Genomic DNA, 288,358 nt, shown 5'->3' on the forward strand with positions numbered 1-288,358 from the left:
ATGTAATTGTTTCCATGCATTGAGTGTATGTTCATCTTTTGTTTTTTTACCATGCTCGTTCAAGTTTTCTGGATTGTGTTTTGAGTGTTTTTAATTCGTCATTGAACCATGGTATCGAGTTTTGTCTTCTTGATATTCTTGTCTTTAAGGGTGCTATTTCGTTTAGTACGCTTCTGCATCTATCATCCCAATGAGTGAGATAGTGTATGGAATCCGTTCGTGCTGTCCATCCGTTGTCATATATCAGTTGCCAGAATACTTTTGAGTCTATTTGCCCTCTCGTAGTGTAGGTTGTGTGTTCTAGAGTGTTCTAGAGTACGGTTTAATCCCTTCTTCCGCCAGTGTAGGGTTAAGTTCAGTTTGTAGTGATCGGTCCAAGGTGTTTCTGTCCATTTGGTTTTTGTTATTAGTAGGTTATGATCTGTGGGCAGTTTATGTGATAAGAGGTCCAGTGTGTGTCCTATGATGCGGGTAGCTTGCATGTGAGGCCATTTAAGATCCCATGACTGTAGTAAGTCTTTACATTCACATACATTGGTGGAATCGGGGTCTTCTAAGTGAAGGTTTATGTCACCTAGTATTAGTAAATTGGAGTTGTTTACGCAAGTATTTGATATGAAGTCCATGAAGATAGGTTGGCTTTCTTTCCAGTTACTGGTGGTCTGTAAAACAGGACGCAGTTCAGATGATCGATCAGGGATTTGTTATGGATTCTGATTAAGACAATTTCGAGTTGGGGTGTTATGGACTCAGCAGTGGTTTCGGTGGCAAATTGGTCTCAGTAGATTAGTGCTATGCCTCCACCTCTCTTCTCCATTCTGGTCCAGTGAGTTATTTTATATCCTGGAGGGCATAGTTCAAGGATTATGGGGTCCTTTTGATCGTGAATCCTTGTTTCATTGATGAAGATAAGATCAAGGTTTTATGATCTGATCCAATCTGATACTGTTTTTGTTTGTTAACTGCGGACCTAGCATTAATGTAACCTACTTGGATATTTTGGTATGTGGCTGTTAAGTTTGATGATGTGTGGATTTTTGTTAGTTGTCGTTCCTTGGGTGCTGTGTGTTTATTGTGATCTTTCTTTCCATTTAGTTGGTATTGACCATATTTAGATAGTCTTCCTTTAATTTGGTGGTTGTCAGTTTGGTGAGGTGTGGAGTGTCTGATCAGTCTTCGGCGATTTTGTAGGATGGGTATGATATTATTTTCTGTAAGTGGGATGGATAGTGTTAGGTGGGTCAGTGAAAGGGAGTAGATTGCTAGGAGTATTTTGACTGTGTTCATCTTGGTGTCAGTTTGGAGATAGGTAGATTACTCACAGTCAGATGCTCTGGAGTGATGTCCTGGGCGCAGAGACTCTGTAGCATTGGACACCGTATTGCTGGTAGGAGGCAGAGAGGATCCGTTGGGAAGGGCAGAGTGGCACAGTATTTCTGGTAGGAGGCAGAGAGGTTCCGTTGGGAAGGGCAGAGAGGCTCAGTAGTGATTCGGGTGGAAGTTCAGCGATGGTACGTTTGGAGGGAACGGCCCTTCTGTGCCTTCTAGAGACTATCTGTTAATGCTGTGGCAGAAACTTCAAGTTTTAAAACTATGGGGAAAAAGGTATGGAGACTAGCTAATAAAGTTTGTTTGCATTTTTTTTTTATTTTAAAATTAAATTCCTAACTGTGTTTATCAATATCCTACAATTCCTCTTTTAAACCCTAATCTTTAAGTTACCAAGATAAGAATAAAATAATGTCACTTACCCACGGAGATGTCCTCTTCTCTCAGAACTTCTCAGAAAGAAAGTTAAGTGGGACCTTTCCTGTCTATATACAGTGGGGGAAATAAGTATTTGATCCCTTGCTGATTTTGTAAGTTTGCCCACTGACAAAGACATGAGCAGCCCATAATTGAAGGGTAGGTTATTGGTAACAGTGAGAGATAGCACATCACAAATTAAATCCGGAAAATCACATTGTGGAAAGTATATGAATTTATTTGCATTCTGCAGAGGGAAATAAGTATTTAATCCCTCTGGCAAACAAGACCTAATACTTGGTGGCAAAACCCTTGTTGGCAAGCACAGCGGTCAGACGTCTTCTGTAGTTGATGATGAGGTTTGCACACATGTCAGGAGGAATTTTGGTCCACTCCTCTTTGCAGATCATCTCTAAATCATTAAGAGTTCTGGGCTGTCGCTTGGCAACTCGCAGCTTCAGCTCCCTCCATAAGTTTTCAATGGGATTAAGGTCTGGTGACTGGCTAGGCCACTCCATGACCCTAATGTGCTTCTTCCTGAGCCACTCCTTTGTTGCCTTGGCTGTATGTTTTGGGTCATTGTCGTGCTGGAAGACCCAGCCACGACCCATTTTTAAGGCCCTGGCGGAGGGAAGGAGGTTGTCACTCAGAATTGTACGGTACATGGCCCCATCCATTCTCCCATTGATGCGGTGAAGTAGTCCTGTGCCCTTAGCAGAGAAACACCCCCAAAACATAACATTTCCACCTCCATGCTTGACAGTGGGGACGGTGTTCTTTGGGTCATAGGCAGCATTTCTCTTCCTCCAAACACGGCGAGTTGAGTTCATGCCAAAGAGCTCAATTTTTGTCTCATCTGACCACAGCACCTTCTCCCAATCACTCTCGGCATCATCCAGGTGTTCACTGGCAAACTTCAGACGGGCCGTCACATGTGCCTTCCGGAGCAGGGGGACCTTGCGGGCACTGCAGGATTGCAATCCGTTATGTCGTAATGTGTTACCAATGGTTTTCGTGGTGACAGTGGTCCCAGCTGCCTTGAGATCATTGACAAGTTCCCCCCTTGTAGTTGTAGGCTGATTTCTAACCTTCCTCATGATCAAGGATACCCCACGAGGTGAGATTTTGCATGGAGCCCCAGATCTTTGTCGATTGACAGTCATTTTGTACTTCTTCCATTTTCTTACTATGGCACCAACAGTTGTCTCCTTCTCGCCCAGCATCTTACTGATGGTTTTGTAGCCCATTCCAGCCTTGTGCAGGTGTATGATCTTGTCCCTGACATCCTTAGACAGCTCCTTGCTCTTGGCCATTTTGTAGAGGTTAGAGTCTGACTGATTCACTGAGTCTGTGGACAGGTGTCTTTCATACAGGTGACCATTGCCGACAGCTGTCTGTCATGCAGGTAACGAGTTGATTTGGAGCATCTACCTGGTCTGTAGGGGCCAGATCTCTTACTGGTTGGTGGGGGATCAAATACTTATTTCCCTCTGCAGAATGCAAATAAATTCATATACTTTCCACAATGTGATTTTCCGGATTTAATTTGTGATGTGCTATCTCTCACTGTTACCAATAACCTACCCTTCAATTATGGGCTGCTCATGTCTTTGTCAGTGGGCAAACTTACAAAATCAGCAAGGGATCAAATACTTATTTCCCCCACTGTAGTTTTGATTCTAAGGAGACTATTTCAAACAAACCCTTCATCACTTGCATTTTTATCTTTATGTTCATTATCTTCATCATGCTGTCCAATTACAAAGAAGGCCTTCACAAAGTTGGACTAATTATCTGTTATTCTAACAATTTTTCATCTGATGACAAACTCTGCTTGAATGTCTTTGAGAACTGATGCAAGAATGTCAAATGTGTGGGAACCCTTCAGGCTTAAGGCTAGACAAGCAGGCTTCCTCTCTAAAGACTCTATCAATGCAGTGGACAGTCACCCCAATGTAAAATTTTATATGGGAGGACCAGCAGTTTGTTCACCAAGAATTGCAGCCAGCTTCAGTTTCATCTCCAGTTCAAAGTGATCCAACTCATCACTGTTTGGCTGGAGACCAGTAACCAATTCAACAAACACAGGCAACTCCACTGTTCTCATCCTATATAATAAAACTCACCCTCAACGTTCTGAGGACACTGACATCACTGTCAGGTCCTCCGGACACTTCCTTCCGGTTCGAAGCCTTCGTGGTGGTGAAGCCACCGAAAACACTGTGTTGAGGCCCCGCCCTCGCATCTAACGTGATGACGTCGAGGGCGGAGCAATGACAGCAGATTGAAAGTGGCTTGCAAGGTCAGCAACAATGGCGGACGAACGCCGACGGAGTGAGTACGGAGGGGGGGGGAGGTCCGGAAGGAAACCGTGCTAGCGCCCGTTTCATTGCCGCAAGAAACGGGCATGTTTTACTAGTAGGCTATATTCACTGAACAGCAAAATTTAAGATGAGATGATCCACTGTTTGCATGACAAGGTTTGCAACAGCAAAATCCTATTCCCAATGTAACTGAGTAAAAGTAGTAACAATTGGCAAAATTATTACTTCAGTAAAAGTAACAAGTGTTATCCTGTACTTCTTTATAAGTAAAAGTAACAAAAGTAGAGTAACTAGTTACATTTACTTAGTGACTATACAACACTGCCAGGCTCACTATATATTTGACTATAAGATACATTTCTCCTGTGAACCTGGTAGCTAGTGAGTCTCATTTATGAGAATATCATGCCTGCTTCTCCTCGGAGAAAGCGAGGTTACTCACCTGTAGCAGGTGTTCTCCAAGGACAACAGCCATATTCTCACCACGCGCCCACCTTCCCTTGGAGTTGTCTTCATAGCTTTAGCTCTGTACTGCCGGTCCCATACTCTTGTATCAGGCAGGAAGGCACCTATGCATGCGTTATGGAGGCACTTCCGTAAAGACTTACCCCCCTGTTTACTAAGCTGCACTACAGGCTGCCGTGTGCTAATGCTAACTAAATGGGGGGGGGGGGGGGGACGGTGGCAGTAAACTTTGGCAATGTCTGTATCGGATGACATCACCCATTTGTGAGAATATCATGCCTACTTGTCCTCGGAGAAATGAGACATAGATTGATATTCAAAAAGTACTTATCAGTAAAGCAGCAGCCACTTGCCCCAAGATTCTGTATATTGCATCGTGATTTCCGTGTGGCAATTGAAGTGTATTCCATAACAATGTGCAGAAGCTAATTGGTTAACAAGCTAATCAACGCTGATAATTGGATGTTAACAACCAATTATCAGCACTAATTGGCATTAATTAGAATTTACACGTACTACTTAAGCATATTTCGCAACGTGGTATGCATACATTCTAAGTTGCATAGTTGAAAAGGGGGTGTGGAATGGGTGGTCGTATCTAAAATATATTCCCTTTTTGCCCTTTTGGAGGAGTAGCCTAGTTGTTAGTGCAGTGGACTTTGATCCTGGGGAACTGAGTTAGATTCCCACTGCAGCTCCTTGTGACTCTGGGCAAGTCACTTAACCCTCCATTGCCCCTGGTACAAATAAGTACCTGAATATATGTAAACCGCTTTGAATGTAGTTGCAAAACAAACTCAGAAAGGCGGTATATCAAGTCCCATTTCCCTTCCCTTTTTCTCTTTTGCTGTTTTGCCCTTGCCGTTTTTGCCTTTTCGCTTTTGTTTTCCTTTTCCCCTTTTCCGTTTGCTGTTTTGCCCTTTTCCCTCCTCTATCCCTTTCCCCTTCCTCTTCCCTTTCCCCTTTCCCACACCAGCTAGCTCTGGTGCATGGACAACCCAGCCGGTTGTACTGTACGGCAACACCACCTGGCTTTACGGCACAGCTACGCTGCCTGGCTCCACTGCTCAGCTACATTGCATAGCTGTAGTGCACGGATGCTCCAGCTAGCTCTGGTGCATAGCTATACTAGCCGGCTCTGGTGCATGACTACACCAGCTTGCTCTAGGGCATAGTTGATTCAGCTACTTCTAGTTCTACTGCGTAGTTGCACTAGCTAGTTTGAGTACATAATTGCACCAGCTAGTTCTAGTACACAGTGGCTTCAGCTCAGTGGCGTAGCTAGGGTAGTTGAAACCCGGGGTCGGGCATTTTTTAACACCTCCTCCAAAATCCAGTACTAGGCATACCAAGAATACAAACACTCAGGATCTCTACAGCAATTCTACCATACCATAAGCAGTCATTTCTATGAGTCACACAAGGAAAAGAAAAGCATCTTAAACACTACAGTGAGCACTAGAACATTTATTAACACAGCTACAATACTACTTTATCCTAAAGCAAAAAAATAAAAATATATATTTTATTTACAGTTTGTTGTCTCTGGTTTCTGTTTTCCTCATCTTCTTTTCACTGTCTTCCTTCCATCCAGCATCTGTCTTCACTCTCTCCCTGCCATCCAGTGTCTGCCTTCTCTCTCTCTCCCTGCCATCCAGTGTCTGCCCTCTCTCCTGTCCCCTCCATCCAATGTCTGCCCTCTCTCCCTTCCCCTTCCATCCACTGTCTGCCCTCTCCCTTCCATCCAGCATCCAGGGTCTGCCCTCCCCCCCTCTCTCGCTGCCCCCTCTTTTCAGCCCCCAGTTCTATCCCCATAATCCCACCTGCCCCCCAGTTCCAGCCCACTTCTCCCATCTGCCTCCCTTTTCAGCCCCCCCAGTTCCAGCCGCACTATCCCACCAGTCCCCAGTTTCAGCTGCAGCCCTTTTCTCCCACTAGTGCAGAGCTTCAGCCCCAGCTACTTTCTCCCTGTCCCCTTTTCAGCCCCTAGTCCCCATAGTTTCAGCCCTTGCCCCTTTTCAACCCCCAGTTCCAGTACTAGCCCCCTTATCCCACCTACCCTCTTTTTCAGCCCCCAGTTTGTCCCCTTCAGCCACCTGCCTTGCATTAGCCCCTCTTTTCAGCCCCAGCCCATTCTCTCATTTGCCCCCCCTTTTCAGCCCCAGACCCACCTGCCCCCTTCTCAGACCCTAGTTCCAGCTCCAGCCCCTTTCTTCCATCTGAGCCCCCCCCCCCAGGCATGACCCCATTCTCCCTCCTGCTCCCTTCTCAGACCCTAGTTCCAGCTCCAGCCCCTTTCTTCCATCTGACCCCTCCCCAGGCATGGCCCCATTCTCCCTCCTGCCCCCTTCTCAGACCCTAGTTCCAGCTCTAGCCCCTTTCTTCCATCTGACCCCCCCCCCCAGGCATGGCCCCATTCTCCCTCCTGTCCCCTTCTCAGACCCTAGTTCTAGCTCCAGCCCCTTTCTTCCATCTGAGCCCCCCCCCCCCAGGCATGGCCCCATTCTCCCTCCTGTCCCCTTCTCAGACCCTAGTTCTAGCTCCAGCCCCTTTCTTCCATCTGAGCCCCCCCCCCAGGCATGGCCCCATTCTCCTTCCTGCCCCCTTCTCAGACCCTAGTTCCAGCTCCAGCCCCTTTCTTCCATCTGACCCCCCCCCCCCAGGCATGGCCCCATTCTCCCTCCTGCCCCCTTCTCAGACCCTAGTTCCAGCTCCAGCCCCTTTCTGAGCCCCCCCCCCAGTCCCCACCTGCCTACCGTAAGCTCCCTCCTCTCTGCCACAGTCCCCAGCATTGTAAAAACCTCAAAATCGGCAGTGCTGTGCGTGCCTCGCGTCTGCCTGCCTGTGATTGCGAAAGAAGCAGAGAGATTGCCTAGTCGACGTCGTCGGGCCTTCCTTCACTGTGTCCTGCCCTCTGATGTAACTTCCTATTTCCGCGAGGGCGGGGCACAGTAAGGGAAGGCTCGACGTCGACGAGGCACTCTCTGCTTCTTTCGCAATCACAGGCAGGCAGACGCGAGGCACGCACTGCACTGCCGATTTTGAGGTTTTTACAATGCTGGGGCAAGTGGCAGAGAGGAGGGAGCTTACTGTAGGCGGGACTGGTGGCAGCGGTCTTTGGGTAGGGAGCAGTGGGAGGGATGGAGCACCCCACCTCCTGCTGACACCCGGGGCGGACCGCCCTCACCGCCCCGCCCTTGCTACGCCACTGCTTCAGCTAGCTCTGGTGCACAGCTGTACCAGCTAGCCTTGGGCACAGCTTGCTCTGGTGGCTGGTGCCATGTACACCTTCTACCTCTAGGGCACAACTTCATCATATGATTCTGGTCTTTTACTACTCCAGCTAATCTTGATCCATGGTTACATCAGCCACTTCTAGTACATAGCTATACCGGCTATCTAGTGTGCGCAGCTATTTCAGCCTCCTCTGGTGTGCAATTTCTCCAGCTAGCTCTGGTGCACTGCTTCTTTGGCTAGCTCTGGTGCACAGATTCAGCTAGGTCTAATGCACTTCTCCGGCTAGCTCTGGTATTGGGCTACATCAGTCAACTAGTTTATACACCTATAATGTTATATTGCTTGGCTTCATCAGCCATCTATCTTGATCTGCTGCTCTGGATAGCTATGTTTAAATCTTATTTTTTTATTGATGACTATCGGAACATATACATTTCTATTTTCTCATATTGACTTTCATCATCAGTTTTAATGTTATTCCCCATTCTACCCTCTCCCCCCCTTCTCTCCCCCCTCTCCCCCCCCTTTGTCTCAACTATCTTTTACATACAAAGTTAACGGTATTAGCTTAACATTTGGGCTACGTATTCAACAGTTGGCTTCGTGCAGCAGGAGATAAAGTCTTCAGGAGTGGGGTCCATCTTGTCAGAAATTGGTCAAATTCTTGGCTTGGCCGATTTTTGCAGTTTAGTCTCTCCATTCTTAGTAGGGAAATCATCTGAGCGTGCCATGATTGGATCAGAGGTCCTTTCACTTCTAACCAGTCAATGAGAATGGCCTTTTTTGCCACCAGTACTGCCCGCTTCATAAAGTCAGTGTAACCCTTGGGCCTTGATGTACCCAATTCTGGCTTTCCAAACAACATCAAGGGGGTGCATTGCTTCCCATGTTTCCCGAGTGTGTTCCACGATGGCCAACCAGAACTTTTGAACTTTCGGACAACTCCAAAACATATGGCCCAGCGTTGCTCCTTCTCTTCCACATTTTGGGCACGCTGCGTCTGAGGATAAGCCCATGAGGAAAGCTCTACGGGGAGGAATATGGAGCCGTGGTGCAAACTTATATTGAAGTTCCCAATGTGCTGTCCAGGGAGTCGTGTTCCGGATCATCAACACATGAGACTTAAATACATTTGTTGGTATTTGAGTTGACAGGTCTCCACTCCAAGCCTTGGCTTGTTTAGCATAATTCATTTCCAACTTAGTGTCTTTGATGTGCCTATGATGAAATGATAGAGGCACCTTCTGTTGCGAGTTTAAAGACAAAGCTGAGGCCAATTCCTCTTGGGCGTCTTCTGCCAGTGCCTCCCATGGTAGGCTCGACACATAGTGCTTTAACTGCCAGTAGTGGAAGTGATGCTCTGGATAGCTATATCACACAGCTGATCCAACTTGTCATGTTACTCAGTGGTACCAGCCAGAAGCAGGGTTGCCAGGTGGAAAAATTTTTTCCCACCCAAAACAGCACAAAAACCGCCCAAAACCCGCCCAAACTCAAACCCCGCCCCTAACACCCCCACCCCCGCATCATCACCCCCGCCCCCGCCGTCACCGGCCCCGCCTCCCACGTCATCGGCCCCGCCTCCTATGTCATCCGCCCCGCCTCCCACGTCACTAACCCCGCCCAAAAACGTCACTAACCCCACCCCCCGCGGCCGAAAAAGCCGCCCAAAAAACCGCCCTGAAGCCCAAAAAGCAGCCCAAAAAACCGCAACCCCCCGCAGGCAAAAATTTCCCGTGGCGGGTCGCGGAAAACCGCCCAATTGGGCGGGAAAACCGCCCACCTGGCAACACTGGCCAAAAGTAAGGCACTTTTTCCCCAGCTGCCAATATTGCATAAGAGTGCCTACCAGCTATCAGATGTATCTGCAGCACCTAATTCTTTTTCTCATCTGCTCTGCCTAGATGGGTTGTGCTGTTGCTCAGTGGTTTTGCTTGGTTGCACCACCCAGCTATTTCACTAAGCTGTGCCACCTGCCATTGTGGTATACCTGTGGATTAAATACTAGTTAAAAGATAGAAAACAGAGAGTAGGGTTAAATGGTCAGTATTCTCAATGGAGAAGGGTAGATAGTGAAGTTCCCTAGGGGTCTGTGCTGGGACTGCTGCTTTTTAACATATTTATAAATGATCTAGAGATGGGAGTAACTAGTGAGGTAATTAAGCTTGCTGATGACACAAAGTTATTCACAGTTGTTAAATCACAAGATTATTGTGAAAAATTACAAGAGGACCTTGTGAAACTGGGCATCTGTAGTCCTGCTCTGCCTATTTGAAAGTAAAGGCTGAGAAGTCTAGTGTCCAAAGCACCACTTGTCAGAGGTGTAAGTTGAATATCTAATTCAAAGTTCTGCTTGCCCAAGTGCAAACTGAATCCAAACCAAAGTTTTGCTTACTAAAAGCACAAGCCACTTCCCAAAAGTACAACCCTCTTGGTTCACCTCTGCCAGAGAGTCCTGTCTCACCACCCCTTCCCTCTACCAGAGAGTCCTGTTTCACTGCCCCCTTTACTCTCAGGGTGAGGGCAATATCAAAGGTTCTTCGGGTTACTGGCTGGGGGAAATCCCCCACAAGGGTCACTAAAGTTTCTCCAGCTCCCAGCCTCTTTATTTGAAGTCCAGTCTTTTGTCAGCCCTCAAAGTTTCTCATATAATTCATCAATGCAAATCTCATGCAAATAAGGCCAGTCTCTTCCAACTCTCAGCTGTTCACCTTCAAACCTCTTCCCCCTCCCAGGAGTCATTCTACTATCCCCCAGAGAGTTATCCCTGCCCTTGCCACCTCTCATGTAGTCTCCTCTACCTGACTACAACTACCCCAATCAAGGCTCTGGGACTCACCCTAAACATAACAGCGGGGACTAGACCTAAGTGGTTTTACGGTAGAAGCGTGAAGAGACTGTCTTTTTTCAAATTTTTTATAAAAGACTTCTTTCGCAGTGACAGGACATATACCCATCATATCATCTAAAAGGTAGATGATGTTTAACATGAGCAAGGGGAAAGTGATGCATGTGGGAAAGAGGAACCTGAATTATAGCTGTGTGATACAAGGTTTCACATTAGGAGTCACCGACATTGAAACACTCTAAGCAAATAGAATGTTAGGTATTATTAGGAAAGGAATGGAAAACAAAAATGAGAATGTTATAATGCTTTTGTATTGCTCTGTGGTGTGACTGCACCTTGAATGCTGTGTACAGTCCTGGTCACTGCATCTCAAAAAAACATATAGAGGAATTAGAAAAGGTACAGAAAAGAGTGACAAAAATGATAAAGGGGGTGGGATGACTTCTCTATGAGGAAAGGCTAAAGCGGCTAGGCCTTTTCAGCTTGGAGAAAAGATGGCTGAGGGGAGATATGATAGAGGTCTATAAAATAACGAGTGGAGTGGAACGTGTAGAAGTGAATTGCTTGTATACTCTTTCCAAAAATACTAGGACTAGGGGGCACACAATGAAGCTACAAAGTAGTAGATTTAAAACAAATCGGAGAAAATGTTTCTTCACTCAATGTGTAATTAAACTCTGGAATTCATTGCCAGAGAATGTGGTAAAAAACAGTTCGCTTAGCGGGGTTTAAAAAAAGTTTGGATAGCTTCCTAAAAGAAAAGTCCATAAGGCATTATTAAGATGGATTTGGGGAAAATCCACTGCTTATTTCTAGGATAAGCAGCATAAAATGTATTGTACTGTTTTGGGATCTTGCCAGGTACTTGTAACCTGGATTGGCCACTGTTGGAAATAGGAAGCTGGGCTTGATGGACTTTTGGTCTGTCCCAGTATGGCAACACTTATGTTCTTATGGCTACGATTCTTTCACTGTGGTTTCCTCAATCAAGTGGTTGCACCAGTCAGCTAGTTTTTTTTTCTCACCTCTAAGGTCTCCACTATCAAGGAGATCATTAGTATCTTGATCATGGATGACTTGCTTGTTCTTGTGCACTCTATTCTGGACTCCTTTCTGTTCTTGTCTGGTGTCTATTGCACAGCTCTTGTGGGCATGCGCCAGGAACATTTGCAATCCCTTTACCGACCAATGCTCAGCACTAATAGTGTGCATATAATTTGCATGCTGTTAGTGTTGAGCATTGATCGGTAATTCTGACTCGATGTTCCAGATGGTGTTTTCCGGCACTGTGCATCTCCCCCTCAGTGGAATTACTATATGTCAGTGTCTACATCTACCTGGTTGGTAGATGTACTGGCTGAGTTGGTGCTGTGCCTCAGCTATTCATTATTGACTGACACCATGGACATGAGCACCATTGCCTGGCTATTTTAGTACTGAGCATTCCATGGCTGCACAATCCCCTTTAGGGCGAAGCACATGAAATTACTTTCTTTCTCTGTCTCCATCTACTGATCAATGGACACAAAACCCACTTGTCTGGACTGGTCTGGTAGGACTAAAGGAAAAAAGTTATCAGGTAAGACTTAATTTTTCCATCATATTTCCCCTCTTCTGACTTTCTCCCACAGTATACATAGTGAGATCTTTAAGTCTGTCCTCCATATACTTTGAAGGGAATTCTATAAATGGCACTCAAAATTTGGCGCCATAAAAAATCTGCACTTAACACATTTCTATAAAGGGTACATGCCCTTTATAGAATCACACTTAGCTCTGATTCCTGTGCCTAACATTAGGCGCCAGTATTTGCACCTGCCGAAAAACCTGATGTAAATGGTGTATGCAGTTTAGGCTCGCTGAGTGCATATTCTATAAGTCACACAACTTTTCAGAACGTCCCTGACCCACCCATGGCCATACCCCTTTTTGAGTTGCACTCTGGTAGAGTTAGGCGCCATGTCTTATAGAATAGCATGCAAACAGGTGCATGTGCATATTTTAATGAATGACACTTAACATCAATAATTGGTTGTTAGCACCCAATTATTGATATTTAAGGGCTCGTTAATTAAGTTGTGTGCACATCTTGGGTACCATATATAGAATCCAGGGGTTTATGACAGAGAACACTGACCATTTTAGTAGTGGGTAAGGTGTGTATGAAGGATAGGGTATGTGACCTATGATGGGTGGATAGTATATGGCATATATTGAATAAGAACATAAGCATTGCCATACTGGGAGAGACCAAAGGTCCATCAGGTCCAGTATCCTGTTTCTAACAGTGGACAATCCAGGTCACAAGTATCTGGCAAGATCTCAGAACAGTAAATCAGATTATATGCTACTTATCCTAGAAATAAGAAGTGGATTTTCCTAAGTCCACCTTAATAATGGCATATGGACTTTTCTTTTAGGAAATTATCCAAATCTTTTTAAACCCTACTAAGCTAACTGCTTTTACCACATTCTCTGGCAATGAATTCCAGAGTTTAATTAACAATGAGATGGTGTCACAATGGTGACTGTTTCCTTGTCTGTGCTCACCTCGCCCTCTGGTGGCCAGTACCGGTGGCTGCTATGGACTGTCACACGTTCCAGACTTCAGCCCAGTTCGGTCCGGATCTTCCGGGCTGCCAGACTTGCTTTTCTTGTTTGTGCCTGAACAGCACCCGTAGCTGCCTTGTGATTCCTGCAGCTGTGAACTTCAGCTGCTGATGGGCTTTATTAACCACCTGGAAACTTCTGTGTTTGCCTTTGAATTGTCTAAGGTCCCTGGTATGTTGGTGTGCTCTGTGCACTTCTGCCTAGTCCCGTTTCTAGTCTGAGTTCCTTGTCTGGTTTGAGTTAGTTTGTGTGTAGTTTAGCTTTGGTTTTATTGTTTAGTTCCTAGTCTTGTTTCTGGTCTGTATTCCTTGCCTAGTTCTGGGTTGTCTGTGTTTCCTTCTTAGTGGCTGCTTGGCAGCTTTCAGTCCTGACTCTTTCCTGTCTGTGTTTCTTTCTTAGTGGCTGCTTGGCAGCTTTCAGTCCTTGTTCTGGAGCATGTCTGCTTTCTACCTAGTGTTGTATTGTTTGTCTGAGAGTCCTAGTCTAGTATTCTGCCTAGCCTCCCTTGTGTATTCTAGACCCTGTGTGTATCCTGTTGGTTTCCAGTTCCTGCCCTGTAAGTCCTGCCGGCCATCTGCACCCAGGGGCTCAACTCCTGTGGAACGGCGGTCAAGCGCAGGTGAAGTCTAGCTGTTCCTGCTCTGCCTGTTCCAGCTTGTTTACCTCAGCTGCAACTCCAGTCCGGGGTTCCAGTCCTGTTCTGCCTTGTCTCTGGTGTGGGGTGGTTTTGACTGCCACTGCCATTCCTTGGCAGTGGTCCAAGGGCTTACAAACCCATTGTTTCCGGGAGAAGCCTGACGGATGGGACATGTAAGTCTGTGGTGAGTGAGAGATGGTTTGTGGTATGTGAGTTGTGGTATGGGGATGTAGGGTGTATTGTGTCAATAATCAGAGTGTGTGTTGACTGAGAAGGGTCTGTTGGTTGTGTTCTGGGTGATAGAGGGTGCAGGGCCAGTGCCAGAGGGGTACAATCAGGCCACTACCCTAAGGATGTATGGTGACTGACGAGATGTGTGTGTGTGTGTGTGGTGGGTGAAGGGAGATATATGGATTAGATGGTGGGTGAGGGGGTTGTGGTGGTGGTGGTAGAGGAGGGAGGTGTTAGGTGTGTTGTACACCGTACTCACATGAACAGAAGATGTTACCTAATTGACCAGAATTTTAAAACATCTGTCACAGAATTTGCAAACTCTTGCTGCAGAATCTTGAGGAATCTGTCACAGGAAATTACAGGCTGTGACCTAGGCTCATTCTAAACGGGTATTAGCCAAAACCAGATGATGCTCTTCCAGTACTTCCATGATCTCACTGTGATAATATGATGGCAAGTGAGTTTCCTAACTTGTTTGTAAAAGCGTAACATCCATTTAGCAGCTTTTGCAAATAAATTATTTATAAATTGTTGAGAACATACACAACGTGATGTACAAAGAAGTTGGGTTATTTTTGGCAGTACAGCAGCTTGCCAAGTAAATGAAAACTGAGAAACACAGTGCTGGTTCACACCACCAAAGCGTAACACTCAGGGAAGACAGTTATCAAAGAGATTGAGCCAGGTAATTAAGGAATTACCCAGCTAGATTTTGTAGGGTTGAAAATGATATCTCTTAGAATAAGGGTCATCTTGGGAAGGGGAAAATGGATTTGGGGGATATATTTGATTTTCAAATATACTCAGATCTTTCTCACATATGTACTTGCTTCCTGGAAACAGCAGAAGCAGGGTCCACTGTCTTGTAGCTGATGTTAAAAGTAAAATATCCTGATACAGAAGCACCCAACGGTACTTCACCTACTTGGACAAGTGAAAAATTGCTTCCTAAATAAAAGTATGAGAGGAAGAGGGGCTATGTATCATTTATTCCTTCTTCCTTACCTCTTACTGCACTTAGGGTGACCAGGTTTGAGCTACATTTTCCCTCTCAGGATGCCCGACTTCCCACTCTCCTTCCATCCGACAAAATGACAGCAGTACAGGCAGCCTGAACCCATTCCTCAACTTCCAGCTGTTGTTTGCTTGCTTCTGCTGGCCTCAGCCCCTGTCCCTTCCCGGTCTTTCCTGTCTGCTCTTTGGTTCCAGGCCACAAAGTTTATAAACTCCACCTCCATCTTGTAGCATGCAACTTATTGCCATGTTTTTTGCAGTCCATGCAGTTCCTACAGATGGTAGGTATAAATGTTAGCTCTGAATGTGAAAGCCATTTTAATTAGTCTGTTTGTGTGCATGGCTTCTTTTCTATTCATTTTGCAGTTCTTTTTTATGCTTTTTATTTTGGTGGTACATCAAGTCGTGAATAAATAAATTAGGAAGCTGCACGTGAAGAGGGACTTTGAAGAAGAGAAGGGAAAGATGGTAGAAAGTGGCATTACGAACAGGAGGAGGGAACCACTAGTTCTATTGAGACACCCCCACCCATCCCCTCTTCATACACAGTCATCTACCCACAAGCTGCCAGAAGGTATTACACATGCAGGTTATGGAGTAATAAAACGTGAGTGCCCATCTGGACAAATGATCTATGGCTGGAATATTCTATTTGATCCAAACAGTGAGACTAGAATTCATAGCTAAGAGTTTTAGCATCTTCATTGGTGGCTAGGTCAATGTTCATATGCCCATTTATTATTTCTCAGTATTTTCCTCATTGTATTTTAAAAAAATACCTATACTCTTAGTCTTCTTCAACTATTGCACTAGGCAGGTATCTGCTCTGCTTGAGTGTGGCCCAGGCCCCACAGGAGCTGGGTTTCACCATAATTTATAATGCAGCATATCTGTAAATATATTTATATTTACAAGTTATTTATGTACATCAAATCCATTTTCCCTACATTTTAGGGGTGACTATCCTATCCTCGTTTTGGGGTACTCAGCCACTCTTCAGTACTATTATCGCAGGGATTATGCTTCCTGTACATTCCTAATACTAACATTCAGATTCAGGACTATGAATGCCTGAAAACGGATTACACTGAATAAATAAGAACTATTCTGCTCTATTCCAGCCATTACTCTTAAGGGTGGTGAGTTTAGTTTGTCTCTCTGTCTCCTTTGCAATCTAGCAATTGTCTTTACAGTTTTTAAGAGCAAAAACCGACATAAACCCGCTATACTCCTTGCTCTCCACCGACTTCATCTCTTCGTTTTTTCTTTTCTATTGGCTGGGTCAGCTAAAGCTCATAAAACCGCCTCTTGCCATTGGTGTTAAAAGCATCCTACTTTGCCTTTTCCTATTGGCTCGTCGATTTCTCCCTCTCATTGGTTCACTCGGACGGAATGCCTAATGTCATTGGTTGAGTAACTCCGCCCAGGAAGTTTTAAAAGCAAAACCAAAAAAATAAAAAAAAAACCAACCCAACCCCACCTTTTCGGCGGATAGAGTAATTTAACCGTACTGAGTGTAAATATGGAGGTTCTATAGGTTAATTAAATGTTCTTTTAAAGAATTTTTTTAATGACTTAGAACACTTTAAAACTAGAGAGGAGCAGACTCCAGAGACAGAGGAAGAGTGGCTGTTACTTTTGCGCCATGACGGTGAGTGAATGGCCACCATCCCCAGTGCGGGGAAGTGGCGGTGAAGGGGGCGCTCTCGTCTCTTCTTACTCAAGTGTGTTCGCTGCGGCTGCTGCAGGGTTGAATTGTTAAACTTCGCTTACGGCATTTGGGGAACTTCTATGGGTGGTTGTGAGCTGGCCGGTTCCGGGTTTGCTTATGCATGGGTCTGCACAGCACTGCGTATTTTTGCTTTGCATTAGCTATATCTGGAGAACCTGATTGCAACCAGCCCTTCACCGGCATTGCCCCCCCCCACCCCCCTTGCAGTTGAAAGGTGGCAGAAATGATTTGTAGTAGTACCATAGGAGCCAGCTCTGTGGGTGCTTGAGCACCCCCAATATTGCGCAAACTGCTTGACAGTGTCCAGGGAAGGGCAATTTCTACTGGGTTTAGCACCCCCAATCATTTTGAAAAATTGGCTCCTATGAGTAGTACTAGTGTGCCCAGTTGGGTTTAACGTGTGCCAGATGGAAGGGGGTTATTATTATTACATTTGTACCCCGCGCTTTCCCACACATAGCAGGTTCAATGCGGCTTACATAGTAAATAGAATTACAGAGTCTTCTTGCAAGGAGAATTTACATCTGTAGTAAACATAGTAATAGAAGGCCTTAAGAATATGTGAATTAAACATGGAAAGATGTAACAAAGATAGGATTAGCCGAAGAAAAAGTGATTGGGAGGGGTATGGTGTAGGGAAGATGGGGAAGAAAGATTAGGGGATAAGCATGAAGCAGATTGGAGACATGGTAAGGATATTATCTTTGTATGAGCAGGAGACATGTGGGTGAACTATAAGGTTAAGTCGGGTCGTTAGGTAAGCTTGCTTGAAGAAATGGGTTTTCAGCATTTTTCGGAAGGGAAGATAGGCGTTAATTTGTTCGGATGGATCTTGGTAAAGCATTCCATAGCTGGCTGCCCAAGAAGGAGAAGCTGTCATTTATCGACCCCCCTGATAAGTCCCTTTCTTCCTTTCTCAATGACTTTGATGCTTGGCTTTCCTTCTTTCTTGAACCTTCATCTCCTTCCCTCATTCTTGGCGATTTTAACATTTATGCTAATGATAAGTACCTGTATACAATATGTAAGCCGCATTGAGCCTGCCATGAGTGGGAAAGCGCGGGGTACAAATGTAATAAAAATAAATCCCTCTGACTCTTATGCTTCTCAGTTTCTTGCTTTGACATCCTCTTTCAATCTTCAACTGTGCTCCACTGCCCCCACTCACCAGAATGGCCACTGTCTTGATCTTATCTTCTCAAACTGCTCACTCTCCAGTTTCTGTGCCTCAACTCTTCCCCTTTCTGACCATCATTTGATAACTTTCACACTTAAACACCCTTGTCTAATCTTAACCAATACATTTAGGAATCTTCAGGCTATTGACCCTTCTACTCTGTCCTCCAGTGTTTCAAATCTCCTCTCTACCACTATGTTATCCAAGTCTGTCAATGAGGCTGTCTCTTCCTATAATACTATTCTGTCCTCTGCTCTGGATACTCTCGCTCCTCCCATTCCCCGGTCTGTAAAACGTACCAAACCCCAGCCTTGGCTGACCTCTAGAATCCGCTACCTATGTTCCTGTGCCCGCTCTGCCAAACGCCTTTGGCTGAATTCCCATGCTCATGCTGACTTCATACATTTCAAATTTTTGCTGACCTCCTTCCAGTCTGCTCTTTTACTTGCCAAACAGGACTATTACATCCAGTTGACAAATTCTCTTGGCTCAAACCCTCAACGTCTCTTTGTCACACTGAACTCTCTCCTCAAAGTGCCTTCACCTCTATCCCCCCTTCACTTCCCCCCAGACTCTGGCTTAGTTCTTTCATGATAAGGTTCACAAGATTAAACTTGAATTCTCAACCAGGTCACCTCAAACTCTCCTTCCCTTAGTCCATTCTCTCAACCCTCCAACCCCTGCCTCCTTTTCTTCCTTTTCCGAAATCACTGAAGAGGAAACTACACATCTTATTTCCTCCTCAAAACCAACTACCTGTTTCTCTGATCCTGTTCCCACCCATCTACTTAACACTATCTCTCCTACTGTCATCCCTTTTATCTGTCATATCCTCAATCTTTCACTGTCCACTGCGACTGTTCCTGATGCCTTCAAACATGCTGTAGTCACACTACTCCTTAAAAAACCTTCATTGGACCCTACCTGTCCTTCCAACTATCGCCCCATCTCCCTCCTCCCTTTCCTATCCAAGATACTTGAACGTGCTGTTCACCGTTGTTGCCTTGACTTTCTTTCATCTCAAGCTATTCTTGATCCATTTCAATCTGGCTTTCACCCCCTTCATTCAACTGAAACAGTGCTTGCTAAAGTCTCCAATGATCTGTTCCTGGCCAGATCCAAAGGTCTCTATTCTATCCTCATCCTTCTCGATCTATCTGCTGCTTTTGACACAGTTGATCACAGCCTACTCCTTGATACGCTGTCCTCACTTGGATTTCATGGCTCTGTTCTTTCCTGGTTTTCTTCTTATCTCTCCCAGCGTACCTTTAGTGTATACTCTAGTGGATCCTCCTCTGCTTCTAACCCACTGTCAGTTGGTGTACCTCAGGGATCTGTCCTGGGACCTCTTCTTTTCTCCATCGATACTTCTTCCCTTGGTACTCTGATCTCATCCCATGGTTTTCAGTGTCATCTTTATGCTGATGACTCCCAGATCTACCTCTCCACACCAGAAATCTCAGCCGAAATCCAGGCCAAGGTATCAGCCTGCCTGCCTGTCTGACATTGCTGCCTGGATGTCTCAGCGCCATCTGAAACTAAACATGACCAAGACTGAGCTTCTCATCTTTCCCCCTAAACCAACCTCTCCTCCTCCCCCATTCTCTATTTCTGTGGATAACACTCTCATCCTTCCTGTCTCATCAGCTCATAACCTTGGGGTCATCTTCGACTCCTCCCTCTCCTTCTCTGCACATATTCAGCAGACTGCTAAAATCTGTCGTTTCTTTCTCTATAATATCAGTAAAATTCGCCCTTTCCTTTCTGAGCACACTACCAGATCCCTCATCCACACGCTTTATCACCTCTCGCTTAGACTATTGCAACTTGCTTCTCACAGGTCTCCCACTTAGCCACCTCTCTTCTCTTCAATCTGTTCAAATTTCTGCTGCACGACTAATATTCCGCCAGTGTCATGTTTATATTAGCTCTCTCCTCAAGTCACTTCAGTGGCTTCCTATCCGTTTCCGCATACAGTTCAAACTCCTCTTATTGACCTATAAGTGCATTCACTGTGCAGCTCCTCAGTACCTCTCCACTCTCATCTCTCCCTACATTCCTCCCCGGGAACTCCATTCACTGGGTAAATCTCTCTAATCTGCACCCTTCTCCTCCACTGCTAACTCCAGACTCCGTTTCTTTTATCTTGCTGCACCATATGCCTGGAATAGACTTCCTGAGCCGGTATGTCAAGCTCCATCTCTGGCTGTCTTCAAATCTATGCTAAAAGCTCACCTTTTTGATACAGCTTTTAACTCCTAACCCTTATTCACTTGTTCAGAACCCTTATTTTATCATCCTCACTTTAATATTCCCTTATCTCTTGTTTGTCCTGTTTGTCTGTCCTAATTAGATTGTAAGCTCTGTTGAGAAGGGACTGTCTCTTCATGTTCAAGTGTACAGCGTTGCGTACGTCTAGTAGCGCTTTAGAAATTAGTACTAGTAGTAGGATGCATAGTAGGTTTTGTATTTAATTCCTTTGCAGTTGGGAAAGTGTAAATTGAGGTAAGTATGTGATGACATAAATCTGTTTCTGATAGGGAGGTCTATCAGGTTATACGTGTAGCTAGGGGATTCTCTGTGTATAATCCTGTGATTCAGTCTATGGACTTTGACGTTGATTCTTTCTCTGATGGGGAGCCAATGCAGCTCCATTTTGGCTTGGGGAGTATCTTAAGTAATAGCGAAAAGGGGTTGTGGGGGGCTGGGGTGGAGTGGGGTGTGTTGACATTTGGTTAGTCTCATGTCTTCCTTTCTTTATCATACATACACTGCATGGTTTATTGTGTTTCTAAGATGGGTATTAGTGCAGAGGTGGCAAAACACTCGTGACCTCTCCCCGGGTGATGAGGTGTACGGTGAAAGTGATGGTATCATTCCTTAATAACCTTGAGTAGTGTTTGTGGTGCAGGTTTATTTCATTGTATTGTGCAAGTTACATCGAGGAGAGGTTGAAAGCTTTCCAGCATCTGGAAAAAGACATATTACACTTGCGGATTGCTTTTGACTTATATAGGATCACAGAGGATTTTGTTGTGCTCTGCCTGGGGCAGGAGGCATTCAGCTTTCACAGATTTGATCTTTAGTAGTATTTCGGAATTACTGCCTCATAGAACCTGACAGCACGATATTAAATAGAAGGCGGGTGATGATGAGCAGGATGCGTCCCTTCCCTTGCGCCGGAGGCTGAGAGGGGCGGCGCTATAATCAATCGCCTAGCGTCCAGGGAAAAAGACGGAATGTCCGAGCACCTTCCAAGCCTTAACTTGTGTGTGTGTGTATACTAGAGTAGCTAAGCGCACTCACTCAGCTGAGCTTGAATTTAGGTAGCTTGAGCTTGCCGCGCCTCTCCTTAACGTCACTAGAACGGAGATGGTGGGGATTGGCTGGAGTAGTTACAGCTCCACCCAAGGACTTAGAGTGAGAACCTCTTTGGCTTCACTTGTGGTTTCTGTACGCTCCGGCCAATGGGAGGCAGCTTGATGGAGTTGGGGGTGGGGTCTGGCAAGGGTGCGAGCGACCTAGGGGGTGGGGGAGGCCGTGAGCTGCCCGCCCGGGTCGGAGTGCTGCGCGTGCGGCGAGGCTCATGGAGTTCGGTGGGAGAGCAGCGGTGTTGGCGGGAGAGGTGCGACCCGGGGCTGGACTGATCGTGTTTGGGAGAAGCGGACGGAGCTGCTTAGTGCTACTTGTTCCTATACTCCCCCTGCCCTATAGCTCTTCCTGAGTGCCTTCCTTCCTGCTGCCGGGGGGGGGGGGGGGGGGATCCTTATCTGCGCCTGTTTTCTTTCCCGTCTGGAGGAATGTCAGAGGCCAGTTCTGCTGTGGATAGTGTGAACTTCTTCTCCCTGTTCTGTTTTGGGTGTAATTGAGTTAACAAACTTTTTAGCTGATGTTTTTACATGCACAGGCGCACCTACCGCTCACTTTGATCAAAGCTACCTAATCTTGATCTTCAGCACTCCCTGGTAATATTATCTACTCCGCCCCCATTTCTGCCGGTGTACACCACCGCCTGCTAGTCTGGTAATCTATTACCGACGAGTTTCATCGATGTTTGTTTATATATATATTTTTTTTCTTTTTCTATAGCCAGATCTTTTGAACTTCAAGAAAGGATGGATGTCCTTGCTGGATGAGCAGCGAGAGGTAGGACCGGTTTATTTCTGTCATTTTGTTTGTTCATTGCATAGGCATGAACTGGGGAACGTTTATTAATGCCCTTCTAGTTAATATGATTCCTCATTTCCAGCGTTTGTTTTTCTTAGGGCATTGGTTTTAAATTGCAAATTAGTTCTTTTCTAGTACCTCATGAGAACCCAACCAACATTAAGCAAAGCATCACATAAGCTGCAAGAACTTCATGTCCATTGATCTCCTTAAGAGAAATACAACAGCTTGTGGACTTTGTGAGGATCCTACTTTGATCCATCCTTAAGATCTAAGGAATGTTTGCTTTTTAGCCTGGGAAAAAAGCATCTGTGTTGCAACTGCATCTTGAGTATTATTTGCAGTTTTGGTCTCCTCCCCCCCCTCCCCCCCATAAAGATAGTGAATATAGAAAAGCTTCAGGGGAGGACAACAAAAATGATAAAAAGGCTAAACAGGTTAGCGCTCTTCAACTGAGTGTGTGAAACAGGTCCATAGAAAATGGATAGGTACCCTTTTAAATAGAATTAGGAGGTAAAACTGACAACAGACTGAAATAAAACTAAAACAAAAAGTCACAAGTTGACAGTGTAGCTAGGTTTAGACAATGCTTGTATAAGTTTCTTGAGGATAGGTCTGTTTGCATTTATTAGCCGTTCTGTGGGCAGGTATAGGGATCATTATCCTCTTTAGGGATGAGCAACAAGGACATGGTATGCCCCCCCCCCCCCCCCTTTTCCTGCCCAGCATCACGATGCTGGTTTCAGTTTGATCTGATTTCATACACATTTCCACATTGCAGGTCTGATCTACAGTGGCACTTGTCACCATTTCAGAGGAAGGGACTTGAGCTAATTGGGTATTTTATGAGTGAATTTGTAAATAAAGATTATATTAACATGAAAAGTGAAACAGTATTTTTTTTGGAGTAAAATGGAATGAGTGGATAGGACAGTGTAAATTGCAGGCAGTGGAAGATTCTGCCTAAACTCAAAACTGCAGGCCAATGCTCAGAACTCTGGTGCTATAGTGAACAGCGTAGAAAAAGAGATTCTCAATGCTACTTGCATGCAAATATGTGCGCTGTGAGACAAAGTAAGGTGGGAACGTGCCTGGAGCACATGCACAAGAGTTTCGCAGTAAGTGTAGCTCTTCTGCATGTGCCCAGGGAAATTCAGAAGTGAAGCATAGATTGGTGCCAATCCTCTGCATTTTTAAATAGACTTTTTTTCACTAAAGGATAATATTTAAGTGCAGAAAACAGGCATTTCACTGAAAGATAATATTTAAGCGCAGCAAACAGTGCCAGTGTGTGCTTTCATTTTCAGCTTTGCTTGAACATGCACACATTTCTTACCCTTGGAGGCTTGAGGGGTTCCTTCTTCCAAATTCAATCAAAATTAGCAGATTTTAAGGAGAAAATCATGGGAAATTTCTCTTCAGACACCGCAACACCAGCTTGGAACTGGCATTAGTTTTCAGGGATAAGGGCAGCTTTTTGTGTGCTGTTCTGAGCATTGGGGAGGGAGTAGGAAATTACCTCATTAGTGTCTGTTTTACTACTTTTAAATACTATTTGTGCTAATTTGTGGCACACATTTCCTGTGCTACAATCTTCTGAATATTCTACACAGATGTAATGCTGGCGCTGGTCAGCTCTAGCGCCAGCGTTGGGTTCTGAGCATTGGCTTACAATAGTCTTATTGTGCTTGGAGAAGTGTGAAATTGTTAGATAAAGGCGTTAACAGTACTAAAAGAATTATTCAGAGCTATTGTAATTCATGAATTTTCAACACAACATTGGTTCCTTAAAATCTAGAAGGCATATGTACCGCTGTGTCACCTTTAAGTGATTGGCTTGGACAAATAAGGTGTGCAGCCAGTAGTTGCATTGCGCAGCTGATTTTGTTTATTATCTCTGTAGGCAACATAAATTTATTTACCGCCTCTTTGAAGGAATTCACTCAAGGCGGTGTACAGTAAGAATAGCTCAAGCATGAGCAATAGACAATTACAGCAGTAAAAATATTCAAAAACAATACAAAGAATGGCATCATATACTATTTACAATGTCAACACAATACGTAATAGAACATTATAGGTGATAGCGAAGGGTAAAGCAAAGATGTAACATATATAGAATGGTAAAAAAGTAGGAAGAGTTAGAAAGTAAGGTGATTGATTTAAAGGAAGTTGCACATGAGGTTAGAGAAATGGTTAAATGTTATCTCAGCTTGAGTAGGAGTGGATAAACATGTCCTGCTGCAGTATATGTAGCCTGAGTACTCCTTGTGTGTGTGAGTGAGACTAGCGAGTTAGTTACTTCTTCCAGTAAAGGCCTGGTTGAAGAGCCAAGCTTTCACCTGCTTCCAGAAGTAGAGATAGTCTTGTGTCAGGCAGTGCATTCCAGAATTGGAAAAACAATTGTAAACACAGGTTCTGAAATTTGATTTAGATGTAGTTATGCACAGTGACAGATGTAAGTGATGTATAATTTGGCCATTAATATCTATTTTCTGATTTTTATATATTTTTTAATTAACTGGATGCAGTTTGCAGGGAATAATGACACTTTTTTGTATGATAAAAGTATGGACTTTTGTGGGTGTTTTTTTTCCCCTCCCGTGCAGTGGAAAAAGCGCTGGTTCGTGCTGACAGACTCAAGCTTGCGGTATTATAGAGACTCCAATGCTGAGGAGGTAAGAGGTTCTGATGGACTATTTCTAGTGACCATCCAGTTCTGAATTCTACATAGACCAGTCCCTACCACTTTCCATATGATGAAATGACCTTGAGGTCTGTCTTAATCCAAGTAAATTAGTGCAGTGTATTCAGTGTGGTGATCAGTTGGTGGAGAGGCTACTCTGGTGGGGCTTTGTCACCATGACACTTGTAAAAAGTGCAGGAACAGATAAAGGTACACCTTCAGTGGGCATTTTATAAACTGCCTGTCTTTTTGCATAAAGGTGGTTTACAAACAAGGTGAGAACTATTAATGTGTGAACACATAAATAGAGGGATAGTGACGACACGTATAGAAATACTGTAAAAAGCAAGAATGGAGACAAAGAAAGGAGCATGATGGACTACCTGTGTATATGCTCGCTACTTTTTTTCTCTGTACCATTTTAAAAATAAATTACAAAGAGGAGTTCAGTATCTCTACCTCTGCTGGTAGGAGGACTCAACCCATTGGTCTGCATTAGTCTAGCAGAACTCAAGGGAATGAAATTAACAGGTATGAATAACTTTCACTTTGTACAGCTTACACAGTAATACACTTGAAATGTAGCTCTCAAATTGATTTGTAGACCAGTCAAATTGATTTGGTGGATAGTGAGTAAACTTGATACATAAAGAAATAAAACAAATGCTATTGGACACAAATTTAAAGAAACTGGGTAGGAGAATTAGTATTCTTTGCATACAGTAGATAGGAATGGTAATATACGAGAACTTCTTTGAGAGACAAAGGATTTGTGGGGAGTTTTTTTATTATGATAGTTTTATATTAAAAAAATGTAATATTCCTCAGCAATCCTCCAGACCGTTCAAGACGCTTGGGTTATGCACTCCTACCAGCAGAGGGAGACTGAGAACACTAAAACTTCTTATACAAGTAGCCTGTGCAGACCTTCTACTAACCAGTATTTTCTCAGTCTCAGCAGAGGGTAGAAGTGTGCAGCCTATGCAGTGTACTCAGTCTGGTAGGCCCGTTTGGGGTTTCTAGGTTGGGTTGTAAATGTTAGAGAACCCACACTTGGATCTCTATTACAGGGTGTAAGTCCTAAGGGGCTTCTTATTTCCTGTGGGGTGTCATACCCGGGTGGCCGGGTCACTCCCCCTGTGCTCTTCCTCTGGAGGACTGCTTGACCTCGGCTACAGACCTCGTTCTGTACCCTTGAGGCATTTAGGCATCAGCAACGAGGTTTAAAATAAATGTTTTTAAAAGGCGGTTATTTTGGCCGTTCTTGTGGCAGTCCAGAGATAAAACGTCTTCAAGGGCGTTCTTGCCTTAGGCGGTTTTTCCTATTAGTCTGTCAGAGCACAAAGCAACTGTTTGTTTTTATTGTGTTCGCGGCCATTATGTCTAAGCCAGTGAGGTGTCGGTTTTGCGCGAAGCGCGGCATTGAAGTGAAAGGTGGCCAATGTAAATTTTGTGGGGAGCCTACGTTGTCAGCGCTTTTGCCCCCCGTGCTTTCCCCTGAGTCGGCGGAGGTGTTGGGCGGCGATTTGACCACACATTCCGGGCCAGCAACGGCAGGGCCGGTTTTGGTGGGAAACGTGGCCATTTTGGCTGCGCGTCTTGGGTCGGCCTCGACGGAGCCGTTTTTGGCGGGAAGTGCGGCCCTTTTGGCCGCGCATTCCGTACCGGTGTCGGGGGACCCGTGTGTGGCAGGAAGCGCGCCTAGTTTAGCCACGGATCACGCGATGGACCTGCTGCCGCGGGAGCGAGTGGGGTCTGTCGCGGAGACTGCGGGAAGTGTTGTTGGGGCTTCAGCAACGAGGGGGGGGGGGGGTCTGTTTTCCCTCATGAGTTTGTTTGGTCTCTGTATAATTCCTGGAGAGCTGGCCCCTCTCAGGCTGTTTGTTCCCCGGACGCTGCTAGCTCAGTGGGAGTTAAGCGCCCGCGGGTGGATATTTCGGAGCCTATGAAGATACTTTCTCTGCCTGGGTCGGAGGTTTGGCGTGACCCAGGAGAGGAGGATCTCTTAGATGAGTCTGAGGATGAGGATGGGCTAAGGCCTGGGGAAGATTCTTCAGTGGTTCGCATTTTTCATAAGGAGGAGTTGTTAGAGCTCATTGATCAGGTGATCTCTACTTTGAAGTTTGCTCCGGCTGCCACTCCCTCTGCAGAGGGACCCCAGGTAGATCCTTTGGTTAAGGGGATTCAGAGAGCCTCCCGTTCCTTTCCCATGAATTCGGACATTAGAGACATGGTTTTTCAGGAATGGTCTGTGCTGGAGGCTGCTTGTAAGGTGTCTAGGGCTATGGCGCGGCTGTATCCCTTGCCTCCGGAAGATTTGGCCCTGCTGAAACCATCTACTGTGGTGGTTACGGCAGTTACTAAGGCTACGGCCATTCCGGTGGATGGCGGTACAGCCTTACGGGAACCTCAGGATAGGAAGCTAGAGTCCTTTCTGAAGCGCAGCTTTGATTTGTCGGCTTTGGCCTTGCAAGCCTCTGTGTGTGGGGGCTTGGTAGCCAGAGCTTGTTTCCGTTGGGCGGAGAAGCTCTTGGATGAGCCTGCGTTAGATAGGACTGGTTTGGTTCAGGAGCTGGCCAAATTGGAGATGGGGGGTCTTCATTTTTGGCGGACACCCTTTATGATTTGCTAAGGGCTTCGGCTAAGAATATGGCTCTGGCGATGACGGCTCACAGGGCTCTTTGACTTAGGGGCTGGGTGGCAGATGCGGCCTCTAAAGCAAAGTTGTGTTCTCCACCTTTCAAAGGTTCTATGTTGTTTGGAGAGGACTTGAATAAACTGATGAGTGGTCTTGGGGATACTAAGGTCTCACGGTTGCCGGAGTTACGGCCTAAGTCGGCTAGTCGAGGGGGTTCGGCTAGAGATCGGTTTAAGGACGCGAGGCGGTACAGGCGGGCAGATTTGTATCTCCTTCTAAAAGCCATTTTTTCCAGCAGACACAGCAGACACAGTTTCGAGGAGGTCGGGACTCCTCCGGAGATGCCAGAAATGGTAATAAGTCCTCCTTATGAAGGTGTGCGGGTCCAGTCTCTGGTGAAGGTCGGGGCGCGACTTCGTCTGTTTTATCAGGGGTAGACCCAAATTACTTCAGATCAGTTGGTGCTGGAGGTCTTCGCGACGGTTATGCGCTCGAGTTTGAGCACCCACTGCTGTATCTGTTTCTTCCCTCTCCTTGTCACTCTCGAGTCAAGTTAAAGGCTAGGCTATTCAAGAGACTCTGGGTCGCTTAATCCAGTTGGGAGCTGTGGTACCCCGTTCCTTGGCACGAGCAGGGAATGGGTTGTTATTCCATTTACTTTGTGGTGCCGAAGAAGGAGGACCAGGTTCGACCCATTTTAGATCTCCAGAGAGTCAATGGGGCGCTCAAGGTGCCATCCTTCCGCATGGAGACTCTGCGCTCGGTCATAGTGGCTGTTCTTCAGGGAGAATTTCTCATGTCACTGGATCTCACGGAAGCGTATCTGCACGTGCCAGTGGTGGCAGTGTTAGGTGTCGATCAATGGTGACTCCGAGAATTTTTAGAGTGTCCGAAATTGGAAGATTTAGTGTAGATGTGTTAATGGTGGTGAATTTGTTCGTGTTATATTGAGAGGTGCGTTTGGCCAAGGGTATCATCATTAAGTTGAATAAGGTCGGTGAGAGGGGGGATCCCTGTGGGACTCCACATTCAGGTATCTATGTGGCTGATGTAGTCAAATTAGATGTCACCTGGTATGATCATGTGATTAGGAACCCCTTGAACCAATTGAGAACATTGCCTCTGATTCCGAAATACTCGAGGATATGTAGTAATATTCCATGATCAACCATGTCGAAGGAGCTAGACATGTCAAATTGTAAAAGTAGTATGTTCTTGCCAGTTGCAATCATTTGTTTGAACTTAGTCATGAGAGTAACTAGTACCGTTTCAGTACTGTGGTTGGTTCGAAATCCTGATTGGGAGTCGTGTAGTATTGAAAATTTGTCTAAATAGTTAGTGAGTTGCTTGGTCACCATCCCTTCCGTTTGGTTATTAAGGGAATAGATGCTACTGGTCTGTAATTAGTTAGTTCATTAGCACTTTTCTTTGCGTCTTTGGGTATGGGGGTGAGTAGAATGTTTCCTTTCTCCCTAGGGAAGAGTCCATTTTGTAGCATATAGTTCAGGTGGTTTAAGTCTGCTATAAATCGTTGAGGGGCCGATGTCATAAGGTTGTTTGGTCATATGTCTAATTTGCAGTGAGATTTGGCGAACCTTTTGAGCGTTTGTGAGATGAGATCCTCTGATAAAATCTCGAAGTTGGTCCATGTTCTGTCTGCTGGGTATACACCAGGGTTTGGATCTAGGCAATCTAGGAGTACGGTGTAGTTGATGGTACTGACAGGTATTTTAAGTCGTAGTTGTACTATTTTCTCATTGAAGTATTTCGCAAGTTTGTCTGCTCCTGGTGTATCTTTGTTGTTGGTTGTGACTGGTGTGATATCTAATAGTTTGTTCACGAGCTGGAAGAGTTTGTGTGTCTTTGTAGTTTGGTCCAATTTCAGCTTTGTAATATAATCTTTGTTTGTCTTATGGTATATTTATATTTTCTTTGAAGTTGTATCCATGCGTTAAGTGTGGGGGTCATCTTTCTTTTTATTCCATGCTCGTTCTAACCTTCTAACTTGTGTTTTAATTTTTTTCAGTTCTTCATTGAACCATGGTGTTGATTTCTTTCTGTGTGAGGTTCTGGTTTGAATTGGGGCAATATTGTCTAATGTTGTTCTACATCTGTCATCCCAATCCAGGAGGAATTGGATTGCATCTGTCTTTATAGTCCATCCGTTGTGGTATCTGTTGCCAGGTCTATTTTTCCTCTCGTGGAGTAGGTTTTTCATTCTTGTTTGTTAGGGGAGTCTTTCGTTCGCCATTGGAGGGAGATGTATGCTTTATAGTGGTCTGACCATGGCGCGGGTGTCCATTTTGTATCTGTTAATATAATGTTGGAATCAGGATCGAATTTGTGTGAAATTATGTCTAGTGTGTGTCCTTTATTATGAGTTGATTGCGTATTTGGTCCGTGGATATCCCACAGTTTAGGAACTCTATGCATTCTTGGGTGTTTGTTGAAGTGAGATCTTCAAGGTTTAGGTTAATATCTCCAATTATGATAAGGTTTGAGGTGGAGACATAGGTGTTTGAGATCCATGAAGTGTGTTTGGGTATCTTGCCAGTTGACTGGTGGTCTGTAGAGTAAGACTGTGTTGAGTTGATCCTGCAATTTTGGGTGATTGATTCTAACCGATGCAATTTCTAGTTGTGGCAAAATGGATTCGGCTATGGTTGTGATGGTGAATTCGGATTTGTATATTATGGCTATACCTCCTCCTCTTTTTCCATTTCTTGTCCAATGGGTGATTTTTGTATCCTGGTGGGCATAGTTCTAAGATTATGGGGTCTTTAAGGTCGTGGATCCAGGTTTCAGTGATGAATAGGAGGTCCAGGTTGTCTGTAGTGATCCAGTCTGTTATAATCTCTGTTTTGTTTACTACTGATCTGGCGTTTACGTATCCCAGTTGGATTGAGTGGTAAGGTTTGTTTGGGACCTAGATGTGTTAATTTTTATTATTTGCCTGTATCGGACAGTTCAGTATGATATTTTCTTTAGACTTCAGTTGCTGATATTTCTAGTAGCTCCTGTGATTTGGGTCCTGGAGTTTTACTAAGGGCAGTTTGTGGTACCGTTTGTGTCCATCTGCAGTTGAATTCCCCCTTCTTAAGGGGAGGAGATCTGAGTGTGGATTCAGTGGTTTTGTTTAGGTGGAGGTGTTTTGTTCCTCTGCTTTGTTACTGTTTTACTGGTTAGTAGAAGGTCTGCACAGGCTACTTGTATAAGAAGTTTTAGTGTTCTCAGTCTCCCTCTGCTGGTAGGAGTGCATAACCCAAGCGTCTTGAACGGTCTGGAGGATCTAGAGGAAAGAAAATTAGCAGGTAAATCCTAATTTCACCTTAACCTCCTAATGGAGGCCTCAGTGGACAAGCTTTAGAGTGTTCAGATTGGCTAGTAAAAGTTTGGAAGGTAGAGTCATCAGTACACTGACATCAACCTATGTCTGGTGCAAGCCAGGGTGAAGTGCGCTATCAGTCTTGGTGCTTCGTGACAACATGGTACAGTTCTGACTTGATTAGTTGTCTTATTTTTGAGAAGCTCATATTGAAAGCTGGGTAGGTAGAAAAAACATAGTGTTTAACATGACTGCCTGTATATGGGCTTCTTTTTGCCTTTGAAAGAAAAGCTAGTGGGGCTTCTAACTGAAGGAGAAAAAAAAAAAAAAGAAATATCTGCACCAGCCCTCTTTAAGAGCTGCTGGACTGTTTGAGTGGAACATGATTTACTACAGTATGCTACAGGCTGGGTTTTCCCATAAAGGGATAATTACCTTTAAAATGTCATGAGATTTGCCAGGTTCCACATGACTGACCTTTTTTGGCAGTTTGCAAACAGTCTGCTGATGGATCTGGAGCTTGTGCTGGTTTGGAGGTGGTTTTTGTGCCTGCTTTCCTTTTTTTCATTCACAGGTGAAGTGTGCAGGGGGAGAGGCTTTGGAGGCAGGAGTGCTCATTTTTGGGCATGTTTAAGTGAGGCATACTGACTTTCTTACCCAGTCATGCTGGTTCTTTTTCGTCAACAGTTTCCTCTAAATGGGGGGGGGGGGGGGGGGGGGAACGACGACCTTTTTTTGAAGGTCACTATTAGCTAAATCTTCTTCCATCCCCCATATTTTTGCCCTCCATTTTTCCTGTAACAGTTGGAATGATTATAGGAAGACTTTCCTATTCACTTTGTATGCTTTATTTTGACTTTTCTCTTAGTACAGAGCAAAAAAAATAAAAGTTCTCTGTTTCATTGGTTTAAAAAAAGAAAGTCCTACATGTTTGCACACGATTGGCCCCAAGCAGGTCAGCGCAGTTGGACTGAAAGCAGTCGCCCTGCTTGAAAATTATTGCCCTATCCAAGCATGCAAAGCCTTTTTTGTTGGATTGCTCAGATGGCTTTTGAAGTCGATTTAATTAGCATAAGCAGTGTATAAAAGGAAGTCTCTCATTATTACTGGGAGGCTGAAGGGAAAAGTTTGGGGGAGGAATTTAAAGAAACATTGTCTGGAATTTTAGGCTTGTTATAAGGATCTGTGTGTATGTGCTTAGTTATTTTTTTGTGCATAGCTGTGCCTCTTCTGCATTACAGAATGTGTCCTTCTGTTGACTAAACATTGAGGAAGAGGATAGAGGCCTGTGTGTATTGCAGAAAGATAAGGAAGCTTGGCAGCCCCAGATCTCCAGCCCTCTTGACAATCATAAATAGTGCCCCAAAATTATATTTGGAGAGCCAGCACAGTGCTTAGAGCCAGGATTGTATCGGAGCTGGGTTTGATTCCTAAGCATGGCTTCTCAGTCTGGCTGTAGCAGGAGTACAAAGGTAGCCATCTGGGGAGGCGGGGTGGATGTGTTATCTGCCATCCATCTTATTAGTAGTGTCTGTTGAATTCTGGAGGGAATTGTGATTTCCAGCATCTGGCTGAGAATTGTAATTCTAGTGGCTGGAGGGAGGGGGCCTTCTGTAGTTAGGCCTCAATGCTTATGGTGCTGTGCACCCAGAGGAGTCTGTTCCATTTTGGCTGGAGACCTGAAGGGAAAAGATCTGCCAAACCTAAATACAATTAGACTTTAATCAGCCCCGCTGTGTATTTATGTAATTTTTCAAAGGATTTATAATTCCTGCTAAGTTTTGTTGAGCTATGTGAAAGTGGTTCTTGGAGCATTTTGGGGGTGCAGGTTTAGTTAGCTAGACAGTGCTGTGACAGCACTAACACCTAGAAGCTGGTTTAGTTAGCTGGAGAATCTTATATTGTTGCTGTCCTGCTGTATATAAATCCCAGTAGCCTTTGGGGGAGGGGAAGGAGATTTCAAGGATTTTTTTGTTTCTCTGGGGAATGGTTTTACTTTGCATTTTCTGTGTTTATTACAACGTTTGTGTAATTGTTAGGCTGTACAGTAGTCTTCAGTGGTCTTGCAGTCTGTCTAGTGGGCAGTCAGCAGTAGTGTTTTCTTTGGGCCACAGTCTTGGCAATTGTCTAGTGACAAGGGACACTTAAGGTGTGTCAGAAATCCAGTTGGTTCCAAGTTAGTAGCTGGGCAAATTACTAACCAGGTTCTTTAGGTTCCACCAGCTGCATATTGAAGTAGAATAATGTTGAGAATAACCCAAGCTCTGGCTAACATGTGGCATGCTTTAGGACAATTCTTGACAAATTCTGGTTGCTCTGGAAACGAGAAATGTCTCCTGTGACATTCCCTCTCCCTTCAACCCCTCAATATTTTTTTAGAGCTTCTGAAACCAGAGGCTTTCTTCTGGCTGGTTCTGTGTGGCTTTTGGCGAGTTTTAACTTTGCATGTTGAAACCAGCCTGGGTATTCTGAATTGCTCATCTTTCTTGCTGAGATATGCAGTGCTGACCAGAAGAAAGCTGATTGGTAGTGGCAGCAGCCTCAGCCTTAAGCAGATTTTTTTTTTATGGGTGGGGGGGTCGGCATGAGGCCCACAATGAGGAGGTCCTAGAGCATTCTGCCCAGTAACGTGTACCCATATGGCTTGTTTCAGGCTGACGACCTAGATGGTGAGATTGACCTGCGGTCCTGTTTGGATGTTACGGAATTTGCTGTACAGCGCAATTATGGCTTCCAAATCCATGTGAGTGATTTTTTTTTTTTTTACAGCCTGTAACTTCACAACTTTCTTCCTCTGTCCCATGTGTCCCTGTCCCCCCCCCCCCCCCCCCCCCAGTTCTGATAATTCTGCCTTCTGGCTTACTCTAAATAAGCAGACTAAAGCATCTGTAGTAGTGCTGCTTGATCCTATGTTTTCTTTCCTCCCAGACAAAGGAGGCTGTTTTCACATTGTCGGCAATGACGTCAGGTATTCGGAGGAATTGGATTGAGGCATTGAGGAAAAATGTTCGTCCTACTGGTGGACCAGATGTTACCAAGTATGCCACTCAAAAGTATCCCATGTCACATACATGCACAGTAATTTACTAAATTTCTAGCTAGCATGCTTTTTCCTTATTTGCTGCTGTTGAAGGTGTGAATACTAGCAAGTTCTTCTGTGATTGTTCTTCTGTGAAGAATAATTTCTTTAAAGGCTGCCTATATATCTTAGTCTTAAAGCAGACATAACCATGTTGCCCCCTGACTCAACTCCTGTGTGTGGGCTTGGTATATTTTTATTCCTGGTACTTCACAAAAGCTTTACAGAAGAAGTTGCTGTATTAAATTCATGTAAAAATGTCTTGCCTATATGAGCATGCCCTTTGTAGTTTGTCCAGATCTTGTCCTTGTTGGCAGTACGCCAGTATTTGAGCAGCCTGTGTTTTCTCTAGAGCAGTGGTTCTAAAATCCTGACTGGCTTGGTGTGTCCTGAGGATTGGGTTGAGGATACCCATAATGAATATGCATGAGATGTTTGCACACACTGCCTCTACTATATGCAAATCCTATCTCGTGCATGCTCATTGTGGATATCTTGAAAACCAGACTGAATTGTTGTGTTCTGAGGATTGAGTTTTCTGCTCTAGAGAGATTACATGGCTCTTGGCGGATTTGGTGTAATGTGTGCTGAATTGTACCTTGGGTGAAATGAGATCAGGATACTTTAAATAGACAAGGGGACTGGGAAGAGAACTCTAGTTAGCTGAGTTCCTACAGAGACCACCACCTGTCAAGACGAGTGGAGAGGGCGGAACAGGCAAGCAGTGCAGCATAGGGTTAGACCCCTCTTCAAGAGGAGGAATAGGGAACAATATAACATTTGTATTAGGAAACAAGGGTGACATGAAATGAAGCAGAGAGCCTGATTGAGGGGCGAATGTAAATTGATGGGAAACATAATTTGTGGATAGTTTGAGAAAACTGAAGCAGGAAATGGAGGCTATGGGAGAAAGTGATACATGCTGTGGAAGTAAACATGCAAAAAAGGAACGGGAATTTTTTGTAACATTAATGCAAGTTCTCCGAGGACAAGCAGGCTGCTTGTTCTCACTGATGGGTGACGTCCACGGCAGCCCCTCCAATCGGAATCTTCACTAGCAAAGTCCTTTGCTAGCCCTCGCGCGCACCGCGCATGCGCGGCCGTCTTCCCGCCCGAAACCGGCTCGAGCCGGCCAGTCTTCTTTCGTCCGCACTCGGTACGGTCGTGTTTTCGCCGTGTCGAGCCCCGGAGAGTCGACCTCGCGCGTCCTTTTTCGACGTGTTTTCTTTGGAAAATCCTAAAAACTGTTTCGGAAGTGCTCCGGAAGCCCTCTTGGGTTTCGTGTGCCCCTTCCCGTATTTTTCAGGTTTTGCCCCGGTAAGTTTTCTTTCGTTGTCGGGGTAGGCCTCTCTTCGGCCTCGGTCGAGATTTTTCTCCCTCAAACTTTTGGTGCTCACTTCCGTCATTTCGGATTTTGATTTCGCCGGCGTGATTTTTCCGCCCATGACATCGAAGCCTTCCAGCGGCTTCAAAAAGTGCACCCAGTGCGCCCGGGTAATCTCGCTCACTGATAGGCACTCGTCGTGTCTTCAGTGTCTGGGGGCCGAGCACCATCCTCAGACCTGTAGTCTGTGTTCCCTGTTACAAAGGCGGACTCAGGTAGCGAGATTGGCCCAGTGGAACGTTTTGTTCTCGGGCTCTTCGTCGGCATCGACACCGGGGTCATCGAGTGCATCGACGTCGTCAGCGTCCAGACCTTCATCCTCGGCCGCCAGTGCATCGAGGCATCGGCCCTCTGCATCGGCGCCGAGACATCGGATAGCTGCATCGACGTCGGTGGTACCGGGACCTCGTCTGCTGATGTCGTCGGACGGTGGTGCATCGTCAGGAGTGAAGGTGAGGGCTGTCCATTCCCCTGCTGGTGGCGGTGAGCCTTCGGGTGGGTCTCCCCCTACCCTGAGGGCTCCTGCGGTACAGCCCCCCTGAGATCGACCTCCTTCGACCTCGGCCCCGAGGAAGCGATGGCTGGATTCTACGTCCTCCTCGTCGGTGCCGGGGAGCTCCGGTGACATGCTTCGGAAGAAGTCGAAGAAGCATCGACACCGGTCTCCTCCCCGCGTCGGCACCGAGAGCTCTGGGTCGCCGAGGGAGTCAGCACCCAGCAGGCATCGGCACCGAGAGGACCGCTCACCCTCTGTTCAGGAGGTGTCGATGCGCTCCACTCTGGACAGCCCGGAACAGCCTCCACGCCCGGAACAGGTTCTGACGTCGACGCCTGCATCGACCTCTATGCCTTTCTCTGCAGCCGCTCTGAACGAGAGCCTCCGGGCCGTTCTCCCAGGGATTCTGGGAGAGCTGTTGCGCCCTACCCCTCCGGTACCGGCGGTGCTTGCGCCACCGGTACCGTCGAGCGTGGCGCCGGCTGGCCCATCGCCCGGGGTGAGGTCCCCGACGTCGGTACCGCGTGCGGTGCCGACTGCGGCCACCTCCCAGGAAGGCTCCCCGACTACGTCGGCGGAGGGAGCTTCGCCGATGCGGGCCAGGGAGTCTACCTCTCGACGCCCCCATCGTGGACGTGGCTCCACTGAGTCGAGCCGGGCGAGGTTGCAGACACAGGTTCGTGAACTTGTGTCTGACACCGAAGGTGAGGCCTCGTGGGAGGAAGAGGAGGACCCCAGATATTTCTCTGACGAGGAGTCTGAGGGTCTTCCTTCTGATCCCACTCCCTCCCCTGAAAGACAGCTTTCTCCTCCTGAGAGTCTGTCTTTCGCTTCCTTTGTCCGGGAGATGTCTACGGCCATCCCCTTCCCTGTGGTTGTGGAGGACGAGCCCAGGGCTGAAATGTTTGAGCTCCTGGACTATCCTTCTCCACCTAAGGAAGCGTCCACTGTTCCCTTGCACCATGTCCTGAAAAAGACATTGCTTGCGAACTGGACCAAACCATTAAGTAATCCCCACATTCCCAAGAAGATCGAGTCCCAGTACCGGATTCATGGGGACCCAGAGCTGATGCGCACTCAGTTGCCTCACGACTCTGGAGTTGTGGATCTGGCCCTAAAGAAGGCTAAGAGTTCTAGGGAGCATGCTTCGGCGCCCCCGGGCAAAGACTCTAGAACCTTAGACTCCTTTGGGAGGAAGGCCTACCATTCTTCTATGCTCGTGGCCAAAATCCAGTCTTACCAGCTCTACACGAGCATACACATGCGGAACAATGTGTGGCAGTTGGCGGGCTTGGTTGATGCGCTTCCCCCGGAGCAAGCCAAGCCTTTTCAGGAGGTGGTCAGGCAGCTGAAGGCGTGCAGAAAATTCCTGGCCGGAGGGGTGTATGACACCTTTGATGTTGCGTCCAGGGCCGCTGCTCAAGGTGTGGTGATGCGCAGGCTCTCATGGCTGCGTGCCTCCGACCTGGAGAATAGACTCCAGCAGCGGATTGCGGACTCGCCTTGCCGTGCGGACAATATTTTTGGAGAGAAGGTCGAGCAGGTGGTAGAGCATCTCCACCAGCGGGATACCGCATTCGACAAGTTCTCCTGCCGGCAGCCTTCAGCATCTACCTCTACAGGTAGAAGATTTTTTGGGGGAAGGAGGACTGTTCCCTACTCTTCTGGCAAGCATAGGTACAATCCTCCTTCTCGACAGCCTGCGGCCCAGGCTAAGCCCCAGCGCGCTCGCTCTCGTCAGCAGCGTGCGCCTCAGCGAGGCCCCGCGGCTCCCCAGCAAAAGCAAGGGGCGAGCTTTTGACTGGCTCCAGCAGAGCATAGCCGACATCCAAGTGTCAGTGCCGGGCGACCTGCCGGTCGGGGGGAGGTTGAAAGCTTTTCACCAAAGGTGGCCTCTCATAACCTCCGATCAGTGGGTTCTGCAAATAGTCCGGCAAGGATACACCCTAAATTTGGCCTCAAAACCTCCAAATTGTCCACCGGGAGCTCAGTCTTACAGCTTCCAGCACAAGCAGGTACTTGCAGAGGAACTCTCCGCCCTTCTCAGCGCCAATGCGGTCGAGCCCGTGCCATCCGGGCAAGAAGGGCTGGGATTCTATTCCAGGTACTTCCTTGTGGAAAAGAAAACAGGGGGGATGCGTCCCATCCTAGACCTAAGGGCCCTGAACAAATATCTCGTAAAAGAAAAGTTCAGGATGCTTTCCCTGGGCACCCTCCTTCCCATGATTCAGGAAAACGATTGGCTATGCTCTCTGGACTTGAAGGATGCCTATACACACATCCCGATACTGCCAGCTCACAGACAGTATCTGCGATTTCAGCTGGGCACACGTCACTTCCAGTACTGTGTGCTACCCTTTGGGCTCGCCTCTGCGCCCAGGGTGTTCACAAAGTGCTTGGCTGTAGTAGCAGCAGCACTTCGCAGGCTGGGGGTGCACGTGTTCCCATATCTCGACGATTGGCTGGTGAAGAACACGTCCAAGACAGGAGCCCTGCAGTCCATGCAGATGACTATTCGCCTCCTGGAGCTACTGGGGTTTGTGATAAATTACCCAAAGTCCCATCTTCTTCCAGCACAGAGACTCGAATTCATAGGAGCTCTGCTGGATTCTCGGACGGCTCGCGCCTATCTCCCAGAGGCGAGAGCCAACAACTTGCTGTCCCTCGTCTCGCGGGTGCGAGCGTCCCAGCAGATCACAGCTCGGCAGATGTTGAGATTGCTGGGCCACATGGCCTCCACAGTTCATGTGACTCCCATGGCCCGCCTTCACATGAGATCTGCTCAATGGACCCTAGCTTCTCAGTGGTTTCAGGCTGCTGGGGATCTAGAAGACGTGATCCACCTGTCCACGAGTTTTCTCGAATCCCTGTATTGGTGGACGATTTGGTCCAATTTGACTCTGGGACGTCCTTTCCAAATTCCTCAGCCACAAAAAGTGCTGACCACGGATGCGTCTCTCCTGGGATGGGGAGCTCATGTCGATGGGCTTCACACCCAAGGAAGCTGGTCCCTCCAGGAACGCGATCTACAGATCAATCTTCTGGAGTTGCGAGCGATCTGGAACGCTCTGAAGGCTTTCAGAGATCGGCTGTCCCACCAAATTATCCAAATTCAGTCAGACAACCAGGTTGCCATGTACTATGTCAACAAGCAGGGGGGCACCGGATCTCGCCCCCTGTGTCAGGAAGCCGTCAGCATGTGGCTCTGGGCTCGCCGTCACGGCATGGTGCTCCAAGCCACATATCTGGCAGGCGTAAACAACAGTCTGGCCGACAGACTGAGCAGGATTATGCAACCTCACGAGTGGTCGCTCAACTCCCGAGTGGTGCGCCAGATCTTCCAAGCGTGGGGCACCCCCTTGGTGGATCTCTTCGCATCTCGAGCAAACCACAAAGTCCCTCAGTTCTGTTCCAGGCTTCAGGCCCCCGGCAGACTGGCATCGGATGCCTTCCTCCTGTTTTGGGGGGGAGGGCCTGCTGTATGCTTATCCTCCCATTCCTCTGGTGGGGAAGACTTTGTTGAAACTCAAGCAAGACCGAGGCACCATGATTCTGATTGCTCCGTCAAATCTGGTTCCCTCTTCTTCTGGAGTTGTCCTCCGAAGAACCGTGGAGATTGGAGTGTTTTCCGACCCTCATCACACAGGACGAAGGGGCTCTTCTGCATCCCAGCCTCCGGTCCCTGGCTCTCACGGCCTGGATGTTGAGAGCGTAGACTTTGCCTCTTTGGGTCTGTCAGAGGGTGTCTCCCGTATCTTGCTTGCTTCCAGGAAAGATTCCACTAAGAGGAGTTACTTCTTTCTATGGAGGAGGTTTGCCGTCTGGTGTGACAGCAAGGCCTTAGATCCTCGCTCTTGTCCTACACAGACCCTGCTTGAATACCTTCTGCACTTGTCTGAGTCTGGTCTCAAGACCAACTCTGTAAGGGTTCACCTTAGTGCAATCAGTGCATACCATTACCGTGTGGAAGGTAAGCCGATCTCGGGACAGCCTTTAGTTGTTCGCTTCATGAGAGGTTTGCTTTTGTCAAAGCCCCCTGTCAAGCCTCCTACAGTGTCATGGGATCTCAATGTCGTTCTCACCCAGCTGATGAAACCTCCTTTTGAGCCACTGGATTCCTGCCATCTGAAGTACTTGACCTGGAAGGTCATTTTCTTGGTGGCAGTTACTTCAGCTCGTAGAGTCAGTGAGCTTCAGGCCCTGGTAGCCCAGGCCCCTTACACTAAATTTCATCATAACAGAGTAGTCCTCCGCACTCACCCTAAGTTCTTGCCAAAGGTCGTGTCGGAGTTCCATCTGAACCAGTCAATTGTCTTGCCAACATTTTTTCCCCGTCCTCATTCCTGCCCTGCTGAACGTCAGCTGCACACATTGGACTGCAAGAGAGCATTGGCCTTCTACCTGGAGCGGACACAGCCCAACAGACAGTCCGCCCAATTGTTTGTTTCTTTTGATCCCAATAGGAGGGGAGTGGCTGTAGGGAAACGCACCATATCCAATTGGCTAGCAGATTGCATTTCCTTCACTTACGCCCAGGCGGGGCTGACTCTTGAGGGTCATGTCACGGCTCATAATGTTAGAGCCATGGCTGCGTCGGTAGCCCACTTGAAGTCAGCCTCTATTGAAGAAATTTGCAAAGCTGCGACGTGGTCATCTGTCCACACATTCACATCTCATTACTGCCTGCAGCAGGATACCCGACGCGACAGTCGGTTCGGGCAGTCAGTTCTTCAGAACCTGTTTGGGCTTTAGGATCCAACTCCACCCCCCGAGGGCCCTGTTTGTTCTGTTCCAGGCTACACTCTCAGTTAGTTGGTAAATTTTTTAGGTCAATCTCAGTTATGTCCTCGCCGTTGCGAGGCCCAATTGACCATGGTTGTTGTTTTGAGTGAGCCTGGGGGCTAGGGATACCCCATCAGTGAGAACAAGCAGCCTGCTTGTCCTCGGAGAAAGCGAATGCTACATACCTGTAGAAGGTATTCTCCGAGGACAGCAGGCTGATTGTTCTCACAAACCCGCCCGCCTCCCCTTTGGAGTTGAGTCTTCCCTTGTTTCTCTTTTGCTACATACGAGACTGGCCGGCTCGAGCCGGTTTCGGGCGGGAAGACGGCCACGCATGCGCGGTGCGCGCGGGCGCGCAAGGGCTAGCAAAGGACTTTGCTAGTGAAGATTCCGATTGGAGGGGCTGCCGTGGACGTCACCCATCAGTGAGAACAATCAGCTTGCTGTCCTCGGAGAATACCTTCTACAGGTATGTAGCATTCGCTTTGTCAGCAGGTCGATGCAGAAATTTACAACATTTTAAGGGAAAAGAAAATCATTAAGAGTGAACTTGCAAAAGGTGACTAGAGCTTCACAAATGCTAGGTGGTGGATGGTTTGCAGAAGCAGGATGCTGACGTGAATAATGGTCCAACAGTTAGTATTCCTAAATAGATTCTTCTGCTAGGAGCAGCATTTACAGATTGTCTGTTTTCCGTGAATTCTTTTCCTTCAGACTAAGTCTTTGGAGAGAGCATCCAGAGCTGTCCTTAGGCCTGGATTTCCTGGTGCTGGATATCTTATGCCATGTCTGCCATTCTCTTGCTTTCTGCCCTCATGTTTCCCAGGTGCTGCCCATTGATGTTCGTTTTCTACTCTCTCCTCTCCCCCCCCCCCCCTTCCCCTTCATTGGCCGCCTCATCTTCATCTCATATGTGCATCTTTGTTTTGGTTCTAGGCTGTCTGACAGTAACAAAGAAAACTCATTCCGAAGTTACAGCTCTCAGAAGGTTCTGGTTAGATCAGAGGAGCCACGGCTGCCTCCGGGGTCAGAGGTCATCACCCGGAATGCAAACAAGAAGTTGGACTCACCAAGCCAACGCCAGACACCGTTCAGTTATGTGGAGCTGGCTCCGTTACAACAGGGACCCTTGAGTCAGGAAAACTCCCAGCGTTCCCGAACAGCCTTGCGAGCCCCAGACAGCTCAAGCAAGTTGGAAGAGTTGGAACGGGAGCAAGGGATCCGTTCGGAGGAGAGGCGCAAGTGGTTTGAGGGCCCTGTCACTGGGGGAACCAAACAGGACGAAGCATGGGGTGATCTTCTCAGAAAGGTGGGGGACTGTAGTTTAATGAATTCCTCCCTCTCAGGGGAGCAGAGACAAAAGCTGAATGAAGAAATTGAGAAGAAATGGTTGGAGCTGGAGCGTCTGCCATTGAGAGAGTCTAAGCAGATCCCATTAACTGCCCTCTTGGGCCAGGGCAGAGGGAGCATAAGAAACGCCTCAGGAGAATCGAGAGAACTGTTTGAAAAAGAGGTAAGAGGGCTTTTCCCCTTCCATTTTGTTGTCGTGTGGGTAGCAGAATGGGATAGGCCACAGGTGCCAATTGGCACTGCCAGTTTTTTGTATCGCACAGGGAGATATGGGGGGAGGGGGAGGTTTGAGGCGGCTTCCTTGTTTTACCCTACCAAGCAAAAATGTTCTGCTGTCCCCTCTCCGTCTATATATACATATGAAGAACTGTTTTAACATGACTGGATTGTAGCACTGAGCATTGGTGTAGGTATAAAGGTAGATATAATTATTTTTTTTTTAAAGGGTATTCTCCTTGGCAGTCAAAACCTTTTGGGGTTTCCACTACTTGAGGAATGTAATTCATGATTAGCATGCCTTGGTGTAGCTTAACCTGAGGTTACTGAATTCTTTCTTTTGAGGGGGGGTGTGAATCTCCTAAGAACATAAGGATAGCTATACTACTACTACTGGGTTAAATTGATGGCCAGTCTAACACTTTATCTTGTTTCCAACAGTTGCTAATCCAGGTCACAAGTACCTGGTGGAATCCCAAATAGCAGCACGATTCTGCTTTTTCCTGTAGCCAGTACTTCCACTGAAAAATAAAAAGGAGTGGTCAGACAAGGGACATCATTGCTGTCCATACCTCTTCCTTTTGAGGTACTTGTTCTATACTCATTGTCACGAAATGCCTATCCACCTGCCTGGGGTTACCCCGCAGCCACTTAGAGGGTCTATCCCCAGCACAACTCAGGTCTGCCTGCACCTGCCGCTTGTGCTGTACACTAGCAGTTTCCTTCCACCGACTGGGTCACAACCGCCTCTGGGCGACTCGCCTGCTCTCCAGTTATTCTCAGTGATTTCTAGGTTACTGGAGCCACACTCCTAGTGGTCCCACAGTTCCTAGAAAGCACTTGCAGACCCAACACACAGACCACCAGGATTCTTTCAGTCCATACAGCAGAGTCAACAAACTAAACGGGTTTATTGTCACACTGGAACAATGAACAAAAAATGTGCAATCAGCAAACAATAACAGGTAACTGAAATATGGATCAAGTATAATACTAACTAAACATCTGTATACTGTCTAGTACCTGGGAAGGTCAGGACATATAATTCACTGAGCCTCAGGAAAGAGATCTGTCTCTTTCCTCCCGGGATAAGACTGAAGCAACAATCAGCAACAGCTACTGGGTAATTTCAAACTCCAATCAGAGCCCAGTCAACAAGATTTCAAATATATACTGCTTCTTGCTTCCTGTTTGTGTCAAACTAAAGAAATAACAGTTCTCTGTAAAATCTTTACAGCAAAGAAACACCTTCTGGCCAAATAGGAGGAATACACTTCAGAGCATAATAAATTATGGAAAATATCAAATACATTTTACAGGCTTAAAATACACTGTTTCTTCACCCCCCCCCCCTTAAGAGAGATACCCTGGACTGCGGCCTCTACAGACTGCTGATTGGGTCTTGATAGTTCATTGTCAAGGCGGTTCTCTCTTTTCCTTCCTGGAGAGGCCGTCAGCTTTGCCATGTTCATGTTCCGGTGCTTATAACAGAATTATTATTATTTTTTTTTACCACACTCTGTACATACTAGCAGTTTTAATTCTGCATGCTTCACTTTGTGAATAGTGAGGAGTATCTTCTGACAGAAATTTTTACCACACTCGGCACATGTGAAGGGTTTTACTCCTGTGTGTATTCTCTGGTGCTTTGTTAGCTGTGACTTCTGAGTAATGCTTTTTCTACATTCAGTGCATGTAAACAGTTTCTTCCCTGAAGGGATTCTGTGCTGTTTTGACAATAATTTCCGGAAACTGAAACTTTCACACTTCGTACTTGAAACTGGTCTCTCTCCTGGGTGAAATTTTGCATTTCATGTGGAGCTTTCTTCCTGGTTGAAGCGACTGTCATAACCAGGACATGGAAGTTATTCCATTTTCATTGTTTTTCTGATATTCTGTAATGTTTATTGATACAGCTTTTTCCATATTCTATACACATATATTCCAGTTTCTTTATTATTTTTCGGGTGTTGCATTAGCTCCTTTTTCATACTGAAGTCTTATACTTAGAGCATGCAAAATGTGTCTCTTGTATATGTTTCCTGTTCTAGTTCCTCTTTTGACTGAAAGTTTTTTCAGTCTGTACATTTAAATAGTCTCTCTTCAGTGTCGGATCCTTTTGATAATATCTCTAAGGTCAGGTATGGGTTCACTATCCTGACACTCTTCTGGTAGGATACACACAGCTAGCACCATAGCTATATGATTTGTATAGACCTTTAATATATTTACATGAAAGGTATGCTGCTTTCTGTCTTGAGTCCATAGATGTAACATAATTTGTATCTTTCAGGCATCATGACTTTGTAAGGTCCCACCCAATTAGCTTGAAGTTTATTCTGATGAACTGGGAGTAAAACAAGTACCTGCTGGCCTTCCTAAAATGCTCTATTTCGGGTCTTATGATCATACCAGGTCTTTTGTTTAGTCTGGGCTGCCTGCAAGTTATATCTGACAAACCCACAAGTTCTTCTAATCTCTGCCGCATATTAACTAGATATTCAATTACAGGGGGTGTCTGAGGTATCAACTTTCCCCTCCCAATGTTCTCTTATTAGATCAAGGGACCCTCTCACCTTCCTGCCATAAAGTAACTCAAATGGGGAGAGCCCTATAGACCCCTGAGGTGCTTCTCTGTATGCAAATGGTAGGTAGAGCAAGTATTTCTCGCAATCATAGTCTCCTGTTTCTGTGAAAGTCTTTAACGTGTGCTTTAATGTACCATTAAATCTCTTCATCAACCCATTAGTTTCAGGGTGATATGGTGTGATATGTACAGATTTCACTCCACAGTGTGCCCACAGATTCTGGATCAACTCTGACATAAATTGTGTCCCTTGGACTGAGAGTATTTCTCGTGAGTATCCTACCCGGGAAAATATTTCTAGCAGGGCAGTGACAATTTTCTCGGACTATATGGAGGATAAGGCTACTGCTTCAGGATATCTGGTAGCAAAGTCCACCACTGTCAATATATATCTTTTCCTAGTCCGGCTAGGGACAGCTAGAGGCCCCACTATATCCATAGCTATTCTCTCAAAGGGCTAACGGATATTAGGTAAAGGTTTCAGGGGAGCTCAATGGTGGTCTTGGGCCTTGCCCACTCTTTGGAACCCATCACAGGTTCAACAGTAGCCAGCTACAGCTCAAGATACTCCTGACCAATAGACGTTCTGGGTCAATCTAGTGTGTGTCATCCCCTAATATCCTGCTAGTGGAATATCATGTGCAATCTGTAGAAGTTGTTCTCTGTATGCCCTGGGCACTCTAAGATTGCTTGCCTGGTGTCTAGGGCCTATTAGGATCAGCAGGATCAGTCTCTCTATACAACAAGCCCCTTTTCCTTAGGATACGGTCTTTTTTTTATTTTTTATTTTTATCATTTTGCTTAATTACATTCAGATTTATCACATAAATGTAAGGGAAAACAGAAATTAATATTAAAAAAGAAAACACTTTCTCCCACCAATATATATTACATAATCGTCCACAACTGGGAGATCCAAGATCAGGAAAACAATCTCAAAGAAAATAAGAAAAACTCAAAATGGTTAATCTTACAATTCACTTTTTCTGAGGGAGGAAGGTTAATCTGTAATTGCAGCCGGTACAGGGTAACTAAAAGAAGTTGCTGCAGAGGGTTCTTCATCTCTTCTTTCAACTCCACAAACTCTTGTAATTTCTTAGGTTCAACAAATAAGTAATTATTAAAATTCAAAGAAATAGAACACTTACAAGGGAATCGCACTAGGAAGGTTCCACTTAGGGCAATGATCTTTGGCTTAAAAGCCAAGAGTTCACACCTCCTAGTCTGCGATTCCCCTGATAAGTCAGGAAATATATTTATCTTTGAACCCAAAAAACTATCAACCATATGTCGGAAATACAATTTCAAAACATTATTCCTATCTAAATCAAAGGCGAAAGTCACTAGTAATATAGCTTTTCCAAAATATCAATGAAGTTCACATCTCTTTTCTCTAATAAAGAAGATTATTTAGGGGAAATATAAATCGCTTTAGACACCGGAGGGTGGCTATCAGAAAATGTTTGCAAATTATCAGAGAAATATTTCTTCAACAGTTCAATAAAAGAAAAAATTCCATAGTCAAAGTCTCTATTTTTATGTGTTGGACTTCCACTTTGTTAGATAAGTATTGATATAAATTCTTTAATTCACATGTTTATTCCTGAAAAATTTTAAACATCTGAAGAAGGAAGTTATTCACACTCTGCAGCGCTTCTCATAATGCGTCCATTATGACATTTTTTGGCTTCACCAGGTCCAATTTCTCCACAGAAACCGCTCCAGATATCTTCGGGGGGGGGGGGGGGGGGGGGGAGAGAACTCACTCTCCAATCCCCCAATTGGTTTATTATCCGGAGTCGATGCTGCGCCAGGACCTCCTAGGGTCGCGTGAAAATCCTAACCCACTTTGGGCGTTTCCACTGTCGACCTCCATAGCGAAGCGTTACTGTTTCCGGGTCTTGGAGGGGTCGTGCCAACAGGGGGATTCAAAGTCACTCCCTCTCCACTGAGATTCGGCAATAAAGCCTTGCTGGTCCCCGAAGCAGGAACCGATATCCCCGACGTTATGACCCCGAATCTCTCCAAAGTAGGCTGAGAAGTGGTGGGAACCCCAGCCGTGTTCGAGGAGGATGACACCACAGCTTTACCTTTTCTGTTCCCCATTCTCTGGGGAGCGCGCCTACGTCTTCAGGTATTCTGGCATAAAACGCGAACTCAACTAACGTACGTCCTCCCTCAACGCCATCTCGGATCCTCCAGTTTGGGATACTCTTTGTCTGGTTTCTCCTCAGAGACCTGTCTGATATGGGTAACCCTACTGCACAGCCCTCTGAGTCATTGAAACACTGAAGCCCCTCCACCCCGACAATGTGGTGTCCCTTCGGAGGGGTAGGATACGGTCTTTACTAGCACTGTGCTTCCTGAAAAGCATGTTTGTCCTATATCTGGAAGCGTCTCTTCTAGTGACTCTGACAAATGAGGATCGTCAGTCTGATGAATAGGTATGTTAGTTAAGTCAGGCTGTTCCATACTCATGGCCCGAGTCACCTCTGGAACTGGTACTTCTGGAAGCGCTGGAGTGCCTCTTGTTGCTTGGTCCACTGGTCCCACCTGGACTGACTCAGGATCTGGAACTGGAGAGGTGATCTCTGCTGCTTCTGCTTGTTGGGCCTCCCTGGTCTGACTCGAGTCACCATAGTGGAAATGCTCCGCTATCAAAGGTAATGTTCATTGGACCCATGTTGGTCCCACACAGAATTGGTACCGGTATTTTTCATTATTCCTACTTCTCTGTATCCAGGCTTGGTACCCCAATCCAGGAATACTCGAGCAATGGGTACATTCTCTCTGGATCCATTCACTAGCACTGTCTCTGCAGTGCGCCCTGATAGAATAGCATCTTCCGACACTAGCTCTGGTTGTAACAGTCATGCTAGAGCCAGTGTCCACAAGCCCAGCTACCTGGGTCTGATTCACAGTTACTGAGGTACTGTAGTGTTGTGGAAACCCATCTGCTTCCTTGCTTGATGAATTGTCAGTAACTGTTTGTGCTGCAGCAACTGCATGGGCCTCTTTCGTGGGACTGGTGCCACCCACGAAAGCTGCCAGCTTTGGTGCAGGAACTGGAATGCTCTTTAGTGCAGACTTGGGATAATCTTGGAAATACGCTTGAAATATCCTGTACGCCCACACTGGAAACGAGGACGTTTATGCCTAAAGTCTTTAGGTTTTTGGGGAACACTGGAGGGTTTGCTGCCAGTCTCTGAGGTTGCAGGGATATTTGGCTTAGCGCCCTGTCTGCTCTTAGATACATTTTGATCTGAAAGCGATTGAATAGCAAGCAGATGAAGTCCAAACCAGCGAAGGAGAGGGAGAAAGGGAAATACGGTGAATTAAAGATGGCGGACAGACACGCGCCACCTTCTTCTCCAACCACGGAGATACGAGCCACGGTGGAGCACACTATCGTCATACAGTGCCAGCTAATCCTGGATAAGATTGGAGGGTGGCCAATGTAACGCCGATTTTTAAAAAAGGTTCCAGGGGAGATCCAGGAAATTATAGACCGGTGAGTCTGACGTCGGTGCCGGGGAAAATGGTAGAGGCTATTATCAAAAACAAAATTACTGAGCACATCCAAGGACATGGATTACTGAGACCCAAGTCAGCACGGCTTTTGTGTGTGGAAATCTTGCCTGACCAATTTACTTCAATTCTTTGAAGGAGTAAACAAACAAGTGGACAAAGGGGAGCCGGTTGATATTGTGTATCTGGATTTTCAAAAGGCGGTTGACAAGGTACCTCATGAAAGGCTACAGAGGAAATTGGAGGGTCATGGGATAGGAGGAAATGTCCTATTGTGGTTGAAGGATAGGAAACAGAGAGTGGGGTTAAATGGGCAGTATTCACAATGGAGAAGGGTAGTTAGTGGGGTTCCTCAGGGGTCTGTGCTAGGACCGCTGCTTTTTAATATATTTATAAATGATTTAGAGATGGGAGTAACTAGCGAGGTAGTTAAATTTGCTGATGACGCAAAGTTATTCAAAGTCGTTAACTTTCGACAGGATTGTGAAAAATTACAGAAGGACCTTACGAGACTGGGAGGCTGGGCGGCTAAATGGCAGATGACGTTTAATGTGAACAAGTGCAAGGTGATGCATGTGGGGAAAAAAGAACCCAAGTTATAGCTACGTCATGCAAGGTTCCACATTAGGAGCTACGGACCAAGAAAGTGATCTGGGTGTCGTCGTCGATAATACACTGAAACCTTTTGCTCAGTGTGCTGCTGTGGCTAGGAAAGAGAATAGAATGTTGGGTATTATTAGGAAAGGTATGGAAAACAGGTGTGAGGATGTTATAATGTCGTATCACTCCATGGTGCGACCGCACCTTGAGTATTGTGTTCAATTCTGGTCGCCGCATCTCAAGAAAGATATAGTAGATTTGGAAAAGGTGCAACGAAGGGCGACTAAAATGATAGCGGGGATGGGATGACTCCCCTATGAAGAAAGACTAAGGAGGCTAGGGCTTTTCAGCTTGGAGAAGAGACGGCTGAGGGGAGACATGATAGAGGTATATAAAATAATGAGTGGAGTGGAACAGGTGGATATGAAGCGTCTGTTCACGCTTTCCAAAAATACTAGGACTAGGGGGCATGCGATGAAACTACAGTGTAGGAAATTTGAAACAAATCGGAGAAAAGTTTTCTTCACCCAATGCATAATTAAACTCTGGAATTCGTTGCCGGAGAACGTGGTGAAGGCTGTTAGCTTGGCAGAGTTTAAAAAGGGGTTAGATGGTTTCCTAAAGGACAAGTCCATAAACCACTACTAAATGGACTTGGGAAAAATCCACAATTTCAGGAATAACATGTATAGAATGTACGTTTGGGAAGCTTGCCAGGTGCCCTTGGCCTGGATTGGCCGCTGTCGTGGACAGGATGCTGGGCTCTATGGACACTTGGTCTTTTCCCAGTGTGGCATTACTTTATGTACTTATGTAGGTAGTGAAAGTGTTTGTTTAGATGTTTTAATCCTTATTCAGTTGCTTGTTGTTCCACCTGTTCTATATCATCCACTGTTCTATTTCTGTGATAATAAATCCATTAGTTTATTAGCTCTGATGTTTTGGACTGAGAATCCTGGTGGTTTGTGTTTTGGGTCTGTGAGTGCTATCTAGGAACTGTGGCATCCCTGGGAGTGTGGCCCCAATGTCCTAGAAATCACCAGGGAATAACTTGAGTGGAAGAGTAGCCCAAAGGCGCAAGCGGGACCCAGTCGGTAGGAGGAAGGTGCAGTATAGAGCACATGCCCAGGTGCAGGTGGGCGTTAGCAATGCTGGGGATAGACCTTCAAGGTGGCTGTAGAGTTAACCCCAGGTGGGTGCTAGGCATTCTGTGACAGTTAACTTTGTATAACTCTGGGGAAGGTGGTTGTTGGGGCAGGGGAGTTTCAGTGGGATTGAATTTGTACCTCTTCGTCAATCTTCTATAAAAAGATTTCCAAATAAAATGTGTTTTCATATATAATATAAAAACATCAAGAAAAACAGACTTCAAGTTCCATAAAATTTAAAATAATTAACAAAAGGAAAACTAACCTCACTCCTTATCCCACCAGATCAGCCCACTTGTGGGTTATGTCCACCGACTAGCAGGTGGAGACAGAAAAAAGTAGTTCTTTGATATGTCCTATGGACCTATGAGGTCACTGTGCACTCATAGTAAGACAGTATTTGTCTCCAAGTGGATGGATGATGGGCTAACTGTGCAGCTCCTGAAAACTGGTTGTTACAATTCTTTTTATGGAGGCTTGCTATTCTGAGCCAGTTTTATTCTGAGCTCCAGTTGCTTGGATGATTTTTTTCTGAACCAGTATTTCTGCTGTTTATTTTGAGTTGGGAGTTCCCCTTGGGCTGCTTCTCCAGTTCTTACCTGGGTTTCAGTTGAGTTTGGGAGTGCCTGTTTGGCTCTAGCTCCTGTTTATTTGAAGAGAGAGACAAGTAGAACTGATGTATATCTCAGAAGTCCTAAGAGCCCGAGTCTCCTCCCCACCCCAAACACTGAAGTCTTCTTAGGAAGACATAGTGAGTGTTCTGTTTTATTTCTCTGAGGGCAAGCAGGCATACTATTGTTACATCTGTGTAACCAGTTTGGAGCTTATATCAAGCTGAAAAGAGCCTTGTAGAGTGAAAGGCTTGCTCCATTGTGCATACATGAGTGGCTTCCCACCTGCCTCGAGAGCAGCTCCGGGACTGCCAGTTCTTCTTCTTCTTTTTTTTTTTTTTTTTAACCGCGGTGGGGAGTGGATACCATTTTTCTCTGCCCCTTACTAGTCTGGTTTGGAAAGAGCTTGAGTGCTTTTCAGCTTTGTTTTTTTTTTTTGCTGTTTTTTCTTGTTTCCCATATTCAGGTTCTTCCCTTCCCTTATTGTTTTTTTAGTTTTTTTTTTTCCCGCTTCTATGTTTCCTTTCTTTTTCCGTGTCTCTAGGTCACATTTAGGCTTTGACTTTGGTTGGGTTCTCCCTTTATTTTTTTCTCTGGTACTTTGCCCATTTTTCGGCAACATCGAGTTGTTTGATTTGGCCACAGAAGTTTTTCCTTCCATGTCCACAAAAGTTCCCAGGGGGTTTAAGCACTGTTCCTGGTGCAATAGGACCATCTCTGGTAAAGACACCCATTCTTGGTGTCTTCATGGTTTGGGGCCTGATCATAGCCCTTACAACTATGTCCTGTGTCTTCGCATGAAGAAGAGGACTCAGTTGGCCAGACAGGCTCAACATGAGAACATTTTGGAGCATGGTCAGAATTGTCGGCATTGTGTTAAATCAGGAGCATCAGTTCGTATGATTTGTAGATACTGGGAGCAGTTGTGTATCGAGTAGGTCTCCACTTGTCTTGGCTGTCTCGGCGCTGACTGCTGTGCAGAGCTTCCAGGACCGACCTGTATCTGACCTGACCCCAAGGCGACAGGAGGATTCAGTGATGTCCTTGGCATCACGGAACCTTAATCAGCTTTGGGCAAAGGCCAAGATGCATCAGCATCGATCCCCTTCAACACATAGTACTGGGAGCTCTGGGGCGCTGAGAGATTCGGCACCTGAGAAGTGTTGGCACTGGGAAGACTGCTCACCCTCCATACAAGAGGTGCCAGTGCACTGGTCTCCATGCAGCCAGTACCGGTCTCGACCCCAGCAGTTCTGCAGACTGTCTCGGAGCTGAACCCCAGCCTTTCCCGGTGTAGTCCTTCGATGAGTGCATCCAGGCCTTGTTCCCTGAACTGCTGGCTTGCTTTACTTACTAGTGCATCGGCATCAAGGGTGCTTGCACCTGCCATTCCTCTAGTTGTGGCCCTTGGCCTTCAGTGAGGCCTTCTCGGGTGTTGCATGCAATCTTATCTCACAAACGCTTAAAAGATTCGCCAACTCTCACTGCAAACTAGATACATGCCCAAACAACCTCATGAAGTCGGCCCCTCAACAATTTATAACGGACCTAACAAACCACGTGAACTTCATGCTACAAAATGGACTCTTCCCAAGCGAGAAAGGTAATATTTTACTCACACCTATACCTAAGGATGCAAAGAAAAATGCTAATGAACTATAGACCAATAGCATCCATTCCCTTAATTACCAAAATAACAGAAGGTATCGTGACTAAACTCATAGAATATCTAAACAAGTTCTCAATATTACACGATTCCCAGTCAGGATTTCGCTCTAATCACAGTACCGAAACCGTACTAGTTACGCTCATGACCCAACTCAAACAACTGATAGCAAATGGCAATAACATACTACTGTTACAATTCGACATGTCAAGTGCATTTGACATGGTTGACCATGGAATTTTATTACACATCCTCGAATACTTTGGAATTGGAGGCAGCGTTCTCAACTGGTTCAAGGGGTTTCTAACTACACGCTCATATCAAGTGACATCAAACTCGACTACATCAGCTACATGGACACCTGAATGCGGAGTCCCGCAGGGATCCCCACTCTCACCGACCATATTCAACCTAATGATGACACCCCTGGCCAAACTACTATCGAATATGAACCTAAACCCACATATATATGCTGATGATGTAACGATCTTCATCCCATTCAAACAAGATCTAAGGGAAATCTCCAACGAAATCAAGCAAAGCCTACATATCATGAACTCCTGGGCAGATGCATTTCAGCTGAAACTTAATGCAGAAAAAACCCAATGCCTAGTACTCACCTCGCAATACAATAAGAATAAATTTACCACCATCAACACACCTAAACTAAATTTACCAGTCTCGGACACCCTAAAAATTCTTGGAGTCACCATTGATCGACACCTAACACTTGAGTCATGCGAAAAACATAACTAAGAAGATGTTTCATTCAATATGGAAACTAAAAAGAATCAGACATTTTTTCCAAGGACTGTCTTCCGCAATCTGGTACAATCATTGGTACTCAGTCATCTGGACTACTGTAACTCACTCTACGCTGGCTGCAAAGAGCAAATACTCAAACTCCAGACAGCCCAGAACACGGCAGCCAGACTAATATTCGGCAAACCAAAATACGAAAGCGCAAAACCTCTACAAGAGAAACTACACTGGCTCCCACTTAAAGAACGCATCACGTTCAAACTCTGTACCCTAGTCCATAAAATCATCCATGGTGATGCCCCAGCCTACATGTCAGACCTAATAGAACTACCACCCAGGAACGCAACAAAAATCTTCTTGAACATTCCTTAATCTTCATCCTCCCAAGTGTAAAGGTCTGAAATACAAATTAATGCACACATCTACCTTTTCCTATATGAGCACACAGCTCTGGAACATGTTACCACGCAAACTGAAGACGGTCTATGAATTGACCAATTTCCGTAAACTATTGAAAAACCTATCTCTTCGACAAGATATATCACAAAGATCAGCATGTGTAACTGTATATTCTTTAATGTATCCAGAAATGTCTTATAATGTCTTTTACTTTAAAACTATTATGTATTTCAACACCATGTAACAAATACCCTCTGTAAACCAAATGTATATTCTCTTCTATTTCCAATTTCCATGATGAATTGTAAGCCACATTGAGCCTGCAAAGAGGTGGGATAATGTGGGATACAAATGCAATAAATAAATCTTGGTGATACCTACCGCCGGAGTTCATATGGGAGCATACTCAACACCCCTCTCGGGGACATGGCTCCTCTAATTTGAGGCAGGCTCGGTCTTGGCCTTCTCCCGAGGAGTTTTTGGCTGATAATGATGAATGCTCTTGGGAGTTGGATGACTCTCGATACTTCTTGGATGAGGAGTCTTATGGGATAGAATCTGATCCCTCCCCTCCACAAGAAAGGAGACAGTCTCTTTCAGAGAGCCTTTACTTTCCCTCTTGTTAAGGAAATGGCGGCTGCCGTTCTATTTCCTTTGGAGGTGGAGGAGAAACCCAGGGCCAAAATGCTCGAAGTCCTTGACCAAGTCTCCTTTTAGAGATGCTGTGATCGTGTGGAATTGGTAGTCCTTTCTGTTCCAGTACTCTCCTCCCCCCCCCCCCCCCCCCCCAAAAAAAAAAAAAAAAAAAATTATAGCATACCAGATTCAGAGTACTTCTGGGTTTGAAAAGCCTCAACTGCCTCATCATTCCCTGGTGTTTGAATCCGCCCGCAAAAGGGCCAAGAGTTCTAGAGACTGTTATTCGGTGCCCCCCCGGGAAGGGAAATAGAACCTTGGACGCTGGGTGTAAGATGTTTCAGGAATCTATGCTTGTCTCCTGTATTCAGTCTTACTATCTCTTCACGAGCATGTACTTGTGGGACTCAAGTGTGCAAGCTTCTAGATCTGGTGGACTCTCCCTCCAGAGCAGGCCGAATCGCTTTGCCAGTTGGCCAAGAAGAAGGCGTGTCGTAAGTTCATGGCCAGAGGCACTTACGACAATGTTGATGTGGATCTCTGCCAAAAGTATAGCGATGTGCAGACTCTTATGGCTGCGTGTCTGACTTGAAGCCGGCAGTTCAACAGAGGTTGGTGGATGTCCTGTGTGTGGGGGGGGGGGGGGGGGGGGGAGATAACCTTTTTGGAGAGAAGGTGGAGGTGGTGGAGTCGAGGACTGTTCCAGAATTTAAAAAGGCATGGGGATAAGCATGTGGGATCGCTTAGGAACAGGAAGAATTAGGGGTTACAGAGGATGGGCAGACTGGATGGCTCATATGGCCTTTATCTGTTGTCATGTTTCTATGTTTCTAGGTCGCTGACCAAATCAAGAAACAAACATACTGATACATCCATTCTGTCTCCCGCTGGGCATCTTCTGCATCTGTCTCCTCCTCTAGGAGGTATTTTGGCAAGTCAAGGAGGGGTGCCTACTACTCGCAAAGACATAGTTACGCCACCTCCTCTCACCCACCTCAAGAGGTTCAACCCCAGTGCACTCTTTCATATCAACAGTGTGTGCCTAATGTCCCAGTAGCTCCCAAGTCGAAGCAAGGGGCAAACCTTTGACTGACTCCAGCAGAGCACAGCTGCAGCAGTGGTGACCATACCGGACAACTTGCTGGTCCGAGGGGAGGTTAAAGTCTTTACGCAAAAGGTGGCCCCTTGTAACCTCTGACCGGTGTGTTCTTCAAATAGTCTGTCTTGGTTACACCCTGCACTGGCAAAAAAGACAACCAAATTGCCCATCATTTCAGCTCTCAGCATGAGCAAGTACTTGCAGAGGAATTCTCAGCCATTCTGAAGGCCTATGCAGTTGAGCCTGTTCCACCAGGGGAGGAAGGGCGGGGATTCTATTCCAGGTACTTCCTTGTGCAAAAGACAGGGGATGCATCCATCCTAGTCCTAAGGGCCCTGAACAAATTCTTGGTCAAAAGTTCAGGTTGGTTTCCTTGGGCACCCTTCTTCTCCCCATGATTTAGGAAAACAATTGGCTATGTTCTCTATGGACTTGAGGGTTGCTTACATACACATCCCAATACTTCCAGCTCACAGGAAGTATCTGTGATTTTTGGCTGGGAACACAGCACTTCTAGTACCGCTTGTTGCCTTTTCGCCTCAAGTCGGCTCCTACGGTTTTTTACCAAATGTCCAGCAGTAGTTGCAGCATATCTACGCAGACTGGGTGCCAATGTGTTCCCTTATCTGGATGATTGGCTGGTGAAGAGCATATCGAAGGACAGTGCTTGGGAGTCCATGCGGAGGACTATTCGGGTGCTCGGCTGCTAAGGATCATTTTAAACCACCCCAAATCCTATTTGCACCCGGTCCACCAACTGGAATTCATTAGAGCCCTGTTCAATATCAGAAGGTTTGAGCCTTCCTCCCAGGGCTGAGAACATGCGATCTAGTAGCACTTGCTTCTCAGGTTCAAGCTTCTCATGTCATGGCCTGGCAGATGTTGAGGTTATTGGACCACGTGGCACCCATGACAGTCTTCACATGAGAACTGCCCAATGGACCCTGGCTTCTCAGTGGTACCCAAGCCATGGGGGATCTGGAGGATGTCATCAGTGTCCCCGGAGCTTGCTCACTCCCTATTGTGGTGGACTATTCAATCCAATTTGACTCAAATTCCCATTCAAAATTCCTCGGCCGCAAAAAGTGCTGACAACTGATGCATCTTGCCTGGCATGGGGAGCTCATATAGGTGGGCCAACTCAAGGTACTTAGTCTGCCCAGGAAACGGATCTCCAAATTAATCTCCTGGAGCTTTGGGCTATTTGGAACGCTTTAAAGGCTTTCAGAGATTGGCTGTCTAATTAAATTGTACTCATTCAGACAGTCAGGTTGTGATGTATTACATCAACAAGCAGAGAGGCACTGGGCCGTTCAGATGTGGTGTTGCGCTGTCCAGCATGGTATACTTCTTTGCGCCACTTAGTGGCGGGCAAAGCCAACAGCCTGGCCCACAGACTGAGGAGGGTCCATACAACCAAACGAGTGATCTCTCAACATCGGTGTTGTCTGGGGGGGGGGGGGGTCTTCTGAGCATAGGACACCCCCTCGGATCTATTTGCCACTTAGATCAATCACAAAGTCCCTTGGTTCCGTTCCAGGCTTCAGGCCCATGACAGACTAGCGTCTGATGCCGCCTTCTTGCATTGGGGGACAGGTCCTTTGTATGTGTCCTACCATACTTCTCGTGGGGAAGACTTTGCTGAAACTCAAGCAATACGGCTTCTTAGTTGCCCCGACAGATCTTGGTTCTTTTTTCTGGAGTTATCTTTCAAAGAACCATAGAGATTGGAGTGTTTTCTGATCCTCATCACGCAGAACGAGGGATCTGTTCTGCTTCTCTGGCCCTCATGGCCTGGATGTTGAGAGCCTAGAATTTGCTTCTTTCCCTCTACCAGAGAGTGTCTCCCGGGTCTTGCTAGATTCCACTAAGAGGTGTTAAATGGATGTTTGCTGTCTGGTGTGAGGGCAAGGCCCTAGATCCTATTTCCTGCCCTACGCTGACCCTGCTTGAATACCTTCTACATCTTTCTGAGTCTGATCTTAAGACCAACTCCATTAGGGTTCACCCTCGGTGCGATTAGTGCTTATCAACGTGCAGAGGGTAAACCTGTTTCTGGAGAGCCTCTAGTTCATTTTAGGAGAGGTTTGCTTTTGACAAAGCCCCTTGACAAACCTCCTCCTGTGTCTTGGGACCTCAACTTAACCCAGCCTATGAAAGCTCCTTTTGTGCCACTGGATTCCTGTCATCTGAAGTACTTGACCTGGAAGATCATTTTCTTGGTGGCTTGTTACTTCAGCTCGTAACATCAGTGAGCTTCAGACCGTAGTGGATGCACCTTATACGAGGTTTTATCACAACAGAGTAGTCCTCTGTGTACACCCTAAGTTTCTGAACCAGTTGATTGTCATGTAAACATTCTTTCCCTGACCTCGTGCCCATCCTGGCGAGAGCGCTTTGCATACCTTGAACTGTAAGGAAGCATTGGCTTTTATTTAAAGCGGACTAGGCCCCACAGACGGTCCACCTAACTTTTTTTTTTTTTAATCCCAACAGGATGGGGGTCACTTGAAAAATGCGCAATATCTAGTTGGCTGGCAGATTGCATTTCTTTCACTTGTTCCCAGGCTGGGATGACCCTGGAGGGTCATGTCAAGGCTCACAATGTCAAAACCATGGGTGCGTTGATAGCCCACATGCAGTCAGCCTCCATTGAAAAAATTTGTAAGGCTGCAACGTGGTCTTCAGTCCACACATTCACATCTCACTACTGCTTTGATGGGGAAAAGGACGGTGATAGGAGTGTACTACCGCCCGCCTAGCCAAGAAGAGCAGACGGACGCAGCAATGTCAAGGGAAATTAGGGAAGCGAATAAAAAGGGCAATGTAATATTAATGGGTGACTTCAATTATCCGGATATAGACTGGGTTAATGAAACATCGGTACACGCAAGGGAGGTGAAATTTCTTGATGAAATCAAGGAAGGCTTCATGGAACAGCTGGTTCAGGAGCCGACAAGAGAAGGAAAAATACTAGACTTAATCATTAGTGGAGCTCATGATCTGGTGCGGGGGGTAACGGTGCGAGGGCCACTTGATAACAGTGATCATATGATCAGTTTTGATATTGGCTACGAAGTAAGTGAACTCAGGAAATCAAATACACTAGTGTTTAACTTTAGAAAAGGAGATTACAATAAAATGAGAAGAACGGTGAAAAAAAGACTGAAGGGAGCGGCTGAAAGGGTAAAAAACTTGAATCAGGCGTGGATGCTGTTCAAAAACACCATCCTAGAAGTACAGGACAAATATATTCTGCGTATTAAAAAAAGAGGCAAAAAGACCAAACGTCTGCTGGCGTGGCTAAACAGTAAGGTAAAGGAAACTATTAGAGCCAAAAAGCAATCCTTCAGAAAATGGAGAAGGGAACCGACTGAAGACAATAAGATAAAACATAAGGAATGTCAAGCCAAATGCGAAAAGGAGATAAGGAGGACTAAAAAGGACTTTGAAAAAAAGTTAGCGTTAGAAGCAAAAACACATACAAAAATTTTTTTAGGTATATTAAAAGCAGGAAGCCGGCTAAAGAGTCGGTAGGACTGCTGGACGACTGTGGAGTTAAAGGGGCAATCAGGGAAGACAAAGCCGTAGTGGAGAAATTAAATGAATTCTTTGCTTCGGTCTTCACCGAGGAGAATTTGGGAGGGATACCGGTGCTGGAAAAGGTATTTGCAGCAGACGAGTCAGAAAGACTAAATGATTTCTCTGTAAACTTGGAGGATGTAATGGGGCAGTTCTGCAAACTGAAAAGTAGTAAATCACCAGGACCGGATGGTATTCATCCCAAAGTATTAATAGAGCTGAAAAATGAACTTGTGGAGCTACTGGTAGTAATATGCAATTTATCCCAAAAAACAGGTGTGGTACCGGAAGATTGGAGGGTGGCCAATGTAACGCTGATTTTTAAAAAGGGTTCCAGAGGAGATCCGGGAAATTATAGACCGGTGAGTCTGACGTTGGTGCCGGGAAAAATGGTGGAGGCTATTATTAAGAATAAAATTACAGAGCACATGCAAAAGCATGGGCTACTGAGACAAAGTCAGCACGGATTTAGTGAAGGGAAGTCTTGCCTCACAAATCTACTGCATTTTTTCGAGGGGGTGAACAAACATGTGGACAAAGGGGAGCCGGTGGATATTGTGTATCTAGATTTTCAGAAGGCGTTTGACAAAGTGCCTCATGAAAGAGGTAGTGTATTATTATGGATTAAGAGCTGGTTAAAAGATAGGAAGCAGAGAGTAGGGTTGAATGGTCATTATTCTCGATGGAGAAGGGTAGTTAGTGGGGTTCTTCAGGGGTCTGTGCTTGGACCGCTGCTTTTTAACATATTTATAAATGACCTTGAGATGGGAGTAACTAGTGAGGTAATTAAATTCGCACATGACACAAAGTTATCCAGGGTCGTCTCGTCGCAAGAGGAGTGTGAAAGATTACAAGAAGACCTCATGAGACTGGGGGATTGGGCGTCCAAATGGCAGATGGAAGTTCAACGTTGACAAGTGCAAAGTGATGCATGTGGGAAGGAGGAACCCGAATTACAGCTATGTCATGCAAGGTTCCGCTTTAGGAGTTACGGACCAAGAAAGGGATCTGGGAGTCATCGTGGATAGGACGTTGAAATCTTCAGCTCAATGTGCTGCGGCGGCTAAGAAGGCAAACAGAATGTTGGATATTATTAGAAAAGGGAAAACAAGCATGAGGATGTTATAATGCCGTTACATCGCTCCATGGTGCGACCGTACCCGGAGTATTGTGTTCAGTTCTGGTCGCCTCATCTCAAAAAAGATATAAAGGAATCGGAGAAGGTGCAGAGAAGGGTGACAAAAATGATAAGAGATGGGACAACTACCCTATGAGGAGAGGTTAAGATGGCTAGGACTCTTTAGCCTGGAGAAAAGGCGGCTGAGGGGTGATATGGTAGAGGTCTACAAAATAATGAGTGGGGTAGAGTGGACAGATGTGAAGCATTTGTTTACACTTTCTAACAATAATAGAACCAGGGGACACAAGATGAAATTAGAATGTGGTAGGTTTAAAACAAATCGGAGAAAGTTTTTCTTTACTCAGCGCGTAGTTAGACTCTGGAACTCATTGCCGGAGAAGGTAATGACGGCAACTGGACGACAGATTCCTGAAGGAAAAGTCCATTGATCATTATTAAATTTTGGGTTTTTGCCAGGTTTTTGGGGCCTGGATTGGCTGCTGAGACAGAGTGCTGGGCTTGATGGACCTTTGGTCTTTTCCCAGCATGGCAGTGCTTATAGTAACATAGTAGATGACGGCAGAAAAAAGACTTGCGCGGTCCATCCAGTCTGCCCAGCAAGATAAACTCACATGTGCTACTTTTTGTGTATACCTTATCTTGATTTGTACCTGTCCTTTTCTGGGCACAGACAGTATAAGTCTGCCCCGCCTCCCACCACCGGTTCTGGCACAGACCGTATAAGTCTGCCCAGCACTATCCCTGCCTCCAAACCATCAGTCCCGCCTCCCACCATCGGCTCTGGCACAGACCGTATAAGTCTGCCCAGCACCATCTCCGTCTCCCACCACCGGCTTTGCCACCCAATCTCGTCTAAGCTCCTTAGGATCCATTCCTTCTGAGCAGGATTCCTTTGTTTATCCCACGCATGTTTGAATTCCGTTATCGTTTTCGTTTCCACCACCTCCCGCGGGAGGGCATTCCAAGCATCCACTACTCTCTCCATGAAAAAATACTTCCTGACATTTTTCTTGAGTCTGCCCCCCTTCAATCTCATTTCATGTCCTCTCGTTCTACTGCCTTCGCATCTCCGGAAAAGGTTCGTTTGCAGATTAATACCTTTCAAAGATTTGAACATCTGTATCATATCACCCCTGTTTCTCCTTTCCTCCAGAGTGTACATGTTCAGGTCCGCAAGTCTCTCCTCATACGTCTTGTAACGCAAATCCCATACCATTCTAGTAGCTTTTCTTTGCACCGCTTCAATTCTTTTTACATCCTTAACAAGATACGGCCTCCAGAACTGAACACAATACTCCAGGTGGGGCCTCAGCAACGACTTATACAGGGGCATCAACACCCCCTTTCTTCGGCTGGTCACACCTCTCTATACAGCCTAATAACCTTCTAGCTAGGGCCACCGCCTTGTCACACTGTTTCGTCGCCTTCAAATCCTTAGATACTATCACTCCAAGATCCCTCTCCCCATCCGTTCCTATCAGACTCTCCCTGCCTAACACATACGTCTCCCGTGGATTTCTACTCCCTAAGTGCATCACTTTGCATTTCTTCGCATTGAATTTTAATTGCCAAACCTTAGACCATTCTTCTAGCTTCCGTATGTCCTTTTTCATGTTTTCCACTCCCTCTGGGGTGTCCACTCTGTTACAGATCTTCGTATCATCCGCAAATAGGCAAACTTTACCTTCTAACTCTTCGGCAATGTCACTCACAAACATATTGAACAGAATCGGCCCCAGCACCGATCCTTATGTACTTATGATACCCGACATAATAGTCAGTTTGGACAGGCGGTACTGCAGTACTATTTGATGTCTAGAATCCAACTCCACCCTCCTAGGCCTGTGTTGATCTGTGTTCTGTCCTCACTGTTGCGAGGTCCAGTTGACCTATGGTTATTGTTTTCAGTGAGCCTGGTTGCTAGGGATTCCCCTTATGAATAGTAGGCCTGCTTGTCCTTGGAGAAGACGAACATACTTAACCTGTAGCAAGTATTTTCCAAGGACAGCAGGCCTTATATTCTCACAAATCTTCCCACCTCCCCTAGGAATTGTCCTCTTTTTTTTTTTCATATGCTATAAAATTGGACTGGCAGTTCCACGCTATTGCGGCGGGCGGGAAGGCACTCTTGCATGTGCAATGGAGCAAGTCTCTCCCTCCATAAAGCTTTTTTCAGCATGATATAAGCTCCAAACTGGGCAACGCAGGTCACATTACCCACGTGAGAATATAAGGCCTGCTTTCCTCGGAGAATATCTGTTACAGGTAAGTATTTTCACTTTTCTGACACTTGAGGAGCAGTATAGACCCATGACTTTATTTCATCTTGGAGGCAGAGGTAGCAGTAAATGTATCTCTCCTACTCTTTTTGTAAACAGGTTCCAATTGGGAGGGTCTAAAATACATACGATATCCATCTAATATTTTTACACGGAAATTTCAAGAAGAGAAAAGTTGTTGTAATTATTTCCAGACATATATTTCAAATGCCGTTTTTTAAAGCACTGTGGCTCCACCAAACAATGAGCCATTATTTTCAAATGGAACAGTGGTAAATGTTCCTGGGAATGGCTGGCCTGCCAAAATTACTCCGATGCAACAGCAACCCATCTGGGAACTTCCCAGAACATCATCCAAAGAACTGCAGGCCTCTCTAACCTCAGCTAAGGTCAGTGTTCATGACTCCACAATAAGAGAGACGGGGCAAAAATGGGATTCATTGGAGAATAGCAATGCAGAAACTGCTGCTAACCAAGAGTAACAATTCTCATATCACGTTTGCAAAAAACGCACCTGAGTGATCCCCAAGCCTTATGGAATAACGTGTATGGGCTGATGACTAAAAAGTGGAGATCGTTGGACAACACAGGTTCCATTTTGTCGGATAAAGTGCATACATCATTCTACAGAATGCTCAGTCACCTGTCCATAAACTGAAGCATAATTAGGTTATGCAGCAAGGCAATGATTCAAAATACAAAAGCAAATCTACATCTGAATGGCTTGAGGGGGAAAAATTATTTTTGGATTTGCCGAAGTCTCTCAAAGAAGTAGCAAGTATTAATGAGGCAACCTTGATTAGTAGTGCCATAATAGTGTGTCTGTACTGTCCTATTTAAACATTCAGTTGCTGCTTGACATGTTTCGGCAACAGGTACCTGTATGAGGGGCAAAATCAGTTCTTGTTATAAGGACAATTGTTGCACCTAAACACATAACACATTTAAAATCACCTATATGATTTATTCTATACATTATTTATATGTTAAAATTAAATCCAAATATTTTCAAGAGGATCATATCAAGAAGAGGTTGAACATTTAAATAAAGTGACAAAATTAAGTAAATACATAAATGTAAGCATGAAAAAGGGAAGGTATTATCTTAAGAGGGCACTCAAAAAGTATTGAGGTTGCCTATACTGGATCCCAAATGACCAGTATGCACTGCTAAGAAAAAGATTATGTACGGTACATTTGTCTATTAGTTAAGTTACTGTACTCAAATGCCAGGCCATCCTTCATGAGTGGGGTGATTACTTAGGTTTCTGCCCCACAATAGCCAGGCTCCCTTCAACTGACCACAGAATCTATGCAAGTGCAGCATTGATGAGCAGAACATGGGCTTTTAAATTTAATACTTTGGAATCTTGGGTTAAATTTTAGCAGGCAATGGAAAAAGTGCTGATACTCGGTACCCCCTGAAAAAAACCACCTGTTTATATATAGTATAAATAGAGGCAGTCTCCTACACTAAAAATGTAAATATGGCTATAAAGTAAGCTTTTTATATTCATTGATGTTTTAGTTAAAGGGCCATATAGTACAGCCTTAGAAGGGGAACTACCATAGTAGAATTTCAGCTTGTTAGGTATCAAATAATGCAGATCTTGCCAATTTCTAAAGGAAAAAAAGATGGGCTAATTTTAAAAGGCAAATGGAAAATACTGCTTGAACAGCTTGCCAGGATCAAAAAGTACAGGTCTCACTTACCAAAGAAATAGCAATTCTGTCCGCAGAGTGTGTTGATCATTGAGATTTACACTTGTTAGGATTATATAGTACACATCTCACATTGGAGGCTGCATGACCCCCACACTAAAAGCACGGATTCAAAATAGCATCGCAGGCACCTTATAGGAAGAACTTTAGATGTTAACTGTTAACCTTTAAAATCATGCCCTCTATTAAACATGGAAACGGAGAAACATGAAGGCAGATAAAGATATGGCCTATCCACTTTGGTCATCTATCCCTTCCTCTCCCGTAAGAAATACTTTACGGAAAGTGTGGTGAATTCGTGGAACAGCTACCTAGTGGAAACGCAAACTATCTGAATTCAGGAAAGCTTGGAACAAATATATAGGATCTCTCAGGTTTTCTGAGGCAACACAAGGGGGTTGGGGGGGGGGGGGTAAGAGAACCTTGATCAATATCGCTAAAAGAACCACTTAAAGCATGATTTTAAAGAAGTGCTTCTAAAACAAAGTGAAACCAAAAACAACTGTAGATTAAACAAATATTTTTTTTTTACCTTTGTTAAAACTTGTTCAAAAACACTTCTTTTGGTAAAACAATGGTCACACCTTCCCTGCATAAAATAGAGCAAAATCATGCTAAAAACGGCAGTGTGATCTTGCGTAGGGTCAAATTTGTAAAACTCGCATATTAAAAAAAAAAAAAAAGTGCCGTGATTTTTTTTTTTTTTTTTTTAAATAGAGGGCCCAGGAGATTAACTCTTTGTATATACAAGTGCATATGCCCACTTGATATTTTGGGAGGAGGGGAGGGGCAGTAGTCATCTCCCAGATTAGTAGTGCCTCTTTCAGAAACTGATTTTACTAAGGCTCTTCTCCTATTTTGTGTGTCTAGGCAAAGAAACTTTGGCAAATCACTTCCTTAAGGTGCTTCTGCAAAGCAAGCTATTAGCCATGTGACAATGTCACCTTTATAAGTGAAGCAAAGAGGCAATTGGGTCCCACCAGCTTTTTCTCTCAACCCTCCCCCCACCACCTCGGCAACATTCACCCTGTCTCACTCCTGAGGGAGTCTAATTTCCCAGCACTGAGTTACATGAGCCCACTGGAAGAGGGATGAAGAAGTTCTAAACAGGGCTTAAAGAAGCCCCAAAACTATCAAGAGATTCAACTATTCGAGAGGATATTAACAACAAAATTTGTAACAGTTTGGCACCAAGTACTTGTTCGTGGGTCTACCTGCTGTTCCCTATACCACAAACTTGCTTTTTAATGTTCCTTTTCCTCATGATGAATTCACCAATTAATCCAACTTCCAACACAAATATTCTGTGGCCTCTGATGGCACCTAAGAAGTGCTCCCTCTTGGTCATTCCCTTTCAGCTTCATTCTATACAGGGGTTGAATTTAGATATACCAGCACCACACAGATGTCATCATCCAGGGAGTGAGGCCAAACTCCTGGAAGACCTGAGCACCAGAGACTTCTCCGTTTGCTTCCCAGGATCTTTGATAGAAAGTCTGCTCCTCTTTGTCTTGAAGCTGTAGTTAACCCTTTCTTTGCTGCAAATAATTTTTTATAGTGGCTACTGTGTGTGCAAAGGATTGTACAATGGAGATTAAAATTTAGGTACAATGTGTCCCTGCCTGAAGGAGATCAGTAAGTGACAGAAGTGTCTTGCTAAAGGTCAGTGTGTCAGTAGGAGAAGATGGATTTTGAATCCTGGCTTTCCTTTTGTTCTTAGCCCACTGCTCTAACCACTCATGCCATTTCCTCTTGGTAAACTTGGCAGAGCTCAGCCAGTTCAGTGCATCAATAGAGCTTGCCCAGTGAAGTCTATTTTAATTCATGGCGGTTACTGGGGCATTCTGGCAAGGTGGTCTGCCGCTGTCCTTGACTACCTTTCCTAGCTATTGACTTTTTTTTTTAATGTTTATTTATATTTATTGAGTATAAACATACCATACAAATATAATTGTAAACATACTGTATCACTACTTCCATCTGCAATATCAACATTTTTTTAAATTACTCTTTAACCCCCTTATATCTCCTCTTCTCCCTCCCCCTCCCCATCCCTCTCCCTCCCTCCTAATTAATTGGCAAGGCAGGGTCAGGCTGCGCTGACCACTCGATGTATGGGTCCCAAACTTGATGGTACACTGTCAACGACCTTGTCGCATCGCAGTTAGCTTAGACATCAGCTGAATGTAGTCCAGTTTCCTTAGAATAGTCCTTAGTCCCGGCAAAGTTTGTTGTTTCCATGCCGCTGCCAACACCAATTTACTAGCCACCAATATCTGTGTGGCCAGCTGATACGCATGCTTTTTGGTCCCCTGGGGCCGCATGTGCAGAAGGCAAAAGTCCATTTTCATAGGGAAAGTTGTTTTCGTTATGCTAATGATCAATTTCACCACTCTTGTCCAATATTGCTGAGCATGAGGCAGGCCCGCCATATCTCCTAACATTTCACATTGACGCCAACAGAGAGCCGACCCCCCCTTTAAACATTTTAGCTAATCTCTGTGGTGTGTAATACCAGCCATATAATATTTTATAGCCATTTTCTACAAGAGCATTGGAAATTGACACCTTAAGCAAAGAAACAAACACCCGCTCCCATAGTGAGTATTCATAAGAGGCCCCCAATATTTTTTCCCATTTGTGTGTATAATATAGAATTGGCTGTGTTTGTAATAAAAGCGCCTTATACAGCCTAGAGATCCCCCCCCTCTACCCCCTCCACCAGCCATTGCCCTCTCTAATTGCGTGTCTTCCAAGCTCAGCTCTTCCTTCGCGCGCCTCAAAATATAGTCCCTTATTTGGCTGTATTGAAATGCATTTAAAGCAGGAATCCCATATTCCTCTTACACTTCTTCAAAGGTCAGTATTTCCCCCTCCTCCCACACCTGTCCCAACTCCCACAGGCCCCCCCGCTCCCAGTTCCTATAACAGGGATCCAAGGATCCCGGAGTGAATCCTGGTGCAAGGCGTATTGCTGTATGTAAAAAGTGTGTGCGTCCCCGAAAAAATCTGCTACGAATTTTACTCCCAAGTTGTAAGTGGCCATCTAATAATCGGTGGCACTTCTTTTATGGTAAAATTATGTATCATACCTGATAATTTTGTTTCCATTAATCATAGCTGATCAATCCATAGACTGGTGGGTTGTGTCCATCTACCAGCAGGTGGAGATAGAGAGCAATCCTTTTGCCTCCCTATATGTGGTCATGTGCTGCCGGGAACTCCTCAGTATGTCGATATCAAAGCTCCATCCGCAGGACTCAGCACTTAGAGAATTACACGCACAAAGGGACACTCTGCCCAGCTCACCACCGCCGAAACGGGGGAGGGGAATCAACCCAGCTCATCCCCACACAAGTGGGGGAGGGGAATCCGTCCAGCTCATCCCCGCGGAGCGGGGGAGGGACACCACACCCGCCGATGCGGGAGGATCTGGCTTATCCTGCAACCGCAACCGCGGGAGGAGCTGACTGACCCTAACACCGCCGAAGCGGGAGGGGTACAAAGCTGCCCTACTGCCGCACGAAGCGGGATGGAGCGCCGGCAGAATTTAGGTCTCAATCCAGCCCCGTAAAAGGGGAGAGGAATGCAGCAGCTCACTGTTACACAAAATCGTCTCAACTCCTGAAGAATCCAATTGAAAAAACTTGAACACGAAGTCCTCCTGAACAGGAACTGAAGGCTAAACTTGAACCTGAAATGCAACCAGAATATAAACAGAACAGATATCTGGGAGGGGCTATGGATTGATCAGCTATGATTAATGGAAAGAAAATTCAGGTATGATACATAATTTTACCTTCCATATCATCATGTTGATCAATCCATAGACTGGTGGGATGTACCGAAGCAGTACTCACCCAGGGCGGGACATAGAAATCCCTGACCGCAACACTGAAGCTCCAAACCGGGCCTCCGCCCGAGCAGCCACAGCCAAGCGGTAATGTCTGGAGAAGGTATGAGCCGATGCCCAAGTTGCCGCCTTGCAAATCTCTTCCAAGGAGACGGACCCGGCCTCCGCCATCGAGGCCGCCTGTGCTCTAGTGGAGTGAGCCTTCAGCTGAATAGGCGGCCCCTTCCCCGCGGCCACATAAGCTGCTGCAATGGTTTCCTTGACCCATCGTGCCACTTTAGGCTTGGCAGCCTGCAGACCCTTACGGGGACCTGCGAACAGCACAAACAGCATTGGTCACTTCCAAGTATCTGATGATGACTCGTCTCACATCCAGATATTTAAGAGTAGAGTACTCCTCTGGGTAGTCCTCCCTACGAAAGGACGGTAGACAGAGCTGCTGATTCACATGAAAGCGAGAAACAATCTTGGGCAGGAAGGAAGGCACTGTGCGAATAGACACTCCTGCCTCAGTGAACTGCAGAAAGGGCTCTCGACATGATAGCGCCTGGAGCTCTGAAACTCTTCTGGCTGAAATGATAGCCACCAAAAAGACTGCTTTCAACGTCAGGTCTTACAGAGATGCCCTCGACAAGGGTTCAAAAGGCGGCTTCTGCAAGGCTCTTAGCACCAGATTTAGATTCCACGCAGGTACCACTGAGTGCAGAGGAGGGTGCAGGTGATTAACTCCCTTGAGAAAGTGCACCACATCTGGCTGCGAGGCCAGGGAAGCACCCTTCAGGCGACCCCTGAAGCAAGCCAGAGCCGCTACCTAGACTTTAAGTGAACTGAGCGACAGGTCTTTCTCCAGACCTTCTTGCATGAACGCCAACACTGAAGAAATTGGAGCAGTGAAGGGAGAAAGAGAGCGTGCCTCACACCACGATGCAAAGGTACGCCAAACCCTGGCGTAAGCAGTAGAAGTAGAGCGCTTCCTCGCTCTCAGCATAGTGGCGATGACCTTGTCTGAGAAGCCCTTCTTCCTCAGCCGCTGCCGCTCAATAGCCAGGCCGTAAGACCAAAGGGGGAGGGATCCTCCATCACCACGGGACCCTGATGCAACAGGCCCTGCTCTGCTGGCAGCCGCAGAGGGCCGTACACTGAGAGCCTGATCAAGTCCGCATACCAGGGACGTCTGGGCCAGTCCGGACCCACCAGGATTATCCGGCCCGGATGCTTTGCCACCCGGTCTAGCACCCTGCCCAACATGGGCCAGGGCGGGAACACATAGAGAAACTCCTGTGTCGGCCACTGTTGGAGAAGAGCATCTACTCCCAGAGATCGAGGGTCCCGTCCTCTGCTGAAAAAGCGCGGCACTTGGCAATTGGCCGATGACGCCATCAGATCTAGGCTCGGCTGGCCCCAGTGCTTCGTGATGTCCAAGAACGCCTGAGCAGATAGCTGCCACTCTCCGGGATCCAAGGTATGGCGACTGAGAAAGTCCGCCTTGACATTCATGACTCCTGCAATGTGGGCCGCCGACAGCTGTTCCAGGTTCGCTTCCGCCCACTGGCATAGATTCATGGCCTCCTTGGCACCTCCCTGGCGACTGACATAGGCCACAGCCGTGGCATTGTCCGACAGGCCCCGTACTGGCTTCAACGCCAGTACCGGGAGAAACTCCAAAAGCGCCAACCGAATGGCTCTGAGTTCCAGGAGGTTGATAGACCACTTTGCCTCTGCAGGAGACCAGAGCCCCTGCGCTGTCCTTCCCAAGCAGTGGGCTCCCCAGCCCGTCAAAGAGGCGTCCGTCGTGACGACAACCCACTCCGGGGTCAAAAGAGGCATTCCTGCGGACAGCTTGTCTGGCCTCAGCCACCAGCTCAGCGCCTTGCGCACCGCTGGCTCCAAGGGAAGGTGCACAGCGTAATCCTCCGACCTGCAGCAGAGAGGACTGTAGAGGTCTCATATGGGCCCTGGCCCAGGGCACTACTTCCATCGTGGCCGTCATAGAGCACAACAGCTGCACATAGTCCCAAGCCGGAAGAGGAGAGGCTACTAGGAACTGGTCCACCTGAGCCTGAAGCTTGACAATCCGATTGTCTGGCAGGAACACTGCCCACTTGGGTGTCGAAACGAACTCCCAGATACTCCAGGGACTGAGTTGAGTGCAGCTGGCTTTTCTCCCAGTTGATCCACCCCAGGGAGCTCAAAAGAGCAATCACCTGGTCTGAAGCTCTGCCGCACTGTGCATAAGAGGGGGCTCGGATCAACCAGTCGTCCAGATAAGGATGGACTTGTACTCCTTTCTTGTGTAGGAAGGCCGTGATGACCACCATTACTTTGGAGAAGGTCCGCGGAGCAGTAGCCAACCCGAACGGGAGGGCTCTGAACTGGAAGTGTCGGCCCAGGACTGCAAAACGCAGAAAGCGTTGATGAGGAGGCCAGATGGGAATATGCAAGTAAGCTTCCTTGATGTCCAAGGATGCCAGGAACTCCCCTGCCTTCACTGCTGCTATAACAGAGCGGAGAGTCTCCATGTGGAAGTGCCGAACTTTCAAGGCCCGATTGACCCCTTTGAGGTCGAGGATAGGCCGTACAGAACCTCCTTTCTTTGGTACCACAAAGTAAATGGAGTAACGTCCCTTGCCAAGCTGATCTTCTGGCACCGGAACGACCGCACCCAGGCGGATCAGATTGTCCAAAGACTGCTGCACTGCCACAGCTTTGACCGGAGACTTGCAGGGAGAGTGCACAAACCTGTCTCTTAAGGGTCGGCAGAACTCTAGCTTGTAGCTTCTCTGATGACTTCCAGCACCCAAGCATCTGAAGTTACCCTGGTCCACTCGCCCAGAAACGAGGATAGGCGTCCTCCAATCTGCTCTGAGCCATGGACCAGGGCCCCGTCGTTGGGTACGAGACCCTGGGGGAGGACCGGAGGAGGCACCTCTGGGATGGCGGTCTCTGCAAAAGGAATGCTGCTTGGGGGAGAAGTTCCTTTTGAAGGAAGAGGGGGCAGAGGAGCCTGACTTGCCCAGGCGATACCGACAGGCTTCCTGATACCGTCCTTTGGAGGAACGGGGCCGGGCACGACTGGCCCGAGCCCTGACCTCCGGTAATCTCTTGCCCTTAGACGTGCCGAGATCGGTCACAATTTTGTCCAGCTCGACCCCAAAGAGCAGCTTGCCTTTAAAAGACAACTTAGCCAGGCGAGACTTAGAGGCGTGGTCAGCAGACCAATGCTTCAGCCAAAGCCAGAGCCATACCTTTAGCTGAGGCTCTCAAGACATCATACAGCAAGTCTGCCAAGTAGGCCAAGCCCGATTCCAGGGCTGGCCAATCAGCCCTCAAGGAAGGATCCGAGGGGGAAGCCCGCTGCACAATCGTCAGGCACGCCCTGGCCACATAGGAGCCGCAAACTGAGGCCTGCAAACTTAAAGCAGCCGCCTCGAAGGTCGACTTTAAAGCCGCCTCCAGTCTTCTGTCTTGGGGCGTCCTTTAGGGACTTTTTGTTTCATATCTCACTGATCCGTGAGGGTTTGTACCTCCTTTTTTTTGCTCCTCCCCTGCATGGGCACAATGTCCCTTGTTTGTTTTTCAGATCCTGGTCTTTTCCTGGCCTGTCTGTATCTCCCTTCCCCTTTGACTGCACTCTGGCACCTTGCACTTTCCTTCCCCTGACCAGCAACCCTACAGTCTGTCAATTTTCTCCCGTGGGTCTCAACATCTTTCTCTGCCTCTCTTCCCCCCCTGCACGCAGGCATCTGTATTTCCCTGACTCTCCCTGCTTGCCTTTGTTGTTGCTTGTCTCAAGCTGGGAGCCCTGCCTCTGTAGCGAGTAGCATCCTGCTGACAGGAAATAGGAAGTTCTGTCAGAAGAGGTGGGAGCTACAGAGGGAGGAATCCCAGCTTCCAGCTCAAAAGAAGCAGCGTGCTTCTAGTGCTGCACACCTTGGTGTAAAGGCAAGACAAGCTGGGAGGGGGAGGAAAAGGGAGGAGGCAGGGCAGCTGAAAGAGGACAAAGGGAGAGAGAGATACAAATAGTGGGGCAAGAAGCAGGGAATGTAATGCAATTAAAATTATCAATTAAATACAGTGATTGGACCCCATGTTCAATGAGGGGGCACTAGCCCAACTTAAAGTGAAAACTGCTTTAAAACACTACTCTTAAAAAGAGGTAAAAATGCTGAAATTACTATCAGGCTTATTTTCGAAAGAGAAGAGCGCCCATCTTTCGACACAAATCGGGAGATGGGCGTCCTCCCAGGGTTGCCCAAATCGGCATAATCGAAAGCCGATTTTGGGCATCAACTGCTTTCTGTCGCAGGAACGACCAAAGTTCCCGGGGGTGTGTCGGAAGCATAACGAAGGCGGGACTGGGGCGTGCTTAACACATGGGCGTCCTTGGACGATAATGGAGAAAAAGAAGGGTGTCCCTGACGAGCACTTGACCGACTTTACTTGGTCCATTTTTCCTTGCAACCAAGCTTCAAAAAGGTGCCCGAACTGACCAGATGACCACCAGAGGGAATCGGAGATGACCTCCCTTTACTCCCCCAGTGGTCACTAACCCCCTCCCACCCTAAAAAAAAACTTTGAAAATATTTTTTGCCAGCCTCAAATGTCATACCCAGCTCCCTGACAGCAGTATGCAGGTCCCTGGAGCAGTTTTAGTGGGTGCAGTGCATTTCAGGCAGGCAGACCCAGGCCCATCCCTCCCCTACCTGTTACACTTGTGGTGTTCAATGTGAGCCCTTCAAAACCCACCACAAACCCACTGTACACACATGTAGGTGCCCCCCTTTCACCCCTAAGGGCTATGGTAGTGTTGTACAGTTGTGGGGAGTGGGTTTTGCGGGGGTTTTGGGGGGGGCTTAGCACCCAATGTAAGGGAGCTATGCACCTGGGAGCAATTTGTGAAGTCCACTACAGTGCCCCCTAGGGTGCCCGGTTGGTGTCCTGGCATGTCAGGGGGTCCAGTGCACTAAGAATGCTGGCTCCTCCCACGACCAAAGGGCTTGGATTTGGTCGTTTCTGAGATGGGTGTCCTCAGTTTTCATTATCGCCGAAAACCGGGGACAACCATCTCTAAGGATGACCATCTCTAAGGTCGACCTAAATGTTGAGATTTGGGCATCCCCGACTGTATTATCGAAATGAAAGGTGGACATCCATCTTGTTTTGATAATATGGGTTTCCCCTCCCCTTTGCCAGGACGTCCTGCGAGGACGCCCTCAGGAAAACTTGGGCGCCCCATTCGATTATGCCCCTCCACATGTTCCAGCGGCCATCTTGTGTTCCAACAATGTGCTGGTGACATCATTGGAATTGGGGTCTACTGGAAACACTTAAAATGAAAACAAAATCATAAAATACATATAGTGCCCTCTTAAAGATGTTAATTTTGAAATAAAATCACTGCTTCCTTGTCATCAAGCAGATGAAGCCATTACGTATGGGTTGTGTCCATCAACCAGCAGGGGGAGATAGCACTCAATTTTTCACAGTGCCTCATGGCCAGCTAGCTCCACTGCCTCTTCAGTATTCTCTTATCTCCCCAAGCAGGGTGGCTGGAGCTTCTTCGAGCTCTATCAAAAATCTGCCTGGGGGTGGCTCCTGGCTTGCCAGTTGTTAGCCGGGGTGTTAGAGGCTATAGCAGCTTCACTTTGAAGGCACATAGGTCAGCCCTTTTTTCCTGCCTTACCCATGCCCCCATGGATGTGGACATATTAGCTTGCTTTTCCCTGTCCTTTCCCACTCAGTGGATGCAGGCACATTGGTTCGCCTTTCCCTGCCTTTCCCACTTATCTGAGCCTCCGGAGTGTTTTTATTTACGTCTTTTGCCTCTGCTTTCCTCACAGCGTTAAAAATAAAAAAAATAATTAATTAAAGCTGCGTTTTAGCGCAGCGATCTTGGAAAAGAGGTTTTTTTCTTGAGATTCTTCTGCAGGACCGGAGCTGTGATACTCGGTCCAGTGAGGTAAGAGTGTTTTCTGACTCCTCCGGGGTGGGCCCGCGATCGGGACTATTTTGGCGCGAACCGCCATTTTTGAATTTTACTGCCGTTTTCGGCGACGGCTGCGGAGACTGTAAAGCGCTGTTCTAAATGTGGCAAGCGCAAATCAGCAGCGGGGCTCTGTAATTCGTGCTGTACAGACGGTAGAGCCGGCCTGAGCATGGCGAGCGGCGATCTTTTGCGCTCTGAGCTGGCAGCGGACGCCATTTTGGATTTTCGACACGACGCGGCCTCCGTTGCGACGGAGAGCCCTGAATCCGGGGGGGGGGGGGGGGGGGGGGCGGGGCGGCCCCTCTGAGTGAGGCTAATAATAGAGCTGATAGCCCTGGGCAAGATCCGGGCGGTCAGGGAGCGGTTTTCTCCCCTGATTTTGTTTTAATGCTGCATAGGGGTACATGCTTAAAAGAGCTCTTCCACAGGGTTCTTCGGACCCTCTGCCTGCCCCCCCCCCCCCCCCCCCCCCCCCGGTGGATCCTGGCCTTTTGGAGTTGGCTTTGCCTGTTCCTTATCCTCCTGATAAACGCAGAAGGGCTAATTCCCCTTCTGAGTGTGGCGCACCCCCCTTCCCCCCCCGTGGTCGGGCTATGAGGATTCGGAGGGGTCTGGCAGAACTTCTTGTGCTGAGGAGCCAGAGTCGGGTGCAGAATTGCCACAGGAGCTTGATAATCCATCTGCGGTGAGGATTTTTCACCGCGAGGAGCTGCCAGCGCTTATTTCAGATGCCTTACAAGCCCTCTCGATTTAAAGCTCCTGGGAGTGGCACTGCCTCCTCTGTTAATCCAAGGATGGCTAGTACCAGAAGGCCTGCTCGAGCCTTTCCTTTGCATGACTCCATCCAAGAGCTTATTTCGGCTCAATGGGCTGACCCCGAGGGACCTTTGAAGGTTGCCAGGGCTATGGGGCAATTATACCCTCTGAGTGAGGAACATTTGGCTCGCTTTGCAATGCCTAAAGTGGATGCCCTGGTCACGGCTGTGGCAAAGAGAACTACCCTCCCTGTTGAAGGAGGTGTTGCCCTGAAGGATATTCAAGACCGCAGGCTTGATTCAGCTCTGAAGCGGTCCTTTGATTTGGCAGGTCTCACTGTTCGGGCGTCTGCATGCAGTTGTTATGCTGCTAGAGCCTGCCTGGCTTGGTTACAGCAGGCAGTGGAACAGCCCGGTGATGGAGCGGAGACCTTATCTGAAGTGGCTCCGCGGATGGAGTCGGCCTTGTCCTTTTTGGCTGACGCCCTTTATGATATGGTCAGAGCTTCGGCTAAACAAATGGCTGTAGCAGTGGCGGCTCGCCGCACTCTTTGGCTACGACATTGGGCGGCGGACATGGCCTCTAAGCAAAGGTTGGTGAAGTTGCCCTTTCAAGGCCTTCTCCTGTTTGGTGAGGAGCTGGAAAACATTGTTAAAGGCCTGGGGGATTCCAAACCTCAGCGCTTGCCCGAAGATAGGCCGAAGCCTTCCTCTAAGGGTCAGGCGGTCCGCTCCTCTTACAGACCTCTCTTCTGTGAAGCTAGAAGGTACTGCCCGGGGCGCGCTGCTGGGTTCACTTCGCGTGCCCGCTTTCTACAGAGAAACTCCTTTCGCTCGGACAAACTTTCCGCAGCTGCCGGTTCAAGGCCTGGAGTTCAGGGGCGACCCTCTCAATGATAGTGCGCCGGCCCCCTCCTCGTTTCCTGTCATCGGAGGAAGACTTTCCCTCTTTTTTGAGGAGTGGGCCAAAATCTCCGCAGATCAGTGGGTCTTGGACCTGATCAGAGACGGATACCAAATAGAATTCGATGCCCCGGTGAAAGACGTGTTTGTGGAGTCCCAATGCGGTTCTGCCGCCAAACGGGCGGCGGTAGAGGAGACTTTGCACAGTCTGTGCCGGATAGGGGCTGTGACCCCGGTGCCTCCCGCCGAACAAGGTCTAGGCCGCTACTCCATTTACTTTGTGGTGCCACGGAAAGGCGGGTCTTTTTGCCCGATCCTGGACTTAAAAGAGCTAAACAAGTCCTTAAGAGTGCGGCATTTTCACATGGAAACCCTGCGCTCCGTCATTGCGGCGGTACAGCCGGGAGAGTTTCTCACGTCTCTGGACCTGAAAGAAGCTTACTTGCACATACCAATTTGGCCCCCGCACCAGAAGTTTCTGCGGTTTGCGGTGTTGGGAAAACATTTCCAGTTTCGGGCCTTGCCTTTTGGAGTCGCCACAGCTCCCCGAACCTTCTCCAAGGTAATGGTGGTAGTAGCTGCCTTTCTCAGGCGAGAGGGTATCCGGGTTCACCCGTACCTAGACGACTGGCTCATCAGAGCAGACTCAAAAAGAGAGTCATCTCACTACAGCCAGAGTGGTTTCAGTCCTTCAATCTCTGGGCTGGGTCGTCAATATGGCCAAAAGTTACCTGACCCCCTCGCAATCTCTAGAATATTTGGGGGCCAGGTTCGACATATCCTCGGGCTATGTTTCTTCCCGAGCAAAGGCGGTGCAAGCTTCAGAATCAGGTCTGTCTGCTCCTGAGGATGCCCCGCCCGCAAGCTTGGGACATTGTCCAGCTGTTGGGATCGATGACAGCCACCTTGGAAGTGGTGCCATGGGCGAGAGTGCACCTGAGTCCTCTATAGTATTCTCTACTTCAACGATGGTCTCCAGTATCTCAGGATTATCAGTGCAGACTTTCTTGGCTGCCTGCGGCCCGCCTCAGTATGGAGTGGTGGCTCTCGGGCAGCATGTTGCGGCAGGGAATGCTGTTGGCACTCCCCGATTGGTGCCTAGTGGTGACAGATGCCAGCCTGAAGGGCTGGGGCGCACATTGCCAGGGAAAGCATGCCCAGGGTCTGTGGACGCCCGACGAGTCGGAGTGGTCTATCAACCGCCTGGAGTTGAAAGCGGTGTTTCTGGCTCTTCTGGCCTTTCAAGTGACCCTGGAAGGATTGGCTGTCTGAGTGATGTCTGACAACACGACAGTAGTGGCCTACATAAATCGACAAGGCGGCACTCAATGCAGAGCTCTAGCTGCGCAGGCCGAACAAATTTGCCACTGGGCCGGGCTGCATCTACAGTCCCTGTCAGCAGCTCACAATTCAGGTCAGAGCAACGTGCAAGCCGACTATCTAAGCAGGCATCAGATCGATCCAGCGGAGTGGGAACTAGCAGACGATGTATTTCTGCAGATATGTGCCAAATGGGGCAAGCCAGTGATGGATCTTATGGCGACCAGTTCCAATGCCAAAGTCCCGTGCTTCTTCAGCAGATGGAGGGATCCTTGCTCTGCCGGGTTGGATGCCTTGGCTCAACCCTGGCCCCTGGGCTTGCTGTATGTCTTCCCTCTGTGGCCTTTGATAGGGCGAGTGCTCCTGCGGATTCGGCTGCATCCAGGAGAAGTGGTGCTCATCGCCCCGGATTGGCCCAGGAGGCCTTGGTATGCGGACCTCCGACAGATGCTGTTGGAGGCTCCCTTTCCGTTACCTCTGGTTCCGCACCTGTTGTCACAGGGTCTGGTGGCCATGGAGGACGCCTGCCGCTTTGGTCTTATGGCATGGCGATTGAGAGGGCGCAATTGAGAGATAAAGGCTACTCAAATAAGGTAATTTCCACTCTCCTGCAGGCCTGTAAGCACTCCATTTCCGTGGCTTATGCCAGGATTTGGCGCCAGTTTGAAGTCTGGTGTGTTTCAAGAGCGCTTTCTCCGTTGCGGGCTCCTGTCTCGCCGATTCTGGACTTTTTGCAGGATGGTGTACACAAAGGCTTGGCCTATAATTCCCTGCGGGTGCAAGTGGCAGCATTGGCCCTGCGTGGCAAGGTTGAAGGCGTGTCCTTAGCTGCTCATCCAGATGTGGCACGGTTTCTTAGAGGGGTGCTTCGGCTCCGTCCTCCCGTGCGGGCACCTTGTCCAGCTTGGAACCTGGGGTTAGTATTGAAGGTCCTTCAGGGGGCTCCCTTTGAACTGCTTTGGCGTGCTTCAGAGAAAGATTTGACACTGAAGGCCGTCTTTTTAGTGGCCATTACCTCGACTAGACGGGTGTCGGAGCTCCAGGCGCTGTCCTGTAGAGACCCTTTTCTGCAATTTTCAGAGTCCGGGGTCACAGTTCGGACCGTGCCTTCCTTCATGCCTAAGGTGGTTTCAGCGTTTCACCTAAACCAGCCTGTTTTTCTTCCCTCCTTTGTTGAGGAGGAGTTTCCAGATTCATTTGGGCAGTTGCACCTTTTGGATGTGCTCAGGACTCTGTTGCAGTATCTGCGAATTACAAATTCTTTCAGGACCTCTGATCATCTTTTTGTGCTGTTTGCAGGTCCTCGCAGAGTGTCTTCAGCGTCTAAAGCCACTATTGCCCGTTGGCTCAAAGAAGCTATCTTTTCAGCATATCTGCTGTCTGGCCGGGCTCCGCCTGAAGCCTTTAAGGCACATTCCACAAGAGCGATTTCCTTTTCCTGGGCGGAAACTGGAGCACTATCTCTTCATGAGATTTGCAGTGCTGCAACATGGACTTCTAAGCTCTCTTTCACCCGACATTACAGGCTGGATGTGGCTGCCAGGAGGAATGCGCCTTTTGGAGCACAGGTGCTAGCGCATGGTGTGGCTTGTTCCCACCCTATTTAGGGATTGTTTTGTTACATCCCATACATAATGGTTTCATCTGCTTGATGACAAGGAAGGGAAAATTATGTTCTTACCATGATAATTTTCTTTCCTTTAGTCATAGCAGATGAAGCCATGAGCCCTCCCTGTATGATTGTCTGTATTGCAGTGATTCTGATTTTAGGTGCTGTTCTTGTTTCCTGAAGTTATATTCCTTCCTTGGGAAGTCGGAAAACAGTCTTCAGGATTCTTGTTACAGTTATAGGAGGATGAGTTCATTCCCTCCAGTTCATGTTTTGGGAGGATGAGTTTATTCCCTCCAGGAGGATGCAAGTATTCCCTCCGTTTATACAAAGTGGAGGACGAGTTTATTCTCTCCTTTTTTGGAGTTTATGCCCTTGTTAAGAGGCCATCGTTCGCTGTGAGGAAAGTTCATGTTATTCACATTGCGGTTTGCCATACTGCTTTGCAAGCTTCAAATACTGAAGAGGCAGTGGAGCTAGCTGGCCATGAGGCACTGTGAAAAATTGAGTGCTCTCTATCTCCCCCTGCTGGTTGATGGACACAAACCATACGTAATGGCTTCATCTGCTATGACTAAAGGAAAGAAAATTATCATGGTAAGAACCTAATTTTCCCTTTTTGAGATGAGTATTAATAATAAAATTACAATTAATCAAAATCCGAAAGCCTTGAAACTCTAAAATTTACATATCCATGTCTATTAAAACCATAAAATGCTCACTTATGCACTAAAAATACATATTATATGAATCTGAAATTAAATTACTCATATGAATAGGAACTTATGAATTACAGTATATATATTATGAAATTATTATCTTAGGGCTTTTATGATGGTTCTACCCTACCATCAGTTAAAATCATAAAAACACAGATCAGATTCTTGATTTTGCCCATTTGGCATCAGCGTTGAATCTGAATATAAATGTCTGCTCTTCTTGCATAAGTTTCTCCATGAAACAGTGGGTTTGCTGATGGCCACAAACCTCAGTTGGTCAAAAGTATGTTTTATCATATGCAGTGTTCCACCAGTGGTTTCTCTTTTACCTTACGGGTAACTGTGCTTTGTGATCCTAGATTTCAGTTGTCTTTGTTTTGCCAACAGCAGTCTACAAGGGCAGATACAACGTAGATTACTCCTTCTGATCTACAGTTAAAGAAATCTCAGATTCATACTTTTTGCCAGTCTTTGAATGTATAAAGGTTTTAATCTTAAGATTCACACCATAAGTAGAACAGCTGCCACAAGGGAAATGTCCGATAATCTTATTACGATTTGCATTATAATCCACAGGAAGTGCTGAAGGAGCAGCAGACCTCTCAAATTTTTCTGCCTTTTATATATCAGAAAAATGAGACCCTGCACCATATACCAATGTTTACACAATATTTTTACTATATCATGATGACATATGATCATAAAACAAAGTGCAAACCAGTTTATCATTTTCTTAAACACAATGTTACATTCCAATAAGGTCTTCCTTTCAATCATCCTTGTTCTTATCTCTTCCTTTATATGCCTAACAGGGTATCCTCTCTTTGAATCTATTCATCACATGTGACTAAGTGTAGTGTTTTGTTTTTTTTAAATAGTAGATGGGTTTTCTCAGACCCATCATAATTCAAATGGAAATTAAAATTAAGAGTCTTTCATTCAACCATTTATGAAAGGATACGAGTTGATTTTCATTCACTTTCAAAATAAGAATATCAATAATATAGTAACAACCATAAAGAATGCATAGTTTTCTAAGAACTTGTTTTCAAACTGTGCTATGTAAAGATTGGCAATTGATGGTGCAGTAGTGGCTCCCATCACGATATCTTTTAACCTGTTCGTAAAAATTACCTTCAAAGAAAAAATAGCTTTCTTTTAGGGCAATACTTGTCACTTCTACTACTAAAAATTCTGAAGGAATCCTCATCACATTCTTTTTAGAAGTGTGTGTTTTTTTTTAAATATTTTATTAAGATTTATGGACATAATATAAAAATAGATCTAGCAAAATGATACATAAAAGCAAAAGAATCAATGAATAAAAACAATAAACCAACACCAATAAATTCAGTTAGAATACAATAATGATACAGAGCAGTAGCTAGTAAATTATACTGGGGAGGAAGAAAGGTAGGGATATGAAGTAGATAAATATAAGTCTAATTTGTACTATTTGCGATTTTCTTTTACAGTTTCAGGGAAGAGATTTGGAGATAATGTCTTCATGCTTGTGGATAGTATTCCAAGAAATATATATATAGAAAGGTTTTTGTTATACTTCCAGTAATGTATAATCAGTTTTAGAGCTACTGGTACATAAGTAATGCCACACTGGAAAAAGACCAAGGGTCCATTGAGCCCAGCATCCTGTCCACGACAGCGGCCAGTCCAGGCCAAGGGCACCTGGCAAGCTTCCCAAACGTACAAACATTCTATACATTTTATTCCTTGAATTGTTGATTTTTCCCAAGTCCATTTAGTAGTGGTTTATGGACTTGTCCTTTAGGAAACCGTCTAACCCCTTTTTAAACTCTGCCAAGGTAACCGCTTTCACCAGCAACAAATTCCAGAGATTTATGCGTTGGGTGATGAAATTTTTCTCCGATTTGTTTTAAATTTCCTACACTGTAGTTTCATCGCATGCCCCTAGTCCTAGTATTTTTGGAAAGCGTGAACAGATGCTTCATATCCACCTGTTCCACTCCACTCATTTTATGTACCTCTATAATGTCTCCCCTCAGCCGTCTCTTCTCCAAGCTGAAAGTCCTAGCCTCCTTAGTCTTTCTTCATAGGGAAGTCGTCCCTTCCCCGTTATCATTTTAGTCGCCCTTCGCTGCACCTTTTCCAATTCTACTATATCTTTCTTGAGATGCGGCGACCAGAATTGAACACAATACTCAAGGTGCGGTCGCACCATGGAGCGATATAATGGCATTATAACATCCTCATGCCTGTTTTCCATACCTTTCCTAATAATACCCAACATTCTATTCGCTTTCCTAGCCGCAGCAGCACACTGAGCAGGTTTCAGTGTATTATCGACGACGACACCCAGATCCCTTTCTTGGTCTGTAACTCCTAACGTGGAACCTTGCATGACATAGCTATAATTCGGGTTCTTTTTTTCCACACGCATCACCTTGCACTTGCTCACATTAAACGTCATCTGCCATTTAGCCACCCAGTCTCCCAGTCTCGTAAGGTCCTTCTGTAATTTTTCACAATCCTGTCGAGAGTTAACGACTTTGAATAACTTTGTGTCATCAGCAAATTTAATTACCTCGCTAGTTACTTCCATCTCTAAATCATTTATAAATATATACCGTATTTTTCGGACTATAAGACGCACCGGACCATGAGACGCACCTAGGTTTTAGAGGAGGGAAATAGGGGGAAAAAATTTTTTTTCCCCCCTCTAAAACCTAGGTGCTCCGGTGCGTCTTGTCCGAGTCCCTCCCTCCAAGTTCGGGATCACCCTCAGGGTTACCTCCTCCCCCCTCCCCGGCCCTGTCACCACCTCTCCCCTTACTCACGCGATCTTCCCTGGTGGTCTAGTGACGTCGGGGCAGGAAAGAGCCCCCTCTTTCCTGCCCAGCGCGCTGCTCTCCATCCTCCTGTATGCATTGCTGCCTGATGGTCTCGGCGAGATTCAAAATGGCCGCCGAGAATTGAAGTCTCGGCAGCCATTTTAAATCTCGCCGAGACCGTCAGGCTGCATACAGGAGGATGGAGAGCAGCGCGCTGGGCAGGAACGAGGGGGCTCTTTCCTGCCCCAACGTCACTAGACCACCAGGGAAGATCGCGTGAGTAGGGAGAAGTGGTGACAGGGCCGGGGGGAGGGCGATCCCGAACTCGGAGGGAGGGCGGGCGGCCTGCCAGCTGGCCAGCCAGCCAGCCAAATCTCTACCTTCGGACTATAAGACGCACCCCCTATTTTCCTCCCAAATTTGGGGGGAAAAAAGTGCGTCTTATAGTCCGAAAAATACGGTATTAAAAAGCAGCGGTCCAAGCACAGACCCCCTGAGGAACCCCACTAACTACACTTCTCCATTGTGAATACTGCCCATTTAACCCCACTCTCTGTTTCCTATCCTTCAACCAGTTTTTAATCCACAATAGGACATTTCCTCCTATCTCATGACCCTCCAATTTCCTCTGTAGCCTTTCATGAGGTACCTTGTCAAACGCCTTTTGAAAATCCAGATACACAGTATCAACCGGTTCCCCTTTGTCCACATGTTTGTTTACTCCTTCAAAGAATTGAAGTAAATTGGTCAGGCAAGATTTCCCCACACAAAAGCCATGCTGACTTGGTCTCAGTAATCCATGTCCTTGGATGTGCTCTGTAATTTTGTTTTTGATAATAGCCTCTCTACCATTTTCCCCGGCACCGTCACTCACCGGTCTATAATTTCCCGGATCTCCCCTGGAACCTTTTAAAAAAAATCGGTTTTACATTGGCCACCCTCCAATCTTCGGTACCACGCTCGATTTTAAAGATAAATTGCATATCACTAACTGTAGCTCCGCAAGCTCATTTTTCAGTTCTATCAGTACTCTAGGATGAATACCATCCGGTCCAGGAGATTTGCTACTCATCAGTTTGCTGAACTGGCCCATTACGTCCTCCAGGTTTATCGTGAAGTCAGTAAGTTTCTCCAACTCGTCCACTTGAAATACCATTTCCGACACCGGTATCCCACCCAAATCTTCCTCTGTGAAGACCGAAGCAAAGAATTCATTCAATCTCTCCGCTATGTCTTTATCTTCCTTGATCACCCCTTTTACCCCTCGGTCATCCAGCGGCCCAACAGATTCTTTTGCTGGCTGCCTGCTTTTAATATACCGAAAAAATTTTTTGATATGTTTTTTTGCTTCTAATGCTACAAAGTCAAACAGAAGAGTGTCATCTTCCAAAAGAGAGCAAGAGAGAGACTAATATGTTCATCATTTTATCCCAGTTCTCAAGCCAAAATATATGTACATTACTCTTAAATATTTGTTTGACTATAATACTTTTTCATTATTACAAGACCGACATAGGTTTGGTTTCTATTTGAAGATTCACTTTAATTGGAGTCCAGTGAGCTTGATGTAAAAAGAAAAGAGATTGGGTAATTGAGGCAGGTAAAGGTCTTGGACCATATAACCATGAGAGAGACCAAGGAGTCTCTACTACTACTACTACTACTACTATTTAGCATTTCTATAGCGCTACAAGGCATACGCAGCGCTGCACAAACATAGAAGAAAGACAGTCCCTGCTCAAAGAGCTTACAATCTAATAGACAAAAAATAAATAAAGTAAGCAAATTAAATCAATTAATGTGAACGGGAAGGAAGAGAGGAGGGTAGGTGGAGGCGAGTGGTTACAAGTCAAAAGCAATGTTAAAGAGGTGGGCTTTCAGTCTAGATTTAAAGGTGGCCAAGGATGGGGCAAGACGTAGGGGCTCAGGAAGTTTATTCCAGGCGTAGGGTGCAGCGAGACAGAAGGCGCGAAGTCTGGAGTTGGCAGTAGTGGAGAAGGGAACAGATAAGAAGGATTTATCCATGGAGCGGAGTGCACGGGAAGGGGTGTAGGGAAGGACGAGTGTGGAGAGATACTGGGGAGCAGCGGAGTGAATACATTTATAGGTTAGTAGAAGAAGTTTGAACAGGATGCGAAAACGGATAGGGAGCCAGTGAAGGGTCTTGAGGAGAGGGGTAGTATGAGTAAAGCGACCCTGGCGGAAGATGAGATTTTAAACTGTGAGTTTTAGAGTGATTAAGAAAATTTATAAAATGAGGAAGCAGACTGGGTAAGGAAGAGTGTTGAGATGAGGTCCTTCGAAGAGATATTAAGATGGGGATTCATGAGTGTTTGATAAAGCTGCTTAAAACAGAACCAACTAAAAAATTGAGAATTATCAATTTGGAAGTCTGTATTTGAGAAAAGGATTTAAATTTACTATTGTTAACAAGCTGAGAAAAAAAACATAAATCACTATTTGTGTTCCAAGATTTCTGCAATGCGTTGTATTTGGGTTTGTCAAAATCAAAAATCCAAGCATTGCTGGTGATACAAAATACCTCTGCCTGATTGTTGACGGGTGTGTCTAAGTTTGAGCATGTATTTCCAATCTTACACTCTTTGCATTGTTTGCCAGTGCATACTCGGGTACAGTACAAGGTGTACAATTGGTACATCGCTCACTGTACTCTGATAGTATTCCTCGGTACCTTAAAGATGTAATTCAGGAATATCGACCTGTTCAATCTTTGTGGTCTGAAAATTAGAAGTTTTTGATGAATGATAAATTGCAAGCTGTGGTATATGCTAACACAAGGAACATTGCATTCTCAATAGTGAGTCCACAAATCTAGAATAAGTTAGCAGGCTACTTGAGACTATATAGTAGTAGAGCTGAAGACATATTTGTTTGAACATGCATGGGATTGACCTTGTCTATTGCTTTTTTGAATATTGTATATTCTGATGCCTGTGATTGGCTTTTTGCCTTTTATTATGTATGTTGATTTGTGATCTGCCTAGCTGTAGGTGGACTAAAATAAAAGAAGATTGACAGGGTAGTTTAGTTTTAAGTTAAATACAAGCTTCAACAGTAGCAGAGAACTGAAAAAGAAGCAAAGTTGTTTTTATTTTTATTTTTTGTTTAATAGGTGACATTTCATAAAGTAAATGTATGGGAATAGGTTGTATCATAGCTGTCTCTAAATTTAACCAGGAAGGGAGTGGGGCAGCTGAATCAGAAGCTCTAGAATGAAACCATTTACTCCCTTGACTAAAGATAAAAGAGTAATGATAGTTTTTAAAATTGGGAAATTAACTCCTCCTAAGTCTTTAGGGAGTGTTAAAATCCTAGAGGCAATCTGAGGAGGCATATTGTTCCAAAGAAAATTAAATATTTTGTCCACTTGTAAAAATAATTAAGGAAATGCAGTGGGCATACTTAACTATTAAGCAGCGATAAGGCTACCGTGCGTAGAATCAGCACTACTGGGGGGGGGGGGGGAAGGGGGAGGCAAATATAGAAATTCAGCCATTTTAGAGCCACACTAACAAGTGGCCAGAGCATGCAAGAAACCCATGCACTAATTACAGCGCCAGCCACTTTTTAGTGCAGTTTAGTAAAAGGACCCCTAGGTAAATAGTTCATTTTTGGTGCTAGAGCCATCTTAATGGTTTTGAGCCTGGCCCACCAATTAAGATATAAAGGGGACCATCCACTAAATAGTGTTTTCAGTGATGATAAGAGATTACTGTTTTATCAGTGGTGTCGGGCAGAAATTGGCCAAAATAAATATCTAGATACTTAATAAATGAGGATTGGACCTTGAAAGGAATGTAAATCTTTATGGACAATGAAATCAGTAAGTGTTAAATGTTCTGTTCCATATCATCAAGCTGATCAATCCATAGACTGGTGGGTTGTGTCCATCTACCAGCAGGTGGAGATAGAGAGCAAACTTTTGCCTCCCTATATGTGGTCATGTGCTGCCGGAAACTCCCCAGTATGTTCTCTATCTCAGCAGGTGGTGGTCACACACAGCAGCAGCTCTGGCTAGGCCTCCAAGCCTAATTTTTAGGTTTTGTTGAGTGCCTGGGGTTGAGGGCTCTTCTTGAGCAAGTGCAAACCTGGTGGCGCCAGGTCCCTCCTTTTCTCCCCCCTCCCGCTGGCTCCGTTAAAAAAAAAAAAAAAAAATTTAAACGTCTTTAAAGGCGTTTATTTCGACGTTTATTTAAGCGTCTATTGCAGCTACTCACTGGGACACCAGGTCGTTACAACTTGGAGCGGACAGCAGGTAATTTTACCTTTTTATAGCGGGCGGGGGTTCCCCGATTCTTCTCCTCGTGGCACATGGCGTCGGAGGGCGAGGGCGCAAAGGGTCGCTCCCCGGGTCGCTTGAGCGCTTCTAGAGGGGATGCGGGGGTCTTAAAGCCTGATTCGCCCTTGTTGGGTGGCAGTTTCGTGACCGATGAATGTCCCGGTCCTTCCTCCGGCGTGGCGGTTTTTCCCGCCATAAACGCCCATCCCCCGCTCCTCGCCTCCGCCATTTTGGCCGGCCACGCGGCTCGGACGGCTTCTTCTTGGGCCGCCCTTGAGGTTGGAGACATTAATGCCATGAACGCCCTTAATTTGGGCGACGGCACAGAAGCGGCTAAAGTTAAGAGCCGTTCTTCCCGCGCGGCTCCTTCGCGGAGTTTCGCGCCGGACGCCATTTTGGATGCGCAGCAGGCCTCTCCCCCGCTGTTGCGAGCGCCGGTTGAGAGTGCGCCTAGGGCTGTTGCCCAGGCTGCGGAAGTGCACAGTCTGGGGGGTTTCTCCCCCGAGTTTGTTTTGCTGCTGCATCAGGCCTTCCTCATGCACAACGCTGCCCCCGCTCCCTCGTCTGGTAAAGAGGTTGAGGTTCCCAGAGGTAAACGCCCTCGGGTTGATTCCCAGGCCTTGGAGGAATTTGTCTCCTCCGATGTAGATGAGGGCAGCGTGTCTGAGGTCTCCCAACGGTCCTTTGCGGATTCCTTGGAGGAGACGGATCCCCGCTCGGATGGAGCGGATGACCCCTCTGCAGCGCGGCTTTTTCGCCCAGAGGATTTGCCCAACCTGTTGTTATAGGCCATGGACACTTTGAAGATTTCCTCTCCGGAGGACGTCTCTCCCTCAGCCCCTGTTGGCTCTGCCATTATGCTGGGGACGAAGCGCCCGCCTAGAACCTTCCACGTGCATGATGCCATGCACACCTTAATTTCGGCTCAATGGGATGTCCCAGAAGCGAGCCTTAAAGTGGCTAGGGCTATGTCCCGCCTCTATCCTTTGGCTGTGAGTGAACGTGAGGCCTATCTGTGGCCTACCGTGGATTCTTTAATCACTGCGGTGACTAAGAAAACGGCATTGCCGGTGGAAGGTGGGACGGCCCTAAAGGACGCCCAAGACAGGAGATTGGAGGCGGCCTTAAGGTCGTCCTTTGAGGCGGCTGCTTTAAGTTTGCAGGCCTCAGTTTGCGGCTCCTATGTGGCCAGGGCGTGCCTGACTATGGTGCAGCGGGCTTCCCCCTCGGATCATTCCTTGAGGGATGATTGGCCAGCCCTGGAATCGGGCTTAGCCTATTTGGCAGACTTGCTGTATGATGTCTTGAGAGCCTCAGCTAAAGGCATGGCTCAGACAGTCTCTGCGCGGCGGTGGCTTTGGCTGAAACATTGGTCTGCTGACCACGCCTCTAAATCCCGCCTGGCTAGATTGCCTTTTAAAGGCAAGCTGCTCTTTGGGGTCGAGCTGGACAAAATCGTGACCGATCTCGGCACGTCTAAGGGCAAGAAGTTACCAGAGGTCAGGGCTCGGGCTAGTGCTCGTCCCGGTACCTCCAGAGGACGGTTTCAGGAAGCCCGTCGGTACCGCCCGGGCAGGTCGGGTTCTTCTGCCCCCTCTTCCTTTAAGAGGCATTTCTCCCCCAAGCAGCGTTCCTTTCGCAGAGACCGCCGTCCCGGAGGTGCTCCCTCCGGTCCTCCCCCAGGGTCTCGTACCCAATGACGGGGTCTTGGTCCACGCCCCAGTGCAGATTGGAGGACGGCTGTCCTCGTTTCTGGGCGAGTGGACCACAATAACTTCAGACGCTTGGGTGCTGGAAGTCATCAGAGACGGCTACAAGCTAGAGTTCTGCCGACCCTTAAGAGACGGGTTTGTACTCTCTCCCTGCAAGTCTCCGGTCAAAGCTGTGGCAGTGCGACAGACTTTGGACAATCTGATCCGCCTGGGTGCGGTCGTTCCGGTGCCAGAAAGTCAGCTTGGCATGGGGCGTTACTCCATTTACTTTGTGGTACCAAAGAAAGGAGGTTCTGTCCGGCCTATCCTCGACCTCAAAGGGGTCAATCGGGCATTGAAAGTGCGGCACTTTCGCATGGAGACTCTCCGCTCTGTTATAGCGGCAGTGAAGGCAGGGGAGTACCTGGCATCCTTGGACATCAAGGAAGCGTACCTGCATATTCCCATCTGGCCTCCTCATCAACGCTTTCTGCGTTTTGCAGTCCTGGGACGACACTTCCAGTTCAGAGCCCTCCCGTTCGGGTTGGCTACTGCTCCGCGGACCTTTTCCAAAGTAATGGTGGTCATAGCGGCCTTCCTGCGAAAGGAAGGAGTACAAGTCCATCCTAATCTGGACGACTGGTTGATCCGAGCCCCCTCTTATGCAGAGTGCGGCAAAGCTGTGGACCGGGTAGTTGCTCTTTTGAGCTCCCTGGGATGGATCATCAACTGGGAGAAGAGCCAGCTGCGCCCGACTCAGTCCCTGGAGTATCTGGGAGTTCGATTCGACACCCAAGTGGGCAGAGTGTTCCTGCCAGACAATCGGATTGTCAAGCTTCAGGCTCAGGTGGACCAGTTCCTGGTAGCCTCTCCTCTTCGGGCTTGGGACTATGTGCAGCTGTTGGGCTCTATGACGGCCACGATGGAAGTAGTGCCCTGGGCCAGGGCTCATATGAGATCACTACAACATTCTCTGCTGCAGCGCTGGACTCCGATGTCGGAGGATTATGTGGTGCGTCTTCCCTTGGATCCAGCAGTGCGCAAGGCGCTGAGCTGGTGGATGCAGACAGACAAGTTGTCTGCGGGAATGCCTCTGGTGACCCCAGAGTGGATTGTCGTCACGACGGACGCCTCATTGTCGGGCTGGGGAGCCCACTGCTTGGGAAGGACAGCGCAGGGGCTCTGGTCTCCTGCAGAGGCGAAGTGGTCTATCAACCTCCTGGAACTCAGAGCCATTCGGTTGGCGCTGTTGGAGTTCATCCCGGTACTGGTGCTGAAGCCTGTACGGGTACTGCCGGACAATGCCACGGCTGTGGCCTATGTCAACCGCCAGGGAGGTACCAAGAGCGCCCCTCTAGCCAAGGAGGCTATGAGTCTATGCCAGTGGGCGGAAGCGAACCTGGAACAGCTGTCAGCGGCCCACATTGCCGGAGTCATGAATGTCAAGGCGGACTTTCTCAGTCGCCATACCTTGGAGCCCGGAGAGTGGCAGCTATCTGCTCAGGCATTCTTGGACATCACGAAGCGCTGGGGCCAGCCGAGCCTGGATCTGATGGCGTCATCGGCCAATTGCCAAGTGCCGCGCTTCTTCAGCAGAGGACGGGACCCTCGATCCCTGGGAGTAGATGCTCTTCTCCAACAATGGCCGACACAAGAGCTTCTCTATGTGTTCCCACCCTGGCCCATGGTGGGCAGGGTCCTAGACCGGGTGGCAAGACATCCCGGCAGGATAATCCTGGTGGGTCCGGATTGGCCCAGACGTCCCTGGTATGCGGACTTGATCAGGCTCTCAGTCGACGATCCTCTGCGGCTGCCAGTGGAGCAGGGCCTGTTACATCAGGGTCCCGTAGTGATGGAGGATCCCTCCCCCTTTGGTCTTACGGCCTGGCTATTGAGCGGCAGCGTCTGAGGAAGAAGGGCTTCTCAGACAAGGTCATCGCCACTATGCTGAGAGCGAGGAAACGCTCTACTTTTACTGCTTACGCCAGGGTGTGGCGTATCTTTGCAGCGTGGTGTGAAGCAGGCTCACTTTCTCCCTTCACTGCTCCAATTTCTTCAGTGCTGGCGTTCCTGCAAGAAGGTCTGGACAAAGGCCTGTCGCTCAGTTCCCTTAAGGTCCAGGTAGCGGCTCTGGCTTGCTTCAGGGGCCGCCTGAAGGGTGCTTCCCTGGCTTCCCAGCCAGATGTGGTGCGCTTTCTCAAGGGAGTTAATCACCTGCGCCCTCCTCTGCACTCAGTGGTGCCTGCGTGGAATCTCAACCTGGTGCTAAGAGCATTGCAGAAGCCGCCGTTTGAACCCTTGTCGAGGGCATCTCTGAAAGACCTGACGTTGAAAGCAGTCTTTTTGGTGGCTATCACTTCAGCCAGAAGAGTTTCCGAGCTCCAGGCGCTCTCATGTCGAGAGCCTTTTCTGCAGTTCACTGAGGCAGGAGTGACTATTCGCACAGTGCCTTCCTTCCTGCCCAAGATTGTTTCTCGCTTCCATGTGAATCAGCAGCTCTGTCTCCCTTCCTTTCGTAGGGAGGACTACCCAGAGGAGTACTCTGCTCTTAAATATCTGGATGTGAGACGAGTCATCATCAGATACTTGGAAGTGACCAATGATTTCCGGAAATCGGATCATCTGTTTATCCTGTTTGCAGGTCCTCGTAGGGGTCTGCAGGCTGCTAAGCCTACAGTGGCAAGATGGGTCAAGGAAGCCATTGCAGCGGCTTATGTGGCCGCAGGGAAGGTGCCGCCTATCCAGCTGAAGGCTCACTCCACAAGAGCTCAGGCGGCCTCGATGGCAGAGGCCGGTTCCGTCTCCTTGGAAGAGATATGCAAGGCGGCAACTTGGGCTTCGGCCCATACATTCTCCAAGCATTACCGCTTGACTGTGGCTGCTCGGGCGGAGGCCCGGTTTGGAGCTTCAGTGTTGCGGTCAGGGATTTCTATGTCCCGCCCTGGGTGAGTACTGCTTCGGTACATCCCACCAGTCTATGGATTGATCAGCTTGATGATATGGAAGGTAAAATTATGTATAATCATACCTGATAATTTTCTTTCCATTAATCATAGCTGATCAATCCATAGCCCCTCCCAGATATCGGTATTGTTTTATTCTGGTTGCATTTCAGGTTCAAGTTTACTCTTCAGTTACTTCAGAAAGACTTCGTGTTCAAGTTTTTTCACTTGGATTCTTCAAGAGTTAAGACGAGTTTGTGTTACAGTGAGCTGCTGCATTCCTCTCCCCTCCGTTTTACGGGGCTGGATTGAGACATAAATTCTGCCGGCACTCCCTCCCGCTTCGTGCGGCTGTAGGGCAGTTTTGTACCCCTCCCGCTTCGGCGGTGTTCGTGTCAGTCAGCTCCTCCCGCGGTTGCGGTTGCAGGATAAGCCAGATCCCCCCGCATCGGCGGGTGTGGTGTCCCTCCCCCGCTCCGCGGGGATGAGCTGGACGGATTCCCCTCCCCCACTTGTGTGGGGATGAGCTGGGTTAATTCCCCTCCCCCGTTTCGGCGGTGGTGAGCTGGGCAGAGTGTCCCTTCGTGGGTGTAATTCTCTAAGTGCTGAGTCCTGCGGATGGAGCTTTGATATCGACATACTGAGGAGTTTCCGGCAGCACATGACCACATATAGGGAGGCAAAAGTTTGCTCTCTATCTCCACCTGCTGGTAGATGGACACAACCCACCAGTCTATGGATTGATCAGCTATGATTAATGGAAAGAAAATTATCAGGTATGATTATACATAATTTTACCTTTTATCCCAGTTTTTTTTTTTTTTAAATTACATTTGTACCCCGCGCTTTCCCACTCATGGCAGGCTCAATGCGGCAGGCAATGGAGGGTTAAGTGACTTGCCCAGAGTCACAAGGAGCTGCCTGTGGTGGGAATCAAACTCAGTTCCTCAGTTCCCCAGGACCAAAGTCCACCACCCTAAGTTAATCTTCTAGCTGGATATAATAGAGAAAATCAGTAAGGGATAAAGTATGGTATGGAATCGATGGTAGTTAACTCTCCCATTGCTCTATTTATCTCAAGGTTTGACAGTTTGAAGCCATTAATATTAAGATGTTGACTTAAAGCTATAGCCAGGGGTTCAATAGCTAAATTAAATAACAATGGGGAAAGGGGACATCTTTGCCTGGTTCCCCTGGACACAGAGAAGGCATCAGAAAGAATGTCATTAAATAATTTCACTTTAGGATTTAGATACAGGATTTTTATCACATTAATAAAATATTGTCCAAAACTAAATCAATCCAGAATCCTGAAGAGAACCTTTCCATCCTGTTGAAGGCTGCCTCTGTGTCCAGGGAAAGTGACATGGTAGTTTAGATGACTGTTAAGACAGAAAGGATGTTACAATTGTGGATCTGTGTGACATAAAACCATTCTGGTCAGGGTGGATAAGGGCTGGGAGCACAGTAGATAATCTTGATTCAATTATTTTGGCATAGATTCCACTATCTTAAATTTATAAGGGAAAGGGTCTGTAGTTGGCCACGTTAGTATTATCTCTGCCAGATTGTGGTATATCCATTATCTTAGCATCTACAAATGTACCATTAACAGTCTGATCTTCTTGAATGATGGAATTATAGAAGGCTTGAAGTATAGGTTCCAGTTGTTTGGAGAAAGTTTTGTCGTGTTCAGCAGAAAAGCCATCCGGCCAGGGGCTTTATTAAGGAGGAAGGATTTAATGGCAGACTGGATTTCAGAGATGGTAATAGGAGAATCCAGAACTGTAACCTGAACTTCTGGAACTGAAGGTTCTTTAAGTTTAATAAGAAAACTGTCAATACCCGTTAGTGAGGCAGAGGATTCCGAAGTATGTAAGGTTTTATAACCTTTCTGAAATCTGTAATTTCGTAATCTTTAGTAATTAAGGGCTCTGTTTACTAAAGTGCGCTAGTGTTTTTAGCATGTGCTAAAAGTTAGTGTGAGCCTGCTTTTAGTGGGAAAGTGTGGGATACAAATATAATAAATAAATAGTGCTAGGGACATCCATAGGATCTAGGCAGAAAATAATCGACCAGCCTTGATCTTTTCTGAATAGAATCTGGCTCCTATATAGTTTGTTTTTGAAAAATTATGTCAATTATGTATATAATACGTATATTTGTTCCAAAAAATCCTGAGTATTGAGCTTTTAAGGCATATTTTTTCTAGTTATTTTATTTCTAAATCAAGTTCATTCAGTGAGGGAGGTTGTTTCTCTGCCATTTTAATATAAAAACTAATTATAATTCCTCAAATGGATGCCTTAAGTGCATCCCACCAACTAGAGGCGGATGCACCCTCAATTTTATTATGGGAAGTTGTTACCAGTAAGATCTCTCCATTGTTACCAGCAAGGCTTTTTTTGTGATGGTACAGCATACCGGCACTCTTTAAATTTTATTTTAATCTGTTCCCTGTTGGTGTCGCTGTGGGGCTGATCAGTTTTCTTCCTGCTGCCTGCATCAGTGTGGCCCCTGACAGTAATCACAGTACAAGGCCTGGCATCAGTGCTAACTTCAGCACTGAGGAGCCTTTGAGCCTATCCGCTCATGGAGGCCCTGTTGGTACTGCCCCTCTGACACGTGTCAGGGGGCGGAACCAACAAGGCCTTCCCTAGCACATGGGCGTGAAGGCTCTTCAGCACTAGTTAGTGCTGGTGCGTGTACTGTCTGATTACTGCTGGGGCTGGACTCTCAGATGCTGGCATCAGGAGAAAGAGGAAGTTCAAGGAGCAATACTGGATTTTTTTTTTTGGGGGGGGGGGAGAGAAGGGGCAATGTTGGTTGGACTGAGGGTGGTGAGGAAATAGAGAGGTGGGTGAGTCTGGATGGGGAGGGAAGAGAGAAAGAGGGGAGAAGAGACATGCTGTACATGGATGGAGGGGAGGATAGAGGATAAATGTTGGACAATAGATGGAAAAACAATGAGCACAAATGCTCATAGTCTGAGTAAAGAGATTAAAGATGTGCAAGCCCTGAAGTTTGAGGAAAACTACTTACAATTCTGACTATGCAGAGAAACTCTGCAGACGCACTAGTCAGAAACTAAGAAATGAACTTATACATCAACTCTACAAGAAAAAAAGAATAATACAAACCCAAAGGGATGTAATCATGAGGAACATGGAGGAATTACATCCACACCTTGTGAACCAACTTAAAGAGGACCTACATAACATCCAAGGAGAAAAACAATACATTGCTATCCGCAAAAAGGAAATAAAGCTATATTCTTCTTCAAAATCAAAGAGAGAGAAACTGCTTATCCTTGAATAGCTACAGCTCTGCAGAACCAACATCCCCAGACACCTTGGAGACACTTGGATACACATCTGAGGCATGTGAAAATCAGAGCCCAAACAAACCAGGGAATACTGATCACACCTTTACAGATGCAAACCAAATGGGGATAATAAACCTCTCGAACCATTAATTATCACAGCATGAGGTCTCTGTACTCTCCAAAGGGCTCTCATTCTGCCCATCCAGTAAACTAGATGAAATCCAACTATATTCAGACCTAGAAGAATTCTTTAGAAAAATGCGCCTTAAAACACATTTCTATAATAAAGGGACACCAAACAGACCGGAATAGTCTTAAACAAAAGAACACTTATTTCACCCCACAGGAGGGACAAAACCACAAGCTGGATAATTACATAGAAAGTTTCAGACATAGGGTGAAATCCCAAGTTTCCAACAAACAAAAGAGAATCCTGTACAATCTTACCCCACCAGAAAGAGCGGCCATAAGAACCCTACAAACTAACGAACGCATTATCATCAAACCCGCAGACAAAGGAGGCGCAGTGGTAATTATGGACATACAAAAATACATTGAAGAGGGGCACAGACAGCTCTCAGACAATAAATACTACAGGAAACTAACTGAGGACCCCACACAGGATTACACAAAACAGCTGAAAGACCTTATCAAAACATTTCCTACACAAGCGCAACCTCACCTGAAGAAACTCATACCAAACTAGCCTTCTGTGGGCACATTCTACATGCTACCCAAGATCCACAAACCGGGAAACCCTGGAAGACCAATTATATCAGGTATTGGCACACTCACGGAAGAAATATCTGGATTCATAGAGGGAATTCTGAAACCTTTCGTACACAAAACTAACAGCTTCATACAAGACACCACAGACTTTCTGAATAAATTGAAAAATATCAAGCAACTACCACCTAACACCCTTCTGGTCACGATGGATGTAGAATCACTATACAGCAACATTCCACATGCGGATGGCATAGCTGCATGTGGAAGACTCCTAAAAAATCCACACTGGACCATCAATACTCACCAGAAACTATTACAAAATTAATCAAATTCATTTTAACTCACAACTACTTCCACTTTAACAATGATATCTATCTACAAATAATGGGCAATGCGATGGGCACCAGGACAGCACCCCAATATGCCAACCTTTTTATGGCTGAGCTGGAAGAGACATTTCTGAATACACACCAGACCAAACCTCTAAAATACTACCGGTACATCGATGACATTTTTATGATTTGGACGGAGGGTGAAGAAACTCTGAAACAATTTTATTCTGCCTTCAATACATACCATCCTACAATCAGATTCAAAATTGACTACTCCCCAGAAAAAGTCAACTTTTTGGACACCACGGTCTCAATCAGTGATGGCTGTATACAAACATCTATATACAAGAAACCCACATACAAATGCAGCTAGCTCCACAACTCCAGCTTCCACCCTTCACATACAAAAAGATCCATTATTTACAGCCAAGCCACAAGGTACCACCGTATCTGCTCTGACCCAGGGGACAGAGATAGACACCTTGAAATCCTGACTGCATCCTTCGAACAGAAAGGCTACAACCCCAAAATAATCTCCAAGAATATTGCCTCCTCCCTCAAAACACCCAGGGAGAGTCTGTTACAGTACAAGGAGAAAAAATCCACAGACAGAATCCCCCTTGTAGTGACATACAATCCAGAGCTGGAAAAACTGAGGAAAATCATAAGAGATCTACAACCTATACTCCAGGAGGATGAATTACTGAAAGAGATATTCCCATCCCCACCAGTACTGGCCTTCCGACAGCCACCCAACTTAAAACACAAGCTAATCAGAAGTAAACTTCCATCACAGACTGAAAAGGAACAGAAGGGCACACTTCCCTGTAATTTATCCAGTTGCAAACTATGCCAAAATATTTCACAGGACCCCACAGTCATCCACAAAGGAAAGATATTCAACATAAAGGAATCTTTCACTTGCTCATCTTCCAATGTGGTATATATCATTCAGTGTAAAAAATGTAACGAAGGATGCTATATTGGAGAAACAGGCCAGATGCTTAAGACAAGATTCAATTTACATAGACATCACATGAACAATACTGGTGCCAGTAGGGCTCCCACCCCTGTTGGTCAGCATTTTACAGGACCAGGACACTGTACCAGTGACTTCACAGTGAGAATCCTGAAAGGTAACTTTAAAACCATACAAGAACGTAAGACCTTTGAAGTCAGAATGATTGAATTTTTTAACACCCAACAGAAAGAACAAGGATCTGGGGTTCCTAGCCCATTATAAACCATAAAGCTGTATTTCTCTGTTGATCACCCCACTCTTCACCTATCCACACCCATCCTGTTAGAATATCAATGATATGCTTTGATGTCCCCATGCATACCTCCTACCCACCCCCATCATCCCTCCCTGTCAGACTATCATAGTAATGCTTGAATGTTTTCACTTGTATACACTGTCAGCTAGCACATTTGCTTATTTCCGATCTGACGAAGAAGGGCAACCTTTGAAAGCTAATCAAGAAATGTATTAAGTTACTAGTAAAAAAGGCCCGTTTCTGACACACATGAAACGGGCGCTAGCAAGGTTTTCCTCGGAGTGTGTATGTTTGGGAGAGTGTATGTGAGAGTGACTGTTTGAGAGTCAGAGTGAAAGTGTGATTGTGTGAGAGAGAGAGTGAGTCTGGGTGTGAGTGTGTTTGTGACAGAGTGTGTGTGTGAGAATGAGAGTGTGTGCAAGTGTGTATGTGAGACACAGTGTGAGAGAGAGTGTGTGTGTGTGGGCGAGAGAGAGAGTGTGTGTGAGACACAGATTCTCTGTGAGAGTGAGTGTATGAGACCAAGCGAGTGTGTGAGTGACTGTGTGGCACATAGAGAGTGAATGTGATACAGTGTGAGATAGTGTGTGAGAGTCAGAAAGACATTGTATATGAGAGAGAGAGTGTGAGCCCTGCCCCCTCCATTCATCCTTTTCCAGCAATTCCCCTCTCTCCCTGAGCCCTGCCCTCCCAATCCATGCCCATCCATGTTCCTCTGTCACCTGCCCCCTCCATTCATCCCTATCCAGCAATTCCCATCTCTCCCTGAGGCCTGTCCTGCAATCCATATCCATCCATGCCCATCTGTCCCCTCCATTCATCCCTATCCAGCAATTCCCCTCTCCCTGAGTCCTGCCCTTCCAATCCATGCTCCTCTGTCACCTGGCCCCTCCATTCATCCCTATCCAGCAATTCCCCTCTCTGCCTGAGGCCTGCCCTGCAATCCATATGCATCCATGCCCATCTGTGCCCTCCATTCATTCCTATCCAGCAATTCCCCTCTCCCTGAGTCCTGCCCTTCCAATCCATGCCCATCCATGCTCCTTTGTCACCTGGCCCCTCCATTCATCCCTATCCAGCAATTCCCCTCTCTCCTTGAGGCCTGCCCTGCAATCCATATCCATCCATGCCCATCTGTCCCCTCCATTCATCCCTTTCCAGCAATTCCCCTCTCTCCCTGAGCCCTCCCCTCCCAATCCATGGCCATCCATGCTCCTCTGTCCCCTGCCGCCTCCATTCATCCTTTTCCAGCAAGTCCCCTCTCTCCCTTCCATGACCCCCCCTCGCATCCATGCTCCTCTCTCTCCCATGTCCCAGCCTGGCCCGCCCTCTTCTCCCCCCCCCTTCGCATCCATGCTGTCGTTTCTCCCCTGCCCTCCCGCTCCCATTGTTGTACTTTACTGGCCACCCTCTTCTGTCCCCCCAACATGCGTTTTTTTTTTTTTTTTTCCTTCTTGTTAAATTTACCTCCGTGGCGGTTCCGGTAGCGAAGCTTCAGGGAAGGAGGCGGTGCTCCCGACGTCTAGGTTTCCCTTCGCTGTGTTCCGCCTTCTTTTGACGTCATCCTTGAACACAGCGAAGGGAAGGCTAGACGTCGAGAGCGCCGCCTCCTTCCCTGATGCTTCGCTGCCGAGCGATGCGATTGGTTGAGTGTCATTGCTCCGCCCTCGACGTCATCACGTTTGACGCGTGGGCGGGGCAGACACAAAGCGATCTCACCCCCTTCACTTTTAGAATGTTGGCTAAGAGAGGCTTCATTAGAACGTTGGAGGTGCGTTTTATATAGAGAGATGTCCAATAAAAAAGGTATCTTATTTTCTTTTCCATGTTTTATTTTGTTTGATTTCTATCGATAAGAGGAAAACTTGGAAATTGTTGTTTTAGAGACATGGTTCAATGATTCCCATGAATGGGATGTGACCATACCAGGCTATAATCTTTTTAGGAAGGATAGGGATGGTGGAGGAGTGGGTATGCTGTATGTGAAAAACAATATCAGAGTACCTGAAATGCAGGGAACCTGGGAAAAGGAAGAAGCTATATAGATAATCCTGGAAAGGGAAGATGAAACCTATATCTGCATGGGTGTTATCTACAGATTTCTGGCACAAATGGAGAAGCTGGACAAGGATCTGATTGGCATGAAAGGGGAGACTCTAGTCTTGGGAGATTTCAACTTGCCTGATGTGGTTTGGAATGTCCCGTGGGCAGAATCAGAAAGAAGTAGAGGTCGTGGATGCCTGTCAAAGTGCATTGTTCAGACAGATGGTAACAGAACCTGCAAGGGAAGGGTTGACGCTAGATCTAGTGTTCACAAATGGAGGAAGTGTTTCCAATGTCTGTGTGGGTGGCCACTTAGGTAATGGTGATCATCACATAATGCTGGGCAGTGTCCACACCGGGACTCCATTGATATGTGTGTGTGTATATGTATATATATATATATATATATATATATCGTCCTGTCCTCTGAACACATGCTACAGGTGAGTATCTTTGCATTATTGCATGTGTCATATTGCATGGGTTCTGATCTTTAAACAAAATGACATGTTAGACAAACAGAATCTGAGTAAACACACAAAATTATTACTTCATTTAAGGAACAAAGCTATCTGATACTGATATTACCTATTTGAAAAAGTAACTGTCCCCTAAACTTGGTTGCACTACCTTTAGCAGGAATAATTGCAGCCAAATGCTCCTATAATCTGATGTCAGTCTTTTATATTGCTGATGAATCTTGGCCCATTCTTCGCAAAACTGCTTTAATTCAGACACATTCATAGGTTTCTGTACATGAACTGCTTGTTTTGGGTCCTGCCACAGCACCTCTATTGGGTTCAAGTTATATAGACCAGCCAACTCATCACCTGGTTTCTGCCAAAGCTCCAACTGAAAACTCAAGTTTAGTTGTGTGAATATGAACCAGTAAGGGCTGCTGGGGATTGTCAGATCTTGCAGTCTGCACCCCTCTGCTAAACCCACAGTGTCCAAGCCATAAAATTATTTTAAATAGTGAAAACATATTTTCTCCGAGGACAAGCAGGCTGCTTGTTCTCACTGATGGGTGACGTCCACGGCAGCCCCTCCAATCGGAAACTTCACTAGCAAAGTCCTTTGCTAGCCCTCGCGCGCCCGCGCGCACCGCGCATGCGCGGCCGTCTTCCCGCCCGAAACCGGCTCGAGCCGGCCAGTCTTCTTTTGTCCGCACTCGGTACGGTCGTGTTTTCGCCGTGTCGAGCCCCGGAAAGTCGACCTCGCGCGTCCAATTTGTTTTGAACGTGTTTTTTTCCTTCGGGAAAGCTTTGTCCTAGTCGGGAAGTGCTCCGGAAACCCCTCGCCGGGTTTCGTGTAAATCCTCCCCGTACTTCCAGCTTTTTTGCCCCGGTAAGTTTTCTTTCGTCGTCGGGGTAGGCCTCTTTTCGGCCTCGGTCGAGATTTTTTTCTCCCTCTAAATTTTGGTGCTCCAAATTTCGCCATTTCGGCTTTTGATTTCGCCGGCGTGATTTTTCCGCCCATGACATCGAAGCCTTCCAGCGGCTTCAAGAAGTGCACCCAGTGCGCCCGGGTTATCTCGCTCACTGATCGACACTCGTCGTGTCTTCAGTGTCTGGGGGCCGAGCACCGCCCTCAGAACTGTAGTCTGTGTTCCCTGCTTCAAAGGCGGACTCAGGTAGCGAGACTAGCCCAGTGGAACGTGTTGTTCTCGGGCTCTTCGTCGGCATCGGCACCGGGATCTTCGAGTGCATCGACGTCGTCAGCGTCCAGACCATCTTCCTCGGCCGCCCCTGCATCGAGGCATCGGGCCTCTGCATCGGCGCCGAGACATCGGATAGCTGCATCGACGTCGGTGGTACCAGGACCTCGTCTGCTGATGTCGTCGGACGGTGGTGCATCGGGTGGAGTGCAGGTGAGGGCTGTCCATTCCCCTGCTGGTGGCGGTGAGCCCTCGGGTGGGTCTCCTCCTACCCTGAGGGCTCCTGCGGTACAGCCCCCCCGAGATCGACCTTCTTCAGTCTCGGCCCCGAGGAAGCGACGGATGGATTCGACGTCCTCCTCGTCGGTGCCGGGGAGCTCCGGTGACATGCTTCGGAAGAAATCGAAGAAGCATCGACACCGGTCTCCTCCCCGTGTCGGCACCGAGAGCTCTGGGTCGCCGAGGGATTCGGCACCCAGCAGGCATCGGCACCGAGAGGACCGCTCACCCTCTGTTCAGGAGGTGTCGATGCGCTCCGCTCTGGACAGCCCGGAACAGCCTCCACGCCCGGAACAGGTTCTGACGTCGACGCCTGCATCGACCTCTCAGCCTTTCTCTGCAGCCACTCTAAACGAGAGCCTCCGGGCCGTCCTCCCAGAGATTCTGGGAGAGCTGTTGCGCCCTACCCCTCCGGTACCGGCGGTGCTTGCGCCTCCGGTACCGTCGAGCGTGGCGCCGGCTGGCCCATCGCCCAGGTTGAGGTCCCCGACGTCGGTACCGCGTGCGGTGCCGACCGCGGCCACCTCCCAGGAAGGCTCCCCGACTACGTCGGCGGAGGGAGCTTCGCCGATGCGGGCCAGGGAGTCTACCTCTCGACGCCCCCATCGTGGACGTGGCTCCACAGAGTCGAGCAGGGCGAGGTTGCAGACACAGGTCCGTGAACTTGTGTCTGACACCGAGGGTGAGGCCTCGTGGGAGGAAGAGGAAGATCCCAGATATTTCTCTGACGAGGAGTCTGAGGGTCTTCCGTCTGATCCCACTCCCTCTCCTGAGAGACAGCTTTCTCCTCCCGAGAGTCTGTCTTTTGCCTCCTTTGTCCGGGAGATGTCTACGGCCATCCCCTTCCCGGTGGTTGTGGAGGACGAGCCCAGGGCTGAAATGTTTGAGCTCCTGGACTATCCTTCTCCACCTAAGGAAGCGTCCACTGTTCCCTTGCACCATGTCCTAAAGAAGACATTGCTTGCGAACTGGACAAAACCATTAACTAACCCCCACATCCCCAAGAAGATCGAGTCCCAGTACCGGATCCATGGGGACCCAGAGCTGATGCGCACGCAGTTGCCTCATGATTCTGGAGTTGTGGATCTGGCCCTAAAGAAGGCTAAGAGTTCTAGGGAACATGCTTCGGCGCCCCCGGGCAAAGACGCTAGAACCTTAGACTCCTTTGGGAGGAAGGCCTACCATTCCTCTATGCTCGTGTCCAAGATCCAGTCTTACCAGCTCTACACGAGCATCCACATGCGGAACAATGTGCGGCAGTTGGCGGGCTTGGTTGATGCTCTTCCCCCCGAGCAAGCCAAGCCTTTTCAGGAGGTGGTCAGGCAGCTGAAGGCGTGCAGAAAATTCCTGGCCAGAGGAGTTTATGACACTTTTGATGTTGCGTCCAGGGCCGCTGCTCAAGGTGTGGTGATGCGCAGGCTTTCATGGCTGCGTGCCGCCGACATGGAGAATAGACTCCAGCAGCGGATTGCGGACTCGCCTTGCCGTGCGGACAACATTTTTGGCGAAAAAGTCGAACAGGTGGTAGAGTCTCTCCACCAGCGGGACACCGCATTCGACAAGTTCGCCCGCCGGCAGCCTTCAGCTTCTACCTCTACAGGTAGACGATTTTTCGGGGGAAGGAAGACTGTTCCCTATACTTCTGGCAAGCGTAGGTACAATCCTCCTTCCCGACAGCCTGTGGCCCAGGCTAAGCCCCAGCGCGCTCGCTCTCGACAGCAGCGTGCGCCTCAGCAAGGCCCCGCGGCTCCCCAGCAAAAGCAAGGGGCGAGCTTTTGACTGGCTCCAGCAGAGCATAGCCGACATCCAAGTGTCCGTGCCGGGCGACCTGCCAGTCGGGGGGAGGTTGAAAGCTTTTCACCAAAGGTGGCCTCTCATAACCTCCGATCAGTGGGTTCTGCAAATAGTCCGGCAGGGATACACCCTCAATTTGGCCTCAAAACCTCCAAATTGTCCACCGGGAGCTCAGTCTTACAGCTTCCAGCACAAGAAGGTACTTGCAGAGGAACTCTCCGCCCTTCTCAGCGCCAATGCGGTCGAGCCCGTGCCATCCGGGCAAGAAGGGCTGGGATTCTATTCCAGGTACTTCCTTGTGGAAAAGAAAACAGGGGGGATGCGTCCCATCCTAGACCTAAGGGCCCTGAACAAATATCTCGTAAAAGAAAAGTTCAGGATGCTTTCCCTGGGCACCCTTCTCCCCATGATTCAGCAAAACGATTGGCTATGCTCTCTGGACTTGAAGGATGCCTACACACACATCCCGATACTGCCAGCTCACAGACAGTATCTGCGATTTCAGCTGGGCACACGCCACTTCCAGTACTGTGTGCTACCCTTTGGGCTCGCCTCTGCGCCCAGGGTGTTCACAAAGTGCCTAGCTGTGGTAGCAGCGGCGCTTCGCAGGCTGGGGGTGCACGTGTTCCCATATCTCGACGATTGGCTGGTGAAGAACACATCCGAGTCAGGAGCCCTGCAGTCCATGCAGATGACTATTCGCCTCCTGGAGCTACTGGGGTTTGTGATAAATTACCCAAAGTCCCATCTTCTCCCAGTGCAGAAACTCGAATTCATCGGAGCCCTGCTGGATTCTCGGACGGCTCGCGCCTATCTCCCAGAGGCGAGAGCCAACAACTTGTTGTCCCTCGTCTCGCGGGTGCGAGCGTCCCAGCAGATCACAGCTCGGCAGATGTTGAGATTGCTGGGCCACATGGCCTCCACAGTTCATGTGACTCCCATGGCCCGCCTTCACATGAGATCTGCTCAATGGACCCTAGCCTCCCAGTGGTATCAGGCCGCCGGGGGTCTAGAGGACGTGATCCACCTGTCCACGAGTTTTCTCGAATCCCTGTATTGGTGGACGATTTGCTCCAATTTGACTCTGGGACGTCCCTTCCAAATTCCTCAGCCACAAAAAGTGCTGACCACGGATGCGTCTCTCCTGGGATGGGGAGCTCATGTCGATGGGCTTCACACCCAAGGAAGGTGGTCCCTCCAAGAAAGCGATCTACAGATCAATCTTCTGGAGTTGCGAGCGATCTGGAACGCTCTGAAGGCTTTCAGAGATCGGCTGTCCCACCAAATTATCCAAATTCAGACAGACAATCAGGTTGCCATGTACTATGTCAACAAGCAGGGGGGCACCGGATCCCGCCCCCTGTGTCAGGAAGCCGTCAGCATGTGGCTCTGGGCTCGCCGTCAAGGCATGGTGCTCCAAGCCACATATCTGGCAGGCGTAAACAACAGTCTGGCCGACAGGTTGAGCAGGATTATGCAACCTCACGAGTGGTCGCTCAATTCCCGTGTGGTGCGACAGATCTTCCAGGCGTGGGGCACCCCCCTGGTGGATCTCTTCGCATCTCAAGTGAACCACAAGGTCCCTCAGTTCTGTTCCAGGCTTCAGGCCCACGGCAGACTGGCGTCGGATGCCTTCCTCCTGGATTGGGGGGAAGGTCTGCTGTATGCTTATCCTCCCATACCTCTGGTGGGGAAGACTTTGCTGAAACTCAAGCAGGACCGAGGCACCATGATTCTGATTGCTCCCTTTTGGCCGCGTCAGATCTGGTTCCCTCTTCTTCTGGAGTTATCCTCCGAAGAACCGTGGAGATTGGAGTGTTTTCCGACCCTCATCACGCAGGACGAAGGGGCTCTTCTGCATCCCAACCTCCAGTCCCTGGCTCTCACGGCCTGGATGTTGAGGGCGTAGACTTTGCCTCTTTGGGTCTGCCAGAGGGTGTCTCCCGCATCTTGCTTGCTTCCAGGAAAGACTCCACTAAGAGAAGTTACTTCTTTCATTGGAGGAGGTTTGCCGTCTGGTGTGACAGCAAGGCCCTAGATCCTCGCTCTTGTCCTACACAGACCCTGCTTGAATACCTTCTGCACTTGTCTGAGTCTGGTCTGAAGACCAACTCCGTAAGGGTTCACCTTAGTGCAATCAGTGCATACCATTACCAAGTGGAAGGTAAGCCGATCTCAGGACAGCCTTTAGTTGTTCGCTTCATGAGAGGTTTGCTTTTGTCAAAGCCCCCTGTCAAGCCTCCTACAGTGTCATGGGATCTCAATGTCGTTCTCACCCAGCTGATGAAACCTCCTTTTGAGCCACTGAATTCCTGCCATCCGAAGTACTTGACCTGGAAGGTCATTTTCTTGGTGGCAGTTACTTCGGCTCGTAGAGTCAGTGAGCTTCAGGCCCTGGTAGCCCAGGCCCCTTACACCAAATTTCATCACAACAGAGTAGTCCTCCGCACTCACCCTAAGTTTCTGCCAAAGGTCGTGTCGGAGTTCCATCTGAACCAGTCAATTGTCTTGCCAACATTCTTTCCCCGTCCTCATTCCTGCCCTGCTGAACGTCAGCTGCACACATTGGACTGCAAGAGAGCATTGGCCTTCTATCTGGAGCGGACACAGCCCCACAGACAGTCCGCCCAACTGTTTGTTTCTTTTGATCCCAACAAGAGGGGAGTGGCTGTAGGGAAACGCACCATATCCAATTGGCTAGCAGATTGCATTTCCTTCACTTACGCCCAGGCTGGGCTGGCTCTTGAGGGTCATGTCACGGCTCATAATGTTAGAGCCATGGCTGCGTCGGTAGCCCACTTGAAGTCAGCCACCATGGAGGAAATTTGCAAAGCTGCGACGTGGTCATCTGTCCACACATTCACATCTCATTACTGCCTGCAGCAGGATACCCGACGCGACAGTCGGTTCGGGCAGTCAGTTCTTCAGAACCTGTTTGGGCTTTAGGATCCAACTCCACCCCCCGAGGGCCCTGTTTGTTCTGTTCCAGGCTACACTCTCAGTTAGTTGGTAAATTTTTTTAGGTCAATCTCAGTTATGTCCTCGCCGTTGCGAGGCCCAATTGACCAATGTTGTTGTTTTGAGTGAGCCTGGGGGCTAGGGATACCCCATCAGTGAGAACAAGCAGCCTGCTTGTCCTCGGAGAAAGCGAATGCTACATACCTGTAGAAGGTATTCTCCGAGGACAGCAGGCTGATTGTTCTCACAAACCCGCCCGCCTCCCCTTTGGAGTTGTGTCTTCCCTTGAAGTGTATTGTCTTGCTACATACTGGACTGGCCGGCTCGAGCCGGTTTCGGGCGGGAAGACGGCCGCGCATGCGCGGTGCGCGCGGGCGCGCGAGGGCTAGCAAAGGACTTTGCTAGTGAAGTTTCCGATTGGAGGGGCTGCCGTGGACGTCACCCATCAGTGAGAACAATCAGCCTGCTGTCCTCGGAGAATACCTTCTACAGGTATGTAGCATTCGCTTTATCTCCAAGCAAAATAGCCTCTACACACATGGACCGCAGTGACTTTGTGCCGCACTTGACATGACAGCTGATATAACTCCAGACAGGCTAATTCCTAAGGAGCTTATCTCAAGTTTATATAGTAACATAGTAAATGACGGCAGAAAAAGACCTGCATGGTCCGTCCAGTCTGCCCTACAAGATAAACTCATATGTGCTACTTTTTGTGTATACCTTACCTTGATTTGTACCTGTCCTTTTCAGGGCACAGACCGTGTAAGTCTGCCCAGCACTATCCCCGCCTCCCGCCACCGGCTCTGCCACCCAATCTCGGCTAAGCTCCTTAGGATCCATTCCTTCTGAACAGGATTCCTTTATGTTTATCCCACCCGTGTTTGAATTCTGTTACCGTTTTCATTTCCACCACCTCCCACGGGAGGGCATTCCAAGCATCCACTACTCTCTCCGTGAACAAATACTTCCTGACATTTTTCTTGAGTCTGCCCCCCTTCAATCTCATTTCATGTCCTCTCGTTCTACCGCCTTCGCACCTCCGGAAAAGGTTCGTTTGCGGATTAATACTTTTCAAATATTTGAACGTCTGTATCATATCACCCCTGTTTCTCCTTCCAGAGTATACATGTTCAGGTCATCAAGCCTCTGCTCATACATCTTGTAACGCAAATCCCATACCATTCTCGTAGCTTTTCTTTGCACCGCTTCAATTCAATTTACAAGCAAAAAAGCCCGTTTAGTGAAAAATGAACAGGGCCTTGCAAGGCTGTCGTCTAATCACAATTATGTTTTAAATCTCTCTTCCGTGTCTTATCCATCCATATTGTTATGATTCTGCCGGTTTGGCAGGGGAAGGGGGTGGACTTCATTCCTGATTGGCTGGCAGGGTCTGACTGACATCAGAGGGTGTACTTTAGCCTGCTTCCTTCTGCCTTCCCTGCTTTGGCGTTACATTTCTTTGTGACTAGAAAGCCGGACAGTTCTTAGAACGTGCTGTGTGCTCTGGCTTTGATCTGTGTTTCTGTTCAGGGATTCCTATTCCCTGCCCTCTGTTTGTGTTAGCTGGTTTCAGCTGTGTGTGTGGAGCTGTAATCAGCTCACTGCCTCCAGCTTGGCTCTCCCGCACTGCTTGCAGTTCTCAGTGGGAAGCGGGCTGCGTGTTTGTTCAGCCCGGCTGTGCTCCGGTGGGGTCGGAGCTTTCTCTCTGTTTGTTTGTTTGTTTAGTTAAGGATCTCCTTTCCTGGTGTGCCTGCCTGCTGGCTCAGTAAGTTTAACCCCTTGTGTGCTGTGACTCTGCCTCTGTCTTCTGGGTGTTCTGTCAGAGATTTCCTTTCTCTTCTGTTTTGTCTTTTCCCTGGCATTTGGCTGGGATCTAGGGTTTCCTTTTGTTTGCTGCTCCTGTCTCTGGCTTGTGGGGGTGGGTGTTCCTTCTCCCCTTGGCCCCAGGGGAAGGGGGGTCCTTTGGGCTGTTGTCTTTTCATCCGCCTGCAGGGGGCAAGGGGCTTCCTGTATTAGTTCCCCTGTCCTGTGCTGGTCCCCTGGGGGTGTGTGACCCCGCTCTGGTTCTTTTGTTACTCCCTTTGCCCTGTGGCTGGCACCTTGGGGTCCCGGGGGGAAGGACTCCTGGGTTCTTTCACCCCCTCCTGTGTGTGTCTGGGTTCCAGTTCAGCTGTGAGGCCTGCACAAGTGGCTCTGAGCGCCTGGGTTCCTGTTCGGCTGCGAGGCCCGCCTTTATGCCTATTTCCCTTTCTTCCTGAGGTGCTGCGGGGGAGGGTAGGTTATGGGTTTGAGTAGCTGGGGTGTGCAGTGGCGGGTCGGTCTCCCCTTGGCCTGGGTCAGCGCTCTGCTGGCCTCGGCCAGGGCTCACGACCAACCCAACGGATTACACATATCCAGCAATTCTCCTCTCTCCCCTGTCCTCCCCTCCATGTCCAGCGATTCTCCTGTGTGCCCTTCCCCCATCCATATCCACTGATTTCTTGTCTCCACTCCCCTCCATGTCTCCTCTCTCCTCTCCCCTCCCCTCCATGTCTAGTGACTCGCCCCAGCCCCCACTTTGCCCCTCTTTTAAGCACCCGAGTTCCAGCAACCCCAGCACTCACCTGCCCACCCTCTTCTCCCACAGCAGCTCTCCTTTCCTTCCTGCCGCCCTGCCTTAAAAACTTTATTTTACCTCAAGTCGCAGCAGCGGTAGGCTCGGCTCGCCTCCAGCCTTCCCTTTCCTTCCCTCTGTGTCCCGCTCTCCTCTGACATAATTTCCTCTTTCCCCAAGGGCGGGATACTGAGAGGGAAGGAAAGGGAAGACTGGAGGCAAGCCGATTACATAGTAGCTTATTTGCATACGGTTACGAACCTAGCCAGCCTGCCATCCAGGAATGCAGATTGAGAGATTATTATATAGGATATTCCTGCTAAAGGTTTGTATCTGATGCATTATTGTTTAAGATCATAACTGCATCACTTGCAATCACAGAACAAAAAAAAAAAGAATAGCCCCCTTCTCCCAGACTACCCTTATAATCCCTGGCGGTGTAGTCGGGGCAGGAGCAATACCCCAGTCATGGCAGCCATTTTTAGAGTGGAGTTGGAAAAGGCAGGAGTAACTGGGCACCACTCCTGCCCCAACTAGTCCACGATTGTAAGGAAGGCTGGGGAGAGGCAGTTGGGGGGGGGGGGAACTCCTGTTGAGGGAGAAGAATGGAGACAAAATGGGACAAAACACAAATTTTCACCTTCCACCAAAGATGCATGGTCACTTTTGGCCAAAACCAAAATATGTCCGAAATAAAATAACCTTTTGGCCTAAACCGGACAGAAAAAAGGATTTTGGACCTGTTTCGGTGCCATAACCAAAATTCAGTCAGCCTCTAGATTCAGGGTTTTCACTAGGCCATTCCAAAGCTTTAATTTTTTGTTCTCAGCCATTCAGATATATACTTGAACATTTTTGCTGTATAAACCAATTCTCCGAGGACAAGCAGGCTGTATTATACTCACAACTGGGTCGTCGTCCGCGACAGCTCAGGAGACCGGGAAAAATATTGCAGAGCAAAAATAAACTTCTAGAACGCTGTGTCGTGTAGGCAGAACACACCGCGCATGCGTGAACGGCTTCCCGCCCACGACGCGAACATGCCCTTCCTCAGTTTCTTTGATCCGTATTTGGAGTGACACAATTTTTTCTTTGCACTATTTGGCTCAGGAGACCCTTTCTTCGCGTTCACAGCTTTCTCTTTGCTCTCTTTCAACTTTGTGTTGTAGTTTTTTTTCTTCTTTTCTCAAATAGTGAAAAAAAAAAAAAAAAAGTACTATTTCCTTATTTTTCTTAGATTTTCTTCCCTTACTAAGTTTCCTTCTTTTTTTGTCGCGGCCGCTTTTTAGGCTGCTCGGTCGGGTCTGTTTTTCCCTTTTTGTGCCTTCTCTTTTGGCACGATCAAGTCTTTTAATTTTGCTGCTGCTGTTTTTCCGTCTTTGTCATCGAGGACTCCCAGCGGCTTCAAGCGTTGTACTCACTGCAACCAGACAATCTCAGGAACCCATATCCACGCGTGGTGTCTCCAGTGCCTTGGGCCAGACCATCTGCCTGTAAGCTGTGCCTTCTGATGAAGAAGTGCCGATGCATTGGTCATCTGGCAGCCTGGTACCGGCTCTTGAGCCCCATCAGATTCTGCCACTGACTCCTGCACCGGCCCCCCAGCCTTTTCTGATGGAAGCTCTCGACGAGCGCATCAGAGCCCTTCTTCCAGAGCTTCTGGAGGGATTGCTGCGCCAATCTGCTTCGGTGTTGGGGGTGCTTGCGCCTTCTGTACTGACTGTGGAAGCAGCATCTGGGTCATGCCTGTGGTGAGGTCTCCGTCCTCGGTGCCGCTTAGGGTATCGGCGTCGGCTGCCACCCGGGTCGATTCCCCCTCGACATCGGTGGAGGAAGCTTTGCCGGAGTCCAGGCAGGGGTCAACTTCTCGACATCCCCCACGAGGTCGTCATTCCTTGACGTCGAGACAGGCTCGGGTTCGTGCTGCTCTTAGGGAGCTTTAGTCGGATACCGAGGATGGGCGCTCGTGGGAAGAGGAGGAGGACCCCAGATACTTTTCGGAGGAAGAGTCGTGGGGTTCCCTCTGATCCTACTCCGCCACTTGAAAGAAGACTGTCTCCACCTGAGAGTCTTTCTTTCTCATCTTTTGTTCGGGAAATGTCTAAGGACATTCCATTCCCTATGGAGGTTGTGGATTAGCCCAGGGCTGAGATGCTTGAGGTCTTGGATTATCCTTCTGCTGAGGTTGCAACGACCCCCTTGCATAATATGCTCAGAGAAGTACCCTCTTTCTAATCCAGTGATTCCCAAGAAATCAGAGTCCCAGTACAGAGTCCATGGAGAGCCTGTAATGGTGAAGGCCCAACTTCCTCACGATTCCATGGTGGTGGACTCTGCTCTCAGAAGAGCCAGGAGCACTAGAGACTATGCCTCGGCGCCCCCAGGCAGAGAATCTAGGACCTTTTGGGAGGACAACGTATCAGGCCGCTATGCTTGCCGCCAAGATCCAAACTTACCACCTCTACATGAACATCCACTTACGGAACTCGGTGAGGCAACTGTCCAGTTTGGTTGAAGCACTTCCTCCGGAGCTCACTGAACCTTTTCACCAGGTGGTCAGGCAGCAGAAGGCGTGTCGCAAATTCCTGGCCAGGGGTACTTAAGACACTTTTGATGTGGCATCCCAAGTATCTGCTCAAGGTATAGTAATGCGCAGACTCTCATGGCTGCGTGTCTCTGACCTGGATCATAAGATGCAGCAGCGAATGGCGGATGTTCCTTGCTGGGGGAATAATCTTTTTGGAGAAAAAGTAGAGGACATGGTCGATCAGATCAAAATGCACCATGATGCTATGGATTCTCTCTCCCGCCGGGCATCTTTTGCTACCACTTCCTCTTCTCAGAGGTTTTTTGGAGGGAAGAGGAGTGCTCCCTATTCCTAAAACAGACGTAGGTACACTCCTTGGCAGCCTGTTCAGGCTCAGTCCCAGCACACTCATTCCCATCAACGACGTGCATCTGAGGCCCCTAGGGCTCCCCAGCAAAAGCAAGGGACGGGCTTTTGACTGGCTCCAGGGCAGCATAGCCACAGAAACAGTGTCCGTGCCGGATGGCTTGCCGGTCGGGGGGGAGGTTGATGTTTTTTCACCAAAGGTGGCCTCTTATAACCTCTGACAGGTGGGTTCTTCAAATAGTCCGGTTAGGATACACTCTCAATCTGGTATCCAGGCCTCCAAATTGTCCACCGGGAGCTCAGTCCTTCAGCTCCCAGCACAAGCAGGTACTTGCAGAGGAACTCTCCGCCCTTCTAAAGGCGAATGTGGTCAAACCCGTTCCACCAGGGGAAGAAGGGCTGAGATTCTATTCCAGGAACTTCCTTGTGCAAAAGAAAACAGGGGGGATGTGTCCCATCCTAGACCTAAGGGCCCTGAACAAATTCCTTCTCCGAGAAAAGTTCAGGATGGTTTCCCTGGGCACCCTTCTTCCCATGATTCAGGGAAACGATTGACTATGCTCTCTGGACTTGAAGGATGCCTATACTCAAATCTCGATACTCCCAGCTGACAGGAAGTATCTTCAATTTCGGTTGGAAACTCGGCACTTTCAGTACTGTGTACTGCCCTTTGGTTTTGCGTCTGCGCCCAGGGTCATTACAAAGTGCCTAGCAGTTGTCGCAGCATTGCTAAACAGACTGGGAGTGCATATGTTCCCTTATCTCGACGATTGGCTGGTGAAGAGCACCTCGGAGGCAGGCGCTCTACAGTCCATGCGGATGACTAATTCGACTGCTAGAACTACTGGGGTTTGTAATCAATTATCCCAAGTCGCACCTTGTCCCGGTTCAAAAATTGGAGTTCATTGGAGCTCTGTTGGACACACGGACGTCTCAAGCTTATCTCCCCCAGGCAAGGGCAGACAATCTCCTTGCCCTAGTGTCCTTGGCTCGAGCAGATGTTGAGACTATTAGCAGATCACAGCTCAGCAGATGTTGAGACTTTTAGGGCACATGGCTTCCACAGTTTATGTGACTCCCATGGCACGCCTGCATATGAGATCAGCTCATTGGACCCTAGCTTCCCAGTGGTGCCAGGCCACAGGGGATCTAGAGGATGTAATTCATCTCTCCACTGACTTTTGCAGCTCCCTTCAGTGGTGGCCATTCGATCCAATCTGACCCTGGGACGCCCATTCGAAATTCCTCAGCCGCAGAAAGTGCTGACGACAGATGCATCTCTCCTGGGGTGGGGAGCTCATGTAGATGGACTTCACACTCAAGGAGCTTGGACCTTTCAGGAAAAAGATCTTCAGCTCATCCTCCTGGAATTACGAACGATCTGGAACGCTCTCAAGGCTTTCAGAGATTGGCTGTCCAACCAAATCATTCTAATTCAGACAGATGTATCAGGTTGCTATGTATTACACCAACAAGCAGGGGGGCACCGGTTCTCGCCCTGTGTCAGGAAGCCATCCAGATGTGGCTTTGGGCGCACCATCACGGCATGTTTCTCCAGGCCATGTATCTGGCAGGCGTAAACAACAGTCTGGCCGACAGGTTGAGCAGGATCATGCAACCTCATGAGTGGTCACTGAACACGTTGTCCGCAAGATCTTCCGAGCATGGGGCACCCCCTCGCTGGATCTTTTTGCCACTCAGTCAAATTACAAAGTCCCTCAGTTCTGTTCCAGACTTCAGGCCCACGACAGACTAGCGTCAGATGCCTTTCTCCTTCATTGGGGATCGGGCCTTCTGTATGCATGTCCTCCCATACCTCTAGTAGAGAAGACTTTGCTGAAACTCAAGCAAGACTGCGGAACTATGATTCTGATTGCGCCCTTTTGGCCCCGTCAGATCTGGTTCCCTCTTCTTCTGGAATTGTCCTCCGAAGAACCGTGGAGATTGGAGTGTTTTCCGACCCTCATCACCCATCGCGGACAACGACCCAGTTGTGAGAATTATCAGCCCGCTGTCCTCTGAGAATACCTGCTACAGGTATGTATCTTCATTTTTATGCTTCAGTTTACAGACAGGTAACTGGACATTCTCTAGAATTTTCTGGTACAGCGTAAAATTCATGGTTCCTTCAATAATGGCAAGTTTTTCAGGTCCTGAGGAAGCAGAGCATTAGAGGCTGACTGAGTTTTGGTTACGGTGCTGAAACTGACCCAAAATCCTTTTTCTACCCAATTTCAGTTTTAGCCGAAAGACTATGGCCGTTTGGTTCAACTGAAACTGACCGTGTGTGTTCAGTGGAAGCCAAAAGTTTGTTGTCTCCTCTTCCCCCTCCGTTGGGTAAGCATAAAAAGCTAGTAATCATGATATTAACACTATCTGACAAAGTTCCTGTCTCAGAGGATGTTTAACTATATCTGTATTGACTTGGGAACCTAAAGATGCCAGACTTGTTGAGAAGTCCATATTAAAATGGCTCTCCCAGTTGTCAAGCTGTGCTTGCAGTTCCTGGGACAGGAGTTTGGTAATCTAACGTGGGTTTAGCAGAGGTCTACTGTCACGAAACACCTAGCACCCACCTGGGGTTAACCCGGCAACCACCTGGAGGGTCTGTCCCCAGCACTGCTCAGGGCCGCCTGCACCTGGGCATGTGCACTACACTGCATCCTCCTCCCCACCGACTGGGCCCCTCTTGCCTCTGGCTAGTCTCCCACTCAAGTTATTCCCTGGTGATCTCTAGGGCACTGGGGCCACACTCCCAGAGGTCCCACAGTTCCTAGAAAGCACTCACAGACCTCAAATACAAACCACCAGGATTCTTAGTCCCAAGACATCAGAGCTAATAAACCTATGAGATCAGAGAAATAGAACAGCGGACAATGTAAAACAGGTGGAAAAACAACAAGCAATAACAGGTAACTGAATAAGGATCAATATTAAAACTAACTAATAAACACTTTGTCACTACCTGGGTAGCACCTGGGGAGCTTCAGGAAAATAACTGCTCGCAGTTCTTGAGCAGGACCTCAGGGCAGAGATGTTTACCCTTCACTCTCTATCTGAGACTAGGGAAAATCCAGTATCTCCTGGCTGAATTTTGAACTCCAGGGCCAATCAGAGCCCAGAGCACCAACTTTGAAAGTATCTGGCCAATGACACTGCAGCTTGCCTTCCCACAGGGCTTAAACTGAAAAAAGTCTTTTCTGCAACAGATTTAAAACAGAAAACAAACACCACCTGCTGTCCAAACAAGAGAAATACACTACATGGAAACAATAATACAATTTATAGATAGATACACACACACCACTTTGGTTGTACCCATAGAAAGGTGATATATCAAATCCATGACTCTCCCTTCCCCTTAACGGGGCTGGCTGTAATCATGCCTTGCTCTGTTCAATCAGCTGAATCTAATTATAAATTAAATTCTGTCAATTGGTTGATTAAGGGGGCAGTTACTTTTTTTTAAATGGGTGCTATTGATGTTGGATAACTTTGTTCCTTAAATAAATGAAGTAATTTTAAAAGCTTGTTTACTCAGGTTCCCTTTGTCTACTATTATGTTTTGTTTAAAGGTCAGGAACCATTGAACTATTCAGTGTGACACGTGCAATAAGAGAATTTTTTTTTTGGGGGGGGGGGGGTGGAGACTTTCACATCACTGTATTGTGTACTTATCAGCTTCCAGGATACATGTATGTAGATCTCTCAATTGAAAGCACTTTTTAGCCGGTACTGTTCTGCTTAAGTTTGTCATAGAGGAATGTTGGATTATCAAGAGGCATTTGTGTTGGCTTGTGCTTCAGGCTGAAAGCTGCTGACACAGGAAGTTGTTACTTGGCCCTTGCACTGCTCCTTATTGTGGTGTCAGGATGTGGAATTTGTGGCTGTGCTTGGTCTTTACTGCTAACAGGCCACCAAAGTTTATCCTGGCTCTGGGCCGCAGCTGACAAAAATTCAGTGATTAACTTTTTTCTCTATCAGATTACAGAAATTCTCGGCAGCAGTAAAATTTTATGTAACTTTTTTGCTATAGTTTCTCTGACCCATTTTTCCCATAGCCTTCATAATCCCTGCTAATGCAATATCTTTTCTCCAGGACTGACAAAAGTGCTTTCTTCACTTGAGGCAAATGTCAAGCCTTCAAAATTAATCTTAAACTGGTTAGCACGAAATTGAAAACTTTACTCACTAAATTTTTTCCAGAGCCATAAAGGATAGTGCTAGTGTATGACCTTCATGCATCTTACCATTGAAAATTAATATTGTGTATGCATTATAAGGTCCATATTTTTTTTTTCCTTTGTGACCTCTTTGTGAGCCGGGGTACTTGTGAAAAAAGCTATGAACATGTTTTCCTCCATTGCGCTATTCGTGTTCAGGAGCATCTCTGTGCAGTTCGAATAAAAGTGGGTGCATGGTAGCCAGTTTGAGCTGGATTGAGTGAGACCAGTTTTCTGGCAGGTCAGTTTAACTTCACTAAAATCCTTTAGTTCAGCTCAAGAAAAGATTGACACCTCGAAGAACCACTGTAGCAGATGGTTACACAAAATAGATCAGTAGTTAGCAGAGATCAAATGCCTGGCATTTACTTTAAAATCACTGAGATCTAGTGACTACTTGTGGTGTCAGGTTTTTTTTTTTTTTTTTTTTTGGGGGGGGGGGGGGGGGTTAGATGTAAACTGAAAACATGACTGTTGAAGTGTACTTTCAAAAGGGAATAATTACTAAATAGGTATTGGTGACAGTTGAATATTTTGTGGGCTTACTGGATAGTGTAGGATGTGTATGATTTCCAGTGTTAAGCCAATACTGTATCTGGCTACAGGTGTTTGGTAATCCATCTCAAACTCTATCAGGTAAAGGGACTATAAATGCCCATATGTTATGAAGATGTGTGGAAAGAACTCTTTAAAACTGGGTGAATCGGGAAGAAGAGATTTCAGGTTTCCCTAGCAAATCTGAATTCTAAAAAGACTCCTAATTAAACTGAGTTTTATCCTGGTTTTCTGTCTCCTGAACTCGAATAACCAGTGGCTTTCAAGGGTGATATGGAGGAACTGAAATAAATCTGAGAACTGAGCCAGATTGACAAATTAGAGTAGTAAATTGCCTGGACCGGATTGCATGTATCCAACGGTACTGAAATAACTCAAACATGAAATTGCTGATCTGCTGTTAGTAATCTGTAACCTGTCATTAAAATTTTCCATAGTACCTGAAGATTGGAGGTTAGCCATTGTAATGTCTTTTTTTTTTTTTTTAAGGGTTCCAGGAGTAGTCTGGGAAATTGCAGACCAATAAGCCTGATGTCGGTACTGGGTATAATAGTGGAAACTATTATAAAGAAAATTAGGGAACACGTAGAGAAATGTGGTTTAATGGGACAGAGCCAGCATGGTTTCAGCCGAGGGAAGTCGGATAAAAGTGAGCTGGTTGATCAAGATTTTCAGAAAGCTTTTGACAAAGTTCCTCATGAGACTCCTGAGAAAATTAAAGACTCATGGGATAGGAGGCAATGTTCTGGTGTGGATTAGGAATTGGTTATTGGACAGAAAACAAGAGAGTATGGTTAAATGACCATTTCTCTCAGTGGAGGAGGGTGAATAGTGGAGTCTGTACTGGGACTGGTGCTATTTAACATTTATAAGTGATCAGGAAATCGGAACGATGAGTGAGGTGACTAAATTTGCTATTGACACAAAGCTATTCAAGGTTGTTAAAACACATTTGTGACTATGAAAAATTGTAGGAAGACCTTAGGAAATTGGAAGACTGGGCATCCATCCAAATGGCAGATGAAATTTAATGTGGACAAATGTAAAGTGATGCATATTGGACAGAACAATCCAAATCATAGTTACCTGATGCTAGGTTCTACCTTGTGGGTCAGCACCCAAGAAAAAAACCTAAGTGGTGGTGTAGATAATACGCTGAAATCTTCTGCCCAGTGTGTGGTGGCAGCAGCCAAAAAAGCAAATATTTATTTATTGCATTTGTATCCCACATTTTCCCATCTATTTGCAGGCTCAATGTGGCTTACAGAGTTTTCTTATGACATGTTCATTCCATATAATGCTAGGACTTGTTAGGAAAGGTATCCTATATAATAATTCTCACCTCCAACGTTCTGACTTGCTGCCTGGGACCATGGCTCATTCCGAGTTGGTCAGGAGGGCTCCATAGATCAGGCTGACATTACCGTAGCCATTATGATGTCAACTTCAGAACCTGGGGGGGGGGGGAGAACATGCCTCACAGCTGATTCATGTCCAGAGGAGGGTCGCTGGACATGGGTGGCTGCAGGGGGGGCAGGGGAGAGAGGAGGGTTGCTGGACATGGATGGCTGGAGGGGGGGCAGGGAAGAGAGGAGGGTCGCTGGACATGGGTGGCTGCAGGGGAGAGAGGACGGTTGCTGGACATGGGTGGCTGGAGGGGGGCAGGGGAGAGAGGAGAGTCGCTGGACATGGGTGGCTGCAGGGGGTCAGGGGAGAGAGGAGGATCACTGGACATGGGTGGCTGCAGGGGGAGAGGAGGGTCGCTGGACCCGGGTAGCTGCAGGGGAGCCGAGGAAAACCTTGCTAGCGCCCGTTTCATTTGTGTCAGACACGGGCCTTTTTTACTAGTGGTAAATAAGACTTGAGAGTATTATAATGTAGTGGTTCCCAAACCTGGTTCTGGAGGCACCCCAGTCAGTTGAGTTTTCAGGATATCCACAATGAATATTCATGAAAGAGATCTGCCTACCAAGGAGGCAATGCAAGCAAATCTCATGAATATTCATTGTGGGTATCCTGAAAACTCGACTTACTGGGGTGCATCCACAACCAGGTTTGGGAACCACTGCTATAATGCCTCTGTATTGCTCCATTGTGCAACCTCACCTAGAGTATTGTGGGAAGTTCTGGTCACCGTATTTAAAATAATTAAAAAAAAACCCAGATATAGCGGAATTAGAAAAGGCTTAAAGAAGAGCAACCAGAATGATAAAGGGGGTGGAACTCCTCTCATGAGGAAAGGCTAAAGAGTTTAGGACTCTTCAGCTTGGGGGAGAGGTGCTTGAGGTCTACAAAATCCTGAGTGGTGTAGAATGAGTCGAAGTGAATCGATTTTACTCAAGTACAAAGACTAGGACAGTGTTTCCAGTCCTGTTGTACCCCTTGCCAGTCAGGTTTTCAGGATATCCCCAATGAATAATCATGAAAGATTTCATATAATGGAGGCAAGTTATGCAAATCAAGTTCATGCATATTCTTCATGGATATCCTGTAAACCTGACTGGCAAGGGGTACTCCAAGAACTTGGGAAACACTGAACTAGGGGACACTCGATGTTACGGTAATACTTTTTAAAACAAATAGGAGGAAATATTTTTTCAATCAATGTGAATATAAGCTCTGGACCTTTGCCAGAAGATGTAGTAACAGCAGTTAGTGTATCTAGGTTTAAAAAAAGGTTTGACAAGTTCCTGGTGGAAAAGTCCATATTCTGCTACTGAGACAGGAAAGCCACTGCTTGCCCTGGGATTGGTAGCATGGAATGTTGCTAATATTTGGGTTTCTGCCAGGTATTTGTGATGTGGCTTGGCCACTGTTGGAAACAGGATACTGGGCAAGATGGACCATTGATTGACCAGTTGTCTGGTTATGTATGTTTGTTAGTATTTATTTACTGCCCTTTTGAAGGAATTCACTCAAGGTGGTGTACAACAAGAATAAGTTAAACATAAGCAATAGACAATTACAGCAGTAAAAATATTCAAATACACAGTACGGCATAGTATGCTACATTACGATGTCAACACAATAAAACATTTTAATAGCATAGGGTATAAGCAAAGATGGAACATATAGATAAGTGAGAATAACAGGAATAAGAAAATAAGGTACTAAACCAAAGATCTGAATGGACACACCCAACTTCCCTCATACTCCCTAAATACCCCATCATACCTAACTTACATGAACCTTATTCCACCACAATAACACCTTGTATTTGTTCACACCGGAAATGGCGAACGCCACTACAGTAAAATGTAAGCCACATTGAGCCTGTAAATAGGTGGGAAAATGTGGGATACAAATAAAATAAATAAATAGTCTAAAAGAAAGCTGCAAATAAAGTCAGGTGCTTGAATGTTATCTTAGCTAGGGTAAGAGTGGGTAAACATGTCCTGCTATAGTATGTGTAGTTGGTGTTATTCCTTGTATATGTGACTAGCAAGTTAGTTACTTCTTTCTTTAAAGGCCTGGTTGAAGAGCCAAGCTTTCACCTGCTTCTTGAAGTAAAGATAGTCTTGTGTTAAGCAAAGACTTTCAGGGAATGCATTTCAAAGTGTAGGGTATCACATCATGTGATGTCCTTTGGGGAGAGTGTGCTTAGGGATACCCCTTAGGAGAACCTTAGTGACCATGGAGGTGTGTAGAGGGGGATCGTGTTCAAGTACTCTGAGCCATTTCCTTTAGGGGCCTTGAAAATCAAAGTTTTTAAAATTTGGCCCTGTATTGTACTGGTAGCCAGTGAAGATTTTGCAAAAATGGAGTGACATCACATTTCTTACAACCTTCTGTTAGTCTTGCTGCAGCATTCTAAATCAATTGGTGTTGGTGCAGGCGCTTTGTAGTCAGACTAGTGTACAGTGCATTACAGTAATCCAGTCTTGATATCATGGCATCAGAACTCAGACAAGGCTTGCCTTCTCAGTTTATTTTTATTTATTAGGATTTATTTACCGCCTTTTTGAAGGAATTCACTCAAGGCGGTGTACAGTAAGAATCGATCAAACATGAGCAGGAGGCAATTAGAGCAGTAAAAATATTCGAACAACAATACAAAGTATGGCATGGTATACTACTTGCAATGACAACACAATATGTACTAGAACATTATAGTTGGTAGTGAAGGGTAAGGCAAAGTTTTAACATATAGATGAGTAAGAAAGTAGGAAGAATTAGAAAGTAAGGTGGTTGATTTGAAGAAAGTTGCACGTGGGGGTCAGAGAGATGGTTAAATGTTATCTCAGCTAGGGTAGGAGTGGATAAACATGTCCCGCTGCAGTATGTGCAGCCTGAGTCAATCCTTGTGAGTGTGTGTGAGTGAGACTAACAAGTTAGTTACTTCTTCCGTTAAAGGCTTGGTTGAAGAGCCAAGCTTTCACCTGCTTCCTGAAGTAGAGATAGTCTTGTGTTAAGCGAAGCCTTTCAGGCAATGCATTCCAGAGTGTGGGGGCTACTCTGGAGAAGGCTCGCTTGTGGGTATCACATCGTGTAATGTCTTTTGGCGAGGGTGTAGTTAGTGAAAGTCCTTGGGAGGACCTTAGTGTCCTTGGCGGTGTGTGGAGGATCATCCTATTCTTCAGATACTCGGGGCCATTTCCTTTCAGGGCCTTGAAGATCAGACATAGTTTTAAATTTAGCCCTGTATTGTACTGGTAGCCAATGAAGTTTTTGCAATAATGGTGTGATGTGGTCACGTCGCTTGCAACCTTCTATGAGTCTTGCTGCTGTATTCTGAATCAACTGGAGCTGGTGCAGGCCCTTTGTAGTCAGACCATTGTATAGTGCATTGCAGTAATCCCGTCTTGATGTTATCATGGCATTCACAACTGGGGTAAGATTTACCTTCTCGATGTAAGGAGAGAGGCAGTGTAGCTGTCTCAAATAATAGAAGCAGCTCTTGAAGGTTGCTTGGATTTGGGGAATCAGAGTAAGTGTTGAACCTAGCTGTATTCCAAGGTTCTTGCCTTGAGATATCAGGTATGTGCCCACTTGTGCTAGGAACCCATGGAAGCTCTGTTTTACTTGGGTTCAGGTAGTTTGTTGTCTTTAGCCCATTGTTGAGTTAATGTTAGGTAGTCAGTTTATTCAGGCTGTGGGTAAGTTAGGCTCAATGGGTACTATCATCAGCATAGATGAGGAACTGAGTTTCTATTAATCAAATCAGCTTGGCTAGTGGCTTGAGGTAGATATTGAACAGAATAGGTTAGCCTGCCCAATCAAAACTGAACGGCTGTTTACTATGCTGAACAGGTGCTTTGTTGAATTGGCAGCCTGCTCAATGCATTGAGAGAAATTGTTTTTGACTGCTATTAAGGCTTGGCAGTACGTAGGCATGTGATTCATACAGTTTAAATATCATACACCAAATACTCAGCATTTCTTGCATGGCTTCCAAAGATATTTTATAAAATATTTGCACAAAACACAGAGGAAAAAGCCTCAGCAGACCCCAGGTATTTTGTGTCATTCCAGCCAATCGGGTACAGTGTCTATCATCGGCATTAAAAAAAAAAAAACCTCTTGCGTTATTTATTTTGTATTTGATAAATCAAAAAATGTAGTAAGCTCTCCTGCACATTCTTTCAGAACACCATTCTTAACTTGTAAGTTTGGTGTTCTGAAAGAATGTGCAGGAGAGCTTACTACATTTTTTTTAATCGAATAATCCAGGGCCTGCAGGTAGTCTGTGTCTACCAGCGTATCCGCAGCATGCTCGAACCAACTGAGGCATGCCCTTGCAGCTTAAGAGCGGCACACTGCCACCTCAAAGTCAAGCTTCCAGGAAGACTTAACTTCCTATCCTGTACATCTTTTTAATGCTATGCCACCTTCCACTGAGAGCATGGTCTTCTTGGTGACCAACTCCACCAAAGCATCCACCTTAGGCAATGTCAGCTTGTCCAGGTCTGGGGGCACCAGGGGATAAAGCTGTCCCATCACCCTGGACACTTTCCTCCCAGCATCTGGGGAGGACCACTGCCCTGAAATGAGTTCCTGAATAGCCACGCACATAGGGAAGGCCCTAGGCAGCTGCCTGGTGCTTGCTATTTTAGGTTTGGAAACCGCCACACCATTCTCTGGGGCAGAAATATTAAGAGCCTGAAGTGCCTTGTGAAAAATACGAACCCGCTGTCTGATCATCCTGCTCATCCGGGAGTAACTCCCCCTCCGCCAGGTGAACTGGTAGTGAAAACGCTGCCTCCGAGAGGAGAAGGTGGCACCAGCTCTTCAACCTGTGTGACAAGGTTGGGGGTGGGGAGGGATCTAGCACCACCAGGTGTACCCTAAAGCTGACACCGCTCAGTCACCCCCAAGCTTTGACAGAGGTGGCAGAACCAGAACTGGAGTAGCATAAGACGGTGTTTCCCAAATCCAGTCCTGGAGTGCCCTCTGCCAGTCAGGTTTTCAGAATATCCACAGTGAATATGCATGAACTTGATTTGCATATACTGCTTCCGCTATATGCAAATGTCTTTCATGCATATTCATTGTGTAAATCCTGAAAACCTGACTGGCAAGGGATACTCCAGGATCATACTTGTGAAAAACTGGTGCAAAAGATGAACCCAGGAAGATGAAGGAAACTGTCAACCACCTGCTGGAGATATACTGATCAGGATGAGTACCCCCCCTATAAGGCAGAGTTCAGTTCTCTCTATCTCTACTTGCTGGTAGATGATTACAACCCACATGTCTCTGGATTTATCTGCTGCAGACGCTAAGTAAATTCCCTTTCATACTAATCCAAAATATGGCTGGTTTGTTTATAAAATTTTTAGCCTGCTTCATCTATAATTCTGAGCAGAATACAAAAAGCATACACAGTCATGTACATCAAATATATAACTATAAACCTCATTTGTAAAGACAAGCTAACATAAAAGCAATAAAGTTATTTTTAAAGAGCAACAGTCCTAATCAATAACAGTAAACCTGTGAGAGGATAAAGGAGCATTGTTAGATTTGGGCCTTGGGAGACAGATTTTTTAGGCTGCTGTGGATCTCATTCTATAAGGCAGACCTTTACTCTTATGCCACAAGGTGTTGACTGCTGGAGTGAAAATGAACTTTTGTTTTTTCTTTCCTTCCTGTAAGTTGATGGTTTTTAACTCCTATAGTAGTCTGGACGTTCCCATCTCTGGGATCTGCTATCACAGGACCTAGAGGCAGATGCAGCAACCAAACGTAAAAAAATCTAAATCGTTAAAGTCCCTAACGATTTTAAAATAACGAAAAATGCACCAAAAAAAAAAGTCACACATGCTGAGATCGGTAGTAAAACGTACAATGTATCAAAGAATCACAATACACATCGTTAATCGGCCCCCAAATCATGCGCAGAGCAGCCAAGCGTTATGTTAGCTGCTCTGCGCATGCCACAAACAGTCAAAACACAGTCAAATCGCAAGCACATGGCTCCCAAATAAAAACAAAATTAAAAAAAAGGGTCGGGAGGGGGCAAGGGCGCTCATCAGGAGCGTCCTGTACAGACGGCCTTGCCCCCCCCCCCCCCGCTGCTCCCCACTTTCCGCCGCTCCCCCCACCCCGAAAAGCAAAATTCTAGCAGCCCCTGCCCCCTCCCCACTTTCCGCCGCTCCCCCCACCCCGAAAAAGCAAACTTCTAGAAGCCCCTGCCCCCCTCCCTTCCTCACTACTCTCTCACCTCAGCTCCGCCTCCCGACATCCTCCGTCCGTGCCCCGCCCCCTTTTGGGGTCGTCGCCGCCATTCCCCTCCTCCATCGGGCCCCCCTTCCTCTTACCGGGCCCGTGCAGCGCCTCTCTCCTCTGTCCGAAGGCGCTGCACGGGCAAGAAGAACGCTGAATCAGCTGATGCCTGCCTTCGCGATGGCGCGTCTTTCTCCTGCTGCGCCCGCCCCTGTCTGACGTCAGGGGCGGGGCAAGGCCGTCCGTACAGGACGCTCCTGATGAGCGCCCTTGCCCCCTCCCGATCCTTTTTTTATTTTTATTTTTTTATGTGTTTTCTGAGGTCCTTTGGACCAATCACAGCGCTTTTAGCTCTGCTAATGCGCTGGGATTGGCTCAAAGTTTGTTTATTTTTTCACTTAACACTTTTTCCTGCCACGGAGCTGCAATCGGAAAAGGTTAGTGCATGTCGTTTCAATGGGGTTTTCACACTAATTGCTCATCTCCATTCCGTTTTCGTTAGCTGCTACTGTCGTCGGAAAATAGGCTTAAGTGCATGGAAAGGATAAATGCTGCTGCTGCGAGGGAGGGGTTTTCACCACAGTTTATTTTGCTACTCCATCAGGCGTTTTTGTTGAAAAAGGCCTTGCCCACCCCCTCACACAGCTGCGACAGCTTCGGCCTTTGATTCTCTCAGGGGGTCTGGGGGTAACCAAGAGATTTTGGGTTTTTCCCCAGAGGATTTCTCCTCCGTTAAAAAGCCTAGGCTTTCTTTGGGGTCTGAGGAGGGGTCCTGCATACGGTCGCCTGCAGCTTCCTCCATGGTGGCTCTCTCAGAGCAGACAGGGGTAGTGGACGTGGAGGACGGTGTCCTCACTGACCAACTGGAGAACTCTTCCGCCGTGAGGATTTTCCATAAGGAGGAGTTGTCCTTCTTTATCTCTCAGGTGCTGGAAGCCCTGAATATAGAGGACCCTGAGGTTTCAGGTTCTCAGGCGGTCAACCCCAAGATGGCTAGTACCAGACGACCTTCTAAGGCCTTTCCGTTACATGAAGCTATTGAAGAGTTGATTTTGGCCCAGTGGGTGGATCCGGATGGGGGGCTGAAAGTAGCCAGGGCTATTGCCAGGCTGTATCCTGTTTCAGCAGACCGTTTAGAGCAGTTTGCTCTACCTAGGGTGGATGCCCTGGTGACAGCGGTCACTAAGATGACTACTCTTGCAGTGGAAGGTGGTGTGGCACTTAAGGATATGCAAGACAGGCGGCTAGAGGCCTCTTTAAAACGTGCCTTTGAGGTGGCCGCTTTGACACTTCAAGCTTCTGTTTGTAGTTCTTATGCGGCTAGAGCTTGTCTCAGTTGGCTACATTCTGTCATGGATTAGATTTCGGAGTCTGATATGCCGGGAACTCCTCAGATGTCACTGATGGATATTGGGCTGGCGTACTTGGGCGGATGCCTTGTATGATTTGGTCCGTGCTGCGGCCAAACTCATGGCCTTGACCGTTTCCTCTCTGCATCTTATGTGGCTCCGTCATTGGGCCGCAGATATGGCCTGTAAGCAACAGCTCATTAAATTGCCTTTCCGAGGGAAATTGCTTTTGGGGAAGACCTAGAAAGGAGCCTCGAGGTCACGTTTCAGAGAGACGCACCGGTATCGCCCGGGGCGGTCCAATGCAGCCTTTCAGCGTCCTCGTTTTGGGCAGCGTTCTTCCTTTCGCAACGAGAAGCTTCCGGCTGCACCCCCCCTCTTGTCAGGGGGCTCCTTCTCGGGCCTCCCAATGATGGGGCGCAGGTTCATTCGGGAGGAGAGCAAGATTGGTGGTCAGCTTTCTCTGTTAATTCCAGAGTGGGCCAGAATTACTTCGGACCAGTGGGTCCTTGATGTGGTGCGAGAAGGTTACAAGCTAGAATTCTCTCCCGTCACAGACTTTTTTCTGGAGTCCCGCTGTGTATCGTGGGCCAAGAGGACAGCGGTTCTGCAGTGTTTGCGAGACCTGCTAAGGATAGGTGCTATCGTGCCTGTTCCTCCTCTCGAAAGGCACACAGGTCGGTACTCCATCTTCTTTGTGGTTCCAAAGAAGGGAGGGGCTTTTCAGCCTATTCTCGATCTCGGAAAAGTAAACCAGTTTTTGCAGGTTCGTCACTTCTTCATGGAGACATTAAGGGCAGTTATTGCTGCTGTTCAACCAGGCGAGTTTTTGACGGCTCTCGATTTGAGGGAAGCTTACCTGCACATTCCCATTTGGCAGCCCCATCAGATTTCTCAGATTTGCGGTGCTGGGTCAGCACTTCCAGTTTCGGGCCCTTCCTTTCGGAATGGCCACTGCCCCACGCACTTTTTCCAATGTCATGGTGGTGGTGGCGGCGTTCCTGCGGAAGGAGGGGATTCGAGTGCATCCATATCTCGACGACTGGCTGATTCGGGCGATGACAGCAGAGGAGAGTCGAGTGGTCACCGACCGAGTGATTGCGGTGTTGCAGTCCTTAAGTTGGGTGGTCAATATGGACAAGAGTCATCTGGTTCCTACTCAGAGCCTGGAGTATCTTGGAGTGCAATTCGATACGAAGCAGGGGAAGGTGTTTCTCCCTGAGGGGCAAAGGATCAAATTGCGTTCTCAGGTTCGGACCTTGAGTCGTCGCACTCCTGGAGTGTGGGACTATGTTCAGCTCCTTGGTTCCATGACGGCGACCGTGGAGGTCATTCCATGGGCAAGGGCTCACATACGGCCTCTTCAGAATTTCCTTTTGAGCAGATGGTTGCCGACGTCGCTGGATTTTCAACGACGCCTTCCTTGGTCAAGCCGGTACAGTCTCGCGTGGTGGCTCTGGTCAGCCAGCTTGCAGAAGGGTGTTTCTCTGGCGTCTCCCAGTTGGGTGGTAGTCGTGACGGATGCCAGCCTTGCGGGCTGGGGAGCCCATTGTCTTCATTGAGTAGCCCAGGGATCGTGGACCCCTCTCAAAGCAACTTGGATGATAAATCGTCTGGAGTTGCGAGCAGTCGTGAATGCGCTGCAGAGTTTTTAGGACCGTCTGCAGGGGCAGGCGGTTTGTGTATTCTTGGACAACACCACAACGGTGGCCTACATCAATCGGCAGGGGGGCACTCGCAGTCTTCCCTTGGCAGTGGAAGCGTCTCGTCTTCTAGTATGGGCGGAAGCGCATGTTCAGAGTGTCGGCAGCGCACAATCTGGGTCAAGACAATGTTTAAGTGGATTTTCTCAGCCGGACTCTTTTGGACGCAGCGGAATGGACACTGTCTGACTCGGCTTTTCGGCTGATCTGTCAACGTTGGGGAAGACCAGTAATGGGTCTCATGGCCATGGCTTGCAATGCCAAAGTTCTTCAGCCGCAAAAGGCAGCCAGGATCCGCAGGATTGGACGCTCTTCTCCAGCCATGGCCGGAACAACAGCTACTGTATGCTTTTCCTCCGTGGCCTCTGATAGGGAGAGTTCTTTGCAAATAGGGCGGCATCGGGGGCCAGCCGTTCTAGTGGCCCCAGACTGGCCCCGATGGCTGTGGTATGCGGATCTCGTTTGAGCACTCTGAGCCACCATTGACATTCCGGTTATTCTGGAGTTCCTTCAGGATGGTCTTCAAAAGGGATTGGCATATAATTCCCTTCGAGTGCAGGTGGCCGCGCTAGCTTGTTTTAGGGGCAAACTGGAGGTTCCTCTTTAGCAGCTCATTCTGTTGTGGTCCATTTCCTACGCGGGGCTCTTCGGCTTCGGCCTCCTCTGCGGCAGCTGTGCCCAGCGTGGTATTTGAAGGTGGTACTGAGAGCTCTCCAGGCCCCACCATTTGAGCTGTTGAATAAGGTTTCTGAGAAGGATCTAACACTTAAGACAGTGTTTTTGGTGGCCATTGCTTCAGCTAGGAGGATTTCTGAAATTCAGGCTTTGTCTTCCAGAGATCCTTTTTTGCAGTTTTCTGAAGCAGGGGTGTCTATTCGAACGGTGCCGTTGTTTCTACCTAAAGTGCTTTCGGCTTTCCATGTCAATCAGGCGGTTTATATCTTCTGTCTTTTCGAAGAGAGGATTATCTGGGGGGAGTTTGCCTTGCTACGTTTCCTGGACGTGCGGAGAGCCTTGTTTCAGTATTCGCAGATCTCTAACGAGTTTCGACGCTTGGATCATCTTTGTGCTCTTGTGGGGATCGAAAAGAGGTGAGGCGGCTTCTAAGGCTTCCATTGTTCGCTGGATTAGGGAAGCCATTGGAGCGGCGTATCTGCTACAAGGGCGGGCGTCCCCAGTGGCCCTGAAGGCGCATTCTACTCAGGCGCAGGCGGCTTCTTGGGTGGAGGTGTTGGCCTTATCTCTGGAAGAGATTTGTCGGGCGGCTACTTGGGAGGCCCGTCATACTTTTGCGAAGCATTACAGGATAGACGTGTCTGCTCGAGAGGATGTGAGTTTTGGGGCGGGAATGTTGGCGCGGGGAGCGTCGGCTTCCCACCCTACTTAAGGAATGCTTTGGCACATTCCAGTAGTTCGTGGATTCATCTGCTGCAAGTGACAAGAAGGTAAAATTATGTCTTACCTGATAATTTTCTTTCCTTTAACTCAGCAGATGAATCCAGGATCCCTCCCTAGTTCAGCCGACGTTTTTTTCATTTTCTGCGCAGTGTGGCTATTTTTTCCTTTTGGGTTCTCTTTTGCAGAGTTCAGACAGATATGGGAACATGGAAAGGATTCCGATTTCTGGATCAAGTTGCAGTTATTTTGAAGTTCTTATTTGGTTCTCTGTTTTTCATAGTGAGGATGGTTTCTGGTTGTTATTGGTTTCATATTTTTGGCCTTGGCAAATGCTTACGAATGACATACTAACTGAGGAAGGAGCTTGGCCGTCTGGCATCACTGCCTTTAGTTTATCTCTTATCTCCACCTGCTGTTAGGCGGACTTAACCCACTAGTTCCTGGATTCATCTGCTGCGTTAAAGGAAAGAAAATTATCAGGTAAGACATAATTTTATCATACTTTGTACAAGTGTTAATAGAACAATTGACCATCTCACACAACTCCAAATCTCAAACCTTCTTTTACTGTATGTCCCCCCCCCCCCTCCCCTTGTCTGTTCCTTAAGTGAACTGGCTTGGGTCTAAGGTACTGTGCACAGGGAACAAGAAACAACTGTCTAGGGAGAAAAGACTACAACTGTGAATGCTGACTCACCTAGACACCCAAAGATTTGTTGCTGTTTGGACCCAGGGACAAATGGCTACAGTCTCAGGAGTTGGCTTGTGCAGGCTTCTAGGAAGAAGCTGAAGCTGTGAGGAAAAGCTGTGTGCATGTGTTTAAAAAAAACAAAACACCTGCAGCCATGAGTACTGGTGCACACAACCCAAAATGAAGAGACTGTAGCTCTGTAGGCTTGGTGAGACATGACTCTAACCATGATTGCTGGTTGGGAGTCTAAAGGAGTGTTACTTGAGAAGCCCTGGGGGAGGGGGAAGCAGAGATGGAGGGGTAGAAAACTGGGGGAGAGAATGAGAAAGCTGGGATGGGGCAGAATGTTTGGGGGAGGAGGAGAGATAGCTGAGGAGTGGAGGGAAATGCAGGGGTGGTCCAGGGCTTATGAATAGGGAATTATGCACAAGAAATGATAATATTCTGCATTTTTTATCACTCAAAAATAGTGTAATTTTTAACAAATGATGCTGAATTTTGTGGAATTTTCAAGATTTTTTTTTGCACAGAATTCCCCCAGAAGCAAACTTGAACAAGTATGAATCTCTTGTTTAGCTGCTTGCTTATCTGACTTTTTTTTTAAGCTCTCCCCCCCCCCCCCCCCCACAAACTCTCAAATTTCTCACCTTTCCCATATTGCTGTTTAATTTTGACATCAAAAATATCTGACTTAAAACAAGCTAGGCAATTTACTCTTTTTCCATTCAGCTGCTACAGCTATGTGTGCTGCAATCATAGGGGCTGATGCACAAAGCTGATTCAGCATGTGGTTTCTACCACCAAAAATCCAATTGGTATGCAGTGAGCATGCAACCTATTTATTTATAGCATTTATACCCCGCTCTTTCCCGCTCGTTAGCAGGTTCAGTGCGGCTTACAAGGTATGGTACAAAGTATTACAGAAATAAGAGTATGGTACAAAGTGTTGCAAGTAGTAGTAGCCTCTAAAAGAAGTCAACATCCTCAGGTGCATCTAGGTCTCTGTATTCAATTATGTTGCAAAATATCCCCTTTCCTGTTAGTGCCTGAGTGGTAATTGGCTGAAACACTGACAGCAAAAGGGGACCTTTAAAGAAAAAAAAACCCCAAAACTTTCCAGTGGTCTGCATCAACCCCAATCGCCCTCTCCCCCTCCCCCAACCTGCGCCATAGTAAAACTTCCTACTGTCTAGCAGCACTTTCCCCTTTTCCCATTAAACCCCTCCCACCAACTCGAAAACTAAAACTCCCTGGTATCCAGCAGCACTCCCTCATCCTGAACTCCCCTTCCCCCGACTTAAAAAAAAAAAAAAAGCCCTAGTGTCTAGTGGTGCGGTATCTTAATGAGGCAGGATGATGCCTTCTTACTGGTGCCTCTGTGCCACCTTCTTTAAAAATGGTGATGCTTGATCCTACCTGGTGCATTCTGTGACACATCAAGTGGTGTCACTGTCACATAAGAGAGAAATTAAAATTAAATGTATCCAGAACTCAAGATTTTAATCCTTTCTGATCATCTGAATGGGAAAAGTTATCCTTCAGAATTTCAGACAGAAGATATTCCCATTTTGTGAGAGGTAAGTATTTGGGTATTATATTAGATTCCTTTGTCTTTTGGGTCTCGTATTAGATTTTTAGTAAAGATTTCCTTTACATTGAAAATAGATGCCTGTCTGAAGAAAAATTTAGAACTATATTACATGCATTGGTAATGATGCTTTTTGATTTAAGTATTCCTTCAAATTTGATACATTCTTTGCAGATGGCACAAAATGCCAAAGCCTGCATTGTTACAGGTGCCTTAAAATTCGATCATCTCTCCTGAACTTCAAAAATTACTAGCTACCTGTTAAATTTTGAACACAATTTAAAGTTTTGACTTTGATATTTAAAAGTAACTTGAGATGTAACCCCCCCCCCCCCCCACCCACACACACACACACACACTTTGGCCAGTATACTATGATTGTATTGTCCATCATGCCCATTGAGTTCTGATGTCTAAATATTGAATGTGCCATCATTCAGGTAAATTAGATTAAATGATTTCAGATCAAGAATTATGTAGAAGGTGCATGTCTGTGGAACACCCTCCAGAAGGACTATGCACTGTAAATTATTTGTAATTTAGAAAATTACTCAAGGAACATTTGTTTCAACAAGCTTTTTAGATGAGTTTCATAATGTTTGATTTTATTCTGGTTTTGTATTTTTTTTTGTTACTGTGTTTAATTATGTATGTAAACCTGTAGTATGGTATATAAAATAAATACAGATTTTCCCCATATATAGTTTCTGTGCACCCTACCAAATATAAGAAAAATTCCCTTATTTGGCAGATCAAGGGGAAGGGAATGGGACTTGATAATACCGCCTTTCTGTGGTTTTTGCAACTACATTCAAAGCAGTTTACGTAGTATGTACAGGTACTTATTTGTAACTGGAGCAATGGAGGGTTAAGTGACCTGCTCAGAATCACAAGGAGCTACAGTGGGAATTGAACCCAGTTCCCCAGGATCAAAGTCCACTGCACTAACCACTAGGCGGCTACTCCACTCAACACTGCTTGGTGTATCCAAGGATACACTGGGTGGAGTTAAAGTGCTGCTGTTTTCAAAGATGGTGTCACAGAGGCATTAAGATACAGGGTGTCTGGAGGGGGGAGCCTAGGGGAAGGGTTGGGGGTGCCACTAGACACCAGGGAATTGTGCTAAGAAGGGGGGTCCAGGGAGTTGCTGAGAGCGGGAGAGGCAGCTGTGTCTTCTTAAAGCAAAAAGAAAAACATCCAAACTCTGTAGGATAGGAGCAGGCAGGCAAAGCTTCTCCCATTCTCAGCATCTCTTTCCCCGAAGAATCTGAGGCGTAACGGGTCCACCGGGTGAACTAAACACTGCAGGGGAGGACTTGGAGGGAGGGACCCGGCCCCCAGGTGTGACACCCCCCCCCCCCCAGGCAAACCTCAGTCATTCTCTGGGCCGGTCTGGAGGGACTTCACTAAAGGAAACCAAATTAGCAGGTAAGGTCTAATTTCTCCTTCTGCCCGGGGTATGCTGCCATCTGTATACATCTTGCAGCTGATATCAATCATACTTCTGGCCACAGCTTCTCCATGGGACTCAAGGCAAACAAATGCCCGAATTATGGCTCAGTGCATTTCTGTGGTGAAAAGAAGTTGCAGTGTCTGTAGGATAGAAATTTAGAAAGGGATGTAGCAGTTGGAGAAAAGGACAAGACAGTTTCCCTATTCTTCCAAACCACCAAACTACCCTCTGCAATTGCCACATCACCCCCAAAACTAGCCCCCGTCTACCCCATTACCCCTACATAATGTGGGCAGGTTCAGTAAGACTTTGTACATATTTCATTGTACATATTTCATGTTCACATGTTTAGGGAAGATATGAGATGTACTCAGGATTTGAGAGATTAAGATTGCCAGCTGTCTTGGGGGTTTTTCTGAAGTCAGCAGAATTTTACATTAATGGCCAGATAAGGAGAATTGGTAATAAAGAAGTTCTGGACGGCTTCCTAAAGAAAAAGTCCATATACTATTATTGAATTGACTTGGGGAAAATCCGCTCCTATTTCTGGGCTAAGCAGCATAAAACGCATTGAACTTTTTCTGGATCTTGCTAGGTATTTGTAACCTGGATTGGCCACTGTTGGAAACAGGATGCTGGGCTTGATGGACCTTTGGTTTGTCCCAGTATGGCAATACTTACGTACTTACTTTTCAAGTTCTTTCCTCTCATCTCCTCCCCTGATAAGATGCACAGAAAGTGTGCACACCCATTCAATCTCTTCTCCCCCCTCTCAATCAATACAAATGCAAGCATTTGCATATAAAGGGATTTGAAAGGTTTTCATCATTCATGCTCTGCATGTTTTCCCCACTTAAGTATCAGGCAGCAATGGTAAGTAAGCATCACATGGTTCACTGTCAAGTGTTCCAATTTCACTCGTTGCTTTCATTTGAATATATTGGGTTCACTGTCAAGTGTTCCAGTTTCACTCGTTGCTTTCATTTGAATATATTGCCCTTACTTGGACCACTTGATGATCTTTCAAAATTTGTTACTGCTAACCCACAATTCTTTTCAAAATTAAATAAGAGCTCTTGCCACTCTTGTTTTTTATTTTTTTTTTGCCAAATGTAAGCAAAGATTTTCTTGTGCAGGGTCCTAAACGTTTGCTCAGGAATGGGTATTTTTAGTATTGAGAATACTCAGTCTATTTTTCTTGCTGCTGCCACCCTTCCAAGCCATAATGTCATTATGCCATCTTTAATTCATACATTGTGTGCACTGTGTTAAAAAATTGAACTATTTGTATGACCACCAAGATGTGACACTTTTTTTTTTTTTTTTGGTGGGTAGAAATTGGGAGGGTGGAGGCTGCTCAATTTTTATACTGCTCCCTTAATCCCTAGACTTACTAGACTGCATGTGAGTAAGAAAGGACATGGTGTACAACCAGATCTGCGGCTAATTTGATAGTGCATGTTGAAGGAAGGAGAAATTCCGGTCTAGACTCATCGGCTCTAATACAAGTTATTGAGGAACTGGAGAGTCCGGGGAGTCATTGTAGGTCTAGGGATTCTCTTTAGCCATATGGAAAGGAGGGCAGAGGAAGAAAGGTGAAAACCTAGTGAGAGATGTGGCAACATAAACATGGACAGGGAAGAGACTGTGACCTCCACGGTAAGCTTCATTAGATTGCTGCTGTAAACTCCAGTGCTCAACATTCCAATTTATGTTCTGAAACAGATTTTTATTCCAAGTATAGTAAACTGATTGCAAGCAGATTACCAAAGCATTAAAAACTGTGCACTGTCAAACAAAATACACTGCTGAAAAATGGTGGTTCCTGAACCGTACAGTGTGTTGGGACAGTTGGACAAATGAGGAAATTATCTAAACCTTGATTGGGGTTTGCTGATGAGGTCTGGTGTGCCAGATTGGTAGGTAGAAAGTGAGATGCACCCCCCCCCCCCCCCAAACCTCTTCAAACATTCCTCTTTTACTGTCTTGAGTCCTTTCATCCTTGTCCACCATGTACAATTATTCTCAACTGTGATACGGATTTTGTTGGCTTCTCAAGACCTTTCTTTTATGACTGAAATTTGATTTGAATTTTTGTTTTAGATTCAAGTCCTGAAAGCACAGTTGGAGAGCACCCAGAAAGAACTGGAGTCTTACCGTTCATATAATGGACGATTGCATGAGCAGACAAAATTGCACAAGGAGGTGCATGTACCCAGAGGCTACATCGCTCAGGTAAGCGGAGGGGTGGGGGAGACAGGGTGGAGATGAGCTTTGGATGACTGGAGTGGAAAGTCCCCTCCCAACTTTTTTTTTCTCTCGTGTGAATTCACAGCTTCCATAGCATCCCTCTAGACCAGTACAGATGGGTTATCTACTCTGACCACCAGATGGAGTCCGAGAACAAACTGAGCTTCAAGTGAGCCTATAAGTGGACAAGTGGACTGTGCAGTCCTCAGGAAACCAGTCTGTTCTCAGTCTCAGCAGATGGAGGAGAGGTAAGCCTGTGCAGTCGGTTACTTGTGGACCCTGGGATTTCTTTTCTTGAGTTTTCTTCCTGGGGCTACTGGGTAAGAGAAAATGCTCCCTCTCTTTTTTTTTTTTTTTTTGTTTAAAAAGGGAAAATTAAAACACCAGAGGTAGTTTCAGGTTTTGCTTCCCTCTTGTCTGCCTGCTGGAAAGGGGTTGAGGCCCGCTGGGGTCTCTTGCGCCTCGGAGGTGTTAAACCTGGGTGGCCAAGTCGGGACCTTGCTTGTGGGTACCTTTGGTCTGTGAGCCTCAGCTGTCTGGCTCTGTCTTCAGGCAAAGCAGCAGTTTGGAGTGTTGTGGGGTCTGCCTTGCTTCTACTTTCTGGCCTGGTGTTGGTGAAAAACAAGAAACAAGTGTTTTATCGTGGGGCAGCTGCATGGAAAAAAAAAGAAAAACAGAGTAGCAGACATTTTTTTTCCCTCCCCCAGCAGTTATTTTCCTGCTGCCCCAACACTTCTCCGGGGAGCCGTGGAGTTCCCGCAGAGGTACTCGATGCGCTGGTACAGCCTTGGCCCAGCATCAGCCTGTTTTATGTTCTCCCCTTGACCCTTGATGGACAGATTTGTGCTTCGAATTTAACATCATGCTGGTCAGGTGGTTTTGGTGGCACTGGATTGGCCGTTCAGGCCGTGATATGGAGACCTCATTCGGCTTCTTGTGGCGGAGCCTTTTCGATTTCTACCACTGACAGATCTTCTATCTCGGGGACTGGTGCTCATGTCTGATGCAGCTCAGTTCTCGCATACGGCTTGGCTTTGGAGAGGGTGCGTTTGTTGAAGGGTTTTCTGTCCCAGTGGTTGCCACTGTGCTTCGTTGGAAGAAGCGTTCAACTTCTTTCACCTAATATTCGCATGTGGTGCATGTGTGGGGACTGTTCCTTTGTGCCGCTGCAGTTCCCCAGTTTCTTGATTTCTTACAGGCTGGCCTAGATAACGGTCTCGTTTTGTCATCCTTGAGGTTGCGGCTGGGGCCTACTTTCAGGGCCTGATTCAGGGGCATCCTTTGGAGTCCCTTCCTGATGTGATTTGTTTCTTTTGGGGCGTACGTCTTATTCATCCTCCAGTTCATAGGTCTGTTCTGCCTTAGGATCTTAACCTGGTGTTGTCCACTGTCGTAGAGCATCCTTTGGGTCCTGTACTCAGAAGGGTTTGACGTTGAAGGTGGTGCTTCTTGTGGCCTTGGCTTTGGTTTGGCGTGTTTCCGAGTTGCAGGCTCTTTCCTGTAGGGAGTCTTTCCTCCAGTTTCTTCGGGAGAAAGTGGTTCTTCGCATTCTGCCTCAGGTGGTTTCTCCACTTCATGTCAATCAGCAGGTTTCCCTGTCTTTTTTGGGGGGCAGTTCTGGCTTGGAGGAACAGAAGCGCTTGCACTGTTTGGATGTCCACAGAGCCCCCTGTCGCTATTTGAGGGTGACACTAGTTTCGCCGTTCGGATCATATGTTCGTGTTGTTTGGTTCACAAAAGGGTGAGGTGTGGTCTGCCACTGTTGCCCATTGGGTGAGGGAGGCTGTGGCCTCTGCCTGTATACTTTAGAAACAGCCTGTTCCCTCCTTCTTGAAGGCCCATTCTACTCAGGCTTTGGGGGCTTCATGGGCAGAGCATTCATTGGTTTCTCAGCTGGAAATTTGTAAGGCTGCAACCTGGTCTTCATTTCTTTACGCGCCACTATCACCTTGATGTGTTTGCTCGTCAGGATGTGCGGTTTGGAGCCAGGGTGCTGACAGAGGGGCTCCGTGGGTCCCGCCTATCATGGTCACTGCTCTGGTACTTCCCATCTGTGCCGGTCTAGAGGGATGCTGTTGAAGGAGCAATTAGATCTTGCCTACTAATTGGCTTTCCTTTAGTTCCTCTAAACTGGCACAGAGCCCTTCCAGCGGACGGTAGTTTTGTTGTTTTCAGTGTTTTTGTAGCTGGCACTCTCGTGAAGTGTTTTGGTTCTTTTTCAGAACTGTACAAAAAAAATATACAGACACAGGGGAGTGTCAGGATTCAACCCCGTACCAGCCGCCTTGCAGTTGGTCAGGGCTAGTGAATCCTGTTTCTCCTATTTGGCAGCAGCAGTGCAGACAGCCTCAGTCAGGGGATCGAGGTGGCAAAATTGAATGGAGAACTTGATTTCCTTTTGGAGTGTTTTCTCTGTTCAGTCCTGTGGGTCATCTGCTTTGCTAGGCGTATATTGGTTTCCTGAAGACTGCACAGCCCACTTATAGGCTCACTTGAATCTGTTTGTTCTCTGTCTCCATCTGCTGGTCGGAGTGCATAACCATCTGTGCCGGTGTAAAGGAAAGCCAGTTAGCAGGTAAGATCTAATTGCTCCTTGATGAAAGCAAGAGGAAAACCATTGCAATGGGAGATCTTCCACATAGATTTATCTGGTTTAATATTAACTCTATCACCAGGAAATACACACACCGATAGTTGTATAGAAGTTAGCCAGCCCTCCATCGGGGAGGCTTGCAAATCTAGCTGTAATGATGCAATAAGAATTTTTGGTGTCTGCTAACCTTGTAAATACTGTGGACATTATGAACTTCATGGAATTTGCAAGTGTGGTGCATTTCTGTTGTGATCCCCCCCCCCCCCCCCCCCCAATTCTCCACACGAGTATTCTGATAAGGTGTATGGATAAGTCCAGTTTGTCATGTACTGGCTGGAGTAGCTTCTCCCAAACTCTGGAACTTTTGTGTTCTTGTATGTGCCTCAGCTCTTTTTTAACACAGATAATACAGTGGCCTACACCTTAGGATTTATTTAATTACTCTTGATAGTTTATTGTTCAAATTATATGTTATGTTGTAGCTTTTGTGTTGAATTTGATAGACAGTGTAGCCCAAGTGCTGTTGCTTGTAATTTGTATTTTGTTTTCAGTTGTTTGTTTGTTTGTTTTAACTGGCGGTTTTCTGTTGCTTATTTGGGCTCCCAACTACCAGCGGGTTTTTTACTCACTTTAGTTCCGTCTTGCAGTGACCGTCCTCACTAGGGCTCATTCTGGAAATCTGTAACTAGCCAGATTTAGGACCACTAGGTGTCATCATTGCAAGATGACCAGTTCGGCCTCAGTCTACCCAAGGAGCAGACATCTGAGCTGGGAATTAGAATACAGCCAGCCTTTGAGAAGCATTCTTTGCTCTCAGTATGTAATTTGTAAGCATTATTTTTGCTGTAATATTTGCTAACATCTCCAACATAGAAAGTGCATGCTATTTTCAGATAACTGATATTGATTACAAAATGTTTTTGGTGCTTAGAAAGACCATATGTGTGAGAGAAAATAGAGCAAATCTTGCAATCTTACAGGTCATAACAGAAAAGACCATTTCCAGTACTCCCCCCCCCCCCCCCCACCCCTCTTCTGTTGACTTTCATCTTCCTTTTCTTTTCTTTTTTTTTTTGTGCTCTGGGGAAACTAGCTGTACATATTAGAAAGCTGCACAAGAGTGGGAATCCACAAGGATTCTCTCCAGGTCTGCGGGGATGGGCCCAGGTCTTGCGGGGGTCCCTGTGGAAATGCACGGCGATCTGAGCTTTGCCTCTCCTGCCCCGAGACACAGTGTTGTCTCCTGGCATGTACCAAGCCACCCTAGTGGTCTAGTGGTTTCTTCAGGGCAGGAAAGATCCCCAGTCTTTGCTGCCACTGACCCTCTTGTTGCCACACCACTTTTTTAAAATGACTGCCGAGACTTCCAGTGGCGACCTTGTGAGACTTCCGTTTTCCCCTTCCTCGTGCAGCCCGAATCCTGTGCACTCAAAACAAAGCAAGCAAACCTATGAACTGCTGCATCCACGTTGTCGTTCTTTATTTTTGGTGGCATTTTTATTTAATCTCACTTAGATTTTCAAACACGCCGGCTTGTGCATATGGATGTATACAGAGGAAGTATAATAATGGAATAACTTTTTATAGGTAGAGTAGTAATTTGTTATAAATCATAATCAGTGTTTCATTTGGAGGAGCTGGTTAAAGGGACACCCTAGTACTGTTCGTATAGAGATTTCTTTTCTCCTGGTAAAGGGCCACTAAAACAGACATCATTATGAGAATCAGGTTCTCAGCATTCAGAGTGTCTGTCTATTTACTTATTTATGGCATTTATATTCCACATTAAACATGAATTAGGTTGAAACCTGGAGTATTTTTTCTCTGTGCCTGTATCAAAAGAAAAAAAGATGGCATGTGGGAACTTGCTGCTTCTGTTTTGCGGATTGCAGTGGTATATTATAAAATTGCACTTGCCTTTTTTTTTTTTTTAATGCCCAGTTGGGTATATATGCTAATCTCAGCTTTGTTAAATGTTTCAGATATATCCATCTACTTGCTCCCATGATCTAACTAAATTCTATTATTCTGTCTCACTGTATTTTCAAATGTAAGCTACATTGAATCAGAATTTGCTTGGGATAATGTGTGATATAAATGTAAAATAAAAAAAAATCCCTTATTTCTAATAATCTTTTTGCTATTGTTTTCAATAGCATTTGCTATTGTTTTAGGTGAACCAGTGTGGCATCCATCTCTGCCTACTGGCTTCAGCCCATATAACAGGCTAGATAGACTCAACCTTTGAACAGTGGGGCTTCTGATCTCTGCAGGAAATTAAATTAGACATCAGGAGATGAGGATGTCGTGAGCACTAGGTATGTTCAGAAATCAGATGGTTAGTAAGTGTCACAACCAGACCGGGAATTCATATCACTTGAGCCAATAAGGACTAATGGAAGAAATTTCAACCTTTTTGCCCTCAAGGTATGGGCTGGAGTGTTTGTCTTGGGACATTTCTGATGGTCATACAAACCTAGTCTGGGTGAAGGGCCAAGCTGGAGACCTGTTAACCCCACCTCATTAGTGGTCTTCCTTCATGAGAAGAAAAATAGGTTCTGTTTTGTGGAGTGGAGAAGATCTAGTTAGGTTATTTCTGGATAGGAATGTTAACAGCCTTCTGGAAATTGGAAGCCAGTCTTTCTTCAGTTGACTAATTTTGAGCAAGGGTGTGTGTTGGGTTTTTTAAGATGTTAAAACCTAAGAAGTAGGGTAAAGAAGTCCCACCTATATGGTAATCACTAGGATGGCCCATTAGGTAAGTAGGTGTCTTGTCAGACCTGATTATCTGAAAAGCATGACTTGCTGTTACACCTTTGAATGCAGATTTTACAACTTAGTTGCATTGAGTAGCTTCACAGATTATGTTCAAGGAGGGGGAGTATCACAAAAGCAGATCCAACTCAATGAAGGAGATTCTCTGGCTTCATTCAGTGTGAGGGCAGGCCCTCAAACCATTCCCTCCTGCCCCCACCAACATAATTTCCTCACACACTTTTTTTTTTTGTCTTGTTATTGATGTTTAATCTGACAGCACAGTATAAAAAGGAGAAAAACCATTAGAATGTAACATTCCATCATGTAGCTTCCCAGTATTCCAAAACCTGTGGGATAGTTGTCCATCAACCAGCATGTGGAGATAAAGAACTGAAAACTGAGCTTTCTCTTGGCATCCAGTCCAGCTCCTCAGTACTTTCTATCTCCAGCAGGTAGATAGACACGTTTTTCAGCCTCTGGTTTCGGGTGCTTTGCTCCTGGTCCAGTTGGTTCCTAGTTGAGCTTTGTGGGTGGCTTGAATCTACAGAATCATATCTGGAGGACTTCAGATCCCCTGTCTCTGATGCCCCAGAAACTTACTTTTATCTGTGGACACTGTGAGCTTGGGAGGAGCAGCTGGCAGTGGCAACTCCCGACTAAAGTTTGACTGTAGGTTCTAATTGGGGCAGAGGAGGGATCCTGACTCACTGTTTGGGACAGTGCTGTGCTTGTGACAGTTGGAGTGATTGGCATGTCCCGCAGATTCAGTTAAGCGGTATTCCTGCTATGGGACCTTTCGGCGTTGCAGTGCGTGCACGCTGGGAATCCCAAGGTATGCGAAGGAAAGGGTCAGCGGCAGCACATCTCTGGATTTGGCACAGCATCTGAATATGCCAGGGTCTTTAGGCTCTGGGCCATTACACAGTTTGATGCAGGAGAATGTGGGAATGGGCACCATTTTGTTGTGGCCAACTGGCAGTGAGGAGCAGCCTCTAATCATACATGGAGCACAGCCACCATTTTACATCCTCAGAGCCCGACAGAGCATTCAGCTGCATCAGGATCTTTGTTTTCTCTGGAATTTATATTGCTCTTACATCAGGCCTATTTACTGAAGTAGAGACAGTCAGTTGCTGCAAGGTGCTTCAATCTCTTGCCCTGCTGCCCTTCCAACTCCTAAGAGATCTCGTTTAGACCTCCAGAAGTGGGCAGATGAGGCTATCTCTGCTTCTCTTTCCTTATCTGATATGGCCTTGGTCTATTCAGAGAAGCAATCATTGAAAGAGCTATTAGAGGAGGGAGATAATCTGAAAGTACTGAGGTGGTTTCATAAAGAGAAGCTCAGTACTCCTATTTCTGAAGCACTGGCAGTGCTTTCCATTGAGGAGCCTTCTGCTTCAGTGTCAGAGTTCTATCTTTGATCATGAGGGGACTTAAAGGTCCTTCTAAGGCTTTCCTGATATATCCAGACATTAAGGACCTGATTACAGCAGAATGTGTCTCACTGGATGCGAGGCTGAGAGTGGGAAGGGCCATGGCTCACCTCTACCCATTAGTTCCGGAGGAGAAAGATAAATTGCAGCTACCCAGGGTGGACTCCCTGGTTACAGTGGTGACTAAAAAGACCACCTTGCTGGTGAAAGGGGGACATTGCCCTTAAAGACCTAATAGGATAGGAAGCTAGAAGGCTTGATGAAACGAGCCTTTGAAGTGGTCTCTTTGAGCCTTCATGTGACAGTGTGCAGCTCGTTCATTGCAAGAGCATGCCTTAAGTGGCATCAGCAATCTGAAACACAAGACAGGCGCCATAATGCCCAGCTGGATATGGGGTCCGCCTACTTGGCAGAAGCTATTTGACATATTACGGCCCACAGTATGTCTTTGGCTGTCATGGCATGTCGGCAACTCTGGTTGCAGCATTGGGCAGCGGACACAGCATTGGTCACGTCTAGTTAAACTGCCCTTTTGGGACGTGGCTGTTTGGAGAATATCTCTGTAACTTGATGAAAGACCTGGGGGAAGCTAAGCCGCAGTACTTGCTGGAGGATAAGCCGAAAGTCTCTGGTCATCCATCTTCAGGGGGCTCTTAATTCCGAGACAGCAGAGTGTACCAGCCTGGTCGTCAGCAATATGGTCAGAAGACCCACTTTCAGGCATTCCAGTTTTCCTTTTGTGCAGTCAGGAAATCTTCCTTTCAGTCAGTTAGAGCGTCCAGTGCATCCAGAGCTTCGCAATGATGCGAGGCTGGGCCACTCTTCTCTTCCTTCGGTGGGAGGGGTGGGACAGAATCACATCAGACCAGTGGGTTATGAATGTTCTACACAAAGTTATAAGTTGGAGTTCTCCCACCTGGTCACTCCTCTCTTCTTGCAGTCACCTTGTTGAAAGGGAACGTAGGTGGCTGAAGTTCAGGCCACTGTAGATTCCTCGCTGGCACTCCAGGCCATTGTTCCAGTTCCCAGGCCGAACAGGGATAAGATAGTTACTCTGTCTACTTCATTGTCCCAAAGAAAGAAGGCACTTTTCATCCGGCGTTAAATCTCAAAGGTCTAATCTGCTGCCTCAAGTGTCTTTCACATGGAGACACTTAAGAGCAGTCATAGCCTTTGTTCAAGTGGGAGAATTTCTCATCACCCTCAATCTCAAAGAGGTGTATTTGCATATACCCATGTGACTGCTGCATCAGAGGTTTCTATGTTTTGCGGTTCTAGGCTGTCACTTCCAGTTCAGGGTTTTGCCCTCCAGTCTTGCCATGGCACCAAGAATGTTTACTAAGGTTATGGTGGTGGTGGCAGAGGCAGCAACCTTCCTTCAGAGCCAGGGAATCAAAGTTCAGCCGTATCTCAACAACTGGCTCATTTGTGCATCATCCTATTAGGACAGTGTGGTAGTGACAGACAAAATTGTCTGTCGTCTTCAGTCAGGTTGGATGATCAATTTCGAGAAGAGCAGACTAACTCCATTACAGATACTGGAGTATCTGGGTGTTCTATTTGACACAGCATAGGAGTGGATCTTTCTCAGAGAGCGCAGGAGGTCAAAGCTGGTTCAACACATTTGTCTTCTCAGTCAAGGCAGGTCCAGGTTCTGGGATTATGTCCAGGTTCTGGGGTCAATGACAGTGTCAGTGAAAGTGGTGCCATGAATAAAGGCTCATATGCAGCAGTTACAGGAATCTCTTCTCAGCCACTGGTGTCGCAGAAGTGTAACCGTCATCTTTGGACGCTGCTTCTATGCAGTGGTGGTTGTCCCAGGAATTTGACTGTCGGACCTCCCTTTCCAGTAACACAGTGAGATATGGTGACAACTGATGCCAGCAAGTTGGGTTGGGGAGCTCATTACAAGTTCAGTCTGGCACAGAGCACCTGGATGGAACAGGATTCTCAGTAGTCGATAAATTACTTGGTGCTCAAGGTAGTGTGGAATGCCTTACGCAACTTTACTCCTTTTCTGGTGGGGTTCCCGGTCTCAGTTTTCTGCAACAATGCGACGGCGGTGGCTTACTTCGTGCGGCCTCCCTCAGTAATTGGGAAGCAAAGACAGTGTAGGGCAGACTTCTATGTTCTGTGCCCTGATCTTGACCTGGACAGAAATGGATGGGCTGGAGTAGGGCTTTGGCTTCAGAAGTTGGAGAACAAGGCTTATGCCGGGCAGAGTTCTACAGTCTGTGGCCTGAAAATGGCAAGGACAAATCAAGATCAAGTATATATGTGTAGTATCACATCATACCTTATGCTATGAGTTTATCTTGTTGGGCAGACTGGAAGGATTGTACAGGTTTTTATCTGCCTTCATCTGTTACTATGAGGCTCATTTTCAAAAGAGAAAAACGTCCAAGAAGTGGCATAAATCTGCATCTGGCCATTTTTCTCACAAAAATGTCCAAATTGGTATTTCTCAGAAGTGCATTTAAATCACAAGGTGGGCGTGTTAAGGGCGGGATCTGGGCTTCCTAACACTTGGACGTTTTTCTGCCATGATGGAACAAAACAACAACGTCCAGGGCTATAAGTTGGACATTTTGGTCTAGACTTATTTTATTAACAAATTAGCCACAAAGAAGTGGCCTAAATGAGCCACAAAAAAGTGCCCTAAATGACCAGATTACCATTGCAGTAATAAAGGAATGGCACACTCCTTCAGTAGTCACTGACCCCACCCCTTGCAAAAATGTAAATAAAACAGTACATACCAGCCTCTGACAGCTTTAGATGTTATGGCCAGTCCTATTAGAGCAGCAAGCAAGTCCTTGGAATAGCCTAGTGGTCAGTGCAGTGCACTGTAGAGAAGGTGACCCAGGCCTGTAATCCACTCTATTATATTTGTGGTGGAAAGTGTCGGTGTCTCACCCCCCCACCGCCAAAAACATACTGTACCCACATATAGTTGACACCTGCTGCCATAAGAGCTATTGTAGTGGTGTATAGTTGCGTATGGTAGGTTTTTTTGATGGTTTTGAAGGGGCTCAATATACAACATAAGGGGGTGACAGTGAGATGGGTAACGGTGGATGTGTACCTGTGACCTTTTATGTGAAGTCCACTGCGGTGCCCCCTAGGGTGCCCCACTGCTCTTCTGGGATGCCTTTGTGGCCAGTCTACAAGGAAAACTGGCTCCTACATCCCAATGGCTTAATTTTGTATGCTTTTCACTTGGATGTTTTTGTTTTGGAAATGGTCCAAAAAGATAGATGCACTAAACGCAACGTCTAAGAAATAGCCAATTTTCAAAGAAAAGAAGGTAAGACATTTTTCTGGTTTGAAAATGGTAATTTTTGCTATTCTGTTTTTGGACATTTTCATCAAAATGTCCAAAGTTGGATTTAGACATCTTAGACATCTTATTGAAAATGCCCTTCCATGTTACTAAAGAAGAAAAAAAAGCTTGAGTACATTAGACTACCAGGCTGGGTGTCTTCTGTCAAAAAAAAAAAAAAAAGAGACTTTTTGAAGGTAACTTATCCTATAATTCCAGTTATATTACCAAAGATTCACAAATTATTGTCAGCACCTCCTGGTATTGGGCAATTTTCTAAAAATTACCCAATACCAGGAGGTGCTGACAATAATTTGTGAATTTATTGGAATTCATTGATTTCTCAGACCCATTGTCCTGCTCATTCCATCATTCATTTGTGATTTTTATTTATTTTTTTATTTATTTGGTGCATTTGTACCCCATATTTTCCCACATAGCAGGCGCAATGTGGCTTACATTCAACTTGCATCATACTTTTGGAAGATGATATGGGATATTCAGGGAGATATTACATTAGTAACAATGGGCATAGACTCCCTGTACACCAATATACCGAAATAAGCAATTGAAATAATTACGGATACATTGAGAAATAGAGACATCAGTTTAAGAATTTCCACTGAATTTGTGGTAGAACTTGCCAGTATTGCTGTGTGTGAGAACTTGTGCTGCTTTCAGAGTACTTTTTAAACAGATAAAAGGCGCAGTGATGCGTGCCACAATGGCACTATAGATTGCGAATTTCCATTTGCAGAGTTTAAGAAGCATCTCGGTGATCACTTGCAAATACCTGATAGCACTTTGGTGTAGATATATAGATGATATATTCATGATATGGTTAGGAAGTGTAGATGAATTGCTTTCTTTTCATGAATGGCTCAACAGATTCAAATCTAAAACTTAAATTGGAGTTTCATGATAAAAAAAAACCTCATTTCTTCACATATGGATAATGTATGAAAATAATAAACTGACAAGCCTTTATCGTAACCCTTTATCATAAAGATAGACATCAACAAATTACTCTATTATAGTAAGGGGGGATTTGATATACCGCTTTTCCTTTCCTTTCCTTTTCATCCATACCTATGTACCGACCAGCAGATGTAGACATTGAAAAAGTAGTTCCAAGTGATTCACACCAAAAGATATTGTGCAGCCATAGAATCTTTCGTATTCTCTGTCTCGAAGCAGTTGGTTGCTGGACTGTGCAGTTCTCCAAGGACAAGCAGGCTGCTTGTTCTCACGACTGGGTTGACGTGCACGGCAGCCCCCACCAACTGGAAGAAAACTTTGTGGGCGGTCCCGCACGCAGGGCACGCGCATGCGCGGCCGTCTTCCCGCCCGTGCGCGACCGTTTCCGCTCAGTTTTTTTTTCGATTCCACGCTGGAGAGAGACGTGTTATCGTCTCTCTCTCTGTCAGCCCTGGAAACCAGATCGCGGCCTAGCCGCAGTTTTTTCTCAACTCGTGTACGCGTTCTCATATTTCTTTTTTGATTAAAAAAAAAAAAGAGAACAGTGTCCTCGTCGTTCCTAGCCGCGAGGGCGCTTCATCGCGGCCTTGTGGCCGCGCGGTCGTTTTCTTTTTTCGGGTGTGCTTTTTCACCGCCACCATCGACGACTTTGACTTCGCCGACGCAATTTTACCGTCGATGTCCTCGAAGGTCCCGAGCGGATTCAAGAAGTGTGGTCGGTGCGGCCGGCAGATCTCACAAACCGATACCCACGCTTGGTGCCTCCAGTGCCTCGGCCCGGAGCATAATACCAAGACGTGCACCTTGTGTCTCGGCTTAAGGAAGCGGACACAGGTGGCGAGGCAAGTTCTTCGGGACCGTCTTTTCGGAACTTGCGCCGGCCCTTCGACGTCGACCTCGATGGCATCGGTGTCGACGGCCGGATCTTCGGTACCGGTACCGATGTCGACGAAATCGGCGCCGACTATGGCACCGACCCCAGGAGTACAGGTACCGTTGGCCCGCCGGCCTGCCGGTGACGGCGGGGGTGAGCGGCCGCGTGGGCAGTCGGCCCCGGCCACTCCCTCTACCCAGGGCCATCGGGACCGAACCCTGTCGGATCCGATTCCTCAAGGCCAGGGGGGTTCTATCTCCTCCTCATCTCTGCCGCTGAGCGCCGATGACGGGCACCGAAAGAAAACCAAGAAGCACAGTCATCGGTCACCCACGGCGCACGGAACTGCCAGCTCCGGCACCTCGAGGGAGGACTCGACGCCGAGGAAGCGGCAGTGCCGAGAGGAGCGTTCCCCCTCGGTTGAAGAGGTGTCGCTGCGCCAGTCCGTGGGTGCTTCGGTACCATCTCCTGGACCTGAACAGCTTCCGACACCCACACCGGCCCCCCTGCCTTTCCTGACAGCGGGCCTGGACGAGTGCCTCCGAGCCATCCTTCCGGGGATCCTGGAAGGGCTGATGCGCCAGGCTCTGCCGGCACCGGGGGTGCTTGCGCCCCCGGCGCCGTTGATGGAGGCGCTGGCGTGCTCTAGCCCGATGCCGCGGCCTCCGACGCCGCTTGCGGCACCGGGGTCGACCGCCACGCAGGTGGAGTCGACGTCGATGGAGGGAGCTTCATCCCCGCCGGCGCGGGAGTCCACCGCTCGACGCCATCACCGAGGACATGGTTCCTCGCAGTCGAGATGGGCCCGGTTGAGGTCTGAGCTGCAAGAGCTCATGTCAGACACTGAGGAAGAGGCCTCGTGGGGGGAGGAGGAGGACCCCAGATATTTCTCCTCAGAGGAGTCTGTGGGTCTTCCCTCCGACCCCACTCCTTCACCGGAGAGGAAGCTCTTGCCCCCTGAGAGCCTCTCCTTTGCCTCCTTCGTCATGGATATGTCTATTTGCATTCCCTTTCCCGTGGTCTCTGTGGATGAGCCGAGGGCTGAGATGCTCGAGGTCCTCGACTATCCATCACCACCTAGAGAGTCTTCCATGGTGCCGTTGCACAATATCCTCAAAGAGACACTGCTTCGGAACTGGCTGAAGCCATTATCTAACCCCACCATCCCCAAGAAAGCGGAGTCCCAATACAGGATCCACTCTGACCCAGAGTTGATGCGGCCTCAATTGCTTCATGACTCGGCGGTCGTGGACTCTGCTCTCAAGAGGGCACGGAGTTCGAGGGATACCGCCTCGGCGCCCCCGGGGCAGGAGTCTCGCACTCTGGACTTGTTTGGGAGGAAGACCTACCAATCTTCCATGCTCGTGACCCGCATCCAGTCATACCAGCTCTACATGAGCATTCACATGCGGAACAATGTGAGGTAACTGACGGACCTGGTCGACAAGCTCCCTCCGGAGCAGTCCGGGCCTTTTCAGTAGGTGGTCAGGCAGCTGAAGGCATGCAGAAAATTCCTGTCCAGGGGTATCTGACACCTGTGATGTGGCATCCCGAGCTGCGGCCCAAGGTATAGTGATGCACAGACTCTCCTGGCTGCGTGCCTCTGACCTGGACAACCGCACCCAGCAGCGACTGGTGGATGTCCCTTGCCGAGGGGATAACATTTTCGGCGAGAAGGTCGAGCAGTTGGTGGACCAACTACACCAGCGGGAAACCGCTCTCGACAAGCTCTCCCACCGGGCGCCTTCAGCATCCACCTCAGCAGGTGGACGTTTTTCCCGGGCCAGGCAGGCTGCTCCCTATGCCTATAGCAAGCGTAGGTACACCCAGCCGGCCCGAAGGCCTCGTCAGGCACAGGGACAGTCCCAGCGCGCTCGTTCCCGTCAACAGCGTGTGCCTAAGCAGCCCCCTGCGCCTCCACAGCAAAAGCCGGGGACGGGCTTTTGACTGGATCCATGGGAACATAGCCACCCTCAAAGTGTCCGCACCGGACGAGCTGCCGGTCGGGGGGAGGTTAAAATTTTTTCACCAAAGGTGGTCTCTCATAACCTCCGACCAGTGGGTTCTCCAAATAGTGCAGTGCGGATACGCCCTAAATTTGGCCTCCCTTCCACCAAATTGTCCTCCGGGAGCTCAATCCTTCAGCTCCCATCACAAGCAGGTACTTGCAGAGGAACTCTCCGCCCTTCTCAGCGCCAATGCGGTCGAGCCCATACCACCCGGGCAGGAAGGGTAGGGATTCTATTCCAGGTACTTACTTGTGGAAAAGAAAACAGGGGGGATGCGCCCCATCCTAGACCTGAGAGGCCTGAACAAATTCCTGGTCAAAGAAAAGTTCAGGATGCTTTCCTTGGGCACCCTTCTGCCAATGATTCAGAAAAACTATTGGCTATGTTCCCTGGATTTAAAGGACGCATACACTCACATCCCGATACTGCCAGCTCACAGACAGTATCTCAGATTCCGCCTGGGCGCACGGCACTTTCAGTATTGTGTGCTGCCCTTTGGGCTCGCCTCTGCCCCACGGGTGTTTACAAAGTGCCTAGTGGTGGTAGCGGCGTATCTACGCAAGCTGGGAGTGCACGTGTTCCCGTATCTCGACGATTGGCTGGTCAAGAACACCTCGGAGGCGGGAGCTCTCCGGTCCATGCAGTGCACTATTCGCCTCCTGGAGCTGCTGGGGTTTGTGATAAACTACCCAAAGTTCCATCTCCAACCTGCCCAATCTCTGGAATTCATAGGAGCTCTGCTGAATACTTAGACGGCTCAGGCCTTCCTTCCAGAAGCGAGGGCCAACAACCTCCTGTCCCTGGCTTCCCAGACCAGAGCGTCTCAGCAGATCACAGCTCGGCAGATGTTGAGACTTCTGGGTCATATGGCCTCTACAGTTCATGTGACTCCCATGGCTCGTCTTCACATGAGATCTGCTCAATGGACCCTAGCTTCCCAGTGGTATCAAGCCACCGGGAATCTAGAAGATGTCATCCGCCTCTCCACCAGCTGCCGCAATTCACTGCGCTGGTGGACCATTCGGACCAATTTGACCTTGGGGCGCCCATTCCAAATTCCACAGCCCACGAAAGTGCTAACGACGGATGCGTCTCTCCTGGGCTGGGGGGCTCATGTCGATGGGCTTCACACCCAAGGACTGTGGTCCCTCCAGGAAAAGGATCTTCAGATCAACCTCCTGGAGCTCCGAGCGGTCTGGAACGCACTGAAGGCTTTCAGAGATCGGCTGTCCTGTCAAATTATCCAAATTCGGACAGACAATCAGGTTGCAATGTATTACATCAACAAGCAGGGGGGCACCGGATCTCGCCCCCTGTGTCAGGAAGCCGTCGGGATGTGGCGTTGGGCCTGCCAGTTCGGCATGCTTCTCCAAGCCACATACCTGGCAGGCTTAAACAACAGTCTGGCCGACAGACTGAGCAGAGTCATGCAACCGCACGAGTGGTCGCTCCATTCCAGAGTGGTACGCAAGATCTTCCGAGAGTGGGGCACTCCCTCGGTGGACCTTTTCGCCTCTCAGACCAACCACAAGCTGCCTCTGTTCTGTTCCAGACTACAGGCGCACGGCAGACTAGCGTCGGATGCCTTTCTCCTCCATTGGGGGACCGGCCTCCTGTATGCTTATCCTCCCATACCTTTGGTGGGGAAGACCTTACTGAAGCTCAAGCAAGACCACGGCACCATGATTCTTTTTGGCCCCGTCAGATTTGGTTCCCTCTACTTCTGGAGTTGTCCTCCGAAGAACCGTGGAGATTGGAGTGTTTTCCGACCCTCATTTCGCAGAACGACGGAGCGCTTCTGCACCCCAACCTCCAGTCTCTGGCTCTCACGGCCTGGATGTTGAGGGCGTAGATTTTGCTTCGTTGGGTTTGTCTGAGGGTGTCTCCCGTGTCTTGCTTGCCTCTAGGAAGGATTCCACTAAAAAGAGTTACTTTTTCAAGTGGAGGAGGTTTGTCGTTTGGTGTGAGAGCAAGGCCCTAGAACCTCGTTCTTGCCCTGCACAGAACCTGCTTGAATACCTTCTGCACTTATCAGAGTCTGGCCTCAAGACCAACTCAGTAAGGAATCACCTTAGTGCGATTAGTGCTTACCATTACCGTGTAGAGCAGTGATGGGCAACCTTTTGAGCTTGGTGTGTCAAAATTCGCCAAAAAACCGAGCATAACTCGGGTGGTGTGTCACTTCGATAAAAAAAACCATAATTTCACGATACTTATAGTTTAAATAACAAAAATGTATAATTGTAATATATAACTGTATTTAATAAACCAAAAACTAATTATTTAACTTACCTGCTTAGTGACTTCTTTGTTCATCTGTCAATCGGTTTCTTTTGTTGGTCTTGGTATTATTTAACTTGTGTGGGGTGCCGTGAACTAAGATAAGTGAGGGGGAGGGGGAATTCTTTAACTAATCTGCCTATTAGTGACTTTTTTGTTGCTGAATTTCATTGGCTAAATCTTCAGTTGAAGGTTGGTATTTTGTACACTTCAAGCCCAAGCATGCGCTACTAACTTCATCTTTCAATCTGTTTCTTTTGTTGGTTTTGATATTATTTAACACTGAGAATAAGGTTTCACAAAAGTACGTAGAGGGAAAAATTGTGAGTAAAGCCATTGCTATATTTTTCAGGGTGCTAAAAGTATCTGGTAATCGGATCCAGGCACTCCAAATTTCCTGGTAACTCAGATATTCTCTTAATAATTGCATCTTTATTCTGCATATCGTGAAATAGAACTGGTGCACATCTTAGGAGAGTTTCTTTAATAAATCCTCCCTCACTGAGTGCTTTTCCATGCTGAGCTATGGAGTGAGCAATGCTCAAACTTGCAGATGTTAAATTTGTAGAACCTTTTACAAATGTAAGGATGGAATTAGATTGGCTCTTATAAAAGTGTAGCTGCCTGGAAATGTATTCCTTCCTTTCATCCTCACTTTTTTTCAGGAGCTGGGAATGATTAGTTTCAAAATGTCTATTTATATTCCACGTTCTGCTTACTACCGTTTCAGTACATAGAACGCAAAGTGATCTGCCATTTTTTTCTATAATGCCATACATCTCGGTCCATGTCTCTTGAAAGGGTCGGCAACTGCTACTACCACTTCCTTTACTTAACCTTGTTTTTTTATTTTTTGGGTTCTCCATCAGGGGGGCAGTGACAGAAGATAGAATTATAGATAGCCTGTTAGCCCTGCAGGCAATTAGGGGTTAACTAGCCTAACTGACCACCTTATGTAAATTAAGATGGCTGCCGCTATTTCTAATGGCGGGAAACGGCACCCATAGCACATGCCCTTGCCTCTCCCAGCCTCCCCCTCACCTATCTCAGTAATGATGGTCAATTAGAAATCCACGACACCCCAGAACAGTAGATTGGATGATGGTTGCTGTGGTTATGTGGTTGCTGGTAATGGCGATCACAGGGCCCTCAGAGATGCGTCCCCCACGGCATTCCACTGCTCTCTGCTCCGCCGGCCGGAAGTGAGGTCAAACGGCCGTGCAGGAGCCGGGGCAGAGGGAGCAGCAGGGAGGGAACGAGCGGAGGACTCAGAGGGAGCCAATAGGAGCGCACACGGGTAAACATGCACCGGGGGGGGGGGGGGGGGTCGCGCTGCCCCTTGGGGGGGGGGCGCATCGGCGATCCGCCCGGGTGTCAGCAAGGAACGCCGCTGCTTCTCTGTATGCGGCCACATGCGGCCGCGTGTCATCGAAAATGGCTACGCGTGTCAGTACTGACACGCGTGTCATAGGTTCGCCATCAGGGGTGTAGAGGGTAAAGCCATCTCTGGAGAGCCTTTAGTCATTCGATTCATGAGAGGCTTGCTTTTGTCAAGGCCCCCTGTCAAGCCTCCTGCAGTGTCATGGGATCTCAACGTCGTCCTCACCCAGCTGATGAAACCTCCTTTTGAGCCACTGAATTCCTGCCGTCTGAAGTACTTGACCTGGAAGGTCATTTTCTTGGTGGCAGTTACTTCAGCTCGTAGGGTCAGTGAGCTTCAAGCCCTGGTAGCTCATGCTCCGTATACTAAATTTCATCACAACAGAGTAGTGCTCCGCACTCACCCAAAGTTCCTGCCGAAGGTGGTGTCGGAGTTCCATCTTAACCAGTCAATTGTCTTGCCAACATTCTTCCCCAGACCGCATACCCGCCCTGCTGAACGTCAGTTGCACACATTGGACTGCAAGAGAGCATTGGCCTTCTACTTGGAGCGGACACAGCCCCACAGACAGTCCGCCCAATTGTTTGTTTCTTTCGACCCTAACAGGATAGGGGTCGCTGTCGGGAAACGCACCATCTCCAATTGGCTAGCAGATTGCATTTCCTTCACTTATGCCCAGGCTGGGCTGACTCTAGAGGGTCATGTCACGGCTCATAGTGTCAGAGCCATGGCAGCGTCGGTGGCTCACTTGAAGTCAGCCACTATTGAAGAGATTTGCAAGGCTGCGACGTGGTCATCTGTCCACACATTCACATCACATTACTGCCTCCAGCAGGATACCCGACGCAACAGTCGGTTCGGGCAGTCGGTGCTGCAGAATCTGTTTGGGGTGTAAATCCAACTCCACCCTCCAGGACCCGAATTTATTCTGGTCAGGCTGCACTCTCAGTTAGTTGTTCTTCGTAGGTCAATTTTCTGTTGTACCTTCGCCGTTGCGAGGTTCAATTGACCTGGGTTCTTGTTTTGAGTGAGCCTGAGAGCTAGGGATACCCCAGTCGTGAGAACAAGCAGCCTGCTTGTCCTCGGAGAAAGCGAATGATACATACCTGTAGCAGGTGTTCTCCGAGGACAGCAGGCTGATTGTTCTCACCTACCCTCCCTCCTCCCCTTTGGAGTTGCGTTTCATAATTTTTGCTTGTCAATCAACTGAGCGGGAACGGTCGCGCACGGCGGGAAGATGGCCGTGCATGCGTGGTGGGCGTGCCCTGCGTGCGGGACCGGCCGCGAAGTTTTCTTCCAGTTGGTGGGGGCTGCCGTGGACGTCAACCCAGTCGTGAGAACAATCAGCTTGCTGTCCTCGGAGAACACCTGCTACAGGTATGTATCATTCGCTTTCTCCGAGGACAGCAGGCTGATTGTTCTCACCTACCATCCCTCCTCCCCTTTGGAGTTGCGTTTTTCCTCATTCCTTTGCTTGTCATTCAACTGAGCGGGAACGGTCGCGCATGGGCGGGATGACGGCCACACATGCGCAGTGGGCGTGCCCTGCGTGCGGGACCGCCCGCGAACTTTTCTTCCAGTTGGTGGGGGCTGCCGTGGACGTCAACCCAGTCGTGAGAACAATCAGCCTGCTGTCCTCGGAGAACACCTGCTACAGGTATGTATCATTCGCTTTCTTGGTGTTTCTCTGCCAGCTCCTGACCCAGTGTTGTTTGGATGTCAGTTGAGCTAGCTCCTGACTAGTACTATCTGGCAGGCAGATGATCAAAAGCCCCGCGCTGTTCCAAACAGCGCTCAAAAATAGCGCTGGAACAGCGTGGGGCGCTATTAGACTTATGATCAGAGATAATGCATGCATATTTAAGCAGCGCAGTTATCTCTGATCATGGGGTAGAAGTGTGGGTGAATTGTGCCTGAGCATGCGCTCAGCATAATCCTCCCGCACTTGTTTGATAGGTCTGGGCTGTCAAAAACCCAAACCTGTCAAACACAGGGGCTGGAGGTCCATGGGACCACCAGGCCCTGACTACCCCTGCCCCGAGCAACGGGGGCTGGAGGTCTGGCGAACTTCCAGTCCCCTCCCCCCCCCCCCCCCCCCCCCCCCCCAGGTTTAGGGAGGGCTGGAGATCCGGTGGGTCTTCAAAGATTTGCGAAAGTTACTTAGATCGTCCATGGTTTTCAGGGCTATGGGTAGTGCGTTCCAAAGCTGTGTGCTCCTGTACGAGAAGGATGTGGTGTATGCCTGCTTGTATTTAATTCCTTTACAGCTGGGGAAGTGCAAGTTGAGGAATTTTTGTATTTCTACGCCATTCTGCCTTGTCTTGTTTTGTACTTCATTTGAATGGTCACACTGAGGGTGGGGACTTCCTGCTCTGCAAGTCTCTCATAATGCTTTCGTTTTCATAAGTTTTTTAATCGGAGGACTTAATATTCCTAAATGCTGAAGAGACACTTTTGTATTTCTTTAGCTGCTGGCAGTTTCACAACTTTTGTTTACATTTTTCCTCTGCCTATTTTTAGCTCCTTTACTCATTTTGTGCTGGTCACAGTCTCTGCTTTCCTGCACTCCTATTTTGCCTCTGGGCAAATTTCTCTGCTGGCTGCTGGTTCTTGTCTCTGTCTTCCCCCCCCCCCCACCACCTCCCCCAGCTTTGGGTTTACTGGGCTTAAACCTACACCCAAGTAAGGGAGCACTCTTTCAGGATGTCTTGTAATAGACTGATATTTGGTAGGGCACTGAGGGGCTGATTCACAAAGGCCGTCATTAAATATAGCAGCTGTGGGTGAACTTAATGATTCGTAGTCAGAGGCTGATGCACAAAGTAAATTGCATGCTAATGAGATGCATGGAAATTCTGCAAGGGAAAGCACCTAGAATACGCGCAGAACAGTGTCTCTGTAAGAGTCCATGTTCTGCGCATTCCCTGGAATCACTGCTTCATGCTCTGACGGTGGACTAGTGTGGAATGATTTTGCTATTAAAGTAAAAAAAGAGCTATTATGTGCTCAAAAATGTTTTATGTGCTCATTTATACAGACAGGAAGCTGTTGAATTTTTCACAAAGGTCTAGAATGAGGGGCAGCATGGAGGAATTGAAGGAAACTAATTTTCTATCTGGCTGTGATTACAATAACTATTTCACCTTGTTTCCAGAAATCCCAGTTTGCCCACTCCCCTCCCCTCCCCGTTGCATATTGTTGGGTCATGCAAGGACAGACCTAAGATAGGCGCTTCTTTCTGTGCATCACATGGAATGCTCATTTTAATACTGATGAGTTTGTTGTAATACGTTTGGATAGGGTTATCGGTAGCTGCTAAGCTGAACAGTAAAAGGGATGTGGAGCCCCTGTGTGCATTAGATGCTAAATAAATTTGCTTTAGACCAGATACAACTGGCCTAAAGCAAACCTTGCAAGCATGGTAAGCTTAGTGCATCAGCCCCTGAATCAGATTGCAGAGGAGTGGCAGGCACACTGTTTTTATCTCTGCTCTAATTAAGCTGAAGTGCTCTTTTTTTTCACCAGCATGTCTCTGCTTTGGTTTTAACTTTAAGCCTTGGTACTTAATTGTATTAGAACTGAAGCTAGCCTGAGGGCTTTCAGCCACCCAAGGGTTAATTCTCCTCTGCTCAAATTTCAGCTGGGTTTCTATTCATGTTATTTTTAAAACACAGGACTGAGGGCAAGATGCACTAAAGACTCCTTAAAGCCCTTTCCTTACCAATTCCCTTAGTGAATGGGTAAGGAACAGGCATGCATCAAGGGATAAGAATGCAAATGAGCTGCTTGTTGTAGCACACTTGCATCCTCTATTCCATCGTTAAACAGTCGACCAGTCAGCCGGTCGAGCATGTGCAGAGCAGCCAAGCATTATGCTGGCTGCTCTGCGCATGCCAAATACGCCTCCCGAAGACGCCGCGATGCTCACCCCCTCCGATGCGAATCGACAGAGGACAGTGCAGTTGAGGACGCCCATCCAAAAAAAAAAACCGTCCATTTTGGCCGTCATTCCCCCCTGCAATAATAAAAACATCTTTTTTGGCAGTGCTTCACTCAGCGGAGAGACCTGGCAGTCTCTGAGCCAATCACAGCGTGTTTAGCTCGGCTAAACGCGTTGTGATTGGCTCAGGGACTTCCAGGTCTCAGCTGAGTGAAGCACTGCCAAAAAAGACATTTTTATTATTGCAGGGGGGGAAGGCGGCCAAAATGGACTTTTTTTTTTTGGGATGGGCGTCCTCAACTGCACTGTCCTCTGGATCGAGGTACATCGGAGGGGGTGAGCAGCGTGGCGTCTTCGGGGGGGGGGGGGGGGGGAATGACTGCCAAAATAGACGTTTTTATTATTGCACTGATGAGCACGTGACTTTTTTTTCCCCGATTCTTTTTTTGTTTGTTTTTTTTGTTTTACTTTTGTAGCAGTTTTTCAATCCCGCGCAGCCCCAACGAGAGGTACAGACCTCTCGTTAGATTTTCCAGCGTTAAGGCAATCGGAAAATGTTAGTGCATCTCGTTACAATAGGGTTTCTACACAATTTGCTCAATCTGCATTCCGTTTTCGTTAGCTGCTACCCTCGGAAAAAAGTCTCTATTAGTGCATGCCATGGTTTACTACTTGCTTGTTAATGGCTTATTAAGTTTAGAGCATCTGGCCCTGAAGGCAATTAACATTTTCTGTTTTTTTTCTTGAAGCAGGCTTTGCAGTTTGCATATCTAATCTATTGTCATCTCTCATCTTTGCTAGTAAAACAGTATTTTCCTTCAGCCAGGTCCCTTTTTTTTTTTTAATCAAACCTGAGTCATACCACTATAATTCTTTCCAAGTTCCTTGACGGTAATAGTTGAATAGGATTTTTTTTTTTTTTTAATTTCCAGTCACACAGGATTCTCAGAGGTGTTTCAGTTCTGGACAGGGTTTGTATTGCTCTTGCAATCTCCTGCTTTCACCTACAGAGGTTCCCAATCTCCGTTTCACAGATACATCATTCTACATTACCTTAGTATTGTGCTTATTTACACTACAATGGCAACCAAGCTATATTCAACATTCTCCTTCCTGCTATACTGCACAAATACAGTGCCAGTTCTCTAATTGGTTTTGGCCCTTAGGGTGACAGTGTTCCCTCTAAGGAGTGACTTGCTGCATGCAAAATGTTTTTCTACTGACTGCTAAAAATAACCCAAGAGCTGGGGTGGGATCGCTCCCGAACTGTCTGCATGGTCCATCTGTAAAAAGTCAAAAGCTGTTCCAGTTGGATAGGCAGTGCTTTAAAAGGTGGAGGACAAAATATTTTTTTTTTTTTTATTTATTTGGGACAGCTTTTTAATTTATTTGAAAACATCCTATATGCAGATATAAATATCATGAAATCAAAACTGAATATCACTGGAACTGGGTTCGATTCCCACTGCAGGCACAGGCAGCTCCTTGTGACTCTAGGCAAATTACTTAACCCTCTATTGCCCCAGGTACAAATAAGTACCTGTATATAATATGTAAGCCACATTGAGCCTGCCATGAGTGGGAAAGCGCGGGGTACAAATGTAATAAAAATAAATAAATAAAACAGCTTCAAACAGTAATGCATGACCAAATTTCAGTGAGGACATCCTGTTTACTGATGGGTTCATCTCGTGCAAATGGATTATTCTGTTTTGAGCATGTTTCAGGGGCAAGTGGTTTTCATAACTAAATGGGCTATAAGCCCCTAATGCAGTCCATTGGTTTTCTTATATTTTGTCCTTGTATGCCAAAACTGGAAATACAGAAATCAGTAACATCCAAAACTTATTAATTAACATTATAAATGTGTTCACATTTGGGTAATTGAGAAAATGCTGTTAAATTATATTAGAAAGCATGAAGTCAACTTGGTTAACTTCTGCTTTATGTCAACCAGTAGTAAATAGTAGTCATAAACAATATTAATTTCATTTTTGTAGTATACCCCACTGCATTTCACAAAACTAAAGGAGCAAGTTCCCCCAAACCATCTTTCTATTTTGACACTGGCTTCCAATTAAGGCTAAAATATTTTTTAAAACTAGCGCACTCATTTTCAAAATATTGTTTATTTTGTCTCCTGATTACATGTTAGATCTGATAATCATCATGAAATGCAAGTCCAGGAACCAGAGGCTACTTGCTGCTCCATCTACCCAACTGCAGAAGCATGATACAAATTCATTTGTACAGCTAAATTCAGTTATCTGGGTTCCAAATGGTGGAATTCAATTCTCAGTCATTACCTACTATCTTCAGTTCAGAAAAGAATTAGGTCTTTTTTTTTTAATTCTTTATATTTCTTTTAACAATTCCAAGAATAGATCTTGTACAGAAATAAGAGGATTATATTCACAATATTGTAACGAAGAATATATAATATTGAAAAACAAATTATAATCATCTTGTAGTAGTCCACAATAATGGGGGAGATACAAGGCACAATATAAGGCAAAATCAGCATTTAAATTTACATACACATTCCTTGAAGGGATTCACAGGATTATAATTTTACAATTAAGGAGTAGTTGTCATAACCATTGCTGAGGTTGAAAGTGGAGTGACTACTTTCTTAGATTCTAAGAGGGAATTCAGGTGTAGTGGATCAAAGAAAATATATTTCACTGAGTTAAGTTTCACAACGCACTTACACGGAAAATTCAGCCAAAATAATCCCCCTAATTGGAACACAATAGGGCGTAGCTTAAGAAAACTTTGGCGCTGCTTTTGTGTTACTTTGGACACATCTGGATATATTCTTACTTTAAAGTTAAGGAAAGTTTCTTTTCTATGTCTAAAAAATTGTTTCAATATCCAATCCCTCTCTGGCTGTAACACAAACGTAACAATAAGAGTTGCAGCTTCCAAGCCCACATTATCACCTTCTATTATTTGTGAGAGATTCAAAGTCTCAAAAATCGGTTCAGTCCCTTCTGAATCAAGTTGTCCAGATAGGCTTGATTTCTTATATGGTTTAAATAGTAAATACTTCAAATTGGTGGACACGCTTGTTCAGGTATCTTTAAGATATCAAACATATATTTCTTAAATGTTAATAAAGGTACAACCATTTCTTGTTTGGAGAAATTTATTACACGTAGAGTCTTTGATCTCTGTTGATTTTGTAAAATTTTCAACTTTGCTCTGTAGCAATTTGTTCTCTTTTATAATGTTTGCTTGAACTTGTTGGGATAATTTAATATCCTTAACATTTTCCTCGTATTTTTCTTCAATAGATTTTATTTGTTTTTCCAATTTTGAAATAGTTTCATTAGGGGTTTGTACTTTTTGAGTCAATAACACCAGTTTTTGGGAAAAAGATGATTCCAAAGTCAAAAGGGCATCCCATATTGTCTCTAAAGTAATGGTTGAAGGTTTAGAAAGAAAAGCGGATTTACGTAGTGATAAAGAAACTTTCTCAGAGTCTTCGGAAGCAATCTTCTCTTTTTCAGCAGATGTCCATTCAGAAACGCCGTCACCATGCTGGTTATCGCCCTTCTCCATCAGGGCGTTCTGCGATTGATTACAGGGGTCTGGCCCTGCTAGAATTAGGTCTTTTAAAGAAATTGTATGGTTGATCATACATGCTACAAATGTTCCATACTGCTTGCAACTGTAAAACAATACTGTAACTTCTCCTAACCGATTATTATAATTGTAAACCACGTTGAACCAAAACTTGTTTTTGGATAATTGTGGGACATAAAAAAAGATTTCAAATGCTCTCAGGTTTCAATCTAATTCATGTCCCTATAACCATCCCTTCCAAATGACACATGGATTACGATTTATAACAAATTACTATACCTATGAAAAGTTATTTTGTTATTGTACTTCCTCTTTGTACATCTATATGCTGCACAAGCTGGCATGTTTAAAAATATGAGAGATTAAATAAGTGTCACCAGCAATAAAGAACAACAGCATGGATGCAACAGCCATTCTCCTGTTTTTATTCAACCTCCTTGGGTTCCTGCAGCCGGCATCAATTCACAGTCGGAGGCCGTGTCTGTGGCTTTCCTTCTGCCGTGTCCCACCTTCTCTACTGCAACTTCCTGTTTTGATGCTAAATAGGAAGTTGTAGTAGAGGGCGGGGTACGGCAGGAGGAAGGCCACAGAGACAGTTTTTGTGAATCGCTGCAGGATCCTGTAAGGAAGGAAGTCTGGAAGGAGAAAAGGATTTCTTTGTTGCAGGAACAAAACTTTTTACCGCTCCTGCAGGGCGGTAAAAAAAAATTGTTCTTGCATCCATCTTAAGTGAGTGATGCTCCTGATTTGTATGAATGATCGCTCACATGCTCACCTTAGAGGGAACACCAGTGCCAATATAGGATTTTTCCTGTATAGCATTGCTGCAGCAATAAACCGGTATTATACAAAAGCATCACTGCCTGTCTTGCACAACTGTATCAGCAAACTGCATGGGTGTGCCTCTGGTGGCAGACTGACTCAGCTGCTGCAGCAGCCAGTTTGCATAGCACTGCTGAGTGGCTGTTCATCTGTTTTACAATGGCATTGTCAGCATTCCGTCATAATTCCCTTGTTTTTCAACAGTACTTAACGGGATGTCTCAGTTGTAGGCCAGCACCAGCATGCTGTGCGCTCCTTTGCTACAGCTGTGATTTGGAGCACGGAACAGAGGTTGCAGGTTCTAAGTTCACACTAGCTCTTTGAAAAGCGACAACAAAGCCAGGAGGCCGACAGGAGCTGGAGGCAGCAAGACACCCACCACATGGTGCAGCCCCCTTTTTGTGAGAACATCCCAGAGTCTGGAGCAGCTAAAACCGAATGAGATGCAATTCCAGTCTGCTCTCTTTCACAGAGGCTAATTTACCTTCTCAATTAATTAACTGCATTGGCTCCCTGTCAAGGACCGAATAACATTTAAAATTTGAGATATGGTGCATAAAATTCTCTATGGTGAAGTCCCTGTGTATATGGACACCCTTGTCAGCTTCGGAAAGAAAGCCAGCAGATCAATGTCACAACAAAAAGATTTTATTGAAGATACCATGTATGAACAAATCGCGGTTTGTTCATACACGGTATCTTCAATAAAATCTTTTTGTTGTGACATTGATCTGCTGGCTTTCTTTCCCATATTGGATTTTGCAGATCGTTTGCCTTGTTGTTTTTTGGCACCCTTGTCAGCTTACCACCTCGAAACTCTCACAGATCAGCGCGCTTGTATTTAAATCTGCATTACCCAATCTACAGAGGCTTCAAGTATAAAACCACCTATGCCTCCACCTTTTCCTATATTAGCGCACAACTGTGGAATGGTCTACCTAAATTTGTGAAAATTACCCCTGAACATCCGACCTTCAAAAAATACCTTAAGACCTTCTTATTCGGAAAAGCTTACGCTCCTGACCTGCCCCACACCGCTGCCTATTGAATTCAATTTCTCTTTCCACATTTCCCCACCTCTGCTATTACTCACTAGCCTCTTTCACTACAATGCTGTTGACTGTTAGTTGTAGAATTGATGTATGATTTTTGTAAATTTCTGTAAGCCACATTGGGCCTGCCCTTGGGTGGGAAAATGTGGGATATAAATGCTATAAATAAATAAATAAATAAATGTTTTCTTTGATCCATAACAATATGGTTGGATAGCTTCCTCTACTAGCAGGTAATTTGCCTATGGTCCTTCACTCTCGTCTCTCTGTTTACAGTGCCGCTACTCAGGCCAGCTCATAACAGGTCTCTAACATGACACAACCCTCTTGATGAGCTCACAACTCACCAGTTCTGGCAGACTGCCACTTCATCAGCATTTTTAGCAGTGCCTTGACCCATGATTGGCACAGTTATCGTTTCTTTACTATTGGTATCAGCTATTTTATCTGGATGCCTTGCAGCTCTTTCTCTAGTTTAAGCCACAAAAAAGAAATTCACCTATATTGATAGGTATAATCCTACTCAGCAGTCTTCAGATACTAGTGGTATCTATATTTTTCTAGATGTCTTTTATTGCCTGTGCCTTTTATGTAGTTGCCTGTCTTTCATGTCTTCTCATAATGTTGTGACAGGCTTTACAGGCTGTGTAATTTGCGCCTCTTTGTATGCTCAGTAGCTCAACACCCTAAATAGCTCTCTTCTCAACCTGATTGGCTCACACTGACCTCTTCAGACTGAGTAGGTTAGCTTTTCTTTTTTTCTTTTTCTTTTTTTTTTTTAAGGTCCTGAAGGACTGTGGTCTCATTTTGACCTCAGTGTTGCAGTTCTTTTGGGGTGAGCAGCTCCCTTCCCTTTTCGAGCTGTTCAGCTTAGCTCTCTTGTCTCCCTGGATGATTGGGATCTCCTCTCTGGTACAATAGATAATCTCTCTTAATATGAATATATTGGCACATTTCTCAGGCTGAATACTTATTCTTCTTCTCTGGCTTGGTGTACCAGTCCTTTACGCAGGCGGAGTGCTTCCGCGCATTCGGATCTCGTGTCTGGATGGATAGTTTATCTCTGTTATTTCTGTTAAAGGTCACTTTCATTTCTCTACAATAGACTTTTGCAGCTCTCGGGAAGAGGTAGAGTATATTTTTTGGCTTAAATTTGAGTCCCTCTCTTGTTGGGCATTGCTTCAGTTCTATACCAGACCAGTCTTATTCTTGTACTAGTAGAAAAGGCCCGTTTCAGACACAAATGAAACGGGCGATAGCAAGGTTTTTCTCGGAGCATGTATGTTTGAGAGAGTGTGTGTGAGAGTGACTGTGAGAGAGAGAGAGTGAATCTGCAAGTGTGTGTGACAGAGTGAGTGAGACTGTGTGTGTCTGTGAGAGAGTGTGTGCCTGGGGCCCCTCCCTCCCACCCAGTTCCAGTGTCCCCCCCTTCCTCCGTGTTCCAGGTCATCGTCCCCCCCTCCCTCCATTCCTCCGAGTTCCAGGGTCCCCCCCTTTTTTTTTGTAGTGTTTGTACAGGTGGTGCATTCCCCCCCTCACCTCCTCCAAATTCCAGACCCTTGTTCCCCTTCGAGTTCCAGACCCCACCACCCTGCCTCCCTCCGATTTGCAGACCCCCTCCCTCCGATTTCCGGACCCTCTTGAGCCCGCCAACCCTCCCCCGCCGCCATCGTCGCATACCTGTGCTGGCGGGGGACCCCAACCCCCGGCAGCCGAAGTCCTCTTCTTGGCCGTGTGGCGTGGACGAATGATGTGATTAAGTTTGAATCAGTTTGTGTTCGTGCGTCTGACGTCAGACGTGCAGGAAGTGGTGTTGCTCATGTTCTGGGCGGAGCAGAATGTCCAGATACTCTCGGCGGTGCATGTATCAGGCACAAACAGTCTAAGGTGGATTATCTCATTCGTCATCGTCTGGACCCAGGGGAGTGGACTCTTGCCCCATTTGCATTCCAGCTCTTCACCGATCGCTGGGGTTCTCTAATTATGGATCTGATGACCATGGCAGAGAATGGCAAGACACCGTGGTTTTTCAGTCACAAGAAGGAACCATTATCGGAGGGCCTCGATGCGTTAGCACATCCCTGGCCTCCTCAAGCTCTGTTTGTGTTTCCTCTGTGGCCAGTCATCGGTTGTGTTCTTCAGCACATTCAGGGTCACATCGGTCTTATGATGCTTGTGGCTCCCGACTGCATCGGCCGTGCTGTGCAGATCTTATGAGTTTACAAGTGGACACTTCGCTTCCTCTTCCCTCGGAGGTGGTCTGTTGAGTCAGGGACCCATGTGAATGCCTGACGTGGTTCGATTCTCACTTATGGTTTGGCTGTTGAGCGGGCTCGACTGTTGAAGGGTTACTCTGCTGCAGTGGTTCCTACCCTTTTGAGTTCCAGGAAACGGTCCACTTCCTTGGCCTAAACGCAGGTTTGGCATGTTTTTGAGGCCTGGTGTGAAGACAGAGGTACAGCCGTTAAGGACTTCTTTGGGTCACATGTTGGATTTTCTTCAAGGCGGTTTAGAAAAGGGTTTGTCCCTGTCCTCCCTTTGGGTGCAGTTAGCGATGCTTGTTTTCGGGGTCCGCTTCAGGGAAAGTCGTCGTCCCTTCATCCGGACATCTCTCGTTGTTTCCAGCAGGTTAGAGACCTCCTCTGCACCCGGTGGTTCCTCCTTGGGATTTAACTTTGGTTCTGTCTGCCTTGATTAAGGCCCCGTTTGAGCCTCTGGGGCAGGCCACACTTAAAGATCTCACTCTCAAGGTGGTGTTTTTGGTGGCTATTGCTTCAGCACAGTATAGTTGCAGGCCTTTTCCTGTTGTGAGTCGTTTTTCGTCTTCTCTAAAGAAAAGATTTTAAGGATGGTTCCTTCCTTTCTTTGTAAGGTGATTTTCCCCTTTTCATGTCAATCAGTCAATCTCTTTGCCATCTTTTCTGAGAGATGTCTCCTCAGTTGTATAGACCTGATGTTCATTGGGTGCTGCGGTGTTATGTGCTACAGATGGCAGAGTTTCAGAAGTCCGACCACCTCTTGGTGGTGTTTGGGGGACCGAGGAAGGGAGAGGCGGCATCTAAAGCCTCCGTTGCTTGCTGGATTAAACAGGCTCTTTCTTTTGCGTACCTGCTATCGAGTAAGGAGGCGCCCGCGGTGCTGCGTGCACATTCTATGCATGCCCAGGCTTCTTCCTGGGCAGAACATTCTCTCATTCCTCAGGACATTTGCAAGGTGGCGACCTGTTCCATTCTTTTGTCAGGAGCTTCAGATTGGATGTTCAGGCCCGGCGGGATGCTTCTTTTGGGGCTTCCATATTGCTCTGGGGACTTCCCCACCCTCGGTGAGTACTAATTTGGTACCTCCCACTCGTCGGGAATGGTCTGGAGAAGACGATAAGGACCTGGATTGGCCACTGTTGGAAACAGGATGCTGGGCTTGATGGACCTTTGGTCTTTCCCAGTATGGCAATACTTACGTACTTATGAGAAATTAGATCTTACCTGCTAATTTGCTTTCCTCGAGTCTCTCCAGACCATTCCCAAACCCTGCCTGGGAACAGTGGGGAGGGGGCTAGGTAGGTACCTCTTTGTTCTGGGGTTGCAACTGCATCTATGAATTTGGTTTGGTTATAGTTTTCTCAGTTGGTGCTCTATTCCTTCTGGGGTTTTAATCTCTGGGAGCTTAAGTCTATAGGTATATATAGTTGTGTTTTGATAGGTTCTATTGTTACTTGCTGATAGTTGTGCTGCTTGGCCATTCAAAATACTGAGCAGGTCAGGATTGCACAGTCCCTTATACAGAAGCACTGCTCAATAATTCTGTCTCCTGCTGGTAGGAGTGCATATTATCCACTTGTCGGTAATGGTCTTGAGAGACTCGAGAAAAGCAAATTAGCAGGTAAGATCTAATTTCTTATGTAAGCTACATTGAACCTGCAAATAGGTGGGAAAATGTGGGGTACAAATGTAACAAATTAAAAATTTCTTCTTTGGGTATGTGGGATTTTTTACTCGCACTGCTGTCTTTCTCTGTGTTAGTTTCTGGTGATGTCATTGGAACATATAAAATGGCAGCTGGAATGTATGGAATTAAGCATTTTCATCATGTTTCCAGTGGCGTTTTTTAGTGACTTGAGAAGGGAAGATACAAGTGCTTTCAAATGACACATTGTTCGTGCATTTTTATGAAGACTTAAAAATCGGGTCGTTTTGAAAAAAATTACGATAAATTTTCTTATTCAGATAGAACCTTTGACCTTTTTAGCAGCTCTCATGAGCTTGCACATGAAGTTAAGTTGCTTTGGTTGGTAAAACTAGAAGCAGAACCTGCGCAAGTGTGATTTGATTCCCTCTAGGTAGGTGCCATCATCTACTTGATCAAATTCACTGTATTAGATCCTTTACAAAGAAGCACACTGCTCTAGTAAGACACTGTGAAGACATTTGTTATTGTGTCTATTGCATCCGTGTCTAGTATCTACATACTTATGTTTGTCACCTCTATCTGGCTGTATTCTTGAAAGATCTATGCTTGTATAGCTGTGTGTATTACATTTTTAAAGTAGTTGTCAACATTCTTTTAATGTACACTATGAAAAGTTTGCATGTATTGCTAAGCCAAGCTTTGAATATGGAAGTGTTACACATGCATGAAAATATTTTGCATATGATGCATATTGGTGTACACCATGTTTTTATGTATATTATTAGTTTATTTATTTATTGCGTTTGTATCCCACATTTTCCCATCCTTAGGTAGGTTCAATGTGGTTTACATAGTACAAGAGAGACGGCTACAAAATTTCAGTCTTAAATGATCATTAGTAGCATAGAATGCATCTACATGACGGATGGGAAGAATGGGTGGCATTTGCGGGAGTGAGCAGTGCTTCGTAGTTTTTCATTTGAGGTTGTTTCGTGTAATTTTGTCATGGTTGAGAGGTTATGACAACGTAGAAGGAAGGGACTTACTGAAAAGGTTTGTTTTTAGGTTTTTCCTGAAGTTTAGGTGATAGTTCATTAGTTTCAGGTCTGTTGGCAATGAGTTCCAGAGTTGGGTGCCTATGAATGAGAAGAGGCGTAAGATGATTTGTATTTCAGGCCTTTGCATCTGGGGTAGTGGAGGGTTAGATATGATCTTATGTTACGATTTTATTGTGTATTATGACTTGCTTTTATCTTAAATATGCGTTTAGTGTTATCTGTAACAGCTGCCCCTGAGGCAACAACATATGCAAAATGTGGCCACGTTGGGCTCTGGTTACATTTTTTCATTAAAGGTTTTTGAAACTTACCTCCAAATCTGTTTGATCTACTATGTATGCATTATCCATAGCACTGTAGGTCTCTGCCTCCCACTGTCCCCTGTAAGACTTGAGTGAGACCTCATTTAGAATATTGTGTACAATTCTGGAGACTGCATCTTCAAATATAAACAAGAGGAGCAGCTACTAAAATGATCAGTGGTCTTTATCATAAAGAGTATGGGGACAGACTTAAAGATCTCAAGATCTATTCTTTGGAAGAAAGATGGACGAGGGGAGATATGATAGAAATGTTTGAATACCTACATGGCATAAATGCATAGGAGGTAAGTCTCAATTGAAAGGAAGGGGCAGGGCATAGGATGACTGTGAAAGGGGACAGGCTCAGAAGTAACCTGAAGAAATACTACTTCATGGAAAGGGTGCTGAATTTGTGGAACTGTCTCCCAGTTGAGGACGTAGAGACAAAAACTATATCTGAATTTAAGAAAGCTTGAGACATACATAGGATCTCTTTAAGGGAGTGATACGGAGAGTAGATGGCATGGATGGACAGTCTGGATAGACCATATGGTCTTGATCTGCCTTCATTTTTCTCTGTTTCTGTGTATCTGGTGTCCAATTCATTTTCCCATTTTAATTTGTGGATAAAGGTCCTCCAAAAAAGTATTTTCTCTAGTAACTTTGGGCCCAATATTCAAAATGATTTAAAACAGCCAGGAGCCTCTTAGGGCAAACTGGACATTTTCAGTGGCACTTAACTGGATAGTGCTGCTGGAAATGCCTGGTTAATGCTCAAGCTGAAACCTGCTATTTTGGGGGTGTTCCACATAAAGCAGTCCTATCTTTGTGGTTCTTCGTAGCTGGTTAAGTGTTGAATATTGCACTCAACCCGCTATGTTTTAGTTGGCTCCTTATACGTAGAAATTCAATGCCAGAGCCTAGACATGGCCCAGCATTGAATTTCCAGGTTTAACGCCAGTGGCTGTCAGCAAAATACTGATTGCTACCAGCTGAATATCTGGTCCTTTGGATTTAATTGTCTTGGAGGTCTAAAAATGAACTAACTGCAGGTAGGCATAGTGATCATGTGACAGTAACTAATAATCATGAACCCAGGTCTTCAAAGGGTAGCAAATCTGTATTGAATATTTGTCCCCATGTAGTTGGGTGAACCTCCAGCCCCTAAAAATTCACAGAGCACTCCCTGCTGAAAAAAGAGGATTGTTTTCAATCAGAGAAAATTGGGACAAATGGAAATCATGATCTTTGCCTGTGTGATTTGGGATCTGCAAGGGTATAATGAGAAGTTGGGCAGATTTCACGAGCAAGCTCCGTATACCTGGGAGGCAACCACAACAGGGATGTTAAACTGACCTATCTGGTTCTGTTTCAGCACAATCCACAACTTATGAGGGTGTGCTTGAAACTATTTTATGGTTGCATGTGTCTGAGCTGCTTGATGATAAAGGGCTGGTTAGGAACACCCAGGCCTCATTTTCCTATCTCTTAACAGAATGCTTTGAGGCAGTCTGGGTCATTTATTATTTATTTATTTATTATTTATGGTTCGCTTATATCCCATATTTTCCCACTCATGCAGGCACAATGTGGCTTACAGAAAGTTAACTAAAATTACAAATTTGGAAACTTAGAAAAGTATACAAGGAGCAAACAAGGGGGATCAGTATCTAACAGTGCGAAACCAAGCAGGGTAAGGGTCAGGGGTATCTAACAGTGCGAAATCTAAGCAGGGTAAGGGGCAGGGGGGTGCATCAATCAGCGGTGTAAAGTGGAGAGTAAGTCTTAGCAAAGAAGTAGGTCTTTATCAACTTCTTGAAGAGGGTATGGTCCGCTTGAGTTTTAAGGTGTTGCGGGAGAGCATTCCAGTGTTTAGGACTCCAATAGCGGAAGGATGAGGTGAAGATCTTCTTGTACTTGACACCCTTACAATTCGGGACGTGTAGATGGAGATATAGGACTTAGCAGCAGGATTGGCATTCCTAGGCGGAAGGTCGATCAAGGGGAGCATGTAATCCTGGGCAACCCCATAGATGATTTTATGGGTTAGGGAGCAAAGCTTAAAGGCAATGCGCTCCTGTACAGACAGCCAATGGAGTTTGAAGAGCAAGGGTTCGGCATGCGCAAAGCATCGTTCTCTTAGGATGAGTCTCGCAGCAATGTTGTGAACTGTTTGGAACTTTTTAACAGTGAGGCCTGGCAGCCCGCATAAATTCCACTGCAATAATCCAGCTGGGAGAGGACGCGAACCAGTGGACAAGTGTACGGAACATATCTCTGGTAAGGAAGTATCTTATGCACCGGAGCCTCCACATGGCGTGAAACATTTTTCTGGAAACCAAGTGCACGTGATTGGCCAACTGGAGGTGTGAGTCCAGGTGCACTCCTAAAAGCCGCAGGCTATTTGCAATCGGAAGGGCAGAGCCCATTACTGGAAGCATTGTGTCAGTTACTTGGACAATTTTTATTCCATATAAATTAAATAATCTGTTTCTGGAGGTACAAAATGAAAGCCCTTGGTATTGAAATAGGCAAAACTTGGAATAAGTATGAGTGTCGAGGTAAGATTGAATTTTTACTGTTATGCGGCCAAACCATGAGAGGGCAGTGATCCCAATGATCAAGATCTTACTTCAATTCCCACAGCAAAACTGAGTAATTATCTTGAAACAAACAAGAATATGTAGTTGTTATATAGACCCCCCCCCCCCCCCCCCAAAAAAAAAAAAAAAAAAAAAAGTATTTGATTTTGTTTTCTACCCATTTACAGTTAAAAGATCTCTTGAAGACTGTGAAGAAACAGTGTATGTTAAGCCTGTAAATTGAATATTTTCCTCTCTAATTCTGATGAGTATTTCTCAAGTTTGGCCAACAGATGGTGCATGTTTGTTCTTAAAGCTGTTACGAGGACTGACTTCAGTCAGCACACATAATAGGAAGTGCCTGTAGTGATGTAACCAGTTTTTATTTGAAACTGGACTGTTCTGGGCTCTGATTGTCTTGGAGTTTGAAATTACCTAGCAGATGCTGGCTGTTTCTTCAGTTTCAGCCTGGGAGAAGTCTGTATGCCCTTTCTAAGAAGTAAGCAAATGTCTAGCTAATATTATTATTGATCCATATTTCACTTACCTGTTATTGTTTGCTAATTGCACTATTTTGTTCCACTTTTCAATAGTTTTAAGAGAATAAACATAATTGTTCGCCTTGTTTGTCTAGACTGATAAAGAATCCTAGTGGTTTGTGTGTTGGTTCTGTGGTTGCTTTCTGGGAACTGAGGAATCACTGGGAGTGTGTCTTCCAGTAACCTAGAAATCACTGGGAATTTTAGAGCGGGAGACTCACCAAGAGGTAGTTGTGACCCAGTCGTTGGGAGGAGGGTGCTAATGTAGAGCACAAGCAGCAGGTGCAGGCAGACCTGAGCTGTACTGGGGATAGACCCTCTAAATGGCCGCGGGTTAACCCCAGACGGATGGCTAGGCATTTCATGACAGACATTTATTTAAGAGTGCTATCAAGTGACATTGTAGGCCTCAGATTTGTTCATATTAACTTTAAAACCTGGTACACTAGCAAACTGATGCAACACTCTAAACAAGTTTGGTATGGAGATAGGATTGGTAAGGGGCAGGAGAATGTCATCTGCAAAGAATACAGTTTTATACTCTGTTGCCTACTCACAGCCAGGGGCGTATCTGCGTGGGGCCACAGGGGCCTGGGCCCCCGCAGATTTCGCCCTGGCCCCCCTCCCCGCCGTCAACCCTCCCCCGCTGCTTACTCTTGCTGGCGCCGAGGTCCGACCCGCAATCTCCGTTTTTCGTCTTCCTCCGTGGCCATGCTTCCAGGAAGTAACGCTGCAGTGCTGATTCGTTGAATCCAGTTCGGCGTCTGACGTCAGACGTCGAACTGGAGTCAACGAATCAGCACTGCAGCGTTACTTCCTGGAAGCATGGCCACGGAGGAAGACGAAAAACGGAGATTGCGGGTCGGGACCTCAGCGCCAGCAAAAGTAAGCAGCGGGGGAGGGTTGACGGCGGGGAGGGGGTGGAGAGAGGCGGCGGCGGCGGGGGGGGGGGAGGGAGGCAAAAATGTGCCCCCCCTCTCTGGCTCTGGCCCCCCCTACCGCCGGATTCCAGATACGCCCCTGCTCACAGCACATGGATATCGGAGCTGGCCCTTATTGTGGCTGTTAAGGGCTCATCATTAATGGAAAATGCAGAGGGAACAGGGAGCAACCCTGTCATGTCCCTCTACTTAAACAGTTGGGATTCCACCCCCCCCCCCCCCCCCAAATTAATTCACTCACAGGCTTAGGGAAGCAAAGAGGGTTTTGATCCAGTCTCTAAAGTAAGGACCTAAGCCAAATGTTGACAAAACAATCCATAAAGGGCCAGTGAAGACTGTCAAAGGCCTTCTCAGCATCTATTTCAAGAAGACCACATCAGTATCTTTGTAGAGCAGGCTATCCCAATTAAGTTAACAGTTCTAAGCCCACCTGATCAGGGTGTACTAAGATCAGGACTGCAGTGAGCCTATTAGCCAAAACTTTAGCTAGGATTTTAACCACTATTAAGCCCTGAAATCTTTCTGTGGTTTAGAGATCACTGCAATCTAAGTCTCCATTATAGTGGCCGGTAAGGGGGCACCCATACAGGTCGCATTTAAGAAATCTGTAACAGAGCAAGGTCAGAATTAAAGGTCTTGTAAAATTCTCATGTAAAGCCATCTTGGTGTCTTAAGGTTGGGAAGTGATCTAATAGCATGGACTGTTCCTTGATTGTTTTGCTATCCAGAAGGGCACATTGCTCAAGGGTCAACATTGGAGGAACTAGCTCGGTTAGATAAGAATCCATCACAGAGTTAGCAGTATACTTGATTATAGTACTCCTTAAACCTATCCTGTGTCTGTGTAGAATGAGTTGGTAAAGAGCCCGCCATGTCTTGAATTTTAAAAATGCTTTTGTCGGCCTGAAGCTTACATAATCACAAGGCTAATAACCTAATTTTATTTCTCATAAGCCTGATGTTTCAAATGTGCACAAGCATAGGCTACTTTATATACTAACTAACTGCATCCTAGGCACATGTAATTCTCTGACAGTAGTCTCTGAACTAGTAAGTTTATGTTGCTGCTCTGTAGAGCCAGTGCACAACGTACACTCTTTAATTAGGGCCACTTCCATATTCTTTCGCTACATAGCTGCTTTAATGAAAAAGCACCTGGATACTGCTTTAAGGGCATTCCAAATCACCCCAAGAGATTGTCCAGAGTCAAGGTTATCAATGAGTCCTTCAGCATGTCTTATAAGCTTGAATCAAGGACTCGTCCCTCAGGATATCATTAAGAGACCAGTACCTGGTCAAGGCTCTCCCCCAATGTCAAGTAGCTCAACCCAAGTAGGAGTGTGATCAGAAACAGCAATGATGCGTTTCCTTAGCATCCCTCCGGACCGGCCCAGAATGCAACTGATGGTTGTGCACGTCTTCCGACAGGTGGTGACTAAAAACTCTGACTCGAGAGAGCCAATAAGAGACCTGGTTAACTGGAACTAGATCCATTTTCTGTAGGTGCAAGGTGGTGAGCCCTTTCAGTCTCTCTCTCTCTCTCTCTATTTTCTTTTCTTCTGGGTTTATAAATATATTTAGGATATTTTATTCTGGGGTAGAGAGTGTCTTGAGTTTTATTCTGTGCCCTGGTGTCTCTTGTAGTGTCTGGAGGCTGAGATCTGTGGGGGTCTTCCTAAGCCTCAGGGGTGTCACACTCGGCTGGCTGGGTCCCTCCCCCCACCTCCCTTGGTATCCCTGCTTTGCTTAATTTTCCTGCAGGTTATTAGTCAGCCTTAAACTCTTCAAGGGAAGAGTGTTTTAGGCTTTGGAAGAGGCAGCCGCCAAAAAATAAATTAAATTTTAAAAAACCAAAAACAAAGTGAACGAGCAGGGCATCTCTGTGTCCGCCTCTGTCGGCGGCGGCTTGCTTTATTTCTTTGATTTTTGTTTTCTCTTCAGCGGAGTTTAAGAAAACAATACGTGCCAGTTTGTTACAAAATCAGCTGTAAGATAATTGGCATCTACAAATCATAGTCAGTGCTAGAGTATGACCCATGGGAATGTGCATATAATGTATTGGCTAATCTGCAAGCATCTACCACTTCTAAATTAAGATGTTGAAGCACTCTAGTGTGTGTTTATCCTGCCCTGTAGAAACCCTAGTATGATCCTGGTCAAACTTCAGGCGGGCATGTTTATTTTATATTTCTAATACTGCCTTTTCCGGCTAATGGATCAAAAACAGTGTACAAAATAATAAAACATCAATGTAGAAAGGGATGCCATTGTAAAATAGAAAAGAGACTCCACACAGGAGAACAACCAGCTTTTTAAAATCTTTTTTCCTCTTCCTAAAATTAGTTTACTCATACAAAAGTAGATAACAGCTGCATTATCTTTTTGTTTTTTTTGTTTTTTTAAAGCAGCCTGTCCAGCATTTGGAGCATATATGGTAGCAGAAGTAACATCAAACTCACCCTGTTTAACATGAACAAGAGAGAGCAGCCCTCAGGATCATGCTTCATCTGCTCAACTGGAGCAGATAAAGTATAGCGTAATAGAAGTGCAACTCCTTTTTTTTTTTTCAGCCACAGTAACATCTGAAGCAAACAATATCTTTGAAAACTGTGCATCCTGGAGCAGATACTCATATCCTGATGTAAAGTGTGTCTCTTGCAACATCACTTCTAAAGGACGAAGGGACCCTTAGCTCTTGTAAAACCGTCTCTTTCTAGGAGAGTTGAGGCCTTTTACATTCCATGTCAGAACGTTAAGATCAACCCACATAAATAGGTAATGTAAAAGAAAACTGAAAATAAGGACATAGCCAGTGAAAGCTAGTTCCCCCTCCCTCCCAGACAATCACCTTATCCAGGACATATGAAGCATCAAATCAGACAGTAAGTGATTAAACAACTCCCCCCCCCCCCCCCCCACCCTATTAGAAAAATAGGTTCATGCATGTGAGTTGTATCTAAGGCCACACAGCGAGGTACCCAAGGTCCTAACCCACTGCCTCATCCCCCCCTCCCCCAACCCGCACTTGCACACAACAGCAAATACCTTGTAGTAAGCATACTAATTATCCTGTAATTAGACTCTCAAACAAAGTCGTTGTACAAGAAAATACATTCACATGTACAAAACTGTGAAGCAGAAATGTAGCAAAACCCAGTTTGGAGCCATTAGAGCTCTTGACCAGCTCTCCAATGTTCCATGCTGAGGTTTCTTGGACTTATCAGGGACCCAGTGCCACCATTGGAGTTTTGCTCAGGTCCTAGGTGCAGCAGCAGGCAGAGATGGAAGAGAAAATTTGGCAGCATCCTGCAAACTCTTCCAGACCTTTTTAACTGTCTTCACTAGATTTGTTTTATTAGCATAAACGAAGGCCAAAGACCAGGCAAAAATCCAGAGATAAGGCATCGTAGGGACTGTCTTTCTTCTGTGTTTGTACAGCGCTGCGTACACTTTTTAGCGCTCTAGAAATGTTAAATAGTAGTAGTAGTAGTCTCCTTTACAAGAACCTTAAAGATTGGTTTCATTTCATTGTATATTACTAGTTGGCCAGGATAAATCCTGATGCACACGCTTCAGAGACTTGAAAGTGCAGCACACCCATTTGGTGCACTTGCTGGTAAATCCACTCCTTTACCGTGAATTTGGCAAACCGGATGATGTCTCTCGGCCAATTTTGTGGGGGAGGGGACACTGATCCAAAGTGCATTGCTCTCGATCCAGATCTTTCAGGGCATGTCTCCTGTGCCACCTAAGATCTGATTGCACAGTATTTGTACTAATTTGCCGACATCCTATTTGCCAGCCATTTTGAGCACACCCTGAAATCTGAAATGTTTTCATTTCCCACTTTTCTCCAGGTTGTCGACCTTAAGGAGCAGATCATACTTAATCTGGAAATTGTCCGCTCAAGTGAGCGTACTCGCCATCGTTTCGGCATGCACCTCCACCCTGGCTCCCAACTCTTAAATCACAGTGCACAGTATCAGTGTTTTTTTCTGGAATTTCTTCCTGCATCCCTTGTGCATGTAACCCTGTGTCACGAAACATGTAGCCACTGATCTGGGGTTACCTCATGGCCACTTAAAGGGTCTTTCCCCAGCACAGCTGAGGTCCGCCTGCATCTGCCGCTTGTGCTCTACACTAGCACCTACCTCTCACCGACTGGGTCACAGCTGCCTCTGGGCGAGCCTACCGCTTTCCATTTATCCCCAGTGATTTCTAGGTTATTTGAGCCAGTGCTTCCAGTGGTCCCACAGTTCCCAGAAAGCACTCACAGACCCAACACACAAACCACCAGGATTCGTTATCAGTCTAGAACGAACAAACAAATGTGTTATTCTCATAAAAATATTGAACAGTGGACAAAAATGTGCAAATAGCAAACAGTAACAAGTAATTGAAAAATGGATCAATTAGAAAACTAACCAAACATCTATATGCTGTCTAAATAGTACCTGGGACGATCGGGACATATAATTGTTCACAGAGCCTTAGCAAAGAGATCTGTCTCCCTCTTCTTCCAGGCTAAGACTGAAACAATAGCTAGCTAGCCACTGCTGAGTAATTTCAAAATTCTAGGCCAATCAGAGCCCAGAACAGTCAAGTTTCAAATAAAAACTGGTTGCATCACTTCAGGCACTTCCTATTATCTGTGTGCCAAATAAAAGAAAGAGAAGTCAGTCCTCTAACAGCTTTAAGAATAAACATGCGCCATCTGCTGGCCAAACTAGAGGAATACATTTCAGACATAATTAAGACAGGAAAAAATCCAATACATTTTACAGGCTTAAAACACATAGTTTCTTCACACCCTGGTCCCACTCCAGAGTGTGAGCTAAGCTCTTCTGTGTAGGCACTCTGACCGGGGTTCACAAGAATACAAGTCCAGTTGAAATAGCTCATAGTCTGGGGCCAGGTTAATCCCAGTGGGCCAGAAGGTATTACCACCTTGCTCTCTGAATGATCAATATTTTAAATCAAGCAGTCATACCTGATGAACTTCAAACTCTAATAGTCCAGAGAACACTTAGTACAATCAGTTACTTCATAAAAAATGGTATGTATAATTTGAACACGGAAAGGGGAAAAAATGGAAGTATTAAACAGTCACATCCATCCAGTTAAACTCTGTTCAATGTCCATCCCAGACCAGTAGTCTTACTCATTGCTTGGCAAAGTCCTGCTGGGAGTGGGGCACCTTTGTGCCGGCTGCTCTCCCACCTGGAGCATCTTTTCCCGCCAGGCACTCCTCCCTCCTCCTCTTACAGTTCCCTGCTTTTGGTAATGGCTAAGAATCTCCTATCTTCAGCAGAGGATACATTGAGCCAGCAGTGACCAGGGTCCACACCCCTTCAGTGCTCAGGGTTTTGGTGGGGGCAGGGCAACCAAAGACCCTGCTGTAACAGTGCTCAGCACTCTTATTTGTCTCTACCTTGCCCCTCAGGCTAGACTCCTCCACCCACCTTAGGCAGCTCTGTTAACTCCCATCACTACAGTGACTTCAGGAGATTCTCCCACAGTCTAGATTGTAAGCTCTTTGAGCAGGGACTGTCTTTTTTGTATATGGTGTACAGCGCGGCGTATGCCTTGTAGCGCTATAGAAATTATAACTAATAGTAGTAGTCTGCCCTGCAGCAGAGGCATCTCCTTGGGGTTAGTACATCTTCAACCCATGATAACGCCCCCCCAACTACTAGTGGCATGAATGCTCCAGCACAAATTGCCTCTTGTATTGCTGAAGGGTCCGTGCTCATGTGCCATCAGTGTGACTTCCTCTTTCCTTGGAGTCCTAGTTCAGTTCCTGTAATGGGCGAGTTAAAATGCTTAGCTTCTGTGGTTCTGCTTTCTGATCTTCTGCACTGTTTATCCCACCAACAGTTCTAAAATCACAGGATGTCAGTCCAGCACTGCTGCTGTTTAGTTCCATAAAAGAGGACTCTTATGTGGTTGTTTTCACACTGATTTTGAGGTTGTACAGGCAAAGAGCATAAAGAAAAAAAATCATAGAATTTGTTCTTGTCCTACAGGTTTTCTTATTTTAATTTGGCCTTTTATTAGGCAGTTGTTGGGTAGATAGTAGCATTTTGTGACAACAGTGGGTTTTAAACCTGTAAAACTGTGTTAATTATTTCTTGAAGTGTATTTCTCTAGTTTGACCAGTAGGTGGTGCATGTTTTTTAAAAACTGTTAGAGAACTGACTATTCTTTCTTTAGTTAACACAGGTAAGAGGTAACCTGCAGTGATGTGGCCAGCTACTTTTAAAACTTCTTGTTCTGGGCTCTGATTGGCCCAGGAGCTCAAAATTCAGCTAGCATTCACTGGTTTTTTCCCCACTCTTAGCCAGGGAGAAAAGAGAGATCTCTTTCCCAAGGCCCTGTGAACTTGATAACTTGTGAGCAGCTATATGTCCTGATCTCCCCAGATGCTACTATTTAGGTAGTATACAAATGTTTAGGGAGTGTTATAATTGATCCATATTTCAGTTACATGTTATTGTTTTGCTCATTGTTCCAATTTTTCATTACTATAAACATTTTTAGTTTATTGCCTCTGCTTGTCTGGACTGACTAAGAATCCTAGTGGTTTGTTTGTTGGTCTGTGGGTGCTTTCTGGGAACTGTGGGACCACTGGAAGTGTGTGGCCCCTATAACCTAGGAATCACTGGGGATAATTTGAGAACGGAAGACTCGCCCAGAGGCGTTTGGAACCCAGTCAGTGGGAGGAGAGTTCTAGTGTACAGCCACAAGCTGCAGATGCTAGCACATCTGACCTGAGCTGTGCTGGGGATAGACCCTCTGAGTGACCACGGGGTAGCCCCAGGTGGGTGGCTAGACATTTCGTGACATTCTATTAGAATTCTTGTTTTTGAAGAACAGCTACACGAAAGTGATTGATAACCCTGATTCCTACTGGAAAAACTCTAAATTGTTGGTTCCCAAATCAGCCCATTGGGTTCTCCAACCATTCTGTTTTTTTATATCTCAGTGAGTATGCATGAGAGATTCATGTATGCCATTGTATACAGATACCTTATGTTCTTTATGAATGTCCAAGAAACCTTCTCTGCTAGGGCATTTCTGAAGAAAGGCGCAAGGGGAAAAGCTGCTCTAAACTAGCTGCCTAGCCCAACTATGATCTCGGTCATTAATCTTCTTTCATCTAAAGCTATTGAGGAAATTGCTTTTCGTATCACTAATACCACTTTATAGCTGAGAATTCTTGGAAGATTGTAGAAGTTCAGGAGACAAACTCACTGTTTAACCTGTCCTCAACTCTGGATGCAGTCTTCCGAGATAGTAATTAACCTTTCTGTCCATTCCAACTGTCCTATTTAATTGTGTTTTATTCTCAGGAGGCGTGTGAACGTAGCCTTGTAGAGATGGAATCTTCCCATCAGCAGGCAATGATGGAGCTACAGCGGCATCACCAACGGGAGCTGGAGAGACTGAAGCAAGAGAAAGAGGAACTGCTAGCAGAGGAGACAGCAGCAACAGCTGCAGGTGTGGGCTGAGAGCCACTCCTTACCTGATGTCTGTTACTTCCCTGGACTGCTTTATGAACTAACTTATAAAATGTTTATCCCCTCATTTTAAAGACACAAGTGTACATTTATTTTGATTGCTAGTCTTTCTCTAATCTTTTTTGCAGCCATTGAAGCTATGAGAAAAGCACACCAGGAGGAACTTCAGCGGGAGCTAGCAAGAGCTCGGAATTTCTCATACGGGGGGAGCACCAACTCAAGCCAGGAGGCATTACGTCGGCAGCACCAGTATGGCCCTTTGTAATTTGCATGTTTCACTGAAGGGGGAAGGGGGTTGTTAAAGTTTGTGCTAGCAAGCCACAAGTTAAATGTTTTTCTCCGAGGACAAGCAGGCTGCTTGTTCTCACATGTGGGTCGACGTCCACGTCGGCCCAGGAATCGGCATTTTGCCAGCAAAATAAAAACAAGTTTTGCTAGAGTCTTCTAGCGTGCAAATCGCACACACTGCGCATGTGCGGACGACTTCCCGGCAATCACGTGAGCGTGCTTCCTCAGTTTTTTCTTGTCTGCGGCGGAGAGACAGCGTTTCAGCTCTTCATTTTTGGCCCAGGAAAGAGAGTCGTGATGACTAGTTCATGTTTTCTTTTCTTCTTTTTCCTTCATTCTTTTTATGTTTTCTTTCTTTTTTCGACCAACCGAGTTTCAGGCCGCACGGCCGGGCTCTTTCCTTTCTTTGTGCCCTTTTTTTTTTTTTCTTTTCAACAGCACAATCGCATCGTTTGATTTTGCCGAAGCCATTTTTCCTTCCATGTTATCGAAGACACCCAGCGGCTTCAAGTGTTGTACGCGGTGCAACCGGACTATCTCAGGTACCGATACCCACGCCTGGTGTATCCAGTGCCTTGGGCCCGACCATAGCCCAGCTGCTTGTAGTCTGTGTCTTTCGTATGAAAAAACGGACCCAAGCGTCTCGAGAAGCCCAACGAGAAAACCTTTTTGCGGCTCAGTCCAGTCCTTCAACATCAGTACCGAGGTTGCGGCATCGACATAGACAGGAGCATCGACGTCGGGAAGAAAGGTAATGGCTCTGAGAGACCAACTCGCGCTGGGAGCAGTGAGGCATCGAGTAGGTCTCCACCTGCCTCGAGGCCTCCTGTTATGCAAGCCCCCCGGGACTGACCTTCGTCGGACCTGGCCCCGAGGAGACGTGAGGATTCCACGTCCTCATCGTTACCGAGGAGTCTCGATGACGGGCATCGAGCGAAGGCGAAGAAGCACCATCATAATTCTCCTTCGACACACGGTACCAGGAGCTCCGGGGCGTCAAGAGACTTGGCATCCGAGAAGCGTCAGCGCCAAGAGGATTGCTCCCCCTCGATACAGGAGGTGCCGATGCGTCAGTCTCCTAGCAGCCCAGTACCTGCTCCCGTGCCTCCACGGATTCTGACACCACCTGTTCCACCGACCCCACAGCCTTCTCCGATGGCGGCTCTCGATGAGCGCATCTGGGCCTTGTTTCTAGAACTTCTGGAGGGACTGCTACGACAGTCGGCTTCGGTGTCGGGGGTGCTTGTGCCTTCTGTATCTGCTGCTGCAGCGGTGACTGACCCTTCCACGTCAGCTGCCACCCAGGTCAACTCCGCTTTGACATCTGTGGAGGGAGCTTCGCCGCAGTCGGACCGGGCATTGGCGTCAAGGCAGGTTCAGTGTCGAAGCACCTTAACTCAGGTTTTATCTGATACTGAGCAGGAGCATTTGTGGGAGTCAGAAGAGGATCCCAGGTACTTCTCTTCTGATGAGTCCTTTGGGATTCCTTCTGATCCTTCCCCTCTGCCAGAAAGGAGACTATCTCCACCGGAGAGTCTGTCCTTTTCCTCTTTTGTCCGGGAAATGGCTATGGCTATTCCCTTCCCTGTGGAAGTTGAGGATGAGCCCAGGACTGAGATGCTCGAGGTCCTGGATTATTATTCTCCACCTAAATAGGCTGTGACAGTTCCTCTGCATAAGGTACTGAAGGAAGTCCTTATGCGAAACTGATCAGACCCTCTGTCTGGCCCCGTGGTGCCGAAAAAAGCTGAAGGCCAGTATCGGATCCACAGTGAACCTGGGTTGATGAGGTCTGTTACCCCACAATTCCATGGTGGTGGACTTCGCCCTCAAGAGAGCCAAGAGTACTAAAGGCTATGCTTCGGCGCCCCCAGCAGAGAGGCTAGAACTCTTGACTCTTTTGGGAGGAAGACGTACCAGGCCGCAATCTCACCACCAAGCTCCAGTCTTACCAGCTGTTCATGAGCGTGCATTTGCAGGACTCGATACGGCAACTGTCCAGCTTGGTGATGCACTCCCTACGGAGCTGGCCGAGCCTTTTCGCCAGGTGGTCAAGCAGCAGAAGGCGTGTCGAAAGTTCCTGGCCAGGGTTACTTTTGACACCTTTGACGTGGCATCCAGAGTTGCTGCTCAGGGTATAGTGAGTTGCTGACTATCATTGCTGCATGTCTGACGTGGATCATTCTGTCCAGCAGTGAATGGTGGATGTTCCTTGCCGGGGGATAATCTTATTGGTGAAAAAGTAGAGGATCTAGTGGATCAGATCAAGAAGCATAATGATGCTATGGATTCTCTCTCCCACCGGACATCTTATGGTACTGCCTCCTCATCTAGGAGATTTTTTGGCGGGAGGAGGAGTGCTCCCTATTCCTATTCTAGGCGTAGGTACACTCCTGCTTCTCAGCAGCCTGCCCAGGCTCAACCCCAACGCGTTCGTTCTCGCCAACAGCGTTCGACTAAGGCCCATTCTGCTCCCCAGCAAAAGCAGGGGACAGGTTTTTGACTGGCTCCAGTTAAGCATAGCCTCGATAAAAGTGTCTGTACCGGACTTCTTACCGGTTGTAGGGAGGTTGATATTTTTTAACCAACAGTGGCCACGGTGGGTTCTTCAAATAGTCCGGTTAGGATACACTCTCAATCTGGAATCCAAACCTCCAAATTGTCCACTGGAAGCTCAGTCCTACAGCTCCCAGCTCAAGCAGGTACTTGCAGAGGAACTCTCAGCCCTTCTACAGACCCAAGCAGTCGAACCCGTTCCACCAGGGGAAGAAGGGCTGGGATTCTATTCCAGGTACTTCCTTGTGCAGAAGAAAACAGGGGGGATGCGTCCCATCCTAGACCTAAGGGGCCTGAACAAATTTCTAGTTCGAGAAAAGTTCGGGATGGTTTCCCAGGGCACCCTTCTTCCCATGATTCAAGAAAACGATTGGCAATGCTCTCTGGTCTTAAAGGATCCTTACACACATATCTCGATCCTTCCAGCACACAGGAAGTATCTTCGATTTCAGCTGGGAACAGCACTTTCAGTACTGTGTGCTGCCTGGTGCCGGCGCCCAGAGTATTCACAAAGTGCCTGGTGGTAGTCGCAGCGTCACTATGCAGACTGGGAGTGCATGTGTTCCCTTATCTCAACGATTGGCTGGTGAAGAGCACCTCAAAGGCAGGCGCTCAGCAGTCCATGCGAATGACTATTCAGGTGCTAGAGCTACTGGGGTTTGTAATCAATTACCCCAAGTCCCTTCTCACTCCAGTGCAAAAGTTGGAATTCATTGGAGCCCTGTTGAACACAAAGACAGTTCGAGCTTAGCTTCCCGAGACAAGGGCAGACAACCTGTCCGTGGTGTCCATAGTTCGAGCCTCTCAACAGATCATGGCTCGGCAGATGTTGAAATTTCTGGGGCACATGGCATCCACAGTTCATGTGACTCCCATGGCACGTCTACACATGATCGGCTCCATGGACCCTAGCTTCCCAGTGGTATCAAGCTGCGGGGAGTCTAGAGGATGTAATCCAACTGTCCACCGACTTCCGGAATTCTCTGCAGTGGTGGGCGATGCGATCCAATGTGACCTTGGGGCGTCCATTCCAAATTCCTCAGCCACAAAAAGTGCTGACAATGGCTGCATCCCTCCTGGGGTGGGGAGGTCATGTAGATGGGCTTCACACTCAAGGAGCCTGGTCCTTTCAGGAAAAAGGTCTTCAGATCAATCTCCTGGAATTGCAAGCGATCTGGAACGCTGTAAAGACTTTCAGAGACTGGCTGTCCAACCAAATCATATTGATTCAGACAGACAATCAGGTTGCCATGTATTACACCAACAAGCAGGGGGGTACCGGATCTCGCCCTCTCTGTCAGGAAGCCGTCCAGATGTGGCTTTGGGCACGCCGTCACGGCATGTTTCTCCAAGCCATTTATCTGGCAGGCGTAAACAGTCTGGCCGACAGGTTGAGCAGGATAATGCAACCTCACGAGTGGTCACTGAACATGGGCGTAGTCCGCAAGATCTTCCGAGCATGGGGCACCCCCTCGGTGGATCTTTTTGCCACACAGATCAATCACAAAGTCCCTCAGATCTGTTCCAGGCTTCAGGCCCACGACAGACTAGCGTAAGATGCCTTTCTCCTACATTGGGGGACAGGCCTTCTGTATGCATATCCTCCCATACCTCTAGTAGGGAAGACTTTGCTGAAACTCAAGCAAGACTGCGGAACCATGATCCTGATTGCACCCTTCTGGCTGCGTCCAATTTGGTTCCCTCTTCTTCTGGAGTTGTCCTCCGAAGAACCGTGGAGATTGGAGTGATTTCCAACCCTCAGAACGAGGGGTCGCTTCTATATCCCAACCTCCAGTCTCTGGCTCTCACGGCCTGGATGTTAAGAGCTTAGAATTTGCCTCCTTGGGTCTTTCAGAGGCTGTCTCCTGAGTCTTGCTTGCTTCCAGAAGAGATTCCACGAAGAGGTGTTACTCTTTCAAATGGAGGAGGTTTGCTATCTGGTGTGACAGCAAGGCCCTAGATCCTCGCTCTTGTCCTACACAGACCCTACTTAAATACCTTCTACACTTGTCAGTCTGGTCTTAAGACCAACTCTGTAAGAGTTCACCTTAGTGCGATTTAGTGCTTTTTATCACCGTGTAGAGGGTAAGCCTATCTCTGGACAGCCTTTAGTTGTTCGCTTCATGAGAGGTTTGCTTTTGTCAAAGCCCCCTGTCAAACCTCCACCAGTGTCATGGGATCTCAACGTCGTTCTCACCCAGCTGGTGAAAGCTCCTATTGATCACTGAATTCCTGCCATCTGAAGTACTTGACCTGGAAGGTCATTTTCTTAGTGTCTTTCTTCAGCTCGTAGGGTCAGTGAGCTTCAGGCCTTGGTAGTACATGCACCTTATATCAAATTTCAGCATAACAGAGTAGTCCTCCACACGCACTCTAAGTTCCTGCCAAAGGTGGTCCGGGTTCCATCTGATCCAGTCAATTGTCTTGCCAACATTCTTTCCCCATCCTCATACCCGCCCTGGCGAAAGCAGTTTGCATGCCTTGGACTGCAAGATAGCATTGGCCTTTTACATGGAGCGGACAAAGCCCTTCAGACCGCCCAGTTGTTTGTTTCTTTCAATCCCAACAGGAGGGTGGGAGTCGCCATCGGAAAACGCACAATCTCCAATTGGCTAGCAGATATATTTCCTTCACTTATGCCCAAGCTGGGCTGTCTTTAGAGGGCCATGTCATGGCTCATAATGTTAGAGTCATGGCTGTGTCAGTGGCTCACTTAGTCAGCCTCCATTGAGATTTGCAAGGCTGCAACGTGGTCATCATTCCACACATTCACATCTCACTACTGCCTTCAGCAGGATACCCGACGTGACAGTCGGTTTGGGCAGTTGGTGCTGCAGAATCTGTTTGGGGTTTAGAATCCAACTCCACCCCCCTAGACCCATTTTTGTTCTGTTCCAGGCTGCACTCTGTTAGTTGTTTATGGTTTCAGGTCAATCTATGTATGTCCTTGCCGTTGCGAGGCCCAATTGGCCAATGTTCGTTGTTTTGAGTGACCATGGTTGCTAGGGATACCCCACACGTGAGAACAAGCAGCCTGCTTGTCCTCGGAGAAAGTGAAGATACTTACCTGTAGCAGGTTTTCTCCGAGGACAACAGGCTGATTGTTCTCACAAACCCGCCCTCCTCCCCTTTGGAGGAGTTCTTGTTGTTTGTTGCTTCTATGTTTTTTGATTAAACTGAGGGCGGGAAGTCATCCACGCATGCGCGATGTGTGCAATTCGCGCGCTAGAAGACTCTAGCAAAACTTGTTTTTATTTTGCTGGCAAAATGCCAGTTCCTGGGCCGACGTGGACGTCGACCCACATGTGAGAACAATCAGCCTGCTGTCCTCGGGGAATACCTGCTACAGGTAAGTATCTTTGCTTTTCATAAAACTATCTCTGTGTAGCAGTACAGAGATAACTTTCCCTTTTTGTTTTGGCAGGTCAGATGTGGAGGCCTTAAAACGTGACCTGCAGGGGCTCTCTGAGCGCTACTCACAGAAGTGCCTTGAAATTAATGCCTTGACACAAACTGCCGAAGAAAGAGATCGGATGCTATTAAAATGCCAGCAGGAAGGACGAGAACTGCTGCGGCAGAATCAGGTGAGTTATTTCATCCACTTTTCACATGTCTGGCCCCAGGAGCATTAAAAATTAAGAAACAGGTGCAGGAGTGGAAGTATAGTACTTTGGTGCCAGTCAAAACTTTTTTTCATTGTTGATATTTTGATTTAATTTGGTCTTTAGTTTATTTTTTTTAATAATATTTTCCTTTTTTGATACCAAATGCCAGTTCTTTGTTCTAGCCAGATTACTTCAGATGCATGAGTTATGCTTCCCTACTCGGCAAAGATACCAAGGCTTGCTAAAGTTGCCGTATTTAAGCTGCCCATGTACTGAACAGCACACCAATGTATTCTCTCTCAAGCAGATGGCGAGGAAGCTGATCTGTGCATATGGAAGTTGGTTTTGGTCAAGGACATTTGCTGAAATAGGAGCCCCTGGGGCAGTTGTGCCTTTGGCATCCTCTCCCCATGTTTGGAAGTTTGTACCTAATTTATAGAGATGTGGTAACCGTGTTAGTCCACTTTTAAAGGTAATCAATAGAAATAGAATAAGATAAAACATAGAAAAGAAAAGATGATACCTTAAAGGGGCGATCAAGGAGGACAAAGCCGTAGCGGAGAAATTAAATGAATTCTTTGCTTCGGTCTTCACCGAGGAGGATTTGGGGGGGACACCGGTGCCGGAAAGAATATTTGAAGCGGGGGAGTCGGAGAAACTAAACAAATTCTCTGTAACCTTGGAGGATGTAATGGGTCAGTTCAGCAAGCTGAAGAGTAGTAAATCACCGGGACCTGATGGTATTCATCCCAGAGTATTAATAGAACTAAAAAATGAACTTGCGGAGCTACTGTTAGAAATATGCAATCTGTCCCTAAAATCGAGTGTAATACCGGAAGACTGGAGGGTAGCCAATGTTACTCCGATTTTTAAGAAGGGTTCCAGAGGAGATCCGGGAAATTATAGACCGGTGAGTCTGACGTCGGTGCCGGGCAAGATGGTGGAGGCTATTATTAAGAATAAAATTGCAGAGCATATACAAAAACATGGACTGATGAGACAAAGTCAGCACGGATTTAGTGAAGGGAAGTCTTGCCTCACCAATCTAATGCATTTTTTTGAGGGGGTAAGCAAACATGTGGACAATGGGGAGCCGGTTGATATTGTATATCTGGATTTTCAGAAGGCGTTTGACAAAGTGCCGCACGAAAGACTCCTGAAGAAATTGCAGAGTCATGGAATCGGAGGTAGGGTACTATTATGGATTAAGAACTGGTTGAAAGATAGGAAGCAGAGAGTAGGATTGCGTAGCCAGTATTCTCAGTGGAGGAGGGTAGTTAGTGGGGTCCCGCAGGGGTCTGTGCTGGGTCCGTTGCTTTTTAATGTATTTATAAATGACCTAGAGATGGGAATAACTAGTGAGGTAATTAAATTCGCCGATGACACAAAATTATTCAGGGTCGTCAAGTCGCAGGAGGAATGTGAACGATTACAGGAGGACCTTGCGAGACTGGGAGAATGGGCGTGCAAGTGGCAGATGAAGTTCAATGTTGACAAGTGCAAAGTGATGCATGTGGGTAAGAGGAACCCGAATTATAGCTACGTCTTGCAAGGTTCCACGTTAGGAGTTACGGATCAAGAAAGGGATCTGGGTGTCGTCGTCGATGATACGCTGAAACCTTCTGCTCAGTGTGCTGCTGCGGCTAGGAAAGCGAATAGAATGTTGGGTGTTATTAGGAAGGGTATGGAGTCCAGGTGTGCGGATGTTATAATGCCGTTGTATCGCTCCATGGTGCGACCGCACCTGGAGTATTGTGTTCAGTACTGGTCTCCGTATCTCAAAAAAGATATAGTAGAATTGGAAAAGGTACAGCGAAGGGCGACGAAAATGATAGTGGGGATGGGACGACTTTCCTATGAAGAGAGGCTGAGAAGGCTAGGGCTTTTCAGCTTGGAGAAGAGACGGCTGAGGGGAGATATGATAGAAGTGTATAAAATAATGAGTGGAATGGATCGGGTGGATGTGAAGCGACTGTTCACGCTATCCAAAAATACTAGGACTAGAGGGCATGAGTTGAAGCTACAGTGTGGTAAATTTAAAACGAATCGGAGAAAATTTTTCTTCACCCAACGTGTAATTAGACTCTGGAATTCGTTGCCGGAGAACGTGGTACGGGTGGTTAGCTTGACGGAGTTTAAAAAGGGGTTAGATAGATTCCTAAAGGACAAGTCCATAGACCGCTATTAAATGGACTTGGAAAAATTCCGCATTTTTAGGTATAACTTGTCTGGAATGTTTTTACGTTTAGGGAGCGTGCCAGGTGCCCTTGACCTGGATTGGCCACTGTCGGTGACAGGATGCTGGGCTAGATGGACCTTTGGTCTTTCCCAGTATGGCACTACTTATGTACTTATGATACATTTTTTAATTAGCTTTCAAAGGTAGCCCTTCTTCATCTTATATATGCTGTTACTTATCAAAATTTGCTTATTTTTGATGTGACCAAGAAGAGCTACCTTCGAAAGCTAATCAAAAAATGTATTGTTAGTCCAATAAAAAAGGTATCATCTTATTATCTTTTCTATGTTGTATTGATTACCTAATTTAGAAATCTGAATTGGCTGGGGTGACATACTTGGCTGTTTTTTTTTTTTTTTTTTTTTTTTGGGGGGGGGGGGGGGGGGGGGGGGGGGGGGGGGGGTTCTTCAGTTCCCTGGATTTGAGGCCTGGCTGAGAGCTCTTGTCTGCTGCATGCAGTCTATAAAGATAGTTTTAAAAAAACAACTTCTTAGCAGCAGGACAACAAATCAGTGTTATGTTGGGGGGGGGGGGGGGGGGGTTGCTCCTTTGATACACACATCCTCCAGTGCTAAGCATAAGTGGACCAGGCCTGGCTCACTCTAGTGTGGCTCTTCAAACTGTTTCATGCCACTGAAAGAAGAGCTTTCAGTGGCCATCAATCCAGGAAGCTTGACTGCCTCTGAGGTATTGAATACAGGCTTGATTAATGGCAGCACAGTGGTGATCAGAATAACTGCAGCAGAAGTGGCAACCAATCTGGTCAAGAGTGGAGAGGATTAGAGGCTGACTGAATTTCAGTTGGAGTCTGCACATTTGGAGTAGTGAACCATGTTGGATTACTGACACAATGGATGCAAGTTTTAATAGCTGGGAGGCCATTAAAGGGGTTAAGTGGCTCAGGATTGCTGGGAAGAGGCAGAATCCCACTGGTTGATTAACCACTTGGAGACATAGAACATAAAGAAGGCTATCCTGGAATTTGCACTCCTATTTGTGGGCAAGCTTCTGTCTGACAGTGCAACAGTTGTGATTTATGTGAATCACCAGGGCGGTATCAGAAGCCTTCAGAAGGCCATGGATGTAGGTTTGTGGGTAGAGGCAGCTGGAGTTTCTCAGCCACCCACTTAATGGGGGTAGAGAGCATTCATGCAGACTCAACCATCACATCTCAGATTCTAGGAAATGGGAGCTGATGGATTGGCTGTTTACCTTCATGTTGAATAGTTGGAGCCTCTCAGCCATGGACCAAATAATGACAGTGCAAAACACATGGTACACTGGTTCTTCAGTCAGAAAATGGTCTGAAGATCTTGGTGCCCTGCTTCTGCTGTTGCCACCATGGGATCTGTTATTTTTTCCATGGTGCTTAAAGGCAGAAATTATCCAGTGGTGTTTAGGCCATTGAACCCTATGTCGGGGTTATGTTGACTCGGGTACTTTTATTTTCATGGTTCCCTGGCACAAGTTTGAAGAAGTGACTCCTCAATGTACAGCACCAATTGTATTTCATTGTCCCAAGAGTCTTCTTGCAGGCCGCTAAGTTAGCTTTGCATTATCCTACCCAGGCTTCAAACCCTCTGCTCCCATAGGGCCCCTCTTCTAGCTATATCTTCCACCAACCCAGTCTTGCAGTTTCCCACAGTCCTGGCAATACATTAAGTTTCCAACAAAACAGTTAATCTTCCTGGGGCAGATTCTGGCCTCCCTCCACAGGGCTTAACCATTTACAAAGTCCCAACAGCATTCAGCATAACCATTCCTTTGAATTGATTGGGTATTAGCAGTATATAAATTGTAACCTGTAGGACTTATACAGCCCCCACACTATCTTTCCATGCTTGTCAAGTAAAAATTAGCAACTGAAAAATATCCAGCTCTGGGGCTTTTCCATCATTGCCACCAGAGCTGGGGGCAGCACCGTGCCTTGCAGTGTTCTTGCACATGCCCCCCCACCCCCCTTGCTGCCACAGGCAAAAAATATTACACAGTAGCTACACTGGGTGGTACAATCCAGTAATGTTTAGGGACTTCTCAGTTGCTTTTAGTGGTCAGTATCAAACGGGGTTTCCACTCTGGCTCACCAGCCTCTGTTAGTGAGCTCCCCAAGTTTCTCTCCATTGTGGTTCATCTGCTTTCTGGTTCTCTTCTTTGTTTCTGTGTGTGGGGAGTGATGACCTGGTGGCCACCAGCATCAGAGGTTTCAACAGAAAGAGAGTGTGTTATATGTAGGAGACCCCTCCTTTTTCCCTATGGATTCTGGGGGAGACCTTGAGTGGAGCTTTTTTTTTTTTTGTTTATCATCACTCCTGGGTTATCTGACGAGCTGTTTGTGGTGACTTGTTTCTTGTTGCATTCCTCTTCTATCACAAAAAAGTAAAGGCGCTTTTTGAGAAGGCCTTTTTATGCAGGTTTTTTCTGTAAGTGGATTTTCAGGGCAGAAATTTTAGATCGATATTCAAAGTGATTTAACTTGCCAGAAGTCTCTTGTTTGGGGCTAATGGTCATTTTCAGCAGCACTTAACAGGCTATTTAGGGGGTATTCCAGGGCAGAATCATCACTTGGCTGGTTAAGTGCCGATATTCAGCACTTAATCAGCCAAGTTGTCCGCATAAAAGTCAGCCGTATCTTTATGCGGTTCACTATAGTTAAGTGCTGAATATCGCACTTAATTGGCCCTGCGTTAGCCAGCTCCACATATTGACCCATGTTTTAAATTTTGATTTAAACTTTATTCTGTTTACTTGGTTGTATGTTCTGTCTTATCTATTATTATGTTGGAACTTAAGGTCCTTTTGATCAGCAGTTAATACATTTTAAAGTACTTATCACCTTCACCTGGAAATTCAGGCCTTGCAGGGAACAGCTTTGAGGGTAGACCTTGATTTTTGCCTAATGGAGAAGCTTCCCATGTGACTGGATTAGACTGACTAGAATGATAAGGAGAAATAACTTTTCTGGTAATTTTCTTTCCAGTCCAGGGCCTGCTGAAAGTACACTCAGCAAGCCTGTGAAGAACATAAGTGTTTCTGGTGATTTTTAGAGCTGTTTAGCTCTTCTCCGTCTGCTCTCATCACTGGTACAAGATGACATTGTAGAAGCTCATTGTCGAGGGATGAGAGTCTGCATGGGTGGTAGCTTGCAGACAAGAACGCTGGAGTGTTGATTGTTGCTCAGGCACTGTCATGTCCCCTACCTCAACGCAAGCGGGGTCCTGTCGACACGCACACTTGACTGGCACTGCCTGAGCCATGTGTGTGTAGTCCTCTCTGGGTTTGTTCAGAAAGCGGTGGTTGCAGGCTCCTTAATTGCCTTGCTTCCACCCACCTGGGTCTGCTCTTCCTCTGCCTGGCTTCCCTTGCTTCTCTCCTATTGGTCTTCCGGTTCCTCCTTCCCCTGCTCTTGTCCTATGGCTGTGCCCCTTCTCCCTGCTGATGTCAGACGCCAGCACTTTTATCAGCTGAGCTCTCTCTGGACTCTATGCTTCAGCTTCTGCTTTGGTAGGTGTTTCTAACTCTGTAGTCTGCTTCTTATCTACTGGTCCCTCGTTGCTGACTTTGCCTGTACCTGGATTACCCTTCTGCCTGCCGTCTGCTTACTGACTTTCGCCTGCATCTGGATTACTCGCTTGCCTGCCGTCTGCCTACTGACTTTCGCCTGCATCTAGATTATTCGCTTGCCTGCCGCCTGCTTACTGACTTTCGCCTGCATCTGGATTACTCTCTTGACCGCCGCCTGCCTACTGACTTTCGCCTGCATCTGGATTACTCTCTTGACCGCCGCCTGCCTACTGACTTTCGCCTGCACCTGGATTACTCTCTTGACCGCCGCCTGCCTACTGACTTTTGCCTGCACCTGGATTACTCTCGACCTGCTGCCTGACTTTCGCCTGTACCTGGATTACTCTCTTGACCTGCCGCCTGCCTGGCCGATACATTCATCATCCCGCTTCCAGCTCCGTCCCGTAAGTCCTGCAAGCCTGCCCGCACCTAGGGGCTCAACCTCTGGGGAACGGCGGTCAGCGCAGGTGAAACCCGGGGTTGTCCAGCTGCCAAGCAGAACCTGGTCCGAGTACCGGGCTCAGCAGCACTCTACTTGGTATAGGAACTCACAAAACTAACAGGCACCATACGTGTAGGGTGTGTTCTCTGCCCCCATCTGTTGGTAGGGGAGCATAACCATGCATCTTGATTTGACGAAAGGAGATTATCATAAATAATTTCTTACATTTAAGTTTTCAGGCATCCTGGTTAGGATTTTTCAACCCTGAATGGGTGTGAATTAGTGCTGCTTATCCCTAAAATTCAGGCTATTTCATTAGCATTTGTTTGGGTGATGCTCCACTAAACTCAAGGGGATAAATCCTAGCTCCTTTGTTTTTAATTTTCTACATAAATTCTGCTCCCAGTATTGCAGTTGAATTTACTTCCTTTTCTCTCTGCTTGCAGGAGCTGAACAGTCGCCTGTCAGACGAGATTGAGAAGCTACGATCATTCATGGCAAAGCATCATGCCGGTGGTGATGTGTCCCAGAATAGTGACAGAAGCTCCTATGAACTAGAGGCATGAGAACATTTGGTAGCCATTCAGTGAGCAGTGCTAAGGGAATGAGCAGAGCCAAATCCCCCAGAAGTTGATATAGCGGGCTCCTAAAGCATTGATTGTCACAATTTGTGGGCATAGTTTAACCACTATTATGAGAATGTTGATAGAGGGAGCAGTGCACATTATGTGGAGCCAAATATGTACTATTGCTTAAGTGCACAACAATGCATGACACATAACCATGTGCTGTACCTGAATGTACACCATTTTGATAGCTTGCAGGCCATCTTTAATAACATGGGATCTGTGATACATACCACAAGACAGTGCACATCATATTAGTCTAATTATGTTCCAAAGGCTAAAATATATTTGGGGGTAAGACAAGAATGAACACAAGTTACAAATCTGCAGTGCTAGTTATACTTACTAACTTGTCAGCAGTTTGCATAGTGGTTTAGTCTCTAGGGCAGGGGTTCTTAACCCAGTCCTCAAGACACACCCATCCATCCAGTCAGGTTTTCAGAATGCCTACAATGTGCATGCAAATCTTACGCATTTTCAGTCTCCATTATATGCAAATGTATGTCATACATATTCATTGCAGGTATTCTGAAAACCTGACTGGATGGGTGTGTCCCGAGGACTGCTCTAGACTTTGGGAATTGGATTGTTGTGGGCAAGGGGGGAAGGAGAGAGATGTTTACTTTACTCCAGTCCTGGCCCTTAGCCTTGTTTATTGCTGATAATGAGATGTCTTGAAGTGGCATCCTCTCCCACCTTACTCTATATGGACAGCCATCACAGTGTTTTACTCCCAGTTGATAAGGAGATGGATAGACATTTAACTGTGCACACAGTATTCAGCCTGTAGATTCTGCTGGTAGTTTTATCTTCCGCTTAGGGGCTGTGATCACAGCCTGTTAGACTGGTGGTCTGAGATTCAAAATTCTGTCTCCACAAAGTGCTTTAACGTTGCTGCTTGGCCAAAGGGCAGACTTTGTACAGCGTGTAGCTGTTCTGAGGGAAAAGAACAACAAAAAGAGAGTCCAAATCTCCCACAAAAACACACAAAACAACAAGAAAAGCAGAAGAAACCCCCAAAAAAGACCAGACTGAAACCACAGATGGTAAGAGCACCAAAAGAAGTTTTATTGGGACCCTACACAGTCCGTGTTTCGGCCGAGAAGGCCTTCCTCAGGGGGTCTAAAACAAAATATAACATATATAATATAAATACATCTAAAAATTGTTCCATACAATATTCTATATATGATGTGTAACGGTGACATTAAAATTAAAACCATAAAAATCTAAAAACATATATCACAAATCATTATAAAAGATAAGAGATAAATGAGGATACAGCATTTGAAATAATCCATCTGTACAACCTTTATATGTATTCATTTATGCAGTAGGTGTTGTTATTCAATCATTTTTAGGTTCATTTTGTTTTTTCTTTTCATTTTTTCTTTATCATTTTTCATCACATATTAATTTATAACATATACAAGAATTATTTGGCTTTGGAGGTTGAATTGACAATTCCACATTATCATTTATTTACATTATTTATATATTTTTAATCATATGTCTGAATATACATATTCCTGTATGTGGTGGCTCTGGGAGTTTGAAATAGTATTACCATTACCATATTTATACGGTTTTTGCTTATATTATGTATTTTAGTCTTTATTGCTATTCTTATTCTGGATTATTTCAAATGCTGCATCCTCATTTATCTCTTATCTTTTATAATGATTTGTGATGATATATTTTTTAGATTTTTATGGTTTTAATTTTAATGTCACCGTTATGTATCATATATAGAATATTGTTATATTACATATGTTATTATATTATATGTTATATTTTGTTTTGTTTTAGACCCCTGAGGAAGGCCTTTTCAGCCGAAACACAGACTGTGTAGGGTCCCAATAAAACCTTCTTTTGGTGCTCTTAACATCTGTGGTTTCAGTCTGGTCTTTTTGGGGGGTTTCTTCCGCTTTTCTTGCAGTTCTGAGGGAGCCAGGATATGGCTTTAACAGTACTAGAGTGTGTCTTGATTTTTTTTTTCCTTTTTTGCCTCTTCTGTTTTGTTGTGCCTTGCCTTCTCCCACTGGGGTTTCCCAGGTCCTACTGAGAGTGAAGGAGAATGAACTGCAATACCTGAAGCAGGAGGTTGGCTGCCTGAGGGAGGAACTGCAAACTATGCAAAATGTATGTGAGATGAACTGAATTTCTTTGCCTGGGAAATGAGGGTGTCTCCTTTTGGGGCCAGAACTGGAAATAAAAGGGATACAAGAAGGCATAGGAATTGATAAGACTATAGTAGGAAAACAGTGGATTAAGTGAACAGTGGCTAGAGGTTGACCGAATTTCAGTTTTGGGACCGAAACAGGCCCAAAATTCATGTTCAGCCTTGTTTCGGTTCAGCCAAAAATGCTGGTATATATTTGGCTGAAACCGAAATCGTGCTACTTGGGACTGCCTCTGGAGATTACAGCAGCCATTCTGAGACTGGAGTTGGCATTGGCAGGTGCGAATGAGTATCACTCCTGCCCCCCACTAGCCACAAATGACACGCTGCTGCTGCTGCGCCTACAGCTGGGCCCAGGAGGGGGAGGGAGTGGGTGCTCTTTTGGTGGGGGGGGAGGGCTTTGTTTTACACATCTGTTTCAGCTGAAATCATAATTCCTCAGCATCCCTCTAGAGTGACACAGATGGATTATGCACTCCTACCAGCAGATGGAGACTGAGAATACACTGAACTTCAAGACACTGTATATGTGGGCTGTGCAGTCCCTTGGAATTCAGTCTGTTCTCAGTTTCAGCAGGTGTTAGCAGTGATAAGTTTGTGCAGTTCTTTTTCTCTCGGGAAAAAAAAAGGGCATATTGACTAAATTTTGTTTGAGCAAGACCTTGGCAAGAGGAGACTTCTTGGTTTCTTTACTTTGATTTCAAAATAACAAAAGAAACGAAGTAAATACAGGCTACGCTTCTTACTGCTTGCTGGACTGGGGTTTGAGGCCCGTGGGGTGAGGGGGGTCTGTTACCCCTGGTGTGTACACTTGGGTGGCTGGGTCCCTCCCCCCCACCCTTCTCTCGAAGTGGTCTCTGTGCTACCCTTGCTGTTTCTTTCCTTGGCTGACCTCTTCTGCCATGGGCCAGACAAGCAGCCTTGAGATAGAGATCTGCCTGCAGCGCTGTCTTGGAGAGTCTCACGGGGCTGGTCGGGTTAGTCGTGTGGTATTTTTGGAATCCGGTGATGGCGGCTCTATGTTTGAAGCACTTCCCGTTTTGTCATCGCCGCGGGTTGGATGCTGCTGGAAGTTGTTGCTTTTGCATGAGCAGGCTGGCCTCCCTTCCTGCGTCGGTGTCTTCAGTTGCTTCGGGGGGGGGGGGGGGGGGGGGGGGGGGGGAGGGAGAGCTTCAAGATGCAGGTAATGGTGGCAGCTCCAGTTTTGGCAGGAACCGCTGCCAGTTTGGATTCTTTGCTGGCACTGGAGCTTCCCTGCGGCTCGAGCCTGTGGTTTCTGGGGATCCACAGTTTTAGTCTCGGTGCAGCCTGAGCCCTCAAGAGTTGATTTTTCTCCAGACTTTGTGCTTGCTATTAATAGGGCATACTGCCAGCATTAGGAAGTAGCAGCAGACTGGTCTCTTTCGCAGGGTCTTGGCTGCCCCCCCCCCTCCCCCCCCCCCCCCAGCTTCAGAATCTGCCGCTAAACAGCGTTGCATGGATTGACGCTGGATCTTTCCATTCTGATAAAGAGGGCAATTTGCTTCTGGATGTCTTGGGATCAGGCTGCACAGGAGGGACCCTTGGTCGGAGGAGGTGATTCCTGGGAGGATATGTTTGGACACCCATTTTTAGCGAGATGAACTTCCGGAACTCATTGCTCAAGTTTCTGTGGTGGTAAGACTTGAAGATGCTCCTAAGGAAGCACCCAGAACGATGCTTTGTTAGAGGCACCAGGACATTAGAGATGTTGTTCAGACTCAGTGGAAGGTTCTGGATGCTCTTTTCCATCTGGCCCAGTTCTATGGTGCCGCTCTATCCTATTCCAGAAGCTGACCTGGAGTCCTTGAAGCCTCCGGTCGTGGATGTGTTCGTCGCTGCAGTGATTAAGAATACGGTTCGTATGGACAGCGACACGCCTTTGAAGGATCCTCAGGACCGGCGTCTGGAGGCCTTACTCAAACAGAGCTTTGTGGTGGTTTTAGCAGTGCAGATGGCCATTTGTGGCTGTTTGGGGGCTCATGCATGCTTCCACTGGGCTGAACATATGCTGGACAGACACGCTGATGACTGGGCTCTTGTGAATCAGAAGGTCGATAAGATTGAGATGGAGATCCTTTTTTTTTTGGCTGTTGTATGCACTTTATTTGATCTGGTCCTTGGCTAAGTCCATGGACTTGAATGTGGTGACATGGGGGACCCTGTGATTGCGAGGCTGGTCGACCGATGCAGCTTTCATGTCTAAGCTGAGTAAGTTTCCCTTTTGGGGTTCTCTTCTTTTTGGGGAGGAGTTAGACAAGTTGGTCAAGAGTTTAGGGAAAACTAAGGTCCTGAGATTGAGGCGCTGTTGGTGGCTCACATTGCGGGGGAGGACAGCGTCCAGGCGGACTTCCTCAATCAACATCTTCTTGATCCCAGAGAGTGGAATCACAATCTGGATGTCTTTGATCCCATTGTGTGCAGGTGTGGGGGATTCTTGTGATGGATCTCATGGCAACCGTTTGCAACACCAAGGTAAGCCTGTTTCTTCAGCCTAAGGCTAGACGGTCTAGTGGCAGGGCTGGGTGAGCTGGCCCAGTCTTGGCCTGAGTCCAGGCTTCTAAATGTGTTTCTACTGTGGTCCCTGATGGGTTGGGTCATTCAACAGATAGCGCAGGATGACGACCCAGTGGTGCTGGTGGTGCCTGATTGGCCACAGAGGCCCTGGTATATGGATCTTGTTCAGCTGCTGGTGGTGGAGCCTCTGAGGCGTATTTTCAAAGGACTTAGAATTACAAAGTTCAATAGTAACCTATGGAACTTTGTAAGTCTAAATACTTTGAAAATGAGCCCCTCTGTCTTCCAGTGTCTCGGGGCCTTCTGGCTCAGGTACAGGTGGAGAACCTGGTTCGCTCTTGCTTACAGCATGGCTCTTGAACGGGCGCATTTGAGGTTTCATGGTTACTCTTCCTCTGTTATCTCCACTCATTTGGATGGAAAGTTGCTTGCGGTTCATTTGGATGTACAGTGTTTCTTTTAGGTTGGTTTTGTTTGCTTCGTCTCCTCATCAGTGGATCTTAACCTTGTGCTGTCTGTGTGGGTTTCTGCTCTGTTTGAGCCCCTATCAAGTTCCTCGCTTTAGGATCTTACTCTGAAGACTATTTCTGATGGCATTAACTTTGGCTCGGCGGATTTTGAAGCTTCAGGCCCTTTCTTGTAGTGCCTTTTTTGATGCTGGTCTTGGACAAGGTGGAGCTCCAGGTGGTGCCATCTTTTCTTTCCAAGGTGGTTTTGCCATTCTATCTCAGTGGTTCTTCCTGTGCTCGGGTACAACTCAGATACGCTGGAGCAGCGGTGTCTCTATACTTTGGATCTTGGGAGGGTGCTTAAGCATTGTTTGGGTTTTTTGACACACAAACAGGCTTTCTGTATTGATTGGTGGAACCTGCGGGGGGGGGGGGGGGGGGGGGGGGGGGGGGGGGGCTACCTCTAAGGCAACCGTTCCTCAGTGAATCAAAGAGGCAATTCCATCTGCGTTTGTTCTCCATGGAAGACTGGTTCTGGAGTTCTTACAGACTCATTCTACCAGGGCTCAGGCTTTGTCTTGGGCGGAGCATTCGTTGATTGCACCTATCTTGTATTTGTAAGGCAACTGTTTGATCTTCTCTGCATTCTTTTGCATGGTATCACCATCTGGACGTCCACACTCGGCAGGATGCTGTCTTTGGGGCTCGGGCGTTGGTATCCGGGTTTCGGGGTCCTGCCTGTGAAGTTACTACTTTGGTACTTCCTATTTGTTCCAGTCTACAGGTACACTGGGGAAGAAGAAATTAGGTCTTACCTGCTAATTTGCTTTCCTTTAGTCCCTCTAGACTGGCACAGAAGCCGCCCAGTTTCCGGATTCTGTCTCAGATTGTCAGCGTGTTTGTGAGAGGGAGTAGCAGAATGAAAAGAAGAATTTACTTTACCTACAACCAACACCCCCCCTCCAAATTCATAGCATAGAGGTGGTTCTGTTTGGGTGCTGCCTCTTTGTCGGTATGGCCATAGGCATACTCTATGGTGTGTTCCACCTGGCAAAGGCAGCCCTATTGGGGCTTTGGTCCTTGTTTTCAGGCTGTCCTTCAGCTGCACTGGTGTTCATCAGCCTTGGCAGCTGCACAGCAGGAAGATGGGAGTTCATCAGTGCAACATAGTTTGCCTGTACATTGGTTGTCTCCTCTTGCGTCCAGGTCTTGTTTGTTGGCTGTTTTCTACTTTGTAGATATACAGTATCTTGAAGATCAGAGTGTTCTCTGTCTCCATCTGCTGGTAGGAATGCATAAACCATCTGTTCCTGTCTAGAGGAACTAAAACAAAGCAAATTAGCAGGTAAGACCTAATTTCTCCATCCTGGTTTTAGTCAGGCTCTATAGTAGGCCCTGCCAGGTAATGGTGCTGTAGAGTTCCACAAGCATGAAGGAGGCATTTTGTTGTATGCTGCATCAGTGAATGCTGGATGCAATTAGAGACCCTGCCTTCTCTGAGGACAAGCAGGCTACATTATCACATGTGGGTGACGTCTTCCAGCACAGAAAGCTTGAAATAGCAAACTACAGCTTTAAGACGCATGCCAGTGTCCCCACTGTGCATGCAAGAATGCCTTCCTACCCGCCACAAGAGAATGGTACCAGCAGTCTTCTCTCATCTGCTTTGACACTGTTTCGCAGCTCCCTTTCTGCATCTGGTGTGGTTCTTTATTTTTCACAGCTTTTCATGCCTTCCCAGTGGGATTTTTAATTGTGTTCTTTATTTTGGGGCTTTTTTCCATTTATCCATTATAGGTTTAGTTTGTCTTTCCCCACTTTTAAAAAGGCCAAACATTTTCTCTTTGAACCTCTAGACAGCTGAGTCTTTTTCTTCATACGAAGGCCAAGAACACAGCTGAAAGGGGTAGGCTCAATCCCCATGCACTGGAGACACCAAGAATCAGTGTCTTTACCAGAGATAGACCTATTGCATTGGGCACAGTGCTTAAAGCCAGTGAGATCCTTCGATGACATGAAAGGTAAAATAGCCGTGGCCAAATCAAACAACTTAGTGGTGTCCTTAAAAAGGAGCAGATTACCAAGAAAACAAGTAAGGACGAGAGCCCAATGATCTCATGAGTGCCTAATGAGCACGGAAAAATAAATTCCATGCTTATTAGGTCCTCTTAGACATGATATCCAATTGTGCTCTTGTCCTTACTTGTTTTCTTGATGATTTGCCCCTTTTTAAGGTCCCCAGAGAAGCATCAGCACTGGGAGGACTACTCTCCCTTCATTGTGGATGACCGACATCAGGTGAAGGCCAAGAAGCATTGGGATTGATCCCCCTCGATGCATGGTACCAGGGCACCAAGGGATCCAGTCCTCAAGAAGCATTGGCACAGGGAGGACTGTTCTCCCTCCATTGTGGAGGTGCTGATGTGTGGGTTTCCATGCAGCCAGGACCAGGCATCCTCACTGACCCCAAAGGTTCAGCATGCTGCTTTCCACTCGATGCCTCGGCCTTCCCCAACATCGGCTCTCAATGAGTGCATCTGGGGCATTCTTCAGCAGAGTGCATTGGCAGGCCTCCAGCCCCAGTGCTGCATGTGGTACTGGTGTCGACAGCTGCCCGTGCTGGCACCCCTTCAACATTGTTGGAGGAAGCTTCACTGGAGTTGAGGATGGAATCTGCGCCTAGCTGTCCCTCCAGGTAAGGATGTGTTTCCTCTTATCTCGAGGCAGGCTCGGTACAGCCCTCCCATGAGGATTATTTTGCTACTACCAATGAGGAGCACTCATGGGTGTCTGATAAGGATTCTATGTGCTTCTTGAAGGAGGAGTCGTGTGGAATCCTTTCTGACCACTCCCTCCTGAGGAAAGGAGGGAGTCTCCCATCTGAGTGCCTTTTTTTCCCAACTTTTATAGGGGAAATGGCAGATGCCGTTCTAATTTGGAGACAGAGGACGAGCCCATGACTGAGATTCGCCTAGAGAGTCTGTGAGACTCGCTTCACCAGATCTTGAAGGATGTTCAGGTGAAGAACTGGGAGTCCGTCCTGTCCCCCCCCCCCCCCCCCCCCCCCCCCCCATCTGTCCTCCTGCCCAAAAAGATCGATACCATGTATCTGATCCAAAGTTCCCCAGGGTTTGACAGGCCTCAGATGCCTCATCATTCCCTGGTGGTGGAATCCATGCTCAAAAGAGCCAGGAGTTTCAGGGACTTGATTCGGCGCCCCTGAGCAGAGAAGCCTGAACTCTGGAACAAATAAAAGAATGTTTTCAATATCTTACGAAACTTAAAATAGTTCTGTTCAGCTCTAATCATTAATGGAAGAGAATTCCATTTAGGGAATGATTACAATAACCAAGAAAAGGCCAAATCTCTTCGCCAGCTGGTCAAGGAGCAGAAAGTGTGTCGTAAGTTCTTGGCCAGGGGCGCTTACATGTGGACGCACCTTTGCCCAAAGTATAGCGATGTGCAGACTTACGACTGCGTGTCTGACTTGGACCCTGCAGTCCAGCAGAGATGGCGGATGCCATGTGCTGGGGAATAACCTCTTTGGAGAGAAAGTGGAGGAGGTCGGTGACCTCATCAAGAAGCACACTGACACCATTGATACTCCCTCACGCCTGGTGCCTTCTGAACCCTCCTCATCCAGGAGGTTTTTGTGAAGTTGAAGAGGGGTCTCTGTTACTCAACATTGGTGCAGATATTCTCCTTTTCAGCAGGCTCACAGCTGGCTCCTTTCACAGCAGGCTCATTAACAGTGTGAGCCCAAGGCCCAGCTGGTTCCCCAGTCAAAACAGGACAAGTTTTTGACTGGCTCCAGCAGAGCATAATGTGTAAAAAGTGGGAGTACGACCAAGGATACCAGAAACTGGAAGATGTTCTTAAATAAAAAAACTTTATTGAAGGTTTGAAGACTTGACACAACGTCGTGTTTCGGCCGTCAGGCCTGCATCAGGAGTCTGCTGTGCAGAGTGCTGCAGAGCAGTGATGATGGAAATCCTCTGAAGATTTTACAGCAGTCTCTTGCACGGAGAATTGCTAAATAGTAATGAGGTTGATTCTTCAAAAATGACGTGGTAGTCTTTAGAAAGACTATTTTAAAAAAAGTCCGTCAGAAGCGCTGCACGCACTATTGATAATGCAGATGAAAAAGTTGTATCCCAAAGGAGCTGCACTATAAACAGAGCATAGCCACAGGAAATATAACTGTCCAGAAAGACTTCTACTGGTAGAAGGTGAGCTGAGTTTCTTCCAAGAAAGGTGGCCCCTTGTAACTTCAGATTGGTGGGTTCTTCAAATAGTCCATCTCAGTTACGCCTTGCATTGGCGGTTGAAAAAAGAATACGGATGTGGGTGCAGGGAGGGAGCTGTGTGTTTAAAAAAAAAAAAAAGTGACTGCTGTGGGGAGTGGAGGGGCTTTTTAAAAAATAAAGCACAATCCTCCTGCACTTTGCCCTATGATCAGAGATAGAAAGCAAATTTATGCACACTATTATCTCTGATCATAGGGGGCGGTAAAGCCCTGTGCTGTTCCAGTGCTATTTTTAGAGCGCTTTTTGGAACAGCGCGGGGCTTTCTATCATCTGGGCATCAGGGCTGTAGATCTTGCTGATCCAGACTGAGGACTGGACTGGGAAATTTTCCCTAGGAAGTTGCAAGTGTAGGTTCATGGTGCTATATCTCAGCCCTGGTTCCGATTGATAAGGGGCAGAAGGAAACAGCCAAGTCCAAAAAAAAAAATACACCATCTGAAGTCAGGTTTTTGAGAGAACATCCTGAGGGGCCTGTGGATTAGCCAGGGATTCTGATTACAGCTATTAAATGAATTTAGAAAGTTTGATAGTGGATATTCATTTTAGGATATACAGGTGGCAGTATTTTAAGTATCACAGCTGTCATGTCAAAATTCTGTACATGCACAGTGGGTAGTATGATAGGGGAATAAAGGAAATGAGGTTGGCAGCAAAGCCTAGGGGGTTTGATTTTCTGGTTAAGTCTGTAGTATGTTTAAAATGGAAGCGAGTAGCTGAAACTGACTACACCTTTAAGGTGGTAAAGTACAGGGGAAGTGATTTTCTGTATCCTGGGGCTGGTTGTGAAATCCATTTTGTGAGGGGTTTTCAGGTGTGTTGCCCATCAGTCCATCTTAGGATAAAGTAGCAGTGATTTGAATTTATCCATCTCTGTAGTGTTTTCTGTGTGCAAGTTATGTAGTTTCTATGCTCTTATGTGGCAGGATAAACAATATGCATCAAATAAGTATAAAGATATCTATGTGGAACTGAACAACATCAAAACGCGCTCGGAGCGGGAGATCGAACAGCTGAAGGAGCACTTGCGACTTGCCATGGCTGCTCTCCAAGAGGAGGCTACAGTGCAGAACAGCATTGCATGATGGTGAGACTGAAGCAGCTAGTAACAATACTGGGATTTAAAATGGAAGTCTGTCTTAACCTGATTATCAGCTTAAAACGAAACATCCAGCTGTGTAATTCTGATATTGTGGTTATGTTTGATTGTGATCCTCTCAGTTGTGGTTGGTTCCATTTCAGGGTGACTGCTTTCCTTGCTGTCAGTGGCATAGCTAGGACTGAATGGACCTCAGGCAGAAAAACTGAGATGGGACTCCTATAACAATGAGCAAAACAGTGAAAATGACCAAAAAAATTAAAGAAGAAAAACTAAAAATATATAATAAAGACGACACTTCTAATTTAAAAACTTAAAAATATTTATTAACCATAAAAAGTGATAGAAAAATGGTTAGAAAAGGACTCGACACAGCTGTGTTTCGGCCGTACAGGCCTGTGTCAGGAGTCTTCTCACCATATAGAGTCTCGTTCTCTATGCATTGGATGATTTTTGTACTGGTATGTAGAAAGTCTTATAAATGGACTGTTTAAAGTGTCTGTGTGAACAACTCTCCGGTTGTCTCTTCTGAAATCTTGTGGCGCTAAAATTTACTGGAATCAGTATAGATTGGAGGTGCTCTGATAAGCGTCTCACATCTATGAAAACAAACCATTTTTGCTCATTGTTGATTTTTTGCGAAGACTGGTTTCTTCTGTTTGCATCACGTGGGACTCCTATAGAAGGGGAAGCACCCTTTCAGAGCTCCAGTAAAGAAACCCTGCATAAAGCAAACACATTCCAGACCTATGTAGATAACCTGTTATAGTAATGGAAATTGAAATGCAGGATATTGAAGATAAAACATTTCCAAAGCTGACATTACAATTAATACATTTTGAAACAATATATACTTTTTTCCCGTACCTTTGTTGCCTCCTGTTTTTCCTCTGTTTTTTTTCTTAACTCTCTCCAGGGTCCCCTGTCCTTCTGACATTTTTTTCTCTGTCCATTATCAGTGGCGTTCCTAGGCTGCCTGACACCCGGGGTGGATCGCCGATGCCCCCCCCCCCCCCGGGTGCAGCGCTACCCCCCCCCCCCCCGGGGTGCATTTTTTCTTGCTAGGGGGGGAGGGTCCGCGCGCCTGTTGGCTGAGTCCGCTTGTTCCCTCCCTGCAGCTCCCTCTGCCCCGGAACAGGAAGTAACCTGTTCCGTGCAGAGGGAGCAGCAGGGAGAGAACGAGTGGACTCGGCCAACAGGCGCACGGCACCCGGGGCGGACCGCCCCTCCTTGGTACGCCACTGTCCATTATCCATCTTTTCCTCTGCATTCCTATCCTGTCCAGTGTCCTCCCTTTGTACCTGTCCCTATTCTGCACCCAGAGAAAGGCACAGCGAAGGTGACAAGGTGGATGATGTTGATAAAACTACTACTGGACTCGAAAAAAGTTCACAGCAAGAGTTTATTGATAAAGACTGGACTCGACACGAATTGTGTTTTTGGCTGCTCTGGCCTGCCTCAGGAGTCCCTAAAACAATGCGCAACAATTAAATAACAACATAACTTTAAATGAATATTTAAAAATATATATATGAAACGAGTAAATGACAACTTAAAAATATTTTTTGAAAATTTACTATATAACATTTACAGAAACAGAGACAAACTGATATATATAGGTCCAATATATAAACACACTTAGTGAAATGAGAGTTAAAAGATTACATGAAAAAGGCACTCAATATATATAACTACATTGATAAAAATGTATTAATGAAAAAGGGCATATAAGGACCTCATAACCGAGTAAAAAAAAAAAAGTACAAGAAAATGTGGCAAAATTGAAAACATTTATGAAATTGAGCATTAAAAATGTACAAGTGAAAATAAACAAGGTGAACATATAGTGACGTGCTGATGTGTGCACATATTGACACAAAAGGGCATCATAGATGAGTAAAAAAAAAATATGTTGCAGAATTGAAAAAAACATCTTACAAACTCACCATTGAGAAACAATGATCGATAGTAATCAAGGAGGACATATAGTTACATGTGCTGATATATGCACATATTGATGTTATAGGAACACATACTTTTTATATTCAAGGACATGCAACATTTCAATAGTCAAAAAGGCTGCACTCCAAGTACTATATACAACATTTCAATGGTCAACAAAAGGCTGATTGTGGGGCTCATTACAGAGAAAATACCTGTGTATTGATGTTCAGTTGGTTCCTGAAGAGAGAATGTATGTTTCCAACCCTCACATTCCTATCTACAGCACAACCAATTGACATTGTATCAAGAAAACAGAGGTTGATTTGTGTTCCCTGCAGGTTTTTGTCATATTTTTCTGCATTTTTTCCAAATTCCCTTTTTTTTTCAGATTCTGTCTTCGGGAACCAACTGAACATCAATACACAGGTATTTTCTCTGTAATGAGCCCCACAATCAGCCTTTTGTTGACCATTGAAATGTTGTATATAGTACTTGGAGTGCAGCCTTTTTGACTATTGAAATGTTGCATGTCCTTTAATATAAAAAGTATGTGTTCCTATAACATCAATATGTGCATATATCAGCACATGTAACTATATGTCCTCCTTGATTACTATCGATCATTGTTTCTCAATGGTGAGTTTGTAAGATGTTTTTTTCAATTCTGCAACATATTTTTTTTTTACTCATCTATGATGCCCTTTTGTGTCAATATGTGCACACATCAGCACGTCACTATATGTTCACCTTGTTTATTTTCACTTGTACATTTTTAATGCTCAATTTCATAAATGTTTTTAATTTTGCCACATTTTCTTGTACTTTCTTTACTCGGTTATGCGGTCCTTATATGCCCTTTTGACTGTCAAAATGTGCACATATAACGATATGTTCTTCTTGATCAGTTTTTAATTCTGCCACACATTCTTTTATTTTTTTCTCCTCGTATGCCCTTTTGACTATGTCATTATTAGTACATGCAACTATATGTTCTCCTTGTTTATTTTAATTTTCTCCTTGGGCCATGAGGTCCCCGTTTGCCCTTTTAACTATGTTTTTAATATTCTTTATTATTTATGTAACAAATATATTTTTATCACTTAATGGTACACTTAGATTGAGTTCCCTTTTTACGTAATACATTTTTATCATTTGTTGTTATATATATTGAGTGCCTTTTTCATGTAATCTTTTAACTCTCATTTCACTAAGTGTGTTTATATATTGGACCTATATATATCAGTTTGTCTCCGTTTCTGTAAATGTTATATAGTAAATTTTCAAAAAATATTTTTAAGTTGTCATTTACTTGTTTCGTATATATATTTTTAAATATATGTTGTTTTAATTGTTGCATATCGTTTTAGGGACTCCTGAGGCAGGCCAGAGTGGCCGAAATATGATTCGTGTCGAGTCCAGTCTTCATCAATTAACTCTTGCTGTGAACTTTTTTCGAGTCCAGTAGTAGTTTTATCGACATCATCCACCTTGTCACCTTCGCTCTGCCTTTCTCTTGGTTTTACCATTGCGGAGGTTTGTTTTCTTCAGTGACTGTCGACCTATTCTGCACCCCCCCATGTTCAGTATCAATTCTGTGTCTCCTCCCCCACCCCCCATCTTATTCTGTCCAGCATCCCCCCTGTCACTATTGCCCTTCTGAGTCCCTGTCTCTGCTCCCTCCATGCACAGCATGTCTTCCATGTCCACTTCTATTTATTTCCTCTTGCACCTCCTGACCCACCCCCCCCACCTTCCTCCATGATCTGGCATCTTTTCTTTCTCTCCCTCCATCCTTGGTCCAGGGTCTCTCTAGCTCCAGAATCCAGTATCTGCCCCTCTCTTATTTTCTCATCCCTCTTCTCCTGCGCCCAGGTCCAGCATTTCTCCAGCTCCTCACCTTCCTGCCAGTCCTCCAAATGCTGTGACGGGTTGTAGTGTAGAGTGCTCAAAGCTGCCTCTGTGACTTGCAAAGCCTTTCTTCCTTGTCATCAACAGCAGATGAATCCATTAACTGATGGGTTGTATCCGCGTACCAGCAGGTGGAGATAGAGAGCACCGAAAGCACATGGTGTTCTAGGACGCCCAACTCCCTCTGCCTTCAATATATCTGTATCTCCCAGCAGGTGTGGACGTCGCTTCTCAGCTCCTGTATTTCTGCCTGGGGTGGCTCCTGTGCTTTGCCAGTAGAGCAGGGGGTGTTGTGGCTGGTGGTACCCACTTTAAAGGCATACTTGGTTTTCCCTGTCACTGCCTTACCCCATTCCCCCTCCGCCTGGAGTTCCTCTGTGGCTGCCTGCCTCTAATTTTCCTCACAGTAAAAAAAAAAAAAAGAGAGGCTTTCTCCTGAGCTTCTGGTTCGGTGCAGCTTGACCGCAGCTTGTTTGACTCTGTCTCCTGAGGTGAGAGTGGTGCCCAGCTCCTCTGGGGAGGTTCCCGCTGACAGCGCTCTGTGCGGGGTAAGTTTTGGCGCAAAGGTGCCATTTTGTTTTCTGCATTTGATGGCTGCTGAAGGGGTTAAGCGCTGCTCCCACTGTGGGAAACGCAGATCAGCAGCGGGGCTTTGCAGCACATGCTGCCTAGATGCTAATGCTGGCACGAGCATGGCGGGCGGTGATTTCTTCCTGCCCGCCAGAGTTGGCAGCGGCCGCCATCTTGGAGGCGCTGCGTGACTCGACCCTCAAGGTTGCGGAGGGGTCTGAGTGCAAGGGGACGCCTCATTTCGAGGCTTCTAGAGGAGCTTTTGCCTCAGCTTCCCCCAATGTGTGGGGATGGATGTACAGGGTGAGTTTTTCTCCCCTGAATTTGTGCTGCTGATGCATAAGGCTTTTATGTTAAAAAAGAGCACTGCCTGAGGCTCCTGACAATTCCTGTCGGTCTGGGTTGCATCTGGTTCTTGATAGCCCAGCATCTGCTGGAGACTTTATTTCTACCCCCAGGTCAGGAAAGGAGAGACGTCCTGAAGACTTGGCCGCGATCAGATGTTCTTCTTGCCCGTGCAGCGCCTTCACACAGAGGTGAGAGGCGCTGCGCGGGCCTCATAAGGCGGAGGGGGGCCCAGTGGAGGGGGGGAGCGGCGGCGATGACCTCAGGAGGGGGGCGGGGCACGGGGGCGGAGGATGACGGGAGGCGGAGCTGGGGAGAAATAGAGAAAGGAAGGGAGGGGGGCCGGGGCTGCTAAAATTTGGATTTTTATGCTGCGGGGGGAGCGGGGAGCAGCGGCGACCTCGGGCGGGGGGGGCATGGGGCAGAGGATGGTGGGAGCCGTCGTTTTAAAGGAAGAGAAAGGGGGGGAGGGGGGCCAGGGCTGCCCAAGGTTTTGTGATTTTGCCTAAAGTTTTGTGATTTTAATGCAGGGGGAGTGGGGAGCAGCGGCGACCTCAGGGGGGGGGGGGGAGGACGCTCATAAAGGACGCTCCTGACGAGTGTTTTTGCCCCCTCCCTCCCGATTTATTTTTTTTTTTACATTACAGTTTGGAAGCCGGGCAGCCCTAACAAGAGGTACAACCTCTCGTTAGCTTTCCGGTGGTTTTCCAGCATTAGGGCAAGCGGTAAACTTTGATGCATCTCATTTCAATAGGGTTTCTACACAATTTGCTTATCTGCATTCCGTTTTCGTTTGCTGCTACCGTCGTCGGGAAAAGGCCTTTAATGCATTTCACGGTTTAAAACTTGTTCGTTAAAAGGGTCATTAAAGTTTAGTGCATATGGGCCTGAGAGCGATATTTCAGACTCTTCTGGCCTTCCACAGGACGCTGAAGGGTCTTCCTGTCCGAGTTCTGTCGGACAACACGACAGCAGTGGCCTACATCAATCGCCAGGGCGGCACTCAGTGCAGGGCCCTGGCTGTGGAGGCGTCTCAGATCTGTGACTGGGCCGAGTGCCACCTAGAGCTGCTGTCCGCGGCTCACATAGCCAGTCAGAGCAACGTGCAAGCCGATTTCCCCAGCAGACATCAAATCGACCCGGCGGAATGGGAACTGGCAGACAAAGTTTTTCTTCAGATTTGTGCCAAATGGGGGACTCCAGGCTTGGATCTCATGGCGTCAAGCGTAAACGCCAAAGTCCTTCGCTTTTTCAGCCGAAGGAGAGAGCCTCGCTCAGCAGGGTTGGATGCTCTGGCTCAACCTTGGCCCGAGGGCCTCCTGTATGTGTTCCCTCCTTGGCCCTTGATAGGGCGAGTTCTACTTCGGATTCATCTGCACCGAGGATTGGTGATTCTCATCGCCCCGGATTGGCCAAGGCGTCTGTGGTACGCGTATCTCCGGCAGATGCTGGTGGACGTGCCTCTTCCTTTGCCTCGGGTTCCGAACCTGTTAGTTCAGGGTCCGGTGACTATGGAAGATCCTTGCCGCTTTGGTCTTATGACCTGGCTCTTGAGAGGGCGAAATTGAGGGACAAGGACTATTCTAATAAAGTTATTGCCATGCTCTTGCAGGCTCGCACGCGGTCTACCTCTGCGACTTATGGGCGGATCTGGCACACTTTTCAGGCGTGGTGTATGCCAAAGTCTATCTCGCCGACTCTGGCGACAGTCTCGCTCTTGCTGGACGTTTTGCAGGACGGGCTACAAAAGGGCCTGGCCTACAATTCCCTTCAAGTTCAAGTGGCAGCGTTGGCCTGCTTCCGGGGGGAAGTCTCCGGATTGTCCCTTGCTGCTCATCCGGATATTCTCCGTTTTCTCAGAGGGGCGCTTCGTCTCCGTCCTCCTTTGCGGTTGCCTTGTCCGGCTTGGAACCTGGGGCTCATGTTGAAGGCGCTCCAGTGATCTCCGTTTGAGCCTCTTAAACAGTCGTCTGAGAAGGATGTGACTCTCAAGACAGTTTTTTTCGTGGCAATGACGTCGGCTAGAAGAGCGTCTGAGCTTCAGGCTCTTTCCTGTCGGGATCCTTTTCTAAGTTCTCGGAATCTGGGGTAACTGTTCGTACGGTGCCTTCTTTTCTGCCTAAGGTGGTTTCAGCTTTTCACCTCAACTAGCCCATCTTTCTTCCTTCCTTCTGTAAGGAGGAGTTTCCGGACTCCTTTGGGCAATTGCGCCTTTTGGATGTCTGCAGGGCTCTTTGGCAGTATCTGCAGATGTCAAATGAGTTTAGGAATTCTGATCATTTATTTGTTCTGTTGGCAGGTCCCCGACGTCTAAGGCCACTATAGCCCGATGGCTTAAGGTACTCATTTTTTCTTCTTACCTGCTTTCAGGGCGGTCGCCACCTGAAGTGTTTAAAGTGCACTCTACAAGGGCAATGTCCTCTTCTTGGGCTGAAATGGGTGGTTTTTTTCTCTTCAGAAGATCCGTCGTGCGGCTACCTGAGCTTCTCAGCTCTCTTTTGTGCGGCATTACAGGCTGGATGTGGCAGGATGCGCATTATCGAGCGCAAGTGCTTGCTCGCGGAGTTGCCTGTTCCCACCCTACTTAGGGAGTGCTTTGGTACATCCCATCAGTTAATGGATTCATCTGCTGTTGATGACAAGGAAGGGAAAATTGGGTTCTTACCTTGATAATTTTCTTTCCTTTAGTCACAGCAGATTAATCCATGATCCCTTACTGACTGACTTTAGTTTTTGTACAGATGTTGCATACAGACATTTTGCGTCATCAGGAGTACTTGAAGACAAGCCATAAGAGCTTCTACATGCTGTTTTTATTGCAGGAGGTTGATAACGTCCCTCCTTTGTTTGGTTATTGCCCCGGTTCTGGGGCGTTTGTTCTCTGTGAGTTTGTTATATTGCCTTTTTTTATTCACTCTACTTTGGAAATTTCATATACTGAAGGCAGAGGGAGTTGGGCGTCCTGGAACACCATGTGCTTTCAGTGTTCTCTATCTCCACCTGCTGGTAGGCGGATACAACCCATCAGTTAATGGATTCATCTGCTGTGACTAAAGGAAAGAAAATTATCAAGGTAAGAACCTAATTTTCCCTTCTGCCACATCTCACCTCTGGTCAGCAAAGCCTTTCCTCTGCTGCATCCCATCTACAGGAAGTTGCATCAGAAAGGCAGTTTTCAGCACTCTGCCGTGACCCACCGCAGCCTTTGGAGGACTAGCAGACGCGTGAGGAGCTGGGGAGATGGTGGACCCGGGCACAGGGAGAAGACTAGGGAGGATTCAGCTGCAGGGGCCTCTACCATTGGGGAGCTCTGGCCATTTTGCTGGGCTTGCTCAATGGTAGCTATGCCCCTGTTTGCTGTCAATGGTAATTTAATCCTTTATACTCCTGGGAGAATTCTGTGAACAATACTATAATTCTACAAAATTCTGCATTCCTTATTTCAGTGGCTCCCTAACATGTCCTGGGGGCTCCCCAGCCAGTCAGTTTTTTGGATATCCACAATGAATATTCATGACAGATTTGCATGTAGTGGAGGCAGTGTGTGAAAATCTGTTATGAATATTCATTGTGGAAAACATGAAAATTGGCTGGGGAACTCCCCCATGACAAGCTTGGGAACCACTGCCGTATTATAATTTTCTTGTGCTCAATCCACCCCCCCCCCCCCCCCAATTCCCATACTCATCATAAGATCAGGAGGTTCCTCCCTGCCCTAGGACTAACACCTTCCACCAAAGTTTGACCCTTCCTAGTTCTCGCTTTCCAATTAAATTTTAATTTGATCTCCATTTCCCCCCCCCCCCCCCCCCCCAGTTCTGAGCTGTCTGTCCCGTGTCTTTCATGCTCCCACTCACCTTTTTTCATCTTTGCTCATATGTTCTCTCTCCCTATCCCCCCCCCCAAGTCCCCTGTACTCTCTGTTCCTCTGCACCACACTAACCTCTAATCAGAGGGTGAGAGTGGCTGCCTGTTTGACTGCATTGTTGTCCTCTTCCCATAGCCTTACTGCTGAATTTGAACTATACAGGCAGCAGAAGAAAGTGTAGCTCAACATAGTCAGCCACCACCCTCTTGCCAGTTGATAGGTGACATAGAGGCATATTTTCAAAGCACTTAGCCTTCCAAAGTTCCATAGGTTTCTATGGAACTTTGGAAGGCTAAGTGCTTTGAAAATATGCCTAATAGTGTGGTAGAGCAAGTGAGAGAGGAAACAATCGAGGTCCCACTGCCTCCTTGTCCCTGTGCAGGAATTTACACAATTTTTCATTGCACAGATGTGCAGGGTTCTCCCAGGATTACTTTGTCATTTTGCATTAGTTTGTATTGGCAGGGCATGCAGATGCACTGGTGGCACTGTCCTACAGGACCACTCGTTATGTCACTTTGAAATCCCCCTATGTGCAAGTGGCTGCCCTTTGGTGTCATCCCTATAGTAAACCAGAGACACTACTTCTAGCATTTGGAGCCATTATATATATTCCTCTTCCTGAAGGAGGAAAAGGAAGAGGCCAATTCTGTGTGTTTAAAATAAAAAAAAAATACCCAAAATATCAGTGGCAGTGCATTTTGACAGACTGAAATTCTAATCAGCTGTATTAAAAACACTTTAAACTAGACCTGATAGAAAATCTCTAATAGAGTGCTGGTAAAGTCAGTAAGCTTGAAGAATGTGTATGCATCACCGTTCTGCCTTGGTACTTTATTTTACTTATGTTAAACCTGGTAACCTTTATCTGCTTTTCTGGTGCACTTTCAATGCCCCTTCCCTGTGATCATCTTTTCTATGTGGCTTGTTCAGACAGTACCCCAAATTGCTTATTTAGTTTCCTCATAGGCAGATGCCTGAATTTTGACCAGTATATTAACATGACATGAACATGTTGGAAAGGAAGAGTTGTAGTGGTAAACCATAGATACATACTGAAGTTTAAGTAAACACTTTCATAATGTTGCTTTCCATAGCGTCCCACAGGTCAATCCAGAGACAAGTGGATTATGTCCCTCTACCAGCAGGTGGAGATGGAGAGAATGCCAGATCTCTGATATAAGGGATACTGTGCAGCAGCTTCAGTATTCTCTCTCAATCTCAGCAGGTGGATGGACATATCCTGTCAGCTCTCTGGATTGAGAGTTGCTCCTAGCCTATTCCCTCAGGTTTAGTTGAGCTGGGGATCTTGGCCGCACTTGTTCTTTTTTGGGATACATCTAGTGGTGCCAGGTCCCTCCCCTTCCGTTCCCTTCATCAACCCACTGGATCACTAGATCTCCTGCCTCTCCTACCTGACAGCATCCTAACGCTCTGGTTCTGTTTACTGGATTGCTAGGACTCTTGCTTCTCTCACCTTTCAGCATGCCAACTGTCCGGTTCTGATCAATAGATCGCTAGTACTCCTGCCTTAACCAAAAAAAAAAAAAAAAAAGAGGCCCAGTCCTGTTCGGTGCATTGCTGAGTGCAGGGGGGGTTTACCTCTGGGTGGGCGCTCTTTCCATACAGCCCTTGTGAGCTGTGCTGTGCTGTAGTGAAGCATTGATGGGACTTGCTGCACTGTAAGTTCACTGTGCTGAGGACGGAGTCCAGGCAGCGTCAGTGGTCCGGCTTCGCATTTGTCAGCCGCTTGCTATTGCTGGTCTGAGAGATTTCACTGTGTCAGTCAGTGGGGAGCGGGAGCTCGGAGTGGTTTGGTGGGCTCCACGGTTCCGGCGGCCGCCATTTTGAATCACATGCTTCGGCGATGTGTATTTAAAAAAAAAAAAGAAAGTTCGGTGGCTTCTCGCCCTGTTCTGTGGGCTTTTGTCGCTCATTTCCTCCTCCTCGCTGCGGTGGTCCCAGGGGTGCGGTTGCCGGGTTTCTTTCCTGGCTTCGATTCCCACACTTTCTGCAGTGCCCTCCTTCGGTAGTGACGGTTTGATGTTATGCCGCAGCCAGCGGGCTTCTTAGGCATCTGGTCCTGTTAATTTGGCTGCTCAGCCTTTGGTGGGGATTCTTCCTGAAGCCAGCCAGCCACTATGTCACTCCCATTGTGCTGGGTTCAATCTTTACCGCTATGGTGGGCTTATAGCCCAGTGCTCTGGTAGTTTGTCTGCCTGGTTTTTCTGTTTGTCTTGTGCCAATTTTTTTTTTTTTTCAAAAGATAAAGAAAAGGGTGGGGGGGACATGCTGGAGCAGTATAGTTAAGTCACTGGTAGCTGCATGGGTCCCGCATCTCTCACACTTTTTATGTTGCTTCTTTCAGTCTCTTTGGATCTAGGGCAGTTATCATCCCTTCAGTGGGGACTTCTAGCGCTGACCTTTTTTTTTTTTTATCACTGAGGCTCCGGTAACATTGGTTACCCAGAGCACTCATACCTTTCTGTTGTCTCCTGGCACTTGTCGAAGGAATTTTGCTTCAGTCCTTAGTGCAGTTGCTATTGCCTCGTGGGTTCCACATATTTCCATGAGCTTGGTGTTGGTGTCTAGCTCCTAGGCTGCACAGCGATTTGTCCTTTTGTTGTTTTTCCATGTGCTATATCACTGTGTAGGGTCAGTTGTTTTTCTCAGTGTCACGCTTTTGTCTTTAGCTGCCTTATATTACTTCAGTCTATTTGGGCTGTGTGGTGTCAGTATCCTACTTTCTTTATGTCGGATATTGAGTATGGGCAATCTCGGCTATATTTAGTGACTTTCTTGGGAGTCTGGCTTAGCTGCCCTATATTCTGCTTGGTACCTTGACAGATCTCTCTTCCCTGCTGCAGGGCAGTTCTTTAGTACCGTGGGTGGTAGCAGCACCTTCTCAACTGTGAGCCCCAGCTTCTTGCAGATTCTAGTCTAGTGGTTCAGTTTATACCAGGGTGGAGTAGCATTTTTATTAACATATAATATTCTTGTTGCAGCAGCATGCTTCAGCCTTTTAACGCGCTGTTTCTTGGCAGCTTCCTGGTTTGCTGCAAGTGATACTCTTTTAGTCTGCCTCCTGGAAGAATACTGGGATCTGTATTTTGGCACCTGGTGATCTGCACAGTGATGGTGTTTTTTGTTGCCACATGGCAGCACTACATGTGACACGGGCAGTATTCTGGCTGGCTGTATTGACATTTTTTTTTTTCGTCCACTCAGTGGTGGCATCCTTGTAGACTACGCAGTGACGGGCCTTTGCTCTGTCTCGAGCTATCGAGATTTCTCTGTTTATGTTGGTCAGGCTTGGCTGTTTCAGGCTGTCTGCTTTACTCCATCCATCTTTGGCTACCAAGATTCGCTCCGCCTTAGACCCAAGGTCTTGCACAGTATTGGCGATCGAGTCTGACTCCATCTAGGAGGTCATCTGTTTTTCATCTCTGGATGCCATGCCTTGCTCTGTTTCCGGAGTTTGGTCCTTGCTTTATAGTTCCAAGTGGTGCCTGGTCCCTGTCAGCAGCTTCCACCTTGCTCCATTTTCTGGGAGTCGGGTTTTGCTCCGACTCTGACCCTCGAACCTTCCCCATTTCGGGTGGTCGAGTCTTATTCCGTCTCTGACCGTCAAGCCCAGGCTCCATCTATAACCCCTCGAGCAGGGCTCCTTCTCTGGCAGTTGAGCCGGGCTCCCTCTCTTCCTGTCGCATCTGGACCCATTTTTTGGCTGTTGCGCCTGGCTCCTCTATCAAGCCATACTCAGTCTCTGGCGGGCGAGCCTAGCCTTTTTGCTGGAGGCTACGCTGGCAGCCATCACTGGCTGTTGCTCTGGCTTTGGATATTGGACCTTGGTCACCTCTTGGAAGGGGTGGGATGGTGAGTTCCCTCTGTTTTCGAGCGAGCAGGGTCTTCTCTCCGGCTGTCGAGTCTTATGCCAAATGTGGCTAACCTGATCCACTACTCTGGACGCTGTGGCTTACGTTGCCTCTGCCGGTCAACTATGGTTTTATTGATAGCACTTAGCTTGGTTGAGTCTGGCTCTGCCGCTGGCGGTAGAGGCTTTCACCTTGGTGGGCTGGCGTGGTCTGTTCTGCCACTGGAGGCTGGACTTCTTTCATGGTTTGGAGGTCGGCTTGACTATGACTCCGGGTGGCAGCCTTCCTCGTTTTTTTGTCATAGAGCCTCATGTCTTGTGTGGTTGTGGAGTCTTCCTTCTGGTGGTTGAGTCTGGATTTCTCCTCGTGCCTCTGGTCGGCACTGCTTCTTCTAGCCCTAGATCTCCTGGCCCTGGAGGGAGTTTTCTTGCATTGTCTTGGGGGTGGTGAGTTCTCTCAGGGTCTCGCCCTCTTCCAGCCTCCGTATCTGGAGTTTAGCATTGGCACTGTCTCTCAGGGCTGGTTTTATCTCTGTGGTCCCACCCAACTTTGGGGACTGCTTTGGTACATCCCACTTATCTCTGGATTGATCTGTGGGACGCTATGGAAGGTAAAATTAGTGCTCGCCTGATTATAATTTTCTTTCCATTAGTCCCAACAGATCAGTCCAGAGGCCCATCCTTTGTTGTTGTTCATTATTACATAGTATGTGTGATGTATATTCTTTTCAGATTTGGATTAGAGCTTATCGCAGATGTTGATTTTTCAGCACATTGTGGATGTTGCTTCCATGGATGAATGGTACAGGAGTGAGGCTATGGTTGTTCAACCACAGGGCTGCTGGTTTGTCCTTTCCAACAGAGGCAGGAGTTGGAGGCATAGTATCTTGGTTTCCTTACTGCTTTGGTATTGATCATACTGAGAGTGAAGCTGCTGCACAGTATCCCTTATATCAGAGCTCTGGCATTCTCTCTAGCTCTACCTTCTGGTAGAGGGGCATAACCTATTGTCTCTGAATTGATCTGTTGGGACTAATGGAAAGAAAATTATCAGGTAACGACTAATTTTACCTTACTTTTCTCTATTCCCTGGCTGAATGAATTCACAGTCTGTTTTCACCTACACTCTAAAATGTAATTGGGTGCTATGTGAGAGCAAAGCATGTCCTGCAGTTCCAGCACTTCAGCAGGAATAGATGGGGTGGATTCTGCACACAGTCCTGACTTAACAGCTTGCTATCTGCTTATTTCCAGGTGCTTGATGACTCCTGGATAGAACCGCCTCCCCCTTACCCAGGGATCTAGGGTCACGTTCTGTCGGCCTGCAACTGTTGGAGCTTTGAGGGAACGCATCAAGAATGAAGAAAACTGAGTACAACCTCTCTATCATGCACCACTTGCACCTTTTTCAGGATTTTATATGGAAAATGTGTGCTTTTTTTTTTCTCCCCATCCTCCAGAGACCATTTTGAAATGGACTTCTCAGAACGTTTTAACTTTTTTAGGGGGGGGGGGGGTCCCTGAATTTACCTCGTTGTTTTTTGTTTTTTTTTAAATGGGTTTCCCACCCATTTCCTATGTTTTGGGTAGAGGAGAACTGCAGGATTTGTGCTCCAGCAGCCATCTACTCACAGATGACCCAGGATGAGATCAGATTCTGTGTATACATAGCGCGGGGCATTTTTAAAAATTCTCCTGTGTGAAATGAGTGCCTTTCTTGTCTGACTGCGGAAATGGTGGAGGGAAAGGGGTTGGAGTGAACTGTTTTTATATTTATTTCCAATTTATTGCTTCAGCTAAACTGAGGCTTTTTATTACTGGACAGTTGTACACTTTTAAAACAAAAAAATTTTTATTACTACTCTGACCCGATGAGGAATAAGCTATCCTGTCAAAAAGAAAATATGCAAGTTTCCAGAAATTTTCATCTGTACCTCTTGTATGAACTAACTGATTTTACAGGCAAAACAGTGTTATGTATGCTTGGTACAGCCATACCTTGCAGTCCCAGTTAGCACATACAAAGCTTAATGTATGAGGCCAGCCAGATGGTAGACCCTGCCAATAATGCATTTATTTGGCTGTAGGCAGGTGGTGATGCAATCATAAGCTTTGGGTAGGAACCTGCAAAATAGAATAAACTTTGTGCAAGGTGTTTTTTCTTGCGTATGCACATCTTATAGTTTAGAGGACTTGTGTCCTCTATATGGTTCTGCACAGAGATTTCTGAAGGCAGCACTGCTTTCTCTTATGTGCAACCTGGTGCTTTGGAAACTAGTTTTAAAATATTACCTGGTGTGCAAGTCTTTTTTGGCAGCTGTATTTTGCCCGTCAGTGACACTATGCAAATGGGTATGTGCAGCGACGTGTTAAATCAGTCTGTACAGGCAGTGATTAAATTTGTCATTGCTTGTGAATGCTCTTTTTGGAGCTTGATTTCACATGCTGACCGTCCTTTTTGGTTAAATCTGTGATTTAGGGATGCAAACCATATCTTATGTAAAGGTTTTGATGCAAGTTGAATACTATTGCAGAGTGCATAGGTGATGGGTGTTTTTAGGAAACTTAAAATATGCTTCTGTTGGCCTGTGAAGGCATGCAGGCCTGTCCTTCCCCTCTCTTCCTCCCCCCCCCCCCCCCCCCCTTCCCCATTGATATACATATGGCAGAGGACTAGCAGTTTTTGATTATTTTAATTGCTGGAGCACAAGAGTGACTACTTCACCTTTCCAACGGTTAAACCACACAGACTTCTATAATTTAATAAAATTATAAATATTCAAAATATGAAGAATTCTGCTCATTTTTTAAATGCATTGTTGCCAGGGAGCTTTGTAGCACAACCTCTTATTGTATAAGAAACCAGTTGTGAACAACAATGAATGGATCTCTGTTAGGATCTCTTGGGTATTTCTTCCAGGTGGTCCTGATTTAGCCACTGTCAGATGCTGGTCTTGATGGACTGTGTGGCACATGGCTGGCTTGAACTTGTCCTGATTTTCTATTTTAAAAATGTTAATGTGAGCTCAACATTCCTCCCATGACCAAATGCCTTGGATTTGGCCAGGTTTGAGATGGCCGGCCTCAGTTTCCATTATCGGCAAAAAAACTATGCCAGCCATCTCAAACCCAGCCATCTCTGACATTTGGCTGGCCCCAACCGTATTATCAAAACGAAAGATGGCCGGCCATCTCGTTCGAAAATACGGTTGGCCCCGCCCCTTCGCGGCGCCATCCTCGGAGATGGGCGCCCTTAGAGATGGCCGGCCCCGTTCGAAAATGCCCCTCTGTTACATTAAGCGGCGCTTTAGTACAAGGGCCCCAAAATTACTCAACACACACCACCAATGTGAAAAAACTGCCTTTTGTTAATCAGTTAACCAGTTGACCAAATTTAATTGATTAGATTCAGCTGATTGCACTTAAGCTTGATGGCAGTCAACTCTTTTGAATCTACACCTATAAATTCTACCTCACAATCAGAGTGAAGTAGTCATCACAAAGTTTCTAAAAGAATGCTGTGCCACAATCAAGGGAAATTCTAGAAGAAAAAAGAGCAAAAGTTATTGAAATATATTAGCATGGAAAGAGTTACAAAGCCATTTCTAAAGCTCTGGTATGTCACTAGAGCACAGTGAGAACCATTATCTCAAAATGGAGGAGACTTACAATGGTGAATCTTCCCAGGAGTGTTTGGTCTTCCAAAATAACTCCAAGGGTACAGCAACAACTACTCTAAGTCATTGCTTATATACCACGGAGATCCCAGTGAGAGGTTCAAGGTGGTTTAGAGAGTAGGGGTCTACATTGGTGGAGAGGGAAGGTATGGAGGGGAAATGAGGAAGGGATATGTAAAAGTTAAATTTTGTCAAACAGTAGTGTTTTCAGTTTCTTCCAGAATAGCATGCAGTGTGGTTTGGGGTGGATCGTGATTGGCAAAGAGTTCCATTTGGAGGAGGTGCGATAAGTGAACAGGGAGTTAACTTGAACGTATTTTTAGATTATTAATTTGAGGGAGCAAGCTGTCACAAAGTCTTGCAGAAGCTGGGATGTTGCAAAACTTCCCAGAAGGACATGCAAAGAACTGCAGGCCTCTCCAGCCTCGGTTACGGTCAGTGTTCATGACTACACAATAAGAGCAGGGGAAAATGGGATTCATGGAAGAGTAGCAAGATGAAAATTGTTACTATCCAAAATTAACATAAGTACACTTCTCCTATTTATAAACACACACCTGGTGATCCTCAAGCCTTTTGGCATAATGTTCTATGGACAGATGAACCAACAGTGGAATTTTTTTTTGTATGTGTAGACATCACAGAGCCTGTTAGTCTAGTGAAAAACAAACAGTATTCCACAGTAAGAACGTCATACCAACAATCAAATATTGTGATGGTAGTGTAATGGTGTGGGGATGCTTTGGCTCAGGACCTGAAAAAATTGTCACTGAAAGAACCATGAATTCTGCAGTGTACCATAAAAAGCTAATGTCTCATCTGTCTAAGCTGAAGCATAATTGAGTTTGCAGTGGTGCAAAACACAAAAGCAAGTCTGCATCGGACTGTCTGAAGAGGAAAAAAATTAGTTTTGGATTTATGAATGTGTCTGAATTAAAGCAGTTCTGGAAAAAAGTGTGGGTAAAGATTCTTCAACAATGATGCAAAAGAAATTACAGGAAGTGTTTGGTTGCATAAGTTTAGGGGCAGTTATTTTTTCACGTTGGTGATAAGGGTATTGGATAACTTTGTTCCCTGAATAAATGAAGTAATTTAAAAATGTGTTCAGGTTTCCTTTGGGGCTCATTTTTAAATCATGTAGATTTACAAAGTTCCATAGGTTACTATTTGGGCTCATTTTCAAAAGAGAAACGTCCAAAAAGTGACATAAATCTGCACTTGGATGTTTTTCTCATAAAAACCTCCAAATTGGTATTTTCAAAACCAATTTTTAGACGTTTTTCTATGAAGTCTGTCACAAGTGCGTTCGGATCACAAGGGGGCATGTTAAGGGTGGGATTTGGGCGTTCCTAACACTTAGAGGTTTTTCAGCCATAATGGAACAGAACAAAACCGTCCAAGACTAACACTAAGACGTTTTGAGCTAGACCTGTTTTTATAACGAATATGGCATAAAAAGGTGCCCTAAATGACCAGATGACCAATGGAGGGAATCAGGGGTGACTTCTCCTTACTCCCCCAGTGGTCACTAACTCCCCACCTCCCAAAAAATGTGATTAAAAAACATTACTTGCCAACCTCAGATGTTGTACTCAAGTCCATTAGAACAGTATGCAGGTCCCTGGAATAGTCTAGTGTACTGCAGACAGGTAGACCCAGGCCCATACCTTTCCCTACCTGTTACAGTTGTGGAGGAAACTGTGAGCCCTCCAAAACTCACCAGAAACCCACTGTGCCCACATATAGATGCCCCTTCACCTGTAAGGACTATGGTAGTGGTATACAGTTGGGGGTAGTGGGTTTTGGGGGGCTCAGCAGATAAGATAAGGGAGCAATGGTGAGCTGTGTACCTGGGTGCATTTTATGAAGTCCACTGCAGTGACCCCTAGGGTGCCCTATTGCTTTCTTGGGATGTCAGGGGGACCAGTCTACTAAAAATGTAGCTCCTCCTACATCCCAATGGCTTGATTTTGTGCGTTTTGCACTTGGACGTTTTTTGTTTGAAAATGGACCAAAAAAAACAAAAACATCCAAATCACAAAACCTTGTATTTTTTAAAACAAAAGATAGACATTTTTATTTTTTGAAAATGACCTTCTTTACTATTCAGATTTTGGACGTTTTTGCAAAACGTCCAAAGTCGAACTTAGATGTCATATCGAAAATGCCCCTCCACGTAACTTTGTAAGTCTAAATGCTTTGAAAATATTCCTCATGTCTAATACAGTATTACATTTTCATTAAAGGTCAGAACCCATTCAGTTTGATTATATATAGATACATTTATAGTGATATATAGATGTGTGAAATCAGGAAGGGAGGGGGAACTTTCACATCAGTGTATATAAATTAGTTTGCTAAATCAAGCCTACTTGACCAGAAAATACAATTTAGTCCCAAAGATCTTACTACTTTTTCTTTTTCTAGTTCTACATTACATTTAGTACAACCGACTGCCAATGAATTTGCCAGCTATTTTCTGAGAAGAGTCTTCTGTCATGGCAGCCTTTGCTTGTTGACCAACAATCTTCTGATTATTTTCTACCTTTGACCTTAGAAATTGATAGTGGTGATCCAGTGGCTCTGTTTGAGGAAGATGTGAAACCATTGCTTCATAGCTATTCTACCTAAAACACAATGTGAAGTAGTTGGCCTTTTTCTGTTAGCCCTCCCCAAGAAATAGTTATTGGATAGTATTTTGTGAATTGCATTTTTAAGTTCTAGTTTTTTGCTATATGTGGGAAGCATTGTTTTAACACCAATCCCTAAGTCTGAGGGTTCAGATGTGACAGAAGGATCAACTGCAAGCAGATAACAAGTATTCCTTTTTTCACTAAACTTACTGAGTCTTTAGTTAAGTAGCCACTATCTAGTAGTCATTTGGATGACTGTTTTCACCCCTCAGTTTCGATTTAGGATTCTACTTCACATTTTTGCAGCCTTTGACAGTTGTCAACTCCCCTCTTTTTTGAAAGCTTAGTGAGATAGGACTAACGAGTGATACAAGTTTTTTCTTAATAGAAAATACTGTGTGATGAAAAACGGGGAACAGTCATTTATCTGGCAATCATGTGGCATCCCTCAGGGCTTTCCACTCTCGCCAGTATTGTTTTAACATTTTTATGAGCAGTTTGGGCTCATACTGGTCCAGCCAAATTTGACTGAAACATTGACAAGGAGATCAAATTACATTGACTAATAAAAATTGGTCACTTTCTCATTTGTTAAAACTGAATACAAACAAAACAGAAGTTATGTGGTTTAATAGTCCTCAAAGGGGGGAATAACTCCCTATCTCCTTAAGCCAGAGTGATTCTTTACCAGTGGAGTAAGTCCAAGAGGTAATGCTGGACTCTTCAAAGATTTTATTTAAAGCTCAGACAACTTAGGATTGTTCATTGGTGATCACTTTGCTGATACAGAACTCGATACTATCCCAGATTATCGTATTTCAGTTTACTCTGGTATCTATCAAACTATGTAAATTCTTGCAAAGCATAGCAACCAAAATTTTAGATCAGAGAGATACAACAGGATTTCTCCTCTAGCTTCCTGTTCAGGCATGCATAAAATTCAAACTGGCCTGACTAGTTTTTTTTTTTTTTTTTTTAACCTTATATGGATTGGCTCCTGCCTAGTTAACTAAATTGGTAACTACTTCATCTTCCAATCAGTTTTCGTATGTTAAATTGCAATTTGCTAAATTTTCATGTATCTAAGAACATATGTTATATGAGAATTATGAATGGTTCTTTTTTTTTTTCTTTCTAAGCAGCTTGCAGTTGGAATGGGCTGTCTCTCTTTGTTAAGCAACCATCTTCAAATTTTAAAAGCATTTAAAACTTTTTAGTACTGCAAAATGAATGCTAACATAAGCTAAAAAAAAAAAAAATATTAAAACGCCTTATATTGACTCAGGTTTCAACCCAGTCATTGGGACACACCAAGGCAGCCTGGTTTTCAAGATATTCACAATGAATATGCATGAGATAAATTTGCATGTACTGCTGGGTGTTTCCCCGAGGACTGGATTGAGAACCTCTACTTCAACAATTGTTTTCTTGTGTTTACTGCTTTTGGAACTATTGCAGGGATAAGTGGGTTATAAATGCTTGAGATGAGATGAGGACAGAGGTGGGCAACCACAGTCCTTGTGAACCACAACCCAGTCAGATTTTCAATATTTCCACAATGAATATGCATGAGATATATCTGCATACAGTGGAAGTAGTACATGCAAATACATTTCATGCATGTTCATTGTGGAAGTATTGAAAACCCGACTGGGTTGTGGCCCACAGACTATGGTTGCCCACCCCTGGATTAGGAGTAGAGTTGCATGGGGTCAGAAATTTCACCCATACCTGCTAAGATCCGTTCCATCACTATCCATCCCCTTCAATAGCCTCATCCCCACCAATACGCACGAGTCAGCGCTATTACTTAGTCTTGCAGCCCTTCATTTCCTCCTGATCCCAGCAGCCTCATGTGGTTTTTTGGCCCTTATATTCACTATTCAACCAATGAGTGTTCGAAGCCTCAGGTGTTCCGGCTGCCTCTTGGTGCATTCCAAGTTTCATTCTGATGTTTGCCAGAGATTTTGATTATTCTTGGAATCCCACATAAACTTATTCCATCTCTGTGCAAAGATTCTCATGATCCTCTTTCCTATGCAGTTCTCTAATTAGGAGGATACGGCCTGATGTGCAGCCATTTGCTGTGTGATTGTGGGTGGGTGACCAGAAAAGGACCAAGTTGAGCTACCACATCTGTGGTACCAATGCCAAATTCCATATTGTGCAGAATTTCTCCAAGAATAATACTTGGTCAGCATGTTGTCATTCTGATAACGCATAGAGATTTTGGTTACTCGTAAGTTAATGCTCCTTCCTTTGATACTTTATTAACTTCAACCAGCTTGGGCAGCTAACCAAACTGTCCACCGTACATACTGTTCTGATTTTACCCTATTTGTGGTGATAACATTAGATGTCTGTAGTATTTTGGTAAATTTTATAATTCAAGGCCCTACCATCTGTCCTGAAATACATTGAATGTAGCCATCTTAAGGGATAGGTTGTTCTTGCATGACACTTGATTATGGACCTGCTTCAAGCTCTAAGATCAATATTAGAAACTCTGCCTGCCAAATGGCTGTTAATATCTCTGGACCTTGATAGACGCACACTCTTATTCTCATTCAGGAGGAACACCAATGATTTTTCTTTGTTTTGATATTCTAGGGCATATTCATTTTTGTGCTTTTTCAGTTTAACCACAGTACTGAGAAATTTCTCCAAGGTAATATTCATACTGGCAGTTGCCTTACTCAAAGGCAGTGTGTTGGTACATCCCTTTCTAGATGACTGGTTGATCAGAGCAGAATCATACAGGGAGAGTGAGGAAGCTACAAGTTGTGGTTTACATTTTGTAGGAGTTAGGATGATTGTCAAATCACCCAAGAGCAAGCTGATTCCATTGCTGTTGAGTGTCTGAATGCACTCCCAAAATACTCTCATCAGGAAAGAATATTTGTAAATCAACAAAAAAGCAAAGAATCTGTGGATCTAGATCAGGAACATACTCGGTACATTGAAGCTGAAGGCTTGGAACTATCTTCAGGTTTGGGGATCTGCCTCTCCTGGAGCTGGTACTTGTGTGCCAGAGCCTATATTCACCCATTACATAGCTCTGTTCCATAGTTTTCCCTAACTCAGGAAATGCCTAGCCACCTACCTGCAGTTACCCCATGCCTATGTAGAGGGTCTATCCCCAGCACAGCTTAGGTCTGCCTGCACTTGCCGCTCATGCTGTACACTAGCACCCTCCCACCAACTGGGTCACAACCACCTCTGGGCGAGTCTCCAACTCAAATTATCCCCAGTGATTTCTAGGTTACTGGAGCCACACTCCCAGTGTTCCCACAGTTCCCAGAAGGCACTCACAGACCCAACACACAAACCACCAGGATTCTTTATCAGTTCAGACAAACAAATGTTTATTCTCTTAAATATTGAATAGTGGAACAAAATAGTGCAGTTGGCAAACAATAATGGGTAACTGAAATATGGATCAATTATAACACTAACTAAACCCTTGCATACTTCCTAGAAAGTACCTGGGGAGATCAGGACATATCTGTTCACAAGGCTTCAGCAAAGAGAGCTCCTCCCGGATTGAAACAGAACCAAAAGCCAGCATCTGCTGGGTAATTTCAAACTTGAGGCCAATCAGAGCCCAGAAAAGTCAAGTTTCAAATAAAAACTGGTTACATCACTACAGGAACTTCCTATTGTCTGTGTGCCAACTAAAAGAAAGAAAAGTCAGTTCTCTGCAACAGCTTTAAGCATAAACATGCACCATCTGCTGGCCAAACAGGAGAAATACACTTCAGACATATTTAAGACAGGAAAATATCCAATACATTTTACAGGATTAAAACACACAGTTTCTTCACATCTCCCATGGAAGGAAAGGGAAACCTATTGTAGTGGCTACAATCTGCCAGTGTAGAGTAATGTATGAATCTGGAATGAGAAGCCAGCCTGAGGGACTGTAGGAAGGAACATTGGGGTGAAGTGGCCCACAGTCGCTGGTCAGTGGAGGCTGCGACAGCAGCTTGGTTGATCAACCACAGAGTGAGAGCTATACATTAAGCTCTACAGGTCTCCCACCCTCTAGTAAAGGTGATGTCAGACAATGTGATAGCAGTGTGAATAAAGGGGGAACCAAGAGTCAGCACTTGGTGGAATGCTGATCATGCTCACAAGTTGGGCATAATAGTTTCTGCTAGATCTAATAGCACGTGGCAGGAGTGGAAAATGTCCAGACAGTCTTCCTAAGCAGAAACATGTTGGACCCAGGAGAATGGAATCTAGCAGAGGAGGTCTTCATTTATTTTGTCAAGCATTAGGGATGGCCAGGCATGGATCTCATGCCAGCAGAGGTGAACAGGAAGTTCTCTGAGGACAAGCAGGCTGCTTGTTCTCACTGATGGGTCGACGTCCACGGCGGCCCAGGAACGTCAATTTTTCACAGCAAAAATAGACAAAGTTTTGCCAGAGCTTTCTGGAATGTGGGGTGTGCACATTGCACGGCCGTCTTTCTGGCTGTCGCGCAAGAGTCCCCACTCAGTTACCTTTTTTCCCCCAGTGAAGAGAGGCAGTGTTTTTCTAGTCTTCTGAGCCCTTGGAAAGAGCCTTTGGCCGTTTTTTCGGAGATTTTCTCTTTAATTTTCTCTTTATTTTCCTTACCTTGCCTTTAAAAAGAAAAAAAAAGTCCTTTACCTCTTCTAATTTTTTGCCCTTTCTAAGTTTCCTTTCGTTTCCGCCGCGGTTTCTCTTTTTTGTGCTCTCCTTTTTGGCACAATAGTGAACTTTGATCTCGCCGCTGCTATTTTTCCGTCCATGACATTGAGGACTCCCAGCAGCTTCAAGAAGTGTACTCTGTGCAACCGGTCGATCTCGGGTACCAACCCCCACGCCTGGTGTCTTCAGTGCCTTGGGCCTGCCCATTGCCCAGACGCATGGAAGTTGTGTCTTAGCTTGAAAAAGCGGACACAGGCGTCGAGACAAGCTCTTCGAGACCGACTTTTCGGCGCTTCGACTGGTTCCTCAGCGTCGACATCGGCACCGGGGATGGCATCAACTTCAGGAGCGCAGGTAATGGCTGTCCAGAGACCACAGCACGCTGGGAGCAGTAAGCCGTCGAGTGGGTCTCCACCTGTCTCGAAGGCTTCTGCTGTACAGGCCCCACGGGACCGACCACTCTCAGACCCGACCCCGAGGAGGCGTGTGGATTCCACGTCTTCATCAGTACCAAGGAGTGCCAATGACGTGCATCAAGCGAAGGCAAAGAAGCATCGTCATTGGTCTCCCTCCAAGCACGGTACCGAGAGCTCCGGGGCATCGAAGGATTCGGCACCCGTGAAGTGCTGATGCCGGGAGGAACGCTTACCCTCCATACAAGAGGTGTCGGTCTTTGGACAGCCCAGTACCGCCTCCTCGACCTCCACAGATTCTGACGCCGGTTCCTGCACCATCCCCGCAGCCTTGCTCGACAGCGACTCTAGACGAGCGCATCCGAGCCATTCTTCCAAGTCTTTTGGAGGGGTTGCTGCGTCAGTCTGCTCCGGTACCGGGGGTGCTTGCGCCCCCCTCGTACAGTTGGTGGAAGCGGCAGCTGGCTCTATGCCTGTGGTGAGGTCTTCGACACCGGTGCCGCTTGCTGTTGTGAGGCCCTATTGACCTTCTTTGTTGGAGTGAGCTTGGCTGCTAGGGATACCCCATCAGTGAGAACAAGCAGCCTGCTTGTCCCTGGAGAAAGCGAAGATACATACCTGTAGCAGGTGTTCTCCAAGGACAGCAGGCTGATCTCACAAACCCGCCCACCTCCCCTTTGGAGTTGTTCTTCTCCTTGGTTTATTGCTTTTGATATAACTGAGCGGGGACTCTCGCACGACGGGCGCACCAGAAAGCTGTGGCAAAACTTTGTCTATTTTTGCTGTGAAAAATTGCTGTTCCTGGGCCGCCATGGACGCCAACCCATCAGTGAAACAATCAGCCTGCTGTCCTCGGAGAACACCTGCTAAAGGGTATGTATCTTCACTTTTCCTGAATTCTTCAGTTGCAGGAAGGAACACCTGTTGTTCCACCATGGCCCTTACTGGGCAGGATCATTCAAGAGATAGAGAGCCATTGGGGGGATGGTCATGCTGGTGGGTACTGGTATGGTAATCTTGTGAGATTAGCAGTGGAAAACCCTCTAGTGTTGCCAGTCCAAATGCAGGATCCATCCCTGTTACATCATCACTCTTTCTGGAACTCAAGTAGCTGTCAGCTTCTTTGGCTTACATCAGGGTCTGGTGGATTTTCAAAGGTGTGGTGCCAGAAAAGCAGATAGTGCCATTGCAGTCATTGGAGATTTAGGGGGTCTTTTACTAACTTAGCTGGAGTTATCTGCAGCAGAGCCCATGTTATTCCTATGGACCCTGCTGCAGATAACTCGAGCTAAGCGTTAGTAAAAGACCCCCTTAGGTTATTTATTTATTTATTTATTTTGGAAGATGAGCAACAACAGTTCGACTCTTGCCTCCCTGAAAATGCAGATAGTGGCCATGGCATGCCACAGAGGTTTTCATACAGGGCAGAATTTTTGCAACTCTTCCAAATGTGGTGTATTTTCTGAAGGGAGTTAAGTTCTTGAGGCCTTGTAGGTATCTGATAGTACTGCCATGGGATGTGAAGTTTGTTTTCCTGATTTTGGTTCAGGTATCCTTTGAGCCCCTTAAAGAAGCCTCTGAAGGATGTCACTTTGAAGACATTGTTTCGAGTAGCTATTTGTCTGGCTAGGAAAATTTCAAAACTGCAGGCCTTATCTTAAGAACCTTTTCTGATATTTCATGGGAAAAGATGATTCAACCAGTACATTGATTCCATACTAATTAGGCTATCTTGTTTCCACTGTTTTGGGAAACAGAAGAAGATGAAGACACATGGAGTCTACATCATCAGTTGGATATGAGGTAGACATTGTGCTATTATCTAAAGAGGACTGAAGAATTTAGATCAATTAGGTCCTTTTAGGTGACTGTATATGGTTTTGGGTCATCAGGTACCCCCCATCCTAAAAGAACATTCTGCCAGGGGTCAAGCTTTGGGCAAAGCATGGGAGATTTGTTGGGCAGTCATATGTTTGTCATTGCATTCCTTTATGTGACCCCGTTAACTAGCTGTGTAGGCTTGTCAGGACACAACATTTTGACTGCAGGGATAATTGCCCGCTTCACTTGGCAGATACTGATTTGGTACTTGCTCTATGTATGGACTGGCCAGGAGGGATAATGAGGAAAGGGAAATTAGATAATGCCTGCTAAATAGCTTTCCTTGTCCCTGTAGACCAGTCTAGAATTTCCGTATTTAGGTATGGAGTTTTGAAGGACAGAACTTTTTTACTTGGAGTTAGAGGTGTTGGCCTCACTAATCTGTTGTCTTCCATCTGCAATATAGCTATAAAGGTAGTGGTTTATTTGTCGGTTCAAAAGGGGGGTCTTAATTAGTCATTACTATTATATGGAAATACTCACTGGCTGTGGGCTATACAGGATATTTAGTGATGTCATGAAGCCAGTGGTTCTCAGTTTCCATCTGCTGATAAAAGTACATATACCTATGTATTTTGGACTAATCTGGAAGGACTACGGGAAACAAAATTAGCAGGTAAGATCAAGTTTCTACATGTGTCCTGGCCTAAAGGCTTCATTAAAATCTTTTCAGCTATCAAGTTCATTGCCTTTTCTAGCCAAAGTCATGGAGAATATGGTGCTTATGCAATGCCAGGGTTTCATTGATCAACAAAGAGTGGAGAAACAGGATCCGCTACGTGGATAAAAATAGAAGAACAGCAAAAAAGTAGCGAGATCAACATGACACTCCCAAGACACCGTGGGTACAAGTAATAAAATGTTTTATTAACTGAGAATTAAAAAAGACACGGAGCCGTGTTTCGGCGAAAAACGCCTGCTTGAGGAGTCTACAAGTCAAGAGAGGTACCGTATTTTTCGGACTATAAGACGCACTTTTTTCCCCCAAAATTTGGGAGGAAAATGGGGGGTGCGTCTTATAGTCCGAAGGTAGCGGTTTTTGACCTCCGTTTTGTACTTACAGGATTCCGTGTTCCCTGGTGGTCTAGTGACGTCGGGGCAGGAAAGAGCCCCCTCTTTCCTGCCCATCGCGCTGCTCTCCCTGCTTCTCAATGGTTTCCGGCGGTCTCGGCGATATTCTCGGCGGCCATTTTGAATATCGCAGAGACCGTCGGAAACCATTGAGAAGCAGGGAGAGCAGCGCGATGGGCAGGAAAGAGGGGGCTCTTTCCTGCCCCGACGTCACTAGACCACCAGGGAACACGGAATCCTGTAAGTACAAAACGGAGGTCAAAAATTCGGACAAGACGCACCGGAGCACCTAGGTTTTAGAGGAGGGAAAGAGGAAAATTTTTTTTTCCTCTTTCCCTCCTCTAAAACCTAGGTGCGTCTTATGGTCCGGTGCGTCTTATAGTCCGAAAAATACGGTATATAATTATAATACATTCAAATAAATAGAACCTAGAACAGTCATATAAATAGCAGTACTCAAAAATGTATGAAACTTAGAACAATCGTATAAATGGTAATGACTGATAAAACAACAAGGGCTTTTTTTTTTTTAATGGAGACATAAAAACCATGTATTGAAAAGATAAACATCCAAAGAAACTGTAAATCACATGAGAATAATAAGATGAAATTAAAGAAACTCTAAATCAGACCATGAAATAAATAACAGTATAAAATTGTAAAAAATGGAATGAGACTACAGTTCTGTTCATCCTTTTGCCGGATTAAGGCTAATAATTATAGGAGATATCAGGTATGGATAATATATGAAAATAAATGCAGATCTGTTTGTTGCAGGGGTGTAGCCATGGGCGGGCCCAGGCCCAGCCACTTTCCCTCCAGGCCCGCCCACCCAACATCCTTTTCTGCTGTCGCTTCCTTTTCTCCCACGGCTCTGGGTACGGCCATCCGGGAGGCAGCGTTCAGTGTTGCCTACCTGCCCTGAAATAATTCTCCCCAGGCTCCGCTGCATCGGTCCCTGCATTCTCTTTCATCCGTCGCGCAGCGCTGCCATTCTCACAGGCAGCCCTGCACTCCTCTGCCGCATCCATCTGGCCCTACGTAAACAGGAAGTGCATAGAGAGGGCTTCTGGACATGGGAGGGAGAGGAGGAAGGGGATTGGAGAGCTTCTGGACATGGGAGGGAGTGTAGGAAGGGGCTGGTGATCTGCTGGACAAGGGAGGAAGAGGGAGAAGGGGCTGGAGGGAAGGGTCAGAGCTGCTGGACATGTGAGGGAGAGGAGAATGCTGAAGAGGAAGCCATACCACTTTCCAAAGTAATATACTGAACAAACAAAGCTGCCCAAAGGCATCTGCTCTACAAAAATGAGAAAATAAAGGACAGGTGAAACAGTGTGATGGACTAGATATGCGTTAAGTTATAAGTGTACATTAAACATGTTCAGCTTGGAATACATAAACACCCAGAGTGAGAAAAAAAAAACAGATAAAGAAAAAGCAAAACTGGCACATGCCTGCCTTTTTTTAACCAGCAGTAACAGGAAGATTTCATTCATATTTCATTTTGTAGACACATTTTATTCTGTCTCTCTCTCTCTCTCTTTTTTTTTTTTTTATGTGTATGCCCTCGGGTAGCATCACTTGTACAGGTTTTTCAAGGTTCTTTTATTGATGGTCTTTGGAGCATTTTTACCCGTGCTGGCGATTTGATTTTTATTTATGTATCAGTTTACCTGACAGTTGTGTTTCTATCCGGCTTAGTTACCCAGCATTGGTGGTATTAGTGATTGTACTAACTTACCCCATTGTTTTACCCATTGTTTTATTTTTTATTTATTATTTTTTATACTGTCTCAATGCTTTTTTTATGCACCTGTGCCAGTTTTGCTTTTTCTTTATCTGTTTTTTTTCCTCACTCGTTGGGAAGTAGATGCCATAAGTTTGTCCAACTGTTGGAATGCATCCATGAATTTAAAGCATTATGTACTTTGTCAGGTCTGCAAACAGAAGATCTGTCAAGGTAAGGATCAATTGGAAAATTGAAGTCTCCTCCAATGATAGTGGTTTGAAAGAGTATAGGTACCAGAGGTGTTTATATGATGAAATAAGGTGGTCAATATTTGCAGCATAAACGTTGCTTAAGATGAGAAGTTTGCTGTCCAGGGTGCCCTCTAGTCAAGACCATCTGCCTTCTGTATCGTGTGTATTGGGGATGCTAGTTGGAAGGGAAAGGATATTTTGATGTGTAATGATGCCATTTTTTGGCTGTTTGCAGGGCTAACAAAACGCTGGTCAAACCAATTACCAGGTAGTTTAGATCCTTCTTGTAAGTCCAAGTGGGTTTCTTGGAGAAAAGAAATGTCAGTCCATTTTTTTTTTTCATATAAAGGAGGCTATTTTTTCATTTAATAGGATTGGAAATCCCTTTCTCCGAGGACAAGCAGGCTGCTTGTTCTCACTGATGGGTGATGTCCACGGCAGCCCCTCCAATCGGAATCTTCACTAGCAAAAGCCTTTGCTAGCCCTCGCGCGCCGATGCGCACCGCGCATGCACGGCCGTCTTCCCGCCCGAAACCGGCTTGTGCCGGCCAGTCTTCTTTTCTCCGCGCTCGGTACGGTTGTATTTTGCCGTTCGTGCCCCGAAAAGTCGACCTCGCGCGTCGTTTTCGACTCGTTTCTGTGAGAAACTGTTCAAATTGTTTCGGAAAGACCTCTTTTGGTTTTTTCCCTTCCTGTACTTCGAGTTTTTTCTGCCCCGGTAAGTTTTCTTTCATCGTCGGGGTAGGCCTTATTTAGGCCCCGGTCGAAATTTCCTTCTCGCTATTTTTCTGGTGCCAATTTTCGCCATTTCGACTTTTGATCTCGCCGGCGTGATTTTTCCGCCCATGACATTGAAGCCTTCCAGCGGCTTCAAGAAGTGCGCCCGGGTAATCTCGCTCACTGACAGGCATGCGTCGTGTCTTCAGTGTCTGGGGGCTGGGCACCGCCCTCAGGCCTGTAGTCTGTGTTCCCTTTTACAAAAGCGGACTCAGGTAGCGAGGTTAGCCCAGTGGAACATTTTGTTCTCGGGCTCTTCGTCGGCATCGGCACCCGGGGTATCGAGTGCATCGACGTCTTCAGCGTCCAGACCTTCATCCTCGGCTGCCAGTGCATCGAGGCGTCGGCCCTCTGCATCGGCGCTGAGACATCGGACGACTGTATCGACGTCGGTGGTACCGGGACCTCGTCTGCTGATGTCGTCGGACGGTGGTGCTTCGTCTGGAGTGCAGGTGAGGGCTGTCCATTCCCCTGCTGGTGGCGGTGAGCCTTCGGGTGGGTCTCCCCCTACCCTGAGGGCTCATGCGGTACAGCCCCCCCGAGACCGACCTCCCTCGGTCTCGGCCCCGAGGAAGCGACGGCTGGATTCTACGTCCTCCTCGTCGGTGCCGGGAAGCTCCGGTGACATGCTTCGTTCCAAGAAGTCGAAGAAGCATCGTCATCGGTCTCCTTCCCGGGTCGGCACCGAGAGCTCTGGGTCGCCAAGGGAGTCGGCACCCAGCAGGCATCGGCACCGAGAGGACCGCTCACCCTCTGTTCAGGAGGTGTCGATGCGCTCCACTCTGGACAGCCCGGAACAGCCTCCACGCCCGGAACAGGTTCTGACGTCGACGCCTGCATCGACCTCCATGCCTTTCTCTGCAGCTGCTCTAAACGAGAGCCTCCGGGCCGTTCTCCCAGAGATTCTGGAAGAGCTGTTGCGCCCTACCCCTCCGGTACCGGCAGTGCTTGCGCCACCGGTACCGTCGAGCGTGGCACCGGCTGGCCCATCGCCCGAGGTGAGGTCCCCGGCGTCGGTGCCGCATGCGGTACCGGCTGCCGCCGCCTCCCAGGAAGGCTCCCCGACTACGTCGGTGGAGGGAGCTTCGCCGATGCGGGCGAGGGAGTCTACCTCTCGACGCCCCCATCGTGGACGTGGCTCCACAGAGTCGAGTCGGGCGAGGTTGCAGACACAGGTTCGTGAACTTGTGTCTGACACCGAGGGTGAGGCCTCGTGGGAAGACGAAGGAGACATCAGATATTTCTCTGACGAGGAGTCTGAGGGTCTTCCTTCTGATCCCACTCCCTCTCCTGAAAGACAGCTTTCTCCTCCCGAGAGTCTGTCTTTCGCTTCCTTTGTCCGGGAGATGTCTAAGGCCATCCCCTTCCCGGTGGTTGTGGAGGACGAGCCCAGGGCTGAAATGTTTGAGCTCCTGGACTATCCTTCTCCACCTAAGGAAGCGTCCACTGTACCCATGCACCATGTCCTAAAAAAGACATTGCTGGCGAACTGGACCAAGCCTTTAACTAACCCCCACATTCCCAAGAAGATCGAGTCCCAGTACCGGATCCATGGGGACCCAGAGCTGATGCGCACTCAGTTGCCTCATGACTCTGGAGTTGTGGATTTGGCCCTAAAGAAGGCCAAGAGTTCTAGGGAGCATGCTTCGGCGCCCCCGGGCAAGGACTCTAGAACCTTGGACTCCTTTGGGAGGAAGGCCTACCATTCTTCTATGCTCGTGGCCAAAATTCAGTCTTACCAGCTCTACACGAGCATACACATGCGGAACAATGTGCGGCAGTTGGCGGGCTTGGTTGATGCGCTCCCCCCTGAGCAAGCCAAGCCATTTCAGGAGGTGGTCAGGCAGCTGAAGGCGTGCAGACAATTCCTGGCCAGAGGGGTGTATGACACCTTTGATGTTGCGTCCAGGGCCGCTGCTCAAGGTGTGGTGATGCGCAGGCTCTCATGGCTGCGTGCCTCCGACCTGGAGAATAGAATCCAGCAGCGGATTGCGGACTCGCCTTGCCGTGCGGATAATATTTTTGGAGAGAAAGTCGAACAGGTGGTAGAGCAGCTCCACCAGCGGGACACCGCATTCGACAAGTTCTCCCGCCGGCAGCCTTCAGCCTCTACCTCTACAGGTAGAAGATTTTTTGGGGGAAGGAAGACTGTTCCCTACTCTTCTGGCAAGCGTAGGTACAATCCTCCTTCTCGACAGCCTGCGGCCCAGGCTAAGCCCCAGCGCGCTCGCTCTCGTCAGCAGCGTGCGCCTCAGCAAGGCCCCTCGGCTCCCCAGCAAAAGCAAGGGGCGAGCTTTTGACTGGCTCCAGCAGAGCATAGCCGACATCCAAGTGTCAGTGCCGGGCGACCTGCCAGTCGGAGGGAGGTTGAAAGCTTTTCACCAAAGGTGGCCTCTCATAACCTCCGATCAGTGGGTTCTCCAAATAGTCCGGCTAGGATACACCCTCAATTTGGCCTCAAAACCTCCAAATTGTCCACCGGGAGCTCAGTCTTACAGCTTCCAGCACAAGCAGGTACTTGCAGAGGAACTCTCCGCCCTTCTCAGCGCCAATGCGGTCGAGCCCGTGCCATCCGGGCAAGAAGGGCTGGGATTCTATTCCAGGTACTTCCTTGTGGAAAAGAAAACAGGGGGGATGCGTCCCATCCTAGACCTAAGGGCCCTGAACAAATATCTGGTCAAGGAAAAGTTCAGCATGCTTTCCCTGGGCACCCTTCTTCCCATGATTCAGGAAAACGATTGGCTATGCTCTCTGGACTTGAAGGATGCCTATACACACATCCCGATACTGCCAGCTCACAGACAGTATCTGCGATTTCAGCTGGGCACACGTCACTTCCAGTACTGTGTGCTACCCTTTGGGCTCGCCTCTGCGCCCAGGGTGTTCACAAAGTGCTTGGCTGTAGTAGCAGCAGCACTTCGCAGGCTGGGGGTGCACGTGTTCCCATATCTCGACGATTGGCTGGTGAAGAACATATCCGAGGCAGGAGCCCTGCAGTCCATGCAGATGACTATTCGCCTCCTGGAGCTACTGGGGTTTGTGATAAATTATCCAAAGTCCCATCTTCTCCCAGTGCAGAGACTCGAATTCATAGGAGCTCTGCTGGATTCTCGGACGGCTCGTGCCTATCTCCCAGAGACGAGAGCCAACAACTTGTTGTCCCTCGTCTCGCGGGTGCGAGCGTCCCAGCAGATCACAGCTCGGCAGATGTTGAGATTGCTGGGCCACATGGCCTCTACAGTTCATGTGACTCCCATGGCCCGCCTTCACATGAGATCTGCTCAATGGACCCTAGCTTCCCAGTGGTTTCAGGCTGCTGGGGATCTAGAAGACGTGATCCACCTGTCCACGAGTTTTCTCAAATCCCTGTATTGGTGGACGATTTGGTCCAATTTGACTCTGGGACGTCCTTTCCAAATTCCTCAGCCACAAAAAGTGCTGACCATGGATGCGTCTCTCCTGGGATGGGGAGCTCATGTCGATGGGCTTCACACCCAAGGAAGCTGGTCCCTCCAGGAACGAGATCTGCAGATCAATCTTCTGGAGTTACGAGCGATCTGGAACGCTCTGAAGGCTTTCAGAGATTGGCTGTCCCACCAAATTATCCAAATTCAGACAGACAACCAGGTTGCCATGTATTACGTCAACAAGCAGGGGGGCACCGGATCTCGCCCCCTGTGTCAGGAAGCTGTCAGCATGTGGCTCTGGGCTCGCCATCACGGCATGGTGCTCCAAGCCACATATCTGGCAGGCGTAAACAACAGTCTGGCCGACAGGTTGAGCAGGATTATGCAACCTCACGAGTGGTCGCTCAATTCCCGAGTGGTGCGCCAGATCTTCCAAGCGTGGGGCACCCCCTTGGTGAATCTCTTCGCATCTCGAGCCAACCACAAAGTCCCTCAGTTCTGTTCCAGACTTCAGGCCCACGGCAGACTGGCATCGGATGCCTTCCTCCTGGATTGGGGGGAGGGTCTGCTGTATGCTTATCCTCCCATACCTCTGGTGGGGAAGACTTTGTTGAAACTCAAGCAAGACCGAGGCACCATGATTCTGATTGCTCCCTTTTGGCCGCGTCAGATCTGGTTCCCTCTTCTTCTGGAGTTGTCCTCCGAAGAACCGTGGAGATTGGAGTGTTTTCCGACCCTCATCACACAGGACGAAGGGGCGCTTCTGCATCCCAGCCTCCGGTCCCTGGCTCTCACGGCCTGGATGTTGAGAGTGTAGACTTTGCCTCTTTGGGTCTGTCAGAGGGTGTCTCCCGCATCTTGCTTGCTTCCAGAAAAGATTCCACTAAGAGGAGTTACTTCTTTCTATGGAGGAGGTTTGTCGTCTGGTGTGACAACAAGGCCCTAGATCCTCGCTCTTGTCCTACACAGACCCTGCTTGAATACCTTCTGCACTTGTCTGAGTCTGGTCTCAAGACCAACTCTGTAAGGGTTCACCTTAGTGCAATCAGTGCATACCATTACCATGTGGAAGGTAAGCCGATCTCAGGACAGCCTTTAGTTGTTCGCTTCATGAGAGGTTTGCTTTTGTCAAAGCCCCCTGTCAAGCCTCCTACAGTGTCATGGGATCTCAATGTCGTTCTCACCCAGCTGATGAAACCTCCTTTTGAGCCACTGAATTCCTGCCATCTGAAGTACTTGACCTGGAAGGTCATTTTCTTGGTGGCAGTTACTTCAGCTCGTAGAGTCAGTGAGCTTCAGGCCCTGGTAGCCCAGGCCCCTTACACAAAATTTCATCATAACAGAGTACTCCTCCGCACTCACCCTAAGTTCTTGCCAAAGGTTGTGTCGGAGTTCCATCTGAACCAGTCAATCGTCTTGCCAACATTCTTTCCCCGTCCTCATTCCTGCCCTGCTGAACGTCAGCTGCACACATTGGACTGCAAGAGAGCATTGGCCTTCTATCTGGAGCGGACACAGCCCAACAGACAGTCCGCCCAATTGTTTGTTTCTTTTGATCCCAATAGGAGGGGAGTGGCTGTGGTGAAACGCACCATATCCAATTGGCTAGCAGATTGCATTTCCTTCACTTACGCCCAGGCTGGGCTGACTCTTGAGGGTCATGTCACGGCTCATAATGTTAGAGCCATGGCTGCGTCGGTAGCCCACTTGAAGTCAGCCTCTATTGAAGAAATTTGCAAAGCTGCGACGTGGTCATCTGTCCACACATTCACATCTCATTACTGCCTGCAGCAGGATACCCGACGCGACATTCGGTTCGGGCAGTCAGTTCTTCAGAACCTGTTTGGGCTTTAGGATCCAACTCCACCCCCCGAGGGCCCTGTTTGTTCTGTTCCAGGCTGCACTCTCAGTTAGTTGGTAAATTTTTTAGGTCAATCTCAGTTATGTCCTCGCCGTTGCGAGGCCCAATTGACCATGTTTGTTGTTTGGAGTGAGCCTGGGGGCTAGGGATACCCCATCAGTGAGAACAAGCAGCCTGCTTGTCCTCGGAGAAAGCGAATGCTACATACTTGTAGAAGGTATTCTCCGAGGACAGCAGGCTGATTGTTCTCACAATCCCGCCCGCCTCCCCTTTGGAGTTGTGTCTTCCCTTGTCTTTGTCTTGCTACATATGAGACTGGCCGGCACAAGCTGGTTTCCGGCGGGAAGACGGCCGCGCATGCGCAGTGCGCATCGGCGCGCGAGGGCTAGCAAAGGCTTTTGCTAGTGAAGATTCCGATTGGAGGGGCTGCCGTGGACGTCACCCATCAGTGAGAACAATCAGCCTGCTGTCCTCGGAGAATACCTTCTACAGGTATGTAGCATTCGCTTTAGTGTTGAGAGGTGATCTGTATCTTAGTCATTGTGATATTTTAAAGACCGGTATTGAAACAAGCAGGTCATCCATCGTTTCCGTGTGCATTGTAGAAATAGTGTGAGCAGTGAGAAGTGTGAAATAGGCTCTGAATAGTACAGCAAAAAAATATTGGAAAATAACAAGAAAGAAAAGTACAAAATAAAAAGTAATAGTGGCATCGGAGCATGTACGTCCAGGATTAATGCATGAAAGGGCTAAGGCAGGCATTTTATGCGATGATTTATAGTGAAGTATAGCAGGTTATATCTAAGTTGAAATAACAATAGAGAGCTTGCAGAGAAGAAAAAAAATGCTTTTAACATGCTTTCAAGAAGCGCTAGGAGTGTGAGCTGCAAGAAATTTTTGTAATTCACTCAGATCAGAATAATGTTTGGTATCCTGAAATGTGACACGCATGGTGGCAGGATAGAATAATCCATACTGGGCACCCAATGATTTTAATTTGGGGCGTATTTCCAGAAAAAGTTTCCTCTTCATGGCGGTGGGTTTAGAAAAATCCGGAACTAGCAGGATTTTTGTGTCAGCATACATTAATGTCTATTTCAAGCATGAAGCTGTTAAGAGACTTCATCTGATCGTGTCTTAAAAATTTTATAAATATTGGACAAGGGTAATTCTTTCCAGGAACAGGCCGGGACGCAACGCGATGGGCCCTTTCAATATCAAGGGGGCCCTTTCAATATTGGGGGGAAGAGCTGCGATGTTTACAAGAAAGGTTTATAAAAAAAAAAGTGATCGTGTTCTTACCCTCAGCATTTTCAGTGATTCCAAGGATCTTCAATGTCTTTTTGCAGCGATTTCTATTTTGTTAAGCTTACGCTGCGTTGCCGTTTGCATTTCGTCATGAGGAGCCATGCGTTCTTCAAGAAATTCCAGTCTGGCATTGAATTGTTTAGAAATCAATGAAAGTTCCATTTTAATATCAGAAGCTGTTTGTAGATTCTGCTGTATTAGTATATGAAGGGGTTTAAGGTCATCAGCAATTGATTTTTTTTTTTTTTCTTTTTTCAAGATTTTTTTTATTGATTTTAGTACAATGTAAATAGTACATAACATTAACCAAAAGAAATAAAGATACATTATGGAGATATATAATGGATTATAGTGTGCCAAGGAATTATATAATTATAGTTATAATAGTAATCTAAGATAGGTAGTTATCATTTATGTAGTTTCATTTGTAATGGAATCAAGATAGGAAGCAATTGGAGACCATACAGTATTTGTTTTAATTATTGATCCTGTGAATGTGGCGGAAGCCAATTCTAGCTTGTGGTACATTAGAACAGATTGCCACCAGAAATGTTCATTTAACACTGAAGAGGTTTTCCAATTATTTAGAATCATACGTTGTGCTATAGTAACTAATATGTCAAACAATTTGTAATTATTGGGAGACAACGTGAATTCTGGAGAACAGGATTTCAAAATTATTAATGAAGAAGTTAGTGGAATATCTGAATCAAATATTTTACTAATGATGGTCCATATTGCTTTCCAAAATTTTTGTATATGAGGGCAATCAAATAACATGTGCAGTAATGTTCCACATGTTCCATTACAATGCCAGCATAGGTTTGTGGGGGTTAGACGTGCAGAGTGTAATTTCCTCGGTGTCCACTCAGATCTATGGTAGAGGAAATACATTGATTGTAATATGTTAGCAGATGGTAATGGTTTGATGAGAGAGAGCCATAGTTTATCTTTAATGTGTTCAGGAACTAATATATGTATGTCATTCTCCCAAGTTTGTATTAGCGTGTTGTGTTTTTTATAGATGGAAGACAAGAATAGTTTGTATAATGCGGATGCTAAATGTCCTGTGTGAAGTAGAGTCTCACAAAGTTGGAATATTGTGGGAGTTGAAGGAGAAGGAATTTTCTTTTTTTTACTAAATGATTTTATACATTGTGATATTTGTAGCCATATTTGTAGGTCATCAGCAATTGAGTCTGCTTTGTCATACGGCAAAGGAGATTGTAAGGCCTTTTCCAACGTTGATGGTTTGGTCTTGTTCCGCTTTGAAATGGAATGCATGGAAAAAGAGCCTTCATTTCTGTTTGATGTTGAAAGCCATTATACTAAAATGACAGAATTATGAGCTTTAGTCTGCTATAACTGTTTAAATAAGAAGTCAGCATGAGAAAATGCCCAAAGCATCCATGCTGGAGAACATCACATGACAACCCCCCCCCCCCCCCCCCCCCCAAGCGGCTTGTTTTTGTGTGTTTTTCCTCTTGGACCTTTTTTTCCCCCTCGAAAATGATCCTAAAAGACAGACACACTGAGGACAAAAATGTTTAGCAAATAGCCATTTTCTAAACAAAAAAGTTAGGCATTTTTCTGGGTTGAAAATGGCCATGTTCACTACTGGATTTTTGGATGCTTTTCACAAAATGTCCAAAAGCAGATTTAGATGCCATATTGAAAATGCCCCTCTAAATGACTTGGTGGAATTACAATCAATATAGTCATGTAAGTAAAGCTTTATGTTTGTTCATGGATTGACTACATATTCAGCTTGTAAGGCATAGGGGTGATGCATACAATGACTGCAGCTATGATGTCCTGATAAACTTTGAGATGGTTCAACACTGTGACTATTACTTTGAGTTAAAATGTCGCCCAAACTTCTGCCATGTTTGTAAGCAAATCTCGTTTTTTACGCAAACTCCAGATGGCATCTAAGGACATCCAAGTTTTTACAGGTAATCTTTCATATGCCAAAGACTTGAGATGAGAAAGGTAATATACACACAGGGCTAGATTCTATGTATAGCGTCTAAAAAAAATCAGCGCTGAAAGATACCTGAGTAAGCAATATTCTATAAGTCATGCTTAAAGTTTGGTGCGGTTTATAGAATACACACTTAAGTGGAGTCTCGCATGTGAATTTAGGTGCGGCCATTTTTGGATCACATATAAAATTTTAGGCACGGATCCCACACTTAAGTTTACATGCATTGGGTCTCAATTAAATCTAATTGGTGCCAATAATTGTTAAAAAGCCAATTATTGGCACTAATTGGCTTGTTCTATTAAATTGCATGTGCAAATCGGGAACGTGCCTACATTTGCATGCATAATTTTTGGCAACCTTTATAGAATCAGGATGACAATGTCTGTATTCTGATTCTGTTGAGAAGAAGAATTCAAAATCCATTCTCCCTGTGCAACAGAAGCCCATTTAAATGCTTTCTTCAAAAGTGCCTTCAGATAACCGCGCTCCAAGAACTGGTGCATCATAGAGCATTCTTGAAGCTTGACTTCATCACCAGAGGAACATAATGGTTTTAATAGCAAAAATTGTCCCAAGGGCATACTATCACACAAGTATTTTGGATGATGACTTTTATAATGACATAAAGAGTTCCGATCAGTGGGCTTTCTAAAAGTTGTGGCTGAAAATTGCCCAGCCTGATATTGATCGTGAATGTCCAAAAAACTTGCAGTTGTATGCCCAATGGATGGAGTAAATATATTTGAGTCACAAGTATTCAAATACTGTGAGAACTATTGCAAGGAGCCTAAATCCCCTTGCTAAAATAGATAAATATTGTCAATGAATCTCTTCCAGAAAAATATGTGAGAATTATGGATTGGTGAATATAGAAACTGTTGTTCAAAATTCTTCATATAAAAACAGGCAATGGTAGGTATATCATTAAGACTTTGAATTAAGTGCATCAAATCTCATAAATAAGATGCAATTTTCAAAACAAAAGGTTTCAAGTAATAGTCCAAATATTGCAACAAAAAAAAAGTTCAGAAGGGACCCTCGGACAGACATTATGGGGGCAATATCAATAACAAATTTTGGGTAAAAAAAATAAATATACAGTACAGATGGATATTGACGATATAGATATATTCCTTATATGAGAGAACCCCATTTTCCTCTGCATTTCAGTCTGAAATTCATCCTTAGGATCCCCAGTCAGCTGCTGATAATATCGGACATCCAAAAGTTGTCTGTTACATAGGCTTCCTTGTCCTTCCTTCTGATGAAGTCTTGTTGCTGAAACAGTTCCATGTTGAGGGAGCTGCTACACTGTTACTGTATACTGAACTTTCACTTGGAATACTTCATGGTATCGGCAACTGATCCTGCACTGTTAAAGTGAGAAGAAACATCTGCAAGTTTAAGATAAGTGCACTCGTGACTTTATTATTAATGGAATTTTTTGATAAAGCTGAAACATTTGAGTGCAGTGATGGCTTGATAGGGATTTACCTTAGTGCAAATGGTACTTTTAACAATGCTTTTAATGACCTTGAAGAACAAAGGTGAGTAACTACTGTCCTCAAGGCTTCAACCCAATCAGGTTTTCAAGATTTCCATAATATACATGAGATTAACCCCTCCGAAGGGACACCACCTTGTAAGTGGTGGAGGGGCTTCCGTGTTTCAATGACTCAGAGGGCTATGCTGAAGGGTTACCCATATCAGACAGGCCTCTGAGGAGAAACCAGACAAAGAGTGTCCCAAATTAAGGAGAGGGGAAAGATGGTGACCTGAAGCTCGTACACTCAACGGCCCAGCTGTCCTCTGAAGTTCAGTTTTTGTTCACTTGAAATTTCCTCTCTGCATCGCAGTTGTCTTAACAGAGGAAGGGGACAATGGGGGGTCAGCCGCCGATGACCAGCGTTTTGTCCCCTGTGCAGCAAGTGTGGGACCGCTGTGTGACGAGCTGCCCATAGATGACTGTGTTGATGAGTCCTTTGATTAGCGCCGACGAAGGAGCGTCGATGCTCTTGGACCTGGAAACAACTTCATCGCTCAAAAATCATTTAACCACCATGCCCAAAGGAGTGGAGGAGTGAGTCAGGAGTGTATGCTGAAACGGAAGTCGTTTACAGCTGAACCTGTGTCGGCAGTGCTACTCCTAAACCCTTAAGAGTTATCAGCTTGGAGTTTTTGGCTCCCGTGGAGGTTGCATTGAATGTCATCTGGAGGTTGCTCCAGGACCTGACGGTGGTAGAGAATGACTTTGCTTCAGATAGTCTTGTTAATGAGCCTCATGGATAATCTAATCGAATCCTTTGAGAATATACAGCAAATGAAGTTCTACTGAAGTAGGAAACGGTTAAGATTTGAAAATGATAAAAGACCAGAAAAATTTGAACAAAATTAATATTGTTACAGATGATTAATATCGAGATTGTTGTTTTCCCAGAGTTCCGGGTATGACTCCTAATGTTTTTTTTCCTCTGAAATGATTCCTCTTAATATATTAATTCAAAAGGAGTGAAGCCTGTGAAACTGGGATTACTTTAATCAGCGGGAATTGGATTGGAGATTCAAGGGTTTGTATTGTTAAACAATTTCTGGTTTTAAAAGGGGGAAAAAATGAAATCAGGTGTATTACTTTCACTAATATTGGACAATAAGTATGTTTCCAATGAAATTGATGGACTATGCACCGTTATGGTCTTGAAGAAACCAACCAGATGATCAATGTGGAATAATGATTTAGATAAATAATAACTGGGGATAATCGGGTTAATACCACGTTTTCTTTGTTTGCTGTTGTTTAAATTGATCTCCTTGTCTTGTTTCATGCGCCCTATTTATTTTGTGGTCTAAGAAAGAGAAAGATTGTATAAAATCCATTTATCTTGTTGAGATTGTTTTCTTCTAATATTGTTTTAATGTACAATCATCTCTGTTTTACTGTTTTGCAAGTGATCCTTGTAAAATGAAAAAATTATAAATAAATGATTAAAAAAAAAAAAAAAAATATACATGAGATTAATTTGCATGTACTGCTTCCACTGTGTGTAAATATATCTCAGGCATATTCATTGTGGAAATCTTGAACATCCAACTGTGTTGTGACCCTCAAAGACTGTGGTTTCTCATCCATGTTGTAGAAGGTACACCCTTCTCTTTATAGCCTTTAGCAGTTCACTTTATACAGGGCTTGCTCTTATTGAAGCCCTCATCCTGTTTCCAACAGTGGCCAATCTAGGTTACAAGTACCTTTCAAGATCCCAAAACAGTACAATATATTTTATGCTGCTTATCCTAGAAATAAGCCGTGGATTTTCGCCAAGTCCATCTTAATAATGTCTTATGGACTTTTCTATTATGAAGTTATCCAAACCTTTTTAAACCCCCACTTATCTAAATGCTTTTACTATATTCTCTGGCAACGAATTACAGAGTTTAATTACACATTGAGTGAAGAAATATTTTCTTCAATTTGTCTTAAATTTACTACTTTGTAGCTTAATTGCATGCCCCCTTGTCCTAGTATTTTTGGAAACAGTAAACAAGCGATTCACATCTACCCATTCCATTCTACTCATTATTTTATAGACCTCTATCATATCTCCCCTCAGCCATCTTTTCTCCAAGCTGAGGAGCCCTAGCTACTTTAGTCATTCCTCATAGTGAAGTCGTCCTATCCCATTTATCATTTTTGTCACCCTTCTCTGTACCTTTTCTAATTCCACTATATCTTTTTTGAGATACGGTGACCAGAATTGCACACAATATTTGATGTGCTGCAGCAATACAAAGGCATTATAACGTCCTCATTTGTTTTCCATTCTTTTCCTAGTAATACCTAATATTCTGTTTGCATTCTTAGCTGCCGCAGCACACTGAGCACAGGGTTTCAACATGTCATCAACGATGGCACCTAGATCACTTCCTGGTCAGTGACTCCTAATGTGGAACCTTGCATCACATAGCTATAGTTTGGGTTCCTCTTTCCCACATGCATCACTTTGCACTTGCTCACATTAAACGTCTTCTTTCATTTGGATGCCCAGTCTTGTAAGGTCCTCTTGTAATTTTTCACAATCTCTTGCAATTTAACAACGAATAACTTTGTGTCGTCAGTAAATTTAATTACCTCACTAATTACTCCCATCACTACATCATTTATAAATATGTAAAAAAGCAGCAGTCCTAGCACAGACCCGTGTGGAACCCCACTCTCTAGACTTCTCCATTGAGAAGTCTGACCATTTAACCCTACTCTCAACAATCTTTTAACCAGTTTTTAATCCACAATAAAACACTACCTCCTATTTCATGACTTTCCAATTTCCCATGGAGTCCTTCATGAGGTGCTTTGACAAATGCTTTTTGAAAATCCAGATACACAATATCAACAGACTCACCTTTATCCACATGTTCGTTCACCCCTTCAAAGAAATGTGGTAGATTGGTGAGGCAAGATTTACCTTCATTAAATCCATGTTGGCTTTGTCTCAATAGTCCATGCTTTTGAATATGCTCTGTAATTTTGTTCTTTATAATTGTCTCTACCATTTTGCTTGGCATTGACATCAGGCTCACCAGTCTATAATTTCCCGGATCACCTTTGGAACCTTTTTTAAAAATTGGCATTACATTAGCCAGCCTCCAATCTTCTGGTACCATGCTTGATTTTAAAAATAAATTACAAATTACTAATAATAGAAGTGAGGACATTATATATCCTTGTCCTCACTTAAAGGTTTACTAGATGTCTGTATGGAAAGCGATATCCCAACTTCTGGATTGTCAAGAACCTTTTTCATTTAAAATTTTAACTCTAGACCCTGATGGCTTGTCTCGGCCTATCAACAGATAAAAAGCTAAACTGCTTAGAATCCTTCTTTACATTGCTATTAAGACAATGTGCCATTGTTGGAGAGACTTGTCCAAGACTGATTATCTAATGTGGTGGAACTCCTTATTCTTAACAGCTAAATATAAAAGAGTGGTGGCAGACTGCTCAAGATCGTTACAATCATATGAAAAGGTCTGGGCTCCTTTAGCTGAATTCTCACATTACCCTTAACATTACTTGACCTTTTTCTACTACTTCATATTTTCTAGACTTTCTTTTTTTTTTTTTTTTAGTTTATTTATTTATCATTTATATATACTTTACAAGTTTCAACACTTAGCAAAAAAATAATGCAAATGGTATATTATCAAAAAGTAAAAAAGAAAAGAACAGAAAAAAAACATTTTCTCTTATAGGTATAAATTCCTCATTAACATCATAAAAGTGCACAAATTCTGGAGTTCAATAACCCAACTAGGGAGAACAAATAGGTAAATATTATAGCAAACTTAGATCAAGTCAGAAGCGTTTACAAGCTAGTTACAACAACTCCTTGAGAAACCTTTTTTGATGTAATAAAAGAGGATAATTGAGAAGGTTCAAAATAAACATATTTTTCAGTTTGATACAAGACCAAGCACTTGCAGGGATACTTTAAATAAAAAGTTGCTCCAAGTTGCAAAGTTTCCTGTTTCAGTTGAAGAAATTTCTGTCTACGTTTTTGTGTCTCACGTGCCAGGTCAGGAAATATTCGTATTAGAAGACCTTTCTAGACTGTTTCTTGATGCTTATTTATATTGCCTGCGCATTGTGAGGTTTTTTTTTTTTATATTGGTTACACCTCACATTCCCATGTGCATTTGTTTTATTATGTTACATCTGTTCACTTGTTAATTGCTTTTATGCCTCAGAAACCTTGAATACAAATATTGAACTAAAAAAAAAAAAAAAGAACTATGGAGATCTATGGCTAAGACAGTTTCAAGATTAGGCCACAAATATGGCCTGTATGGAATGATGGCAAATAGGAAGACACTTCTGAAGGAACACCATAATGTGAGCTACACAGGGTTTGCGAAGAAACAAGGGACACTGCACACATGGGATGAAGAGAGTAAATGGAATTATGTGTGATGAAAATCAAACACAGCACATCACCCTCCTAGCATCATCCCTCCAGTAAAGCATGCTGGTTGCAGCATTATGTTATGGGGATGCTGCCACCAGCAGAAAAGTACAGGCACTACAGACAGATGGTGCAAAGTACAGGCAGATCCTGAAAGAAAATCTGTTCCAAGTTTCTGTATTTTTCTATAACATCCATCAAAAAAATCATCTCAGCAGTTTACATATACATATAAATTCAATAGAGTAGAAGTGGAGAGAAGAATTTCTTTCAGACAGGAAAGTTAAAAAATAAAAATAGCAAGATTGCAGTGCTGCCATCTAAGTCATCCCACTGCACCCTCAATCCCCCCCCCCCCCCCCCAGTAGAGGTAAGATAGCTCAGGGAAATGCCTTTTCAAATAGAAAGGTCTTCATATCAGTTTTAAATTTGGTCAAAGAATCTTGCAATCTAATACAGGTGGGAAGAGCATTCCAAAGACTGGGGGCCATTATGGTAAAGATTCTTTTTTGAATGTAGGACTAATGTGCTTCTTTGGATGTGAGCACAAGCACATGTTGATTTTGTGACTGAAGAACTCGTTGGGGGGGGGGGGGGGGGGGGGGGGGGAGTAAGCACGAGAGAAAAAAAAACCAGAAGATTGGTCTGGAGAATTTTGAAAACCAGGAGTAACGTTTTATAAGATATAGGATAAGGAAGTGTTAACCAGTGTGCCTTATGGAGGAATGGTGTTACATGATTATATTTCTGTGTGCCTCTACTACTACAACTACTACAAATCATTTCTATAGTGCTACCAGTCGTACGCAGCCTCTATTGAGTTTAACAGTGACATTCTGAATTAATTGAAGACGCTGAATGTCTGAACCCCATTGAATGTTCCATTCTGCCATAGTTCTGGGGCTAGGGAGAGGCTTACCTTGCACATACACCAGCAGCCCCCAAGGAGGAAGGAGGAGATAAGGCCCTCCTATGCCTATTTCAGACCAGCTACCACCACTGCCAGCAGGCCAGGAGCCTGCAGCTGTCCAGCCACCACCAGCCCATTTTCTCCCTTTTGTGTTCCCCCTCCTCTAGCACTATCCTCACTTTTACTGCTAGGAGTTGAGGACAAAGGTCCCCAGGAATTCCTCAGTTTGTAGCAGGTTCTCCTGCTTGATGTCACTCCAGAGCAGACCACAGCTGGGTCTGGGAGAATTGCTCTCTCCTCCAGTGGAGTTCAGCTCAGAGCTGCTGTGACTACTGCTTAGGAGCACCAAAACATGGTTTACACCATCCAGTTAGACCAGGGGCTGAGGTGGATCACATAATCAGTTTTTCAGCAGGGCACACTGGACTTCATTACTGAGGTATGAACTGCTCTTCAATAGACAAGTCACTGGTTACTTAAGCCAATTTCTTCTCAAGACCAAAGCCATCAATCTTTGATGGAGTGTAAGGTTGTATGGTTGGGGGGATTAATTAATAAAATACAATGCAGGTTGTACCAAAGACCTTTGGGCAGACATAGCTGTAGAATATAGATATGGATTGGTGATTTCGGATTGTACATTGAGCGGTGTTGCTTGCATTTTGTAACTACAACTTGTTATTGTGTGAATAAAAATATATTAAAAAATAAATAAATAAATAAATTTGAAAATTCTACTGTAAAAAAAAAAAAAAAAAGACTAAAGCCATCTGCTAGGACCTTTCTCCTCAGCTCTCTGGGGTCCATTCAATTTTACTTTTTGTTTTTCACCCTAATTTTTCCTTTCCTTGTTCCTTATCAATCTCCACCCCTCCCCCACCAAATGGCTGTATAAATAAAAATGATTGTCACTGTTCCATTTGCTCTCATGCCTGTTTCTCTCATGCGTGGTACTATCCCACCCCCAGTCAAAGATACCACACTGGATGTTAAGGCTCAGATATATGAATGAAAAGAGAGAAAACACAAATGCACATCCCTATTAAATTTCATCTGTCACAAGTTTCAAGTTTAGTTTCAAGTTTATTCAGAATTTACTGTCCCGACCATCGAAAGCATGTCTAGGTGGCTAACAATCTAAAAAGTTACAGAACAGAGAGATAAGTAATGAAGCATGGAGGAGAGAGGGTGGGGAGGAACTACAAGTTTGATAGGATAGAAGAGAAGAGAAGAGAAGAGAGGAAGACAGTAAGAGGAGAGGTGTTGTCTAGTCTGACAATGTCCTTTTTACAGTAACAGAGCTTATCTTCTTAATAGGAATTACGGAAGAGCTGTGAAGCACTGGAAGGATGTCGGACTTCAAGGCAAAGTTGTCCAAATCTGAAATCTTAAACACTGGGGCCACAAGAGAAAAGGTGGCCTGGCCTATAATCACATTTCTCTTACCAGTCAGCACAGAAATAGTTCTGGATGGCTTTTTATATCCTGAGGCACTTCTTATCCAGCTGGTTTCTAATCCCCTGTATATTTTATTAATCTAATATCCTCCCTCAGCTGGTTCTGCTGAATGGGACCTTGTCACTGTCACCTTCTGTGACACCACCACATGTTTTCCAATATTCTCATTCTCGGAGACTTTAATTTCCACATTGACAACCTTTTGTATCTCCAAGACCATCATTTTCTTCAGTTAATATCCGATCTCTCTCTCACTCAACATATATCCTCTGCCACTCACTGTGCAGGTCACACTCTCAATCTTGTTCTTACCCTGCAGTCAGCCCCTTTCTTTCTACACTTTCTCCTCCCAGCTTGTCTTGTGGTCAGATCATTATTTTCTTTCTTTCACTCTCTCTTCTCCCACATCAAACCAGTTACTCAGCCTCCAGACCTTCCATTTAAGTCTTCACGGTACCGATCCCAAGTCTATCCCACTCCTTTTTCTCTCTGATGATTTCCTCTGCCGATCCAGGGTAGGGCAACTTGGTGAGATACCTCTTTGTTTGCCACTGAGTCTTATATCTCAGCTATGTCTGCTTATTACCACAGAAGTTTGCCCTGGTTCCACACTGAGATCCATCTCTCCAAGCACCAGGCTAGACGGGCAGAACATATGTGACACAAATGTACCCAATCCTCCTTGCTTCATGTTAGAGGATGTGTGTCATTTATAATTCTGCCATAAAGAAGGCAAAGTGTGTTTACTAAACCAATCTAATAAACAACTCTAAAAATGGATCCAAGACCCTCTTCAAGATTTAGCTTTCCAGTATGAATACAGATAATATTATTCTACCTTCTCTTTCTTCTGACTCGCTGGCTACTGCTTTCTCATCTATGATTATCAATACTAGGAATTTGGCCTCCTCTGTTCGTAATCCATTAGGTTCAGTGTTTCCATCCCTTAAACCTGCAGTATTAACCTGCTCCAACAATGTCAAATAGGGTGCTCATTCATAATTGGAGTAGCTTTAATTTGCCCTATCTCACCTCTGTCTCTAAGATTCTATCATCTTCTAATTTGACCAGTCCCCCCTCCCAGACCCTTTTCCTGGTTCCTGGCTGAAGATATCTAAGCACTACCTTCTCCATTTTTTCATACGATGATAACTCAAAGTCTCACTACTGGGATGTTTCCCAATAGATGGAAGCAAACTGTAGTTCACCCAACTCTGAAAAAAACTTCCCTGAACTCTTTGGATCTAAATAACTACAGACCAAAATGTAACCCCCATTGTCTAAAATATAGAAATGTTTGTCCTACATCAACTATTTCAGCATATAGATTGCTTACATATACTATACCTTTCTTGGTCTGGCTTCAGAACACATCATAGCTCAGAGTCTCTGCTCACTGCTTTGATCAATTCCTTGCATGTTAGTTTAGAAAGGTAGCCCTTGCCATCTCTGGATCTAAGTTCTGCCTTTCATCTCATGGATCTTGAAATTCTCATTGTCAGACTTGTCTTCCTTGGCATTTCTAATACGGTGCTCAATTGGTTTCAGAGGGGTCCTTTTACTAAGTTGGGCTGAAAAATGGCCTGCAGTAGTGTAGATGATATACTGCTATTAGATTAGGGCTATTCAGAGATGATCGAGAGGGGACATGGTAGAGGTCTATAAAATCATAGGTGGTGTGGAACAGATTAACAGTGATTAGTTATTTACCTTTTCAAAGAATAGTAGAATTCAGGGAAACTGAGTACTAGTCTTTCAGCCAATTAAGTTCTGGAATTCTTTTGCCAGAAGACTCAGTCAAGAGTGTAGCTGGGTTTAAAAAAAAATTGGACAAGTTTCTAGTAGGCAATTCCATTAAAACAATTAGGCAGATCTGGAGAACGCCACCTCTTGCTTCTGCTGTTAAGCAACCAGAAATTGGCTTCTTTGTTAATATCTTCCAGTTCTGTCCCAGTGACCCAGATTGGTAACTGTTGGAGATGGAATGTTAGACTAATGGACTGTTGGTCTAACCCAGCATGACACGTCATAAATTTTAATTAAAAAATATTGTCCCATAGAAGGAATGTTAATCTCTGCTTACTTTTGTGTATTTACCTCATCACCACCTGAGCCATCATTACAATTATAATTACTATTATTACTGCCAGCCAGAATGAGTCAGTGAAAGAGTGTGTACCACACCTCACATGTCCCAAGACATGCCTCCTTTTCCTGTTACCTAGCTTGGGTGTTCTCATACGCTGTTAACAGAAGCCTGTTTCAGATGATGCAAGGTCAAATCATTCTACAACCAGTATTTCAACTGCTTTCAATTGCACCAATGCAAATGTTATAAATAGGGTTCTCATTTTAGGGGTTTTTTTAACTAATAATCACTGACAAAACATCACTGATGCAAAAGAAGAAAAAAACAGGTGTTAAGCTCAGAAAACCCCTACTTCCCCTAATAATCTCTCACTCCTCCCCTGGCTTGTCTTGTATCCTTCACTCAGGGGGTCTTTTACTAAGGTTCGGGTAGTGTTTTTAGCTGGCAGTAAATGCCTAGATGCCCACTATATTCCTATGAGTATCTTGGCGTTTATCACCAGCTTGATTTCTACCTTGAGCTAAAAACGACAGCGCGGCTTTGTAAAAGACTCCGTTCAGGTTTTGTGTATTTTCTGCACTGACAGCTCTTACATGACAGAACCATAAATGTTCAATTCCATCAGAAAAAGGTACCCAATAATAGTACATATAAGGGCCCCTTTTACAAAGTTTATTTTATTTATTTATTTATTTGTTGCATTTGTTTCCGCCAAACAGAGAGGGTAACCAGCATACATAGAAAGTATACAAACAAAAAGGAGCAACACTGGGCCTTCAAGACTGAGACACAGGAGTACATAAGTAATGCCACACTGGGAAAAGACCAAGGGTCCATCGAGCCCAGCATCCTGTCCACAACAGCGGCCAATCCAGGCCAAGGGCACCTGGTGAGCTTCCCAAACGTACAAACATTCTATACATGTTATTCCCGGAATTGTGGATTTTTCCCAAGGAGTATTTTACTCCTGTTGTCTCAGTCTTGAAGGCCCAGTGTTGCTCCTTTTTGTTTGCATTGGTATCCCACATTTTCCCACCTATTTGCAGGCTCAATGTGGCTTACATAGCACCGTGCTGGCGATCGCCAGTTCCGGTGTGACAAATACATGGTGATATCATGGTAGAGATCATGTGTGACAGACACATTATGGAATCAGAAAGGAGGAAGAGTTATGTTATGTCCATTTCGAGTATTAGATTTGTTGTGTTGCCATGCGGCAGCCACTAACACAGCTCTGTTAAATGAAGTCATAGTGCAAAAATCCATTAATACACAGATTTTTTTTGTTCCCTTAATTAGCTGAAAAAGAAACACATAAATTTTAGGGCTGCATTTCAATTAAAATTTTAATCGCGATTAAAGGTATGTAATTTCCCACCCTCTGCAGCTCCTTGTGATTCTGGGCAAGTCACTTAACCCTCCATTGCTCAAAGTCACAAGGAGCTGCAGTGGGAAAAATAAATAACATACTTTTAATCTCATGATTAATAGCAATTACACATTTTAATCGAAATGCAGCCCTACTATTCCACAGTACTTTCCCCAATAATAAAGGTTCTATTATCCTAATGAAACAGGCTAGTGAGTTTCTCTAACACCAATATAAAAAAAAAAACAATTTAATCACCATAACTGATGTAACAAACTACAGACCAGTAGCCTCCATTCCTTTGATGATAAAGGCGATAGAAGGAACAGTAGCAGCACAAACTGTGGACTACTTTTCACATTTCTCCCACTTCACAAATCGCAGGTTTAAGACCATGCTGTAGCACCAAGACTGTCCTTAGTACCCTAGTATCAAATCTCAGAAAGAAATTAGCATAGGCTCCAAGATCTTAATAATTCAGTTTGATATATCTAGCACATTTGATGTAGTAGTTGATCATAATATCCTACTTAACATACTAGACAACTTTGGCATATGTGGCACGGTTTCAAGGATTCCTGAAATCAAGGTCTTACAAAGTGAAAATGAAAGGAACCTTATCCTCTCCTTGGTCATCAGACTGTGGCGTCCCTCCCACTAGGTAACAGACTAGAAACATCAGGATTCAAAACATTCATATATGCTGACGATGTTACCATAAATTAATTAATAAGCCAATTATTTCAATCAGTTTCAATGAATGGGGGTAATCTGCTCAAACAAATAGATAATGACCCAGCGTCTCCAAACTTTCACGCTACATAGAAACAGAAACTCCCTTTGAAATGAGTAAGTCACAGACCTCAGTGGCGACTCGTTTCACCAGGGCAAACTGCTCTTGGCTCACCTAGCCTCCTCACTGGCCCGTATAGACTATAGTCTGCCACCTCCATAGACTCCCCGCACTAGACTGCCCATTCACAAAGCTGTATAGCAATATATATATTTTTTCAAAGTAGAAACATATTTCAAATCTACATCATAGCTAAATGCAATTTATAATGATTTTATTCCTACCAGCTTTTCAGTTTCTATTGGTTTGACATGGCATTGAAACAGCTGAAGAAAGTCAGAAAACTAACAATTTTAAGGTCAATTTTTAAATGGATCTAGCTGGCTAAGAAAGAAGTTAAGCAGCTTGATCTGATCTCCTGGAGACTGACTCTTGCTGGAGCAGCTAAACGTAGCTGCCCAGATTTGGATACTTGAAATGCAGGTGTTCCCAGGGCATTGTGTGGTCAACAGAGAAAACTATGTGTATACATATATGTGAGTTTCAAAATGTCTGTACAATGTTTACAGGCCCTCTCATTCCTAGCATTATCCTTTCCACTATACCTTAGATTGTAGCACCTTACATCTGATCCCCCTCCCCCCAGGCAGGATTCATACCTACCCAGTGCATTTTTTTCTAGCAAAAAAGGTGCCGGTACTCAAATGCCAGGCCACCCTTCAGGGGTGGGGTGATCATTGAGGGAACCACCCCACAATAGCCAGGCCCCCTGTAACCATTCACAGGATCTATCGCAAGGTAGAATTGGTGTATTGAACCTGAGCTCTTTCATTATAATTTGGGGACCATGAGTCAATTTTAGCAGACAATGGAAAAGGTGCCAGTACTCAGTACCCCCTCAAAAAAAGCCCTGCTATTCTTTTTCCTCAAGTGCTGTGTTCCAAATGCTGCCAGTGACACACAGCACTTCCTGCTGGCAACAGTTTGAACTTAGTATTAAAGCAGGGAAGAAGACGGAACACTTCCTTCAGTCTTAGGTGGTCAGCCATGGCCTAGGTAGAGGAATGGGGAGAGACATCATTGTGTAAGGGGGCAGGGTTGGCAATACAGTAAAGTCTCGATTATCTGACCTAAACAGGACCGACCTGTTGATGGATAAATGAAAAGTTAGATAACACGGAAAACAATGGTATCCCCTCAAACAATGCAGAAACAAAGGTAGTATAAGCAGGCTCCTGGCTCACAGCGGTGGTAAAAGTAGGGTCCTGGGTTCTGATACCTGAAATAGAAGTCAAACAATGCAGAAACAAAGGGTCCCATCTCACAACGGTGGTGAAAGTAGGGTCCTGGGGTCAGAAAATGGAAGGAGAAAGCTGTGTGATGTCACCGGGGGGGGGGGGGGGGGGTCTGTCGGATATGCCAGATGGTCAAATCAGTGAAGGTCAAATAATCGAGACTGTACTGTATTAGATCAGGGTTTCATGAATAGTAGAGTTTTGGTTTTTTTTCAAAAAAATCAACCCGTGTAACCTAAGGAGATACATGATTAGATTCACTGTGTCTGCATGTAGACTAGGTTGTGGCTGAAAATTCTCCTAAAGATACATACCCAGAAAGCCTTAGCAGGTGTACATTTAGGACCTATGTCACTTTGCTATGTTCCATAAAATATGAGCCCCTCTGTTACAAGCATTAGCTATAGTATTTTGCTGAGGTGTGAGCATGCTCTGAAGCAGCGGTAAGCAATTCTGTTCCTCAAGTGTTGCAAGGCATCGGTTTTCAAGATATACATACCGAATATACATGAGATACATTTCTGCACACTGCCTGCACTGTCTGCAAATACATCTCATGCATATTGATTGTGGATACTGTGAAAACCTAATCAGTTCATGGCACTTAAGGACCAGAGTTGCCTACCCTTGGTCAAGAGCGAGTATGTCTGTGGAGAGTTGGATTTTCATGTGTGTTGCTGCAGTGAAAGGAGCTGTGAGACAGGAAGTTTGCAGGAAACCCTGAGCTGGGATGACTATACAACCTTATCTGTGAGAGTTTCCAGGCAGTGAGAAGAACACCACAAGGAAACTGAAATCTCGCTGTGAAATGGGCATGGATAACCCTATTCCCTAGGGCAGGGGTGGGGAACCATGGTCCTTGAGGACATTACATTACATGCGTTCTTATAGTCTGCAAATACCCAATCCAGGTTTTATGCAGATTACATACCAAGCAATCCAGCAATATCTAGAGAATAACTGACAAGAACAAACATTATAAAATATGGTACCAATCAATAAAAATCGTAAACCTAATAACCAGATAAAAATTCTTAAAAAGATCTTTCCTAAACAACCCAGTTGGGTTTTCAAGATTTCCACAATGAATATGCACAATTGGTTTGCATGTACTGCTTCCATAATATGCAGATAAATCTCATGTATATTCATTGTGGAAATCTTGAAAACCCGACTGGGTTGTGGCCCCCAAGGATTGAGGTTGGTCACCCCTGCCCTAGGGGAAAGAAACTGAAAATAAAAATCACATTTTATTCTTTATTTACATGCACTTGATATACCTGCCTTAAATAAGTACCTAAGCTGCATTGAGCCTGCCATGAGTAGGAAAGCGCGGGATACAAATTAAAAAAAAAAAAAGCCAAGGCATAGCACACAAGTGTGTAACAAACAATAAAATAAAAGGAAGCAATTAAGGGCCAGGAAAGAAGAGGGAGGGGAAAGGGGAATTGGGAGATAGGAGAAGGGGGTGGGAATAATCAGGGAGGAAACAGAATGAGGTAGCCGGGGACTAACTGTGATGGGTATAAACAAATCTTCATACACAGTACAATTTAGGATCTCCACCAAGTAAACTCAGCTCAGAAATGCCAAATCCTGGGATCCCTCAGTGTTTCTTCTTTCTCAGCTTTCAATCTCTACTCCTTGGTGATCAAGGACGGCCAACTGCAAGGCTTCAGTAGACTTGCAGGCCTCTGCCCTGGTTTATGCCTAGCAGTACACCAGCAAGACTCCTCACATATTGCCTCCTTGGAACAGTGCTCCAGCACCAACACACTTCTCCAGGTTCTACCTAATCCCTCATCCTATCATCCTCTACAGAGTGAGGGACCTACTTGCCAAGTCTGCAGGGACAGTAGAGAGAAAGACACCTCCCAAAACTGGCATTTTTTTAAAACTACAAACACCTCCTATGTCACTGTTTAGACAGTGCCATCAAATCATGTACGTCCTATTATGAATAAATCACTTCCAGGGGTTGTAGCACCCCAGAAACTGCTTCAGGAATTTTCACCTGAGGTCAGAGACCACTATGGTGTTATAAAAAGTGACCTTGGTCCTCTGACAACCAGATGTCATGCTATACCAAAGTTTGTCAAACTACTGAGATCATTACATTGTCCTGCTTCTGGACCTTTTCAAAGATCTTTTCAACTTGTAGCTGGTGAAATGAGATGACCACAGTTTCCGCCAGTTACTACAAGCCATGCATAGATTATACCATATTTCCTAATCAAAGGTCACAACAGCAGACCTCAGAAGGAATGTCTGTGATCTGTCCAGCACACCCAGCATGATAGATGCTATTGAATGCACACATATCTTGCACTGACATCATCAAATTAAAGGCAAAATATTCTTCCCCCTAACAAAGTATTATCACTTTCTGAAGGTACAGCTGAGTTATTTGAAAACTGTCTACCCTGTGTCCAGGAAAATGTACCTGCATACATTTAGCCATATTCAGGGGAGGCATTCCCAGGCATGGGTTCAGGGACGGGACTGAAAAAACACATACCGGACGATATTCAAAGTGAGTTAACTGGTCAGGAACAGCTGCTGACCAGTTAACTCACTTGTATGCGGCTATCTAATCATTTTCAGCAGCGCTTAACTGATGGTTAGCACTGAAGTGGAAGCTGGCTTCCCTGGGGGCATTTCAGGGGCAAAGTCCGGTTAGCTCCCATGTTTAGCGCATAAATAGGACCGTATACATCGTTGTCCTATCTTTATACGCTAGCTCATGGCCAGTTAAGTCTGAATATTGATTTAGCCAGGCATGCGCTAACTGGCTTTTAAAAACTGGAAATTCAGTGCTGAAGCTTACCTAGAGCCCAGCATTGAACTTCTGGTTTTAGTGTCGGCAGCAGACAAAAAAACACTGTCCGCTGCCGGCTGAATATCGGCCGGATAAACTTTAGTAATTTCAAAATGGAGCATGTTGTTTTAGGGAAGGTTCATGTCTCTGCTGTGTGCTTTTTTTTTTTTTCTTAAGACAGCCATGTCCATGGAGGTTTCAGCATACACCTGCATCAGGGACAATGCAGGCAGAAGATGAATCGGAGACTGCATATACATGCAAAAGCCCAAAAAGCAGAGACGAGCAAAAGACAAATTAAAAAATAAAAGGCAAATTAAAAAGGTAGCACTGATAAGGCTAAAGTAGAAACATACAAATGACATATTTACTCATACACACCTCAGATTATATCAAACAAAAATATTCATGTGAGAAAATTAAATTCAAATGCCATTCTAAGGTGGGTTAAATTCCACATTTATTTTATATAGGTTTCTATAGCTTTTCATATAGAATTTTGTCTTTTAATTTAGATGTTTTTTGCTTCTTTATATTTTCTCCTCTTTCTCTTTTATTCATAGGGTTAGCGCCTTCCCTTCTAACAGAGTGTAGGTAGGTGCTTCCGGGTTACACATCAATAATAGGCTGAGCAGGTTTCTTGGAATTGGATATTTGTTTTTCATTTGTTTACATAAAACTCTCTAAATTCGTTGCTGTGTGGTTTTTTCCCCCCCTCCACCACTGGATCTGTAGCCGTTACCTCTTTTGCTTTCCCTTTGAAATACCCACAGACGTTACAGCTTTGTGAGCAGTATGAAAATTCCCTTCACTGCAGGGCTGTTTTGAAAGGGATTTCCATGTGTAAACAGTCCCTGACTTTTCATGTGAAGGGACACAAGACATTTGAAAAGACAGTGAGGGCTGAACGGGAGGGTAGTAGGATCCACCTTGGAGAATAATTTGCTGCATGGGAGGGAGGGAAAATGGGATTATGTCCAGGGCTGGTCCTCCTAATCATAGGAGCCAACTTTTCAAAATGATTGGGGGTGCTGAAATATATATATTTTTTTATAGGCGGTGTATTCCCCCCCTACCCTCCCCCTCTCCCTCCCTCCTATCCTCCCCTCTATTCATATTCAGCAATTCTCCTCTCTCCTCTGCCCTCTCCTCCATTCATATCCAGCAATTCTCCTCTCTCCCCTACCCTCCCCTCTCATCCATGTCCAGCAAATTCTCCTCTCTCCCCTGCCCTCCCCTCCCTCCATCCATATCCAACACCCAGAATTTAAAACTCATCTTACCTCGCTCGGTCCAGGCAGCAGTGAAAGGCGAGCAGGCTCGGCTTCAGCCTTCCCTTTTCTCTCAGCTCTGGTCCCGCCCTCATTTCCTGTTTCCGCAAGGGCGGGACCAGAGCTGAGAGAGAAGGGAAGTCTGAAGCCAAGCCTGCTCGCCTTTCACTGCTGCCGGGACCAAGCAAGGTAAGATGAGTTTTAAATTCTGAGTGGCAGGAAGGCGAGGACTGTTGAGGGAGAAGAGGGCGGGCAGGTCGGGCTGGCTGGGGTTGGAACCGGAGCTTCCAACGGTGGGTTAAAATATGGGGGGTGCTCGAGCACCCACAGCATCCACGGAGTTGGCGCCTCTGCTCCTAATATATGGACTATGCCTAGGGTAGCAGAATTTAGCGAGTGGTGAGACGCTGCTGGTATGACAGGAGAGCAGCACTCTAAAGCTACTGTCAGCAGCGTGGAAATGGGCCTATAAGAACAAGCCTATGCTCGAGACCTGCCATGTTACTCCTCCTCTGACAGGAAATTTGCATCAGAGGGAGCAGGATGCACAGGGCTTGAGTGCAGGCCTGATGCAGCACTGACAGGCGGATGCTCAGAACCAGAGGCAATTAGCTTCCAAGTAGCGCCCACATTAATGAGTGCAGAATGCTCAGAGGCTGTAGCACAGGAGACAAAGAGTGCACCAAAGATTAGCACAAATAGTATGCCTTATTTATTATTGATTATTTAGCTTTAATTCAGCTGAAATTCCAAAACCGAAAGAAATTAGAAATTTGGGGGTTCAACTTGATACACCTTTGTTGATGAAGAAACAAGTTCAGAATATTTATTTCAAAGGTCTTTTATAAACTTAAAATAATTAGACCTTTTGTTACAGAAGATAATTTTTGAAAGGTTGTTCAATCAGTGGTTTGTCCTCTGAGGGGCTACTGTAACGACCTTTTTAGAGGCAGTCTGAGTAATTTGCTGAGAGCATTGCAAGCTACTCTGAACTCTATAGCAAGAGTTATCACAGGGGGGTCACGTTATGATCATATTACTCCCATTTTGAAGTTCCTGCATTTGCTTCCTATTAGGTTTCGTACTAAATTCTGGAATAGACTTCCTGAGCTGGTAAGTCAAGCTCCATCTCTGGCTGTCTTCAAATCTAAGCTAAAAGCCCACCTTTTTGATTCTGCTTTTAACTCCTAACCCTTATTCACTTGTTCAGAACCCTTATTTTATCATCCTCACTTTAATATTCCTTTATCTCTTGTTTGTCCTGTTTGTCTGTCCTAATTAGATTGTAAGCTCTGTCGAGCAGGGACTGTCTCTTCATGTTCAAGTGTACAGCACTACGTATGTCTAGTAGCGCTATAGAAATGATAAGTAGTAGTAGTAGAATTCAAAATTTTAATTTTGTTTTTTAAAGTATTGCATGATTGTGTTCCCCCGACACACTGTTCCACTCTAAGATGTTATCAACCTCTGCGCTCTTTGAGATCTTCCAAAAAACAGTGCTTTAGGCTCCATCATTTAGGCAGATTCACTTGGAAGAGTTTAGATCTTCTATTTTCTAAGTTAAAGGCCCTAATTTAAGGAACGTTTTGTTCTGTGCAGAATATTGCTCAGTTCAAGAAAGAATTAGAAACCCATATATTTGTTGAAGCATATGAGTCATTAGATTAATGATGCTGTTTTATTTTTGGTAGTGGATGAATCTGTATTAGTATTGAGTTAATTATTGTATTTTATGTTGATTGGTTTGTATTGTTATATCTTTAGTTTGCATGTATTTTTTGTTCCCTGCTTAGAATGTTTCACATACAGCGGGTTAGAAATAAAGTTTTATTATTTTATTATTATTTTCTCCCAGTGCTCAGAGAACAGCGCACAAACAGGGTCCGGATTAACACTATATTGGGCCCTAGGCAAATATATATTTGTGGGCCCCCTTACCAGGGACCCCATCCCCCACCATTGTTTCACCTCTCCAGAAGCAGCAGGGAAAAGTGCAGAGCCTAGCTGTCAGTATGATAGCAGTAATAGTTTGTGAGTGAGCATAGGGACTATGCAAGCACATGCTTTGAATGGAGAGGCTTAATGGGTAAAAAAGGAGAGCTGCCAAGTTACCCAGTTCCAAGAGAGAAATTCTGAGCCAGTCCTAGATTTCTCCAACCCTATACTGGTTCATTATGTGACCTGAAGTGTTGATTTCAATTGATGATATCAGAGACTACAAAAAGAACACTGACTTAGGGTATAAATTCCCTCTTGGATTGGAGCTGGGTAACTTGGCAGCACTGCAGCGGTGGGCTCAGAACCAGGGAAGCTGGGCAAGTCATAGTCACTCTCTATTGCCTCTGATACAAACCAGAGATTCCAAGGATGGACTACCTGAAAAAGCGATATTTAAGGGCAATAGGTCCAAGATATAAATTTACAGGTTTTACATGTGAAGAAAGGTTCACAAATGAAAAAGCAAAATAAAACATTTTAGCTTTTTTTTTAATGCTTCTGAAAGAATATAGGCAGAGTGGAGGCAGTATTAGGACAGTGTTCAAAGCAATCTGCCCTAGTAATTTAATAGTTAACAGGTTAAATTCACTGGGTTGAAAACTTCCCTTCACTTAGTATGTGCACAGGTACATTTGTACCAGTGAACTTCCCCATTCCAGCCTAGATTTTCAAAGGGAAACTTCATTTCTATGAGACTATCCTCACCAGATACATAGAAACATCCACAAGTACATGATAGGCACTTTCTAGCTCTCTGTTCTGCTGCTCATGTCTTCATTCACCTCCCACCAGGTCTGCCCACCAACACTGATTACCTTTTATAACAAATTACTACTCTACCTTGAAAAGTTATTCCTTTATTATACTTACTCTGTGTACATTTATATGCTGCACAAGCTGGCATGTGTGAAAATATAAGAAAATGCTAAACAACAATAAAGAACGACAACGTGGATTTTGCTCACACCTTTTTCAGTAGTAGCTCAAGGTGAGTTACATTCAGATACATTGGATATCAAAGGTTTGTTTGATTTGTTTTGAGTGGACGCAGAATGACGGCTGAGCAGGGGAGAGGAAACACAGACTACTCAAACTGGCTTCAACTTTTTGACATCATCCCGTCCCATCTCCTGTTTTCAGTATTAAAAACAGGAGATGGGACCGGATGAGGTCAACCTCCTTGCTCCCTAGCCCTGAGTGGGTGCCTCCCCAAACTTCCTGGTTGTCTAGTGGGGCAGGAAAGATACCACTCTTTCCTGCCCGCTGCACTGCCACTGATCTGTTGCTTGCTCCTACTTCCCACTTTGTCTTTAAAATGGCTGCCAAGAGAGCTTGAAGCCTCAGTCGGCAGTCATTTTAAAAACAAAGTGAGAGATGGGAGCGAGCATCAGCATCAGTGGCAGCTAGCAGCACAGCAGGCAGGAAAGAATGGGAATCTTTCCTGCTTGGCTGCCCCATTAGACCACCAGTATAGAGCATAGGAGCCAACTTTTCAAAATGATTGGGGGTGCTGAAATGTTTTTCTTTTTTTTACAGACAGTGCGTCTCTCCCCCCCCCCCCCCCCCCCCCATCTTAAAATTATATCTACTGCAGTCTTCACCTTGGCAGTGGCAGCGCCACTCATAGGCTGCCTGCAACCTGCACCAGGACTTCTTCCCTGAACAGTCCCACCCCTCAGTCCCCCTGTACTGTGCAAATATAAAGAGATGCAAATTTCAAAAACTGACATATTTCAATCACTATACTATAGGTTAACAAATAAAACAAAAAATGGAAAATATGATAATATCATTTTAGTGGACTAAATACATTTTTCAATTAGCTTTCAAAGGCCAAAACCTCTTTCCTCAGGTCAGGACAGTATACTGCTGTTATGGTATTCTGTTCTGACATAAGAAAGGAGGGTTTGGTCTCCAAACATTAGTCAAAAATGTATTAAAATTAGTCCAGTAAAGATATCACCTTACTTCCATTTTCTGTATTTATTAACACAGCTACCACACTACTTTATCCTAAACTAAAAATAAAATTCATTTTTTTCTACCTTTGTGGTCTGGCCGTTTACTGTTTCTAATTGTTTTGGTCCCAGTCTCTTGTTTCTTCTTTCCTCGATCTTTAACTTTCCCCCCTTTCCATCCAGCGTCTACCCCCTCTCTCCCCCTTTTCCTTCCACCATCTGCCCCCTCTCTTCCCCATTTCCATTCAGCATCTGCCCCCTCTCTTCCCTCTTTCCATCCAGCGTCTATTTTCTCCATCCATGTGTAGTTTTTCTCCTCTCTCCCCTGCCCTCTCCCCCATCCATATCCAGTAATTCTCCTCTCTCCCCTGCCCTCCTATCCATACTACTACTACTACTTATCATTTCTATAGCGCTACAAGGCATATGCAGCACTGTACACCATACACAAAAAGACAGTCCCTGCTCAAAGCGCTTACAATCTAGAACCAGATGCATCCAACATTTTGTGTTCACTGCAGTGTGGCACAGGTGAAGAGTAACCATACCACACATTTATACAGAACCCTGTCTGATTTTGCACATACCACATACCATGTTCCAAGACATAAAGCAGCACTGAGGCTCTTTGAGGAGCAATAAATTCTGTGTTTTTTATTGTACATTTCATCCTATTCTCATTTGAGATTGTATTTCAAAGGAAACACTGTGCATATTTTACTATTTATGGATAGTTCCCTGGTGCAACCACCATTCTTCAAATTATGCTCAGAATACAATGTATACTGTCTACTACAGAAAGCTCAGGAGCAGCTGGTTCCAATAGTAAACGAATAAGGCTTAACATAGTGCAGCACAAAGGCACTAACTCTGCCCAGATCCTTGTTAATATCTGCCCAAACTTCTGAACAGGCTACTTCTTTTCAAAATGCAAAGTGATTTTTCTACATTCTCTGGCTACAAGAAAGAGAGAACGAGAAAGAGCGAAAAAGGAGGTATAGCAGGAACGAGGGAACGAGAAAGAAAAAAGGAGGTATAGAAGAAACGAGGGAACGAGAAAGAAAAAAGGAGGTATAGAAGGAACGAGGGAACGAGAAAGAGCAAAAAGGAGGTATAGAAAAAATGAGGGAATGAAAAAGAGCGAAAAGGAGGTATAGAAGTCCCAAAATTGTGAGAGCACTTAAACCTAAGAGAACTTAAGAGCACTTAATAGAATAGAATAGAAAGAAAGAGGGAACGAGAAAGAAAAAAGGAGGTATTGAAAAGAACGAGGTAACGAAAAAGAAAAAAGGAGGTATAGAAGGAACGAGAGAACGAGAAAGAGTGAAAAAGGAGGTATAGAAAGAACGAGGGAACGAGAAAGAAAAAAGGAGAAATAGAAAGAACGAGGGAACTAGAAAGAGAAAAAAGAAGGTATAGAAGCAACGAGGGAACGAGAAAGAGCAAAAAGGAGGTATAGAAGTCCCAAAATTGTGAGAACATTTAAACCTAACAGAACTTAAGAGCACTTAACCTAAGAGCACTTAACTTGAGAGCGCTTAACTTAAGGAGGAATAGAAAGAACGAGGGAACGAGAAAGAAAAAAAGGAGGTATAGAAGGAACTAGGGAACGAGAAAGAGATAAAAGGAGGTATAGAATGAACGAGGGAACGAGATAGAAAAAAAGGAGGTATAGAAGGAATGAGGGAACGAGAGAGAAAAAAGGAGGTATAGAAGTCCAAAATTGTGAGAGCACTTAACCTAAGAGCACTTATCTTAAGGAGGAATAGAAAGAATGAGGGAACGAGAAAGAAAAAAAGGAGGTATAGAAGGAACGAGGGAACGAGAAAGAGAAAAAAAGGAGGTATAGAAAGAACAAGGGAATGAGAAAGAAAAAAAGGAGGTATAGAAGGAACGAGAGAACGAGAAAGAAAAAAAGGAGGTATAGAAAGAACAAGGGAACGAGAAAGAAAAAAGGAGGTATAGAAGGAACAAGGGAACGAGAAAGAGAAAAAAGGAGGTATAGAAGAAACGAGGGAACGAGAAAGAAAAAAGGAGTATAGAAGAAACGAGGGAAAGAAAGAGAAAAAAGGAGGTTAGAAAACAAGGAACGAGAAAGAAAAGGAGGTATAGAAGAGAAACGAGAAAGTAAAAAAGGAGGTATAGAAAACGAGGAACGAGAAAGAGAAAAAAGGATATAGAAGGAACGAGGGAACGAGAAAAGAAAAAAGGAGGTATAGAAGGAACGAGGGAACGAGAAAGAAAAAAAGGAGGTATAGAAGGAACGAGGGAACGAGAAAGAAAAAAAGGAGGTATAGAAAGAACAAGGGAACGAGAAAGAAAAAATATATAGAACGGAACGCGAAAACAAAAAAGGAGGTATAGAAAAACGAGGAATGAGAAAGAGCAAAAAGGAGGTATAGAAAACAAGGAACGAAAGAAAAAAAGGAGGTATAGAAGGAACGAGGGAACGAGAAAGTAAAAAAAGGTGTATAGAAAACGAGGGAATGAGAAAGAGAAAAAAAGGAGGTGTAGAAAGAACAAGGGAACGAGAAAGAGAAAAAAGGAGGTATAGAAGGAACGAGGGAACGAGAAAGAAAAAAAGGAGGTATAGAAGGAACGAGGGAATGAGAAAGAGCAAAAAGGAGGTATAGAAGGAACGAGGGAACGAGAAAGAAAAAAAGTATAGAAGACGATGAGAAAGAGAAAAAAAGGAGTGTAGAAAAACAGGGAACGAAAGAGAAAAAAGGAGGTATAGAAAAACGAAAGAAATAGCAAAAATAGTATAGAAGGAACGAGAGAACGAGAAAGTAAAAAAGGAGTATAAAAACGAGAGACAGAAAAAAAAGTGTTATAGAAACGAGTGAACTAGAAAAAAAAGGATATAGAATGGAATGAGAAAGAAAAAAAGGAGGTGTAGAAAGAACAAGGGAACGAGAAAGAAAAAAGGAGTATAAGGAACGAGGACGAAAAGTAAAAAAAGTATAGAAGGACGAGGAACGAGAAATAAAAAAAGGTAGATAGAACGAGGGAATGAGAAAGAAAAAAAGGAGGTTATAGAAGAACAAGGACGAGAAAAAAAAAGGAGTATAGAAACGAGGGAACGAGAAAGTAAAAAAAGGATATAAAAACGAGGGAACGAGAAAGAAAAGGAGGTAGAAGGAACGAGGAACGAGAAAGAAAAAAGTATATAGAAGGAAAAACGAGAAAGAAAAAAGGAGTATAGAAGTAACAGAACGAGAAAGAAAAAAGAGTATAGAAGAAACGAGGGAACGAGAAAAGAAAAAGGAGGTATAGAAGAACGAGGAACGAGAAAAGAAAAAAGGTATAGAAAGAACAAGGGAACGAGAAAGAAAAAAGGATATAGAAGGAACGAGGGAACGAGAAACAAAAAAAAGGAGGTATAGAAGAACGAGGGAAGAGAAAGAGAAAAAAGGAGGTAAAGAAAGAACAAGGGAACGAAAGAAAAAAAAGGAGGTATAGAAGGAACGAGGGAACGAGAAAGAAAAAAAGGAGGTATAGAAGGAACGAGGGAACGAGAAAGAAAAAAAAGGAGGTGTAGAAAGAACGAGGGAATGAGAAAGAGAAAAGGAGGTATAGAAGGAACGAGGGAACGAGAAAGAAAAAAGGAGGTATGGAAAGAACAAGGGAATGAGAAAAAAAAGGAGGTATAGAAGGAACGAGGGAACGAGAAAGAGAAAAAGGAGGTATAGAAAGAACCAGGGAACGAGAAAGAAAAAAAGAGGTATAGAAGGAATGGGAACGAGAAAGTAAAAAAGGAGGTATAGAAGGAATGAGGGAATGAGAAGAGAAAAAAGGAGGTATAGAAAGAACGAGGGAATGAGAAAGAGCAAAAAGGAGGTATAGAAAGAACAAGGGAACGAGAAAGAAAAAAAGGAGGTATAGAGGTCCCAGAATTGTGAGAGCACTTAAACCTAAGAGAACTTAAGAGCACTTAAACCTAAGAGCACTTAACTTGAGAGCGCTTAACAAGAGCGCTTAAGAGCACTTAACCTAAGAGCACTTAACTTAAGAGCACTTAAACCTAAGAGCACTTAACTTGAGAGCGCTTAACAAGAGCGCTTAACTTAAGAGCACTTAACCTAAGAGCACTTAACTTAAGAGCACTTAAACCTAAGAGCACTTAACTTGAGAGCGCTTAAACCTAAGAGCACTTAACTTGAGAGCGCTTAACAAGAGCGCTTAACTTAAGAGCACTTAACCTGAGCACTTAACTTAAGAGCACTTAAACCTAAGAGCACTTAACTTGAGAGCGCTTAACAAGAGCGCTTAACTTAAGAGCACTTAACCTAAGAGCATTAAACCTAAGAGCAGTTTACCTAAGAGCAGTTAACAAGAGCATTTAAACCTAAGAGCACTTAACCTAAGAGCACTTAACTTAAGGAGGAATAGAAAGAACGAGGGAATGAGAAAGAGAAAAAAGGAGGTATAGAAGTTAAGAGGCAACGAGAAAGCGAAAAGGAGATATAGAAAGAACGAGGGAACGAGAAAGAGCGAAAGGAGGTATAGAAGGAATGAGGGAATGAGAAAGTGAAAAAGGAGGTATAGAAGGAATGAGGGAACGAGAAAGAGAAAAAAGGAGGAATAGAAGGAACGAGGGAACGAGAAACAGCGAAAAAGGAGGTACAGAAGGAACGAGGGAACGAAGAAAAAAAGGAGGAATAGAAAGAACGAGGGAACGAGAAAGAGCGAAAAAGGTGGTATAGAAGAAGTAGGGAACGAGAAAGAGAAAAGAAGAGGTATAGAAGGAACGAGGGAACGAGAAAGAGAAAAAAGGAGGAAAAGAAAGAATGAGGGAACGACAAAGAGTGAAAAAGGAGGTATAGAAGGAACGAGGGAACGAGAAAGAGCCCTCCCCACTCAGTCCCAGTCCTTGTCCAGTCCCTTCTCCCATCTGAGCCCCCCCTCCCTGACCCAGTCCTCACCTGTCCACCAGTTCCATCGACAGATGACCCTCTTCTCCTGCCACCCGGCATCCAGCCTTAAAAAAATATCTGTGAAGCGCCTCGCGTCTGCTCTGCTGTAAAAAAAAGCAAATCTCCTCATTGCGTCAGCCCTTCCCTTACTGTGTCCCGCACTCTGATGTAACTTCCTATTTTCGTGAGGGTGGGACACAGTGAGGGAAGGGCTGACGCGACGAGGCGATTTGCTTTTTTTACAGCAGAGCAGATGCAAGGTGCTTCACAGATTTTTTTTTTTAAGGCTGGGTGTCGGGTGCAGGAGAAGAGGGTCATCTGTCGATGGAGCTGGTGGGCAGGTGGGGACTGCCAGCGAATCACCCCCCCCCCCACCACCTGCTGACACCTGGGGCAGACCACCCCCACCGCCCCGCCCTTGGTACACCACTGGTACAAGCATCTAAGCAATGATAGTGAGAGCTGAATGTGTGTGAGTCAGAGCAAATAGAAAAGTGAAAGCACACACTGGTCCCTGTTTCCTGCGCTTAAATATAAACCTTCCAAGTAAAAAAAAAAAAAGAATTGAAACATTCATATTTAAAGGTGCAGAAAACAGATGCCAGTGTGTGCTTCACATTCAGGTTTGCCAGGCGCATGTGCATAGGAGCTGTGCTTACTGTGAAATAGAGAGTTGCATGGGGACAGAAATCTTACCCATCCCCGCCCGTCCCTGCTGGAATCTTACCTGTCCCCACCCATCCCACTGGAATCTTACCCGTCCCCACCCATCCCCGCAAAAATGTAACCCATCCCAACCCGTCCCCACCCGTCCCCGCAAGAATTTAACCCTTTCCTTTCACTGCGCTGTTCCGGTGGTGTGGTTTCTGCGCTGTAGGCTGACCGTGGGAGTTCTGAGCATCGGCCTGTCATTTATTGCAGCCTCAGGCACAGGTGTAATAAGTAGGGTTGCAGCAGCAAGCACAGCCAGGAGGAGGGAAGAGGGGGGACATGCTGGGTACTGGGCAGGTAAGAAAGGCAGGGGAAGGGGAGATGCTAGCCATCTTGGGGGAGGGGTTAGGGAAGGGGAAATACTGGACTATGGAAAGGGGGTGGGGCCTTGTCACACTCCCTTCAGCTAGCCCTGATCATGGCTAAACTTTTCAGTGAGTTTAAATGCTGGGGAAGGAGGGAGGCCAGGGACATAATTCAGAAGGGTGAGGAAGATAACCCTGTCTCCTGTTTTCCTTGGCGTCTGTCCCTTGCGGAAGTTGGAGGTGGGTGGATGGCAGGGTGTGGGGTGAGGTGTGTGTGTGCTACACTGTCTTTCACTCAACTTTTCTATCTCTCTTGCCACTTCTTTTTCTTAGCCCTTCCCCTCTTTTCTTACTCTCCTTTCACTCCTTTCCCTCATCTCCTCTCTTCTTCTTCCCTCTTGCAGCATGGTGCAACCATACACACATTTCCAGTACTGTGTCACTGAAAGCCTGGAGCACCAGGACACACACTCTCCAGACTTGCAGTCCTGTAGTACTGTAAAAATGGGAAGCATTGTCACCCCTGGTAATGATAGTGTCTTACCCATGATAGGTGCATGCTGGAACTGAACTGGAATCTGAAGAATAGAAAGTGGTTGGGTGGATTCAGTTCTGGCAGGTTTAGATATGCCTGGTTCTTTTGCTCTCTCACCTTATTCCTACGACTTTTGCCAGTTTCCTGCAAAGGGAAGGGGAAGGAGAAGGAGGATCTGAGCACTGGGAAAGATAAAGAAGAACAGACTACTGCGATTGTGGGGGGGTCTTCAGCATATGAGAAAAAAAATAAACAAATACATAAACCAATGGTACCCAAACCTGTCCTCATATGCTCTATCCTACCACTGTCTCCCTCCCTCTTTCCTGTAGCTTGGAGATATCAGCCAGCCAAGTGTGAGGACCCCCACACAATCTCAGTAGTCTGTCCTTCTTTATCTTTCCAACCAGAACCAGCCGAAACCTATAAACTGGTGTGCCTGGGGCTGGTTTTGACCACTTTCAGACGCCTTCTTCTTTCCTCCCACTCTCACTGCCAGGTCTTACCAAACTCTGTCTGAATCATGGGGTTCTGCATCTACAGAGCCTGCATGGTTTAAACATCATCTATTTCAACCACAGAGGCCTGTGTGGTTCAAACTGAAAATGTTTGATCTGTGCAGGGGCTCCATAGGCAGATGGCCCCACAGCTCAAACACAGCATGTTTCAATTGCACAACCCAGCAGCCATAGGAGGGAAACCGGAACAGAAGCTACAACTCCACCAGCTTGGAGTGGAGGAGTAGCCTAGTGGTTATGTTACCACCCCTCTCGGCTGGACTGTAGTGATGTGCTCCCAGATACCTGATGGTTGTAGTCAGTGGCGTAGCCAGACCTGACATTTTGGGTGAGCCCAGAGCTAATATGGGTGGGCACTATGTATATAGGTATGAGTAGTGTTTCTTGGGATACTACAAAATAATGCCTTAGATTGCACTAGATTATGTATTTCTAATTAGTCTGACCAACAGCTGCCCTGCATCAGCATAAACCATATACATACTTAATGGAAAAACTAATATTTTAAGAGGGTTACATTATCCCATATTTTAAACTTGACCAGACATAAGTCTATTATAATGGCAAACATCTCAACACATATGACAGGATCCTGCAATATAATTACAGCAATGGCATATCCTTCAAATTTTACATTATAACAAATGTAAATGCATGATTAAACTGTATTCAAAAAATGGGTAAATACCTTTGAAGTTCTTTTTCCCTTCCATCTATCCCTGTAGCCTGGTATCAGCCCTTCCTTTCTCTTTCCTACCCCCATCTATCCTCGTAGCTTGGCATCAGCCCTTCTTTTCCTTTCCCTTCCCTACCCACCCCCATCCATCTCTGTAGCCTGATATCAGCCTGACATCAGCCCTTCCCTTCCCTATCATCTATTCCGTAGCTAGGCATCAGCCCTACCCTACCCCTCCCTGTAGCCTAGCTTCAGCCCCTGTCCTACCCCCATAGTCTGGCATCTCCCCTGCTTGTCCCAATCTCCCCACCCACCCACCCTGAAGCACTAAATATAAAGCCTTTTGCTTTTTAATGTCCTGAGCACTTCAGAGCCCACCCCATCCAAAAACCCACCTACATTAAATATAAAACTTTTTTAAAATTTTAACCTGGCTACTACAGAGACCATCCCCAGCCAAAACCCCATAAATATGAAATATACAACCACTGAGCCCATTCCGACCCAGAAACCCACCAACCTTAAATATAGTAATAGCCTTTTTTTTTCCCTAGGCAGTGAATAGCCCACCTACAACTAGATGTCCACCAGCATTACACATGTTTAAAACTTTTATTTACCCGGGCTTCAGTATGCAGAGGAATGTGCTGGTTCCTGTGCCTGTTTTGTGGCTGCAGTGGAGTGCTGAGGCCTGTGGCTGTACTGAAGGCTGATCACTGAGGGCCCAACTGTTCTTCAGCTGAGCCCAGGCAGCAGGGAGTCCAGGTTTGAGCTCACACACAGGTGCAGTGGAGGAGACCATCCAGCCGATTTTTCACTGTTGTGCACGGCACGTTGTCGGGGGGGGGGGGGGGTCTGAGTCACACTCGAGATGGATGGACGGACGGACGGAGCGGAGTGAAGCGAAGATGAGGCTGAGCGCGCCGCCACGCACGGCATACCGATGCAACATCTCAGCACGCTGCGGAAGAGCCTAGGACGTCACGCACGGGGTCAAGAGCTGCGACCTGTATTTCAGTGCCGTCTGCGACTGCGTGCATCCCGAGCCTTCCTCAAGCCCGAAAGGTAGGTGGGCTGATCAGCGCTATGGATATCCAATGAAGCTGCCGCAGACGCTTGAGTGGGTGGGCCTGAGCCGACATTGGATGGGCCTGGGCTCACCCAGGCCCACCCGTAGCTACGCCCCTGGTTGTAGTCGTGGCGAAATATCCAGGGAACACACACTCACAGCCGAGGGAGTGGAACAAATAAACTAACCTCGTCCTTTACTCTCAAAGAATAAAGGAGGAAAAGAATCTAAATTTAGGATTTGTTCCTGAAATGGAAGGACCAAACTTTCAGATTTCCAAATTATCTCTTCTTTATTGATACAAATGCAAGCAAATTTCATTCAAATAAACTCAATTCACAATTAGTGTGAAGCTTAATAGAACTGCAATAACATATTCAACATTCAAATGTAGAACTACATGTATACCCTTAACTTTGTCTGTTTCACCCTAAAAAGGCGGAAAAGAACCTTTTCAGATAAGTATTTAAATTGTCTTTTATCAAAATCAGATATTTGTGGTTATTCTCTTTCCTGATGTAGAAATTGGTCTCTTTGTGTGCACTATTGGTGTTTTTGCAGGGATCTCATGGATTTGTAATATCTGATGGTCTGTTCCTTGTTTTCCCTTAAAATGTTGTGAAAAAATAATATATTTCTTTCAACACCCTTGGCAATGTCACTTAGCTGTGGTTGAATTTATTTAGGTGATGTCTTTCTTGCGTTGGAGCTCATCTGGAACCCCTCAGAGGATGACTCCCCCAGATTTCTTCTCCCTAAACCTCACTTATAAAGAAAATAAATGGAGGCAAGACCCTTGAACTCCCTCTGTTCTTGTCAGGCTCTGGTGACTATTAAACAATTCTCAATAGTGTGGCCAAACTCTCTAATTGAAATAAAATAGTTAAAGGTTTTCTCACTACAAAACCTATTTCTCACTGTTGCTTCCCTAGTCTAAAATGATCCAGCAGGCTTCAACATTCCATCTCACAGACTTCACATAAAAGCATAACTTTTCCCTTCACCGCTATCAGATCAATCTGGAGAATACAGCACACTCAAACAACAGCAGTGCTGGATTTTTCTTTATTCTGAAGCCAGATTCCAAACCTTGCTTGCACTGAACTCAGAACTCTCACAAACAACACACCTTCCCCCCAGACACAGCTTAATGGCTTCTTTCTTCAAATCACAGATTCACCTCTCAGTCCTTCCCCTGTGTCAGAGTTAAAATCCTTACACACTTTTTCCTGACACCCTTATAGTTCTTTCACTTAGTATAACTACCAGCAGAAATCACAGTCTCTCAGAACCTGAGTCTCAACTGTTTCCCCTATTCTAAAAAGAGTAGGCAGCCATGTGTCCACTTAATACCTGAGCCTACAGACTCTCATTCCACCTTCCATGACCTTAATTCCCTTAGAATTTAACCATTCCATCCACTGCATGCTGGGACATACAGACCTCTGTTTCACTCCAAACCAAACTAAATTTGGTTTTAAAACTTCTCACAGCTTTCTATTAGTATTTTTATTTATTTTTATTTATTGCTTTGTATCCCACATTTTCTCACCTTTTTGCGGGTTCAGTGTGGCTTACATATGAGTTAAATGTTGGAAATACAATTTGTTACAGATTGGTTATGGATTACATTGTGCAGAGTTATGCGAAACATTGAGGTGTCGTTAAGGAATGTAACAATGGAGCACAAACATTGAAACTTTGGAGGGAACAATGGGAGCTTAGAGGGCGATAAAAAGGCATGAAGACATATGGTATATATCTTTCTGTGAGTAAAGGTATGACTGATGTGATAATACGGGAATGAGAGTTCAGAGGTGAATGTATGATGCATTAGTGAACAGTAAGTGTGGACTTTATGTGTTTTGGTTCTTTCCGTAAATCTTTTCGAAAAGATGGGTCTTCAGTAATCTGCGGAAGGAAGCTTGCTCGTTGATTGTTCTTAAGTTGCGCAGGCAGTGTATTCCAATACTGCGTGCTCATGTGAGAAAAGGTTGACGCGTGTAGCGCTTTGTATTTCAAGCCCTTGCAATTGGGGAAGTGGAGGTTAAGGAAGGTTCGGGATGATCTTTTGGCGTTTCTGGGTGGTAAGTCTATTAACTCAGACATGTAGGCTGGGGCTTCGCCGTGAATGATTTTGTGGACTAATGTGCATACTTTAAAAGTGGACGCGTTCCTTGAGTGGAAGCCAGTGCATTTTCTCTCATAATGGTTTTGCACTTTCATATTTTGGCTTTCCAAAGATGAGTCTGGCTGCCGTATTCTGGGCTGTTTGAAGTTTCCTCAGTGTTTGTTCTTTGCAACCTGCGTATAGTGAGTTGCAGTAATCCAGATGGCTGAGCATGAGGGATTGCACTAGGCTGCGAAAGACGGATCTTGGGAAGTATGGTCTTATCCTTTTCAGTTTCCACATGCTGTAAAACATCTTTTTAGTTGTGTTGTTAGCGTGAGTTCGAGCGTTAGTGGAGGTCGATAGTGATTCCAAGGATTTTAGCGTTTCTGAGATTTGAAGGTTCAGGTTTGGTGTGTTTATAGCTGTGAATTCTTTTGTGTTGTATTGGGAGGTGAGTATTAGGCATTGAGTTTTTTCTGCATTTAATTCAGATGAAATGCATCTGCCCATGTGTTCATGATGTGTAGACTTTGATTGATTTCGTTGAAGATTTCGTTGATGTCTTGTTTGAAGGGGATGTATTGTCACATCATCAGCGTATATATATGGGTTGAGGTTATGGTTTGATAGGAGTTTTGCCAGAGGATCATCATTAGGTTGAAGAATGTTGGTGAGAGAGGTGATCCTTGTGGTACTCCACATTCAGGTGTCCATGCCTTAGACGTGGTTGAATTTGATGTGACTTGATACAAAGCGTGGGTTAGGAACCCTTTGAAACCAATTCAGGTCATTTCCTCCTATGCCAAAGTATTCGAGTATGTTGTAATAGGATTCCGTGGTCCACCATATCGAAGGCACTTGACATGTCAAATTGTAGGAGGAGTATATTGTTGCCAGTTGCAATTATTTGTTTAAATCTAGTCATAAGGGTGCTATACTGTTTCTGTGCTATGATTCGACCGGAATCCTGATTGGGCGTCATGCAGTATTGAGTGTTTGTTTAGATAGTTTGTAAGTTGTTTGGTTACCATTCCTTCGGTTATTTTGGTTATTAGTGGTATGGATGCTACTGGCCTGTAGTTGGTTATTTCACTCGTGCTTTTCTTTGTATCTTTAGGAATTGGGGTGAGTAAGATTTTTCCTTTTTCTTTTGGGAAAAGTCCGTTTGTAGCATGAAGTTCACATGGCTCGTTAGGTCTATTATGAATTGTTGAGGAGCAGATTTCATGAGGTTATTTGGGCACGTGTCTAGTTTGCAGTGGGATTTGGCATATCTTTTGAGAGTTTCAGAGATGAGGTCTTCTGATAGTATTTTGAATTCGGTCCATGTTCTGTCTGCAGGGTATGTTCCTTCTTCTGGGTCAAGACAATCTAAAAGTGTGGCGTACTCAATAGGGCTTGCAGGTATTTTGAGTCGTAGTTGTATAATTTTCTCCTTGAAGTATTTCGCAAGGTTGTCCACATCTGGTACATCTTTGCCGTTGTTTGTAGCTGGTGTGGTGTCTAACAGTTTGTTCACAAGGTTGAAGAGTTTATGTGTGTCTTTGTAGTTTGGTCCTATTATTGTTTTGTAATGTAGTTTTTTGGTCTGTTTTTTGGTGTATTTGTATTTTCTCGAAGTAATTTCCATGCGTTTAGTGTTTGTTCGTCTTTCTTTTTGTTCCATTCTCGTTCTAGTTTCCTGACTTGTGTTTTAAGTACAGCTCTCTCCCCACCCAAAATACATCAGTTTTTCCCCACATGTATTCATCAACACAATCATGAAAAAGGCAGTCTGTTTATTGAAGTACTCACTTTTAAAGCTCAAATCATCTCATTCTCAGCACCAAAGCTCACCTTCTCTCACTTTCAATATTAAAGTACCCTTTTTCAATATCACATTTCACTTTAAACTCACAAAATCCATACTTTTATTCTTACTTTTACACAGACACACACTATACGTTTTCTCTTCTCAATCCATGTTCACAGCCCTGGTCTCTCTGCTCACTCCAGTCTCCCTGGCAACTCACCCTCCTCTAGAGGATCCGACATCACTTAACCAATCAGCTTGTCAGAGAAAGACAGTTTTTTTTCTGATCTGTTAGAATCTCCCTCCCCCATAGAAGTAAATGCAAAACTTCCTATACAGAGAATTTCAAAGTCAATTTTAACCTGACTTGTACCCAAAACAGAAAGGAACATTTTATAGTACAATCCCCACTTAATCATGGTTTATTCCTTGAAAAATAAACCACATTTAAGAAACATCTCACACTTTCTTCAGCTAACTCTATTAACAATTCCCAAACTAAACTTTAAACCTTTTCCAGTCAGCAGCCTCCACCAAAACCCTGGGACAGCCCCCCTCAGAGCCCCAGAAAAAAAAACATTTAATATATGTTACCATATATTACAGTTAGTGCAGCAGACTTTGATCCTGGGAAACTGGGTTTGATTCCCACTGCATCTCCTCGTGACTCTGGGCAAGTCACTTAACCCTTCCAGGTACAAATAAGTACCTTGCATATACTATGTAAACCACAGAAAGGCAGTATATCAGGTCCCATTCCCTTTCTCTTATAGGGCTTGGCCAAGGACAAGAGAATGGAGAGAAGAAAGATGGATAGAGGACCGAGTAGAAAGATAGGACTTAAGGAAGTGATTGAGTAGGAGTGGCAGAGTTGGGAAATGGGAATGGAAGTAAGATAAAATGGATGAAGGGTGGAGGAGGATGACTTGGAAGAATGGAGAGAGAATGAGAGGCTTTGAAAAGTAATGGGGAGCTGTGGAAGGGATGGTTCTATGAAGGGGTGAGCGAGGGTGGAAATGGGAGTAAAAAGATAGTGAAATGAGGTAAATAGGAAGTTGGTACAGGGTGAGAATAAGTAAGGGAAAGAGTGAGATGCTTGGAAGAGCTGGGGAAGGGATGAGAGGGAGTAGAAGGTAGATGAGAGTTGAGAGGGGGACTACAGAGGATGGAAATGGGAACTAGGAAGTGGCTGAAAGTGAGAGGGGAGAAGACTAGAGAGAAATGGGAGTGTTGAAAAGGAGGTGAGAGGCAGATACGAAAAAAGCTGATAGGTAGATAAGAGGTGAAAAGGAGGAGACGAGGGTGAAAGAAAGGGAAAAGTAGAGGTAAAAAAATCTAGATATGAGTAGATAAGCAGAAGATGAAACAAAATGGAGAAACAAAACCATAAAAAGGAAGATTAGTGTCAGGCAGATGTAACAAAGGAATGAAAGAAAACAACAAGAAGAGAGAGAGGAAATGAAATGCAACCCTGGAAAAGAACTTATGTGAAGACTGACACATGAAAAGAGAAATTGGGACCAACCCAATCAAAAATAATATAATATTAATAAAATGCCAAGACAACAGAGGTAGAAAAGAAACAATGTTTTCAAGGACTGAAATGTGTGAGTTTTGTGAAATGTGGATCTCTTGTCTCTTTGTATTTTTCAAAACACAGGAGAAAACACATTTCTGTTTCTCATTTTCCAGTGTTTGCATTTCACATAGTTTAGCTTTCTGGGGATCCTATTTCAGTTTTGGTCTGCATATTTCTACTTCTAATGTCTGGTTCCTTATTCTGTATTATGTAAGGGTGTTTTCCCTGTTCTGAGTGTGAGGTGAAGGATTCTGCTAGTGTGTAGTTCATGTGAAGGGGTATGTATTAATTTCAATTATTCTGTTGTAGGACCTGCTTTAATATTTGCAGTGCTGTCTTTTCATAGATAGGGGTGTTTCACTTTGAGTCCTTAGGAGTTAGTGCTGTTTTGGTATTGTGTTTGCTATATGTAAGGGGAAATGTCATGTGCTAACTCCATTGTTAGGGAATGTGAGTGTGTGTTAAACACCTGAGAGATGCTGAGTTTATATTGAGATTCTGTTCCTTATATTATAGAGCTGGGGAGACTTATACGGTCTGTGCCTGAAAATGGCAGATACAAATCAAGGTAAGGTATACACAAAAAGTAGCACATATAAGTTTTATCTTGTTGGGCAGACTGGATGGACCGTGCAGGTCTTTTACTGCCGTCTACTATGTTATGTTATGTTACTATGTATAGACTCCAGACTTCACTTCCATTGAATGATACTGTCAAATAATAAAGTACCAAATAAATAAATAAATGATGGTTGTTTTACTGGATGGCTCAGGGTTTCTCTGTGCATAAAGGCTGTCGGAACCTTTTTTTGTAGTACTGTTATAGCTAATTTAAATGTAGGGAGGGGAGGGCTGTAATATGGTGAGTGTAATATTCATCTTTGTGGAGAAAGATATCACGACTTGGATACTTTGATATTCCAGTCCGATGTGGGACTATCGGTTGTGCTCTTCCTGAGGCAGCCAGTAATTGGGCGAAACAAGGCGCACTTGTTGAAGGGAGATATCAGAAGGGAGAGATGAGATGGACTTATGAATGAACTGAGACTTTACAGACTGCAAGGATTGTTTTCGTCAAGGGCGCTGTGAGCAGCTCTTTCAGTACAAGTCTGTGGACAGCGGGGGATTCTTCCACAGTTGGATTGTCAAGTTACCCTGTCAGGAGCTGAACATTTAGGATAAGTAAAAGTGCTGTGTGTGTTTTTTCATGGTTGTTTGAACAGCTGAAGGATTTTGAATAGCTCCTGAAGTTAGGGGGAGATGCCCTGGATTGATTAACTGTTACGAGGGTCGGGTCTGGATTCATTAGTTAGTATCCGTGATTTAGTTTATGTGTGTGGTCTCACTGTGCTTTATAGTTATAGTGGTGTAGGAGACAGAGAGTTTTTTTAGATCATTCGGTTTTCTCACGTAAATGTGAGTTTTTTTTACGTCTGGTCTGTTTTTCTCCTGTTCTTCTTCCACTAGGACCTGTGATAGTAATTGACTCCTTATAAAAGTGGGGTTAAGATTTATACTTGCAGATTGATATTTGCAGTAGTTTCCCGCAGTAGGAGATTTGAGGTTCCTTGATAATTTAGAGAAAATAGGAATTGGATTTTCAAGTTCCTTGCACAGGGTGAGACTCACACATATGATAGTTTCAGACATTTTTTGATGTAAAGAGTGTAATATTCAGAAATTTCACTTTTGTTTACTCCCCACCACCACCACCACCAGACCTGGCTTACTCTCGTCATTGTCTCCCAAATACAGTAGGCTTGTGGTTCCATGTGTTTCAGTATTCAGTGGGACCTATATTCTCACAGAATAAAAAAGAACATATTATGTCTGCAGTGCCTTGAGGTACTCTTTCATGATTAGGAACGTTATTCTTTTCCATGCCGAACATTTGCAGAGATCAGCCACATGTATAGTTTTCCTATTCTCTCATTTCACTGACACTTTCAGCGATGCTGCTGATGGTATATCCACTAGCTGTGGATATTATAAGATATGCATCACTGCTGGTCTTGGGATACACAGATTTTTCAGTTTAAAGGAGGGAACTCTATGAATGCTTTATATTTCAAAATCTTTTGAGAAATTTAAAGTAACAGCTTGAGCAGAAAAAGTCTCAAAGAAACATCATGGCAGCTTGACAACTTCACATGCTTCAGGTTCTTCTTGGATATGGAGATTATTCTCTAGTGTAATAATTACTGTAATACTGTAGGCCTTTTCTCTGATCTTGTAGATCGAGCTATCAGTGTCATGATGATGCTTACCTTTGTTTTGACTTCTTATGCTGGTTCATAATTCTCAATCAGTGTTAACGGAGAGAGAGAGGGCGGGAGGGATGTTTCTGTTGACTGCTTCTCTACATGTGGAGATTGGGTTCCACTCAGTGGGGACTAATTTTGTGGAAAGGATAGGTCCTGATGGGTGGGAGGAGGTAGTTGCCCCAGGCCCAGAGCTCTCACTACCTGCCAGGAAAACAATGCCAAATCTGCTTCACAGCAAAAAAACCAAAACAATCTAGCCTGAGGTATCTGGTTTATAAATCTCACCTTGACTTAGTACTTTCCCAAAACAAAAGACATTGAAAATGCGACCTGTCTCCTTCAGGCAAGTCACAGCATATCCACTTATGTCACCCTATCCATGATGGTTTTCAGAAAAGATATATGATGGCTCTCCTCCACTGAGGTGTAACAAGACACACCAGTGAAAAAAGCCTACTTCCCTTCCCCTGGCAGTCCTATCTGTCTGCCAAGTAACTAGAGTATCCCTAATTCCTCCTGGACAGTGTAGGAGGGCAAGAGGCTGGGATGGAAACAAACAGCAAGAGGCTGTATCTATAATGTATTGAACAGAACAGAAAGCAGGACTGCAAATCAAGATTACTCGTACATCACAGGAAACATTCTTTTCTAGACATGAATCCATCTAAATCCTGGATCTAATAAACTATTTGAGGTAAAATCAGACTTAACCTCGGTATTAAAGACTTTCATTTCAAAATTCTTTTCAAAAGTGACACGCTTTCAACTTCCAAAGAGATTTGTTTGGTTATCTCTGCGCAGCGTTCCCTCTCTTGCACTTGACTTTGATATACTGTATGACACTCACTACAAGAAAAAATACAATGAACATATAGGGGGCAGTTGTAACAACTGGACACTTCCATTTCTGGTGCCAATGAAGATGCTCAACCTTTACAGGCCCATAGTTAAGCCAGCCATAGACCCGACATGTGGGTGTGTAAATGTGGCACGGACGCATGCAACTGCCAGCATTCTGTAAGTTACATAGGTAAGTGGGAGCCTCACCCATGCCCTGTACATGAGTACACCCCCCCTTGCATTTACATGTAAGTTACATGTACCATAACAACAGTATGAAAGGAGTAGATCACATATGGAAAAGTCCCTTGAGAAATGCTTTATTTATGTGAGGTCTATAAGTAAAAAAGAGCCCGACACTGGCCGTGTTTCACCCACGCGAGGGCTGTGTCAGGGACTAAGACAACTAATAACAAGTAAAACAAAAACATATTAGCAAACATTAATAAATGATGCTAGCTACATAAATAAAGCATTTTTCAAGGGGCTTTTCTGTATGTGATCTACTCCTTTCATACCACTGTTTTGGATCTTGTGGATTCTTTGTGGGGTAGAGCGGACAGATGTGAAGCGTTTGTTTACGCTTTCTAACAATAATAGACCCAGGGGACACAAGATGAAATTAGAATGTGGTAGGTTTAAAACAAATTGGAGAAAGTTTTCTTTACTCAGCGCGTGGTTAGACTCTGGAACTCATTGCCGGAGAAGGTAGTGACGGCAGCTGGCCGTGCTGAGTTTAAAGGGGGTCTGGACAGATTCCTAAAGGAAAAGTCCATTGATCGTTATTAAATTTGGGGTTTTTGCCAGGTTCTTGAGGCCTGGATTGGCCGCTGTCGGAGACAGAGTGCTGGGCTTGATGGACCGTTGGTCTTTTCCCAGCGTGTCTGTGCTTATGTACATGTACCATTACAGAAGAGCACTCCGATGGTACTTTCACAGATAAATGTACACTTACGCACATAAGTGCTAGTATTCTATATTTTTACACGCAAGGGGTGTGAAAATGTGGGCACTTAGATTACAGAATTGCCCTTGTAGAGTCCCTAACTAAATGTAAGGAGGAAATACACCTGCTACTCACAGTGACTTAGCTCTTATGATGTTGCACAACTTCTCATAGGCACTGCCCTGTGCAGAGGGTTTCTGGATCTGGCCAAATTCAGTGTCTTGGGTGTCTGGGTGAGCCTTATCCTTCTCTCGTGTAGATGGATAGGATAATTCTGCCTCTGATTCTTTCTGGAGCAGCCTTCTCTCACTCGATTAGTCTTCTGGTCCCTCACACTAGACTTTCTCTGATCAGTTACTCCTACAACTGGTCTCATGTTTTGGGCCTCTAACCTCTGAAGCTGGATTCCACAGTGAATCTGTTTATGGTGGCTGGCTCTGGACACTTCTACCACACTGAACTTCCCCAGCAGATTCTGCAGCTGACTTTTTTCCCACTTGGCTCTAGCTGTTTGCTGGCTCAGTGCAGCCCTTCACCTCCACAACTGTAGTCTTCCTCTCAGTTTCCTTTCTCCAAAGTTGGGTCTCGATGTCTGGCAGGCCCACCCCTGTAGAGCTTTTAGCTAATGCAGCTCTTTACTGCCTCTCGGTTCCACAGTAACCTGATGATTGACAGTTGGTGCTTTGGGGGCTGCCTATTATCTTCTTTGGTCCAGGTCTTTCTCTTCTGTACCTGCTTTTTTTCTTGGCATATGGATTTCCTTTGATATGCTTTCCTCTATGAGTGCTCCACGAGTCCTTTCCTGGGCTAGCTGGGGGCAGAATCTCTCTTTACTGCATACAGTTTCCCAGGGGGCTTCTTTTGGTTGCTGGACTTCTTTCTCTTCCGCTTGGGCCTGGCTTCTGCAGAGCTGCAAAATCTCCGAGTTCCAGGAGGAAGACTTTCTGGCTATTCCTGGTTTTAAACTTACATGCTAAAGAAGTGTGATGGTCGTAATCCCTGATTCTACCCTCTGACATCAGTACTGCAAGTCTCATAATAGACCAGGATGAGGTTGTCGTATTCTGGATCAGGTAACTTGGAAGCTCTGCTCCTTCAGCCTGACCAGGTGCTGTGGCTCAGGTCACCAGGGCTCTTAGTCAGTCACTCTTGCTGCTGTGCTGGCTGTCCTCAGCATTGTGGCTCCTTCTTTCATCATGGCTCAACATCGCTGTTGCCAATGCTGCTGCGCTCCCAGCTCACTGAATCAGCATTTCACTGTCATGGCTCCTGGCTGTCAAGGCTTTTGGCTCACCTTCTCTATGGCTGCATCTGATCATGACTCTCTGACTGCCACTTCAGTTCCACAGCACTTCTCTGCCGTGGCTGCTCCTGTGGCTCCATTTCTGCCATGACTGTGGCCATCCTGTGGATTGGCTCCTCTCTTCACTGCAGCCTCATGCTACCATGGTTTCTCCTGATTGTGACACTCCTTCCAGGACCTACATATGCTCTAAGCTGAGCGGGAGCCCTCCAACAGCATTGCTGCCACTGGGGGGGAGGGGTGCTTCAATATTGTGTTTTCAATAGCTAGGGCCAGGCAGGTTCCCTGGAGTCCTCCAGAGCTTGCCTGTCCCTCACTATTGAAAATATGATGATGAAACAGCGCCACCCACTGGCAGGATTGTAAGTGAAAGACTCCCGCTCAGCTTAGAGGGAACAGTGTAAGTACTGTAGTCACTAACTACAAAAAATTTAAAGTCAGTGGAAAAATAATAGTTTAAAAAGTAAAAGTGGAAGAAAAATAAGCAGGCTCAATTAAATGATCTTGGTTCCTTTTAAAGTAGACACTCACAGTTGTGGGTATCTCTCACTCATGTCTCCAGTAAAATCAGATAGGCCATTTCCTGTATATTGTGCCAGCCACCACACTCACTGAATCACTGACTGCGCTTGTCCTCATTCTTCCTCTTGAACTGGTCTCTGTTCCTGCTCTTATGGGCTCTGGGTATGTACTCGGATTCTACAGTCTTTCCCTCTGGAAAACAGTCAAAATCTCAAAATTTAGCTTGCTGTCTGTGCGCTGTGGACTTCTTAAAGAATCCAAAAAAGGACCCTTTTCCCTCCCATTCTGTAGTTTGAGACTAAGGCATAGGGAAAATGCATCATCTTCCTACCTTTCAGTGTGGGATGTACTGGGGTTTGGCCTCTTAGAGATTAGCTGGACTTCCATTACACTCCAGGGCCTCCATACCCCTCAGGAATTCCAAAATGACACTCAGTCAACTTGCTGTACCAAGTAGAGTGCTGCTGAGCCCGGTACTCGGACCAGGTTCTGCTTGGTGGCCGGACAACCCTGGGTTTCACCTGTGCTGACTGCCGTTCCCCAGAGGTTCAGCCCCTATGTGCGGGTGGCCTGCAGGGCTTACGAGATGGAGCTGGAAGCGGGGTGGTGAATGTATTGGCCAGGCAGGCAGGCAGGCAGCAGGCAAGACAGTGAGCCAGGTACAGGCAAAGTCAGTAGGCAGGCAGCAGGCAAGAGAGTAATCCAGGTGCAGGCAAGAGAGTAATCCAGGTACAGGCAAAGTCAGCAACAAGGGACAAAGTAGAGAAGAAGCAAACTACAGAGCAAGTAACACCTACCAAAATAGAAGCCGAAGAATTGAGGCAGGGAAGGGTTCCACAGAAATAGTGCTGGCATCAGGCATTCACTGGAAACAACTGAGAAGGAGAGTAAGGGGAGCAGCCAGGCATCCAATAGGGAAAGAGCAGAGGAGGCAAGGGAGAGCCCATAGGTTAAGGGCTGAGAGATGGACAGGACACCAGTCACGGGGATCCAATCCCCATGGAGCAAGGAGGCAGGGCAGAGATGCTGTGAATGGAACCCCGGCCCTATACCGACGGAGGGAGTGCCATTACTGGCAAGGTGAGGGGCGTGACAGGCAGACTCTAGTTTGCTCCAGTGGTATAGCCGGACATGGTATTGTGGGTGGGCCTGAGTCCAAAGTGGGTGGGCGCACAATTCCCCCTCTGTGCTTTATGCCCCAACCCCTTTCCCTGCACCAGGGACCCCCAGCAAATAAAATAAATATATGAACTGGTGAGGATCCCAATGCCCAGCCAGCTGGAAGAGGTCCTTTGGTGGCCAGAACAGGTCACTCCCCTACTTGCTGCAGCCAGCAGTACTGTCCATATGCTGCTGCTGTGCCAGCCTCTCCCCTTCTGCAAATGCTCAGTTTTTGTGCATGCACAGGGAGCAACATTGTGGCAACAAGGAGACAGTGCCACTGGCTGCAGCAAGTAGGGGAATGACTTATTATGGCAGCCAGAAGACCTCTTCCAGCTTTTGGGGCTTGGGGATTCCTGCCAGCCATAACAAAAGTGCCAGAATTATGAGTGGGCCTGAGCCCAAACTGGATGGACCCACATGTGGCTGGCTATGCTACTGGCTTGTTCTCTCCAAACTTCTTGTTACAAAGTAGGAGCTGAATACCAGAAGGATGTCTGAGAATCTCTTCCAGACTCCTGTGGTCTATTCCTTCTCCGAACTCCTCTTTTACTGGCTGGCCAATCTGGCCTTGGAACTCGCCTTGTTCTTCAAGGCCTACCCAGCCATGAAGGGGCAACTCACTAGAGTTGCTAAATAGCTCCAGCCCCAGATTACCAGGCCTTTTATATTTTCTTCCAAAATACAGAATGGGAACTCCCACTAGCAGTGACTCATTTTAACTTATTTATATTACATTATTATAGCAGAAGCCCCAGAAATGTCCTCACTCTGAATTTAGAGGAACATTTTGGGACCCTGCTACATTGCCAAAGACTGTCTCGATCTTCTCTGTTTTGGATGTGCTAGATGCTTTCTCATCTTTAGGTTTGTGTGACGAAGGGTGCTATATTGGAGAAACAAGCCAGATGCTGAAGAAGAGATTTAATTTACATAGACATCATATGAAAAACACCAGTGCCAACCAGGATGTTACCTCTGAGGGACAGCACTTTACAAAGCCAGAACACTGTGCCAATGATTTTATGGTGAGAATGTTGGATTATTTGTAGTAAATAATTAGCAGATTTTTATACACACAGCTTCAGCTTTAGAAATGTTAATTTCTTTTCTTCATCTCTCTCACATACACCCCAGAATAATTCACTGCTGAGTCACTTTAAAGTTGAAGTAACAAAACATCTGTTTACTCACAGTTTGTAGTTAGATTATATTCAGACAGGCTTATATATACATAATACTATACATTTGGATTATCAGCTCTTTCCATGTGCTTAGATGGTAATGGATGCTCACACCATAGATCCTCAGCTTAGGAGAGATCATGAGCTCCATGTGCTGTGCCTAACCCCCACAGGAAGTTGCATAGGTGTGACCTCTCTAGGTAATTCACATCAGAGGTCACAGAGTAATCACAGAGAAAAACATTGCTGACAGGCAATGCATGTAAAATACAATACATTATTCCAACAGAGAATACTGAAAGGAAACTTTAAAACAATACAGGAACGCAAGATCTTTGAAGTCAAAATGATTAAATATTTTGACACCCACCAGACAGGACTTAACAAAGATCTGGGTTTTCTAGCCCATTACAAACCATGAAATTTCACTGCTTTGTCACCCTCTGATCACCAGGCATATCTCCCTGCCCCTCATCCTCTCAGCCCTCTCTGTTTCTCACCTAGCCCACACCTCCCTCATCCCTTCAGACTGTCACTGAAATACTTTGATGTTTCACTTATATATGCTGTTACTTATCAAAATTTGATTATTTCAGATCTGACGAAGAAGGGTTACCTTCTAAAGCTAATCTAAAAATGTATTAAGTTAGTCCAATAAAAAAAGGTATCATCTTATTGCAGATTCCCTTTCTGATGATGCAATGTGAAACTCAGCCAGAGTCAAAGGGAACTATGATTGAAGTTATGAGAATGGTTCAGGATGAAATGATTGTATGTGGAGTATGTGGAGTTGAACATGAGCACAATTTATCCTCAAGGGAAGTAAACCTTATATGTATTTTTTGAATTATTGTATAACTAGTAAAAAAGGCCCGTTTCTGACAGAAATGAAACGGGCGCTAGCAAGGTTTTCCTTGGAGTGTGTATGTTTGAGAGACAGAGTGTGTGTGAGAGATGGAGTGTGTGTGTCAGAGAGAGAATGAGAGAGAGAGAGAGAGAGACAGAGTGTATGTTTGTTTGTGTGAGAGAGAGACAGAGTGTGTGAGAAACAGCGTGTCTGTGTGTGTGAGACTGTGTGTGTGTGACAGAGAGATAGAGTGTGATAAACAGAGAGTGTGTCAGAGAGAGTGTATGTGAGAGACAGTGAGTGAGCGTGTGCCCCCTCTCTCACAGGGCCCCCCTCCCCCTCCCCACCCCTACCTCTCTGGTCTCAGGACCCACTCCCCACCTCCCTCTCCCCTGCCCCCCTCCAGCCACCCATGTCCAGCGACCCTCCCTCCTCTTCCCCCCTGCCCCCCTCCAGCCACCCATGTCCAGTGACCCTCCCCTCCCCCCGCGCATCAAACCCCTCACCACCCGCAGCTGCCACTGGTAACGCTGTCTGGCCACTGCTGCTTCTCCTGTTGAGCAGCAGCGGCCGCTATGAAAAGAAAAAAAGCAATAAATGTTTTTAAACCTCAAATGTGGCACCGTTGACAGCCATCAGGCATTGGCTGTTGGCTCTGCAGCCGCTCCTTCTCTCGCCTCTCACATTGCTGTGCTCCTCTGGGGTCTTACTCCAGGGGCAGTGACGTGGAGGCGAGAGGAGGAGCGGCTGCAGAGCCAACAGCCAATGCCTGATGGCTGTCAACGGTGCCGCATTTGAGGTTTAAAACATTTATTGCTTTTTTTCTTTTCATAGCGGCCGCTGCTGCTCAACAGGAGAAGCAGCAGTGGCCAGACAGCGTTACCAGTGCAGCTTCGGGGGGGGGGGGGGTGTTGATGTGTTTCGGGGGTGGAGGGGGGTGTTTGATGTGCCGGGGGGAGGGGCTTGGTGATGCGCTGAGGGGGTGTTTGAGCGGCGCACTCACAGCTGATTCCCAGGCAGGGGGAGGAGTAGGGATACATGAGAGAATGGACTACGGGAAGGAGAGATGGAGGTGACCTGGTTGAGAATTCAAGTGTGGAGGAGTGGAGGAGTGGCCTAGTGGTTAGGGTGGTGGACTTTGGTCCTGGGGAACTGAGGAACTGAGTTCGATTCCCACTTCAGGCACAGGCAGCTCCTTGTGACTCTGGGCAAGTCACTTAATCCTCCATTGCCCTATGTAAGCCGCATTGAGCCTGCCATGAGTGGGAAAGCGCGGGGTACAAATGTAACATTAAAAAAAAAAATCTTGTGAACCTTATCATGAAAGTACTCAGCCAGAGTCTGGGGAGAAAGTGAAGGGGGAGTTGGAGGTGAAGGCACTTTGAGGAGAGAGTTCAGTGTGGCAAAGAGACGTTGAGGGTTTGAGCAAAGAGAATTTGTCAACTGGATGTAATAGCCCTCTTTGGAAAGTAAAAGAGCAGACTGGAAGGAGGTCAGCAAAAATTTGTATGAAGTCAGCATGGGCACGGGATTTCAGCCAAAGGCGTTCGGCAGAGTGGGCACAGGAACGTAGGTAGCGGATTCTAGAGGTCAGCCAAGGCTGAGGTTTGGTACGTTTTACAGAATGGGGAATGGGAGGAGCGAGAGTATCCAGAGCATAGGAGAGAATAGTATCACATTCAAGAGCTGCACGATTGTTCATAAAATCATCTATGGAGATGCCCCGACCTACATGCTAGACCTCGTGGACCTACCACCCAGAAATGCTAAGAGACCTTCCTGCACCTTTCTTAACCTACACTTCCCCAGCTGTAAAGGACTAAAATACAAACTAACACATGCGTCCAGCTTTTCTTATATGAGTACACAGCTATGGAACTCACTTCCAACTCACCTGAGAACGATCAACGAATTAACCAACTTCCGCAAATCCCTGAAGACTTACCTCTTTAACAAAGCCTACCACGAGAACCCCTAACTAACTATAACATAACACCTATCCAACTTTATTCAGAATGTATCTTTCTACAACTGCTTGAACAAATCCTCCTGTCTTCATTAACTTCTTTATAACACCAATTGTATTATTTTACCTGGTATGGCGATGCCATAACAGGTCTTTGTAAGCCACATTGAGCCTGTAAATAGGTGGGAAAATGTGGGATACAAGTACAATAAAATAAATAAATAAATTATATGAAGAGACAGCCTCATTGACAGATTTGAATAACATAGTGGTAGAGAAGAGATTTGAAACACTGGAGGACAGAGTAGAAGAGTCAATAGCCTGAAGATTCCTAAATGTGTTGGTTAAGGTTGGATGGGACTGGGGAGGAGGGTGTTTAAGTGTGAAAGTTATCAGATAATGGTCAGAGAGGAGAAGAGTTGAGGCACAGAAACTGGAGAGTGAGCAGTTTGAAGAGGATAAGATCAAGACAGTGGCCATTCTAGTGAGTAGGGGCAGTGGAGCACAGTTGAAGATTGAAAGAGGATGTTAAAGCAAGAAACTGAGAAGCATAGGAGTCAGAGGGATCATTAGCATGAATGTTAAAATTCCCAAGAATGAGGGAAGGAGATGAAAGTTCAAGAAAGAAGGAAAGCCAGGCATCAAAGTCAGTGAGAAAGGAAGAAAGGGACTTATCAGGGGGTCGATAAATGACTGCTACTCGGAGAGGCAGAGGAGCGAATAGATGGATGGAGTGGACTTCAAAGGAAGAAAAGCAGTGAGACTGAGGTGGAAGAAGAGGTTGAAACCTACAAGAGGGTGAAAGTAGCAGCCCGACACCACCTCTGTGGCCAACTGGGCGAGGAGTATGGGAAAAAAGATAACCTCCATGGCATAGGGCCACGACTGAAGCAGAGTCTTCAGGGTAAAGCCAAGTTTCAGTTAGGGCAAGCAGATGGAGAGTACGAGAGATAAAGAGGTCATGGATGTAGGAAAGTTTGTTACAGACAGAGCGGGCATTCCACAGAGCACAAGAGAAAGGCAGAGAAGAATGGGGGAGGAGAGGAACAGAAATTAGATTGGAGATATCACAGTGTGACCTGCACAAATAGGATGAGAGCTGATGTGGAGGACCAGGATTGGGATTAATGTCCCCAGCAGAGAGCAGGAGAAGGAGCAAAAGAGTATGGAGAAGAGTAGGAGAGGTATGACGACAGCGACGAAGGTGAGATGTACTCAGATAGAAAGGAGAGGGATGAATGGAAGGAAGGAAATGTTGAAGGCTGAGAGCTGAGAAGAAGGAAGAGGAAAAAAGAGATGGTGAGATGATGAATACAGAGGGTGGACAATGTGTTCCTGCAGTGTACAGTGGTTTCAGATGGAGAAACAGATTAGGAAGGGACAGTATCAAGAAGAGAAAGTGTACTGGAGCCATAAGTAGTTACTGGGAGAAAAATAAATGTAAAGAAAAAAAAAAGGTCATGAGTTGAGGTTGCAGGGTGGGAGACTTAGCAATGTCAGGAAATACTTTTTCACAAAAAGGGTGGTGGATGCCTGGAGTGCCCTCCTGCGGGAGGTTGTGAAGGCAAAAACAGTGATGGAATTCAAGAATGTGTGGGATAAACAGAGGATCTGTATATATATATATATATATATATATATATATATATATATATATATATATAAAGGATGGAATCCAATTAAAGCAAAACTTAAATGACCTCA

General features: G+C 45.8%; 1 protein-coding gene across 3 annotated transcripts; it reads left to right on the top strand.

Moving 5' to 3' along the window:
* The first annotated feature begins 16,579 nt into the window (after nt 1-16,579).
* Nucleotides 16,580-216,570, top strand: TRIOBP (TRIO and F-actin binding protein). Of its 3 annotated transcripts, none has more exons than XM_030207982.1 (14): nt 16,580-16,766; nt 22,114-22,170; nt 24,801-24,869; nt 33,494-33,583; nt 33,769-33,878; nt 41,518-42,094; nt 133,407-133,538; nt 177,263-177,410; nt 177,559-177,679; nt 183,699-183,858; nt 190,568-190,681; nt 192,803-192,889; nt 201,144-201,304; nt 215,080-216,570. In XM_030207982.1, exons 1-13 carry the CDS (start codon nt 16,761-16,763, stop codon nt 201,300-201,302), a joined length of 1,830 nt encoding a protein of 609 aa, XP_030063842.1. In that variant the 5' UTR covers nt 16,580-16,760; the 3' UTR covers nt 201,303-201,304; nt 215,080-216,570. The 3 variants fall into 3 exon arrangements, with proteins under 3 accessions (XP_030063842.1, XP_030063834.1, XP_030063853.1); XM_030207974.1 differs by lacking the exon at nt 16,580-16,766 and adding an exon at nt 21,569-21,649; XM_030207993.1 differs by lacking the exon at nt 16,580-16,766 and adding an exon at nt 21,801-21,989.
* The last annotated feature ends 71,788 nt before the right edge of the window (nt 216,571-288,358 follow it).

Source organism: Microcaecilia unicolor, chromosome 1 (assembly GCF_901765095.1).
Source record: "Microcaecilia unicolor chromosome 1, aMicUni1.1, whole genome shotgun sequence".
NCBI lineage: Eukaryota > Metazoa > Chordata > Amphibia > Gymnophiona > Siphonopidae > Microcaecilia > Microcaecilia unicolor.

Excerpts from the sequence above, each read along its gene's own strand:
- TRIOBP (XM_030207974.1), top strand. The coding sequence starts at position 21,611 with ATGGAGTTCGGTGGGAGAGCAGCGGTGTTGGCGGGAGAG. Across the intron at positions 24,870-33,493 it reads GAGACTCCAATGCTGAGGAG|GCTGACGACCTAGATGGTGA; the intron begins GTAAGAGGTTCT and ends GGCTTGTTTCAG. Across the intron at positions 177,680-183,698 it reads GCATTACGTCGGCAGCACCA|GTCAGATGTGGAGGCCTTAA; the intron begins GTATGGCCCTTT and ends TTGTTTTGGCAG.